The sequence below is a fragment of the Xenopus laevis genome, chromosome 3L (assembly GCF_017654675.1).
Source record: "Xenopus laevis strain J_2021 chromosome 3L, Xenopus_laevis_v10.1, whole genome shotgun sequence".
NCBI lineage: Eukaryota > Metazoa > Chordata > Amphibia > Anura > Pipidae > Xenopus > Xenopus laevis.
In genome coordinates, this window is record NC_054375.1 from 53,944,619 (window position 1) to 54,232,976 (window position 288,358).

The following is a 288,358-nucleotide window of genomic DNA, read 5'->3' on the forward strand; positions in this document are numbered from 1 at the left end:
AGAAGAGTGGCTGGGAGGGGGAATTATAATGCAATATAATATAATCCAGGCCCCCCGTGACCACTGGGTCTACTTCCTCTATAGGTACGCCACTGGGCATCATGGCACGAAATGTGTAAGGCTCTTTTTTAGACATTTTTTAAATAAAGATATTTTTCTGTTTTACATGTGTAAGAAGAACACCTGTTGTGTTCTAACCAGCTTATCTGTTACCTGCTATGTAACCTTTGCGATTTTGCCCTATTCAGCTTGAATAGCTACTCCCACTGGCTATTCACCTGCTTATTTTTGGTATATAAATGGCACCAGTATGTCTGAAGTGAATAAAAATTTATTTACAGGACATGGTAATGATATATTATAATGAAATACATACAAAATCCTTTAATTTTTTTGGACTACTTTAACTTTTTTTGGGTTCTTTAACTAGGGATGCACCGAATCCACTATTTGGGATTCGGCCGAATCCCCGGTGCATATGCAAATTAAGGGCAGGAAAGGAAAAAGTGGGAAAAATTCTTCTTTCGTGACGAAAAGTCACGTGATTTCCCTACCCGCTCCTAATTTACATATGCAAATTAGGATTCAGATTCAGTTCGGCCAGGCACAAGGCTTCGGCCGAATCCAAATCCTGCTGAAAAAGGTAGAATCCAGGCCGAATTCTGAACCGAATCCTGGAAAATGTCCATCTGACATATGATGTATGTTTTGTTTGGGAATCAGAAAATGTAAAAATTAGGATGGCATTAAAAGAAGTCTATAAAGCAGGTCCAGAAATAGGGGTAGGCAAGATTCGCACGTGCCTCAGGCCCAGTTTTGGGGTGCAATTACAGGGGAGTGATTGGTGGGGGGGGAAAGAGCCGGGTCTGGTGTGACTAGGGGGCAGGGGTAGGAAAATGCAATACTTATTGGTTATAGAGACCTTATGCCAAAGACTCTGATCCTCTATTGGAGGATGTTTCAATTAAATTTCCACCTTTTAATAAAGTAAACCCTAAAAATTAATATGGCTAAAAATGCCATATTTTATATAATGAACTTATTGCACCAGCCTAAAGTTTCAGCTTCTCAATAGCAACAATGATCCAGGACTTCAAACTTGTCACTGGAGGTCGCCATCTTGGAAAGTATAAGCTGATGTTACAGGGTTGATTATCAAATCCTGATGATAATTGCATTGGTTTCTGTGCTGCCATGTCGTAATTATCTGTATTAATTCCTAATCAGCCTTATATATTGACATTTATATTCTTTGTGTACTGTATATTGTGAGTTGGACCCTAAGCTCAGTAAGTGACAGCAGCACAGAGCATGTGCAGTGAATCAGCAGAAAAGAAGATGAAGAGCTACTGGGGCATCTTTGGAGACACAGATTTTCCCTGCTCAGGGGCTGTGGTTGCCTTGGGCTGGTACAGAAACCCAAAACATAATGTACAACATTAATATCTACTTCTTTAGTTAAGCTTTAGCTCTCCTTTCAGGCTGAAAGTGCACAGGCAGCTTCTAAACCGCTTTCATTGCTCCTCTCCTTAATCTGGATACCTAACTGAGAGCAGAGAAGAGAAAGTCTTCCTAGGAGTGGAGAGCACTGATAAGTCTGAAATGTAGAAAATGTATATTTATATAAACAATTCTGTTTTGACCCAAAAATTGTACATAACAAAAACATATTATAAAACAGTTGTAATAGTCACACTCAGAATCTTACGTTAGGAAAAAAGGCACGAGAAGTGAGGAAACAGCAGCAATTTTGGGAACATCTCTACAAACACATTTTTTAAATTTTCTTTTTCTCCATTTCTTCTATTTGTTGCCGATGGGAAGCAAATCTGGCATCTCCAGCAACTCCCTTCTGCATTTTTCTATTTATTAATGCTGGGAAAGAAATTGAAAGCAAATGAAGTTGTTTTAATCCCAGTGATTAGGGATGGGCGAATTTTTTCGCCTTGTTTCGCCGAAAAATTGACGCCCATAGACTTGTATGTCGTTGTGCGTCAAAATAAAAAGATGCGCGTCAAAAAATTTTTGCCGCGCGGCAAAATTTTTTTGATGTCCATAGACTTTAATGGGCGTCGGCATCATTACGCCGGCGGGCGAATTTTTGGCGAAACGGGTCAAATTCACCCATCCCTACCAGTGATTGCAATATATGGTCAAACGATCCATACAATGTTTTGTTTAAAGGGGAGGACATATTTTAGTAGCCTTATACATAAAACATCTTAGGGGCAGATTTACTAAGCTCGAGTGAATTTTCGAAGTTAAAAAAGTTCGAATTTCGAAGTAATTTTTTGGGTTCTTCAAATAGGACCAACGAAAAGGATACTACGACTTCGAAGTAAAAATCGTTCCAAAATTCGACCATTCGATAGTCGAAGTACTGTCTCTTTAAAAAAAACTTCGACTTTAATACTTCGCCAACTTAAACCTGCCGAAGTGCTATGTTAGCCTATGGGGACCTGCCAGAGCAATTTTTTAAGTTTTTGGGTATCGAAGGAAAATCGTATGATAAAATCGTTCGAATCGTACAATTCGTACTACGATCGCACGATTGTACTATGATCGTACGATGAATAAAATCCTCCGACTTCGAATGTTTGAAATTGTTTAGTGGTGAGTACAACTGTTCCCTTTGCTGTACCATGTTTACCAATGTTTACTATGTGGTGATGCCACATATTGTGCAACTGGGCTGGAAGAAAGTTTTTTCTGAATAAGAGCTTTTTTCTGCAGAAAATGTGTCTATAACCTGGCAACATGTAAGTAAAGGGCTCTGAGGAGAAGCAGGCATCTGCATTCAATTGTGAGCTATGAAACCAAGGGATCCCTTTGTTGTCCAGTCATCTGCTCATTGAGATGTTAGCAATTTTAGACTGCTAACACCAGGCTTTTAGTTCAACAACTTTCTCTGAGAGGCAAAGAGACAGCAACCCTAGCCATTACTGACTGTATAGGAAGTGAGTAGATCATTAGGGTTGCTTACAGTCTCACCTATTAAGCTAAAAGCCTGTTATTAGCAATCTAAAACTGTCTAAAATCACTAAAAATAAAAAAGTTCACAGTGATTATTTTTATGGGTTTAAATCCCCCCTCAATGTAGGATTCATACGATGCAAAAATATATAATACACAACATGATAATACCAGAAGTGCTTTATGTCTTCATAAGATGACACACCTTTATTTATATATCCTTTATTTATATATATATATATATATCAATATATTCCATATATATACTGTACATTTTGCTGCACCCATTCCAGCACCCTGAGATGTCTTTCATTTCAGCCTGAACTGGATTCAAGATTTTTTTCCCTAGCTTTTATTATCATGTAGGCAGCTCAATTTCCTGTCCCCATGTCCATGTACAATAATAATAATATTAATATCAGTTTGTATATATCTGTTGGGTTGCAGCTGTTGCAGAACTATCTATAGATCCCTAATTTAAACTTTTTTCATATACTTAGTGGGAACTCTATAAAATCTTAGCTTATATCCTATGTGACAAAGGAGCAAGTTTACTAACACCGGAGGAAAAAAAATATCTTCGGAAAGATGTTGCCCATACCAACCAATCAGATCTTTGCTTTTTGTTTCTAACTTGTAGGTGACTGTTTAAATCTAATTGCTGATTGGTTGCCATGGCCAATGTCTCCAGCGATCTCCAGAGATATTTATCTCCAGTGTTAGTAAATATGCCCCTAAAGTCCTTAAGGTGGTCATAGACGTGCAGATTTACCTTCATATCGGACGAACGAACGTACGGTGAAATTTCCCGACCTGCCACTAACCATTCAGATCAAATAAAGTAGTAAAAGAACAGATCTGCCGATGTTCTGCCTTTTGACAGCAATCGTAGGAAAGTTATGTCTGTCAAAAGCTGGTGACAGTCTCCCACTGATATCGTCAGATCGGCAATACATGCAGAGATATTATCAGCAGCCGGCAGAAATTTCCTAACCTGTCCGATCGTCTGAACGACCAATCGTCATGGCACGAAAAATGTTGGGACACTCCACACACGGCCCGAAAATCGTACAAAACGGAGATTTGTATGGTCAAATCTTTGCGTCTATGGCCAGCTTAAGGCTCAGGGCCACTCCTGCCATGAAGTAAAGTGAGAACCTTGCCTCAGGTGGCAGTGAGTGGCCAGTTACCAGGAGTGACAAAAAGCCACCTCTGGTAACTTTAAAAAGCCGACTATATCTAAGACTATATATAAAAGCCTATATACTATACTATATACACTATATTTTTGTGTATGTGGCCAGCTTAAAGGAGAAACAAACCAAAACTTTACCAAAAAACCCCTACCCTCCCACCACACGTAAACCCCCCTCCCTCCTCCCCCCCCCAGCTTAGCTGCCCCCTCCGGGAAAGAGACCGGCGAAGCGGCGCATTCGCAGTTATTGCAAACCGGTAAATTGCTCCAACTGCGCATGCGCCACTTCGCCGGTCTCTGTCTCATTTTACCAAAGACCCGGAAGATGGCTGCAGTGAACTCCGATGCTGTGACTCTGCTCCGAGGGGTAAGTAAAAAGTTAGGGGCATTTCCCGGGGGGGGGCAGCTAGGTTGGGGGGGGAGGAGGGAGGGGGGTCTACGTGGGGTGGGGGTTTAGGGTTTTTTTGGGTAAATGCTTTCTTTCTCCTTTAAGGGTGGTAGCACAAGTGAAGATTCGGAGGAGATTAGTCACCCAGTGATAAATTTTCTCTTCTTCTGGCGACTAATCTCCCAAAATGCCTTTCTGCCGGCAAGAATACGAATCGAATGGCATACATTTCCGAAGTCGCCCGAAGTTGCCTCATGAGGAAACTTCAGGCGACTTCAGAAATCCGAAGTGATTTGTATGCCATCCCGCTGGCGATTCGTATTCTTGCCAGCGGGAAGGCATTTCGGGAGATTAGTCGCCCGAAGAAGAGAAGATATGTCCCATGAATCTTCACGTGTGCCACCACCCTTAGGGTGTTGGCAGACGTGGAGATTGGGTGCCTTTGGAAATCCGAAGCGATCCCACCGGCGATTCATATTCTTGCCGGTGGGAAGGCAGTGGGGAAAGATTAGCTGCCCGCAGTAGAGGAGATTTGTCGCCGAAGTTGCCTCACGAGGAAACTTTGCACGACTTTGGAAAACGCAGCGTTTCAAGTGCCATCCTGCCGCCGATTTAGATTTGGAGAGGAGGAGATTTGTCGCCGGGCAACTAATCTTCCCAAATCTGACCGTGTGCCCTGACCCTAAGGGTCAGGACACACAGGGCATTTTGGGGCGACTAATCGCATCGTTTTTGCGGTGACCAATCTCCCCAAATGCCTTCCCTGAATCTGCATTGGCTAAAATGAAAAAACCCTGGCGCTAATCACACGTGGCGGTTCGTTTTCCGAAGTTGCCCAAAGTTAGCGCCGGCGTTTTTTCATTTTAGCTGGCACAGATTCAGGGAAGGGGTTTGGGGAGATTGGTCGCTGCAAAAACAAGGCGATTAGTCGCCAGGCGACCAGATCTTCCCAAAACGCCCTGTGTGGACTTACCCTTAAGCTTGTGTAGGAGACAAAAGAGAATGGGCATTCTAGATAAATGGCTCACCAACCTGGAGGTGTGTCAAACAAACTGTGATAGCATTTCCGCTTAATCCCATGAATCACAATCGACACAATTCTGCAAAGAGATTAAATAAAAGGCCATTCAGCATGACATTTTTATTTCTATATTGCTATACACAGAAAAGTGTAAGATAGGAACATACACTGTTCAATACACTGCTTAAAGAGGAACAAGACACAACTCAAACAATTATTCCTGATGACACAATATGCAACGCAAAAAACTCTAACAAAGAGTGTATTGTTTTACAGATTGCATTACAATACAGTATTGATTTACATATCACTAAAAAAGATTCTAGAAATGACAGATTTTTTGCAACTGCTGGCAATGTTTATTATGTATAATCCATATGGACAGTTAATGATTGGGAGGTGCCTTTGGTTTTATTATCAGACTATTATCAGACTTGAATTAAGTCAAAAGCTAGCGGGTATTCACTGTGTAGTGAATGGTCACATCATACTACAGGCCTATAGGTGAAGTCCACATCAATGCAGTCCTTGTCCGATGGGATTTTCAAACCTGTTCAATTTTTGCCCAGAAAAAGAGCCAATAAGCTGCCACCTTGGTCTGGAGGGGCTGAGTTGGAGCCTGTATTGGCCTACTTAAATAGTTCACCTTCAAATGAACTTTTAGTATGTTATAGAATGCCCAATTCTAAGCAACTTTTCAATTAGTCTTCATTATTAACTTTGTATGGTTTTTGAATTATTTGCTACCATCTTCTGACTCTTTCCAGCTTTCAAATGTGGGTCACTAACCCCATCTACAAATCAAATGCTCTGTAAGGCTACACATTTATTGGTATTGCTTTTTCTTATTAATCTTCCTATTCATGCCATCTTCTATTCTTATTCCAGTCTCTTATTCCAATCAATGCATCGTTGCTATGGTAATTTGGACCTTATTAACATGTATTTATATAGCGCCAACATATTGCGTAGCACTGTAAAGTAACTGTGATTATACAACTACATCACATGAATTACATACATAGAATATATGGAGTAACAAACATCACAATCAATACAGGTACAAAGAGGTGAGGAAGGCCCTATGCATAGGCATACAGTCTAAAGGGAAGGGAGTAATACACAAGGTGTGGGAGTGGGCAAGATCGAAGTAAGTGGGTGAGAAATGTGGTGTTGTATGTGGTGTTGCGTTTGGTAGTTAAGCAGAGTGAGGGTAGGCTTCTCGAAAGAAGTGCGTTTTCAGAGATTTTTTGAAAGCAGAAAGGTTGGGAGAAAGTCGGACAGATCGTGGGAGAGCGTTCCAGAGGAGGGGTGCAGCCCTTCCAAAGTCTTGAATGCGAGCATGTGAGGAGGTAATGAGAGAAGAGTTGAGTAGCAGGTCAGTAGAGGAGCGAAGTAAGCGAGTGGGTGAGTATATAGAGATGAGTTCAGAGATGTAGGGTGGAGCAGAGTTGTGAAGTGCTTTGAAAGTCAGTGTCATTAATTTGAATTTGATTCTGAAAGGTAACGGAAGCCAGTGCAGGGATTGACAGAATGGCGAGGCAGAGGATGAGCGGTTGCTGAGGTGTATGAGCCTCGCAGCAGTGTTCATTATGGACTGGAGAGGTGACAGTCTCTGGAGGGGGAGGCCAATTAAAAGAGAGTTACAGTAGTCTAGACGCGATATGATGAGAGAGTGAATAAGAATTTTGGCAGCGTCTTGGGTGATAAATGATCGTATTTTGGATATGTTCCTTAGGTGGAAGTGACATGATTTAATAAGTGACTGAATATGAGGAGTGAATGACAGGGCAGAATCTAGGATAACCCCAAGGCACCGGGCCTGGGGAGAGGGGGTGATAGTGGAATTGTTAACTATGATGGATACTTCGGGGATGCTACTGGTGTTTCTTGGAGGAAAGAGAACCATTTCAGTTTTAGAGAGGTTTAATTTAAGGTAGCGTTGCGACATCCAGGTAGAGATAGCGGACAGGCAGGAGGAGACGCGAGTTAGGAGTTCTGGGTTGAGATCAGGAGATGAGAGATAGATTTGAGTATCGTCAGCATAGAGGTGGTAGTGGAAACCATACGAATTTATTAATTTGCCAAGGGAGGAAGTATAGAGGGAGAATAGTAATGGTCCCAGGACAGAGCCTTGAGGAACTCCAACAGAAAGAGGTAGGGGAGAAGATGATACTCCATTGTAGGAGACACTGAAGGAACGATTGGTGATGTAAGAAGAGAACCAGGACAGGGCTGTGTCACGAAGGCCAAGCGACTGGAGGGACTGGAGGAGGAGAGGGTGATCTACAGTGTCAAATGCGGCTGAGAGGTCAAGCAGTATTAGTAGTGAGAAATGATTGTTGGCTTTAGCGGTTAAAAGGTCATTAGTTAGTCGAGTCAGGGCAGTTTCTGTGGAGTGTTGTGGCTTAAAACCAGATTGTAGGGGGTCCAGCAGGTTATTGTCAGAGAGGAATGAGGTAAGTCGGTTGTAGACTAGGCGCTCAAGTAGTTTAGAGATGAAAGGTAGCAGAGAGATAGGTCGGAGGTTGTCAAGATTGGAGGGATCAAGAGAGGGTTTTTTCAGAATGGGGGTGACAAGAGCATGTTTTAGTTGAGAAGGAAACAGTCCAGTTGAGAGCGAAAGATTAAATAGGTGAGTTAAGGCTTTGATTAGACAAGGATTGGTATTGCGGAGAAGTTTCGAGGGAATTGGATCAAGCGGGCAGGTGGTAAGGTGAGAAGAGGCCAGAAGCTTTGAGACTTCCTCATCAGTGACAGGGGTGAAGGAGCACAGGAGAGACTGGGCAGTGTGCAGGGAGGGTGGTGGAAGTCTAGGGGGGTTGAGTAGTGTAATGTCCCTTCTGATAGTGTCAATTTTGTTTTTGAAGTGCTCAGCAATATCTTGAGCAGAGACAGATGTGCATGGAGGGGGTGGAGAAGGGGAAAGGAGAGTGTTAAAGGTGGAGAAAAGTTGTGCTGGTTTTTTAGAAAGGGAGTTAATGAGTGAAGTAAAGTATGTTTGTTTGGCTTGGAAGAGGCTGGTGTTAAAGGAGCGCAGGGCGGATTTGTAGCTCCAAAAGTCTGATTCTGAACGGGATTTGCGCCAGCGACGCTCAAGTGCACGTGAGTGTCTTTGGAGCGCTTTTGTATGAGCAGTATGCCAAGGTTGAAGTGGTTTGGGTCGAGAACGTTTAGTTTTTATAGGAGCAAGCTCATTTAGGGCAGTGGTGAGAGTACTATAGTAGACAGAGGTAGCCTCATTAGGACATGAGATGGCTGAGATATTAGAGTGAAGAGAGTCAAAGGAAGAAGAGAGATGCGACACGTCTACAGCTTGCAAGTCACGGTAAGTACGTGTTTGGGGAATAGCAGGGGGTGAGGAGGGAGTTAGTGAGAGTTGAAATGTGAGCATATTGTGATCAGAGAGGGGAAATGGGGAGTTAGTAAAATTGGAGGTTGAACAGAGTCTGGTAAATATGAGATCCAGAGCATTACCATTGGAGTGAGAGGGGGAGTCTGAGCACAAAGATAAGCCTAGGGAGGAGGTTAGTGAAAGAAGTTTAGAGACAGAAGAGTTGTTAATGTTGTTAACGGGTATATTAAAGTCACCTAATATGATGGATGGGATGTTAGATGAAAGAAAGTAAGGAAGCCAGGCTGCAAAGTTGTCCAGAAATTGTGCAGTTGGTCCTGGTGGTCGATATATAACAGCAATGCAGAGTGAAACAGGAGAAAAGAGCCTAATGCAGTGAGCCTCAAATGAGGAGAATGATAAAGAGGGAACAGGTGGAAGAACTTTAAAAGTACAGCGGGGAGAGAGAAGCAAACCTACCCCACCTCCAGGTCTGTTACCAGGTCTAGGAGTATGAGTAAGGTGTAGACCCCCATAGGACAGGGCAGCAGGTGAGGCAGTGTCAGTAGGAGAGAGCCAGGTTTCAGTAAGCGCAAGTAGGTTAAAGGAATTTGCAATGAAATGGTCGTGTTAGCAACCAGATTGAAATAACTTAAAAATCATAAATAGTAAAATGAAAAGCAATTGCATGTTGTTTCAGAATATAAATCTCTCTCTCTATATCATGCTAAAAGTTTATTTAAAGGTGGACAACCCCTTTAAGGGTGAAGGAAAGGCTAACGCCACTAAGACCTCCAAATGTATCTCCTCTCCACCAAAGTAAATCTTTGGATTGATTCAGCATTCATGCACGCCAATTAAAATCCAAACTGTCTGCAATTCTATTTGCATCCAGCAACCATTGTGTTAATGCATCTGTAAACTTTTGCTTTAGATCCTGTGACAGATTCACATCATATTTGTTTAATTTGATCTGGTAACTGCCTAAATGATATGGTTTCAGCTTCATTCCAAAAAAAACCTACATGGGTGGAATGCATTTTCAGTGGCCACTAAACCTTCATTTATGCCTTCCCTTTGTATTTGATTAATGACTGTATAATAGAAGACATGGCTGTATACTGTAATTATATTACTTTTGTTACCGGCCTAGCTTCTATGCCTTTGCTTTCATATTCTGTGCGGCACTGCAGCCCCACTGTTCTGCCGTATTACAATTATTATGACCTAGTTCTCCTGTGGCTTGTTATAGCTTTCTTCCCGATAGTCTTGATTTAGTCCCAAATTACAGACCAATAAGCAAGAAGGTTTCAGCAAATCAGAGGTGTATCTTTGGCATGGATTAAATGTTCTGAACATTATTTTAGCCCAGCGACAAATCTCCTCTTCTTCGGACGACTAATCTCCCCAAACTGCGTTCCCACCGGCTAGAATGTAAATCGATGGCAGGATGGCAATCGGAACGCTTTGTTTTCTGAAGTCGCCTGAAGTTTCCTTGTGAGTCTCCCTGAATCTTAGTGTGTGTCACTGCCCGCAGGGTCAGCCAACACAGGGCGTTTTGGGGAGATTTGGTCGCCTGGTGACTAATCGTCTCGTTTTTGCGGCGACCAATCTCCCCAAACGCCTTCCCTGACTCTGCGCCGGCTAAAATGAAAAAAACACCAGCGCTAATCACACGTGGCGATTCGTTTTCCGAAGTCACCCAAAGTTTCCTCGTAACTTCGGACGACTTCGGAAAACAAACTGCAGCGTGTGATTAGCGCCGGCGGTTTTTCATTTTAAGCTGGCGCAGAGTCAGGGACGGCTTTTAGGGAGATCTCCCCAAAACGCTCAGCGTGGACTTACCCTAAATGTTGGGGACTGACTATAATAAGTGAGTTCCTTGTATACTGTAATGTAAGGATACGGAGCAGTAAAAAAAAAAACACAAAAAAAACACTAGAAATCTTATTATGTGAAGTATGTAAGCAGTAAGTCTAATTTCTAGCAAATTTCCCCGTGGTCTTCTCTGTTAAACTGTTTATAATCAGCAGATCTCGGTGTGTAGTGTGCTCCGGCGCAATGATAAATGAGTAACTTGCCTATGGAAATGTGAAAAGAGCTAATAATCCCCTCTCACCTTCTGGCAAGGAAATGCTCCTTTCCTTTCTGTTTGTGCAACCATTAGATACTTGTTCCGATTGCTTGCCTTATTACTGTTACATTTTATGCACTAAAATTCATTACGTTTTCCATATATAAAACTGTATAATAATAAAACCATACCTGCAGTGATTTCTGCATTACAATGAGAAGCTTTTAGTGGGTTGTAAGTCTTGGCGATCGACCTCTAAAGCTATTGCAATGGCACACTAAGTGATTTGGGGAATTACAGGGGTGGTTCACCTTTAAGTTAACTTTTAGTATGTTATATAGTGGCCAATTCTAAGAAACATTTCAATGGGTCTTCATTATTTTTTTTATTATAGTTTTTAGTTTATTTGCCTTCTTCTTCTTATGACTCTTTTTAGTTTTTAAATAGGGGTCACTGACCCCATCTAAAAACAAATGCTCTGTAAGGGCAGAGACACACGGTTAGATTCGGGGAGATTAGTCGCTCGGCAACAAATCTCCTCTTCTTCGGGGCGACTAATCTCCCCGAACTGCCTTCCCACCGGCTAAAATGAAAGTCGCAATTGGGATCGCACTTGGAGTGCTTTGTTTTCCGAAAGTTTCCTCGTAAGGCAGCTTCAGAAAACTAAGCACTCCGAGTGCCATCCTGCCGGCAATTTTCATTCTAGCCAGCGGAAGGCAGTTTGGGGAGATTAGTCGCCCCAAGAAGAGGAGATTTGTCACCTGGCGACTAATCCCACCGAATCTGACTGTGTGTCTCTGCCCTTTCAGAGCATTTGTTTTTAGATGGGGTCAGTGACCCCTATTTGAAAGCTGAAAAGAGTCTCTGCCCAAAGGCTACACATTGTTATGTGTTCCACTGTTATTGTTACTTTTTATTAATCATCTTTCTAGTCAGGCCTTCTCCTATTCAGTCCAGACCAGCTCCATGGGTGGGCAAGAAATTGCTGACAATGACTCCATATTGACGTACCTGGTATTGTGAGAGCACTTGCATGTCAGGTGACTGTGGCTTGGAAATAAAAGATGGCTGCTGCTTTTCTGAGTGACAGTTGCCCACCATACCAGTGCACCCATGCAAGGGAGCAAATTTTGGACCACTCTTGGAGTTATTGCCTGGCATAATGTTGTGTACCATTGCTGTCTGGTGAGGGGGCAATACATATGACACAGCTATCAAATATATTGAGTAAAAACAGAAGACATTCATGTCAATATGTTTCTTCTACTAAACAGACAAACATTCATAACCATTTAACTTACTATAGAACAATGTGACAAAAGAGAAGCTTGCACAGGCCTACTAACCTATAGCTACCAATCAGATGTTTGCTTTCATTGTGCCAAAAGCATTACATTAGTAAATGTGAGCTGCTAAAAGCCTCCTTCTTTTATTCATTTAGGCTATGGGTATTCTGGGTACCAGTAACATTATAAAATGTTGTAAATTACATGTACAAGGCTAAAGCAGGGTGCATATGCTTATATCCGTGCGCTCATTTGCTGACGGGGATCTATACAGCTGAAAATTCAGTAAAGTGCCGGCACTCCTGCTGCTGTTTCACGGCAGACACAGTGTGACTAACTTACCATGCTTGTGGTTTGCGGGGCAGGAATTGGACATATATGGGTATTTCAGTTCTTCCCCTTTATGGATTTATCTCAAGCATAGCTGCTGTAACCCACGTCCCAACAATTGCAAAGTGGAGAAGCAACACGTACAATTTGGTGCACTTGGTGCAATTGTCCTTTATATAATATAAGACACACAGTTTGCCCAAGTGTAGTAACCCATAGCAACCAACTTGTCCAGTCTTCTTACTTGTCTTATCAATACTAATTCAAGTCTTCTAAATTAGCCTACTGCTGGATTATTTTATTATTCCTATTATTTATATATATCCATCTATCTCTCTATAGTATCTATTATCTATCTATCTATCTATCTATCTATCTATCTATCTATCTGTCTGTCTGTCTGTCTGTCTGTCTGTCTGTCTGTCTGTCTGTCTGTCTGTCTGTCTCTGTCTATCTGTCTATCTGTCTATCATCTCTCTCTCTCTCTTTATCTATAATTCTATTAAAAATGAATTCAAATTTAGTTTTTTTTTGCATTTTTCATACACAGATATTACATATATACCAACATTTGGAAAATGGAAAGAGGGACAAAAAGTTCTGCTGCTGTGAAATGTTTGAACACATGTCCATTTGACAGGTTAAGGAATATTTGAACACATCTCTGGGAGTTTTATGGCCATGTTTTATGTGTTATTACAGTTTTGCTAATGAAGGTGAAATTGCCCGTTAAGCTGTAAGTTTCCGTTCCCCAAAGAGATCTGCTTAGCTTATTAGTTACAAATGTATTCAACGCAGGTGCCGAGTATTCTGGCCTCTCTGCCAAAAGCCTCATATTTATGAGGCATCAGTGCAGGAGATCAAACAGAAACTCGGACATTACAGTAAGAAACCGGGACTGCAGGCTTAGCTGTCAAAATCGTGACAGTTGGAAGATCTGCATATGGTATCTCTAGGATACCCGGAGGCACCTAAAGGGTTCTGAAGCCACTCAGGGGTTGATTCTCTGTGTATGGGCTGATTCTTGGCCTGTGTTTTTCCACAGGCCAAGAGACCACCACATCCGACATTAGCGTTAATGCAATGCTGTGCGTCCCTGTGCAGAAGAACCAGCCATAATGTAAAATACTTAAAATGTTAATGTGGAAAACTGTTTACACTCCATAATAGATGCCTGTTAAACAATTTGCTCTCAACTGGTAAAATAACTCAAATCAAGCCCGTGTGGGGCCAATTAGTACAGAAGTGATCAGCCTGACACAGTGAATGGGTTCATATTCTATCTCAGTGAATGAACAAGGCTTTGATGTGCTTCAGTGGTCCCAGCCTTAAACTTCCCATCCATCTGGCCCGTGGAGTCCCTATAGTGGCATCTGCGCAATGGATGCTCTGGGATTTTTCACAATTTTCCTTCTAAATTGAACACATACTGGCACCAGACTTGGTATGAACATGCTGGGGCTGACCACAAGCAAAGTGCATGTTGCAAGGCTGTAATGATTGTACTTAAATTAAAATGGGTGCAGGGGATACTGATGAGTTGTATGCAGAGCAGGTAAAGTGACATTCATGTAATATAGACAGTAGCAGTGCTAATCACACCATATGGTAATGAACTCTAAATAAAGTGCGCACCATCAGTGGCCCAGATTTATCTGACAGTTTGTAAGCAGGATAAGCAGGGCAACTTTATGCAGGGGATTAATGACACTAATTTGACTTTCACTTTCTTTAATCTGTTTTTCTGTGTCTCCATACGTTTTTCTATTTAGCACAAAGGGCCCTGTATATAGATGTTCATAACAGCCAAGTCACTTTTTTAAAGTGTTTTTTAAGAAAACCTCTCAGCTGTTGGTGAGCACAGGGAGTAAAAACATGTTGGGCAATGCTGTTACCATCATGCCCTACTGTGGCCATCTTGTTCTGCTATAATTCTGCCCCCTGTTATTTGTACCTATATAAACACCACTACTAGTAGGGTCCAGGGGAGTTTCATTTATCTGCATTCTGCTAGAGACAGCTCTGATAGTTGTAAGGTGCCCTATGGGCTGTAGCAGAAGGAGAGTGGAGTGTTGGGTTACCCAGCAGGAGGGTGCTCTGTCGGTATTTCTAACTGTAGTTTAGAGGGGTTGTTCCTTACTCCTACAGTTTCACCTAGGGTTGCCACCTGTTTGGTTTTTCTATGGCCTGTTTGGGTCTCAACTTTCTGTTCGGTTTTCAGCCTTGTGAAACCCCAACAATAAACAGTCCGATATATGAAAACCAATGAAATACCAACATACTCACCTTGACACGCCTTAGTTATTATCAAGTGCAGTTCATTTCTTGTTATTACAGAAACGGAAATAAGGAATCAATCGAAAATAAGAAACGGTTTTTCTAAATGAGCACTGCTGTATTTCAAAGCTTTCTGGATAACTGATTTCTGTATAACAGATCCCCATACCTGATTGGTCTTACTCATCGCGCAGGATAGACAGGGGTAGGATTTGCAGCAGTGTGGGGTTTCAGCTGGACGTCTCAGTTTGTCAAAGGGCTCTCCATTCAAAACTTTCTGTCCCATATAAAACATTGCGAAAACTGGACAGAAATCCAGCCAGTTGCATATGAGTGATGTAATAACCCTGACCTGGCATCATAACTCTCTGATGTCATCATGCCCAGCTAAACATCACTGCCCCGCCCCCTTTGTTGGCAACCCTAGTTTCACCAGCAGCAAATAAGTAAGGATTTACTCCACATTACTAACAAAATCCAATTGTTACTGCCAAGTCTAAAGGCGCCACTTGCAAAGACACCCGGTTGTGCAATTTGGTACCAGCAGGAGGGAAGGAGGAGTCGGGGGGCTGTGCGGATGCTGGAGGGTGGGTGGGGGTTCTCGGATAAATGTAAGGGAGGGAGGAGACCAAATCAGTAACAGGTCAGTAACTTATTGTGCGGGACTGTACCTGTAACAAGGGCACGATACACGTGGGCAATTTAGCGCTCTTCTCCCTGTAGCGCACCTGAGCCCCTCCCTCCGCACTAACACTGCCCCAGGAGCAACACGTAGTTGCACAGATCGCTGAGACTCACTGCTGAGCGCTAGGAAATCGCCTGGACACTGGGGGAGTAACTGGAGCAGCAGCAGCAGGTATTGATAGTACATCGTACAGCACAGCAACATATGATACATGTACATTATACATAATAGATCAGCCTACAGACCGGTAGATTTGTCGCAGCCAGCGTGCACTGTAGGGGCCCTCCAGAGACATTTGACGACCTCACCAGATTTACCATATTATTTGCAAGTTTGCCCTAATCATTTATGTACAACCTGCAGCTCTGTAGAAAAATTGTAGTACAATTCACTGGGATGCTGGGAGTTGTAGTGCAACAAGACCTGGCCAGCTGCAGGTTGCTCTTATACAGTGGAAGATGGAGGTGGTATATGTACTTCAAGTGAATAGGTATATTATTGTAGAAACTTATATGGATTTTCTCAAGATTTTGCCCTCTTTATTAAAAGTGAATAATGGCCTGTACTTTGCAAACTGACCATATGCTATCAAGTGATGGAAGTTGAAGTTACAGAGCCAACAGGACATTCATTTTAACCCCCCCCCAAACTTTGGTAACTTTAGAATTTTAATAAGTGTACTAAATATGTTCATCAGTCTGTGCCCCACTGCCTCCCCCCTATGCTTTCTGCAGAGTCTACTTCTTGAGAACACCCAAATCATAGTCCTTGCTCATTGCTGTTCTTTGGTGTTACAGGATGTTATACAGTCATACTGTGCCTCATTTCAAGGAAACCCACTAGTTACAGAGAATTAACCCTGCTAGTGACAGAGTGTTAACCCTGCTAATGACAGAGCGTTAACTCTGCTAGTGTCAGAGCATTAACCCTACTAGTGTCAGAGCATTAACCCTGCTAGCGACAGCGCATTAACCCTGCTAGTGACAGAGTGTTAACCCTGCTAATGACAGAGTGTTAACCCTGCTAGTGCCAGAGAATTAACCCTGCTAGTGATAGCGCATTAACCCTGCTTGTGACAGAGTATTAACCCTGCTAGTGACAGAGTATTAACCCTGCTAGTGACAGAGTATAAAACCTGCTAGTGACAGAACATTAACCCTGCTAGTGACAGCATTACCCCTGCTAGTGACAAAGTGTTAAACCTGCTAGTGACAGATCGTTAACCCTGCTAGTGACAGAGCAATAACCTTGCTAGTGTCAGAGCATTAACCCTGCTAGTGACAAAGTGTTAACCCTGCTAGTGACAGCATTAACCCGCTAGTGTCAGAGCATTAACCCTGCATCCACTTGTAGCTACTATTATATTATTATTATATATTATATAAAAAAATGATGCCTGACACTTGTAGATTAGGATATTACCCATAACATGTGATGTAACAAATATTTGGATCTGTTTCACCTAAGGTGGGAGGAGGAATGAGGGACTGTCCCTGGCGTGGATTTCCCCTTTTGTTCTAAATAACTGTAACTGAAACTTCCATATCAATGGCTCTGCTAGCTGTGTGTTATCTGCCTCATTATCCAGTTGGGCTGCACTTATTTCTATTTTTCATTCCGGTTTTTCTTGCTTAGCTTGTGTGATCTGCACTGGCAGAGACATCTATGGAGATGGTGAGCCCCAAGGGAGATCAGACTCACAATGATCAGCAAGCCAGACATGAGCAGGTGAGTACAGGGACATTGGGTGCTAGGGTTTTCTTAGAGAATGAAGAACAGCTTACTAATAATGTATAGAGTTTTATATACCTCTGTTAAGTGCTGGTAATATAATATACAATATTAACAAATACCATGTCTGAGGATTTGTTACTTTTTGCCTTACTAAACTTTCCTGTCTCAATCACTCATATATACAATATGGAGGCTAATGTAACAACAGTGGTAGAAGTGGGAAACAGTGACAGGCTCAGAGAGATTGACCCGCACCCTCCATTATTTGTCCCTTCACAACCCAGGCCCAACCTGGCCCACACTTGATATAACTTGCACTTGACTTGTCTCTTCGTTAATGCCAGAGTGAGTGTAGTATTAAGGTGACGTTGCATGAGGGTAGCATTGGATTGGGATTCAAAATATGCCCTGGCCCAAGCAGCCGCCACAGTCCCAATAAAAAGTGAGTGTCTATGGCATCTTAAAGCAGCCCAAATACAATTTTTCTTTCTGGGTGCATTCACTCCCAAGCTGCCTCCAAGTCAGCCAAATTCCTTATCTTGAATAACAGGATATGAAGCACACCATCCTCAGGCATGGCCTTTAAAACATTTTATTTCCATCTTGGATCTTGCTAGACCATGTTTCGAGTGCCAGAGACATTGCACATGCTCAGTAGGTCCCAGGTTGTTAAAACCAAGCTCATCATAACATAAGCAGAAGGTGAGGTTTCATCTGCCATAGATTTGAGGCTACAGAACTGATTATTAATCAATTCAGATGCAAATTGCTGTGGTTTATATGCCATGCACATTCACCTTAATTTACTTCCTATTCTTAGTACTTAACAACACACTCATGGCTCACTATACTAAAACAGAGTATGAATGATGATATTACTTGCTGCTAAGACATGTTGCCAGTAGCACATAGTTCTGATTGTTACACAGGTTCTGTGAAGAACCAGGTAGAGTTATTCACAGTCAGTTGTCTTTCTCCATGACTAAGTGCCAATTAGGCACAAAAAAATAATGTACGGCTACATTGAGATGTTTTTCTACATTACACATTAGGATAATGTCACGCCATAGTGCTCATTCATTAAGTGCAACTGTACTTGAGTTCTTGCAACTTTTGCTGCAGTCATTGTGTGAATTGCCGCCATTTTTTAAAGACACATGTTAGATTTCCTAGAGAATAGGCCTCTTGTGGTTTTTGGGTGTGCTCCTGTCCAGTAACCCCAATGAGTATGGTAGTTTTAATTCATATAATTACATATATGTAAATAACCCATATACTGCTTTATTGATTTTAAGATATAATATGAAGTAAAAGTAAATATTGTTTATACAACAGCCTTTCCATCATATCCGACTTTTACAAGGATGAAGTCATGTAAAATATTCTGTTCTGCTTTTCACTTCTGCATTTCAAAATAATATATGTCACTAACGGGAAATTTACAAAGCTATATTGGCAACATAGCCAAACCACAGAGCGAGGAATTGGTTGGAAGGGTGTATAAATTATTCTACTCATCTTTCCAAAAACTGAGGGCCATTTACAGGGCAAGTGGTAGGACTTTTGAAAGGCAAAAAATGTTATTGTCACAATTAAATCCACAGCATTCGAGAGGTTACATTTTTCCTGTTTTGCCCTCCTCATTCATTATTTTATCATCTTATTTCATACATTGTTCTTGATTTTATCATTGGTATTTTTGTTGCTTACTCTACCCATCCATTTAGCAATTATACACGAACTGAATTGCCTTGAACCAGAACACATAGCACTTGTAATGCTTATGAAAAACACAACTGATGAAAAAACATATAAATGAGGTTAACAGGGTTGAGTTAACTTTTATTATGACGCAGAGAGTGATATTCTGAGGCAATTTATAATTGGTTTTTATTTTTTATTAAACATAAAGGAACATTCACTTTGTGTGTACACCTGAAACGGGTTGTTCACCTTTAAATTTACTTTTAGTAAGACATAAACAGTGATATTCTGAGTGAATTTGCCATTGGTTTTAATTTTTTATTATTTGTGGGTTTTTTGAGTTATTTAGTTTATTATTCAGCAGCTCTCCAGTCCACAATATGGTTGCTAGGGACTAGATTACACAAGCAACCAAGAACTGATTTGAACAAGAGAGTGGAATATTAATAGGAGAGGGACTGAATAGAAAGATGAGAAATATAAAAGCAGAAATACATTTGTGGCCTTACAGAGCATTTGTTTTCTAGATGGGGTCAGTGACCCCTTTTTTTGATAGTTTCAGAGTCAGAAGAAGAAGGCAAATAATTATAAAAACTGTAAACACAAATGATGAAGACCAATTGAAAAGTTGCTTAGAATTGTCCATTGTATAGTAGTAGTAAGTTAGGTTGAAAAAAGACACACGTCCATCAAGTTCAACCTTTTGACTTTTTTTTTAACCTGCCTAACATACTAAAAGTTAACTTAAAGGTGAACCACCCTTTTAACCAGAAAGTTGTGGCAATCAGAACGTATGCTTCCTGTCCTAGGTTGCTTCTCTGTGTGTGTGTAAACAGGATGTTGTAGAAATGGCTCTGTACTCATTATGACCCATGGAGACAACTGTTCTTTTTGAGGAACAGAACTGTAAGCAAAAATAACTAATTTAGTCATATGACTTGCTAGAAAACATGTGAGAGAAGCAGATGGGACAGAAAGATGTCGGAGAGAGAATGTTTGACTGAGAGACTGGAGAAGCAAGATTGCATACCTCTGAACAAACTGATGCAGGGAGAGTAGGGGTCAAAATGATGGACAGTGAACTAGATAGTAAGTGCTGGAGAGGAAGATAGTTTGATGCATAAATGATACAGGTATAATTCAGGGTGTCGGTATCACTTTACAGAGATACTGACACCAGAAATAAACCTTTTTTACATCTATCATAACATTGTCTTTGCATTTTATTTATAATTTTACCATGAAAGTTTTTGCACGATGCTTTTACATTATCCGCCCCCACGAGGGGGCTGCCATATTTGTGCAGTAAAGAAGATTTGTCGCTTGGCGACTTACCTCCCCTTGTGCTACCCCCCTAAAAGCTTTCCCATAGGCTGGTGGTAAGACCCATGTGTCGCTTCAGTCTCCCAAAATTGCTTTCAGTTGCCTCTTGTAGTGACACATGGGTTATATCACCAGCAATTCACATTATTGCCTGTGGGAAAGCGTTTACTGGAGATTACAGATTAGTCGCCGGCAGAAGCGGAGATTTATCATAGCGATTCATTTCCTGGTGTACCATTGCCCTGAAGGTCAGTTAGGTGAGATTTTGGGGTGAATACTTATCCGCTCTACAGTAGATATTGTTTGAACTATGACTATGAACGACTGATGCAGTAACATTTGCATTACATTAAATGCCTTTAACCATGTTATGAGCTAAGGTGTGGGCCCAGGCTAAACAGTTCTCAATAAAGGCTTGACCCAAAAAAGTGCTTTCAGGAGTATCTATGTAAGAAAACAGGCATTTTTCCCAGCTGTCTCCTAACTGAGCTTTAGCCTGGGCTTCCACAGCAAAGTCTTTGGGTCTCAATAGTGGGACCTGCCTCACAGTTTGGGAACCCAACATCATGTCCTTTCTGCTCCCTATTCCTAAGTTACAGGGTAGTAAGTAATGTGCTAACGAGCACAGTTACTGCATCTGCATATGGTCTTCAATTTTATTCTGCCTGTTCCCTGTCTGACAAGTAGGCAAACAGATCTGGCCTAGCCAAGCCTATGAATTCTGGTCAGAGGGGCTGCTGTAAAATGCCATAGACAGACACTATTATTTTGTTGGGCTGGTGGGGGGCTGTTTAGGCTTCTGTGTACCTGAAATTCCAGGGCCTATTTTGATTCCCAGACCAGACCTGGGCCTAGCTCTTTTACATGGTTTGGCAGTGATATGTTTTTTGGTGTCCCTCCTGGAAATGCCTCTAGCACACTCACCAGAGCCATCTATCATAGCGCAACAAACCTGGCTAAAAATGGCATACTTTTTTGTGAAGTAGTGTTCCATTCATACATCAGACTCTCTTTTCTAAACAATACTTTCTCCCAGATTGTCACCCATTTATAGAACTGATTTGTCTACTAATGCGCTGAGCCCAACAACATTCTAAATCTGATGATTTTTATTTGAAAGAGCAGGGAGTAGCTTTTAGGATGTTCTGTTTCTAGTATGAATGGAGGCAAGACTCTGGAAGATAATACGTTTTGCTTTATGGACTAAAGCAGGAAGATAAAGGTCAGCCTCATAAAGCTGTATTCAATGGAGTAAAATGGCAAGAGCCTGTTTGTCACTTTGTGAAGTCAAAAATATCTGGGTTAATTAGCATAAAGGAACTCAGATTCTTTGCTAAAAATATCATCTCACTGTATTCGCTTTTCCTCAGAAAACTGAACCAAAAACAATTTGGCCCAAGATAAATATATAAGAGATGCATAGGATATCTGTCTGATACCCTTAAAGGAGCAGCAACACCATAAAACATGAAAGTGTTTTAAAGTAATTAAATTATAATGTACTGTTGGCCAGTACAGGTAAAACTGCTACAGAAACATTACTATAGTTTATATAAACAAGCTGCTGTGCAGCCATTCAAAGCTGAAAAAGGAGAAAAGGCACAAGTTTGCGTAACAGATAACAAATACACACTGTGGAATACAATCGGATTCTACCAAACATTTCTGTTGTCTACTACGTAACCTGTGCCTTTTCTCAGTATTTCAGACTGTATGACTGCCCCATGGCTACACAGCAGCATATTTATGTAAATTATAGTAGTATTTCTGAAGCAAGCACACCAGTTTTACCAGTGCAGAGCAACAATACGGTACGTTTTATTTGAATTACTTTTTTAAGAGTTGGTTCACATTAAAATTAACTTTTAGTATGCTAATTCTAAGCAACTTTTTAAATGGTCTTCATTTTTTCTTTTTTATAGTTTTTTAATTATTTGCCTTCTTCTTCTGACTCTTTCCAGCTTTGAAATGGGGGTCACTGACCCCATCTAAAAAACAAATGTTCTGTAAGGCTACACAATTATTGTTATTGCTACTTTTTATTACTCATCTTTGTATTCAGGCCCTCTCCTATTTATATTCCAGTCTCTTATTTAAACGAATGCATGGTTGCTAGGGTAATTTGGACCCTAGTAACCAGATTGCTAAAACTGCAGTAGAGCTGCTGAAAAAAAAGCTAAATAACACAAAAACGACAAATGATAAAAAATGAAAACTATTTGCAGATCATCTCAGAATATCCATCTATACATCATACTAAGGGGCAGATGCATCAAGGGTCGAATATTGAGGGTTAATTAACCCTCGATATTCGACTGGGATTATCCTTCGACCAAAAAAACGTAGCCAAGCCTATGGGGACCTTCCCCATAGGCTAACATTGGGTTCGGTAGCTTTTAGGTGGCGAACTAGGGGGTCGAAGTTTTGTCTTAAAGAGACAGTACTTCGACTATCGAATGGTCGAATAGTCGACCGATTTTTAGTTGGAATCCTTCAATTCGAAGTCGTAGTCGAAGGTCGAAGTAGCCCTTTCGATGGTCGAAGTAGCCCAAAAACCACTTTGAAATTCGACGTTTTTTTTACTTCGAACCCTTCACTCGAAGTTAAAGGGATACTGTCATGGGAAAAATATTTTTTTTCAAAATGAATCAGTTAATAGTGCTACTCCAGCAGAATTCTGCACTGAAATCCATTTCTCAAAAGAGCAAACAGATATTTTTATATTCAATTTTGAAATCTGACATGGGGCTAGACATATTGTCAATTTCCCAGCTGCCCCAAGTCATGTGACTTGTGCTCTGATAAACTTCAATCACTCTTTACTGCTGTACTGCAAGTTGGAGTGATATCACCCCGCCCCTTTCCCCCCCCAGCAGCCAAACAAAAGAACAAAGGGAAGGTAACCAGAGAACAGCTCCCTAACACAAGATAACAGCTGCCTGGTAGATCTAAGAACAGCACTCAATAGTAAAAACCCATGTCCCACTGAGACACATTCAGTTACATTGAGAAGGAAAAACAGCAGCCTGCCAGAAAGCATTTCTTTCCTAAAGTGCAGGCACAAGTCACATGACTGGGGGCAGCTGGGAAATTGACAAAATGTCTACCCCATGTCAGATTTCAAAATTGAATATAAAAAAATCTGTTTGCTCTTTTGAGAAATGGATTTCAGTGCAGAATTCTGCTGGAGTAGCACTATTAACTGATGCATTTTGAAAAAAATGTGTTTTCCGATGATAGGATCCCTTTAATGAATTGGCCCCTAAAAGTTAACTCCAAGGTGAACACCCCCTTTTTATTTTTTTGGTGTTACTGTTTCTTTAATACACATAATAACTGATGTATTCAACCCTTATGCAACAGTGCATCATCTAATTTTCTTCTTTATGCAGATTGAATCATGCCTGCAGCCATTTCACCTCTCCCAAGCACAGCTCTTATCTGTGAGGGACTTGATGTTGGGCGACATGGAGAGGGGCCTAATGAAAACACCTCAAAAACCATCAACTCTAAAAATGTTGCCAACATATGTCCGATCTACCCCAGATGGTACTGGTAAGTTGTCTGTGAGGGAAACAAGTGTCAAAAGGGGGACAAATTTTACCTTTAGGTTTGGGCTGAATACTGTAGATATTATGTCCAATTGAAATGTGACAAATGCCAAATGCAGTTTGAAAATCTGTGGGTTTTGGTCCCTCGATAGGAGTAATTTTATTACTAATTGTAGTTGAAAATAATCCTCTTGACAACCAATTGCCATGTAATCTCTTCTGCTTGTTGACATGTCATTCCTATAAAACTATTTTGCTTAACAGCTTAACCATTACAGTGCTCAATCCAAGTAGAACTTTTTTTTTATTAAAATAAGGCTGCATTTTTGATTGTTTGAACATACAGCGCTCATATGCTGTTTGCAGATGTAAATGTCCCTCATGATCTGTCAAAGGGAAAATGGCCACCGGGTGACAGCTGCTTTTTGTTTTAGGAAAACAGTAATGGGATAAATGCAGCACAAATAATGCGGTTTGGGTGGGGGAGATGTACCCAATTAATATACATGGTAGGAAAGTGTAGGGTTTACATGTCCTTTAATATTTTGTCATAGGCAAAAACAAAACTAAACTAAACACTGAAGGAGGTGTTACTGGATATTTAACATAGACAGACTTGTTCAGGAACAACCTGAACACCATCCTGTAGTTTTATCATGTGTTTCTCCAGTTGGTTTAAGAGAAGCACAATATAAGCTTTTCATTTCTCAGTATGCAATAGGAATGTTGCCAAATGGCTAAAGAGGAACCAAAAGCCCTTATCATAGGATTGTGATGCTCATTTACAGCATATGACAGAAAAATGAAGAAATCAAATTTCAGGAAACTGGGTGGTTATTCTGATGTAAGAGATTCATTGTCACTTAAAGGGATAGTGACACCATTCCAGCTGCCACATCACAGACCACGTGCCCCCTGTCTACCTGCAGACCATATTACAGACCTATGATAGTCACTGACACAGCTTTTGTCCTCAAAGTCGCAATCTGTTAATGCCCAAGTGCCCAGCATCAGGACTTTGCCTCATCCCCAAGCCCGGAGTCAAATACTGAGACATGAGGGACAGAAGCTGCAGAATGGATGATCTGTAATGGGGATTAGGGGAATGCTCACTATACAGCTTATACATTTCACTACCCCTGGTCATTTCACACACCTATAGGATCACACAATCTTATTGGTGTGTGGCACAAACTGGGCGGAGCCACTGTCATCTTCAAAATTTGACTTTGCCTTAGTTATAAGATAAAATATGAAGATAAGCCTCAACTAATAAATTAAAATTTCAAGCCCCGGGATTGTATGTTTTCCTGGATTTGATGCTGTCTTGTTGAGGTCCCATTCAGACAAGCTGCAGTTTTTCTTTCCCGGACTTAAAGACTCTGTTTTGACACGGCCCCCTGGGCAATGTAAAATCAGGTTTCGAATGTATTAAAAAAGCACTACAAATGAAATTGGAGACCAATTGCAATTTCTGCTGTCTGCATGTTTGTCTTTCATGTTTGGTGAGATGCCCTTTTATGTGGCTGTACTCCCACAGATGCATGTAAGCGCCGAACGCAGGTTAGGACGCAGCATGTTGTATTTCCCATGCATTCGGCATTTACGTGCGCCTGTGTGGGTACAGCCACATTGAAAAGAATTCAGTGTGTCTACTCCTGCGCTCCCCTGCGGCTGAACGCATGCAACCGGAGCACAGGGGAGCGCAGCTAAAAACACTCGTCTGTAAGAGCCCTTACCCACTTGAGGCTGCTTTGCTTACTCTAAGCTGTTCATTGGAGCTGGTCTGGGAGACATTGCTTGTTATGTAGGGTCACTTTTTAACTAGGGAAACAGTACTAAGAATGCACAATGGACAACTTGCACTTTGCTTGTTGAACACAGGAGGATGCACAGGGTCAAGTACAGAATTGCCACTGATCCTAAAAATAAAGAAAGATGTATTTTAACTAACAGTCTACTGTCCACACCTGCCATTGCCAATCAATAACACTGTTTGGTCAACCATCAAAACAGGTTTTTAAAAAGGTCTATTTTTCTGGCAAATATATTGTGCAGCCTGGCATTGCTTTCTCTCTCCCCTGCAGCTGTGCACTCGTTCATGCAGCTCTAACATTGAGTTTTGCTCTGGGGGAAGCTCTCAGCGAGTACTTATGAGGTCCATCAGGGCCATGGCATATAAGGTTATGTATGCTCTCTCCTAAACACATAAATGGAGTAAACAGAAATTGGATTAAGAAATAAACGGCTAATTTTGTGCATTTGATGCATGTTTGAGGGCATCTAAGCATACAAGCAAATTAAATCTATTTTATTGTTCCGGACTGGTACCCACTAGAGTTCAGTTTCATCATCATGCATTTTTGTAGAGTCAAATTCAGAAGTCTGTGAGTAAAAGCCCATAGCAGCATATAAGGTGTTAAGTGAGCTGCGTTTACACTGGCAAGGAAGGGGTAAATCTTGCACGGATGTATCAGATGCTGTAATTAGAGAGAAGGTAGCTCAGAGTTCATTACAGCAGTTTGTCCACTGTCTGTGGTTGCCAGCATCTGAGTGGTAGGATACAGATAATGTCACTCTTTTATTTCATTATGGTTTTATTGTATCATTTAGTGCCTTGCTTTATTCATCACTAATCATGAACACGCCTGAGAGTGTTAAAGGTTTTCACTTCATGTCCTAGAAAAGGTCATAATCTAAATATGGAATGGTGCCTTTGCAGCACTTCTGCTCTTATTAACTTCAACCTTATTTTTGGTATAAAAGGCGTATTTGCATGGGGACTAACTTGTAGTAGGCCAAAGTTAGATTTAGCTCAGGAACAGGTTGCTGTAGTAATTTTAAGTTTATATGGTTTGGCCAGTGTAATGTAGAGCGTTATTTCACACTCCGCACACATTTTCAATGCACAAAAATGCCTGTTTGTTTAAGAGCCCTAAAGGTGAGATGAAAACCCCCAACAAGGATACATTGTAAAAGTTACTGTGAAAGTTACCTAGGTTAAATTAAAGGGTAAGTTTAACTTTTCAGTTTTCTTTCTTTCTATCCAGGCCCTCTTCTATTCATCTTCATTCTAAACCATTGCCTGGATACTAGGGCAAATTAGACTCTAGCAACGAGATAGCTGCTAAAATTCCAAAAGGAGAGCAAAAAAAAAAAAGCGAATTCAAATCACATAAAAATCTACTGTAAATTTTTTTAGACTATCGCTTTACTAGCCAAGATAGTCTTCAGTGCTGAGGGTAGCTGCTAATCCTGGATGTTATTTAATGTTGGGCTATAACGTGACTTCTGTTTGCTGACTATAGCCCATTCGGATGTAAATACCCAGTAATGTTTTGCATCCTTTTCTATCATAAATCTCACTACACCATGGTAATTCAAAGGTTAATTTACTCTTGAAGCAAAGTAGGCCCTTAAAAAAGCTTAATTTCTCATTTGTAAACTTATTACATTACAGAAATAAAACTTTGAACATATGGCTGTTCCAAAAAAGGAACCCTGCACAATGAGTCAATCTAATATCAAATATACAGGCTATCCTGTTAAATTAACCCTGGGCAAATTAGATCATTCTTCATTAAGGGTTAATCTGGTGATCACGCTCTAAGGGCTCTTACTGACGAGTGGTTGAAGCTGCGTTCAGTTTTTCTGCGTTCAGCCGCAGGGGAGCGCAGGAATGGACGCATTTAGCTTTTTTCAATGGGGCTGTACTCACACAGGCGCGTGTAGGCGCCGAACGCAGGAAAAATGCAGCATGTTGAGTCTCAACCTGCGTTCGGCGTCTACACGCACCTGTGTGAGTACAGCCCCATTAAAAAAAGCTAAATGCGTCTATTCCTGCGCTCCCCTGCGGCTGAACGCAGAAAAACGGAACGCAGGGGAGCGCAACTTCAACCACTCGTCAGTAAGGGTAAGGCCACACTAAGCGATAGCGCGGCGATTTGACTCGCTGCGACTATTCGCCGCGACTTTTAATCCTCAATCGCTGGCGAAACTTTGGCGCTGGCGTCTATGGGAAATCGCGCAAAATCGCCAGCGTAAAAACACACGCGGCGATCTTTTTTCTATTGTCGCTCGAAATCGCCTAGCGAGGCGATTTCGAGCGACAATAGAAAAAAGATCGCCGCGTGTGTTTTTACGCAGCGATTCCCCATAGACGCCAGCGTCAAAGTTTCGCCAGCGATTGAGGATTAAAAGTCGCGGCGAATAGTCGCGGCGAGTCAAATCGCCGCGCTATCGCTTAGTGTGGCCTTACCCTAAGAGCCCTAAACCTGACCTTGTTGTGCAGACACACTTCTATAGTGCAGTTTCTACTGCTGCTTCCTCCTTTTGTTCAGAGTATTTATCTTCACAATATGTTTTATCCATTGTGATGCCAATTTATCAGCATGTCATGGTTCATTATTTTAATATTTCGCTCTGTGCTGATGGGCTATCATTTTCTGTGTCAGCAGATGTCACTCCACTGTCACAATGTTGATTTGTAGATCTGTATTACTGTATTCAGATACAAAGTGATGGCACTCTAATTAAGGTGCCTTGTTCTGAACTCATTATGAGACATTATTTGTATCTGCATTTAACATTTACTCTGCTGCACTGTGATTGAGCTTGTATCATATGTGTTTGAATGCTCCAGTGTTGGTAGATGAGTAGTAGATCATTTGTGAGCAAGCCATTTATATCTTCCAGCTTAAATGTAATAATATCCTCTGGTTTATCCTATGAGTAAGGTTACGGTTAAACCCTGGGTCAGGCTGTCGTACGTGCAACCAACTGCTTTCCTTCCTTTTTTAAACTTCCCTAGTTCACTTCTAATATTTATTACATGTTGTTTTATTTATTCCCCCAGATTAGTCATTCCTCTGAATTAAAGAATCTGCATCATCCCTCATTTTATAGGCTGATGTGTTTGAAATGTAACAGATATGGGTCCTGTTATCCAGAATGCTTGAGACCTGGGGTCTTTCCATTATTTGGATCTCCATATATTGAGTCTAAATAATCATATAACATAAAATATATGAATAATAATAATAACATAATGTGAATATTAATAAACCAAATAGGATTGTGATAAGGATTACTATCGTACATAGAATCAAGAACAAGGTACAGGTATGGGACCTGTTATCCAGAATGCTCGGGACCTGGGGTTTTCCGGATAACGGATCTTTCTGTAATTTGGGTCTTCATGCCTAAAGTCTACTAGAAATTCATTTAAACATTAAATAAACCCAATAGGCTTGTTTTGCTTCCAATGAGGATTAATTATATCTTAGTTGGGATCAAGTACAAGCTACTGTTTTATTATTACAGAGAAAAAGGAAATCATTTTTAAAAATTTGGATTATTTGGATAAAATGGAGTCTATGGGAGACGGCCATTCTGTAATTCGGAGCTTTCTGCAGATCGGGTTTCCGGATAAGGGATCCTATACCTGTACTGTTTTATTATTACATCGAATAGGAGAATAATGAAAAATGGAAAATATTTGTTTAAAAGGCAGTCTATGAAAGATGGCTCTGGAATTTGGAGTTTCCTGGATAATGGGTTTTCCGTATAACAGATCCCATATCTGTAGTAATACGGTTATAATACACAAGAGCCATGAATAACATTAATGATGTCATTTGTGTCACAAGTCACTGATATAATATTTATTATTATTCAATATAATGTAGCCTCAATGGGAGACAGCCTTCCTGGATTTCTGAAGCTTTTTCCAGATAAAGGATCCCATAGATGTTTTAGAAGCCATTAATACAGTAGTCTCATGATCTGTATAAAAAACATTTTCCTTTCCCTTTGGTGACGTCTTAATATTTTTTTATTTTATTCTTTACATAGAACCTCATCGAGCATTACAGTTTTATTTTACATACTTTTTTTTATTTTTTCATTCTTTCTGACTTGTAGAAAGAGGTGACTTCTTGGTGTTAGACCTAGGAGGGGCCCAGTTCCGAATCCTTCACGTGGAGCTAAAAGATTCTGCCAAAGTAGAAATGGAGAGTCAAGTCTATGCCATCCCAGATGAAGTTATGCACGGCACAGGGCAGCAGGTAACTGCATACAGAAGGCTATAATGAAACATCAAGGACTCTGACAAGTATTTTTGCTAGTTTAGTATTTTAACTGTAGATTAAAATACAGTTCATTAAAGCTTATGGGGTGATGTATTAATAGCTGCAAAGATGTTTGCCCCAGAGCCGGCAAATATATTCTCAAAACTGCCACAAATATTCTATCAGCGGCGTAGAAATAATTCGGGCGTGCGTCAGAATAGTCTCGCGCATAAATATTGTCGCGTGTCAAAATTATTCGGACGCCCATTGACTTTAATGCATTTGGGCAAAATAGGCGCGCGTATAACAATTGTCGTGGGCGTCAAAATTAATATGCATAATTTTGACACCCATTGACTTCAATGCGTTCCACAAAGTTTTCGCAGCCCAGCGAATTTTGCTGTAAATTCGTGAATTTTTCGGTGAAGTGGGACAAATTTGCCCATCACTAGCAACCAATCAGATGTTTTACTTTCAAAACCAACTAATGCTGCCTGCTAATTGGTTCTTATTGGTTACTAGATTGTGTGCTGATCCCATGACGTGGTTCTGGATATTGCTGAATATGGGCAGGTAGTGATATGTAGATGCGACAAACAGTGGCGGAACTACTGTGGGTGCGATTGTACCCTAGCCCGCATCCCCTCGGGGCCCGCCTGAGCCTCATGAAGTCTGTGCATCCAATCACCATTTAATAATCTGCTGTTTGAAAGCTGATCTCTGACTGGTTCTATGGGCTGTAAGAGCTGGCGCAAACCTTTTTATTCCTTTATATCAGTCAGATGTTTTCATTCAATACCCTACTTGAAGGGCAACTGAACTTAAAAAAATAATAAAAAAAAAAATAAAAAAATGTCAGGGTGTGCACAGTTAAAATGGTCTTATCTGTTATTAAAGCTTTATCTCTTATCTTTAGTTCTGAATATTTTTTTTATGTATTTCAGGTATTGTATCCCTTTAAATAACCCGTGGGTTGGCTGTTGGAAGCAGCGCTATCCCCCCTAATTACTCTTGGGAGAGCAGGCTGGAATGCAGCTGTGTGGGAAATGCATTTCTGTTATAAATAGAAATATAAATGATTGGCTACTCTACTGCTTCGCATAAATCATTATACATAATAGCTTTAAATCAAATGTACTTTGCTCAGTAAATCGCTTGATGTCATTTATTACAATAATGTAATGTGCTTGTGATGGGGCCTCTCTGCTGTGTCTGTAAAAGGTAGGACATGTGTTTTTATGTGTACAAGTGTTTTCCACGAAATCAGCATTTTAAAACCAGCTATAGATTTTTCTTAGATCTCCTTAAGTTTTGCCTGTTTTTAATAAGCACGGTGACAATATATAGCATTACTTTGATAGAACTATTTATTATACGCAATATTTCCACAGCTCTTTGATCATGTTGCCGAATGCCTTGGTCAATTCCTTCGTCAACAAAAACTCCATCAGAAGGTTTTACCTCTTGGTTTCACCTTTTCGTTTCCCTGTGTGCAGAGTCAGTTAGACAAGGTAAAATCCTAATCTCATCTCGATTTATACAGTTTTTTGTGAACATATGGCATTTTTGCTGCTTTTGGGCTGCAACTCCCGCCGCTCATTGACCACTGAAGTTGTAATGGAACTGTAGGTGGATATTTTGGTGACTGCTCTGTGTTGGTCCAAATGCCACAACAATAGTTTTACTTTTCAGTAACTGTATCTGATATGCCTTCAAATATGGCACTCTGTTCTAAAGTTAGCAGCGTTTAGTCCTATATTGCTTGCTGACTCCTCTCTTGAGGTGGCAGCTTATTGGCAGTTGGATGCTGCCAAAACAATGGCCGCCCAACTGAAAACTGGTCTCAGGTTGTCAATATATTGATAAGGCTTGCTGTCAATTCCACTCAAAAGAGCAATGGATGCCTTCCTCTCATTTTGGTCTGCTCAAGCTCCCCCTGGTTGTCCTGGGACCTGTCTTGTCAGATGAATCCAATGTATCTCACTTTCTTGGTTGCAAAACGATTTAAAAATATGCTCCTTTAGTAACCTTGCCAAACAAATGGGTGTTTCAGTGTATGGCAATTCTACCCAAGAGTACTGGATAAAGTTGAAGAAAATGGTCTGAATCTCTTGGGGCAGAACTCCACTATCGGTCGCTCTGCGAGTAAACGTAGACGACCAGTCGGAGGGGCAGAATATAATTCAAGTTAATGAAACATCTAAGCTACAAGCATCCGACTGTCGGATGTGAACGCCGCACGATGCGTCTTCATCTGAGAGTTGGATGCATGTAGTTTGTAGCTGTCATGATTCGTTAACTTACATTATATTCTGCCCCTCCGACTGGTCGCCTGCTTTCCTCGCAGTGCAACCCAGCACACCAAATCAGATTGTGGAGTTGTGTCCTTTTATAATATAGTTGTCTAGTCGGTTAAACAACCAAAATCCAAGTTATTTTGAACCACTGAATTGACCATTTTGGGATGACCGTATTGGATTGTTGGCCTTAGGGCAGTTTTAGACAAGGGGTACTACCAGCCCTATGTTGGCCATTTTTTGATTATCATTCTAGAGACTATCCAAATACAGTGGAATTGGATATCCAGGTGTAATGGAACAGTTGCCTAAATAAGTGACTTATTACATTTTTCTGTGTGTGTCTAGGCTGGTCTAACTGCAAAATAATTGAAAGCATTACAAAGACCATGGCAAACAAAAATAAATATAGGTTTTTATTAACTGAAATGAAAGGCCATCTTTAAGTATAATTGTTGTAAGTAGGGATGCACCAAATTCAGGACTAGATATGGGATTTGGTGAAATCCTAGAACTTTTTTTCAGTGTTCAGCCAAACTGAATCAGAACCCTTAAAGTTGTTACTTTATAGCTATAGACAAGAAAATGTTACATCATTTTATTGACAATTTTGCATTTAAAAAAAAAATAGTATTTGTGCTTTACAGAGATTGTTACAAAATATAGCATTGTATAGAACTGTTTTATCTTTTGCTGCTCGGTCTTATTTGCTTCCATTTTGTCTTGGTGACTGGTGTACTTTTATGTTTTGTGACTCTGAACCACAGAGTGTACTGATTTCATGGACCAAAGGATTCCACTGCTCTGAAGTAGAAGGAAAGGATGTGGTACATCTTTTTCGAGAAGCCATACGTCGGCAAGGAGTGAGTACCGTAGAGTGAAATAGAAAATGAATGTTAGCTTGTGTCAGTTATAATCTGAAATACCTACATATTCTGTCATAACTTTATGGCTATGTTTGATATTCTTCTGCCTTATGCAAGTGAAAGAGCGTTGCATTTGTTCAGAATACTTCCAGTTGTCACACAGTTATATTTTGGTAGTATTTTTTTTCCTTCTGCTTCAGTAGGGATTTTAAATGTTCCATTTAACCTATACAAGATCTGTTATCCAGAAACCCAACATCTAATAAACTCAGAGCGACGGGATGGCCATCTCCCGTAGATAATTCAAATTCAAATTTTTTTTTTCTCTGTAAAAAAAAGTAGCTTGTACTTGATCCAAACTGAGATATAATTAATCCTCGCTGGCGCCAAAACAATCCTGTTCAGATTAAATAATGTTTTCTTTAGCAAAGTTAGGGCAGAGACACACATTCAGATTCGGGGAGATTTAGTCGCCCAGCGATAAATCGCCTCTTCTGTGGGGCTACTACTCTCCTCGAACTGCTTCCCTCCGGTGATTAACTCAGATGGCAGTCTGATCGCTTCGTTTTCTGAAGTCGCCCGAAGTTTCCTTTTGAGGCAACTTCGGCCGACTTCAGAAAACGAAGCGCACCGATTGCCATCCTGCCGGCGATTTACATTCTAGCCAACGGGAGGCAGTTCAGGGAGATTAGTCGCCCCGAATCTGACCGTGTGTCTCTGCCCTTTAGTTATGGCAATCAGAAAGACCTCCCCTCTTACCCGGAAAACCCCTAGGTCCCAATCATTCTGGCTAATGGGTCCCATACCTGCATAACAGCTTTATGTTTCAATCATTTCAGCTCTATCTTCACATCACCTTATCAATAACAATACATTGTTTCAAGTAGAGAAGGTGTCTATATGGGTGGTAGTATTCTTCGAAGAGCAAGGGCAGAGTTCAAGAATTTTGTCCCTGATGGTGGCAAGGGTTTCCCTGCCAGAAATATCCTGTTGTGCCGGTGATTTTCTACTTCTCTAGTTTTATAGATGAGGGACACATGAGTGCCCCTATGCTTGCAGGAGATTGCCATGGGAGTAAATGGGAGTGTGATTTTTTTGTTTTAATCTTTTGTCCCCACTTATGGAGCTACTAATCTCTGCAGGGACAAAACACTAGGAATTCTACAATATGCCATTGCCCTACCACTGCAACATTGCATTTCAGTTTTGCCATAATTCTACATGTAACCCCCTTTCTTTTCCCACTTAGGGCTATGATGTTGATGTGATTGCTATTGTCAATGACACTGTAGGGGCAATGATGAGTTGTGGATACCAAGACCACAGCTGTGAAGTTGGTTTCATTGTTGGTGAGTAATACATACATATTTACTTTTCAATTAACTTTTAGTATGATGCAGAGAGTGATATTCTAAAACAATTTGCAACTGGTTTTTATTTTGTATTTGTGGCGTTTGAGGTATTCAGATTTTTATTCAGCAGTTTGCGTTTCAGAAATCTGGTTGCAAGAGTGAAAATTACCCTAGCCACCCTGCATTTATTTGACTCAGAGACTGGAATTTGAATAGGAGAGGGCCCGAATAAGATGATGAGTAATAAAATAGAACAAAAATAATACATCTGTAGCCTTACAGAACATTTGTTTTTAGATTGGGTCAGTGGCCCACATTTGAAAGCTGGAAAGTGTCAAAAGAAGGCAAATAATTCAAAAACTATAAAAAAAAAAAAAAAGAAATTAAAAAAAGAAAAAATGAAGACCAAGTTGCTTAGAACTGGCCATTCTATAATGCAACTAAAAATTAACCTAAAGGTGAACCACCCCTTTAACTCTTTTTGAAGGGTTATGGAGCTTGAACGATCAGTTTTTGTATCTCATTCCAGGCACCGGTACCAATCTCTGTTATATGGAAGAGATGGGAAATGTGGAGTCCGTGGAAGGGGATGAAGGAAAAATGTGTATTAATACAGAATGGGGTGCTCTGGGAGATGATGGAGAGCTGAGTTCAGTCCAGACAGAGGTTGATGAGCAGGTGGACCAGAATTCACTTGTGCCCGGGAAGCAGTGGTTAGTGAGACCTCCATTTTCTGTTGCAATTTTTCTTCATCTTAACTTGAAGAACAAAGATACGTTTTATTTTGATTTTGATGTATTACTGCTCAATTTTTCTTATTTTTTCCAGAGCTTGTCTGCCACCTATAATAGTGATTACTATAACAATAGTCAATAATGGCTTGTGATTGCCAAATAATGGAGTATACCTTGTGGACACTGTGTATAATCAGTATGGCATCCTAGGGACCATCAGTGAACAATCCAATCCACACCTCAAAGCAAGCCCGTTCAGGAGATGGCAACACATAAGTAACTTAAATGTTAAAACGTAACGTATTGATTGTAATCAATCAATAAAACGTGCTCCTTAGAAGACACACCCACTAACCAACCAACCTGTTGGTAGTGCTGGACATTGTCCTTAAAAATAACATGTAATTTAAAACATTTTTTGTGCAAAAAGGTGGATAGGTGAAGCCACTCGTCAACATCACTTAATTAATTCAAATTTAACCCTCCAAAAGTATGGGAAAAATTCACAGCCCGCTCCCAACCTTCCAATCAGTTCCCCTGTGCTGACCCTGCCTATCTACGTCGGAACTGCGTGGGAGCTAAGCACTCCACCGTCCACCTATGCCCGCCCTATGTGTTTCACCGATATACTCGGCTTCATCAGGGGCTTAAGTCAAAGTCCAAATTTTTTAATTACATGTTATTTTTAAGGACAATGTCCAGCACTACCAACAGGTTGGTTATTGGGTGTGTCTTCTAAGGAGCGTGTTTTATTGATTGATTACATTAAAAGTTACGTTTTAATATTTAAGTTACGTATGTGTTGCCATCTCCTGAACGGGCTTGCTTTGTGGTGTGGATTGGCCACTTGTAACGATTAGTGTCCAGTCTGTCATCACTTCCTTTTGGCTTCGGGCGACTAATATCCCTGAATCTTCTCGTCTATCTCTGCCCTTAGTGTTATGGAAAATGTTGTAGGATTTTTTAACCTACAACATTTATAGTGAGAATAAAAAAGGTTGCAGGGCATTGTCCTTAGCTGGGGCCAACTGTGTATAAACAAATATTTTTCCTGGATTAATAGTCTTATCCAAATAAACCTTGAGAATAAACGTCCCCACCTCTGATAAAATATGTTTAAAGTTTGAGGAGAAACTGATTACTATTCCCCAGTTTGCTCCACTTGTGTGTTGGAGATAGCATGGCTAGTTTTAGCTTTTCAATACAGAGCCATAATCTGTTCTCTCTCTTTCATAATATCAGTTATACGGTTTTATTTTGGGTGTGGTTTTTGGGTGGGTAGATCAAGAAAATGTTAGTGACATTATTGTTTATATAATGATGCATGAAGAGTAATTGGGCACACCTCTGATAAGAAGCTGCTAATCTTAATTGCTTTATAGATTTATACTGGCATTCATTTTTGGCCCTTGTTGAATAACTTTAAACTATTCTATATACATATCCTCTGTCGTGTCCATTATGCAGGTGGATTATCTGCGCAATGGTAATCAAATGATCTACCTTACAAGGACCATATATGGAGAAGCTTCAGTTTCCCCCCAACAATATTAATGGACAGATTTATCAATGGTCGAATTGAAAATTAGAAATTCGAATTGAAGTCGTTTTTTTTTTTTATGGTCAAAACTGGCAAATTTGACTGGAGTTATTCAAATTCAATTTGAGTTTTTCAAAAAAATTCTAATTTCAAGATTTATCATACTCTAGTCCTTTAATTTTAAATTAGACTATCACCTAAAACCTGCCGAATTGCTGTCAATGGGAGATGTCCAGGGATCTATTCTGAGTTGTTTGCAGCCTTCCTGACATTCGAGTTTTTTTTGGAGAAAAAACTCTAATGGAGTTTTTAAAACCCAAATTGAATTCAATTTGAGTTTTCGGGTCGATCCTATTCACCCGAGTTTAACAAATTTGATTTTAATAATAAATTTCAATTGGTTGAATTTCTAATTCACGGGAGTTTTTAAAAAGTCATGTTGATTTAACCCTACAATACCATTATGGGATTCGTTATCCAGAAAGCTCAGAATTACGGTAAGGCCATCTTCTATAGACTCCATATTATCCAATTTTTTTAAAAACTATTTCCTGTAATAATAAAACAGTACATTATAATTGATCCAAACGAAGATATAATTAATCCTTATAGGAAGCAAAACCAGCCTATTGGGTTTATTTAATGTATAAATAAATAATGTAAATTACATAAAGACCCATTATCCAGAAAACCCCAGGTCCTAAACATTATGGACAAAAGGTCCCATATCTGTATAAAATCTGGCATCACAGAGAAATGCAACTAAAACGTATCCCATCCAAAACAATTTTATTCCCTCAAAACGTAACTTTGGTGGTATAAACCTTTAGCAGAGGAGTTGGTGTATTGTAGGTAAAACACAGTTTTAGGAGCATTTAATAATTAATATTTTTTAATAGATTTAGGTGTTTATATGATCATGTTTTGTTGCTCAGCGCTGCCAGCACGGGGCATATAAAACCAGGTCAGTCATTTGCTGGCAAATAATAATGACTTATCTGTTCTGCAGCTGTCAAGCAAGAATTAAGAAGCATTCATAAATGGAAATTTAATGAGTACTTTTTGTGGATCCTCTAATTCCAATTCTAGATAAAACAAATTTAAATTCTGACCATTAGCCATGGAACAATGAATATAAAGAAATGTAATTCTTCCTTAATACCCTATGCATTGTGTAACGTTATTGGAATTTTTTACCCTTTCTATGACTGGCACCTTTTTAAAAACATCTGTAATTATAGATTTTCAAATGTTTTCTTTTGTGCAGTTTTGATAAGCTGGTTAGTGGGATGTACATGGGAGAAATTGTACGTTTAATCCTTGTGAAGCTGGCCAACCAGGGCCTACTGTTTGACGGTACTACGAGCCAATCTCTGCTTACCAAGGGATGCATTGAGACAAAGCACGTGTCGGCCATTGAGGAGTAAGTGAAGAAAATATAGCTTTGTTGTAAGCTGGTTTTGTTTTTGTTTGTGCTAATGACTTTTTCTTTCAGTGACCATTTTGGACTAGCTGCAGCTCGGAAAATGTTGTCTGTTCTTGGCCTCAACCCTAGCGAGCAGGACTGTGTGAATGTGCAGCATGTGTGCAGTGCTGTGTCCACAAGGTCTGCAAACCTCTGTGCTGCTGGACTGGCTGCTGTGGCCACTCGTCTGCAGCTCAATAACCACAACCTAAAAATCACCATTGGAGTGGATGGATCGGTGTATAAGCAGCACCCTAAGTAAGATATATAGATTTTAACGGAGTGAATTCAGGAAGTATTTTGTCAGCAATTGAATGTCTGTCTCTAATTTATTCACCCTCTACTATCTAGGTTTAGTGAACGCCTCCATTCTGCCCTGCAGCATTTGGCACCGGAATGCCAAATAAAGTTTTTGATATCTGAAGATGGAAGTGGAAAGGGCACTGCCATAGTAACTGCGGTTGCAAAGAGACTTGCAGCCCAACGTCATCAAATAGATGACATTTTAGCCCCATTTCAGTTGTCCCAGGCCAAGCTAGAGGAGGTGAAAAGCCAGATGCGTGCTGAGATTGATATTGGCTTGTGTAAGGAGACCCATGCCGGTGCTACCGTGAAGATGCTCCCAACATACGTGAGATCCACTCCTGATGGAACCGGTATATTAAGTTACTTAAGTAGGTAGACCTAAATCAGCCTTGTAATGCAATATATCTATTTACAATAGTTTTGCTTATCCTGCAGAACGAGGAGACTTCATAGCGTTGGATTTGGGGGGAACAAATTTCCGGGTGCTGTATGTCCATATTGGCCGGAGAGAGGATGCAGGGGTGCAAATCGTGAGCAAGACCTATACTCTGCCACAAGAAATAATACAGGGAACCGGAGGACAGGCATGTATTTATTTTCTATCTACAGATACTTGTCCTTCTTGTTAATTCCTAAACTGGACAATGTTTATTAATCTGATAATTTCTCCACTTTCTCGCTTCAGCTTTTTGATCACATTATAGACTGCATCTCGGAATTTCAAAGTGAAAATAATCTCCGTGGGAGAAGGCTACCTCTGGGTTTCACCTTTTCCTTTCCTTGTAAACAAACCAATCTTGATCAGGTAAATAGGTGTTAAAAATTGTATTTTGTAAAGAAGTCGACGTGGCTGTATTACTTAATTTTCAGTTTCCTTCCACACTAGGGTATCTTGATTACTTGGACAAAGGGTTTCAGTGCATCAGGATGTGTAGGCAAAGATGTTGTTACGCTCCTCCGAGAGGCTGCATTAAGGAAAAAGGTGTGTACATTAAAAAGAAGCCAGATCTTACAACAGGCAGGACAAAAAAAAACAAATATTTTTCTGTCCTTTGTTGCAGTAGTGTTATACAAATATAAATTACCATTTTCAGCAACCCTGAGAGCTGAAAGAAATGTAAATAATGCATGTCGTTGGGTGATTTCAAATGAGTCTACAATAAGAAGAAATACTAAACAAAAGTTTAATGTTAAACCATTAAAGGGGACCTGTCCCCTTAAGAAATAATTCCAAATCCTATGTAATGATGTTAGTCAAGCAAAATAAACTTCACTTACACTATATAAAGTATTTAAATCTTGATTCCTTGGATATTACAATCACATCACATAGGCAGGAGCCATTTTGTGGACACTTGTTAAGGCAAACTCTGCATCATGGGAAAATCTTGTTTATGCACCAGAATGGGGCGCCCGATGTCTATGCCCAATCACTGGCTACTATTGATGTGCGGGTCAGGGTTTTCCTGACCCGCACCCGCGCTTCTGGGGTCCATTTATAGACCCGCCCTGCCAATGGCGTCACAAAAGGGGAGTTGAAAGTGGCGAGGAGCAGTGCGAGGTCGACCCGAACCCGCGGGTATCGGGTCGGCCCGCACATCATTACTGGCTACACATTAGATGGTGAGGAGGAAGGGGGAATGTGGGGAGGGCTGTTAAATATAGGAAGTACAGAATGGAAAGGGAAAGTAATTGCCTGCTCCAAGTTAATGCCTATGGCAACAGGTATGGATGTTTTAATAAAAAAAAAAAGAATTTGGGCTTCATGTTTAATTTGCAAAGGACTTTTATTATACAGCTTTTTATATCTGGGTGACAGGTCTGGTTTAAATTAGCTTCAGGTGTATTGTAATAGCAGTTTGCGTGCTACGGCCCTTGAATTTTGTTTTATCGTCTAACTGAATATGTTTTGCAGAATAATGATATAATTGTGGTTGCCCTGGTGAATGATACAGTGGGGACAATGATGTCTTGTGGATACAATGACCCAGCTTGTGAGATTGGCCTGATCGTGGGTGAGATGTTCGACAACCTTTAAAACCATGGCTTATAGTAATGTATAAACTCATAATTTATTGTAACTTTATAGTGGGACTGTGAAAACTGATGTGGGTTACACTGCTTGGTGAAATATTGTAACACAATGCTGTGTGTACCAAATGCCTTATTCTTGCTTAATTAACCATTGCTTATGGCAGTCTAGCCAGCAACTTCCTATTGTAATTTTTTTTTGGGGGGGGGGGTTTACAAGAACCCAACTAAGGGCATTGCCTAATGACCAAAGGTATATGGTGTATCAATGGGGCATAGACAGTTCAAAATAGCATTAGGGCTGAAACTAGGGGTAGACAGAAGAGGCATGTGTTGGGGATTTGTGGGGGGATTTCATGTAGGTTGGGGGTTCCAGTATCCTTACCTTGTCCGCAAGTCTAATTGACCTGCTGAAAATTATTTCAAGTTTAATTTTAGGAAAAAACACCCCCTTCAATCTCCAGAACATATGCATTTCTCCTTATTCAAGGACAATTGAATAACTGTAACCCCATTGGTTACTAAAGATTAAACATCATTCCAAACTATGATAACCTTAAACCTGTAATCTTATTTTATAACTTTGAAAGCACCCTGAATTTTGATCTTCTGCAATCAGAATAAATTGCTTTAACTGCAGCCGCCATTTATACTTTTAACATATCCAGTCTGTCTTTGTTGACCCACCATTCATTCTCTTAAAGGGATTCTGTCATAATTTATTTCTAAATTACATTTACAAATAATTCTCTTTACCATATAAAATGTAATTCCTGAACCAGCAAGTGTATTTTTTTTATAATATTGGTGTAGGCAGCCATCTCAGGTCATTTTGCCTGGTCATGTGATTTCAGAAAGAGCCAGCACTTTAGGATGGAACTGCTTTCTGGCAGGCTGTTTCTCCAACTCAATGTAACAATGTGTCTCAGTGGGACTTGGCTATTGAGTAATGTTCTTAGATCTACCAAACTTATCTTGTGTCGGGGAGCTGTTATCTGGTTACCTTCCCATTGTTCTTTTGTTAGCCTGCTGAGGGGGAAAGGGGGGGAAGGCAGGGGGTTGATATCACTCCCAAGTTTATCAGAGCACAAGTCACATGACTGGGGGCAGCTGGGAAACTGACAATATGTCTAGCCCCATGTCAGATTTCAAAATTAAATATATAAAAATCTGTTTGCTCTTTTGAGAAACGGATTTCAGTGCAGAGTTCTGCTGGAGCAGCACTATTAACTGATGTGTTATTAAAAAAAACATGTTTTTCCATGACAGTAAAGTTCCCTTTAAGTGTATAGTGAGCCTTGAAGTCTTTCAGCATAAAAATGTTTAGGCTCCTGTGGACCCCAATATTATCTTTTAAAAGAGTAATACAAGATGTCCTGTTTTCAAGGAATATTCTGCTGCTTGTAGGAGCTGCTTGCAATCTATTGTTTCAGGCACAGGTACCAACGCTTGCTATATGGAAGAGTTGAAGAATGTGGAGCTCTTGGATGGTGATGAAGGACAGATGTGTGTGAATATGGAGTGGGGAGCCTTTGGTGACAACAACTGTTTGGAGGATATCACCACTTCCTTTGATCACGATGTTGATACGTTTTCAATCAATCCTGGGAAGCAAAGGTTGGTAGTATGCAAATGATCGGCTTATTGCCCAAATTCCCCATCCACAGAATACCTTGCATGGTACATGAGTTTCCCTTTATTTAAGATGTTATTAAAAATGATACAGGATTTTAATTTGATCTCCTTGTCCTTTAGATGAATGTAGTAAAACTTATATATATTTTTACTTAATAAGACCAACAATTTGTGGGTTTTGCAATTCAGTAGTCCTCATCAAGAGGTCTCAGGTCAACATCGTTCTAATGTTTCCATTTACACTTTTGGTAATGCTTTTCTTCGGTATTATTTCTTTAATCATTTTTTTTATAATTGCTAAAATTTGATTGCTTTGATTTAATAAAATGATTTCCATGCCCAACTTTAATCAATGAGAAAGAAGCAGATAGTGTCGGCATATTTTTGGTCCCATATTCCAAAATAACAGAAAACCCATGTCCTCAATACTGTAGTGTATGAATCAAGAATATCTTAACACTTCTAATATCTGAGAAGCATATATTTTTCAAACAGGGCTTTAATTAGAAGTCCATGGTCACACAATTTCCAATCCACTATAAGGGTACATTAAGATAAATCCCATATGGGTGAACCTGACTTTTTACCTCTGATCATATTTTCATAGACTCGACACCTCCCTGCTTGGTTGCATGTCTCTAGTTACTTTTCCAATCGATGTGTTCTACAATTCCCTTGTATTCTCCATTTTGGCATGACCACATTTATGAATATAATGAATTTGAACTGCGAGTCATCTGTTAGTCTTTAGATTAAGAGTAATATAATAAGAATAGGATATTGCAAGCATTTCTTTTAGAATGTGAATAAATGCATTTATATTTAGAGCAAGAGATTGTACAGTAGTTCAAATGTCTAATCTGATAATGCAGTTGCTTCAGCCCATTAAGTAGTGAAGGGGAAAATGTTTTGAAGTAAGATTTATCTTCCGTTTATTTTCTATGTAAGCGGGCATAGATAGTATGGCCTTTTTTGCATTTGTGCATGTGAACTAAAAGTTTTAATGTTTATGGACAAGGCCTGGGCTAAGACAAGAGAAATGTGGATACATGTACAAATGCAAATTATGCAGAGGTGTTTGTTCTTAACAAGATCAAGTGTGACATTTTTATTAGCTAGTTGATTCTGATAAACTGCGATGAGCCTGACTGTAGTAACAGTCATAATACTGTATAGGTGAGATCAGATGTGAAACGGTAGGGTCTGATTATCCAGCTCCCATAGACTAATGATCCCTAACTAGTGGCTTGTGAGCAACATGTTGCACCCCTTTTGATCTTGCTTTCTATGGTCTCAAAGCAGATGCTTATTTTTAGATTCTTGGCTTGGAGGCACACACATGCTGCTGCAGTATTACAGCCCTTATTAAGCAATTCTGGGGAATGTTGTTCACACTGGTCTAGCTTTTTAATGCTTTTAATGCTTTGTTTAAATGTGGTTCATGGGTATAAAAGTTTGGGAACCTCTGTCATGGACCTTATAAAATGTGAGTCATCTTGAACCAGCCACACAATCTGTGTGTGAAACTGCTAATGAATGTACAATAAAAAGCTATGTCCCAAACACAGAATATTTGTTTTTTCTAATCTAATAACAATGGCTTTAAATTCATTCCAATTCTTTTTAATCTGTTGTGCCCTATCCTGTGTTTAATACCTTAAGACACCCCAATGTAATCCTCAAAGTTGGCACGGTTTTCTTTCTGTGCTTCTATCCTTTCTGGCTGAAATCTTAATAGCCATGTGCTGTAATCTAGCCACTCACATCAATTGTTATATAAAATTATATTATATAAATTATAATAATATATAAAATTGAAGATCATTTTTGAACTCGAGGAATTTCCTTGGATAAAATTTGTCGGTTTAAAATTGAACTACAGTAATTTGGTTTTGTAGAAAACGGCCTACACTTAAGTGTTTGAGATGTTGCTCTGCTCCAGAAAAAGTTAGTGAGCAGAGAGCTGGTTATCTGACATTTTTCTGGTCAATTTGAAAGGGCAAGTCACATCTCAAGATTATGAGGACTCTTTTATATATGGGTGTTTTTTCTGCATTTTTATAAATGCATGCAGACTTGGATAAATGCATATTGCGCTTATACACAAGTTTGTTTTTTTCAATGCAGTGAAGTGCGTTTTTTCAGTTCCAAACACACCCCTCTCTTCTATTGATAGCTGAATGTGTGTCGTGTACAAGGGAATGCAACGTACGGTGTATAAACAAACGCCGTAAAACGCAACTTGGAACGCTCTTGAGAACAACCTGGCAGAATATAATGGAATCATTTGTGTATTTGCGATCAAATCTGCATTTAAACACAGAAAATTCAGAAACAAAATGCCGTGTGTAAGAGCCCTTAGAATAGATCATACAAGTCAATACACTTATAGGTGAAGAACATTTAACTGAGAAGAGCAATACCAATGGGTGCAGGTTTGTTGCTAGAAATGTTCAGCTTTTCCCAACATTTACAGCTCTAGAACTTGTGTGTTGGACATATGGAGTCTTAGTTCAGCAGTTATGGAAGGGGCAGCCTTGATATGGCTAGATGGAGAATACATCTTGTTATATCGCTCTGCTTAGGCTTATTTTCTACAAACTGTATCCAGCATTAAGACGTGTAAAAATTTATTTAGGGAATTCATTTTTTCCAATACATCGTTAGAAATGAGCGTGACTTACAGTAGTAGCCAAAGACAGTTATTTACCTGGCATCATTGTGGGTCTGGCATTTAAAAATCCAAGTATTAATGAAAATTCCAGGTCCAGCTTTTATCCGCCATAGTATCCACCATATCCATCTTAGTTAGTGCTGTGTCCCTTTAAACACTGGGAATAAATTAAGTTCTGTATAGCTTTTGTAGATTACTTTTCAATGTTTGTATTCAATATCTTTTCGCTAGCTTTGGCTAAAATAATGTCCTTGTTTCACCTTGGTGAATTACTGCCCCCGCCAAAAAAAATCCATTAGGAACCCATAGTACTAATCATACCTTGAATAAACAGGACATTTTAAATGCTTTCACTAAATTAGATCTGATCTCCATAGATCTTTGTCTTTCATTCCTTTATAAACTGAAGCCAGACAAATTTGTGTGTTTACTGTAGAAAACTGTGTCTGGATATCACAGGTGCTGGGATTGGCTAGGAAAGTGGATACGACCAAATATTTAATTTATTAAAAAAGGTATTTTAGGAATATCTTGTGTTCCCATTTGTGAAATGTCTGATTGCTTAATATCTCACATCACCACTTTCCAGGTATGAGAAGATGATCAGCGGGATGTATCTGGGAGAAATTGTGCGCCAGATTCTCATAGTCCTCACAAGGCGGGGAATCCTATTTGGAGGGAAAATTTCAGAGCGTTTACTGACCAGAGATCTATTCCCTACCAGATTTCTCTCCCTTATTGAGAGGCAGGTGTTAACCATTTAATTTCCCTTTCTTCTGTTGGTGTGTGGGGGGGGGAATGGTACACATGGTGGTGATTATGAATGTAATTTAATGCAAATTCACGTAGACTAAGGAATGTGTGCATTTCTAAAAGTGGATCTGGTAGAGAATGCCGCTTATGAGTATGAAAACAGATTGAAAGTAGAACTGTCACTTTAAGAAAACATTTTGCCAATACAGGATAGAAACAGTGGTTCTGACCTCCTCTCTTTGTGGCATTACTCACTCTCTAAAAGAACCAATAACCTCAACAATGATAAATTATTCATTTGACTTGACTGTATCTGTAAAATGTATTCTTTGAAGTAGCCCTTGTTTTTTTATTGCATTGTGCTTTCTCTCAAATCTGCTGTGTTCAGCCATATTTTATCTGTTGCCTAACAAAGGCCCACCTGGTCTGTTGTGTTCAATGGAGCCTTGAATAATACATATTTATGATTATGACCCTGAATGCACCGAAAACAACTTTTTTTTTTTCAAATCCAAGTATTGTGCTTTCCAGAAATGATGCATAGTGCAGACAAAAAACTTTATAGGATAGGAAGCACCATTTAGGAAGCCCCTGGGCACAAGTGCAAGAGCACTAAGGGCACAAACGTGCTCATCTACAGAGCGTTTTTACTAAGGGGTTTGTTGCTCTTTGTATGGAGCACCGGATAAGAGCAGGCACTTGGTGTTAGATAAAAGATGCTTAAAGGGACTTAAATTCATGGCCATCACCTAAAGCATCCCACCTTGTACTTGTTTTCAGCAGTACTTTCTGTGTTGTGCACATTAAGTACAGTACTGAATTAATTATAAAATGAATTATAATTTCAACTGCATCCTCACTGGTATCTAAAATTGTGGCAAAAGCCTGTTGCATTTTCTAGCTGCCTCTTAGCACAGGAAGAATTACATATACCACAAATGCACTGATAGCACCACAAAAATAGCGTTTTTAGAACCCCTGCAGCGTGCCTGTTATTTAATACCTCCTGTGCTTAGTGACAAGACTCCAGCACATTTTCAGACACCAGTGGAGACGCAGCTAATCACACATGCCGATTCGTATTCCGAAGTCGCCCGAAGTTTCCTCGTGAGGCAACTTCGGGCGACCTCGGAAAACGAACCGCAGCGTGTGATTAGCTAGGTGACTTCGTAAAACGAACTGCCGCGTGTGATTAACACCGGCGTTTTTTCATTATAGCCGGCTCAGTCAGGGAATGCACTTGATTGATCGCCGCAAAAACGAGAGCATTAGTCGCCAGGCGACCAAATTTCCCCAAAACGCCCAGTGTGGACTTTCCCGTAAGCTGACGCAGATGACTCCCTGCATAGTGCCCTAAGGGCTAAAAAAAGTGTGTACACTTGTTAATGAAAAGAAACATTGCTTCATCTGGCTGCTTAAAGAAACAGTAACGGCCTAAAATGAAGGCATTTTAAAGTAATGAAAATATAATGTACTGTTGTGCTGGACTATTATAACGGACATGTTTGCTTCAGAAACTCTACAATAGTTTATATAAACAAGCTGCTGTGTAGCCATGGGGGCAGCCATTCAAAGATGAAAAAGTAGAAAAGGCACAGGTAACAGATAAGCTCTACGGTGTACTGTGTATCCTGTGCTTGAATGGCTGCCCCCATGGCTACACAGCAACTTGTTTATGAACTATAGTTTCTGAAGCAAATACACCAGTTTAACCAGTGCAGGGCAACAGTACATTATATAGCCATTTTTTAAACAACATCTTTTAATAGACTAAAAGTTAAGCATATGACAACTCTTGTGTATACAGTATATGGGGGTCTTCTGCCTGCAGTAGTGGTAAATTCTTCTTGTTTCCCTTTCCAGTGACACGCTGGGACTAGTACAGGTTAGATCTATCCTAACAGAGCTCGGCCTCCGCAGCACTTGTGATGACACAATGCTTGTGAAAGAGGTGTGCACTACTGTATCGAGGAGAGCGGCTCAGCTCTGTGCTGCTGGTGTTGCTGCTGTGGTGGAAAAGATGAGAGCGAACAGGGGGCTGGACCAGCTGAAAGTTACCGTAGGAGTGGATGGAACATTATACAAACTGCACCCGCAGTGAGTACAAAAATTGACTTTGTGGCAGAAGCACATAGTGTTTGTTTATTTCTTGTGATTAAAGGGGCTGTTCACCTTTGAGTCAACTTTTAGTATGATGTAGGGAGTGATATTCTGAGACAAATTGCAATTGGTTTTCATTATCTAGGGTATTTTGAGTTATTTAGCTTTTTATTCAGCAGCTCTCCAGTTTGCAATTTCAGCAATCTGGTCGCTAGGGTCCAGATTCCTCTAGCAACAATGAATTTATTTGAATAAGAGAGGGCCTGAAAAGAAAGATGAGTAATAAAAAGCAGCAATTACAATATATTTGTAGCGTTACAGAGCATATGTTTTTAAAAAGGGGTAAATGACCCCCATTTGAAAGGTGGAAAGAGTCAGAAGAAAAATGCAAATAATTAAAAAAAAAAAACCAATATAAATAACGAAGACCAATTGAAAAGTTGTTTAGAATTGGCCATTCTATAACATACTAAAACTAACTTAAAAGTGAACCACTCCTTTAAGTTGCAGTAGGATGGATGCAGTGCATGCTTAAAAATCAAGTAAGAATGATTTTCTCTCCATGGATTGAAGCCAAGTAAAAGCTCATTCATTGAACATGTGTTTTAATCTATTGCTTTTATAATAGCACTTATAGTGGGAGGAAAGGCTTTATCCTCGCTCTCCTTCTGAGCGGTCACGACTGAATTAATAATGCAAGTAGAGTTGTTGTGGGTGGAGATAGCTTGATAAAACTATTGTTTATTGTAATAATTCTTCTACATGTTTTGGCCAGAGGCCAGCATTGGCCCATAACAAGGGTGCAAATGTATGAAAACATTGGTGTATTGGCCAATGAACCATAGTTTCAAGAATATGTAGCACATCAAATAAGTGTTCATCCAAAATATTGCTCTAATTGACCACAAGGATGGCCTACCACATCTAGGACACAAATATTTTACTAAAATATGTTCCTAAGTGGCCTTCAGACTGGGCTCTTCAAGCTAAGTTTCTGAGCCCTGTAGGTGACCAGTTACTGGCCCTAATACTTTGACTTTCTTTTATATTTTTAGGATGCCACAGCTGCATTGTTATGCACTCCAGTGGCACAGTGCTTATAAAGAAATGTGTGGCAGGGGACTGTTGACTCGGTGTAGCAGAACTAATAAAATCCACAGACTGCAGGGTTGAACTTTATTCTTCACCCACTCTGCTCCTCCTCTTTCTCAATACTTCACCCAGTTCTAAGCTGCTAATGCATATTAAAATTAACATTTCACATTTTTACAGGGACCATTGAGTTAAAGTGAAATCTCTCTGTTATCCAACAGTTCTGGCCACTTGCTTGCCATCTGATACTGTTTTTGCATAAGAAGTCTTTCAAGCATGTACTTAGTATTGATTAAAACTTGCCAGCTTCCTGGATCCTAACAAAGCTGCACTGTACATTTAGCAAATAATATCAAGTAGATATTGGCTTTCCTCTGATATTTCTACATAAGAGAGGTTTTGCTTGCATTGTCTTTCTGCAAACTAGAGAAGATGCTTTTCTTTGTGTAAGAAAAAAAAAACTTCTGGAAGTTATAGATGCTTAAGTATGTGTAGGTCAGAGTTGTTTATTCTTTTTTACATGTGGTGTAGCAGGTTACTGACACACCTCATATATAGAAAAATAGACTAGAAAATATTTAAATGATCTCCTACAAAGAAGAAGAGAGCCATAAAATCTCCTTGAAGGGACCCATGCAGTCTGTGGGCTCCTCCTGGTTGGGGTAGATCATCCAGGATATTCCTTCTAATTGGTACTTTAATCACCACAACCTTTTATACTGTATATTAAAAAAGTTATAATTTCTGTGTGTTCTATTGCTACTGCAGCTTTGCGGGGGTGGTTCAAGAGACGGTGAAGATATTAGCCCCAAAGTGTGATGTGACATTTCTTCAGTCGGATGATGGTTCAGGGAGAGGGGCTGCACTGATTACAGCGGTGGCTTGTCGGATTGCTGGAGCTGAGGCACGTGCAGCTTAGGCCAAATTGGTCCCTTGGAATTATAGCCACAAACCTGAAGTCTGTAAGAAACACTGGTTCTCCTTTTTGAGTGTTATACTGAAAATCTCTTGGCCTTAGTTTTATGGGGGATGCAAGAGTACAGACTTTTTAGGATGATCTTGTGTTAACAGGTGAATGCACGGAGTATTAACCAAGACCAAAACTAAGAGTGGCCTGTTTGATATGTATTGTGTATGTAGAGCAAATAAGATGCTATATTTATTTCAAGGCATACAACAAAGTTTTGAAGAATAAATATTTTTTTCATGAGCTTGTGTTATTGTTGGTCTACTAAATGCAGTTTGTTTGAGTTTGTACAAGGACACAGTGGTGAGAACGAACATAAATCCATGTCGGGGCATATTGCCTGAATGGTATCAAGTCATGTGTTTGTCCCAGTGTGACCAGGACAAAACTACATGAAGCACAGCAAGATGGCTTGGTTGGCAGAACACTAAGGAGTATTTTAAAATTAGTGTGCACCTTTTTTTAATTTTTTTTTAAAATTTCCTTTTTATATTTTTTTTTGTATGTTGGAGTATTTTCAGAAACTCCATTTGGGCTTCACTTTATCGGGCTTTTTTGAATTTTCTATTCTCTCCTGCTTTTCAGCAAAGCCATCTTGTTGCTAGGATAAATGCAGCAGCAGTCAGAAGAGGGACTGATTCTCATCTATTCTATTTAAGTTTGTTCCTATTCATACGTTTATTATGACATTCAAAACATGCCCGGTAGCCTAGCAACCAGATAGCAGTTTAAGTTCTAAAATGGAGAGCTGTAAAACAAGGGAATTCATAGAAAACATTTTTTTTTTCTGCCAGGTAAATGCAAATTCTTTAAACAGTTGAGCTCGTTCCACAGCCAGTTGCCGTTGTCTTATTCAACCTACGCAAATGCAAAGAAACCATACATGAGTTATGTCTGCAATGTCTCCATCAATCCACAACAAGGTGTATAGTTAAAGGTCAGCTAAACTCACACACTCTCTTTCTGAGTTCTCCTGCACAAAGACCCTTTCTAGGCTTATTACTGTCAGTAGGTAAAACTCCATAGGACTCCAGACCTAAATACGCACAGTGGGGTTGCCAACGCATCACATTTCCATATCTGATTGTTCAACCTGAAACGTGTTAATTGAAAGCTATATCAGGCTTCCAGAGTGCATGCTGCTTGTCAGTGGAGCCTAAGGGCTCTTACTCATGAGCGTTTTTACCTGCGCTCCCCTGCGTTCTGTTTTTCGGCGTTCAGCCGCAGGGGAGCGCAGGAATAGACACATTTTATTTTTTCAAATGGGGCTGTACTCATACAGGCACATGTAGGAGCCGAACGCAGGAAAAATGCAGCATGTTGCGTCTCAACCTGCGTTCGGCGCCTACATGCGCCTGTGTGAGTACAGCCCCATTTGAAAAAATGAAATGCGGCTATTCCTGCGCTCCCCTGCGGCTGCACGGCGAAAAACGGAATGCAGGGGAGCGCAGGTAAAAACGCTCATGAGTAAGAGCCCTAATACTGGATGTGACATGGCCAAACATGATACCCACTAACCCTACTTTCCAGTTCAATAATTAGGGTCAGGTACAAGGGTCAACTCAGCATTTGAAGGCCAGGTAAGGGGGTCCCATAAAATATAACTGTATATGGTTGCACGGGGGAGTCAATGCTTAAAAATGAATAATATGAGTTTAGTTCTTCGAAGGTGTGCCCCAGTATACCCCAGTTTGATGTTGCTGGCTCAGCCACTCTAGACTGGAATTTCTCTCCTACTGATACTTGGTTGGGGCTCTACCATATATAGACCAGACTCCCTGGAAAATTGTTTCAAGAGAACGGCTGCTTTGGGCCATGGATTCTGTAATTTCCCTACATGTCTGCACAGGCCATTTAGTCTACAAGACTAAATGAGCAGATCATAGATTGCACGTCCAGCACTAGATTGTGGTATTACACCAAGGCATTATGTATTAAAGGCACTAAGTTTGCCAAGGAGCAGTGTCTAATAGCAACCAATAAGATGTTAGCATTTACTGGAAACCTGTTGAAAAGCAATCTGCCAATTGGTTGCTAACATCTTATTGGTTGCTATGGGTTACTGCTCCTGGGCAAACTTGGTGCCTTTTATTACATATGGGGGTACCTCTTAAAATCTCTCCTCCAAACCCCAACAGCTCTTAAAGTACATATCCGCAGTAGCCTAAGAAATTCATATTTGATCCTGCATGACTGTTTATCAAGCTTCATCGTTGGGATGGTGTGGTATTAATGTGAGGTCTGACTTGTATACTAATTAGTTATCCTACTGCCCCTGGAAATTGTGTTCATATACCTGTAACCTTGTGAGCTAAGGGGACACCACTGAATACAGGACCACAAAAAAATGAAGCTTTGAAGTTTAATGTCCTACCATACACTGCAAAAATGTGTAGCATTCGTCTCCTGTTGCCTTTTAATAAGGACAGATGGGCCCGTTGGTTGGGTCAAATCGCACACAATTCGTTCCACATTTAAAAGCTTCATGAAAAAATGTTTTTGAAGCAAACATTTGACTATATATTAAATTATATTGGGTCATTTTCAATGTGTTTGCAGACATTCAAGGATAGCAGATTTCTGCACAAAACGCTGCAAATATTTAAATAGGAAAAAAAAATTATTTAAAATTTTAGTCAAATGGTGCATTTTTATTTGTGCTGCCATGCTATTTAATAAACAAACACACAGTTTAGCAATATATATAATTTATTTACATTCAAGTCACCTAAAAGTACTATACACCTTCAGCGGAATGAACAGAATATATACATAAGGCCAAGTGTAAATACTTGAATGCACTTTAATACAGAATGTAGAAAAAAACACTGGTTATTACACACGGTTTTAATATCTCAAATAATTGGTCTTGGTCTCAAATTAAGAAAACACTTGTGCGCACACCTTCACAATCACGCGCACTCATTCGCTCACTCCTAGAGCAGGGAGTGGTCCTTATTTGCATATACAGCTGGCTTTAGGGAGTGAAAGGGCCAATAAAATGTGGCGTTTAAAACTTTTTATATCTATATATTATATATATATATATCCCTTGATATATGGTAAAGTAAAAAGTGACAGCGCACTTGCCCTTCCATGTCCTTATGGCTATTAAGTTAGGTGATATGTTCCAATGGGTTACAGTTGAACTACAATGCATCTTTCTTCACTAACTTGGTTTATGGGTGTTGGTTACAAATGAACAGCACAAACACTGGGTGGCACTGTCTCACCTTCACTTGACAAGGCAGCAAACAAGACATTTGATTTGGAACGACAAGTATATTTGAGGGCATTTTTCTTTTTTTCTGTTTGGATGCTGAAAACCAGCAATGTGTATTGATTTAATCCTGGAGCACAAAGAGTATAAATTGGCCGCTGCCTGCACAAAAGGGATGCAATGTACAATTGCTGGAGGCTTGATTAATTTCTTCCAAAAGGCTGTAATGTCATGTAGATCATATAGAGACAAAGGCTTTGAATTGCAGGTGTGACATTATGAGCACACTCCCTTGCCTTGCTTTAAGGTTGAGCATCATTACTGATTTCACTTATTTGGTTGCATACAAAACATGTCTTGCTCCCCGAAGATCTGGCTCTGCATAAAGGAGCTTAATGTCTCATTAATCCTTTAATTTGTTTAGGGATTCAGACATTAACAAACATATGAGAACATCATTCTAGATGTCCGGTGCCCCTTCCTCCTGCTGAGGTGGGGACATCCTAAGGTATAGAGTCCACATGCCTAAGCCTTTTAGTGGTAAATGTGGTCCCTGGCCAAGAAAGAGGCTGGACATGGGACCTGCTGGGAAAGAATGGGTGATAAATGCACCTTCAGCATTCAGCTTCTGACATCATGTATAAGAGAGAGTCTTGCTTGCCAATATCCGCTACAAGAGCTGCAAGTTGGGTCAGGTTTCCATTTGGAAAGTTCTGGGCCTCCCAAAAGTTCAGCAGGATGGCAGTTGGGCTTGACTTGGAAATGAAGAAACCCAAATGGCTGCAATAAAACAAAAACCCCACAATTAAGTACTTCAAAGTTTAAATAAATAACGATTACTGTCCTATTGTACACAATTAAGTTGATTTGGGTAGCAATTGAAGAATCTAGGCAGCACAAACCTCATTGCAAGTGAATTAATTGGTATCTTATATATCCTTCAACAATCATTCCAAATGTCAAACTCATTTCAAGATATACATGTTGGGCAACACTCCAATTAAAAGTTACAAAATAAAAACTTAATCAACTTTTAAGGAGGCTGAGAGAAAGCAATCAATGCAGAACTTGCTGCTAAGTGTTCTTTATTACACACAACATGTTTCAGGCCACGTGCCCTTTATCAAGTGTCACACTTGACAAAAGGGCACCTGTCCCCAAAACATGTTGTGTGTAATAAAGAACACTTAGCAGCAAGTTCTGCATTGATTGCTTTCTCTCAGCCTCCTAAAAAGTTGATTTAAGTTCCCACACCTGGAGCAGGGGTGCTTCACTGAGATCGAGAGCATAGCTACCATTCCCCAGTCATCTCTACATTTATCTTTTTTACAAAATAAAAACTGTTTGACACAGTTGTTCTTGGTGTAACATATTGGCATTGGAGAGAACATGTTCACCTCAGCAAAAAGAGGCAAATAAGCGATCTGCACTCCTGCCTTGTTACCAAGATGTTCGTACCCATTGGAAAGATCTAATTTCTAGACAACAGCACCAATGCAGTAGTGATACCAACATTTAGTAAGGTTTGTTAGATTTTGATGCACAGATGAATTTCTGTGACATGGAATAGGCAATAAATTGTTGTGCCAGGAGTACGAAAGGTTCTGTTTTTTTCCAGAAAGAATTTCCTTTGTGTATTTGCCCTTTTTTTCATCAGGTCTTATGAGTTCAGTTCTAAGGGTTCCTATAGATTGTCATGGAAACACTGTATATTGCATAACACATAAAAAATATATATGGAGGGGTGTACTCTGATCGCTGTAAACAACTGATCTGGGTGCTCAAGACCCAGATCCGAAGCACAGGGAGAAGTACAAAGAACAATATAGACTGGTTGACACTGGCCCGGACCCAAAATTTAAATAAAAAGCATCTTTAAAAGTAGTCCAGTTTACTTTACATTGTTACAAGATCACAACAGACAGGATTACATGTTTTGTGCCGCCGGCGACAACCTATGATTAAGTTCCCCTGGGTGGCAAGAAACACATAAAGGGCAGTTCAGTGTAAAAATTAAAGACAGGGTAAAAAGGTTGTGCAAAATAAAAAAATGTCTCTAATATAGTTAGTTAGCCAAAAATATAATTATAAAGGATGGAGTGACTGGATGTCTAAAAAAACAGGACACTACTTCCTGCTTTTTAGCTCTTTAACTCTGCCACTTGAAGAGGGGGCACATGGGAGATAACTGTTCAGTGAATTTGCAATTGATCCTTAGCATGCAGCTCAGATAACAACAATTAAAACCCATGTGCCCCCCCCAAGTCCCTGATTGGTTACTGCCTGGTAACCAATCAGTGGAAACCAAGAGAGCTGCAAAGCAGGAAGTAGTCTTCTGGCTATTACGTTAGACATCCAGTCACTCCAGCCTTTATACATTTCACTTTTTACTAAATATATTAGAAACACTTTTATTTTGCACAGCATATTTATTTATCCAGTTTTATTTTTATCCTGAATAATACCTTTAAGGCTGCCCTTTGTGTTATTGTTGGGACTTCTTTTTAACAACAAACTGCTTTTTGTTGCAACTTTGGGTCCAGACCAGTGACACACTGTCTATACTGTTCCTTAAACAGTGTATTTTGGAATATTGGACATTGCTAATGATATTCTGTTTTGTCCTGTACATAAAGATGCTCATAAATGGCTTTGTACCATAGTTTTTACTGTCTTGTGGATCATTTCAGCTGGAACCTCAGTTTGCGCACCTGGGAATATTCCTAAATTGTATAAGAAACAGTCCAGTATGTGATAAAATTAAAGGAAGAGTAACACCTGATATGAAAAGTATTAATAGTACTTGGTCGCTTTTATCTTGTGCATGCTTTTTTTATAGGGGTAGGTCTCATAATATTCACCTTTCAATTCTGCCTCTTTCTATATGTTACCAGCAGATTCATTCTGAAAATGCATTTTTCATATGTTGTAAGATATGTGTTGGGGGAAAGGGTAAAAGAGATAGTTATGACTAGGCAAGAGTCCTCCACTGTTCTACTAGGTGTACCTATGGAGACTTCAGTTAGATTACCAAGGCCTATTGACATACCTAACAGTGAATGTTGCAGGTGTCAGGGCCGGGGCACTTAGATTATCAGTAGGGAAACACTGAGCTGTAGTCACCATTTTGGCATAGACAGGTAGTCAAAAAGGAGAGTGAAAATGGGTAAGTATGCAGTCATGCCAAGTTTTTGTACCGTTTCCCACATATACAATGAATATTGGAGGTTCAGCCAAGGGAAAAGCTCTAGAGCATGTAGATGAAATGCCAGAGGCCAGAGACCTATTTCTACCCTGGAGTTTGAGTTGTAGGAAAATGTAAGGAAGTCAACTCAACCTCATGGGTCCTATTTAACAACAAAAGCAATGTAATCATTGCATTTATATTTGGGAATATTATGCCGACAGTTTAAAACAACCAAGCATGTGGCGGAGTATATGGAGACGTATATATTTTCTATTGAACAGTAAGAAATAAAACTCCATTTGCAGTTTTGCTACCTGTCCAGATTTAGTTTCTGGGCTAATATTCTCCAGTCTGCGCCATGAGAGGACGGTTCATCTAAGCTTGTTATTATCTTTTGCCGCATCAGAAAGGGAATCTTGAAAGCGCTGGGTCCCACCAATGCTGCCGCTTCTTTCTCTCCTTCTTCCAAGATGATTTCTGACGGCCGATGTTCCTGCAACAATCAAACTGATTTATTTAACTACTGTCTTTAAAATAAAGGGGCAGTAGAGCAGAAATGGTTTCCCCAGATGTGTCAAGCAGACCCATTCTTACAGAGGTCTTTTGTCTATAAAATACCTTTGGTAAAGGTACAAATTAAATATAGAATGCATAGTAACTAGTAGGCACTTCTAGTATTCCCATGTAGCACCTTGTTTATTTTTATAGACATAAAAAAGCTGCTTTGTCTTTAAAGAAATCCACCCTAGGAAAACAAGTCTTCACACCAGCCCTACAGCAAGCAGTAACCTTTGTTCCCTGTGTCCAACAAACCTGACTCCAGCTGTAGTTTTGATATCTTTGTAAGTAGTACACTCTAGAAATATTGGTATTTGAAACAGGCACTGCTTTCTGAGTATAGCATTCCAAATGTGATGGATGAAAGGGTTGTCCGTATCTAACATGCTAAAGGAAAATGGCAATCCCTTGCAGAAGAATAAATGCTATTCTCTTTATATTGTTTGTATATGACCCGCATTGTGGCTGCAGGTAAGCTATGGATGTTACAGAGAGCAAGAGTAAGAAATAGTGGCAAGCTTTTGTTATGGTGCATACATAAAAACAAGTGAATATGGGGTAGAAGGTGTAAACACCAAATAGCTGGAAGAGGGTAATTTGGTCTGACTGGTCTATGTGGCTTTATTGCTATTTTGGTCCTTTTATTCTTAAAGGGATACTGTCATGGGGAAAAAAAATATTTTCAAAATGAATCAGTGCTGCTCCAGTAGAATTCTGCACTGAAATCCATTTCACAGATTTTTTTATATTCAATTTTGAAATCTGACATGGGGCTAGACATATTGTCAATTTCCCAGCTGCCCCAAGTCATGTGACTTGTGCTCTGATAAACTTTCAATCACTCTTTACTGCTGTACTGCAAGTTGGAGTGATATCACCCCCCTCCCTTCCCCCCCCCCCAGCAGCCAAACAAAAGAACAATGGGAAGGTAACCAGATAGCAGCTCCCTAACACAAGATAACAGCTGCCTGGTAGATCTAAGAACAACACTCAATAGTAAAAACCCATGTCTCACTGAGACACATTCAGTTACATTGAGAAGGAAAAACAGCAGCCTGCCAGAAAGCATTTCTCTCCTAAAGTGCAGGCACAAGTCACATGACATGGGGCAGCTGGGAAATTGGCAAAATGTCTAGCCCCATGTTCGATTTCAAAATTGAATATAAAAAAATCTGTTTGCTCCTTTGAGAAATGGATTTCAATGCAGAATTCTGCTGGAGCGGCACTATTAACTGATTCATTTTGAAAAAAAATTTTTTTCTCATGACAGTATCCCTTTAATGAAACTGCTGTTTACCATGCAGTAAGTGTAGCAATGAAAGAGTTAACAGGCCATCTCACCTTACTAAGGTTGACATTGATATTGAAGCTTTGGCCATCTCCTTCCACTTGCCACATCCAGATCCTGCAGGAGAGCTCCCAAGTGCTGAGACTGAAGCGCTCCAGTGTGAAGGTGCAGTGAAGGTTCTGATGCAACCCGTTCCAGATATGATAGAATGGGATTTCCTGCAAAGGGCAATGGTAGAGGTGAAGAACAAAAGGAACAAAGGGTAGCAGCAAAGAAATTGAGGGGATGTTGGATTGATTTCCTCATACCTGGTAGCTGGCCAGGAGTTTGCTTTTCCACTCAGTGCTGTGCATATCATGTACAGAAAGGCGTAGGTTGTGGTAACTGTCTTTAAAATGCAACAGGCGTGGCTCGTCCATCAGTTTCCCTCCCTGCTGCTTTTCATGATGGATTACTTCCTGCAGAACATACAGGAACAGTCTGGAGTTTAATAAAATATAAATAAGTCCACCTGTTTACTGCCAGACTGTTGCTGTTCCCTTGGAGAAAGAAATGGCCTAAATGCCCATGTAACAAGCAGCACCTGCAAACCAGCTCATACACAACATTTATATACATTTTCAGTTTTGTGCCTGGGATTGTGTATTTGTCTATGATCCTACACAGGTTTATGTATAACATGGAATGCGGGTGACCCCTCATCTTTGCAACCCTGCCCTCCTCTGGGGCACCATTCTCTGGCTGGGCACAGCTGGCTGCCTTTCCACTTCATTGCCTGGTACTCTCGCTTTCTTACACATCTGATGAACTTTGTTCTTGTCAAAGCTTTGTACAAGGAGCCATAGACACGTGCTGTTGGCTGAGAGGATGTTGTAACTGAATGCCTGTGCTAAGTGGTTTCTTACTTCAGCCATAAACAATGAAGGCAAGGAAAATAAAGATTAATGTTAATTCTCTTTTCTGAGAAGAAAGAATGATGATTCCTTTTCATTGCTGCTGAAGTGCAGTTTGCCATGATTGCTTTGCCACGTTCATTACCTGAATGTGTATTGTAAAAGCTGGCATGCTTCTTATGCGTGCCAAGTACAGATTTACTTTATTGTTATCACATCTTTCCCAGGTGCTCTTTTACAGTCACTGATATCACACAGCTATCTAAACGTATAACCCCTTCATCTTGGCTTTCTGTTTTAGGCTTGTAATACCAGGCTTTTGTTTAAACATCTCTCTATGAACTTCAGAGACAGCAACCATAGAGTTAAATGACTATACGGGAAGCACATGCACAGTGTTACTGATCTTCAATGACAACAGAAGCCTAAAACTGCTAATATCCTAGGGATCTTAAAATACAGAGGATCTCTGTATGAGAAATAAATTCATTTTGGGTTTAGACCTTGTAATACCTATGATCCTTGTGTATTAAAGGTGCATTGAGGCAATTTTGAAGCATTCTCAAAGTGGAAATTAGAAAATTACTTTTTTAAGTTCCATGCTTGACTCTGATTCGTCTATCCCAGTCTCCCATAAGATATAGGCATGTTTTATCCAGCAGGGTGCTTTACTAAAGTAAAGCCTTGTTGACAGCCATCAAAGAGGTGTAGGGGCAAATTCACTGACCTGCGGAGTTGCGCAAGCACAGGCTTCGCCGCACTTCGCCAGGCGAAGTTTCATCAGGACGCCACTAATTCACTAAAATCGGAAGTTGCGCTCAGGGAGGCGAACGGTAGCGAAGTTGTGCTAGCGTTAATTCGTCAAGCAAAGTGAAGTTACGCTAGCGATGCCTAATTTGCATACGGCGCCAAGTTAAAGTTGAATGGATGTATATGTAGCAGCAAATACATTACACTACACAAGCCTGGGAAAGCTTCATTAAATAAAAGAGTTGATATTTTGCCCTATACATGTGCCCACTGTATAGTTTAGGTGCCATATGTTAGGAAATGTAGGGGGGAAGGAGGGTGCCCCCAAATATAATTTACGATCTTTTTCAGCCTATCACCCTTAAAAAAGGAAAAGACGCCAGGGTTCTTTGGGACTTAGAAAAAATTTCAACTTTTTTTGAAGCAAGCCCTATCTACTCTATTGCACTTGGCCTGGTCTGAGGTCGTGAAGGCAAGTCTGTCGCAAGAGGTAACGTTCAGTAAAATGCGCAAGTTAGTGAATTAGCGTAGTTACGTCGTCCCTTTGCCATAGCGCAACTTCGTCTGGCTTAAGGGTGCGAAGTAGCGCTACAGTAGGTCCAATTCACTAGCGAATGTACGCCAGCACCCGTTAGTAAATCGGCGAAGTAATGAATTGAGGTCATGCTGGCGAATTTGCGCTAGCCGCTTTGTGCTTTAATGAATTTGCCCCATATAGTCTCTCTGCACTTTTGAATGGCAGCTACTTTCCTTTTTTTCATGTGCAGTCATTTGCCTGCATTACTTGGCTGAACAATACGAGTGAGAGCTCTTAAAAAAATGACAAGAGGGATGGGACTCATCTAATGTTTGAAACACACTGCAATCTCCAAAAGTGCCACTCTGCTGTTTTAACCTGTTAAATGACCAACATGGTAAGCAGTTGGATGGGGGTTGCTTTCCACAGAACAGATCTTTATGGCTGGGAATGTCCAAGATGTTGCCCACAATGATTCACAAATTCAGAGGCTGGCATTCACAAAGGTTGGACTACAATTGGATGTACAAAATAGGGGTGTGGAAGCACTCTAAAGGCTAAGTAATAGTATATTTAAGTATAACGGAAGTGCTAGTTTTAATGCACATTCCCTGGGCCCCTGTCTCAAAAGTAAGTTTACAAAACAGGGGTTTTTAGTTACAAAGTTATGATCATAAAGTTGAAAAGCCACCATACCACGTCAAGGTAAACCCCACATGGCGGTCCCTAACTTGTTTGCCTTTCGGCCATAGTATAAAAAGTCTTACTGCATAGTAGCATTCAGTGTAATCAGTGTCTGTTGAGCCTTGGTTTCAGTGAAAAGGATCTATCCTCCCCCGCCAGTATGCGGCTTTTAGGGGCCCAGGGAATGTGCATTAAAACTAGCACTTCCATTATACTTAAATATACTATTACTTAGCCTTTAGAGTGCTTCCACACCCCTATTTTGTACATTGTATTGTTGCCGGAAGCTGTGGCTGAGCTTCATGTGGTTTTTAATAGCACCCCATACCCCCCCTTAAACTAATGGGGCCCTATACTTTTAAAAATGGGCGTTGGTTGGACAATTCCTCTCCCTTAAAAACCGCAAGACTTTTTATACTATGACTTTTTTATACTATGACTTTTTAAAACCGTAAGACTTTTTATACTATGGCCGAAAGGCAAACAAGTTAGGGACCGCCATGTGGGGTTTACCTTGACGTGGTATGGTGGCTTTTCAACTTTATGATCATAACTTTGTAACTAAAAACCCCTGTTTTGTAAACTTACTTTTGACACAGAGGCCCAGGGAATGTGCATTAAAACTAGCACTTTCATTATACTTAAATATACTATTACTTAGCCTTTAGAGTGCTTCCACACCCCTATTTTGTACATCCAATTGTAGTCCAACCTTTGTGAATGCCAGCCTCTGAATTTGTGAATCATTGTGGGCAACATCTTGGACATTCCCAGCCATAAAGATCTGTTCTGTGGAAAGCAACCCCCATCCAGCTGCTTACCATGTTGGTCATTTAACAGGTTAAAACAGCAGACTGGCACTTTTGGAGATTGCCTTTAGAGTGCTTCCACACCCCTATTTTGAATCCCAGATGGGGAGGGGGGGGTTGTTCATTAGTTACCCTATCATCTTGGCAGCATAACAGATCAAAGAATTATTCATTTAGTTAAACCTTCTCCATGAAAGTGTAGTCTGCTCCTAAAGAAATAGAACTGTCTTTGGTATTGTGGAATGTTGTGTATCCCCAACGAGAGTTTGTGCAAAAATGCTATAGTGGCACTGGGTCTCGAGGATTTTCTATATGGCCACTTGTACTGCAATGTAGACCAGGATGAACGGCGTTTGTGTGCAAAAGGAGCAGATATTTATTATTATTAATAGTTCAATAGCAAGGTGGCTGTCATGGCTGTGTCTCATGGGCTATGTTTAGGCCAAAAATGGCACTTGAGACCATGATACCCTGCCCCAAGGTCAGATGGTTCAGCAGCCAAATACTTTCCAAAATGTAACAAGTAACAATGCAATTCAACATGCCACCATCCAATTCACTCCAGACTTGATTGCTACAGTATATTATTTAAACAGTGAAGGCTGACCAATAATCTCCAGGAACAGTGGTTAGTTGGAGCGGTTAGTAATGGAGCCGTGTAGTAAATATCAGGGGCCCTGGGACCTCAAAAATAAAGGAAATGCAGAAGTAATGAATTGCAAGGGCACGTTTGTGATGTTCTGCTGCTGCTCTAGGGATTATAATGTATCACTGGGCCACTGGGACAAGGGGTGAAGCCTGGCACTATTATTAAGTTGGTGATAGCTAAATGCACCACAATTCTGCAAGCCTATTAATACTCACACTTGTATATGCAGCTATGTACTGAAGGTTTACTTTGACTGGCTCGAGCACAGGACAGAGGGGCATTATCTAATGGTGGTATTTGCATGGACAGATGCAAGAACAGTAGGTTTTAATTAGTGGTGCTCTATTATGAACTACTCAGAATGATCACAGAGTTCTAATGGCATGTGGATACATTTGAATAATGACATTCTACTCGTGCAGTTTTCATGTTCGGTTTATATTTTAGCTTGTTGCTGTGTTCTCATTTTCTGGTGTAGCAAACAAACATATGGATTGTTGTATTTTCAGTTCACCAAAAAGTCAGTGAGTGAATCTTCCCTTTGCATTTCCCTCTGCAGTGCATTTCTTTCTCTCTCGAGCAACTGCATTAGGGATATGTTCTCTGAATTTACCCAGCATCAGCAGTTTTAATTTATGGTCTTACCTTTATGGCATCCTGTGTGTCGTTGATGCAATACACTCTCATGCTGTACTCCAGAGTTGTGCAGCAAGGTGGGGCAAAGAGCAGCAGTTTCAGGCGCTTTGTGGCCGACATGCTGAGCGACTCTCCTACCAGAGCAAAGCGTCCCAGCTGTTCAGTGAATAGGTAACATCTGCAGGATTCCATGTGACAATAATAGAAGTGTGATGGGCTTCCTCCATCAAGCTGCAAGACATCCTGTAACAGCAAAGTCACACACAGAGCAAATGAAGACCCCTACTGAAACTCAATACCCTGTATCTGCAGCTGACTGCACAAGTAATACAAACTGGGATCTTAAATCTCTGTGGAATAAATAATAATGACCTGGTGACTTCCATAAACGCTTAGCTCCAATATACAATGCGGAATTAAATCAAACGTTATCAGTGGAAATCAAAATGTGTAGTTAATCTAGTGTATTGGAACCTGACAAGAAGTGCCATTTGGTACCCTGCATAATGTAAATGCATCAAATCATATATCAGCAATTTAGATGCTAATTAAAGAAACATTGGTCTGATAAGAAACATTGGTCTGATAATACATATATTTCCATCTAAGGGAAATGTTTATTAAACAGTCTATGCTGCAAGAAACCTTTTATTTGGCAGAGGAAACAGTATTTTTGGAGCAAAAGCCTTTTATTAAGAGTAAACCGATTGAGCAATATGCCGCAAAAAATGCCATAGAAAATAATTGAGAATGGTGGAATTTCACACTACCAGACAGTAGTGGGCTGTGTTTCAGTCCTTGCTTCACGAGTGCCCCACGAGTTTTAGGCTGGCAGTCCTATAACACATCCAGTTAAAGGAACAGTAACACCAAAAAATAAAAACATTTTAAAGTAATTCAAATATAATGTACTGTTACTATGCACTGGGAAAGTTATGTTTATGCTTTGGAAAGACAACTATAGTTTATGTAAATAGGCTATTGTGTAGCCATGGAGGCAGCCATTTAAAGTAAAAAAAAAAAAAGTAGAAAAGGCACAGGCTACTTAGCAGATAAGCTCTGTAATAGAATACAATGGAATTCTACATAGTGAATCTGGTATCTGCTGTTTAACCTGTGCTTTTAATGACTGCCCCATGGCTAAACAGCAGCTTGTTTAAATAATATACAGCTTTTTAAAGCAAACACACCAGTTGCACCAGTGCATTGAAGAGTACATTATATTTTATTTTAATATGCTATAGAAGCAACTTTTCAATTGGTCTTCATTTTTTCTTTTTCATAGTTTTTGAATTATTTGCCTTTTTCTTCTGACTCTTTCCAGCTTTCAAATGGGGGTCACTGACCCCGTGTAAAAAAAACCAGATGCTCTATAAGGCTATAAATGTATTGTTATTGCTACTTTTTATTACTCATCTTTCTTTCAGGCCTCTCCTATTCATATTCCAGTCTCTTATTCAAAATAAATGCATGGTCGCTATGGTAAATTAGACACGAGCAACCGGATTGCTAAAGCTGCAAACTGCAGAATAAAAAATTAAAATAATTCAAAAACCACAAATAATAAAAACCAATTGCAAATTATCTCAGAATATCACCCTCCGTCATACTAAGAGTTAATTCAGAGGTAAACAACACCTTAATTAAATTTAAAACACAATAGGGGGAATGTAATTCGTCGCAAAGAGAAAAACAATCGCACCAATAAGAATAAAAATCCACATCTCGCAATGTAATATTGTTCCTCAAACTGTGCGAATTTTAATTGCACACTCTTAACAAGTGCTTGAAGGTCTCGTAGTCTTATGGAGCAAACGTAACTACTGTTTCAGTAAGGAGTTTTATTACATTTACTGTGCACTGGCGCAAACTATAAAATTTGCAAATGGTCTTTCACTGTCGAAATGGTTCGCAAAAGCTATATTAAATTCGCGCAAAGCAATTTTTTTTTGTGCAAAGGCAGAACTTTTCGCATTCCAATACATTCGCCCGTTTCATTTTTTGGTGTTACTGTTCCTTTAACATGTCACAACAACTTTGACCCCCCTTTGTTACCCCGAGGCCACACTATTCCTTGCCAGGCCCGGACTGGCAATCTGTTGGTTCTGGCAAATGCCAGAGGGGCTGCTAGAAGGTCCCATAGAAAGTCAGTATTTAGTGGGCTGGTGGGCCTCTGTGTACCTGAAATGCCAGGGCCTATTTTAATTCTCAGTCCGGACCTGTTCCTTGCATATAGCTCATGTTTTGATATCACACCATAGAACTTCAAAACAAACAGTTTAAAATGTTTAAACTGCGCACAAAGCATTCCCAGTACAGTTGCTATAAATGCTTTAGAATAGAATTAACTGTTGGTAGAGGGGAGGAGATGCAGAAATGCTTGGCCCCCTTGACAGTGGGTAGTAAAACAGCAGTCCAAGGGGTGCAGATTGGACCTCCCTGACACAAACAAAAAAAAGTAACATCCACTAATATTACACAGTGTATCAGCTTGCAACTTAAATGAACTCCACAGAAAGTACACAAAATCCTAACATTGACCCTATTGCCAATATCATTTTATACTATGACAGCCACGTGAACTGCCAAGTGCAATCAAACGACAGTATATGTTCAGCCTGTAGTGTGATATAGGGAAAAATAAAAGCCAATCTAACCTTAGCCCGCAGCCTGATATTTATTAAGGGGAAGAAAAATCATCATAGCATTATAAATCTGTAGTGAAGCAGCTTGCGTTTCAACACCCAAGGTACCCAACATTCAGGTGATTCATAGTCCAATGTATTAACCAATGTTCTGTGCAGTATATACAATTAGCAGGAGACTTATGCTGTTATTTCAAAGTTTTCCATCATCCTACAACCTCAAGCTACCTAACTTTTTATCAACTGAAAGACCACACATCGTGACTCTGAGACTTAATATTTTGAACCTGACTTGCCAAAGGGACAAGTATCACAATGATCTACAACTTGCAGGCATTAGGACACAGCTACTGCTAACCACAAAAACCCAACACTACCCTTAAAGGAACAGTTCAGTGTAAAGATAAAACTGGGTAAATAGATAGGCTTTGCAAAATAAAACATAGTTCTAATATAGTTAGATAGGCAAAAATGTAATATATAAAGGCTGGAGTGATCAGATGTCTAACATAATAGCCAGAACACTACTTCCTGCTTTTCAGCTCTCTATCTCTGAGTTAGTCAGTGACTTTAATGGAGGCACATGGGACATAACTGTTCAGAGATCCCTAGCATGCAGGTCAGATTTAAAATTAAACAGTTGTGACCCATGTGCCCTCCCCCTCAAGTCACTGATTGGTTACTGCCTGTTAACCAATCAGTGGAAACCAAGAGATCTGCAAAAACAGATTGGCTATCATGTTAGACATCCAAAAAGTTGGGAGGTATACTGGCTAGCATGTGCTTCATTAGTTCTCCGAGGGGGAGGGGGCCCCCAAACTCTAGTTACGACACTGGTTGCTGGTAGATAATTAGACCTGTAGCAAAGTCACACATTAAAAGGATGACTGCACACTGCTTTGATAAAACAGAGGGTTAAATATTCAATTTAAATGTGCTTGCATGTAAGTGCCGCAGGGCAGGCACTTGAGGGAATTCCTAGGTGAATATATCATAGGAGGAAACCAATTACTGAGGGAATGTATAAGAAAATGATTAGAAAGGAGTTCCCAAATGTTACTTTTTTATCTATACATATTTTGGATCAGTAACTCAGATCAGGCAACTGAAGCTTTAGAGAGGATTAGACAAGAAGGATCTGAGCTGCTTTTATGTTTTAATATTTTTATATAGATAACCACAGGTGAGGTGTATTACTACAAACTGAAATAATTGTGTTTTATTGGAGGTACCCAACTAAATAACTATCATATTACAGATATAGGATCTCTTATCCAGAAAGCTCCAAATGATGTCCATTTTGAGCAAATAATTCTAATTGTTTTAATGATTTACTTTTTTTTCCACTGTAATAATAATAATAATAAAACAACCATACCTTGATCCTAATTTAGACAGCATAATAATTACAGGGAGTAAAACAAATCCTATTTGTTTCATGTAATGTTTTAATGATTTGTAGTAGAGTGCTGTGTGAGTCTTAGTCATAGATCCCATACCTGTTATCCAGAATGCTGGGGACATGTTGTTTTCTGGATAAGGAGTCTTTCCATAATTTGGATCTCCATAATAAAAAATCTTTAAATTAATAATTAAACCTAATAGGATTGGCATGCCTTCTATAAGCATAAATTATATCTGAACTGGAATCCAGTACAAAATATTGTTTTATTATTACAGTGAAAAAGGACATTTTGTAAAAATTTCACTAAAATGGAGTCTATGGGAGATGGCCTTCCCGTAATTCGGAGCTTTCTGGATAACAAGTTTCCGGAATAATGTATCCCATACCTGTAGTATTATTGGAACATTCTTCCCACTAAGTTATGATGATAGACACTTAGGTGCAAATTCACTAAGCGCCGAAGCGCCGAACGCTAGCGTTAATTCGCTAGCGTTTGGCATTTTCGTTACTGCGCAAATTCACTAACGAACGCTGGCGTAGTTTCGCTAGTGTTACTTTGCACCCTTACGCCTGGCGAATTTTCGCTAGCGACGTAACTACGCAAATTCACGCAGTGTACCGAACGCTACCTTTTACGCTAGACTTCCTTCGCCACCTCAGACCAGGCGAAGCGCAATAGAGTAGATAGGGATTGCTTCAAAAACAGTCAAAATTTTTTCTAAGTCCCAAAAAACGCTGGCATGTTTTCTACATGATGGGGGATAGCCTGAAAAAGATCAAAAAAATTTTTGGGGCTCCCCTCCTTCCCCCCTACATTTCCTGACTCATGGCAACTTACCTATACAGTGGGCACATGTGTAGGGCAAAATAAAATTTTTATTTGATGTTTTGAAGGTTTTCTAGCCATTTGTAGTGCTGATACGTATTCCTCCATTGAAATTTGAATTTGGCGCCGTATGCAAATTAGCCTTCGCTAGCGTAACTTCGATTTACATAGCGAATCAACTTCGCAATCTTACGCTATCCCTGTGCACAACTTCGGATTTTAGTGAATTTGCGGAGCGCTGGTGAAACTACGCCTGGCGAAGTGTGGGGAAGTGCGGTGAAGCGCGGCGAAGTTGCGCCTGGCGAAACTACGATTGTTAGTGAATTTGCCCCTTACACTGTGGTGAAGCATATGTAACCAAGAAACTCAAAGGAAAAATATATACATTCCTATACTGAAACACACAAGGGGTTGATTTATATTGTGTGGAGTGTGCAAATCAGAAAAATACAGGTGGTGGTCAGCATACAGACTAGAGAGTGCCACCTCTAGATCTATTCTAATACAGTCTATATTACAACAGAGACATCATGCCTAAGTACAATGGTGTCTCACAATATCCATAATGTTTAAGGCAAAAGAATAATGAAGGTTCTGCTGTTATTTTATTCAGTTTGTTTCATTGCTGGAGCAGTTTTGTTTTGCACTTAATAGAGCTATAAATTATGATGCACAGTATTATTACACCCATAAATTAAAGGTTTGACAATGGTTGTTTATGTTTCTCTGCTTTTAGAATGTGAAAACACTGAGCACACAGCACTCTCTGCCAGTCCAATGAGGAAATGCAGATAGAACGACTGTGGGAAGCATATGTACTGCCTGCATATCCCTCTCATTTTTATTCATACTTGGAGGGATCAAAAAAGTTAAAAAATTAATGTTTTATATGTTCTTATATCATCGTTTCCATATATCATTGGCCTTGTGGATTATTGTTAGTGCATCAGTTACCTCCCAGCTTCCTTCACATGACTGCTTCTTCAGACGCACAGTCCAGTTCTCCAGGCTGGGTTCCACACAGTGATCCATTACCAGGATGACAGGCTGGGTGAGTAGGACTCCAGGGGGGCCACAGCTAATGATGGGGCCCAAGAGTGTCTGGCAGCCAGCTAGAGGTAACCTCAAGGAGGAAAGGAAGAGGATAAGAGAAAGATGTGAGATATGAAGGTGAAGAAGGGTAACGACTGAACATTTGTTTTGAATCAATTAACCAAATATATGCTTTCATACACAGGCTCTGAGTATTTACATCTTTGAGGCTGTAGGATATCTATTACCTGTGGCCTACAGTACCTGAATTCCATACAAAGGTATTGATTATAGTTTTGTGCTGTAATAGACTTGTTTTTGAGCCAGGTGCAGCCACCAATACTTGCAGTTTTACTGGCATCATAGTCAAAACATATGAATGGGGTCCTTCACTTTTTAGGTAACTTTTAGCATGTTATGGAATGCCTTATTTTAAGCAAATATATATATTTTTTTAATAACTTTTAATTCTTCTCTTTCCGGCTTTCAAATGTTGGTCACTGACCCCATCTAAAATACAAATGCTTTATAAGGCTGCAACTGTATTATAATGAATACTTTTTTAATACTCATCTTTCTATTCATGGCCTCTCATATTCCAGTCTTTTATTCAACTCAGTGCATGGTTGTTAGGGTAATTTGGAACCTAGCAACCAGATGGCTGAAACTGCAAACCGGAAAGCTGCTGAATAATGAATTATTTAATAAATTAATAAATTGTTGTGGGTAAAACACGCTATGGGTCATTCATAAAGTTTGAGCAGCTCATATTTGTCAGCAAATTGTTGTTTTGGCCAAGTTTTTTCCTGTAAGCTGAAATATTGCACTGCGAATTTGCATTGCACACCAATATTCGCAAATGGCTAGCAAATGACATGGGTGTTTGCGTGAGTGTGGTCACTGTGCGAGGTTCTTGTGGGTGAAAATAACCGTGACAGTATTTGCAATTTGCAAAACTGAAAACTGTTTCGCAAATATTTTCTCCCCAAGTCGTGCCATAACTCAAATGCAGAAATATTGACAATTTACGAATATGCCTTATTTAACAAGCTCTTATGGACAGATACTATTTCGCAATTCTGTTTGCACATTAAATACACCACTTTTATCCAGCTTTATAAATATAACCATGAGCAGGACAAATATGTTCTTTGTGTGAACCATTCTGTGAGTTAATTTTCTAAATAAGCCCCACAGTATGTGACGCAAGCCTTAAAACCTCTAACATTGGCACCTACCTCACATCCTCTTGTTTGTGCAAGGTAAGGTAGATTTCATAGATCTTTCCCCGGGGAATTGCATCGGGAGGTATGAGCAGACTTAGGCCTAGAATAGATTGAAAGAAATATAAAAACACAGTACACCTAATCTGTTCCTTTTTGATTCACTTCTAGAACTGCCAGAACACCTTAATATGGAGGACTGACATTTGCGTCAGTCCAGAACTGATATGTTTTCTACGTCTGAAATTAGAGGCAAGTCTATTTGCAATATTATTTAGGCAATTGCAGTGAAAGAGGAGATGGATTTTGCATCCCACCTGTGTGTGGGATGAATCTGAACCAGAAAAAATATTTTTATCAGGCTGTGGCCCAAGTGATGAAGGCATGATAAGTCGGCTGAGGTCAGAGTTGGAAGATTGAGGGTTAAGGTCAGACACTATTTGTCAACTTGTGAGTCACTAATGGATTTCTACTCTTGTGCAAATTGAACCCCAAATGAGCCACCCTCTTTCTAAAAATTTCCCAGGTAAATAAACTAAATCCTTTCTGTAAAGATGCCTTTTGTAGCAGAAGATTAAAACCTCTTAATTACATTGATTTTCCTTATGCTTTGTTTGGCAATCATTTTTTAACATATTACATTCATACCCCCAAAACACACCTCATCTTTAATGGTAACACATGGCAAATTAGTCTTCATATATATATCACCACCACCCCTCCCCCCTTATCAGTGTATTCACTCTTGTAGTCTCTTGATTACCTCTAGTTTGAGACTGTCTTATTTATTGATTATTTAACATAGGATTTATGGGGGTAAAACAAAAAAGAAAAAAGATAAAAATAATTACACTTTCCATCACTAAGTCTATACCAATTAACGCAGGCCAGTATTTTGCTGTCTGTAATTGCCACTGCAAAGACAGTGATACATAAGTACTTATAGAACCTTTTCCATCCATAATTCATTAAACATAGTCCTATTAAGGGTATAATTGGCATATTAAGTCCTACACCACACATGCATAATCTTGCGTGTATCTACATTAAATCTAATCTGTCCGACTGCCTCTTAGAAATGCATTCTGCCAGTCCATCTAGATACCCTAATTAGGATTCTAATATTGAGACTACTCTATAGCAATTCACAGTTTTGTTTCATCTGCAAAAACGCACAGAAATGTTAAATTCTAGACCTTTCAAATATTTAAAAAAACCTCCCTAACTATGAACTTGTACCACAATAATGATATCTTAATAAATTGCATTTATATCTTCTGACACGCGCTAAACATTCATTAGCCTTCAAAATAATTACTATTACCTGTATTTGGGATTCTCAAACGTCCACCAAGAAAATTAAATGTGCCGTATGCCATATTGTTGCTTCCACGGGGCAGCGTGCGGTAGTAGCTCTGCGTGGAGAGGTGGGGTAAAGTGTGGCTGTGCTCCCTTGGTATCCCAGGGCCCATAGGGGATAGGAGGTGTCCATTGGTAAGCTGGAACTTGTTGCCACCATCCTGTCGAAGGCACAGGGATCCCTGATAGGTCATGGTGGCTGTGCTGAGATCAGGCTGAATTGTCAATAAATGAGCCTGACCTAGGAGAGAGTCATTGACATTAGCAATTCTGGGGTCCAGGTGTTTTTCAAAGAAGGTTTATAAACAAAACATAGTTTTTATGGTATACACAAATGTTTAATTATATAGTCTGCTTGCTACAGTGCCATAAAAATGTAATATTATTTATAATACATTACAGACACGAGTCAAATGCAGAATAAAAAAATAAAAGGTTGAAAAGCAAAGTAAATAAAAATCTTCTAAAGATTTTCCCACAAACTGCAAGAAATGTAAGGATTTAATGAAGGATAGAATCCTTACACATTCCTGCATGGACACCCAGTTGCCTGTACACAGAGCATAACGTTACAGGAACTTTTCTTTCATCTTGAATCTTTCACTCCATTTCTAAGAACTACTCCTGCCAATAATGATTCCTCTTCACAAGATACCACGGTACTCGTCACTGGACTGTTGGCACCATCCAGATATTATATTCGCTACATGTCATCTTTTATTAAGGCAAATATTTGTTGCCTTGGTGTCTGGTTCTTTGATTCCAAGCCTCTTGCAGTGTCCTTGCATACACCCAACTGCTGGGAAATCAAATGCTGGAGATTCTGCAAAAACTCTATCATTGCTCTATCATTTCCATTTGGATTAGAAAGGGTCTTCTAAAAGGGGTTGGACAGACAGGGCCTCACCTGCTTTTCCGGGTTTGAGACTGACGGGCTGAAAGGCAGCTGTGAGGATGGAAGAATCTGCCACGTCGGCATCCAGTCCTTCCTTCCTGCGCCAACACACCAGTATCACTGCCAGCAGTAGAACTACAAACACAGCCACTGCAACGACGCCAACGTACAGAGCCACATCCTCTGGGGCACCTACAGCTGCTCCACCCAATAAAACATAAACAATAATGTGACCGATTTAAGAGTAGACATTTCCGGAGATGTAATTACTTAGATAACTTGCTGACTTACAAACAAAATCATACAGTCTGAATAAGGGGGGGCATGTAGAAATGTGTAACAAGACTTTGCTATGGATAATATAGTTGGCATATCTGCTCCACCTTGTAAGTCCATAGCCTGGTAGGTAATGGGCACAGGCATACATGCATGATCTATATGTGGAAATTTAAATGGCAGACAGTGAGTATCTATTCTATTGAATCTCATTGACACCTATAAAACTCGATTCCAATGTCCAGATCACATTATTTACAAGGCAGTTTAAAAATCAGCATAATAGAAGAGATTATGGGTTGTAAAGGTTCTGCCAAATCGGAGGGAGTTGCTGGTGCAGATGAACATGATATCTGTGTCACAGAAGGAAAGAGCTTGTATCCATCTGGCACAGGTAATGCATTTGTCCAGTTCCAGAATCCTGCTAAGCCTCCTTCCTGCATCAACAGAATACTCATGCAACTGCCAACTGCACAGATAACTTGAGGGCTGGCTGGTGTAGCCAACCTCGTTATATCTAACAAATTCAAGGGGTTATTGTATATGCAAACGGCAAAGACCGCAATGTCTCTTTTTAATGAAAATGACTATTTTATTATTTTAGTTCAAGTGCTGTAATTTCTTATGCCATAGTCTGATTCAAAACCCAAGGGCAACGGCATCTGAGCAACAAAATGCTTGGAATCACTATGTGTGCAATTGCCCTAAGAAGTCTCTCTAGAATATTTGTCCCAAAATATTTTAGTATATTTAGAAAGGTAATGCTGAAAAGACTGGTTCATGGCTGCCTGGATCCTTTGCAGCAATTTTATTTTCCAATTCTAATTGTTCTATTTTCCAAACTGCAATTACTTTTTGCCGCAAGCTCCACCAAAATATTAATAAATATTTATATTTATAAATTAAGGTTAGGATGAAAATATATAAAAAAATACAGCTAAGTCTAAATATAAAAATATATGATGTGTGTACAAACACAGCTGGAGTCTGTATGAACATTGACATGCAACGATTCCCTAACTCAGGATTCGGTCAAACCCCAAATATGAACCTGCATATGCAACAGAAGGGAGAAAGAAAGCCCACACACAGCATCCTGGTGAAAAAGGTTTGGAATCATCTGAATCCAGGATTTGGCACATACTAGATGAGCCTAAATAGGGTCCTGCTTTTTAAAAGCATATGTTATTGCTTTTAATTAATAATTGTAGGAGTCTTGCATGTCAATGTAAAGATCAGTTTAGCATGAATGAGGTATTCAAAGCATAGAAACGGTCATTTACTCTGTAAATGGGGGAAGGTTGTGTGAAGAAAAGCGGCAGCACTAAGGGATGGAAGAATGTGCTCATTCTGCAAGCACTTCTTTCCCCAGTTTGGATGCGGTCTGCACCTTGCGTTAGATTAAAAAATTCTTGTGCTATGTGCAAACTGCAGGATGAGAGAGGCACAGTTTAGCACTGTCCTTACCATTGCCTATATGCCTCCTCCTGCTAACAAAACCAGGCAGCATTGTACTCAAGGGGGCAGCTGCCAAAACAGAGCTCAGAAGCCTTGCTAATTATTTAATTAAAGAAGGCACGGGCAAAGTGCAAAACAATTGTAATTATAAATGACACCTAGAGAGTTACAGGAACAAATATCCTATTTATTTGTATACCTTATCACATCATAATTAGACAAGTGTCTCAAAATTAAAACTGCCAACTATGCACCAATAGTTGTGCCTAACTGCCAATTTCTCTGTGTATGTGGCCCAGAATTATCACTAAAATCTTCAGTTTGGGGTCCTCAGCCTCCTAAGCCTGAGGCTAGAAATTACAAATGTTTTCTACTATTTATCTGATTGCTTGGTGACAACTGGATGTCTATAGTGAGTTTTGCTGAAATTAAACTTACAGAATGTTAAAATGACACAAAGAGTCACTTAAGGTGACTGAGTCTCTTGCACAGAATACCTACCTATGTTTGACTTTACAGTGTTGAAAGGCATGATTAGGGCTGCATGAAAAGAAAATGTATTAGCTCATGAAATAAAATCAACATTCTTTCCCCCAGGAGATGTTAATCAGGATTAGATTTTTAGGGCCAATTAATTAAAATTTAAAATGATTTTAACGTTTTCAGCACAGCAAAATATTGCTCTGTGCTGGACGGCTGCAATGCCTTTTCTACTGTAGATGGCACATGTTATGGGTAATGCCAAGCAGATGCTCCAAGTGCATTTTGTATCACAGCAGGCACAAACAAATTAAATGATGTTGTTAAATATGGAAAGAGCTATACCACGGATTCCACAAAAAGTGACTCCCCAGCTGTTGCTAAACTACAACTTCCAGCCATTTCAAGCAGCCAGTGTTGTTCAAAAGAGCTACTGTTTGTGGGATCTTTGCACTGCATGAGTTTGATATTAATGATGACATAATAAAGCTCTGGCCATTACAAAGGAGGCACATAATCAACAGACACAGTATTATTATAAAGTATTTATAAAGTAGCAATGTATTCAGTATGCCAAATGCTAACACAGATTGATACAGATTGATGAATCTGCAAAATGTGATGTGTTGCCAGATGTTGCCAAACTACATCACCCAGCATGCCCTGCAAAGTACTGTGTTCATGGATGCAGGAAAGATTTGTTTGAAAATAGCTCAATGGGTGCTGGCTGAAGGGGAAATAAACCTATTTTATAATGGACTGCAACGTCCAGTATTCTCCGGCATATTATCAAGGGTTAATTCATGATGGGATTTATAGTTTGATAATAGCAACGCTGGTCAGTCAAACTTCTCCATAGCTTATAAGGACAAGTGGCATAATGTAGGTCTTTTATCAAACTCTATGGGGCAGATTCACTAAAGGGTGAAATGTCGCCAGCGACCACTTCGCACAGCTTGCAACACTTCGCCAGACGCAAATTCGCTACCACTATGCTAATTCACGAATATGCGAAGTTGTGTCCTGGGCGCCAAACACTGTCGTTACTTCGGCAGTGCGAGCATTTCATAGCGAAGATGCAATATCGTTCGTTAATGCCTAACGAAAATTTGCTAGTGATCTTGTGCTTAGGTCAATTTGAATAGGGCGGGTACAATAAAGTTGTATGGAGGTCTTTATTAGAGATGGTGCAAATGCTTGAAGTGGCCACTTTTTAGTACAAATGTCCAGGGAACCTTAATAAAGACAAAAGAGTTAATATAATGCCCTACACATGCATAAGGCTAAGGCCACACTAGGCGATAGCGCCGCGATTTGACTCGCGGCGACTTTTCGCCGCGACTTTTATTCCGCAATCGCTGGGGAAACTTTTGCGCTGGCGTCTATGGGGAATCGCGACAAATCGCCAGCGTAAAAACACACGCGGCGATCTTTTTTCTATTGTCGCTCGAAATCGCGGCGCTATCGCCTAGTGTGGCCTTAGCCTAAAAGTGTAAAAAACACTGGCGACTTTTCCTTTTTGAAAGCAGGATTGGCTGCAAAAGTCCTAACTTGAACTTTTTTGGCTTAACATTTTTCCCCAGACATTTGAGAACATATGGAACATTCATTTTACAGTGGGCTAATGTGTAGGGCAAAAGAACAACTCTATTTTATTATATGAAGGTTTCCCAGGCTTGTATAATGTAATGTATTTGCTGCTACATATACGTCCATTGTACTTTAACTTGGCGCTGTATGCGAATTAGGCATCGCTAGCGCAACTTTTTTTAATGATCGGTAACTTTGTGCGCAACTTTCGGATCTTTGTGAATTTGCGCAGCCCTGGCGAATCTAAGCCTGTCAAAGTGCGGTGAGGCTAACGCTAGCGCAACTTCTGAGGTAAGTAAATTTGCCCCATACGTGTAGTATTAGTGCATAAAAAGGATTTGACACTTCAGGTAATGCATTCATTCTCCAAATTCAAAATATATTCTTGGATAAGTGTGATGTGGGGCTTCACTTCACTTATACTGATTGTGAGTTCTTCTTTGCACAGATGAAGTGCAACTAGAATTGTCATTCCCCCCTCCCGAATTCTTACCCATAATTGCTGGTATTGTTGACTTTCAGAAGAGACAAGTTGTTAACAGAAACATTATGTACAAATGCTCTGTTTTCAAATTAGAGAAACATGGTATCTGCAAGGGCAACACAATGTCACATAATGCTGTGGGGTCAAAATATTGAATTGCACTCACATATGTTAATACCATCTGATATGTAAACTGCCAGCCATAGATCCACAATACTGCAACCATGAGCCATATGGGAAGTCTCATAGGGTTGCAATGTGATTGCAATTTGTTGGATTACACTCTTCCATGAACCCACCAGTGTGTACATAGCCATATAATGACTCTAGGGTTTAATATAGCTGAAGGGCTGTTTGTGTACCATTCCTGCTGCCTGATATTTCAGAGAAGATACTGACTGGCATTGTCTTCCATAGCAGCATTCTCCAATATGCTTTGACCATTGATAACATGTTGGTGTATACTGTGAGTTTCCCTTCGGTAAAATTCTAGTGCCACAAAATTTTATGTTCCCTTTAAAGGGGAAATGACCCTTCCATAAAACACAAAATTCCATTTTAGCCCCCTAGCTTAATTACAAATACAAGAGGAAAATCAACTCTGTTAGAACTGTATCTTTCTGTCATTGAACATAATGAGATTACCATTGAGGTATTGCCTGAATATATTATACTATAATAATCAAACAATAGGAATAATGTCATTTGAAATAAAATGCTGTTTAATGCTACTTATAATATGAGCAAATAACAGAGGGTCCGTCAGACATACCAAGGGAAGTCAGGTTTCTCACTGGTGGATCCTCTTTTATCAGTGATAGTTTGGAAAAGGTTTTAGAAAAAAATATTTATTATTATTCTACAGAAGAACATTTAACTGGAGTGCATCAGAATGCTGCCTTGAAAATTTTCTGCCTAATCTTTATGGTTAAAATTTGTGAACGATTGGTCACAAAATATCTTTCCTTACAACAACCAACCTGCCATATCTGTCAATAAATCTGAGCATGAATCATCTGGTTGCACCTAGATTTAAATTGATAGTTTGAGGGAGCAAAGCATTAAAACTACATAATGCAAATGTTTATGAAAGGAGAAATAAACACTGTTGCTCATGTAGGTGTTTACTCAAATGTAGCTGGACTACAACTCAATTGCTTCATAAAACATTCCCTAGCCAGCAAACCACTGAAATGGGAAACCTCCAATGAGAAACCTGCCTCTTAAGTATATAACATAAGGAGCTACAATGTTTGTAGCACTGAACACAGAAACTGCCCTTCCTGCGTGTGACTATGTATCAATAGTGACAAGCCAAGACTTATATTGTTACATGCCTGGAAGATGACTGACATAGTGATAGTAGATTAGTCTAACTGCATTTGTAATGCCAACTTAAGTGAGTTAAGGGCCACAATGGAAGGATCTTTTAGGGAATTAAGGTCCCTTTTAAAAAAGCGTCTGAATCATTATTTGAAATGTAATTGAAAATGTAAGTAGAACACATAAAACAAATAATATATACAAGTCAGTGTGATTTTGTGTTTTCTCTGTGTTTGAATGTGGATCAAATGTGTCACAAAAGCACATCAAACCAATAACTTCCATCTCCAACATGTAAGGGCCCTTGGTGAAATTTGCGTACAATCCCCCAAAGTCTCTGACTTTTTTATGGAAATGTTTCTGATTTTGTGGCTGAGTGTGTACCTATTTTATAAAAATCTAAGTCATGTCTTCTACAGGGATGATTATACTCTGCCTAGGAGTTGGAATTATAAAAAGAAAACGTACCTTTGTATTATATAAAGTTATAAGTAATTGGTTGCAAAGTAGTGTTCTTATGATACGTGATTATATAAGTATTGACGGCAGATGAAAATCTCGTGTTGTCCTTGGCTGTTCTAAAGGTGTGATATGGTGTCAGCTGTAAACAGCTGAAGAGATTTACTCTACAGTTTTGTGGGCATATCATACAATAAACAAGTATTAAATGTAGTGTTTTTCATGCAATCAAGAACATAATAAAAAACTATGCTAAAAAAATGAACTGTTCATAAAATGAAATGTATATGAATCTGTGGGTGAGCCAGCAGCTGTGATTAGTCAGTTGTGTCTACTTTATAATTTTCAAGGCCATTAACAAGGGCCTGACTGCTGGAGCAGAACCTGAAAAAAATGCAGTTTTGGAGAACAGATATTATTAATTCCATTTTTTTGCAAGAACATTAAAGGGCACATATTTTTTGTTGCTCCTATACTACTTTTAACTGCATATATGGCTATGGTAATTACTACTACTGAAGTCCCCAAGCAGTAATGTGTTCAAATCCCACAAAAATTCCACTTAGATCTGTTCTGTTGGCGCCCCAATGTGACCCTGAAGATTCTAATACACTCAGCTCATACTCTAGAAAGGCAATGCAAATAATAAATGTTTTATGAGTTTTTGTGCTGCATGCTATAAATATTTAAAGGTTTGTGTCTGTTATCCGCAACTCCTGTGTTCATTAAATGTATATTTGTCACTATTAAACACGGGTTTCCATTCACTTTATTTTATGGATGCACCGAATCCACTATTTTGGATTCGGACGAAACCCCGAATCCTTCGCGGAAGATTCGGCCGAATACCGAACCGAATCCTAATTTGCATATGCAAATTAGGGATGGGAAGGGGAAAAAAAATTTTCTTCCTGGTTTTGTGACAAAAAGTCACGCGATTTCCCTCCACACCCCTAATTTGCATAAGCAAATTAGGATTCAGTTCGGCCGGGCATAAGGATTCGGCCAAATCCGAATCATGCTGAAAAAGGCTGAAACCTGGCCGAATCCCGAACCGAATTCTGGATTCGGTGCATCCCTACTTTATTTATTTGCTACCTGCTGGATAATTTGCTACCTGCTGATTGATTGCTATGGACCTATAGCAAACTTTGAACATTTTATTACATTACCCTCTTTCTACCAATTATTCATACCTTTTGAGCTAACAAGAATTATTCCAAGACAATAGAATGCCAATGTAACCCTGCTGTGCTGTTCTAGCCATAATTCTTTGTTGCAATAAACTGTGAATCTGAGATTCAACACAGCAGCACTTACTGTTAATGCAGAGTTCGCTGGTGCAGTTGCGGGTCTCTGTGTCTTGTCCCTGGCACTGTGGGCCCCCGTTCCTTGGGGCAGGCTGAGTACATTCTCTGCTTCTCCAGTGAGTGCAGTCTGACGCACAAGCAGACCAGTAACTCCACTCTGCCCATCCTCCGCTCACTGTGTACATAGTCCACCAGTAACAAAAAAAAAAACAGAGACCATTGTAATATTTTTATCAATTATTCCAAGATATAAGTGATGAATTGTCATGTTAAAATTAACCGTTAGAGGATGGTCGTACATGCCCAGATTTTATCAGGCATGTATACTATGTAGGAAGGGAGATTTAACAGAACATCCAGAAATTCTGTCAAATACCAAATAGTCTCTGTTTGAAAATGTCATCTGATGATGCCCTATATTGATGGGCACAGGGTTCATGGGCAGATGAGGAAGTAAAGAAGAGCTGCAGACTCAGGTGGCTGTGCATGTGTATGGCTGCTTATACTGTATTGGTCAGATATGGTAGAGAGTCTACCAGATTATGATCACCTTTATTCACTAATCTCAAAATCTGGTGCTAATATGCATCTTCATTCCCCCGTCCGTTACACCGATAGAGTTTTCTTTCACTCTGTTATACAATGATAATATGGATAATCATTTCTCACTCTGAGCTGTTTTTATTGCAAGTTGCTTAGTTAGCTCAACTCCTTTTTTTATTATATCGGTCCATTATCTCACTATTCACAGCTCAGCATATTTGCAGCACGCTTGGGTTTGTCTGAACGGAGATCTCTCAATCAATTCCTCTCCCTACGGCTCGCACATCTCTGTGTGCCTTAAAATGAAAGGTTGTGTCATTATAGGAACATTAAAGGTTCATTCACATTGGCATTTTAATCAGTCCCGTTTAGCAGAACCCAAAAATCAGATGACAGAGGTAACAGGGTTGTTCAGGCAAGCATTTCGGACTATAAGCAACAGACTGAGTGGGTTCATTGTGACTGAAGTTTGACTAATTCCTTTTTTAAATTCCAGCAAAGATTTCTGTGCTTTGAGCACATTGGGCCTCGTCTGTAACAGGGAAAAGTACTAGCCACAAAAATTGGTGCAATTTGTTATGTTTTATCTTACAATGCAGCATTTTCTACCATGATTCCAACTAATTGTTCCTATCATGAATTGGTGCCTTGTGACCTTTAAATACTGTGTAAGTGACTTATTAGATACTGGAATACTGTATTTACTGCAGTGAAAAGACACCAAATCTCTCTCTCTATGTACATATAACTATGATTTTGTAACTTTTTTAAGCTATGAATCAGCAAACCTGCTAAATAAGTTTAAAAAAGTATGAGTATAATTATGAATAATAATAACTTATTATAACTTAGAATATTTTTTTCCTGTTTGTTCTAATTATTTCTGTTTATGACTTTTATTACATTTCACCATCACAGGCCGAGGTTTTTCTCAACAGATTATAGTACCTGGGCATAATGTAGTACAGGCAGTTTTCTGTATATTTTGCCCTTCACAGAAGGATCCTCCATTTAGGGGTGTGGGATTGGTGCAGCTTCGACTCCTTTTTTGCCACCCCCTTCCACAGGTGGTGCTACAGGGGGACCAGTCTGCCCATGATGACCATCCTCCATTGACTGGGAAAGAAGGAAAAAAACATTGAAAGTCAAAATATAGCAGGCGCATCAGACTATCATTTTATAATGTATAATGTATAGAAGTTCCATTCTCTGTTGGCAACAGAATAATACTGATGATGGCAGTGTCAATGCATTCTGCCCATGTCAACCCTCACCATATACAGTGATGGCAGCCGAATTACTTCTTCTTCGTGCTACTATATTCTTGGCCACACATGTGTAATTCCCAGTATCTCCCAGGCGAGCTTGTCTCAGAAGAAGGCTATTGTCTGAACCAATTAAAATGTTGGAGTCTACTTCAGGGTCCAAAATCTCTTCATTCTTCAGCCATTCAACCTTTAATGATGGAGACCAAAAAGGAGACAACAAAAGACTGAAATAAAGGCAAGCAAAGATAGAAAGCCAAAATAAAAAAACTTTAAAGTCATAGTAATGTTTTTGAAAATGATATTCAGCTATTTTCTTTTACTTGAATTTGTCTAATAACAATAGACAAATTGTTGTTGCAGGTTTTTCATTGCTTATGCAGAAGGAAATTCTGAATTCTCATAGAAAGTGTTTGACTGCTTTTTGAACATATCTATTTCCTATGGGGTATTAGTGCATATCATATCATATCATAATGGAGCACACACTGATATCCTACTGAATCCTCACTTCCCAATGCAAACGGTTCCAGTGTTAAATCCAAACCTGTCAGTAATTTTTTACCAAGTGGACAATCGGAAATGTTATTTGTCAAACTGCATGGCAATTAAACATGAATGAAAAACTGACCAATTTCTCCATCAGCCATATAAGTGAATGTAAGCAGAGACACTAGCTCAGGAAAAATGTGTTGGCTGAATGGCTCGCTCAAGCCTTCCTTGTTTTCCTTTCCAATCCATAGTATAATTTTATTTGCATCTCTTTAAAAGTGCAAGATACCAATATGGTGTGGAAAGATGTGTGTATCCTTTCTATTCAATTTAAGATGAGGCCCTTTGGGCCAGCCTGGGCCATAATTCCATCAATAAAAAGGTGTTGTAATTTCCATCTCCCTTTCCGTAGCTATTCTTAAAATGGTCAGATAGAGGTCATCACCACTGGAGATTTAGCACATGCCTGTAAAATATGATTTTCATTGATTATATATTTAAGCCTGCGTCTTTTTTTCCTTTTATGTGATTGCATTAGCGTGCCTGGCCAGACACATTCACTAAGATCTATCATTTTTCTTGTGTTCTTTAAATGGTATTTCTCCTTCGTCATGGCTTTTTTATCTTCTATTAAAAAAAAAAAAATCTAAAAGAAAGGCAAGCTCTGTGTTATGAAATGGAAAACCAATAGAGAACAATGGCAATTCATTTTCCACTGAACAGTTATAGTTCCAGTTATGCTGAGTAGAAAATAATAAGAATTTACCAAAAAAAAGTCCTCTGGAGCAATGTATTTTCACTAGTACTCTGGCCTTAAAAATACATTGTGGTATACCAAGGGCAACTAGACCAGCACTGATATTTTGGTTCCACCAGGCATTTAAAGGAACATAAATTTACAACCCTGCCAACTCTTCAAAACAGTCATTCCAAATGTAACTACAAATGCTATCAGTAATATATGTCACTTGGCTGCATATTGTGGTGTCTCAATTAGTATAAACACTTTGCTGAAGGCATAGCTGAGTCTTTGATTGGGCAGTTTCCATTGGCATAAACTTTAGGGGTGGAGGAAGTGGAAATGTAAATGTGCGATCGCCTTGCAGTGGTGAAAAGGTGCAATTGGGGCCCATAGCCTTCTAGTTATGCCACTGGCTGTTTGAACCTAAAGCACCATTAAAAATATCTTAATGTGATACATATATTATTTACTTTTTGTATATTATTTTGCTATTTAGCCCCCTTATGTTATCAAACATCCATATAACAACCCTGTCAATTCTTGTATTGAACCTGGTAAAATAGAAAGAAATGGTTGAATATGAAGATTATTCCTAGACATAATAGATTAGAAAGAGAGATGAAGAAATAAAAATTAAGCCATGAATAAAAGTTATATTCTATATATTCTATAATATTTCCTTTTCTGGAGTTGTAGATGAGTTGGACCTTAAAAAAAGTACTTTTTATGCCAATAAAAATATACTGTATTTATACATTTGCATGATTTAACTGTACTCTTTCTCTTCTTATAAAGGGGCTAAAATGATTTCTGCTCCAGACTCCAACTGATTCCCACTCATGGGAATTTAACACATTTTGTAATACTGACTCACCTCTGCAGGAGGAATCCCTTCGGGGGGCTGACAAAGCAGTGTCACCTCCTGATCCAGGGACACTTCTCTTGACAATGGTTCTTGTTCAAAATTTTTCCTGAGGTCTGGGAAAAACAACAGGCCCACAGCAAATATTAACACAGAGAAACAACCGGGGAGGCGCAGAGTGGAATAAACCATTCATATACATGAATAACTTTTGTCTTCTGCTGACCACAGAAATTATTCTTAACTAACATATTATTAACTAATACTTACAAATGCAAGGTTAGATAAAGAATTGCCATATTCAGCATTTTATGTACATTTCTACAGTTTGTTACTTGCTTGCCAATATATTTGGTAGGAGGGTTGTCAATTGATCATACATGCCTTACTATATTTTTATTTTCCTTATTAATAACATAGACATCAATCATCATTTTCACTGGCCAGGTCAGTAAAATACTGGCCAGATGGAAACCCTATATGGTAGTCAAGAATATACATAATGCTGCTTATGTTTGGCACCTGTTTACAAAAGATTTCTTAAAAGGAATTATCATTCCTGCTATATTCTGCTCACTGCTGCAGTATCTGCCAGCACTGTATAAAAACACATTACTGCCAGTCTGTGATAGAGAATGACAGAAAATGATGTATACACAGTGTCAGGGTGCTTTGCTTTCCCTCCCTCTGGAGTATACAGGTCTAAAATTAACTGAATTCCAAATACATTTAGCCCGTTCATCTATATTTCTGTCTCTCCTCGCTGCATTCCTGCACCCTGTGCACACACACGACTCGATTACAAGTGACAGCCATGGACGGCTTGGTGAGCATCTTTTGGAAGCACCGCTGCACTGGTACCCCATAGCACATCACACAGGCTCAGTAATAGCACGGGGACATCTTGTGGCCCACCTGTCATGTTGTGTTTGTTCTCATTGCTATAAAAGACTCCTAACAAAAATTGTTCAAGGCAAAGGTGATGTTTGGCTACAGCTACTATACAGAGAGAGGCCGCCAGAAAGTGGTCAGCAGCTTCCATCAGAAATTAGATAGAAAGATAGATGATAGATAGCTGATAGATAGATAGATAGATAGATAGATAGATAGATATATAGATAGATTGATGATAGATAGATGATAGATAGACAGAAGATAGATCAATAGATAGAAAGATAAATAAAGAGATAGATAGATAGATAGAAAGATAGATCGATAGATATATGATAGATAGAGAGATAAATAGATGATATATAGATAGATTCTAGATAGATAGTTGATATATAGATAGATGATCGATAGGTAGATAGAAAGATAGATAGATGATATATAGATAGAAAGATGATATATATTATAGATAGATGATAGATAGATAGATGATATATAGATAGATAGATGATAGATAGATAGATAGATAGATAGATGATATATAGATAGATAATATATAGATAGATAGATGGATAGATAGATAATATATAGATAGATAGTTGAAAGATAGATGATAGATAGATGATAGATATGGCGATAGAAACATAGATAGATCGACAGATAGATGAATAGTAATTAGAGATACTTCAAAAGTAGGTAAATTTCCATAGCAGTTTAAAACCATCCAAAGGTTGCTGGACAACTTTTTCGAACCATAGGTTGTTGGACTACAACTTTTTTATGTTTAAGTCTCCTTTTAAATCTATTCTGCACCCCTAATTTTAATTTGGTGCTTAGACCATACAAGGAATCATTGTGCAGGCCTGGAACAAGTAGATAAAGACTAACAAGATAAATGGGTGGCAAGTCATATAGAACAGAACAGTACAGTTGTTAATAAACTAATTGACATATATCAAATTCAGCTTGACTCTGGTTTGATATATATGCAGCAACCATTTGTGCTCAATATAGTAACAGTGAACTCATTTCTGTACACTTTATAGGACTGTGGGAAAAAATGTTATGGATTACCATTTATTTATATTCTCTCTCATTCTCTCAAGGGGGCCATTTGAAGATCGTTAGCTGGTACAATGATTTATTAAGTTATGAGCGACTTCATTACTCAATATATGAATTTGTGTTCAATGAATTTAATTCAAGAATTTGTGTAAATGATTTATTTGTATACAAAGTAACATCTAATCATCAGTTGTTTAGATTAATGGAATGTCGGATATATGCACTTGCTTCATGTCCATGAATTTGTGTTCATGTGGGACATTTTTATATTATGCATTTGTATCTATTGTGGCAGAGGCACGTGTAGATGCCCTTTAAAAGTTACTTGTCTACACTGAGTTACATGTGTATTTTGCCCTTTTTGTGGTATTAGGAATTCTGCTGTCACAGGGGCTTGTGAATCATGTTGCTTTTGTCTTAAATAGGGAGATGTGCGGTTTGTGCTTGCCAGTACAGTGTATTATACTGTAATTAAATCAGAAGCAAGAATAACGTGCTGTTTAGACATTCAAAGGTAAAAGAACTATATCCTTTTGCGTCAGCTAAGCTTGGAAGAAGTATAATTGTGCAATGTTGCTTTCAAATATATATATAATGTGTAAGCATGCTTTAACATTATAATATGTTGGGATTGTAGTGCAACAACTTTAAGCTGGAACAATTGAAAAGCCTGACAAAAGTCCTCTGTATAAACAAGTACCTCCCTTCTTCCAGCCTTTGTTAGGCTTTGAGATAAGGAACTACACATTATCCACAGGGCGTATTTCAATCTGAAGGTTATAATGAGAGCATGAGAAATTCATTCTGCCATTTTACAAAAAATGAACTACAAGAGAGTCAGTGTTAACTGAGCTGATTGAATAGACAGATTAATTTATTCAGAGCAAGAGATGATTGAATGTGCTAGTTCTGACACTTTGGTGGCATTATTATGGGGTTCCCATGCAATGCCACTTTTAAAAAAAGAATGTTGAAAAATAGGGGAGATAAAAATAATGCCGTGCTCTTGCCTGTCATATAACCAGCTGGATATAATAGTCAGGAAATCACAGACCTAGTGGTACACGGTCTTGAGAGGCTTTTGATATACTTGAAATGCAGGGGAATATGTCCATGGAATAATAAATCATCTGAGTTTAAGGGAAAAGGAATCAGATGGGGGAATTCCAGTAAAATATTCTTAGCACTTTGGTCTACTTGTCAACTCTTAATGTGTGTCAATTAAAGGCTTCCATGAAATAATATTATGAATTTTGAAAGGGGGACAGGGATGTTTTGTCTGCTGCTGACCACTACTGTTTACTGCTGGATGGCAGTGGTGGATAAAACACCCCAAGTGCCCTAAGCCTTAAAGATGTAGTTCACCATTTAGAGGTTTGTTTTACACACTGTCATTTTCAGCACATGTGCATTGACATCTGAGGTATATAACAATGTGCTGGTGGTAGCTCAGACCCATAATACTGGATCATTATTTAACAGGGTATAAGGAGTAGTAGTAGTAGTAGTAGGAGTGTAGATAATAGGTGGCACCAAACACTTGGTTGGTCTGGAGGGGAAGGAGCTTATAAAAGGAAGTGCACTTCCTCTTTTGGCCTAAGAAGAAGAAGTCTAAATGAATAAAGGACTGCACTTAGCTAGGACTAGGGTAAGTAGGAGTCCAGTGTATCAGGATCAACTCAGAGGTGGTAAGCTAGCTGTTTATATAGCAAGGGTAGCCTTTGACACCTAACATAGAGATAGTGATTGGGGCTAGTATCCCGGGCGATTGTGTGTCAGGTAGAGACTTAAGTGTTCAGGTGTAGGTTAGTAGGGAACCTGCAGGCTGTAGTGAGATAGTCAGGAGAAGATTTTACACTGTATGTGGACTAAACAGTAAAGAGGGATTGAAGGGATAAGGAAAGGCAGCCCCCGAGCAGTTACAACACTCTGCTAGTCCACATGACAGGGGTACTGGAGGCTTGTATTACACAGAGATAGCCTTCACAATACCCATTTACTTGAAGTACGTCCACCAGTTTCAAGTGACAACTTTACAAGGGTTGGTGGGAACATAAGTAAGGTAACTGGAGGCAGCTTTCAAAGTCATTTAATTTTTAAAAAAATTCAAAACCTACTGGAAAAGTATAAGTTATAAGTATTTGTAGACTACTGTACATAGAGAATGTTCTTGCTGAAAGATGAACCACCCCATTGTGTATAGGGTAAATACTGTATTTATGTAACTGGTTTCCTATGTCCTATGCTCACCTAAAAATCATTGGATGTACCAAATAGTTGGGTCCATTTGTATACCAAATCCTCTATAAAGTATTTGTGTGAATACCACACCGAATCCAAACCTTAATGTGTATATTCAATTAAAAAAATTAAGATATAAGCTGAATACTTATTTCCCCCTTTTTATAGGCTCCCAAACCATTTCTGTTGTGTCCTACAGCTTTAAACTCCGGCAATTTCTTGTACTGATCACACTGGTGTCTTCACCTTGGACTGAATTGTTAGGTGCACCCATAACTTAGGTAATTTTTGTAGCATAAATACACTGTCAACAGCTGCTCCCTTGTCTATATTGTGTATTATTGCTTCTTCGTTGTTCTTGTTAACAATCTTAGCCACACAGTTCCATTTGCGCAATTTATATTCCTGACCATAATGGGTTCTGACTTTATCTTGCACTGCTTTTTTTCTTTTTCCGTTTAGAAAGTCTAATTGTCCTTTTTTAAAAGTGTCTATTGCATTTTGTAATCATGCAGTGTTCTCCGATTTGTGGTAATAAAAACAACACAGTATCTATCTTTGGGGTTAAAAGCATTCAAGCTCCTCATAATGTTCTTTTTGGGTCTATGCGTAAAATGATTCCTATATTTAGGAGTGAATTTAATTTACAACCATTTACAAACAATGTGAGTTGGTTCTCTATCATTTATAATGAGAACAGCACAGCACAGCATTCTTTACACCAAATTAGTTCTAGGCTGAGCCATTTGTTTTATCAAAGAAACCGATCTTACCACAAACCCATGTTTAATCCCTGCAGCATTGTCCCATCTGCTCTGCTCTCCAGAGGGTGAAGATGCTAGATAGAAACAGAGCATTACCCTATTCCCTTCTCGAGTGGGAAGGAACATTATTGACCACAGCAAAGCTTTGGCAACCATAAAGTAGCAGTTGCCTGGTCTCATGTAAGATGTTTTTTAAATGATACCTTTGATTAATTTTACATAGAAATCTGTACTGATACAAGTCTATACCTGACACCAGACATCTACCGTACCTTGAACTGAGAGTTACTAACTACCATAAAGCAATATTGGTGGATCTAACCTGGAAAATGCCAACTCCTAAGCATAGGGGATAATAAATCCCATACTTGTATTCGTTTTCACAAGTGCCACACAGATTGAAAGCACATCCCACAAGTAGTTTGACTTCTTGATGACCAATTATACGATTCGTGCTGCACACAAACAAACCATACAGGAGCCAATTTACAGACAGAGTTCTGTCTTTTGCCTCCGCAATTCTTCCTGTCACATCAAGAGCCAAAGTATTTCTGGTCAGGTGATCTGAGGCAGCACACACACCATCACAAAATGGTGGTTCAAGGTAAGAGATTTAAAAGAGCAATATTTACTATTATATATTCCAGTTTGGTAAGATTCTTTAATATGCTACTAATATGATATAAGATATCTGTTGCTTAAATATTCCTTTTTGGGGTATAGTTTTCCTTTAAGAGACTATGCCATGGAGATTATGCCCTAGTAAGTAGTGTTTTTTTCTTTATTAAGCATCGGAATACATGTAATTATTACAGTCAGGCGTTTCTCTCTTCTGACTGATACTGAGTGATTAATGTTTTCTGCAAGAGGGGCTGTTAAATGTTCAGGTCTGTAGTCTATAAGGGTTAATCTGTCTTTCTCTTCAAATTACTCCAAGGTTGTGGTTAACTCATTTTATGCCTAAACCCGGCACCCCGTGCGAGTGGCTGATGCTATTTTTAAATCCTCACATAAATGTAAACATTTAAATCCCTCTAATGTCTCCATAGTAACAAAACAGTCTGTGTACGTTTGCTTGGAATAAACTGTAGGTATTTTTGTTCAAGGAACCAGTGCCGACTGAGAGGCAGGTGAGACATTTCATTTGTACAGAGTCTTAAAAACGGAGGGTTCCATCCTAAGATTAGGAGGGATGGGTGCTCAGACATTCGTTTGGGGTACATATATATATATATATAAATGTATTAATTAGTTTTTCTTTTGCTGAAAGGTTGTCATGTAATAAAAGCTGCAAAGTTTGATGTGTGATGATAATCAGTAAATGCCACATGTTGATTGGTTGCTATGGGTAACTATGCCTGGTACAAACTGTGTGACTTTTATTACAATACCCCATGGACTTCGTCTTACAGTATTTTTTGTTCCCTAGTGCCTAGACGAAATTAAACTCTACTTCCTTCAACTGTCAACACCAGACAGGGATGTGCCTCCTGATCTGCAGACCTCCACTCCCACCAAAACTAAAATATAAAGGGCTATTTATAAAATGAATCTGGAAACAATATAATGGCATCTAGCTAAAGGAAGGAAATACTGTGCAAAATGCAACTAATGTCCTTCATGGACAGATTGTGCACTCTTTATCTCTGTAGCCATTACTTAAATGGGATCTAAACCCAAAAAAATTAATTCTTGTAAATTGTTTCAGAGTGCTCAGAGAGCACATTTGCAATTTGCATTAATTTTCTTTTTGTTCAGTGTGCTTAGTATCTATGATATTAGCGGTTCTAAGCGGTTTTAGACTTCTAATGCTAGGCTTTTTGCTCAACAGTGCCCTTTGAAGGTTAGAAAGTCAGCAACCATAACTTGCTATGCACTTTTAGTTTAGTCATTTAACACTAGGGTTGCTGACTCACTGACTTTCAGAGGTAGATGTTGACTCAAAAGCCTGGTACAGGGTATTATCAATATAAAACTGCAAACATCTCAGAAACAACTAACTACAGAAAATAAATGTAAACCTGAGTAAGCTTACATCAATTTAGTTATTATGGTTGCCTGCTTTGACTTATACTGACAAATAATGAAAAAGGGGCAGGATATTGGTATTCGGGGTGGGGCAGTGCCATATAGGGGAGGGGTTATGATACTTTGGGGTGTGTGTTTGTGCCTTGTGTGGGCAGGATTTTGACATCAATGGTGGTTATTGACCAGATTTTTGTTAAGGTTTCACAAAGCTGAAACCCGAACAGGCAGTTGTGACCTGAACACTCCTAAGAAAAACCAAACTGTTCAAACCCGAACAGGTGGAATCCCTATTGACCTGCAACAACCAACAACAATCTATCACATTGTTGAAATCTCTTCCAGTATCCACAGTAGGCAAAAACATTGAGCAACTGGGCCTGCTAACATTACTACACATGGAATTATGTAAGATATGGTGCTTCAAGGAGATTATATGGCTGAACGCAGTGTGCAAAGTGCTAGAAAGCCACAATTGGCCTTTTTTTTTGCATTTTGCACCCTGCACTCAATTGTGTGCAAATAATCAGAGGCCTCTGCTCTCTGTTCTGATGCATTAGACAGCATTGTATTGCAGAGGGGTGGGCGGGAGAGGCACATAAATGTCATTCAGATGTGAAAGGTACAAATTGGCAGGTGGAGCAGCCTACATTGGGGTCCAATAAATGCCACTCGCCCTCTGGAAGTAAGGACCAAGCTGACATGTACCTTTAATTCTGTACCAGCACTCAGTGCAGAGAACAGCAACCCCCAAGCCCAAGGGGGAAATTCACTAAAGGGCGAAGTGACTAAAACTCGTCAGCGATCACTTCGGGACTTCGGGCATACATTGCAGAGGAAGACTGGGGTAGCACCAGTAACCAGGACCGGCTTTAAATGGGAGATGTTTATGGCTCTTTCATTGTCATAGTAACCTAACAAAGATGGATTACCTGCTGCTCCTGTGATGGTTACCTCTGCCTTAATGTAAAAATGTTCGATGAGGTCAATTGTTATAACTGCTTTTAGAAGACCATTAATTATGAATATTTTTGATTTAAAAAAAAGAAAAGGAATGTAAGGTTACATGCAGGCCTTGTGCCAAGCCACAAATCTGTAGTTATTTAATTAGGTTTGATTTTATGGAGACTGCATCACTGAGAGATGCCAGATTGTATAAACCGCTTCATTTGTTTGGATACTGTTGCTTACATCCCCCCTTCAAAATAAAAAAGAGCGATATACATCAGTAGCCATCATGAGTCCAAAAATAGGGTTTTGTACTGGAAATGAATTCTGCCTTGTGTTTCTTGTAATTTGTACCAAGCAGTATGCAATAAAACAGGATGCCTTATAACAGCTTATAGAAGAGATACTGAAGACCACTTTCAGTTTGTTGGACGGAAGTCAGAGAATTTAAAATGTGATATTTGCTTAACGTAAACCTTTAAAATAAGTGAATGTAAAATTGACGAGTGCTATTCTAAGCACTTTTGCAATATACAGTCTTTTTTTCAAGATGTTTTTTTTAAGATATTAAGGGATACATATACTGTATCAAGTCAAAGGCAACTGGACATTTATAGTTTTTTTTCCCTTGAAACTTAAATCTACTAGATACTGAATGTCATGACCTGGATGAATCCTCATAGATCATACATGTGCATTTTATTTGAAGGATTTTTGTTACAACAGCACCACCTGCTCACCAGTTTCCAACCATTCTGACCACCAAGTAGTGGAGGAAATAGTCAGGAGAAAGAAAGAAGTCTGGTCGGATGTTCTTCTGGTTAGGAAACATGTGAGAAAAGTTAGCTGAGGGTTCTAATCTTTTTCCTTACCAGAACTTCCTCAACTACTTGGTGGTCAGAATGGTGGAAAACTGACCAGCAGGCGGTTCTGTTGTACCAAAATTCATTCATATAAACAGTACATGTATCCCATAAAATCTTGGAATTTTAAAAAAACATCTTGGAATTAAAAAATAAATAAATAATGAATGTAAATTGCAAATGTGCCTAGAATAGCACTCTTGTCAATTTTAAATTCACTTAAAGGGTTACTTATCCTTTAAAATCCAAAATAAGGTTGCTTGGATGACACAGTGATGAAACTAGCCAGAATGCCAAAACCCAACATGGACAAATCTGAATTTATATTAAGGCATTTGAACCTACAAAACAATATTAAATATTGGATTTTGTGGCCTTCCTGTTACTTTCCGAGTTCGATTTCAACTTGGGTACCATCCCCTGTAGAGTTTGTTAGGTTTCCTCCCACAGTCCGAAAACATACAGACAGATTTATTGGCTTCTAATAAAATGCATCCTAGACAGGAGCCGCAGATTTAAGCCCTGGGGGTGAGAATTGAAGAGTACTATGAACGAGGCTCTATAAAGGACAGTGCAACATGTTGTCACATTATAAAGGATCATAATAATTCTACTGATGAAGTAGGCTTAACTGAAACAATAGTATTGTGGCTTTTATCCTTGTGCCAAGTTTGCATGTGTATGTGTGTATATATACCTGTATATATATATATTTCACTGTGGCCTTTTTTTGTGCTAAGCAAACATACAAAGGACAGAATTTTCTCTGATCATACAGCTCTTAAACTACTGAAGCCAATTCTCTTGAATTTTACAAAATGACTATGAACCTGCCAAGTTCCATACATAACCTTTTTTTCTTTCATGCAATAATCCTTTTTCACGCTTAAGTAGCAAACAGGGGTTTAGTGCGGAAAGCACAGCCAATGTCTCAACTACAACAAACAAAAAAAAGAAAAGAAGAACCTGGTAGAATATCAAGCATCGAGTAAAGTACAAGATGAGATAAAAGAACAGCATTAAATAAAATGAAACTGTGTCTGAATGTAAATTCAATAAAACAGACCAAATACTTATTGGTGCTGAAGTTCTAATAAAACATGGCAATCACAAACTGTATTGCAAAATAGCCTTTAAGGGAATGAAAAAGGTATAAAAGTACAAAAAAATAAGTGAGTCAATGCATCCTTACAGCAAGTGACCTTGACATAAATACACTGCTGAGAATTAATACAAACACAAACCATCAAACATTTATTTACATCGAGCGCATTGCTTTAGGAAATGTAAGGAAAGAGCAAATGATACCTTTAAAGGTGACATCACAGGATGTCAGGTTAGGGACTAGTGAGGGTAGCGGCAGAGAGACAGGGGGCCCTAGGCAATGCAGGAAGGAGGGAAAAATAATAATAGGATGAAGACATGCTGTAAATACTATTATATCTAAGAAATACTCCACATAGTTTGTACTTTTAATAGAGACATGTTTAGCCTAATGGCCCTGCTGAGGCTGTGGGACCAGGATAAATGCCCTCTCTGCCCTTCCTTTGATCCAGCCAGGCTAAATGTCTACAAAACATCAGGGGAGTCCCTATGTATTCAGAAGAAGCAAAGACACGCACATCGTTCTATGATAACCTTTATTATCGTCGCATATCAGCTACACAATGTGATCAGCCCATTTAAATTATAGGCTTCCCAGACATCATGACTAATCTGTCTGAAATTTAGATTGAAATTTAAATGCCATTGTGAGCATTCATAGCAAGCTAAATCTATACCTGAGAAGAGAAATTATAGCTGTGATTTGCTGGGCCGCACAATTACTTGTTTTTATTACTCATGGGCTTACAAGACAGGTCCATTTTGATTTTTTTTGTATGAGAAATAGATTTTTTAATATCATGCAGGGCAGATAGGACAAGCCTGTTATAGTAAATAAGGCTACATTAAGCCTAGGGATACAGCTCTTTGTTTAACCTATGCTAATGTCCTGAAAGGTGTTATGGTCCAGCAACATTTGGATAAAGTCTTAAGTCATACTTGGGACAAAAACTGCCCAGTACAACACGTGAGTTCAGTTAGTGACATAAATTGTAACCGCCTGTCACTAATCACATAAACCAATTTTGCCCAGATTTGGGAATATTGAAACGCCTGCAGTTCATAGGTATTAGACTAAGGCACATTATTGCTATAGGTCAGTGATCTCCAACATGTTGCTCACCAACCCCTTGGATGTTGCTCCCAGTGGCCTCAAGGCAGGTGCTTATTATAAATTTCTGGCTTGGAGGCAAGTTTTTGGTTGCATGTGTACTGCCAAACAGAGCCTCCTGTAGGCTTCCAGTCCAAATACCTAATTACAGCCCTTATTTGACATCCCCAAGGACTTCTTTTATGTTTGTATTGCTCCCCAACTCTTTTTATATTTGAATACTTATTTTGAGACTCACAGACAAAATAGGTTTGGGACCCCTTCCATCGTACATTCATCAACATACAGTAAAACCAATAGCTGTATTAAAATCACGTGCAGTGAATACACTGCTGTACACATAGTTCCAAAATATTAGTATGTAGCACTATAGGTTGCACCTGATAACATAAGAGCAGAATTTATATTCTTTTCCCAACCTTAAGTGGAGTGCTATTGTGCCCCATCCCCTGTCTAAACACGGGATAAGTAAATGTGTGGCCCAGCAGCCAAAATGCTAAGACATGCCCCTGTTTCTGGGAGTTGAGGATGTCTTAAAATTATTTTGGCATGGTGTCACAGTAACAGTAATTTTTGCACTGTATTTTTGCTCCTTGACATTTTTGATAACTCTAACTAAAAAGACTAAAGAGCAATTAGGAGCATGGGCAGAGGTGTGGTTGGGGTTTAACACTTAATGCTAGCATTTGTGCTAGCAAAAAAAAAAAGCCCCCCCCTCCACTTGCACTTACCTCCTATTATTGTTTTTTTGCTTCACTGTCATTTAATTTTCTCCTCTTCTTCTATAGTGAAAAATCTATTACTGTGCGCCCATAAGAGCCCCTGGGGTACATTGATTGGCATTGGTTTTAGCCTCTGCACTCCCTGTAGTAGCAGCCCAACAGAAATGCCTGTTCTCAGATGTTTTATCTGGTCCTCCTCAGTTCTCCCTGCAGCTGCATTTATGCACACCTCTCAGCGTTCCCTAATCGCACCCCCTCACTATTTGCTAATGATTTGCTCGCTGTTTATGACTAGTTGTCTGAGATTTCAGTCTGCCGTTCTCCATCGCCAGCAGCGTTTGTTACAGCCTTCAATGGAAAGGAACACATTGTTTTCTGGAACTCTTTGTTTGATAAATCAGTTGTCATATTTGCAGCCGCCTCAGTGTTTGTGCAACAGAGGAATCCGGTAGCATGAGATTGTTAACAAGCATGTTATAAATCACCGGCAGCAAAAATTAATTGGACGTTTACTCTGCGCCGTTTCATACAGATTTGTAAATAATATTTTGGTTTGCCACAATAATATGTTTGCAGTAAAAAGGGAATGAGAGCTCGGGAAAGGTGGTAGTGTATCTGGGCAAAGAATATCTTTGTTGTCACCTGACCAGACTTTTATTTACCTGACCAATAAAAATGAAGCACAATGCCAATGTTAGTAAGCTAAAAAAAAGATAGGCTGCCATTATTTTTGAAAGAAAGGTGGCAACCCTAGCTCTGGCAAAGTTGTTATATTTTACCAAGGATTTTCACCATGCTGAGCAAACAATCCAGCCCTATAAAAGACAAGCTGGGTGATGGCCAAAGCTTTTTAATCAAATAACTAAAAAATCCATATTGGAGGCAAAACAATCCTATTAGGTTTATCTAATGTTTAAATTACTTTTTAGCAGACTTAAGGTATGGAGATCCAAATTACGAAAAAATTCCTTATCCAGAAAACTCCAGGTCCCAAGAATTCTGGATAACAGGTCCCATACCTGTATATGTACAATATATATATTGTATACCTTTTGTCTTGACATAGAATAGCAGGCCCTCAATATTGACTCATATTGAAAATCACTCAGTGATCTATGAATGAAACACGTGGGCTGATTTATTAGGATATCTGTAAATGAGGCTCCAGTAATACTGAGGGTGTACTGCAGGTATGGGATCCGTTACTCTGAAATACATTATACAGAAAACTCAGAATCACGGGAAGGCCGTTTCGTATAGATTCCATTTTAATTGAATAATTTAAATTTTTAAACATGATTTCCCTTCCCTTTTTCCTGTAATAATAAAACAGTTCCTTGCACTTGATCCAACCTAATATATAATTAATTCTTATTGGAAGCAAAACAATTCTGTTGGGTTGGTTAAGGTATGGAAATCCAAATTATAGAAAGATCCCTTATCTGGAAGTCGACAGGTCCTGGGCATTCTGAATGACAGGTCCTATACATGTATAACGGAAGTCTTATGCATAATAGAAAATGCACTTCTCCGTACATGAAAATAACTGCTCTATTATCCAAAATGAGGGGTATTTCTGTGATGCATGCCTTGGACATTTGCAGATGGGATGCTTTGTCACCCACTTCAAGGGGTTGTTTACCGTTAAATGAACTTTTAGTATGATGTAGAGAGTGATATTCATGTGCAATTTGTTTTCATTTTTATTATTTGTGTTTCTTAATTCAGCTCTCCAGTTTGTAATTTCAGCAATCTACAATTACAATAGCAACCATGCACTGATTTGAACAAAAGACTGTAATATGAAAAGGGGAGGGTCTGAATAGAAAGTCGAGTAACTTAAAGTAGCAATAACAATAAATTTGTAGCCTTACAGATGGGGTCAGTGACTCCTATTTCATACCTCCCAACTGTCCCTTTTTTGGAGGGACAGTCCCTCTTTTGACAGCTCAACCCGCAGTCCCTCATTTGTACTGGAAAGTCCCTCTTTTCTCTGCACTGAACAGCCAGAAAAAGAAACAAAGTTTCTCACTTAATTGGCTTTTAGCAGAGAGCCCAGAACACCTAACAGGTACAAATAAGATACTTTGTAACAATTTTGAGACACAAAAACACAGTTTAGATAAGGAGAAATATTTTCACTTTCATAACCTGCCAAATTTTGTAAAACAAACATGGTAATTAGGGGGTGTGGCCACAAAAAGGGGTGTGGTCAAAAAATGCTGCGCTACATGCGGGATATCATTTTTTGTCCCTCTTTTTACTTCAAAAATGTTGGGAGGTATGCTATTTGAAAGCAGAAAAGAGTCAGAAGCAGGCAGCAAATAAATAAATAATGAAATAAATAAGGAAGACCAATTGAGAAGTTGCCATTCTATAACATACTAAAAGATCACCTTCAATTGCCTCCACAGTGGGTAACAAACGTCCAAGGTTACACTTTTACCCGGATTAATGTAGATCATTGATGGTAAAACAAATGCAGCGTGTAGTTTGTTGCCTGTGCTGGGGGAGTTTAAACATGGGTGACAAAATGCTCTCTCTGACATTACTCTTAAGGATTAGGAAAACCTAATAAGATTGCCACAAATGTCGATTTATGCAAGTTTACCATTGAGTACAAGCAAATCATTCAAAATTGCATTGCCTAATTTTGGAGCTTTCTAGATAATGGGTTTCTGGATAAATGATCAGCTTCCAAAATTGCCTTTTATAAAACATTATTTATGATTGTCGGTAATGTCAACACTTTTAATACTGATAACAGCGACACTTTTATTATCCAGTGCCTCGGGCTAAACTTAGACTGTGAGTTCTATAGAGCCTGATTAATACTGCATACTGCACTGTGTATAATTAGCGTCACTATATTAAAGATAAAAATAGCCATTCTTGCTTTAGTATTTAACACAATTTTATGCTCGGCCTTGATATCATTCCCTTGCAATGCTTTTAATTCTTTTGGATGAGGTCGGAATAAGGTTATAGCCTTTGTTATGCTGCCAATGATGGGGCAAAAGATAAAGTGAGTTATTGGTGTCACTGTCCTATCCCGCTCGTCATTCCCTAATTTGATTTCATATTACTGCAGTCCATAACAATGCCCTAATGTATTTTTTCTAGCAGTTAATACCATTAGCGCACGTTAATTTGCTTTTAAGAGTTTAGATAATTGATGTTATAATAATATGATAATTTGCACTTAAACATTTTTAATTGGATGGCTACATAAATCCCTGTCAAGGCAATTGTGGTTGGTGTCCTAAGGAAGAACTCAGGTGGCTTTACAAAGAATGAGCTCCCACTGTGTCAGTTCTCCTGCTCCCCAGATCTGGCCGGACTCAACATGACACAGGGCAGGCTACATGTTTATGGTATAATTTGGCCCCAATGCAGCTGTCACCTGGTTCTAAACCCTGAAATGTCTCTTAAATTAACATCTTATATGCCTCTCTTGTGCTTTTTAAATAATGCAGATCCCTTATGATAGAAATTTCAGTCCTGCAGCTTCTGTTGCATTTCAACCCTGTAAGCCTCAGACAGCTGCTGACCTGATATCCCTGCCTTCTGAGATGCTTTAAAGGCACATCAACCCTTTTGTATTTGTCTAAGGAAATATTAAACCATAAATATATTATGATATTCAAATTGTAAGGGTTGCCTTCCTTTATAAAGCAATTTTCATTTTATATTACTAGTTGCCCCATTTCTTAGACAGTCCCCTAGACCAGGAGTGCCCATACTAATGTGAGGTTTACTTTTAGTGTTATTTTCCCATTATGATCTACATCCATAAAAGCAGTTAGCATTGTATTCCATGGAAAATATTAATTAAATGCTGATTAATGGGAAAATGTATATTGTTACTGTATATTTAACTACCAACTATTACTTATGTGACCTCAACATAATAAATATCTGAATGAAAAGCATAAAAAACAGGAGGGTGATTTAAACAAGTTGTTTGTTGACAGTGTCTTGAGATCTACTGATCAGCAGCTAAAGGTCTACTGTTAGATTCCTTTTGGACACCCCTGCCCTAGATCTTAGACAGCTAAAGTTATAGGGGCAAATTTACTAAAGTGCGAAGTCACTGGCGTCATTTCGGAACTTCGCCAATTTACTAACGATCGCCGGCGTAACTTTACTAGCGGAGGATATAGACACTAGCGGTACTTCGCTCCCTAATGCCTGGCGAATTTGCGATCTGGCAAATGGACGCAACTACACAAATTCACTAAGATGCGGAATTTACTGAACGTTATCTCTTGCGTCAGACTTGTCTTCGTCACCTCAGACCAAGTGAAGTGCAATAGAGTAGATAGGAGTTTCTAAAAAAATAGTTGAAAAATTTTCTGTCCCAAAAAACGCTAGCGTCTTTTCATTTTCCAACATATATGTCCATTCAACCTTAACGTCCCACCATATGCAAATTAGGCAACGCTAGCGCAACTTCTCTTCGCTTGGCGCAATAATGATAGTGCAACTTCCCCAGTGTTCAGCGCCCTGGAGGCAACTTCGGATTTTAGTGAATTAGCGTTGTCCTGGCGAATCTACGCCTGGCGAGGTGTTGCGCTGTGAGCAAAGCCGTCACTGCAGATTTTTTCGGAGATTAGTGAATTTGCCCCATAGACGGAACTTAAATTACTGAGCTTAAGTTAAAGCATGTCCCCGGCAGTTCAGAGACTGACCAGAAGGTGTCACAGTTCTAAAGTACAAATACCTCTATAAGCTGGAGCCATTCCTGCTAGATCCACCCCCCTCCCAAGCAGGTAGTGTAAACCAGAATGGAACCTAACTTATATAGTTCCTGGAGAAGTTTGCATTTTTTATATAACTATAGCCTATATTATATCATTTCTTAGACCTAGAGAGATATTTCCTGAATGATCTTAATTGAATCACAAAGCCCTCCTGTCAATCTAGTGGGACAATCCTCTAACAATATAAAGGCATGTAGGCTACATCAAACACTATACATAAAGCAGTTGTACCAAAACTAGCAGCAATGCATCCAGGGGCCACAACAGTAATAATAGGACCCCATAGTACTAAGCAACTCCCCAATTTTTAGCCCACTCTCCCATAAGCATTGTACCTCTTGGGGCACACGTCAACCACGGGCCCCTGACTGATGTGCTGCCTGTGCCCACCATTATAGCATCCTTGAATGTGCCAGTTGTGAGCTAAGGCACATTACATTGAGGCACAAGGGAACCCTGTACACCTGCCACTGTCCAGGAATAAAGTGCAGCAGTTCTCCCATTGTGCATTGCACCCAATGCGCTTCCATCACAAGAAAATCTTCATATTCTATTGTAGTATACTGGGATTAAATGGCAAGCCTTCATCAAAAAAGTAATTATATGTAGTGAACACCACTCTACTAACCATATTAAACTAGTGGCTTGGGAGCCTCATGGGCGAAGCCCTATGCATAATGTTGAGCCTCCATCAATACACCCTTTTCTCTTTAGGTGTACTTAACTTGAACTTCTGTAGAAAGGTGTCAATCACCACAATCCTTCAATGGATGGGTGCAGAGCCCCAAACCTGTAGCTTAGGGAGAAAACTTCCAATTTATTTCAAACACAGCATGCAATCCAGGATTTCATTCAGATACAGTAAAACCAATCTTTATTCCATATTTCCTTAGTTGTGATGCATGCTGTGCAATTGAGGGGTTTTAGCCACGTAAAATTTCTTCCTGTAATGGATGTAATTGTTTAATTGATTAATTGTTTTTTTTGTGATGGGGTTTGAGTCACTTCCCTGCGCCTTTTCAATGGATATTTGTTTTTTGTGTCATGCTTCAAACCAAAATAATTATGGAATAAATGTTTTTACTGCATCTGAATGGTATCCTGGATTGTGAGCATTGTGCCCATTATTTCATTGTCTCTTCATTTATAGTATGTGCAATAACTCTTACAAATAACTTTGTCAAAATGGCATTTTATTGGTGAATGTGTGTGTCTCATTGTGGGCAAATTATTTATCCAGGAGATACAATATGCTCAAATGGATTTCTCTCTCTAGGCAGAAAGGTCATCATATAAATCCAAGACTTCAGCACAGAGTTACAGTATAGTATCTGTCCAATACACTTGCATGGGGAATACTTCTTTATTTACTGGTTATCATGCCACCTAGTGCTATAACTTTTTTGGAAAGGCTTTCTAAGTCATTTTTCTCTAAAATATTGAGCATTTCTGTATTTAAAAGCTGTCAATAGTCAAGGGCACAGTACTTTATCTAAGTAACTGGAACAATACCTAAGGTGCTTTCATGAAGTGATGATAGCTTTTGATGCTGAAATAGTTATTTAATCGGCAGATTTTATGCACAAAGATTAAGTAGGGTCACTTGTGTTTTCAGATGCCTCCATTAACAGTTGCACTGTAAATTCAATAAAGCAGTGTGGGTGTGTTGCATGTGGCTTTTTGTGCATTTATTTACGTGACTAAAGCATCAATGTCCACAATTTACAAAATTGCTGATTTACAATGGATTATGTTTTTTTTTTTTTTACTGAGCGGTAATAACAGTACCAAAAAAACCTATTCTGTCAGCTTCACAGTCTTTTATATGAAAACATCCTTATTTGCTTACACTATGTAAAAGTTTATGCCATGCCAATTATTTTATAAAAAAAAAATGTCAGTGGAGTTTTCGGGTTTAACCCTGCTGCTAAGCTCTAACACTCCGTTCAACAGAATAGGGTTGAAATTTTTAACTTGGATGCATTCAACGAAGGCACTTAGAAACAATTTGAATTGCTGGGACTCCTTTCATTTGGAATTTTTATAAATCTGCCCTCCCGATTCTATACTTCCAAAGGCAATAATATGACTTTGCAAAGGTGTAGTTATTAACAGCAGTCTGTCTGTTGGGCTCATTTATAAACCTTGCGCAGCACAGACTGGTTCACAGAGTGAACATATTTTCGCTGCACATGGTTACATTTATAAAGCTGGATACCAGTGGTGTATTTAATGTGCAAACAGAATTGCGTACTTTTGTTTGCACTGTGAATGTCCTCAAGAGCTTTTTAAATATGGCATAATCGCAAATTGCAACAATTTATGTGCACATTCTTTGTTTGAGTTACACCACAACTTTGGTGGCGAAGACAATATCTGCAATTTGTGAATTTAAATTAAAGTCAGCCCTATTTTCACACACAATGACCTCGCAAAGTGGCTGCACTCACGCAAACACCTGTCCCATTTGCGAATACTTGGCGCAATGTGAAATTGCAAAAACCAGAAAGACAGGCACAGCAATGCAATTTTTCAGCGTTCAGGAATAAACATGGACAATACAACCATTTGCGAACAAATATGCAAACTTTATAAAGGACCCCCTGTCTCTTTAAGATCTCCTGCAACGGCTCTGAGCTCCCCACTGCAAAACTTTTTGTGCACCTAATGGAGCATTTCCATTGCAGGCTGGATAATGTGTGTGGCCTTGTTGCCTGCCTCCCACATGACCAAACAATTCTGCATGTGATAGCTTGATTGGCTTCTTTCCTGCAGACTAGTTCACTTCCAGATGTAAAGCTTAAGTGATTATCCTTCCCCTGTGGTCTCACTGTTGGTAAAAGCACCACAAGAGAGAGCTGCGCAAAGCCCCACATATGTTCATTGCACAATGAAAGAATAACAAATAAGCACTATTGCCTTTTGAATATCTTTTTATGGATGGTTGCATTTAAAATGTACACATGTATTATAATTTGTATGCTTGCTTTGTACCAACGTCTACATCCCTTTAATATTACTTTGCTTTCCTTCGGTTCTCACTTGCTGTTATTCCGTCAGGTAAGCCTTTGTTCTGCCTCCTATACACCATGCCTTAGTAGCTGAGGCATTTCACATCTTCATCTCAGTAAATTCTCTACACTATCAACTGGCTTCTTTGTTCTGCACCAAGATGCCCCAACTAACTCACCATCCTCCTTTCTGCTAATTCACATTGCAAACTCTGGGCTGCTGGCAGTTACCTGAACTTGAGGTCCAATTCAGAATATACAGTACATTTACAATATACAATTTGCAATATATATCTGATTAGTATTTCAAATTCACATTATATGAGAGCACAGTGCATTATTCATCAGAGTTACCACTAGCCCAACAGCCAACCAGCCCTGTAGCATCATCTACTATAAGAGATAAAACATCAATTTCTTATATGGTTTGATGAATTCTGACATCCCCTGAGCTTAGCTTAAGAGCAACTCAGAGCATATGGAGCATGGGCATGAGATGATCAGGAGCTAGGCACTATGGGGCAAATTTACTAACGGGCGAAGTGATCGCCAGTGTGACGTCATTTTGGAACTTCGCGATTTACTAACGGGCGCAGGCATAACTTTGCTAGCAAAAGAGACTGACGCTGGCGCCCATTCGCCAGGCGAAGTTGTGCTCTGGCGAAGGGACGTAACTGGGCAAATTCACTAAGATGCCGATTTTACTGAACATTACCTCTTGCGCCAGACTTGCCTTTGCCACCTCAGACCAGGCGAAGTGCAATAGAGTAGATAGGAGTTCCTTAAAATTTAGTTTAAATATTTTCTAAGTCCCAAAAAACGCTGGCGTCTTTTCCTTTTTCACGGTGATAGGCTGCAAAAGAGCGTAAAATCTTTTTGGGGTAACCGGCTTTCCCCCTACATTTCCTAACATATGGCACATAAACGTTACACTGGGCTCATGTGTAGGGCAATATAACAACTCTATTTTCTTTTAGTAAGGTTTCCTGTGCTTGTGTAGTGTAATGTATTTGCTGCAACATATATGTCCATTCAACTTTAACTTCTCGCTGTATGTAAATTAGCCAACGCTAGCGCAACTTTGCTCTGCTTGCCGAACTAACGCTAGCACAACTTCGCCAGTGTTCGGAGCCCTGGACGAAACTTCGCATGTTTGTGAATTAGCGTAGTCTGAGTGATTTTTTGCCTGGCGAAGTGTTGCGCTGCCTGCGAAGCCGTCGCTGGTTAATTTTCGCTGCTTAGTAAATTTGCCCCTATGACTTGGAAGGCGTGAATCATTATTGTGATAGGGCTGCTGAACCTCTGGGCTGGTACAGAAAGTTCAATATACACTCTCAAAAACAAGGAACATTTGCCTTGGTTATATACTTGAATATGTAAAAGAATAATACTAAAAATGTTAATCTCTAAATACCAAGCCCTGAGAGCATCATATCTTTGTTCCTGTAAATATGAATATATATATATATATATATATATATATATATATATATATATATATATATATATATATATATATATATATATATATATATATATATATATATATATATATATATATAGCTAATATTTGACTTGGCAAATTAGGGTTTGGATTTAAGTTGGTGTTGGCCCAGATTTTTAAAAAGGATTTGGTTTTCAGTCAAATACAAACATTAGGGATTCTCACATCCATGATAAAAATAATTCCGTATGGGCTCTATTATCGGGAATGCCTGGGAACTGGGGTTTTCTGGATAATGGATCTTTCCCTAATTTGCATTACCATACCTTAAAGCTGCTAAAAATCATTAAGTATTGGAAAAAAAACAATAGGATTGTTTTGCCACCAATATGGATCCATGCACCTTAGTTACTATGAAGTAGTAGTAGTAGTCTTAATCATTTTTAAAAATTAGAATGTAGAACTTTTTAAAATTCAAAATGTTAAAATGTTTTAAAAAATTATAATGTAGTTTGGCACTGAAAAAACCCCTGAGAAACTGAGGGCTTTGTTTAGGGCAGGACTCCACAGACGATTCCGGCGCGATCCGACGCGCTGCGCAAAAACGCAGGCATCACATCGGATGCGACGGAAATAAGGTAAGTAATGCTTTTGTTGGATCGTGTAGCATTGTTGATGCGACGCTACAAGACTGTCGGATGCAGACGCAGCGTGCATCATCTGCATCCGACAGTCTTGTCGCATCGCATCAATGCTGCGACACGATCTGACAATAGAATTGCCCTTACTCTAAAGGTCAGTACAGGCATTGGGTCTGATTTCTCATCACCTGTTAAAAGGGGGTGGGGCTTGACGTAGGCTTAGACTAGAGACCAGAGTAAAATATACAGCTTCTTCTAGCAGATGTTTAGTAAAATGCAAATTAATACTAGACAACTGTGTTTATTTGGATTCAGCGTTCAGTAAATACGTACATGCAATGCGGACAAAGGCTTTCTGACTCTTCAAGGTACCAGAAGAGCTCCAGGCTACACAATGGCACCAATATTCATCCATGCCAAAGATCTTCTCCACCTGCTGACGTGAGATATCAATCCTCACTTCCATGACAGGCAGCCCTTCAAATAGAGAGATAGAGAATTAGTAGAGTAACCTTCAGTGACCTTCAGCAGCAACAGAATATTATTCATGTTAATGATACTTTGAGGGTTATCCATCGGGATGAAATATGCTGCTTTCTACAGCTTTGCACAATATTTTGATTAGAAAAGCAGCACACTCTGAAAGTCTTTTGCCTGTCGTCACTGCTTGGATGTTGTAATTGAAAAGGGTATTTAAATACATTTACCTGCCCCAAACCATTTTTTGAGCATACGTAAATACTTTTAATTTAAAAAAAAAGTAGGTAATTTAAAAGACACTTCTGCTTCAAAAGAGCATAAAAGCACAGCTGAATGGCCTTTTATTGTGGTAGAACATTGATCTCTCTCGGCTCATTTTATAAATCAGGCGCCATAAGTACGTACATGTGTACAAATCTAGGGAGATGTAAGTGTAGGCTAAAAAAATACAGTCGCCAATTACAGGTTAGATGATAATAATTTTATTTTTAGCTGTTAGGTCAGTAATGGAATTGGGTTTTCTGACAGATGATTAGGTGCTGTGTTCACTGGCACTCCTAATTTTACATTGGCGGTATTATCACAAAACAAAATTGATTTCTCGTCTGCAGAAATCAAGGAGTGAGCAGAGTGCGGCATAAAAAAAATATTAGACTGCTTGCAGAATAATAACAACCTTCATTTTTTTCCTAAGGTGCAAAAGGTAAGTGACTCGGGGACTTGGGGTGCAATAAATCAACAAGGCTACAACCATAAGTGCAAGTGAATTATGCTAAACTGTTGTGTGTGTGTATCAATGGCATTCATAAAAGGTACTTGCTCCCAAACATGTCCTTGCATTTCCAGGTACTTGCATGCCCAGCCAGCTTGCTCTGATGAATTAAGCGAGTGCTCGTATTGACACAAGGGAATGCTAGAAGTACTGCCTACTTGGATGTAGCAGCAATTCCATAATTTCTCTGGCGTCATTAGTTGCGACCCATCCCACCTCTGCTAATGTTGTCCACAACCTGTCAGGCTTGGCCTCTGGTGAGTGACCTGCAGGTAGGAGCCATTAATGGCTGGATAAAGACTGGATGCCATGATAAAGGTAAAAAACAGGATTTAACGAATACGAAAAATAACAAAATGATAGAAGTGCATACTGAAAACATGTTCCAATACAGGTCTGTGTGAGACTTAATGGTGGACAAAGGCAGGGTCAGTTAACAGGCAGAAAGGTCAGGTCTGGCAGCAGACAGGTGAGGTTCATAATGCAGACAAGCATGGTCAAGAAACAGGCCAGAGCTCAGAACCAGGGAATCCACGAAAAACAGGAATCGGGCAACAAATGGAGACTGGAGAACAGGAGCAAGGAGCCAGGGAGGGAACATGGGAATCAGGCAAGGACATGGAAACCACAAGGGCACAGTAACAAGAATCAGTGAATTGCAGGAATCACAGGCAAGATTAGGCTTGGGAGCTCTGATGATCAAGCAACTGTGAGTTGCACTGGGCAGGCCTAAAAAAATCCTTAATTCTTATCCTTAAGATCCTTAATTACCAGACAATTAACACATCAATAATAAGATAGGAGGAGGAAGAGTTATGGTGAGCCTGTTCAGGAAAGTGACCAGCAAGGGTGCTAAAAAACCTTGGTGGCTAGCCAGGGTAATGCAGAAGAGTTTTATCACAACCTGATCTCAATTTGAAAACATTTTTTAGAGAGCATTATGGCACATCAGAAGCAATTGCTCCAGATACAACTTATCATGAGACTACAATGATGCTGGAATTATGGGAAAAATACACTACATTGTGGAGGAAAAAGCATTCAAAAAGTGCACTTAGAACTATATGCTGTGTTCTTAAATGAGCCTTATTCTTTGTGATTGGCTTGAGATCCTATCAAATTAAAGTAGCCTTATCAGAACAGACAATGAGATTGTGATCAACCATCAGAAATCTAATTATCTCAGCTCAGAAAAAATATGTAGCCTCACAGAACAGGTTAATAGACATCCTGCATTAAATGCAAAACATATTCTTTTTAAAACTAGCATTGATGTTCTAGTAATCTTTCTGTAGATAAAATATAAAGTAATAGGGTATGGATTGCTGTGTGCAAAGAATGCTCATTTTCTATTTATATTTATACTGTATATATGAATGGGAAGTAATACATATTGCGTATATATATAGAGGTCAGAAATAGCTAGTCCTCCTGTCCATGTGCATATGTTTAAAATACATAGTGTGTGTATTATACAATTTAACCAGTCCCTTTAATTACATCTCTAAAATAGGCAGTAATGTTCTTCTGGAATCATGGTGGTGTCTTGAAAGAGAACATTATCTAACAGGCTCAGGGGGCAAGGTCGGATAAATGCAAATGCAATATGAACAATCTGCTACCTGGAAAGCCTATACAGGCACATGTCATTAATTCTAACTACTTGAGACACTTCTCATACACATTTTGTTTGTGTGATGAGAGCAAAGTTAATTAAGAAAGTATTGCAGCAGGCTTTTCACACCTCATGTACTTAATATAAAGAATGTCTTACGCAGAATTTCTTGTAGAACTTTCATTTAAAGAAGGCTCAGACCAAATGTTTTGAGATTACAATTTCAGTGTAAGTTGACTACAATTGCTTGTTCTTGGAGGATGGTTACTTGATATCTACTGTCAATAGGTCTATAAAAACCTCTGCCTTGCCTGATTGTATGGACAAAAGAAGGTATTTCCCTCAGAGGTTCACTACTATATCAATCCCTTGTCAGGGACTCACATACATCAACATCCAGACATCACCCGCTGGAGACATCAATACCAAAAATTACAATCAAGGTGTTTGTTGTCTGTAAATATTAAATGTTAAATAATAGGATCAAGCAGTATCCAAGTAATGTACAAGTACAGCAATAGCTTCACATTTGAGAAATGCTGACATAGAAGGAATATACTGTAGATGTGACATGTGCAGCTACGGCAATTATGGCCAAGCAGCGGCTCGTGACTGAGCAACATGTTGCTCACCAATCCCGTGGATGTTGCTCTCAGTGACCTCAAAGCAGGTGCTTATTTTTGAATTTATGGTTTGGAGACACTTTTTAGTTGCATAAAAAACATGTGTGCTGCCAAACAGAGCCTCCCATAGGCTGCCAGTCCACATAGTGGCTACCAACAGTCAATCACAGCTTTTATTTTGTACCACCCAAGAACAGTTTTCATGCTTGCGCTGCTCTCCAACTCTTTTTACAAATGAATGTTGCTCATGGGTAAAAGAGGTTTGGGACCCCCGATCTACAGGGACACAGTAAATTCCAAGATGTGTTATTAAACTATGACCAGGTAGACAGGATTGTCCTATGGACCACTGAGCATTTAAGCAGTTAAGGAACGCCTAACATAGGACCTCAGCTACCTACTCTGCTCATTGCTATGTTCTAATGTGTGTAGTCTAGTAGACCTTGATAGAAGCAAATTGTACACTGGGCAGCCTAAAACACTACATGTGGAGGAGCAATGGGAGCATAGTGACTGATATTTAATTCCCACCGTAATTAATTAAAATTATTCAAAATCTATGTCAGTTTTTCTACAGTGAGAGCTTTTTAGTGTTTTTAAGATTGTCTTTAACACACAGGATATTGCAAATAATCCTTTCCCTGGTGAGAATATCATGCTTGGTGCCAAATCACATAAAAGCTCCATGGAGAAAAGTCCATGTGCCAAAAGCCTAAGGGAGTAGTCAGACTTTGAATGGCCTTTGTCACACGGTTAACCATGCATTATCTGGCTACATAGTATTTTGAGCAGCTGAAAATGGACTCTGATAAATAGGTCTACTAAGTGGTTTAGAAATTTAGAACTCTCTTGTAAGACTGAATGCACTTTTCCCCTGCTCAAAAGAAAGGCAATACTTCACTCTCATGTCCTTATATTCTTGCTAACACCTCTTCAAGTCTTCATTTTTTTCCCACTCATTGTTGTTTACTGCACAATAGGGCTTTTATTTGCTTGCAGACTAAGTAAACCTTGTCTAGTATTACGCTATGTCCTTTAGCAGAGTGTCACTGTGTTGCTTAATCTCCGAGATGTGACTAAGTGCCCAGCGCTTTATTGCACCTTTTTACATGGGAAAACGTATTGCTAAAAGGCCTTGAACCACTACTGATAACTTACTGTTAATAGTGTATAGGAACTAGGCATGTATCAAATCCATACACTTTAAATTCATTTGAATGCTGCTTTATAAAGATAAAATGCAATTTTGTCATAGCAGAAGGAATTTCACATTGTGTCTCATTTTGGTACATTGGACCAACGCAAATTTGTGTCCATTTTAGTATGCTCACACTTACAGTTGCATTCATAAATTACCCTTAAAGACTTTTTATTTAAATAAAAGTACAATGAGCAAGATGGGATATGGAGGGCTGATGTGTTATTGTGGGAATTGAGGATGTTTCTAAGGGAGCTGCTAGAGGTTAATTTGTAAAGTGTGTAGGCTTGGCAAATGGAACATTTGAAACTCTGGAGAGTAGAAAAATGTTTGATGTTATGTGTAATGAATTTCACAAGTAGGGAGCTGCTCTGTAGACATGCAAATAAAGCTGCCATCAGAGGGCTACAGAGGGTACACCAGTCAGGGGACCTGTAGCAGAGGGAGGCCCCAAGAAACACAAAGGTGTCTGAAATTGGAAGGGCGTCCTGGAAGTAGGAAGGGTTTGGTTGGATCACAGACAGGGTTTTGGCATAATAGGACATAGTCAGTGCTGTAGTTCAGACTTGCAACTTCCAGGGACCTACCCCCAACCTCCACACATTCTGACTTTGCCCCACCACATGTGTGTACACATCACATACCTTTTGCCCCCTTCCTCCTATTTTATTTGATCATGTGGCCCTGGCCGGGGGGAGCAAACCTGGGTCGAAGGGACCCACCCTTCGTGCATAGTTACGGTAGATCAGGGGCATAGCTATGCTAATTTTTGTTAATAGGGCCCCATTCAACTTGTTGAAAAGGCCAACCACCCAAGATGTCCAAGTGACCGGTGGTCTAATAACTGGTGCCCCCTGGTGGGAGGGTTTTTCTGACTTAGTACTACTGATGCCACCCATGCATGCAAGTCTAATGTCTTTGGAGGAACTTAGTGGTCAATTTGGAGCCAAGGTTTATGGTGTAGGGCAGGGCACATTTAAAAAAAGCTTTGTTGATAGAGGTATCCGCTTCAATTTGAGAATATATAGGCAGCCAGTAATGGACTGGCAGAGATTTGCAGCAGATGTGGCTTCATGGGTGAACTACATGAACTGTGCAGTGGTATTTTGCATTTCAATGTTTCATATATTTTGTTTACAAGAGTTTTTATCAGTTTTTAGACATAAACAGTTTACTTTAAGCTACCTTAGACAACTGCTAGTTATTAGTACAATTGTTGTTCTCGACAGAAAAAAAAATTATAGTTTGAGGAACTCGCAAAAAAAAAAAAAAATAATAATGGTAATATTACAGCCAATGCTTATGTTTTCAGTCCCAAAGGCACAGCCCAGTTGAGAAAATTATGGAGCACTTTGGTATCCACAGAGTAATTTTAGAAATGTCTGTTCCTACAAAAAAAAGTCATATAGGAGGTACCCAAGTGTTGAGTGACTTATAACTTTATCATAAGGCAGGGAGAATAATCATGGCTGAAACTAGAAACCAAAGCCATCCTACAATATGCATTTGTCAAACGCGTTCCTTGTAAAAGTAGCGGGATGGTCGCTCTGCTGAAACACTTCTTATTAGACGATTACAATTACTGCTTCATTTATTCCCTTGCTGAACAAATGAAAATATTCACATCTGCTTTAATAACCCTTTCTCTTCCGCAAGCTACAAACCGCTAGGTCATTAACGTACAAATTCAAGATTCCGGCATGGCAGAAACACTCCGCTAACTCCTTTTCAGACAAATGTTTGTGGTCATTGCCTCATTAACCCTGCCACTGCCTGAGCACTGTACACTGTAGTTCCATTAAACCTTTCCAAGTATATTTTCTGCCAGCATTTCTTCATTTCTGCCTGCTGCAAACTTACATTAACCATCTTTAAATCAGAAGCCCTAATGGTAATTTCTGGGAGGAACAAGGACCTGCCAAATTAGGCACATCATTTATTTTATAAATATTTGTAAAAATATTTTTATAAATGAATCCTCTCCTCTGGCTAGAAACTCACAAACACATCCATTTGTGACCTCTGCTGCTTTGGTCCTGCTTTGTGTCTCACTTCATTTATTGTTAATTTTTTGAGCATTTAGAAAGGTCTTCAACCCTGGACCATTGCTACACACTACACCATTATGCTGTCCCGTCTAATCACTGTTTCATTATGTATTTTGCTGCTCCATAATGGAAAGGCATCAGTGATTCTGATCAATTCTTAACTATTTTAAACATTTATTCATTAAATTAACAAATTCAGTCAATCCGATTAATTCAAAACAAATAGTTCTGAATTGATCTCATTTCATTGATTCCGTATGCCCATGGCTAATATCGATCAATATCAATAAATTGGGCGTGACAATGTTACATATGAATTTTCATCAAAGCTATAAGCTCATTTTATCAAACAGCGCTGTTCTGCCATAGATTCAATGGCTAGGAATGGGGTGTCACAGTATTGTAAGATAAGACTGTGACGTCACTCACAATATAATATAAATTGCAGCCATGTATGGTGGGGCTGTCAAGGTGAGTGCATGGGGCCAATGGAATGAGAGAAAGAGAGAGTTGAACAGGCAGTGCTATAGAGACAGCCCGCAGCCTCTTGCCCATCCAGTCCAGGCATCACTTGAGGCATGCCATCCAGCAATACCCAGTCTGAGTAGCCTGATCAAATGGTCTGGCTGTTTAACCCCCTTTCAGCGGTATCATTGACCTCAATGATAATATAATTGAACAGACTTTAACTGACCACAGAATAAGGAGGAACTAAATCCATAACAATTGAATCTACCCATTACAAAAACTTTAAAAAAAGGATTGTGAATTAGAAATATAATTGACATAATGCAGTTTCTATTGGGCAATAATTTGTTAACCTTAGATAAACTGTAAAATAAAAAAAATAAAAAACAAGAACGATTAGGCTGGCCTGGTAACATGTATTCAGTCAAATGAAAGACTTCAAAATTATCTTGGAACCGTATAGAATTTCCAGAGCTAATCATAGATAACTTGCAGCAGTTGCATATTTTGTCATAAAGCTATGGTTGTGATGCAGGCAACAATTAAAAGGCTTCTGTGAGTCATTACCCTATGCCAGAGTGTCTTCATAGATACATTAGAAAAAGTCTTCCCCAGGCAGCAGTGTATACAGGTATGGGACAGGTTATCTGGAAACCTGTTATCAAGAAAGCTTCAAATTACAGAAAGGCCATCTCCCATAGACTCCATTTTAATAATCCAATACAAATAATCAAATTGTACCTGATCCAAACTAAGATATAATTAATCCTTATTGGAAGCAAAACCAGCCTATTGGGTTTATTTAATGTTTACATGATTTTCTAGTAGACTTAAGGTACAAAGATCCAAATTACGGAAAGATCTGTTATTTGGAAAACCCCAGGTCCCAAGCATTCTGGATAACAAGTCCTATACCTGTACTTATATAAGTATTTTTCATAACCACATTTGCAGCAGGATATAATCTTCTCTTCCTTTTCCAGTATAAACAAACATTTATTATACTGAAGACAGTTTCCCTTTAAAGCAAGCTCAAATGTTGTTGTATGTAACATGTTCTTTGTACAGAAAGGTTATGCTGGAATCATTATGGCTGCTGTTAAATCAATAAAGCTGTGGCTGACCTTCACCCAACACTCTAATTGTCTACAGCCTTTATTGTTGTAATAAGTTATGGGTTGTGGGAGCATTCCACACCTGTTCTCTGCCTACAGTGAAATGAATGTTTATCGGAATGTCTATCCATCTGAAAGCAAATCATTACTCTCATTACATTTCATTTAAAATCTCATGTTATTGGCCACCAAGACTGACAATATTTTGAATTAAAAAAAAATTGGAGATGGTAAAATAGAACAGAGTTTTTTTTATGGATGATTCCTGCAAATTATATTTTTTTGGAACACTGCTCTGTGTCACTAAACTTCATATATTAATTTAGATACAATCATTTTTTGATGATCATGTTTCTTTAAAAAAACCTCATAGTAAATATAAGCAAAAAAGGATTAAGGGACAAACAATGCTGGAGCAGCATACCATACCAGCAGCCATATCCATAACCGTTCTATCCTGCAGCCTATCCCATTTATGTTATAGCAAATGCCTGGATTGGGCATGGCATGCTGGGAGAGGGATATGTTTTATGTCCGTTTTTGAGGAAATTTAATTTTTTTTTTAGATTTAGCCAGCTGGTCGGCTGTCAAAGGCCGAGTCATGGATGAATACATTGTCCCTCTTTTATTATTCCAGGTAATTAATCCTAAATTAATTCAACTCAGATAATTAGCATTACTGTTCTGGGGACAATGTGCTCAAAAAGCAGAGACGATATTAGGAAGGTAAAATAAAATGAGTTCAGAGATCAATTTCTTAAAGGGGCTATTCACGTGATTAATGGCCAGTCAGGTTGCTGTATGCATGCAGAGCCAGTGAAATATTGCTGGAAGTCGACTGTTGTGCTAACTGCGTGCAAATTGACTGTGTTAGTATGGCTCTTCTCTTTTACAATACAATTTTAGGCTTCAAAAAATTAAAGGACACCCAAATTCTGATTTTTATGTTACTGGTTCAAACGTGTACTTCTTTTAATAAATATGATCAGGAACAAAAGAACTCTTCTGTGAACTTTCCTGACTTGTGCATCCTTTAGAGTTTAGACACAATTTAGAGAGAGGTGGTAGTGGTTGACAGAGCCTGTGCCAGCTGATAATGTTCTCTGCACCTAATGCCAGATTTATATCATGCTGCCCAAGGTTATGATATATATAATATAGAAAAAGGAAAAATAGCTGCACTCACTTACTGGAGAAAAATCCTGGGTGCACAACTGCAGAAAAGTCATATAGAATACCATGTAAAGCAAGGCACTCACAGATCTGAAAAATTGGTGAAAAAGAGATAAAGAATAACAAATAAATTTTATCTCTTTTTCACCAATTGTTAAGACCTGTGAGTGCCTTGCTTTACATGGTATTCTATATGACTTTTCTGCATATAAAAATGGCCATTCATTTCTCTAAGAATATGCCAGATAGATTTACAGTAGACTCATCACTATATTGGAGGACCCAGATGCACTGCCCTGAGCCTACAGCATAGGGAGTGAATGTACCAGAATATACATCTTGACAGACCCTCTATGGAAAAAAAACTCCAGTCCAGGCTTATAAAAATGAAAAACTTTTATTGCCTTGATGCTTATTGAGCCGCAGGTAACACTTAAATATGGGCACCAAGAATCAGAACTACCTACAGCACGAAATGCCTAAGGCAAAATAATTTATTTTTATAAGCCTAGACTGGAGTTATTCTTATAGAGTGCCTGTCATTCCATTATAGTAAAGACCCTTGCTGAATTTATTCCTAGGGATCGGATCTTACAACTGGTCAAAGATATTACAGTCAGTGCTGGAGCTCATATAGAGTAGTAGTAGACATAATATGCGAGCACTCACCCCAAAAGTCCCGTGCATCCAGACAAACACCTGTGCTGCACGATAATGTCATATAGGTGTCTTTTAAAGCACAATGCCTTTATAAGGGATTTGTGTCTATAACAAGGATATTCACATGAGTTTTGACACTAGCAGTTCATGTCTGGGTTACTAAAATCCTGTTTTCCTTAGTGGAACATTCTAATACCTAACCTAATCCTAACTCTCACTCCTAGAGATCGCTACATAATGGAAGTAGCCCACTCTATAGCTAGCATCTGTTTATGTGATTCCTCAACCATAACTACCACTAATGTGTACATCTAACATTAAGGCCCTTTTTTCTTTTAACCTGCAGAAACAGTATTCAGTGCATGCAATCATTGAGAGAAACTTTGATGCTCCAGCTATTGAGAACCTCAGCTGCTACAACTCTCCTTCCAGTTCTTCAAAGTCTGCTTATCCCTTTCTGTGAGCAACTGCCACACAGATTTCCTTATATATATATAGCACTTCAAAATACAGTCAGATTGATTTGCATGGACAAAATGTATCATTTCTTGAAAAGTAGTGTAGAATTTATGTAGAATTTTACTTTGCATGTTCCACTCCAATTAGACTCCTTCCCCAAGTAAGCTATTCCATGTTTCACTTCTACATCTGCAAAAGGCAAACCAACAATTTTTTACTTGAATAATAATGATAAAATGTTCTTAATAAGATCTACGGCATTTATGGAAAACAAGAACAGTCCCTGACTTTGGTCTTCCATTTGCTCATAATATCCTTTACTTTTTTGTGTTCCATTTTTTATTATTTTTTAAGAGGCATTTGACTGGTTAAACTCTAACTTGAGAACAGATGAATTTTTCTCTCTGCTTTTGTTCTGTATGTCTCATCCTCATCAAGGGTTTTATACACATAAAGAAAGCCCTTCTGTTTTTCTTCCATTGCTTTGTCCGAGAGATATTTACGTCTGACTTAAAGTGACCCCTGCTTCTCTCTCAGGGAGGCTGGCGAGAGAAAGAAAGATATCGGGCAGACATTGACTGGAGGTGATAGAAACAGACTGGGAGACACGGAACGGGGGGGGGGGACAGGCTAAAATGCAAATGCAAAGAGTTTATAGAAGAGAGAAAAATGCTGTTCCTGAGAAAGGAGAAAGCGGATGCTGAAAATACAAAGCAAAATCCTTGGGAAGGAAAGCATGAAACATGGAAAATGAAATATGCACCAAATCTGAAGTGCACATGAAAAGGGTCATATTAAGAATGAATGTATAAATACAGGACTCAAATTAAAAGGTGGTATGATAACTCCCTGCATATTTTAGGGCATTTCCCTCTATCTGGTAGCTAGTTTCATTCAAATTACAGCAACTCAATCTTCTCCAGCCATAAATTTGCTCGACAGACAATTAAACTAAATTAAATGCCAAAAAATTACACAAGGCTTAATAACATGTAACGTAAAATTTCTGCTGCCTTTTTTTATGATCAAACAAGCAATACAAGTGTAAAAATCAATAAAACAAGGCTAAGGATACATGACTTCAGCCAAACCGCCATTTCTGTGTTTTTTTTTTTTATTCCCACTTCATGGTTAAGAGGATAAATGATATTATCGTCACTCCGCTTGAAACGGCAAGACTGATAACACGGCGCAATTTGTTCGCATGCAGCTTTAGTGGTTTTATTTTAAGAATAAGAAGAAAAAATGGTCAGAAAGCTCTCTTTCAATGCACAGTAGCAGCAGTGATCCTGCTTTAGTTGTGAGGTCTGTGAAAAGCAAAGTATTTCAGCCTCATTTAGGCCAATTTGCAATGAAAAAGCCAGAAAAAAAGGCAATGAGCAGAATAAGGAATAATTATTTGAACCTAATTTTAAGAATAACTTTTAGAAAAAGGTTTTGTGACACCAATAACAGAGAAAACGTGATTGCTGCAAATGAGGGTGAAAAGCGCCATGCCCTTATGTCTCCAGCCTCTATATCCTTTGTCTCACTCTTACAGATGAGCAATTCAGCTTCTAGAAATAAAAAAATGGTTCTTAATTCGGAACTAATTAATTAACTGAAGAGAACAATACAACCTGTTTCTTCATGTATTTACCCCACTCCCTCCCTCTGTCATGTTTTTTTTTTTCTCTCTCCGCCACTCAGTATTGTGAAACATGACAAAATGAGAAACGCCGAGCTTTATGGCGCGCCTCCCAGTCACTGTCACTTGTCAAATAACAAGCCATGCACCTCTGCCTTCCCATTACCATTGTAAGAATAAAAATGGACGGGGAGAGTTCTTTTTAGCAGAGAAAGGAGGCAGGAGAGCGAGGGAAAAGCAGATTTGTATAGAGAGGAAAAATAGGTTTTTCTAAGGCACAAAATAAAACTAGCCCCATGCAATGCATTGTCGGAGCGAGAGAAAGGCTTTCGGCCAATCTCATTTCTTCCTTCTATACAGCAGGTGACATTAACTAGACAGAATAGACCTTTGGCTTGCATCTGCTTTGTATGCAGAGAAGTAGGCAGATTTACAGAGAAGGAAGGAACCAATTACAATTACTATTGGCCACAGGATAATTGACTACAGTTTCTCATCAAAAGAGATCCAGCAGTCAACATACCCCACACATTACCAACCCTTGATGGTTTTAATGAATGATTTTTAAGTATTTACTTCTAATTTTTAGAATGAAACCCCAGTACATTATATCTTATTCTCCCATGTGTCTGTTATGCTTTGCTTAATGAATAACACTATTCCTGTATTTGGCCACACCTTTGATTATGACATTTTTTTATTCATATTTGAATTTCCTAATTCTTTATCGTCACTCACTAATTTATTTGTTTTTTCAGTTAATAAGACTGAAGTGATTATTTCTGAATGCGGCTGTAAAAGCAGTTGCACAAAAACTGATGAAATTGTTGCATGTATTGATACCATTTGTTAAAGGTACTATTGCCTTAACTTGCACTTGTATGTATATGTGCCATGCACCATTGTGCCCCCCTGTCCGTTTTGTTGAAACGTGCAAAAATGAGTCACTGAATGGGTCCCACTGCGGACTGGGTCAAATGTCACAATGGCCGCTAAGGAAATTGTGGGTGCAATTGTATTTGATTTGTAAAACCGAGAATGCTTGGGACTTGGGATTTTCCAGATAACCCTGTAATTTGGATCTCGATACCTTAAGTTTACAAAAAAATTATTTAAACATTAATTAAAGCTAGCATGCTCCTGCCACTAGCTATTCAAGAGCTCCACTTGTGCAACATAGAACTGACTCGCCTCATGTAATCTGTATGATCTGTATGTTTCATATACACACCCATCTACTGTACAGCGCTAAATATTGACACTTAGAACTTACAATATATATATATATATATATATATATATATATATATATATATATATATATATATATATGTATATACATATATACAGTATATATATATATATGTAATATTAATACTAACTTAAAATTAACATAGGAATCTTTGGTACATGCTACGGTTAGATCTGTTAATGAGATATATGGAAACTACAGAAATACATGCACATCTTTCCAAAACCTGTAAAGAAAAAAAAGGTTCCGGGACTATACCAGTGCTGCGGTCTGTGCTGTGTTGGATGACATGGTCTGTCTGGTGCACCCACTCCCCATTGCACTTGAAGTAAATCTGTGTGGCTGGTGTTGCTTTACAGTTCAAAGTCACTGGCTTATTCTTTACAATGTAGACACTCTCAGGCTCTATCAGAAAATGTGGCAGTAGTTCTCCTCCTTGACCTCCTAAGCCTGCCGAGCCTGGCATTGGCATTGGGAAGGGGTTCACTGGCCCCGAACTTTGTTGGCATCCTGAAATGAGAGAATAGAGAGAGAGATATATATAGTGAGTACTATGTAGGCTTTCAGGACTTTTCAGGATACATGTTTTGTTTGCTTCACATGTCCTCCAAGCTTCCTCCATCAATCCTGCAAGCCTTAGGCATTTTGTTTCTCCTGTATACGTATTGATTTTTATGTTTAAGTAATGACAAATGTTGCATTAAAAAGCACGATAATCAACATTAAATGAATGTATATTCATGTTACATTTCCAGGGACCAGTGATCTGAAAAGGTTCTTAACTTTATTAACTCTTCCTTTACTAATAAGAAATGCTTCCAATGCCATGTGATTCATGATTAAACGTTTAGGAACTCTTATATTTACTATTGCAAAAGAGATATACAGCTTTATTTTAAAGCATGGATGTGAAAGCCTGGGGGCAGGGACTGTAGTATCCCCTGATTTTGCAATACAATTCATGCATATTGAATTTTGTGCATTATATCTATAATCACCACACAACATCTTAAAAATCCTGCTCATTTCAAGTTGGTCTACTTAAACCCAAAGCAAACGAATACACCATTACTCCCATTATTCCTGCAATAAGTTAATCATGGCATCTCTCCCATAAAATGGTAATCCTATAGGAATCATCTTATTCCCTGCAATGCCTTATGTTGAAAAGTCTGTATTACCATAACACATGTGATGTACAGAGAAAGTGCTTTATACCATAGCAAGTCACAGCTTTCTGGAATATTAACTGAACTAAAAGCAAATGTTCAAAAAAAAAAAAAAAATGAAATCAATAAACTTATGTAGGGAACGAGCAGGACTTGTTTCATCTTGGTTCTCCATTGCTGTCCATTGAGATGCTCAGTTCATTTTTTTTATGAATATATGATATAATTATCATTTCTAGTTTGTCATCATGTGGTCATTTCAGTTTTTTTCTTCAAGTTTAAATTATAGTGATTACGAAAATGATATTCAGGGCTATATTCTGCTAACCCTATGTTGAATTTAAGGGCAGATTTGCTTCTTCTTTGACTCACTGGGTTCATCATTGTTGCCGAGTTACATTTCAGGGGATGCCACAAATTTATGGACCCTTCTTTCTTAGAATTGTCAGTGACTGGAATATAACCACATGGTTTAGTAATGAGTCAAAGGAAAACATAGTTTTTATTGCTGAACTTGAAACTATACATGCAGTGTGCAATGCAGCTTTCAATCCAGCCCAGTTCAGCAGAGACAAATTCAATAGTTGTTGGAAGAATATTGAGGGATATTGAAAACACGGAGGAATGTTTTCTAAACTATTCTGGCATAAATGTGCACATTATGGTTTGTGTGGCTGATACTTACAACAATGTGATGGTATTTATAAGGTCAATGTCATGGTGGTGTCAAATGCTAAAACTCAGAAGGAGTATTACAATCACAACTACAGTAAATTGATGCCATTCATTAAAGGGATTTGCATCTAAAGTTCTTATGTCTTTGCACCCAGCCAGTCTGTATGGATGTCACACAATTTTGGCAACTGATGCAAGGAAACATAGAAGCTCCAAAGTGGTTTCCACTGCAGCTAGTGTCAATAAGTGCAAAGAAATTGCACTTAAACTATCAGGTACTGATGTCACTTTGATGCTGAGGGCTGGAGATGACACCAACTGGACTTAAACCTTTTTTAGCATAACGATGTCCAATTAGTGCCAAAGCAATTGTGTCAAGCGCTACTGCCCCTTGCAGCCACAAGTACTCTTGTTGCTTCCTTTGTTCACCTGCTATAGAATGCAATCATCGATTTTTAACAAAAAAATTAGATTTATGGACTATATTGCTTATCTGTATTCAATGTGATTTTCATCATTTTAGATTTAAATTGGCCTCTTGGCAAGAACAATTTTGCCGCTAAAATGCCAGTGCTTAACGCGTTGAATAGATATTCATCAGGGAAGCCAAGAGATATGGACTGAAGCCAATATAAATGGATGCAGCTGTATATTGGATGCAGCGCCTCCTACAGTATGTTTATGGCTAATGTGTAGCTTTATCCTGGCTGTAGGACGTATAGTGCCACAAATGTTTTATACAATAAACTCCCATTCTTGATGAGTTACCATCCTCCCTTCCAACTCCTCAGTGAAACACACATTCTCCCTTGTGATTTCTCCAATGATTCATTTCTTTCATTTCTGTGCTATAATCTTCTGGACGTAGCTGCTTGTCAATTCACCGGCTTTTGAACACTTTACAAATGGCTGCTCTATCTTGCCATTAAAGTAGTGAGTTCACAGGTCTAAGCAGGATGATTTTAGCTGTTTTGGAACACAACCAAATGCTTCTATTTCATGCAATGGTTATTTACTGATCTGAGCCTCCAATTCCTTTTTTTAAAGGGGGTAGTAAAGTACCTTTATCTGGAAAACATCTTTCAAGCCTTTTGTAATATGTGAAGTTAGTGAAATCAGACACAATAGGGGCTGCTCAGTAAGCTTTAAATATACCGTGTAAAGTGGTCTGGAACAGAATGTGATTCAATAGGATGAGTATGTTTGTTATTCTAGCACAAGGAGAACATTTTGCTACAAATTTGTTTGCAGTCTTTTGTATGGTGTGAGGCAGTGCAAACTTGGGTACACCTAAATGCAAATAAAAATAGCACTTAGGCAAGGCATAATCTTGCATATTTATCTTCCCTGCTACGGCGAGGAGGCTTTTTTCATTGCATACAGTGATGGGTCTCAGTAATATATAGCCTAGTACTGAATTCCACATGCACTTATAATGATATTTTTTTCTTGTTCTGATTTTGTGGAGTGGAAAATCATTTAGAATTTGCCCATCTGGTTTTGATGTAATTTTAAACTTTTTTATACGGTCATAAGGAAGGATCTATCCATGACAGCATATAGAGATGATAAAATACAACTGAGTGTCATTTTAATATCCCTCTTCAAAGAGGATTATGGGGAAGCAATCAGGTCACATTGTCATCAAAGCTGACTCCTTCCTAAACTCATGACATTTTTTTAAAACTGTATATGTTAGTGCTTCATTTTTTATCCAAAACAGGTCTTGAATTGGATTAATAAAAATTGGATTGGATTAATGAAAGTTATAATATATGCATAGATCAGAACCCACTAATATATTGCATGCTTTCAGAGAATCATTGGTGCTCTGTCAAGCAATGCAGTTCAGATGACTGAATAAGTAGTGAATGCAGCCCCACTTAAAGTGGACCTGTCACCCAGACACAAAAAAATATATAATAAAAGTCCTTTTCAAATTAAACATGAAATCCAATTTCCATTTTTTATTAAAGCATTCATAGCTATTGTAAACTCATTTAAAAATGTCAGCTGTCAATCAAATATTGTCTGCACCTCTTCTATGCCTTAGGCATAGAGGCGGGGCAGACAATTACTTTCACTTTCCATTCAGCACTTCCTAGATGTGACAGCTCTCCACACATTCCCTCGTTCTCTTCACCATTTAATGTGTAGCCAGGGCATGGGGAGGGACATCAGGTCCCCCATTCTGGTGCACAAACAAGATTCTGAGATGACACAAGGCTTGTATTAATAACAGTGTCCACAAAATGGCTCCTGTCTGCTTGTTATTATTATGAATTCAAAGACTGAAGGAAACAAGATTCAAATAATTTCTATAGTGTAATTAAAGTTCATTTTGCTTGACTAAGGTGATTAAATAGGATTGTGAATTTTTTGGGGATGGTAACGCCCCCCTTTAATGCACGCACTGCAGTCCATATTACTGTTAGCTTAACTCAGAGAGGCCAAGAGCTGCAATTTTTTCCAAACCCAGAAGTCAACAGCAATATTTACCTGGAAATTAATATTTGAACTAACATTGAACTAACATTGAGATAATCTGTGCCAGTCTAGAAACCCATAGCAACCAATCAGCAATTAGCATCAATTGGTCTAGGAGTCTTCAAATAAGGAAAGAAAATATCTGGTTGATTGTTATGAGTTTCCACACTACATTAGCCAGAGTGAGTCCTTTAAGTGCATGTAGAACTTTATCTATACATAGCACTTTGCAGCATGTGATTATAATCTGTCTGCCAAACTAAATCAATATAACGTTAATATTTAATACACAGCCTAGAATGGATCCAGCAGTTTATTCTTAATATTAGCCCTTTTTTTTGTTCTTTTATCATGTAATAACATACATTTCTTGGATTTCATTCCATTAGCAACAGAACAAGTATGTCTTCACATAAAAAAGTACAGGTATGAAATCTGGAAAACTGGAAACCTGTTATCAAGGAATTTCCAAATTACAGGAAGGCCATCTCCAATAGACTCCATTTCAATCAAATACAGGTATGGGATCTGAAATCCAGAATGCTCGGGACCTGGGGGTTTCCTGGTAATGGATCTTCATACCTTAATCTACTAAAAAATAATGTAAACTTTAAATAAACCCAATATGCTGGTTTTGCTTCAAATAAAGATTAATTATATCTTAGTTTGGATCAAGTACAAGGTACTGGTTTATTATTACAGAGAAAAAGGAAATTGTTTTTTAAAAATCTGGATTATTTGTAGAAAACGGAGTCTATGGAAGACAGCTTTTCCGTAATTTGGATTTCTTGTTTTAAAAATGATTACCTTTTTCTCTGTAATAATAAAACAGTACCTTATATTTGGTCTGAGCTAAAATATAATTAATCCTTATTGGAGGCAAAACAAACCTATTCGGTTTAATTAATGTTGAAATGATTTTTAAATAGATTTAAGGTATGGCAATCCAAATTATGGAAAGATCCCCAGGTCCTGAGGATACTGGATACCAGGTCCCATACCTGTACTTTATAAAGAGATCATAAAGCATAGAAATAGATAGAATAGAATGATTTCAACTATTTTATTTTTCTTACTGCGGTTCCCCCACTCTGAGCTCTAAATACATACATACATACATACATATACACATACTTAGTTACCATCAAGAACAAAGTTCTGTCTAAGAATTTTTATTTAAATAGAGTACTGTAGAAAAAAGGCATTGGATAACTTGTTTCTGGACAATAGATCCCATACCTGTCAAATATACATAATCACATTCAGACATGTCGGTGGAGTAGCAGACTGAAATATTGAAATATACGCAGATTTAAATATTTCAGAACAATTCAGGGATTCCTTTCAGAAAAAAAAATGATAACACAAGCCGCAGTAATTCACACAGGCGGCAAACTAGTTCCATTAGGAGGGAATTCGGCTGTCCTTTAGAATTAGAACACAAAGCCTAACAAAGACATGTCGGCAAAGGAAATCTGTAGCAAGGCAATAAATAGTGGAGGAAATCTCTCGGAGAGATAGCGAAGGCTTATTAAAAGGTTTCACCAATAAATTCTGATAAAAAGGCCCACAGTGGTTTCCATACATTATATTTGAAGCCTACGCCTGAACAGAAGCTAGTCTTGGTCACGGGTCCGTACATGAGTCTTTTTAAGGTGCCATCTTTTTACATTAAGCTAACTATAAGGATTTGGATATGGACAGTGATCAAAAAGAAATCAAAATACATGCTGCTGTAATAAGAAAAGGCTTCTTGGTTAGGCAAAGTTGTAAAGTTCAATTACTTTGGCTGAAATAGCCCAAAAGATATATATTCAAGCTGCAGAGAAGTCAAGTGTAGGTAAAGTTTAATCTGAAGTGATCTCAGCAAACAAATAATATATTAATGTGAACTTGACAACCTTCTGTAAGTATACTGCTTTCAATGGGATGGCAACAAAGGGTTTAGCATATGAACGGCACGGTTTTGCTCTCATAATCTTTCTATTCTATTCTGCTCTACCATCCCTTAATTCCACACAACCATGTTGTTGGAAGCCTATCTGGCACTATGCTGTCCTGTAAATGTAAGCTACTTGGGGTCAGATCTGGCATTCAGTGAGATTTGCCACGTGGCTAGTATTTTACTGGACTGCTTCGTAGAAATAATGCTTGATGGAAATATATATAAATATTGAAAGGCCAGTATTTTTTCCAGAAAAGGTGGCAACCCCATATTCAGTTTCACTTCCTGTGATGGTTACCTGAAAAGAAGGTCATTAATAAACAGCTTATTTCACAGAATCACAAATAATATGCAGAGGTTGTTTTTTCTTCTAGTTTGTTCTCTAAATTCAGGAAAGTGCTGAATTGACAATGCAACCTCTGTATGAAGTTTGAGTATGTTCTCTCTGTAATGTTATTCAGTTGCTGCTTCTGAAAGTCTTTGTGAATTCATTTAAATGAAAATACATTTGATTTTCTATAAAAACTCCTGCTTTCCCAGAATTTGGTCTGTTCTAATGATAATTATACATACCAAGATAAACACCTATACAGGGACCTACATGCTGCTCCAGCATGGAGCCTACAGAACAATTGTGGTGCACCACGCTAACATATATAGGTACATTTCTGATATCTATTGTTCATATTAGGCTACTTTATGTGCATGTTCCTTTGTGCCAATTGATTAAGACAAGGGGCATAGAGTTCATGTACCAATAAATAGCAAAAACAACTACCATGGGCATGTGGTTCTTTTTAGTCATAATGTTTTGCTGATAGGTGAAGAGTCAACAACTTAATTCCAAAGGTTTGTGGAAAATCTTGGAAAATTCTGACTGCTGCTGCCATCCTGCAGAAAAACATCAGCAGTCAAACTGCTACTGTCTGTCTGTTACTACTTGAAACGTTATTGAATGAATGCACATGGAGGCAGTGTCGGACTGGCCCGGCGGGACACCGGGAAAAAACCCGGTGGGCCCCGACCCTCGTGGGCCCCCGCCGGGCCAGACCCCCTCTCCCGATAATTCTATTTTGGGAAAAAAGTCTTCGCCGATGCGCAGTGCCTTCTGTGCATGCGCGGCGAGCGCCGCCACTCGCGCATGCGCGGCGAGCGCCGCCACTCGCGCATGCGCGGCGAGCGCCGCCACTCGCGCATGCTCATATATGCTCGCTGAGCGCTGAGCTCGGCGCGGCGCAGTAGAGGAACATGGGGTCGAAGGGGGGCCCTGGAACAACAGCCCCGGTGGGCCCCGGCCCTCCCAGTCCGACCCTGCATGGAGGGATGACGGGTGGACCTCAATGCTAAAATGACTGTTTGAGCTCGGGTGACAGCTCGTGTTTACTATAAGCTTTAGTGTACTGTCACACAGGGTAAACTCAAAATATTTTTCTGCCTAGTGAGATTCCAGTTCGTTGGGTGTGCAATCACTTTTAGTGATGGGCGAATCTGTGCTGTGAAATGTGCAGCGAAATTCGCGAAATGCATTGAAGTAAATAGGCTTCAAAATAATTTTGACGCACATCAATTTTGATAAGAGCGACAATTTTTATACGTACAACTATTTGGTCCAATTGCATTAAAGTCAACGGCCGTTTGAATAATTTTGACCCGCAACAATTTTTATGCGTGCGACAATTTTGATGCGCAACAGTTTTATTTTGATACAGCGGATTTTTTGCAGGCAAATTGTCGCCGCAGTTTCACGAATTAATTTGCTTGCAGTGAAACGTGGAAATTCGCCACAAATTTGTGTCTGCCAAATTTATTCGCCCATCACTAATCACTTTGAATTACCCCTCCATTCTGGACACAAGTGTTCCATCTGGGTTCCTTCCCTCCCAATGTGCAAGTTTTATCCTCCTCTGCTGCTAGTGGATAATTGGTAAAATCAAGCAAAACAAAAAAGCATTTAGCAGGACTACACCGGTGGCAGATGAAGAGGGTTATTTACTAAACACTGGTAGGGCTTTTTGGGACAAACTCAAATTTTTTTTTTTAAACTCACATTTTTTGAGATTTATTAAAGCCCGATGCTGCAAAAAGCCTGAATCCAAAAATCCGCCATCTCAGATGCCGAGGTTGTGTATAACTCAATGGCAGAGGTCCATATCCTAATTGGAAGTTATCGTGGTCTGCGCTGAGCTTAGCCCATTATTTCAGGCAAAATCTGAAATGATGGTATGATTCGGGGAAAAAGCCAGAATGTGTGTGGTTTTTTTGTGGGTTTTTCAAAGAACCGATTAATTCGAACTTTTTAAATAATAAATAAGGTAAAATCGGGTATGGCAGTTTGGTTGGGGTTTTTTTTTAATTTAAAAATGAGATAAATTCGGATTTAGTAAATAACCCTCTAATTGTACCTAGTAGCATTTTCTGGAAATCTCTGCCTTACAGTTTACTTTTAGAAACCAGAGGTACAGACATATAAAGTGATTTCCTGGATAAGCTGGCCCTGAAATGAAACCCAGGCATTCACAAATTAAAACCCATTGTCTTGCAAATCGACTTGTTCTCCAAAAATGAATAGAAAACTGATGAAAAGAAATATTTTTCTCTTATTTTTAACATTTTTTTTTTTAGAATCAGTGGAGCAAAATTGGTAGAGTGAAATGTAATCTTCACAGCAAAAAATGCAGAAGAGAAACAGGCTGCTTTCAAATTGCTGTTAAATGAAATTTACTCATGTATATAGCGATGGGAAACAAAGGCAAGACAAACAAATTGAAAGCTATAAGGTTTAATAATAAAGCAAAGTAAAAGACATGGAGAAGCGGGCACTGAAAATGTTTAAATCATCGGAAAGAAAGGAACAGTTTAAGGCTTGCACAGAATTCAATAAAAGTTGCTAAAGTGTGACCAAATATGTTAATTCCAAAAAATGGAAAAATGTGGTGTGGGGCTGTTGCGTTTTTCTGTGATTTCATCCTAAGAGTATGCCATCCTGCATCAAATTTTATGCCTTTATTAAGCATTATAGCATTCAGCATAATATCCTGAGATACAGTAAGGGAGAATTCAAAGAGTTTCAGGACAAGGGGAATTTGAAGGAGATATAAAGAGGTTTGTCTGAAAAATGGGGAATGGCACAAAGGTCAAAAATTGGTGCAATGCACATTTTTATTTGCCCTTTGTACCTCATTAATGGGGAACTATTGCAAAAATGAAAATGAAATATAAGCTTCATCAAACTAAAATAAGACATTTTCTAAATATAATTAATTAGATATTCTGACCTGTTTCTGAAATAACCAAGTTACTCTTCACTCTTCTTCTCTCAGCATTTGGTTCTCATTATTCTATCTTCATACAGGAGTTGGGAGTCTGATTTTGAATGACAGTTAGGTCTAATACAGCCTTTGGGGGCGGTTGTTTTTCCTAGAAAATGTATTAGAACTTAATCTTTTAAAAATCCCCCGAAATCTTGTTTCCCTAAATGCAGTGTTTGTGCCAAAGTCAGTTATTTTGTTTCATAATGTTTGTGCTGGAGTTGGTTATTTGCAGGCCCGGGCCTAGGGTGGCACGATTTCAGGGGTGGGGGTGGTCAGAAAAACTGAAGCCGGCCCAGGGGCACCAGAAATGCAAATCTGGACCTGGTTATTTGAGTGAGCTCTAACACATCTGCTAGGAAAAAGAGCGAAAGTTATATTAGATTGAACTGTCAATCTCCAATCTCTAACTCCTGTATGAAGAGAGAATGAAGAGAAACAGATGCTGAGAGAGGAATAGTGAAGATAAACTTGATTATTTCATAAACAGTACAGAATTTTAAAGTGATCGTATTTAGAAAGTTTGTTATATCAGTATGATGAAGCTTATATTCAATCTTCATTTTCCCAATAGTTTCCCTTTAAGAATCACCAGTAGCCCCCTGATACACAATTGTTTGTGCTTCTACCTGCCATACTACATACCTGCAGTATGAAGAGCAGTCTATATATGTGGGTGTCCCGTAGAACCCTTGGCTTAAGATTGACAGCACAGCTTGAATTTGCTAATTGTACAAGAAGTCCTCTGTGCATGGCAAACCTCCAGCATAACATGGCATGGTGACTCACCATCATCAAAAGACTCAGTGCACCCCCCTGTTTTCATGTGGCACAGTGAGACCCAACCCCCTCACCATCCAATGACACAGTGACTTCTACTTCAACAAATGGCAAAAAACAGTTTTAAACAGGACAATGATCTCCTTCCAGCATCGGCCCAGGGGTGTGTGGGGCCCACCGAGACTGCCACATTAGGGGCCTGCCCACACCCCCTCTGCCACCCTGCTGCAGCCACAAAACCCCATCCCCAGCACATACCTTCTCCATATGTTTTAGTTCAGCTGCAATTAGGCCGGTGGAGGTCAGGAAGGAGCTTTGGTAAGAATCGGTTCTGCCAGCTGTAGGGAGTGGTTCTGGGCCGTGGGGCCCACAAGTGCTGGGGCCCACCAGGTTTATTCCTAGTGGCTCGAAGCCCAGTCTAACCCTAGATCATCATAATCAGGGCTGGCTGCTGCCTGTTGACATTCTGAAGGCAGGAGGGGTGTCCAATAGAGGTTTGACTGCTCCATGAGAAGAGTGCAAATGAAACGACTTGCATCACCGCAAACTGCCAAGAGCCAACTAGGGTCTACTGTAATTTTTCTTGGTATCCTTGTAGGCCAGCCCAACTCTAATTATACAATGACTTTACTGTATGATAAAATGTTATGTTCAGAACTGTGGCCCAGTGCTGCTCTTGCTTAGCCAGTATACTTATTATTATTAATGGCCCTAAATGAAACTTTATAATTTGTGCAAACACTTATCTGACCAGAACTAACAAATATTACTGAAAATTGTTCTGCTCATAACTAGCAGTACAGTTATAACAGAAAGCAGGGAAATAATTACCTGCTATGGGTATGGCACAGTAGGTATTAATTAAGGGTGTAGAACACAGTATGAATATGAATAGGCATCCAGCTCATAATAATAAATAATAAAGCTGAAATCACCCAGAATTGCAATCAACAGGGAAATCAACCCACACCCAACAGACACAGTTCATGGAAAATAGGAAAACCTAAAATGATCATGTTTACTGCTAGAATACTATGTCAAATATATACTCTGCTATTAACAAGAATGACAAATATATTTGTAGACTGTAACCACTAGCAACCAGAAGGAAGACTGATTGTGAGGCTATATTTTATTGTTATTACTTGCGTTTCTGTTCGAGTCCTCTTATGTGTTATTCACACAGCCGCCTGATTGCTAGAATTTGGGGAACAGCAAGGAAATTGATAGTTGTTGAAACATAAAAAGCCAAATAACTTTTGTTAGACCCACTTGCACTAGGCCAATGTTGTTAAACTTTCCTTAAAATATCCAATACATATCAGTTAATGGATCAAATTCTGTCAAAATGATGTCACACATAGCCTTAACCCATGTAAATTTGTTTAGCCAGTGTGCAGAAAGCAGACAGCCACCTAAATGTCAAAATCCAACTCTGCCACTACTAGTATTATTATACCATTTTATATCTCTGCATTTTATGGTCCCCCATGGTCCTCATGATAATAGTTTTTCAAAATGGGATGCCATTATTATTACATTAAGCCTCCTAGACACAGATACACCCCTATTTCAAAAAGAATGACATTTACATATAATAAAGTCCCTTTAATGTTTAGCTCCCCACTGTTTTTAATTATATTGAGAGTGAGTATCAGTCAAGACACTTAAGTGACCCTCTGGTCTTAATCGTCTGTCTTCCCACCTTCTTCTCGTTTCAGCATACCCCAGGTGACGGTGCTGTTGCTATAGCATTATAAGGAAAGTAACCTTTAGACTGATTCATTTCAAAACGACACTTTTTAAAAATATTTCTCCTACATTTCCCTACATGCACTGGCTTTTACTTTCTTGGCATAACGTGGTGTATTAAAACTGCTGTGGAGTTGTTTCCTTTGCCCAGCTAGACTTTCTTATCACTCTGCTAATTCATATCTTCAAGAAACAGTGGGTCTCGGATGAAGGAGGCCCCATATTTCACTAGGAAAGACTTCCACTTATCAGATTTGTTATTCTCCATTTATGTGAAGAATTCCCCTCCTTTAGAGCTGTGTGACAGATGTTCCGAGAAACACACCTTCCTTGCTGGTAAACACCTTGCATCATATTCATTTCAGATTCGCTAACTTAAGCTGGAAGGTCATTTACAGAACAGAATTGTAAAGTGGCTCAATATGTTTTGATAATTGAGAACAGCTTGCTTTCTTTTCCGTTACATAGGGAATTAACACGAGCTGGGATTGTCAATTGTGTTTAATACATTTGTGCTAAAATGACTTCAACTACCTCCTGGTCCTAATTGGCAGTTAATAAAGACAGCAAATACATAAAGATGGCTCAACTAATATAAAAGCTCCACGTAACATGCAATTTTGGGATACTATTTTACAATGATGTGGCGAGAGGGAAGGCTTATTTGCTTGTTTACAGACATCGGTCACCAAGCTCCAAGTCGTTAAACATATTGGTGCCATTAGACGTGGATATGACTAGACCATTAGGTGCCTACTCATTATTCTTTTCTCCACTGAAGAAAACATAATTTCCATTTATTAAAATGGTTTTAATGTCTCCGCTGCGAAATCTTAAAAATAAATTCATATTTTATGATATATTAACAGACTGAGGAGTGGGAATGAAAAGTACATGTGTCCGAACCCACACTATCTATTTGCATATTGGACCTGGTCTGTTGTTTAAAAGCAAATACATAAGTGGTTGCTATGGAATACTTAAAGGTGATAAAATATATATATTTTTTCTTCTGGTGCCTCTGTTCACACCAGCTACCGAATAATAAAACTAATCAACAGTTGCACTGGCAGCTCTGGTAGCAGGAACCAATCGGATGTGAGTATACGTGACTCCTAAGCGTGATGATACATGCATACTTGTTTATGATTGGCTCCCACAACACAATGAAGGCAGAGTGGATGGTGACCCCTTTCATTTCATCAGCATTGCAGCTGGGTTGGCCATAGGCACCGGAAGGGATATCTCAAATAATTAAAGTATATCACAAAATGAATCATTCTGAGGGATTCTAACACAAACTTACTAGGATGTCTTTCCATTCCCTTTAACTGTTATCACATTGCCTTAACAACTTTACTTAGAGATAAAGTCACTGGGATAAAATGAAATCATTTCAGATCAAAGGAACACCAGTTGAAATTTCAAGCTACTAGTCTTTCTATGTTGACTCATAGCAACATTCAAAGAGAATTGCCCATCCTGAAATGATATCTTTCATCAACTATTCAGTTTCTCTATTTTTTTGCAACTTCTGGCATCAGCAGAATGTTCATGTTTAAAGCTGCAGAATAAAGTGGACTATGGGATGCTCCATGGAGAGCTGGTGGTACATACATAGGATTGGTTATGTTAACAGGGATGGGGGTATGTCAAAGAAAATAAGTGGTTTCTTCCCTAGGGAGAACTACATTACATGATGCTTATCTTCAAACTCATATTTAAGCCAAAGTTTGCCTTTAAACTTGCTTTCATAACCCAACCTCTATATAGCTTTGACAAATCTCAAGCTATTTTTTTGTAAAGGTTTACAAATAAATTAGCAAAATAAACAAGAAGACAGTAGATACAATCCACTGAAATAGAACATGGAAGGAAGGGATTGCCAGGTATATTGACGGATGCAGGAAGAAGTAAAATATAAAATTAAATCTCTATATTACCGTAGACTTCCAATCAATATAGATATAAATAAATGTGTTTCCTTTAATCTTTATAACCATAACTCATTATTGATAATTTTTCGTGTCCCCGTCTCCTTCATCTATTCCATTTTTTATTTTGAAGAACACAACAGAGCTCCATGGAGTTATTGAACTCGATGCTATTATATAGAAGAGGAAGACTGTCTGATCCGCACTGTAATCTATGCCTTGTGTCTTTATGCTAATGAAACAGAAGCTCACATTTAGCACAAATTTAGCACATTAACATAGCGGAGATGCACATGTCACAATTGTTAGCTTTTCTGACACAATGTGCCATTTTAATAATACACTCTGCTAATATATCTCATTCCACAAAAAGGGAGGGGGTTGCAACTTAAAATTGCACGACATTCCTACGTGCCAGAGTATTATTACACATTTCTTCGTACAATTCCAAGATAATTTATTGTATGTTGTGTAACAATAGGAACCACTCTTTGTTTAAAGAGATATAATTCAAAATGAGATCTAGGGTATCTATCAATTATTTTCTACAGAGCCACAGTATTTCTGTATTAAAGGTTACAGATCTGCTTTTCACAAAGGTAACAGATCGACAATATGCCATTGTTCCTGGAGCATAGCAGACTCACCTTACCTTCAGCTCATTCTCTCTGTTTTTTTGCAGTCAATATTTGTTCGAAAACATAAGCCCCCTTCTCCCTCACCCCATCCCAGAGTTTTCTGTTTGCCGTTATAGCTGGCCATCCAGTTAAAGACCTGTCCATTGGAAGATGTTGCCAGAGTAGCTGTTCTTTGTCTGCCTGATATGGTGAGCCTAAACTAACTGATAAGGATATTTGGCCCAGGCCAGGGACATTGATAGAATTATAGGCATGTCTATGGGATTTTAAAGTCTGCACAGTATTATATTTTTGGCAGTCCAATATTTTTTTTAATGCCAGAGCCAATAGGCTACTGACAATAATTAGCTTATTTAAAGCCAACTACAAAGATAGTCACGTGTAGAGCCTTTGCTCCTAGTATAAGACCATATTTCATAAAAAGGGTATCATAACTAGACTCTAGGGTTCTATCAAGATAAAAAGAAAAGACAGGAGTGGTAGTAAGCCCAGTAATTGTACAGAATTGCATGTCCAGAGATAACACAGGACTTTACAGGATGGCAAACATAACTGTAGGTGGGAAAACCATCCATTTACCCCTTTCTATTTCAACTGGAACTGATGGGACATGTAGGATCCACACCTGTAAACACAGTTTATTTTTTAGGCATGTTTATTTCATTATGAGACCATAGATAACTGTGGCTCTGAGTATTCTGTTTGCATAGGTTGGGGCTGAGATGGTTTCCATAGACTTCAGAAGATTATTATCTATTTGCCTCCAAAAAACAATATAGAAGGAATGCTGTGCGTACACATTGAGCTTTGCCCTCATACGTTAGTCTATTTGAGAGAAAATAAATGGAAGATTAACCACCCTACATATAAATAGGGTATATTTTCTCTTTAATGCTAAAACAACCCCTAAATGTACTGATAAATGCATTTTGATAAATCTAGCTAAAGGAACTGTGTGGCAAAAGAACATTTTACTGCACATTTTCTACGGAATGCGATAAACATAATGCACTTTAATGTATCAGAACAGCTTCCAAATCAGTATGTGTTAGACAGAGTAGAACTGGCAGGCAAGTCACATCACAAAGAAACAGGTAGGAGATGAGCCTAGATTTTGCTGGAGCCTAGGACATAAATCTAACTAACAAAGCAATCTATGCTGCAACAGTTTTCTTAGATTCTTTTTCATCTTTCTAGCTTATTTGGTTTATTTATAGACTCTTTGCAAGCCAGCTAATGGTACATTTCTAATACTTATAGGGCAATATTTCTTATTTTGGAGACTCAGAAAATTACTTCTTTTATACAATAACTGAAACTAAGACATCTACTCCTCATTCGTCCCTGTTAAGAGTAATCCTGGGCAATAATAAATCAGTTTCAAACATTGGTGTAGTTTGCCAGCAGATGTGGCATTAAGCAGTTGCTTCTTCACAGGCATGAAGGAGGACATGGAGGTAGAACAGCAGACAAGCTCTCTCATTTTGATTTGTTATTCTATAAGCCACATTCTGGACTGACTTGTATGTATCTTCTTGTGAAATGCTTCATGTTGCCAAGAAGATCCTTCCAGTTTATGAGTGTGACATCGGGGACTTGCTTGTATGCCTCACACTCTTCCTGGTATTTTATCAGTTCAGAAAGTCCCCTATGTGGGAATGGTTAATTATTTTCACCTTATATAAGCAGCTTATACAGACAGCTTGGTAATGGCGACTCCTATGGGCTGTTACCTGCTGGGCCCCCCAAAAAACACAATTGTCAGTTTAATCTCTAACTCACAAACCTAACCATCTACAAATTACCTGCAGCACTTGCCAGCCCCTAAGAACATAAAGACAGTTCAATCTGCTGGTTCATACTGGCTGGAATGAGCAGATTGTCAGACAAGTGTTTGACTGTTTGTGATTCAGTTTGACTGAACCATTCCCAACGAAATTGCCCTGAACGTCTGCCAACCTGGCCTATGCCAATCTACAGAGAGGCCCTACAGCAGCCAAAACGAAGACTGAAGTGTTATCCTAAATGCCCTTTGGACACTAGCCCGTAAGCCCAATTAAATTGCTGTAGACAAGCAGGAAGCAGAGCAGGCAATATTTCTTATCAGAATATGTCAAATTGCATTTGTGTTTAGAAAGGGGCTAATTAGAGGTTTGTAAACATGGGAATATCAGGAAAGAGCTGCAAATTGTCTTTTCATTTTATTGGGCTGATTCTTTTTTTTAATATATCAGCCCACACACGCCTGTCTCTATTTGTGATTGTGTTTTGCAGTTTACACCTTTTCCTTGAGCAGCGCCGGCACTGACAGTAAAGATCTGTTTTCTACATCTCCAACAGTCTGTGGAACAGATTGTGTGAGTGAGCTAGCAGTGCTTACATTTTATTTGACATAGCAAAGGACAAGGAACAGGAAAATCAATGGAAGGAGAAAATATCAGGGAGAAGATTTGATAGGTAAAATAAAACTAATAGTAACACAAAAAGAATAATGTAAATTGAAATTAAAATGTTGATAACCAAAGGAAGGCATTTACGCACTATGGGATGAGGAATGAGTATGTGGAAATATACACAGGGGTGGCACAATGGCAGATTGTATACTGGGTGGGAATGGTATGACTGTGTTAATATATACACAGAGAACTTGTAAGTGGGTGAAATGCAGACAGGTTTGCTTGAAGATGAATGCTCCAAGGGCAGGTAGGGAATGGTACTGTAGGAATAATACACTGAGGCAAGGGGCATGGGGGTTGCATATGAAGATATATGAATAATAAGGTAAAAGAAGAAGGAAAAGATGCAGATTGTGGATACAAGTGGCATGATAGAGGAAATAAGGAATGGTCATAGGGGAAAAAGAAGCTGATTGGATAAAATGTGGCTACAGAAGGTAGGGATGTGACAGTTATGAAGGCAATCAGCTGCATGGTTGCACTAATGAGACAATGTATTCTTTTTGCCTCTGAACCTATGAGGGTAGATAACAATGGCCACGAGTAGGTTTACCCCAAGCTCCCTTCCTTTCAATGATAGACTGCAAAACCAGAATGAAAGGCTGAGCATGGGCTGCTTTGGGCTTGTGCTGCAGGAGGCGATGAGAATCTTTGGTCTCTAACAAAGGGACTACGTGAATGTCTTCAATTTCTACTCTATCAAATCCTTGTAGTACTGACCAAGTCTGTTAATCACACCATGCCTCAGGCATCAAATATATATTTTAAGATCTATCGTACAAATCTGCTAATGCTGTGTACAGTGCAGCACATTAGTTAGACAACTATAAAATAACGATTGTAAAGACCTTTTTTTATTTGCCTTCAGGTGCCCAGCTTCCTCTCAATAAGCTATGTGATCTGCATGTAGTAGGAGTGTACCACACCAGTTCAGTAAGAGAGAGTATCTGTTCTGCTACCTCCAGACTGGGAAACAAGAATTTTCCGAAGGACAAGGATACCCTGAAAAAAATTCATCCTGGCTCAGCCCTGTGAGGGCTCATTTACAATTATAGACCAGTAACCCGTAGCAACCAATCAGCCGTCAACTCTGATGCTGCAGGCCTACTGCAATTAGAATAATAATGAAAAACCTGGTTGATATGAGAAGACAGTTTGCACCTATATTAGAATATGATCTGCAGGCTTTGTAAATGTTAGTACTGACAAGAGCATATAAAATGGGTATTGTATGCATAGTGGCAATGATTATTATGTAGTGAAATAAGCAACTCTACCACATTCATATAATTAGCCATATGTGAAAAACAATGACGATTTAGGAAAAATTAGCAAAGAGATATCATCTGACAGTATAAAATTAAGACATCTGTAGAATAATGTGAATTATGAGCAGCTCCTAATACACTTCCACCATATAGAGTTTAGAACTAGCTAATCCAGGGACTGGTTCAATTGCCATCTTGGAGTAAGAAAGGAATTTTTCCCCCCTCCTAGGCAAATTCGAGAGGCTTCAATGGGGTTTGTTTTCGCCTTCCTTTAGTCTAGATAAACAAGCAACTGGCCGGTTTTATATAAGCGTAAAACGTTGAACTCGAAGTGTGTTTCTTTCAATCTATGTTACTATTAAATTTAATTATAAGGGTAATGTCACTAATTCATTATTTTACCATTATATTTATTGATCTTAATGAATTCATTAACAATACAGATCGTACCTTTTCAGAGCACTCCTGTCTCTGAACATAAGGGCCCATGCCCAAACCTTTGTGCACTTTGCTGTCCTATTTGTGTCTGTATTTTATCCACCCACCAAGATTGTAAGCTCTACGGTGCAAGGACTAATGTCCGCCAGTGGAGAGAACCACAGGTATGACATTTATTAGCCTTACAGTGTGATGGAGAGAGATGCTTTCTTGGGTCATGCCTGACTGGAAGTATTGCAATCCTTCAATAGGCTGAAGTACAAATGTAAACAGTACTCCAATCTCTGGAGGGATGATGCCATAATGGAACCCATCAAAGCAGGATTTTTTTCTATGAAAACTTATTACACCATTTGAGCGTACTAAATTTTGGCAGGAAAATGCCATTGAGATATACAGAGCTGGTTTTATATCCAACACTGCCTTAGGGAGACTCTCCCCTACATCGCTTGTGTTATTTTTCTATATTGGCATCCTAGGACCACCCCACTGAAGCTGCTATACAGGGTCAGACTGGGCTGGAGGGGTACAGGAAAAAACCCAGTTCTTCTCTCCAACGCACTGTGGATGCTCCTCCACCACTTCCTGTTGCCATGAGTTCAGATACAACTGATGCAATGAAGTACAGCGTTGAAGGGTGGGAGTTATACGGATGTCAGACATTGGGAAAAGGGGCCCTTGACGTTGCATGGGGGGGCCTTGTGGTTGACCCAGTGGGCCCTGTGACACCCAGTCCACCACTGCTGCTATATAGTATATATAGAAAATATCGAGACAGATTTGCTAAATGATAGCCAATTACACAATCAAAGCAACCTTTCACAAATGTATTTTGGAGAGTTTTTTCTTTCTAGCAAACTCTCCTAATAATAAAGTCTGTTTTGAAGTTTTAAAGGCTAGAGTTTATACAACTCCAAGGTGCTTTTATTGCCAATGGGCACGACAGGTCACTTACTGACCTTAGCACACAGTTGTCGCCAGATAACATGAAGGTGCACATTTTCAGGTGACATGCTGAGGATTACCGATAGCCATGCCTAATTAGCAGCCACCCGGCTGTTGCTAACCGTAATTCCCAGCATCGTGTGTTTATGAGATCTCTTTCATCTGTACATTTACAAGACTTTGCTCTTTTCTCTTCCAGACAATTCTAGCTATTAAGAAATGAAAACAGATCTGCATTACTCCCCTGTGGTGGTGCCATGTGAACTGCAGAACTGCAAAAGAACAATTCACACGCCAGAGCAGTGCAAGAGTTCAGTAAGAAAGCTTACCACACAATTATTTTATGTGCACATAATAATATATCTTTTATTTATGGCTGCTATTTCTGTGGAATAGTAGAATTATTCTGAAGTTTTAAATTGTACAAAAAATGTATGTAAACAATCTGGGTAAATAAGAAATTGTGGCATTGGATGGTCATGTTGGGAATGTTTTGGGTCCCCAAGTGCCTTCAGCTCGAGTGCTCTTAATGTCATGCAAGCTGTACGGGGACTCCAAAGTGTCACCAACATGCCACCAATTTCTCAAACATGCATACAGTACTACATGTTAGAAATTATGATTTGTATTTCTGGATAATAAGAACATCAGTAGTGATGGGCAAATAAATTCGCCTGGCATGAATTTGTGGCCAATTTCCGCGTTTCGCAGACGACAAATACATTTGCGAATCTCCCGCAAAAATTCACCGGTGAAAGTTCGCCGGCGTCAATTTCTGATTTTTTTTGTGAAAACATTTGAATTACTCGATTTTTTCGTGAAAACATTCGAATTGCTCGATTTTTTTCTTGAAAATATTCTAATTGCTAGATTTTTTTGTGAAAGCGTTTGAATTGCTCGATTTTTTCGTGAACTTCCCGCTTTCATGATTTTTTGCAAATTTTTTGCCGTTTCGCAAATTTTGCGGGAAATTTCCGGTGGAACGGGACAAATTCGCCAATCACTAAACATCAGTAATTTGAAATCATATATTTTATGAAGTATACCACCTTAAAAATGCAATAGCAAAGAAAATGTAAAGTGAGGTATTGTATAACATGAAATATTTTGCATGGAATGTATTGCTCAATAAGATGAGAAGTTCAGTCCTAACTTCTTTTATTCACTTACCCGCCATATTTACATCATACCATTTCTCCAGTATAAAAAAAGTGACAGCAAATCAGAAAACCAAAGAGCAATTGTGTACGGGTGTATGTGTGTGTGTGTGTGTGGGGGGGGGGTTGAGAAAGAAAGGTCGTTAATAAGGGAAATATTTTTGTTTGCACTTTTGTTTATAAAGCTGGGGTGTCAAATACCACCCCCACAGAATAGAGGGAAATACTCTATTAAAGCCTTGGAATAAAACTATTTGTGCACTTGTTACACTTTACCTGCTGAACTCTGCATTTACTATTGGGTGTCTGCAGAAGCATGCCACTGTCTGCCACAGGAGATGGTAATCCCTCAGGCTAATCCATAACAGAACAGCTGACCAAAAGGAAGAAGAAAAATCAGTAGAGATGACGTTTGGTAATGGGGAAAACAGAATCATAGTTGCAGTAATATATACAAGCAAGTATTCCATGACGAGCCTACCAGCATGGTTCTGGAGTGACTAAAAAACAAGACACCCAGCAGCCATGTTGAAGTTCCTCATACACACTCTAACCATTTGGCTAATGGGTTGATTGGGTGTACAATGGATAGCTGCCATCTTTATTCTCATTTGTACAAAAAACGATTTCAGATCTGTCTACTTGTAAAAGCAACTGATATCGATGACATGGTAATATACGTCCAGGTCATTTGCTCAACACACAACATAACCAAACCGTGGCATGTATGTGTTTGGCCTTTAATCCTAACTGGTGTCTATATTTGCTGACTGTCCAGCCATGCTCATTTTCTGGTTTTCACTTGTACTCTCAGAATAATGTTGTTCTGGCATTCAGCCCAGCTTTGAAACTAGGACTTTAACCCTATAATTTATGTATAAGGCCCTCTTGAGCAGAACTCTAGTCTAGTCATTAAGGAAATAAATAGCCCATGATCCTCAGACACATTACATGCATTTAATTTTGTTTATGTGCTTGTGTGATTTTCAATTGTACTTGGCAGTAATAGTATCTGCTCCAGTGCACAAGTACAGCTCCGTCTGCACGCACTCCTAATACTAGTCTTGATGTGATCATACTGCTCTGGGTTTTTTTTTTTGCAATTCAGAGCCAGTGAACTCAGATAATGGGAGGTAAGGCGGTTATTACACCTTTGTGGGTATGTCAGAAACAAGCCTTAAAAGAAATTGTTGCTTCTATTAACTGTGCCATTTTGGTTGGGTACAGGTATGGAATCTGTTATCCAGAAATCCATTATCCAGAGAGCTCAGAATTACAGGAAAGCCATCTCTCTTAAAATTTACATTTTAACCAAATAATTAAAATTAAAAAATGATTTCCATTTTCAACAATAAAACAGTACCTTGTACTTGATTCTGACCAGGGTTGGACTGGTGGGTTCTGGGCCCACTGGGGCTGCACCACATCAGGCACCCCTAACCCCCCAATGGCCCCCCTCCCCAGCCGCAAGGGCCCCACTCCCCTGTTGCAAATCCCCCCTCTCCCCTGCCCTCCCCTCCAGCGCGTCCCTGCTTTACACGTGGTTCTTTAAGCGATGGGTGGGGGGTCAGGAGTACCGACTGTTCAGAGTGAGTCTGGGGCAGTGGGGTCAACGAGGGCCCATCGGGTTTTTACCCAGTGTACCACTCACCCAGTCTGACGCTGATTCAGATGGAGATATAATTAATCCTTATTGCAGGCAAAACAATTCTATTGGGTTTATTTAATGTTTAAATTCTTTTTTTGTAGACTTAAGGTATGGAGATCCAAATTACAGGAAGATCCCTTCTGGATAACAGATCCCATACCTACACCAAAGCAATGTGTATTTAGCACTAACTGCCACACATGAGGTACATTGACTTAGGTGCATGCTTTTCACAAGGTCATCCCACTCAACTAATGGAACAACTTCATTAAATGTCTTTATAGTATGGTAAGGGTATATTGGGTGGTCCTGCATTGTCTATTTTCTATTATGCCTTTAAATACCTGGCTCTTTGATCATGCCACACTACATGTTGCCATGAAACACAATCCATAACTGATATAACATAACCTATAACATGAATTAAATGGTTCTGAAGTGAGGCCCCTGACTGCTAGCTCTGCAAAATTTATGCTCTACAACAGTGGTTCCCAACCAGTAGCACGCGAGTAACATGTTGCTCACCAACCCCTTGGATAATGTTCCCAGTGGCCTCAAAGCAGGTGCTTATTTTTCAATACCTGGCTTGGAGGAAAATTTTGGTTGCATAAAAAACAGGTGTACTGCCAAACAGAGCCTCCTGTAGACTGTCAGACAATATAGAGGCTACTAAATAGTCAATCACAGCTCTTATTTGACATCCCCATAGACTTTTTCATGCTTGTGTTGCTCTCCAAATCTTTTTCTATTTCAATGTGGTTAACAAGTAAAAAAGATTGGGGACCCCTGCTCTACAACATTAAAGCAGTTGATACATTGTACGTACCTTTAAGCACAACCATTTTCACCTCCTTTATGCATTGTGAAATCTATCTAAGATAAGTTATCTATAAATTTAGAATACATATTTAAAGAAAAGAGTTAGTAATTCAACAACGAAGGATGAACGAGGCCATAACTTGAGCTGCCTATACCATGCCCCACTGAATTACACGATAATGTGTTTTTAGACTCTGTGCCCATATTATATCTCATATTATATTCTGACCATTGAAGGGGTTATTTATCAAAATATGAAAATACCTCATTATTTTCTGAAAGCTACTCCAACCAAATCTGAAAAAACTCTCAAACATTTGAATCATACAAATATTTTGGATTTGACGCCAAAAAACTATTTTTTTCAATATTCAAAAAACACTATATCTTCAGGTTATTGCACGAAACCCAGAGCAGATTAGGATATCTTCCGGACTTTTCCAATTGACTTCTACATGAACTTGGCAGAGTTGGAATACTTTGTTAATCGGACTTTTAACACTAATAATTCTGATTTTATAGTAAATAAAACTCGAGTTTTTAAATTTTTTGCTATTCAGACAAATAACCCCCCAAGTGTCGGAAAGGTATAACGTTATGAAGTTGGTGTAATTTTGGGGGGCATTATTAACTCCATTTTGCTTGTGTTATTAATGTCAGGTTCAGGAACATGTGGTTAAACTGACAGAAACGCTTTATTCCAATTGGACTTCAAGTTCCATCTCCACTCTCTTTAAATCCACTCCCCAACATACCAGTGGAAGTATACAGAAATGCTATAGAAGTACAGTACCTTGTGAGTGAGTCAAGGTTTCTCCGACTTTCCCCTTACAGTTAGGCCCAATTGTATTTATCTTCATCAGTGTTGTACAATTAGCATGGAAAGAAAAGGTTCTAATAACTGGATTCCTTTTAGGTCATTACATTGATTGTTACCAAGGTAATGACCAAAAAGGTCACTCAGTGATTTTCACTTTTCCAATTCTCCAAACACGCAGAAGGAAGTAATTGGTCGTTAGCTGTATTGTGCCGGCCCGAGCTGCTCAACATGCAGAACTGTTCTCATAGGCCAAGACTTTTTTTCTTTTTTATTCCCATTTAGCTATGGAGGAATCCCATCATTTACTTTCCCTCAGGTAGACTATAAATTTCATCAGGTACTTGCAGCCCTGCTGCTTGCCCTGTGTGATCCCGCCAGAGGCTCCCCCGCTGCCCACAGCCTTTCAATCAGGCACAGGCTGCTGGATGCTGAACTCGGTGCGATCGCTCATGTCTGCACTTAACTTCTAATGAAAAACAAACGTAGTGTGACCAACGAGGGACATTTCTCACATCGCTATGGGAGGAGGCTGGTCATGCCATTCTGACTCCAGCACGAGCCTGATGGAGCAGAAACCCCTCCCTTATCGACCAAAGGCCAGAGGCAGCAACAGAGACGCAAAACTTCAGGGCTTTGTATGTCTCACTCCCTCAGTGTCTGCTTCTCTGTCCTGTCTTTTCCCTTCATGTCTTACCATCTCTGGCTGTACCCTAGAACTATGCTCTGTCACTATCCCTCTTCCTCTATGCCCTCTGCGATAGTTAAAGAAGCTTTTCCTTCAGGTGGAATCTTACCTGTAGTCATTTAATAAATAGTACTCATTGGATCACAATATTTCAGACGAGTTGCGATTGCAACCTGCAACACTTTTTTATTTCAGTAACAGAGGCTAATATTTAGAGATAATAATGTGCCTCCTGTTGTAAAATATAAGGCTATAAGAAGTCAACAAGGAGCTCCATCACTGTATAAAAGAATGAGACTGAAGGCCAAGGTGACTTCCAATATCCTTACATGTTAAAGGAGTGCACCCATTATTTTTTTATAATGCACCATTTTCCATGAGTTATACGACACTTGACCTTGTGCATGGATTAGAACCAATGACATGATTCAATACTATTTGAAAGAATAAGTTAATCATACCTCTTGTGTATTATAAGGATGTTTGATGGCACAAAAGACTTCCAACGGCAGTTATAGAATATGCTGTGCACCCATCTAGAATATGCTGTGTAGTTTTCGTTGCTGGCGCTCAAACGGGATATTATTGAAGTAGATAGAGTCCAAAGAAAGGGTATGGAAAGTTATGAAGAAATACTGGCCATGTTGGGGTTGTTTACACTGGAAGAGGTGCTTAAGGGGGGTATACTAAATATGTAAAAATATATAAAGGGACCATATAATAAATTCTCTAATGCTTTATTTACCAGTAGGACCTTCCAGCTGACATAGGGGGCATCCATTTCAATACTACTGATTCTTCCTGAATCAGTCTTACTGGCTGATATGTTAGAAAACGTAAAGAAATAGTTGGATCAGTAGTGTAATTAGATGTTTCTGGGCCAAGCAAATTCAATTCAGGGCCCAAAAACATTGCTAAGTTGACCAATTCTACCAAGATATATTGAAATTTCTCATTTATAAGGGATTTAATTGGCCCTCTATGCTCATGGGCCCCCCTGCAACCTCAAAGTTTGCTTCTTCTCTAGTTACACCCTTGGGTTGGATGCCTTTTTAGCAAGTGAGGAAATATAGGGTAATTGAGAATAGCTCTTAGTACAAGTTGATCCAGGCACCCATTTCCATCTTGAAGTCCAATCAGAGATGCTTTAGATGGGGTTTTTGTCTTTCCTTGGATCAACTAGCTAGCAGTTAGGCAACTTTTATATAGACATAAAAGCGTGAACTTGATGGTCTTGTGTCTTTTTTTCTTCAACTTACTATGTTACTATAAAGTCAAGAGGCTACAAGTATGTATTTTTATAAAGCCAACCGATCTCCAATATGACTTATAACATCCTTATATTTAAAAGTGAGGAGGGGCATTAAATGAAACAGTACTCCAGATTCAGTGGGTCACATGAAACTGTTGACATCACTGACATATCTGTCATCAATAAGCACCATTAAAAGCAAATATTTGACACAACATTTCGCGGCGAAATTGTGCGATTCGCCGCCGGCGAATCAATTTGCGAAACGCCTGCAAAAATCCACTGGCAAAAGTTCACCGGCGTCAAAAGAATTTGTCGCCGGCATCCAAAAAAGGGTAGGGGTTTTCATTAGTTTGGGGGTTTAGTTCTCCTTTAAAGGGCAAGTCAACCCCAAAATAAAATTTTGCTAATAACAGAAAATAGAATTCTAAGCAACTTGCAATATACAGTCATTACAAATTTATATCTTTTTGAAGTTATTTGTATATGTAATACTTTTAAAAGCAGGGTTTTTCTGTCCATTTCTCTGCCCTGTTGACTCTGACTGTTGATACTATGTCTTGTCAATAATAATTGTTTAATAATAATTGTTTAACTTTAAAAGCACAGAAATGTTTTAATAAATGCATATTTTAAAAATTGCTTAAAATTATGTTTTCTATTATAAGTCGAATTTTTTATTTTGGGGTTGACTTTCCCTTAAACATTCAGTGCATTGGGACTTATTTTGTGGTAATTTACAGAAATCTGCTCCGGTACCATCAGTTTGTTTACTTATGTATTTGGGGGGTGAGAGAATTTTTAGAATCTGGGTACTGAAGACACACACAGATCATTGTAGTTAATAATAATAGATAAGCATATTTGTACTTAAGAATAATAAACTAGTTGTTCCATCTATAACCGTGTGTGGTGAAATAAATGTACAGTGTCTAGCCCCATAACTTTTCTTACAGTCCCTTTTTCTTTTAAGATTGTAAGCTCTGCGGAGCAGGGTCAAGATTTGTATATCCACTGTATGCTTGGTGTATACACCATCTATTGTACAGCACTGTGCAAGATGCTGGTGCTTTATAAATGTGTGTTATTTATAATAATAGTAATAACAGTCATTTTCACCCAGCTACAAGTGCTAAAGAACTAAGATGAATCTAGGAAAAGCAAAGAGTCCTTCTAAGTGAGCGTTGTTTGCTGTGCTGAAACAGCAGGATCCTGTGATTAAATACAGGTGTTTATTAATCCTTCTCCATAAATACACACTTTCATAGTGGTGTAAACATCTGTAATTATGTCATTTCTGCATGTTTCTGCATGTAATCCAATTCTGATGTGGATGAAGGGAGAACCAAACTCCATATCAAAATATAAAAATAAGGGAAATGTATTAGCTCAGGATGAGCACAACTCTTCCCCTTCTTCCGACCTACTGGCCTCCATTAGAACATCCTCAGCATAAAGTTTAAAAGAACCAACTGCAGTAGAAAAAGCAATACTCATGTGTGTGTGTGTGTGTGTGAAACAAGACTTTGTATAAAGTAAGTTCCCACAGTCATTTTGTTTCAATTAATGCTCAATGCCTGTCATTTTTCAACCTCCCAAACCTTGTGTTTAGAGTGCTTTTTTTCTGTGCTGGGAAATTATGGGTGACAGGTAATTGTGCTGAAAGTGGGTGAAATAAAATGCAATGCAATTGATATGTATTTGCAATGTGCTATTTGAGAGACGGCGAAAACCCTTGTGTGAGGTACCTCATATCTCCTGATTTCTGCTGAGTGCTTATAACTACAGGTATTGTACTCCAAGCTTAAATGATGGCAGCGGATTGGCTGTGAGTGATGGCCTATACATTTATCCCAATGTTTCTTTATATTCTGTGCCCTTGTGGATAGTAATTTCTTGGTCAGTGTAAGGTTCGCCTTTCTTTATCTTCTCAGTTCTCTGTATTCCTAGTCATCTGAAGCAGTGCTTACTTAGATAGGATTAGAGAGAATCTTGTTAGGTGTGTTTGAAAGCCTTTTGCATTGTGTAAAGGGTTAATCCGAAACATAAAGGACTGCCTTGCTAGCGTGAGCAGACCTTCAGGGATTATAATGGACCGTATTCTATTAGTTACAATTGCAAAATCAATTAAAGTCAGCATTGAACGCTTGCTCTAACTCTCCTCCATAAAAGCATTTTATAATTTGGTACAGGTATGGGACCTGTTATCTCGAATGCTTGGGACCTGGGGTTTCCGTAATTTGGATCTTCATTCCATAAATCTACTAGAAAATCATGGAAACATTAACTAAACCCAATAGGCTAGTTTTGCTTCCAATAAGGATTAATGATATCTTAGTATGGATCAAGTACAAGGTACTGTTTTATTATTACATAACAAAAAGAAATCATTTTTAAATTTGGATTATTTGGATAAAATTGAGTCTATGGGAAACAACTTTCTGTAATTCGGAGTTTTCTGGATAACAGATTTTCGGATAACCGACCCCATTACCTGTACCAGAGCACATTGTTAATGTATGCATAATTAAATTACTTTATACTAGAGGGTTAATGCAGTTTAGGTACAGCTGATTATGTAAGTGCTTTAATGCGCAATGTGGATAGCATTGTATGTGCATTTGCATATTCACACCTATATACTGTAAGCATATATTCTCATTAGTACTGTGTGTTCTCTCTATAAGCGGCTTTGCAAGGATCCTGCCAGGACTGGATGCATTCACTCTCACAAGTGCTTGAAAGCAAATTAAATACTAAGTACCCATCTCCTCATTGTGGTAAAGTTAAGTAGAAGATAAAGCTATTAAACAGAGATGAGAAAAAAATCATAATTGCTATCATCATAATGAGCCCTGCAAATATTGTTTTACATCAATAGATAACTAGTAGCGGATATCATAAGGAGACATTCAATCTGCATGAAAAAGGGAAAGCAGTAGGGATTAGATGAGTCTTGCATAAATTATAGGTGGGATACTCAGGGTACACTTTTCATTTGCTGGTTTATAGACGCCGAACATAATGACATTATGCAGCAGGAGAACCCAACATGTGGGTCTGAGGAGGCTGCCGAAACTACAACCCCCACAACCCCTTGAGGATGAATAACACCATTATTCTATTTATTATTTCTAATTATTATAGGAAATTTTGGATGAAAAAGAAGTAGCTATAAGCTCTAGGAGCATGTTTAATCGAATGTCCATAGGCCCAAAAAGTCTTACCAAAATCAATGCAACTTAATTGTAAATATTTATTTATAACATGCATCAAGAATGCCTAGAAAAAAAGGACGTATTTTTAAATACATACCTGCTGTTTTATAATGCAACAGTGCAGACTTCATGAACATTACATAGAAAGGCATTACATAGGGCAGGCAAGGTGCAACTCTAATAGAAGCAAATGAAAGAGACTGGAGTTCGCTAGAGTGTTAGTAACAATCATGTAAATGTTGTTAAGGCTATGGAGACAACTAAAGATATATACAGGTATGGGACCTGTTATCCAAAATGGAGCCTGGGGTTTTCTGAGTAAGGGGTCTTTCTGTAATTTGGATCTCCATACCAAAGATCTACTAACAAAACAAACATAAATGAAACCCAAGAGGATTGTTTTGCCTTCAATAAGATGATATATTTGTTGGGATCAAGTACAAGGTACTGTTTTTTAAAATTTTAATTATTTGATTAAAATGGAGTCTATGGGTGAGGGCCTTCCCGGAATTTGGAGCATTCTGGATAACGGGTTTCCAGATAATGGATCCCATAGCCAGTGGCGTAACTATAGAAGAAGCAGACCCCTCAGTCGCATGGGGCCCCGGACTGTGCTTCCTCTATAGCTAATAGACCCCCCCTCCTCCCCAGCAGCTCTCTTACCTGGGATGCAAGTTGGGCGGTGAGTCGGGGTGGGAAATGGGCAGGTCAGAGGTGGGACATGGGCAGGTGGAGGTTGGGCATGGATGGGGCAGAGGGAGGGCAGGAAGTGGGTGGGAGGATGGGGATTGGAGTATGCCCTTCTGAAGATTTTCTTGCAGGGGGCCCGGCGCCCTCTAGTTACGACAATGCCCATAGCTGTATTTGCACAGGGAAAGCCAAAGTAAGGCCTATATGCCCATGACTTATTGATCCTCAATCCCCCAGGCCCTTCATCCCAATAATTTACACTGACACCAAAACTGGGTGGAAAGGCCGCATCTTAATTTTTTATACATGTTACCGTAAATACCTTCAACATCAAAATATTTAACCACCCATACAGATATCCATAACCATGCATAAACATATACATAAACATATACATAAACCATTGCTGGCTGCATCATTACATATACTTAAACAATCTTAGTTACCAAACCTGAGGCTAGTTCCCAACACGCCCACTTACTTTGGCACCTAACTCCCGCTTAAACTACCCCTTCCATTTTCTTTCCCCTTTTCGGCTGCCCATAGTGCAGCCCACCATGCACCCGTTGCTGCGCCAATAAAAAAAACATTTTTTTTACTTACTACCCTCGGTCATGAAACTACCAGGGTGGGAGGGCTGTCTCCACTTCAGGTAAAAAATGGCTGCTTCTTCTCCATGCCCAGCCTACTAATAGCCTCTGTTACTCCTCCCCTCACTCTGCCAACTACAATCCCCACATTTCCACACCCCTGTGAAAGCCCTGATTTGTCCCTCAGTCATGTCCCTGTCCCTTATCCCTTCGGCTACGCTCCCAGGGGCTCTTGAACACCCTATTTTACAGAAACTGCTGAATGCAACAACACACCCGCAGTCCAGATATATTGGAAGCAGTATCATACATTGGTACACACATCTGACACTTGTAATTGTAGAGAAAAAGTAATGCACTATAGAGAAATTTTTTCATTTGCAGTGAATAATATTCATGGCTTCTGCCAGTGACCCCAATTGAGTCAGTATTTCTCTGCATGGAATATTTTAATCATTGCATTGGTAACCAGTTTGTCTGCAGGAGAGGAAAGGGACTCTTTGCTATTAGTTTTGTGTGATTTTGCAGAAGGGACCTGAGGGAAGCAGTGCTTTGTTATCCATGCCTTAGAACTGAACAAGCTAACCTTTCCTGTGACACACTCCCATATAAATAGATGGGTACAGGTTGTTCTTCCAAACCTCTTTTGTACCATTCAATTTTCCTCCAACTAGGGATGTTCTGATTTATTTTATGTACATATGAAGTATTTTGCGTGCATATGCAAATATGAAACACCAATGCTATAAAGGGGTTTACTGCATCAGAAACTATTTTACTTTAGTGTATTTGTTTTTAATGATTATATCTGCCTGTTCAGCATCTGCCATTAAAATATAACTTTGTAGCAAAACTGCTATTTTGTTTAAGTAAGCTTTATATCCTATACATGTGACTGCCATGATATTTAATCTGTTTATTAGACATGACAGGTGTGACACCAGCAGTGTCAGGCAGATTTTGACCTTAAAAAAAATCCATGGTTTTGCATCAAATTGTACCTGGCTGTTATCGAATAAGGGTATCTTCATTTTATATCTATATGAAGTGTTCTATTATTTTTATTTTTTTTTTGGTTTTACTGGTCTAAGGAACTTTTTATCCAGAATGCTTTTCTGGATAAGGAATCTTTCTGTAATTTGGACCACTATATATCTACTTAAAATAACTTAAACATGAAAAAAAAACAATACGATTGTCATGGCAGCAATATGGATTCATGCAGCTTAGTTACCATCAAGTACAAGGTACTGTTTTATTAATACATAAAGACAAACAGATTTAGGACCATTTTAAAAATTGTAATTATTTGCTTAAAAAGGGTCATGCCCTTCCTGTAATTTAGAGCTTTCTGGATGTGTGCAAGAAAAAGCATGCTAAAAAATGTCCATTTACTCCAGTGGCATTGTGGAGTGAAAAAAGTATAGAAAAAACTCCAATACATTTGGTCAATTTTGGCATAACTTTTGGGGAGTTTTGGAATTTTTTTAGTTAAGCAAAACTGTGAAGCTTGACTCATCACTAGTAGTAAAATCAAAGGTAAGCCAGAGCTCACATGGAGCTAACCAATTCATAGAATCCTCACCTAAATACAGACATTAGGATTCATGCAAATTCCTAATAGTATGACTAATATTTATAAAGCCACAATGTGTGTACTGCTATCATGACAAAGTATAATTATAATGAATACTATACAGTATTTCCTGTAACTTATCTAGAAGTGAGATGTGTGCCTTTGGAGAATGTGATTCAATCCAGACTGTGGGAAATATGCTACAAATGTGGTCTGACAGTCCAAGTTATTTCATGTCAACAGGAATCAATGGTGCTGTACCAGTCTGAAGTCAGATCCCATTGACAATGATGCTGGTTGGACTGCAGATGATAAACGTGTAAAAGTCCTCTCTTAAGTGTAGTTGGACACTTTTATTCCATTGTAATGGGTATGTTGGCTTGCAGAAAATGTGAGCATCTCACATTTAGTGAGAGTAAGTTCTCAAAGATGTTACTGCTCCCTCCATGAATGGAGATTAGCCTACTGTATTTGTGGATTGTTCTTGTTCACTGCCATTGGCAGTATTGCAACCAAATGCTCTGACATGGCATGCAACACTAAATTGCCAGCCTGGGCCTGACTGCTATGTATGTAACCCTTTAGAGCAGTGATCCCCAACCAGTGGCTTGTGAGTAACATGTTTCTCATGGATGTTGCACTTCGTGGTCTCAAATAAGGTGATTATTTTTGAATTCCAGACTTGGAGGCAAGTTTTCCTGGACTGGTAGCCAGGAGGACAAATCTGTTTTGTTGCTTTATATTCATAAAGCTCAAGCCCAGGCCTATGGTGGCGCTCTACATACAAAGCAGTGTTTAAACAACACTCGCTATAGGAGCTGAGTTCTCAAATATTAAAGTATCGGCTTAAGGCACAAGATTACTAACTAAAAGACAAAAAATATGGTATCAGAGGCATGTGGCATCAGGCCCGACCAGTGACTCCCTATAGAGCAGGCCTCTATTATACAATATATTTATCTTATTAACAGATGACTACTGAAAAAGTTGTCCAAAGAAAATGTATGATGTTCCTTGTAGAATGCAGAAATGAGAAACTTAAATCGCCCAATTTACAGCTATTAGGCCTTTCATATACTGTACATATGTGCGGTTATAAATATCCTGCAGGGAGCAGAGAGTTTATGAAAAGGGAAAAAAAATCCAGTGCTTGCACTTTTTATGCTGTCGAAACAGTTTTAAAAATGTCTGAGGCCCTAAATAAGCATGTGATTACAGAAGAATAGACTAGTTACCGTGTCAGTGAATTAAACAGGGATTGTTGCTGATAATTAGCCGGTTAGAATTTATTAAGCATGCAATTAAACTGAATGGAATTCATAGCAATTAGGAGCTCTCCTTTCATCAAATAAAGAGAGAATAAAGCCGCCCCCTGAGAATTCAGACGAGAATCCTATAAGTTCTTAGCTTCCTCACTGGTGTGTAGAAGTGAATATGCTGAACGTGTGAAGAACGCTGGGACTCGTATTTGACTGAAATCTGGCAACTGCCCTAATGCTAATGATAGGTTTATTTATATTTGTATTGTATACAGTGACAAAGCATCTCCTTTAATAGGGAGGACTATGAGCACTGATTCCTATGCAGCATCATGGAATTAAATTTACTTTTGGGTCCCGGATTTGTCTCTTGGTTCAGGATGGTAAATAAATATACAAGGGGATCTTTCATTTCCAAATGCAAATAATAATAGTTATGAACTGTACAACTTCCTTTCTATGAAATTCTCTCTGCTCTGAAATTTACCAAGCCTGTCCTCCAATTGCCACATCCCTTCAGTGCAGCTTTAAAACCCTGCCCATGTATTAGAATATCCCGTTACCCAGTCAATATCTCAGCATCTGAGAACTTCATGTTGTAGCTCTCCAACATGGGGCCTCCAAGCAATAAATGTTTACAAACCTCACCTATGCATGCTGCAAGCATCAAATACACACATCATATGTACCTTAGGAAGACGAATGTTTACTGCATCCATATGTTTCCCAAAATTAGCTTATATGTTGGCTAGCTACAACCCAACAAAAATTAAATGAAAACTCATGATTGTTTATTTCTATAGGAATCTTTAGGGAAATTTTGGTAAGACAACAGATTTATAAGATCTGATGAAAAACCGGATGACTGCTAGGTGAACTGAGTTGACCCATATGCAGTCCATATATCTTGAGGAGAGAAAAATAATGTGCCCCAAATTCTATCTGGCTTGCATATGTAAAAGAACAAAAAAAAAAATAATCCTCTATCCTTGTTTTCATATAAAAGGCACAACACTGGATTTTAAAAGGACTAATGATCTGATCCTTTTACAAACTGCTTAGATCAACACCCATTGTTAAATGGGATCACATGATGTCAGGTATCCTGTCATCAGAATGTCCGCAGAGTATCTGAGCTCATGTCTCGGGACATTTGCATTGGTCCTTAAACAGTGTTGTGAATGAGTACCGCTTCGACGTGGCCACGTCTTTGTGCATGTGATTTGACTCACCCGTGCATGCAAATCAACACATGCACACAGCTTGTAAATAGACACCAAGGCCTTCAGCTCACTGCAAAGTGATTGTCCTTCCTGGCTGACACTAAGCGTTCCTTCCTTCTGTGATTCTCTGGTTTGACTTGTTTCTGATTATGCTTCTGATTAATTCCCTGGTTTGACTTCAGCTCTCCTTGACCATTTTTCTGACTGATTTCCTGGTTTGACCTTGGCTACAATTATTTACTTTCCAGTCTGCTGCCTGCCTCTGACCTGTGCTTGTTTGACCTCTCTGCTTCTGAAAGATTTGGCTCTGATTAACTGATCTGCGGTGGTGTATATTACTGGCACCTCTGCTACCCCTCATCCGGGCTCACCCTGTTCTCATCCCAGTCTCTGGGTTCCTAATGGGAGGCGTATGGGAAAGCCTGTTTCATCAGATCCCAACTACTATAATCATGCTTTATGCCACTATTATACAGGCAGAAGTATAAATATAAATGCATTTTTTCCAGAAAAGGTAACAACCCCAGTGACAGATGCCATTGAAGAAGGTAAAGTTGTTGCAGGTTGTTGGGAAGTTGGTTTTGGAGAGTAAAAATGAAGGTTGCTTGTCAGGTGTGTATCGTGTTGCAGGCTTGTATCAAAACCAACTTGCAGGCCATTCAGCAAAGTTCAAATTCTGATGCAAAAGTATCTTGAAATCTCTGGTGACCACAAGATTTTTGCAGAGATATCAACATGGATATCTTCAGATTCTGGTGCGCCACGTCACCCATGCCACAATTCACCCAGATCTTTGCCTTTTCTACTCCGGCCACACCACCTAACAGCCCTCAGTGGTCTGACTGCTTCTAATGTTTTGGGTAATATTTTATTGCATTTCTGTACTATGGGTATGTTAAGATTTGGTTGCAAATATCAGTGGGTGACTGGGCTGTTACTGAAAGTGATCATGTGGGGGTCTAAATCATGTCATTTTTGGGGGGATACTTTATTTAAAAACTATTGGTGGTGCAAAAGGCTTCTAGCACTCCCTCTCTACAGATCGTTGCTTTTGTTTTCTAACTTGTAGGTGATTGGTCAAATCGAATTGCTGTGGGCAAAATCTAAGGGGGTGTTTGTCTCCAATGTTAATAAATACGACCCATAGTCTGTTTCTGTTTTAGTGCAGTTAGTTGCTATGGGACTGGGGAAGACTTTGGCAATGTTATATAACTCTCATGTTTGTCAGACTGCAAGGAATTTTATCATGCCTTACACTTCTAGCTCTGCCCCTAACATTTGGATCGTATACTGTCCCTTGCCCATCCCTTTACACTGATCTGTTCATACAGCTGGGAGTTAAAGAGCACTGAACCCGAATAGCATTTAATAATGCGGCCCGTCTCTAACTGCGAAGTTGCTGCTTCTAATTTACAGCAGGAAGATGAATGGGTTCCATAACGGCTGCATTTACTGCCCATCAGCATTTTTACAGTGCTGTTGGCAATTAATTTAATTTAGAAAAAAAAGTGTGTCCTGTGTAGAAAGCCATTTCATATTTCATTAGTTTAACAACACAACCCCATCTGTATGTAGAGGCAGGAGGGATCTGATTTATCTGCATGTTAGCAGTGATAATGGCCAGTTCCATTTGGGAACACATATTACTAGGCACGTAGTGACTGCCTATGAAGTGACAGATACATTGCAAACTCCCAAGTGTAATGTGTGGTTCTTCCTCATTTCTGCACAGGAGATGGCATTTAACACAAGACAGGTGTAGTCTAATGGCAGAGACTTCTGGTCTCCCAGATCCCTCAATTTGGGCTCCGTCTGTGCACCATGTATTAATTAAGCTCAAATAATGTCATGTGAGTAATTAATGGCAACCTGCTGTGCTGCTTTAATAAGATGGACACGTTCCGTTGTTTCAGGAGTGATGCCACCGCGCAGCAGGACTTAATTCTCAAAATGAATAGAAGTAAAAATAAATAAATAAATAAAAAAGCTGCAGCAAAGTATCATTGTATTGACAGTTTCGTTTCTAATCTGGATAACATAAAGTAAAATGCTCGGAAGGCTGCAATGGTAACCAATGGGAGGGGAAAAAAAAACTGTACGTGGGTCAGTGAATACATTTTTCCGTAAAGATCAACTTCCTTGTGTTGTAATTATAGAGAAGTTATGGCTTTTTCAGGGGTAACCAAGCATGAAAACCAAGCACATTGTTACACGGCTCTTTCTTGTTTGTATTATTTATAATATTATAAAAGGGAAAATGATGCCACCTTGCAAACTGCTAAAACATAATAAGGCACTGAAGGGTGCAGTAAACAGAATAAAATAGCTTTGCCGAGTGCTGACAAGCAAATTCAGATGTAGCAAATAACTGAGACACAAATCTGCTACAGCGGACAGCAGACAGGCACAAGCCAAACGCATGCATTGCCTCGTTTATAAAAGGCTATTTGTGCACAAGGAGAAAATCTTTGTGTATTAGTTGACCTTGTCTTATGTTGCTGTTGCCTTAAACTGATTGTAAAGCAGATAAACTGTTGTGTGAAATGTAAATACCCTCACTGCAATTGTTTTACACACATAGGTCAGAACTGACAATATGATGTAAATAATAATAATATGATGTAAAACACCAGGGACCCTTTACAATGCACCAAGCAGCATGCAACGTGCAAAAATAAAGGCTGCAATCTGCAATTCTTTGCACTTTTCACACTGTGTTGTGATTTTGAAATATTGCTGCAGGCCTTTGTGCTTGGTTTAAGAGGGCAGAGACCGGCTGCTACCAATACGAATACACAGCAATATGTGTTATTTAGCACTGTTTAGGTGAAGGGCAAGTGCGGGCCCCTTATTTGCACCTCATTCAGATCAGGCCTGAAAAGCTCTTCCCCTGAGAGCAAGCCCCCTTTAACAGAATGGTTTACCACTCTAGCACTTGTGCTCACGGGTTTAATAAATTACCCCTACTATCCTCTATTAAAATAATGTATAAATACCATAAATTTATGTTCATTCTGAACAATATGCTGTGCCACCCCACTGTACTGTCTATACACCCAATTTCCACAAGAGACCAATAAAGCTGGTATGCGTTGACAAGGTAATCTATCTATTTTATTGAAAACAAAACAAAAATCTATTGTTTTTGTTAAAAGGCAACTAAAACCCACAAAGCCCACCAGCTCAGTGCTTGTACATTAATCATAGAGCTGCTCCCGTTACCCAGAGGGCTGGATACATTGCCTCTAACTGCTTTGTGTGCCTTTATTCCTAATAAAGTCAGCTTTAATTTAAAGTAATCAGAGTGCTGCCTAAGTCTGTTTCTTATAAGTACCTGGAGGCACAAGTGACCTGTTACAGTAATTGCATTGCCCTCGACCCTGTCCCACTACCTCTCACCAATCACCATCATTCCCTCTTGGTTTTGGTTGGTTCCTCCAATTGGCAGCCCTGCCCCTGCACATGTTACATGGGTTGTGTGAAGACACAACAATTTAAAGAACCAAAATCATTACTCCAATGTTAATAACATGGCAGGTCCTATTCCAGGCCCTGTGGCCTTGTTGACAAGGGTGTGGTTCCATCTTATTGGGGTGACATTTCCTCGTGTGAATTAATAGAGACGAATATGCAGTATGCATCTTTTGTTAAGTTGTGGGACCACAACCCATATACAGTAAATACGGTTAAAGTGTCATCTACTCATTGCTTGGAAATTGTGGATATTACCATATGGCTACTTATTACTGAGAAGCTTAGTAAAACTCCATCTGTACTGGGTTTTATTGCTTCTCAGGGTCTCTAATTATATATATTTCCACTCATAAAACATCTTATCACAGAGCAATCTCATGCATGACAGTAAGCATGTAGTGGGAGTTTCTGTGTTAGCACTGGTGGAGAATATTAATGCTTTCTGCAGCAGGGAACTGCTCAAGTCATATATTTGGCACAGGCAGGGATATAGCCATGCAGTGTTATTAAGTAAGCCAGGGAATGTCTAATTTACACATTTGCAAGATTGGCGGTTGTCTTTCTACCTTAGTAATTATTTAGCTGTTGAGTGTTATTTAGAACACAGCATGTATGCCCCCCAAGTGATCTCGATTTAGAGGGTGTTGTGCTGAACATGAACCACAAAAGGGTTTTGGTTTAGTATAGTATTTAACTTTTTACAGTAAAGTATTCACACATTTTAATAAATCCTCCCCCAACAATAAATTGTGAAATAGCAGATGCACAATGTACAGCAGGTCTATAACCCATATCAACAAATTATTTTCTGAATATCAGAATGTTACTTGCGGATTGGTCTCTGTTGGTTCCTCCTACATTCCCACTGTTGCGCTTGCTTATGAACCATGCAATGCTTATTCCCTGTAGTGTTGTGATGACCTTTTGTAAAGTGTATAATCATCTTATTAGGACAGTCGGTTTGTTATATTTATACAGACGGGATGCATTTCATAAAACAAAGGAATCATTTCTATTGCCTATGCACGTTTAAACAAAGTGGGGGAAATCGTCCGATCCTTTACAAGGAATGTCACAACATGTTATATTTCTATGATATAAAAGTAAATTGCCTTTTATAACACAAATACTGTGTTTGCTGGCACTTAATAAAACACAACTTCCTCTTATTTCAAAGAACGTGCTGTATCTTTTTTGCAATCTGTAATTTACTGTATAATTAAAGTGTCGGTGGCACTGCAGGTATAAATTAGTGTATGGAATATTGCTTCCCCCAGGCAGCTGAAAAATGGTATAGACTACATCATATATCTTGTATTCTATCAAGTTATGGAGACATCTACTTGTAAATCTGGGATTCTTGCAACATTCCCTTTATATTAATTGCGCTGATATGTGCAAGCCTTAGTGTCCCTTTAAACAGAGCCCTATGAATATTATTTGCCATGAGTGATAAGAGGAATACTTTTTCATTTCATGCCTCAGGCTTGTTTAGGAGTGGAGTATTCTGCACCCCATAGTGTCTTCCGAATATAAATAGTGGCTTCCTGCTGGACTAAATTCAATGAATGCACAGATGTAGCTATGGCCGGTGGCAGTTGCCCCAGCTGGTCTCATAATAAAAAATAAATAAAATCTTGCAAAAATTAGTCCAGCAGATAATACTTTATTCATATCAGAGCACAGCATGGGAGTATAATCCTTTGGAACAATATAGTCTGTGATCTATCAGCAATTCCACAGCTTCTTTGTTAATCCATTAACCACCTTTTTAACCTGTTTTGTAATATAGGGGTAGTGCATCTGCCATAGAACATGACGTAACTATAGAGGAAGCAGACTGAGGGCCCCCTATACAGAAGAAGCAGATCTGGGTCTGTAGTATGCTTCCTCTATAGTCACACCACTGGTTCCAAAACCACAATCCACTGATGTTAATTGTCAGTAAATGTACCAAGTTCATGTTCTATGGCTGATACACTCTCCTTATATTACAAAACAGGTTAAAGAGACTGTAAATGGATTAAAAAAGAAGTGGAATTGTTGATAGAGCTCACACTTTATTGTTCCAACATAAGCAAAATCATGGGTCACCTGTCATTTTTGCATATTGTAGGTGAGTTCTAGCATGCCAGGGGGTTGGACCCTGGCAGGCCCCTATGTTACCCCTCTGTTTGTAATATTTATTTTGCTACTGTGTCTTTATCCAAGCTGACATTAAACTGCTGTCTATTTGCTAGGGGTAATCCTCCTAATAACCAACAAGTTCTTTATCCGAGTCATTTGTGCAGAGCTCTTTTCAGTGGGTTCAAGAGATGCTGCTGCAGCTTCCCCGTAGACTCCCTTTGCAAGAGCAGCATTCTTTATGGAACACTTTCCAGATGTAAAAATAGGCTGACCTTAAGCTCTTCAGACAAGTGCATCTTATTTTTAAACTATAACCTTCCCTTATAAAGATACATTCTATAAAATCTTCGTAAGGCATAATGCACCCCTATTTAAAAAAAAGAAAAGAATATTACAATTCACTTTAGAGTTCTGTGCCCTTTATAAAAGCACTCAACTGATGGCTTCTTGCTTTTATACAGTCACATCACATCATTCCGCACTCTGTATATCTTTATATTTAACAGCAGGAAATACATTATTATTTATAAATATGTCATTGTTAGTTTCCAAGGGGCTCAGGGAACATACCCGTGCATGTGTAAACATGGAAATGCCATGTGGCAGTGTTATGCACTCCTCCGCACAGCAAGGTAAGTAATAATTGATCTCAATTGATTAAGACCATTTTATTCTGTGTTCAGTTTTGGTGTCCATTCCGGAGAGTACAGACTCCTGTGGGCAGAATCATTAACACTTGTATTGCCATGCCATGGGACACCATCTTTTTCAGTTATTCTGATACTATTAAGTGTTCAACACTCATACCATGGCTGACTAACGGGTGTTCTTACGGTTCTGATACATTGTTAGATCACTGTCTGCCTTTTGGACACCATTAATCTGAACATTCACTTTTTGGTGATGCTTCCCTTTAAGACATCGGCAGCAGCCACCGATCCCATTACTAATATTCGCGCTCCACAGAACATATAATGCAATATATTTTCGACAATCTGAGACGTTGTTTTGAAAAGAATTGTTGGAAAGTTTATTAGGGTCAGGCCGCTGATTGCCAATTACTGCCCTTTACCCTCTGCAGCAAACGCGACACAATACAGCCGGTGGAAATGTTCCTTTGTGTGACTGTTCACCTGCAGGAAGAAGGCTTTCTATTGTTAGTCTGCCAATTCTTTTTGCAGTAATGCAATCACATGGGGAAGGAAGAAGTGGCTCTTTATAATAAAACACAGTCTTGCTACATTCATAAGCACAGTGAAGTGCGCAAAGCTGGCACGAAACAGAAACCTGGCTTTCAAAGGGATATTTTTCTTTGATAAATCTGGTTCATTTTGCTTTTTTTCTTAAAGAATACATAATCCTAATCAAAGCATGTACTGCCGAATAATAAAGTAACAACAGTGGTTTTATTAGCCCAAGAGGGAACAAAAAAAAGGTTTCACAGATGCACTCATGGGAACTTTCTAAATTAGCCAGCCAAAAGGCAACATCAAATATTAACCTTTTTAGCAGTGGTATCACAAAAACCCTGTCGGACAAGAGATCAGCCTATTTTCCGCATAGCATTTTGTCATTTTCTACCAAACAAGCCAGCCATTACTGTGCATTAATGTGTGCTCTATAAATGATCAGAGTGAATGATCAAAATGGCATCCAATCCAGTTGCATGAGGAGGATGGGGATCCATGGTTAATGGGAAGTGCTCCTATACTTACAGCCATTTTTCTACAACCTCTATAAGATACATCTGTGCAGTTCTAGAATTGATGTGTACAGAGTACATTAATTCAACCCCATGTAGTGTATTACCATGTAACAACATATCTTTAGTGTATACAAATACCTACTCCATGCTGGGATATATTTTGTATAGCCTTGGAGTGTTTCATTTCATGTAGGTAGAACTAACCTATGTTATGCCTGATACTGGAAAAAAGTTTGGATCCCCTCAAGGCAATTCTTTGTAGTGACACCAGTAGATAAGAAATTTAATTTAGGTCCCAATTGTATTGGAAAGCAGCCCCTTTATCCAGAAATGTTATCTAGTGCTCACTGAGGCCCTAAAGGTTGGTGTAACCCCATTACATCTGCCTCACTACCTTGTAGTCAACCATCATGATTATATAAAGGGGAAGGCTGCCACCCAGTGGTTTATCAACACCCCATTGCATCCATTTATCATGCTATTCTCTCTGTCTGTTTCCATTTACCATATAACCTTATAAGGGTTTATGACAAAAATCTTAGCCTTGTCTACTTGTATGAGCCAATAAAGAACACAACTAAAGATGTGATTCACCTTTAACAGTGTGCAGCAGCTTATTGGACTATATGTGACTTATCAAACCATGGCAGGTTGGGTTGGAATACCCCTGTATTCGGTAGAGAACTCCAACATTGAGTGGAAAAATCTTAGATAAGCATGCACAAATATGTGCTTTATATTCAGTAAGACAGAAACACTGTGTGCACCTTGCTTACCCATAGGGGCTATGTTCCCTGCATAGTCAAGTCCTATTGTATGCACCTGGCTCTAACCACATACTAAATTGCAACTCTAAGCACACGATATATTGTCATATGTTAATATGTATTAGTGTTTCTGGGTACACAGTATTTCTTGTTTAAGTTATTGTTTTTTAACTACAATGGGCTCTGCCCAAGATCTCACACAACCATCTATGGCTGAACCGCAATTTTCATCTAAGGAAGACATTTAAAAAATACAGTAAAAGTGCTGAATGGTTGCTTCTTGCTTTGCATTGTTTTCTTTGATAACTTACTACATGCCCCAGTTTCAGTACTATTAATCACAAGACAATAAACTAGCAAGTGGTGTTGGACCTTCCATAATGCAGCAATCTCGACCCCGCTGGAATATGAGGCATGAAATCCCGTGGGACCTTGTCAACATTCCAGACGCTGGACCAATTAGCCCTCACCCACTTTAATTACCCTGTGTCCAAATAATTAACTTTGTGTTTATTTCATTTAACAAAACAGATCTTTTGCTCCTAATGATTTCTTGTCTATGTTTTTATTCATTATCTCGAAGGCTGTAGTTCCAGTGGCATTATTTCTCTTTAATGAGGTGAACAAGCCGAGAGACTTAGCAAAGAAGAAGAGCTGAGCTAGAGACCCAGTGCACTGCTAGTAGTGCATCACATGCATTGTCTGGATTATACTCTGCAGTCATAGCTTTCAGGCAATGATTAGTTTAAGAGCATTTAATTTCTTTGACCACTCATCTTCTTCTATGGTGCCCACATTTAGAGCTGTCCAAACCCCAGAGACAGAAAGGTGATTTGCAAAGAAACTGCTGAAACTAAAAGGGTCAAAAAGTGACCTTTCCTCCATTTGCCAGCCCCTTTGAAATGTGGAGCAATTTGATGTCAATCTGCACATTGCCCATCCCTTAATATAACACATTGCCAGTGTGTTTTACTGGTTGCAACTATGTTTTTTTTAGATACTCTTATCTGACTGGTGATTTCATAAAACTACCTGTCCTACAGTTTCACTCGTTTCTGTTTTTAAGCTGCAGTCCCAATATGTCTTACTCTGCTCAGAATAAACAAGTTTATCCACAGCTGACACCGTAGCTGAGATGAGTTGTGCAACTATGAAACACATACAGGCAATTAATACTCACATTTAGGATATAATTGCTATTCTCTGGAATAACACATCAGTTATAATATACCTCATATTATCCCAACCAGAATGAAACATTTACGTTTAACCAAAGACATAATTTGCCCCCAATATTGAAATACATTTTAAAGAGAAAATATGCCTTTCACGTGATTAGGATTGACCTTCCTTTTATTTTCCTTTTAAACAGACATAAGTTCCTCACTGTTTACCTTACCCAAGGCAAACATTCAATGACAGATATATATATAAATGAAATAGAAAAAAAGTTATGCGCATACAATAAGCTAAGGCATCCTAATATGCTGTTTATCAAGGAAAACTAATGAAATATTAATCCTCCTTACAAATGGAAGAGCTTTATGGAGAAACCATTCCAGAACGTCCCCTATTGGAACATATGGATTTCTTCTCGTGCTTTTGCATCAGGGGTCTCAATAGAGAGATATTCAGGGGTCCAAAACATTAGGGGGCTTATTTATGAAAGTCCGAATTTATCTCAATATTTTCTCCAATGAACTCTGATCAAATCCGCTTAGGTTTTTAACGCTTATTTATTATCACATTTTCCCGAAAATTTGCTTTGTGGGATAAAAATCTGATTTTCACAATTTTTTCTGATGTTTTCATTTCTGATGTTTTCATCCGATTTTTTAAACGAATTTTCCTAATTTTCACCCTAAAACTCGAAATACTTTGGGGTATTGCACGAAACCCAACACACATCACAAAATCATTTGAACTTCTCCCATTGACTTATATGCATCTCAGCATCTCAGACAGGTCTGAGATGCTGGATTTTCAGATTTGGACTTTTTCATCCTCTGGGTTTAATAAATTCTGAAAAATTCATGATTTCTTAAAAGTCTGATTTTATAAAAAAAATTCGTGATTTTTGCATTCAGAGTTTAGTAAATAACCCCCTTGGTGTTATTAAAATTAAAGAGCAACAGGGTAGAACTTGTTTTTCTGCATCCCTTGCAAGAACTTGCAATTTAACCAAGACTTTTGGTAAACTGACCTCTATGTTTTTATACCCCAGAGGGCAGAGACAGTCCCTGCAAGCATGACAAACTGGTTTATACAGCTAGCAATCTATGAATTTAATGATTAACAGAAACAACACAAAAATGAAATGGATTACAGAAGTACAAAGTGCCCAATAACCAGCACTAAGCTGTTTACATGCCCTATTAGATACCATGGCCAAGCTATATAATATCTTGCAGTTTCCAATCTCAGAAATATTGGCAGCCTCCAACAGACATACTTGGTAGTCTGAGAAGAGATACCCCTTAATTTTCTACCCCAAACAGCATATTGCCTCCATCCAAATAGCAACAGATATAAGGAATATCTGTATAATTTTTACAAGTAAGAGATATTAATCCAGAAACCCATTATCTAATACTTGGGGGTTTCCAGATAATGGATCTTTCCGTAAATTGGATCTTCATACCTTAAGTCTACTAAAATATATTTAAACATTAAACCCAATAGGCTGGGTTTGCCACCATTGAAGATAAATGATATCTTAGTTTGGATCAAGTACAAGATAATGTTCTATTATTACAGAGAAAAAAATTTGGATTATTTGGATAAAATTGAGTCTATGGGAGACAGCCTTTCCGTAATTTGGAGCTTTTTGCATAACGGGTTTCCAGATAACAGATTCTATACCTGTGTGTATATATATATATATATATATATATATATATATATATATATATATATATATATATATATATACACACACACACATAGGTATAGGTGTCAGTGGAAGAATAGAATAGGTGTCAATGGAAGAATAGAGTATGGTAAGTAGAGAAAGGAGACTATGAGAATAAAGAGGTTGAGTGATGAGAGGAGGTATAAAAGTTTGGAAAGTGGGCCCTCAGCCCAAGGTTTTCTGGTGGGCCCCTGGCATCACAGTCCGACACTGGATACAAACTATGGAAACCCATGGTCCCAAGCATTCCAGATAATATATCCCATGCCAGTGTTTAATATTAGAACTAGAGGAGGCATATTAATTGCTAAAGTGAACTCCATGCCCTGGAATGATAAATAAAGCATGGATCGGAAAGATCAGATTATGGAAATACAGATGAAGACAGGTTTTTGGCTGTTTGCAGCATTGTACATTGTGTCTATCACACAGAGTTTTTTTGGCTGGTGGAAATCCTCTAGGAACAGTGAGCTATAAACTGCTTTATTATGTTGTCTGCAGCCAGATTAGATTTCCGACTGCAGGTTACAGACAAGGTGCACAAGAGATGCTCCTGAATTTTCCTTAATCCCTTAAAGTATTAGATTTCCTTCCTATTCTTTTTTTAGTCCATCTCGTTAAGTTTAAACAGAAGGAACATCTAAATTATTATCAGCACAAAGCCTACCCTGTGTCTCAATATGGACCCCGTAGCTTGGGGCATTATTAACACTGTATCAGACGCTTGCTGCATTGCTCAGCTTAGGCCGATGCTCTCCCTCACCTGCTAAAGGGTTGTCATGACAACGGACACGATGCTTATTATGTCGCCTTGGCATATCTCAAACATTTTTCACTTCAGTGAGGGGGGGAGGGGACAGACTGCTAAAAAAAGGGGGGTATAGAAAGTGATAGACAAAAAGAGTTGGCAGAAAAGCACTAGGCAGGAATGGATGAAAAAAAAAGGATCCCACAAACAAGCTTAAGGGATTTAATGCAAAACATGACAGAAAAAAGAAGAGCAAAAAGGCTAAACATGATATTTATTGTATGTCTTCTATTTAACAAATAACCCATGTACATCTCTGTGACTCTGAGCCCAGCAGTACGTAGCTAAAAATTTGAAGTAAATGCCATGCACCCCATGTACATCCTAGGGATGAAAGGAGTAAGTTCTTAATGGGCAAATATATACAATAGTGAATATATAGTGAATAAAGTACCCCCTGTTGTAAAACATAAGGATATTTTAAGTTACCAAGAAGTTCCATGAGTTCCTTCGCCTCGTGGTTTTATACAGGTCATGGAACTCCGAGGTGACTGATAATATCCTCATATTTTGCAACGGGTGGCACTTTATTTAATGTGATACACAAGTTTCAGTGAGTCATGTGACAAAAATGACATCACTAACCTGTGATTATAACTGATGACATCACTAAGCACCGTAATTTACAGGATATTCATGGATCTTGTGTATTATATATTTTTATATATATACATATATATATATATATATATATATATATATATATATATATATTTATAGCCCAATGTGTATTCAAAATAATATTTGTTAACATATGCCCAGGGGCTGTCTTGAACAATATGGAAAAGCACAACAGGTAACAGACCTACTCCATGGCTTCATAATGTGTTGAAAAAATAAAACATATTTATTGTCAATGTTTTGATCCCTATTGGGACCTATGTTATGTTCCAATAGGGACTGAAAGGGACTTCCTAAGAATTTTACATTTATACAGATGAGCGGGCGATGTCTCTTCACTTCCCTCTGCTAAGGCATTCTCCATAAAGGTACTAACAATACATTAAGCTATTTATATTTATGTTACTGCTTCCTGCTGATGGTGATGTGATGATTATAAACTGAACTTTATTGTCACATATCTGCATTGGGGCCCTTAAGTCAGATATATGGCTGATCAAAGTCTTGCCACACTATCCATCAGCCAAAACATAAGAAAAGGTGTTTGATACCTCACCCCCCCCTTTGGCACACATATGTAACTCATCTGCCAATCTGAAACTGCAACAATCTGACCACACCAATTCCAGGTGGTCATACACCCGTGTGATCTCATATAGAACAATATATAAACATTCATCCGTAGGGCTGAACTGTTAAAAATGTAACCCATATCTCATCCATGGCAAAGTAACTGAAACAAATGAGGAGACAACCTTAGCCCAAAATCAGGTCTATTAGAAAAAAATGGAAAATGTACACGTTGTACTCATGCTTGATGTTATCTGCCCTCTAGCTGCTTCAAGGCAATGAATACCAACCCTCCTAGTTCAGCTGGTGTGCTTGTGTGTGTTTGTAGGGCAGGGGAGATAATTTGAGTTGTGCTCCTGACCAGAGTTTTTTGGAGTAAGGGAACAGTTTTACCACTGGCTTCCTTTATCTGCTCGCTTTTATTGAATTGTCAGTTGCCTTTATGGCACCATCTAACATTATCAACCAGTGTGCCAATCATGTCAAGCTCTTTCCCATTTTGTTAGCTTGTGGCTCATGATCCTGATCCTCCCTCTAACCATCACAAGTAGCCTTCATGCAAAAGCCCTTTGCCTAATCTGTCACATTCTATCAGTTAACACTTTCAGATTTAACCAACTAATCACCTCAGTAGAACCCCTAGCATTAACCCATTAGGGAGACTCAAGGAAACACAAGTCGAATTTATTTTAATCTTTTGTGAATAAGGAACAAATTGTTAGCTGTTGACTGCTGAACTGCTACAATCAACCCAGCCCTGCTCAGCTATTGGATATAGTGATTTGTGTTTTCCTGAGGTGACAATATATAAAGATGAAAGTCAGACTCCATTCTATTGACTCTTTTGCTACAACTTCAATTCACTGTACTTCTAATAGATGATTTGTTGGATAGGCTGTTTCTGTGGAGGTTTCAAAATAGTCAAAGAAAATGTGGGAAAGATGATTATAGCTTGGCAAGGCTTGAGTTGGAAAGATACAAAAGAGTTATATGGAGACTGTGTCCTTGAAATCTCATTTAAGGCAACAACAATAAGCTACATTGATCCAAAAAAAAAAAGATTCTGTGAAGTATTTGCTTCATTAAAGCAGACTGTAAAAAGACAGGGAACAAGGATACCCCAGTGGAAGATTGGGGAGAAAACTTAAGAGTAATCAATTATGGTTATAATAAATACATACTGTATATACAGTAGATACATCTATACACATATATGTATTTATATATACTGTATACTTGTGTGTGTGTGTCAATGCATATGTATAATGGGCTGCTCAGGGGATCCAAGGGTTAGACTGTCCTCTGTTGGCTATTTATTGCATTGAGCTACCACTCATGAAGCTGAAAGAAGCTCAGTGAACATGCAGTTATCTCTGCTCAGCTAATGGGTAATTGGGAGTTGGGAAATGCTATCAGCAAATATAAATTACCAACTGCAAACCTAGTGCATTAAGTCAGTCTTTATTGCCCATTATACACAGATCCTTCCCTTCTACAGGAGCTCCAAGTATATTAGGTAGAAAATTTATGCATAGTAATTAATAGGAGAATAATGCATCCCATAGGCTCTAATAACTCACTCGCTATATTGGCTTGAGGAGATTCTGAGACCCTCCTTAAACAACACAGATCTATGAAAAATATATTTATAGTTCAGTCTACGACCACTATGAGAAATAATTTGCTGGTCATCTAAGGAGAAGTCTTCACTGACACCTAAATGTTTTAACTTCATTAAATTCATCTCCACCCTTGAGGAAAGAAAATAGCTTGGTAAAAAACCGTCATGAGATGTGAAGATGGAATTCACGGAGGGTTGATCGGTATAACACTGACTACATTAATTCCATGCATGCACATGACATTGATTTACCAGTCTGCCCTTTTGTGTCAAAAAGAAGGACCATTTGTGCTGTTAAGCCATGCTCTAAGGAGGCAATGGTCTCTAGTTAAACTACTGCCACCATAAAGTTTCCTCCTTTTCCCACGGCTGAAGTCAATGCACACTGAAATAACTTAAAGGGAACGTAAAAGCCAAAAAATAAAATCCAATTTTTTCTTTAAAAATTTGTACCATTTTTATAAGAAACCTGACTGTATGCAGTGAGATTCACCCTTCATTTACTTGCTCTGACAGCTGCAGATAGGAAACTTCAGATGGTCCCTAACTGCTCTGCAGGGAAAGGATCATACTTTCAAACAGCAGGGGGAGCCGCACTTCACTTCCCTGACCTTGAGCTTTGTTTGTTTTCCTGTAGTACAGCCGGCAACTGTGTTGAGATTTGTATCCGCAGACCCAGTGCAGTCTGCTTATTCTGCTTATTAATCAGTCTCGCTGTATCGGATTCTATGGCAGATATTATTTGACTTGTGCTGTTTTAATCATTTATGACAATCCCTAAGCTTAACCTCCCAACTGAAGCCTAGACAACACTGAGCATGTGCAGGGTCTTGAAAAGATGTTTAACATAGTTACAAGCTGACAGCCCCCTGCAGCCAACTTTGAAAACATATTAGACTTCTGGTGCAGTCAGTTCATGTTTATGTTTATTATACAAAATACAGCATTTCAAGCATTATTCTATTTTAGATTTGAGTTCCCCTTTAAGCAGATGCTTTTTCTTTAACAAGTTGGCAGAAGATTATGTTCCAATTGCCTAGCAGGATTTGCTCAGCAATTTAAAAAATGTAAAAAATATTTTTAAAAAAATGTAAAAAAAAAAAAAAAGCTTTTACATGTAATGTTAGCTTTGTCTTATAGCTTACTTTCCATATTCATTGCTGTAAAAGCACCCCTGCTCTTTATAAACGTACAGATGGTTGTGCTACAGCCAGAATGCCCTTGTAGAGCAACTGTGCAGCTATTTATAACTAATTAGCATAATAATACTATGTATGATGAGTTAATGGCTAATAGATTAGTTAGTATCATTAAAGGTTGCCTAGGAATTCAGCTTACAGTGACAGTTGCAGAATACTTAAAGGTGTGGTTCACCTTTAAGTTAACTTTTAGTATGTTATAGAGTGACCAATTCTAAGCAACTTTTCAATTTATTATTTACATTTTTCATTGTTTGCCAATTTCTTCTGACTCTTTCCAACTTTCAAATGGGGGTCACTGATTACATCTAAAAAACAAATGCGCTGTAAGACTACAGATTTATTGTTACTTTGTACTCATCTTTCTATTCAGACCCTCTCCTATTCATATTCCAGTCTCTTATTCAAATCAATCCATGGTTGCCAGGGTCATTTGGACTCCAGACTGTTGAAATTGCAAGCTGCAGAGCTGCTGAATAAAAAGCTAAATAACTCCACACCACATATAACACATATATTAACACACATAACACCACAAATAACAAAAACAAATTAAACTAGTTGCATAGTATCTCAGAATATAATTCTCTACATTATATTACAAGTTAACTCAAAGGTGAACAATCCCTTTAAAGAATCAATACCTGCCACATGGGCTATGGACCTGCAAGGAGCATTTCTCACTAACTGATTTTAGTCCAAACAGTTAAGCACAATCAAATCATCTGAGACGTCAATAGTGAGATTTTGTACATTGTGGATCTCTGCATCATCTATGCATGCTGTAACTACATTAGTGCAGTTAAGTTACTTATACGTCCTCAGCCCCAGGAGCTACTTCTATGATTTTATTTCAGCTACTGCACTGCTGTTTCATCACATTTAGATATGAAATGTAGGCTTTTTTATTGCTCTTTTCTGCCACAAAACCTTAAAATGTGTGAATCAGCTGCCTTGTAGCAATTTCTTGGAGTTTTGATGTGTGGCATATGCTGGCCTTGAAATTATACAATGCGTCAGGGAACCTTTTGAATTACAAGAGGTGAAGAGTCAGACTGGGTTTATGATGAGATGCCTCTTAGTAACTTTAATAAATGGCACTGCCTATGCATGTGAGTATGACATGGTTATGTGAAGCTTTCTCTTGTGGCTTACTATCAAACTATAATAGTTCTGTGTCATCAGTACCACATGTTTGTGCAACTTAATTTTGTTCAGATATTAAGCAAACTTCCTTGGATGTAGAGTATAAATAAGAACCCTCTACCCCTTCTGTGTCTAAGTCATTTGCTTCCTCCTCATCATTAAAGCCTCTAATTGAGTGTATAGAACATCAGTGTTTCTATAAAGTTTTAGACAGCTCTATTCCCTATTTAGACAGTTCTTTCCATCTTTGATATATCAATTAATAATTGACTTTAACATAATTTATCTATATCCAACATGTTGTCTATAGACCTCTAGTGGTCCTGGAGGCTACTGCAGGAGATTTGTTGAATAGCAAACAGGTTTACAAAAATATGCATAATGTAAAATCATTCAATCAAAGGACCAACTTTCAGAACTTCTTAGTCACAAAAGGTAGTGTAAAACCTATTGTCCCTACATCATATTTATATTATATTGTATTATATTCTATTTTCTCTACCTGTATGCAAACAAAGGTCAGTCTGCACAGGGAACATACATACAATATGCACTACTGCAATGGAATTCATTTACCAATGGTTGCTTAATAGAGAGGACCTTCCTTGAAGAGACCTATGGCATCATCTATCCATTTCCCTATGCATACTAATGGACATCAAAATTGCACTCAACACTGTGGAATACAGATAGCCGGTGCAGCCTGCCAGTATTCACAGTCAGATGCACATCTTTGTAGGTACAAAAAAGTGGCAAAGGTGCAATGTGGTAAAAAAATAATAACCTATTTTTCCACATTGTTCCTTGCCCTCTTTAGTAAATGACTGCAAAGGACCTCTTTTTCTTTTAATATATTCTTGATCCTGACCTTGGCCTTTGTCTCACCAGAAATCAATTTACCCTTCAATTATGAGGAAATATATCTCTCCTGATGAAAACAACACATTCCAGTCCAGATTTCCCCAGCAGCAAAGTAGTCAATGGGCGGTTAGCTTTTAAAATGCATAAGATCAAACCATCTATATTGCGTCGGATCACAGCGTTAAGGTCAGAGTTGCCCTCCGCAGCAACAGTGCAAAGGGCAAAGTTACAAACCACAGGAGTTCATCGAATGTTTTTCTCATCCAGTCATTACATCTCTGTCATCACACGCACTGAGAAATCTGTTTTCAAGCAATTAAACTGAAAATGGATCTGATAAAGAAAAACATTCTTCCCTCCTCCTGTGACACAGCATCTCGGGGTCCCAGTAATTCCCCTTGTCAGCACTGACAGGCTCATCACACCGGGAGGACTGACTGAGCATTATTACCGGGACTCTGAAAACAGCTTCCCACTGGGAGATGGATGTATGTGTACAGTGGCATCCAGTGTTAACATAGTGGTACAATTTATCTGTGCTCCTTAGAGGGAAGGCAACAGTGTGTGATTGGCATAGGGACACACTAGCTAGAAAAGCTCTGGCTTTACAGCGCCTATTTTCCATGCCACCAATACAGCTATATTTTTATGCTCCAGAATCTATAAACAGGTAAAAATAATTAGATAAAATCCCATTTTGCCTCGACCGCTTGCTTTCAGCAGTTTAGCAACGTTCAAATCATAGCTAGAAGACATTCTTAATTCGGAGGATTATATAGTCTACTAAAGATACTGTTTTTATGTGTTTTCCGAGATGAAAAATGCCTTGAATGGAGAGTCACGCGGTGAAGGCAATTGTGCTACCAAAGGGAAGGGAACGAGACAGTAAATTGTCCTAGACTAATATAATCTAAAACATACTGATTGTGTTACATTTGCTGAATATGCCCTTTCTGGGAGCATTACACAAAGCCTCTGCCATGTTTAATAGTTCTATCTTTGGAGTGTATTAGCAAGCAGAAGGATAGTTTTTTTTGTATAAGTGTGCTGTTAACCCACTGTAGCAAGGACAGATAGACATGCTGGTCACAGTCAGGAAAATAACAATACAAACAGGCAGAGCAACATTTTCTTCTGCTCCCCTTGAGCCTCTGGGACAATCCCTCTACTGCAGTGATCCCCAACCAGTAGCTCATGAGCAACATGTTGCTCTTTGACCCCTTGCATGTTGCTCCCAGTGCAGGTGCTTCTTTTTGAATTCCTGGCTTAAAAAAAAACATGTATACTGGCAAACAGAGCCTCCTGTTGGCTGCAAGTCCACATAGGTGCTACCAATACCCAGTCAAAGCCCTTATTTGGAATCACGGGAACTTTTTGCATGCTTGTGTTGCTCTCCAACATTATTTTATACTTGAGTGTGGCTCATGGGTAAAAAAGGTTGGGGACCCCTGTTTTACTGTATGGTTTTAACACCCCCTGTTTACTTATCCATTCAGAGAAAAGACAGCTGTAATAGTCTGAATGACAAGCTACATAAGCAGCAATGTGGCTCAGATCACATCTCTCATAAGGCCAACTACTGGTAAGTGATTTAAATAAGAACCACTCAACTCTATCCAGACAGACAACTACAATTCTATGACTTAAATAATATATAATGAAATATATTTCCTAATGCATCTATTGGCTAATGGTGTACAGTACCAACTTTATTTATTTGGTTTATACTAGGTCCTGGTGCATATTTCTCCTTTAAAATAGAATAACGTTTTTTGTTTTTTTTTAACTATAAATAGCGAATGTTGCCAATTTACGGCCAGACCCTCTTTAATCACACTTCTTCAAACACACACATTTTCTGTACTCCAAATGTTGTGCTTGCAAAGAGATGCAGTGTCATTGAATGACCTTTATCAACACTCCGCAAATGTGCAACCATTTGGAAGAATGTTATTTCACTAATTTCATATCGTTCCATATGGCTTTAATACCTACTTTCATGTGTCATTTTCTCATTTAAGATGCCAAGTGTGGAAAAATATGGTGTTAAATGGACTTTGTCAGGCATTTGCACATGTTGTAATCTATGCATAAAAGCAATTTGCATTTATTCGCCCCTCCCATAATGGCAAGCAAAGCGACCATGTATCTGCTGAACTGCTTGGCAGGGGTGTTATACTGAGATATCCAGGTGGAGGTGCATTAAGTTAGCTATATTACTCCTGTTAAATTACATAAAAACAAAAAGCATTTTGGGAATATCATTTGAATGTTTAAAATATCAGAGCTGAGTCGCTGAAGGATTCTTGTGCATCTAATGCTACAAAAGCCAACAAAATTCACAAAATGTTCCACGGAACAGATTAGTGTTCTGTTATGACTAAGTACAAAACAACTGTGTGGGTTCTAATAACGTTTTGGCATCTCCAAATGAATTTTAGAAACATCTATTCTAATTAAGGCCAAAATATGATGTTATTGCAAATCTAGACCCGAGAGCTCTTCATGAGATCAACACTGAAGCTAGCACATTCGGTTAGTCTCTGCTTGTTGCTAAACAGCATCTTCCATAATCCCACAATATTCACTGACATCTCTAATTATAAGTACTAATTAGAAGTACTCTCCACTGCATTACAACATGGCTTTGTTAAATCATTATAATAATTGCCATACACATTACTCTTATATTAATTATTGTTTTTCCTGCATATATACATGCTAGTGGAACAACCATATTTCTTTACTCAGTGGAGTCACTGAATATAGCCACAAAAACACCTCTAGTGTGTGTATGGTGTTTCTCAGTGGCATAACTACTAAGATTGAAATTGATAATATTGAAATTGCTCATTAATTAGGGCCTTACTGGGCCCCTATAGTCATAGTAGGGTCTGCTTCCTCTGTAGTTACGCCCCTGGTGTTTCTGCTGGAGGTGTCTACTACAAATTGACAATATGGTAGCCTGTAAACCAGGGGTCCCCAACTTTTTTTTTTACCAATGAGCTACATTCAAATGTAAAAATAGTTGGGGAGCAACATAAGCTTAAAAAAAGTCCCCGGAGATGCCAAATAAGGGCTGTGATTGGGCATTTGGCAGCCCCTGTGTGGTTTCGCATCCTACAGGAGACTCGTTTTAGCAGGTCACCTGATTCTTATGCAGACAAAAGTGGCCCCAACAAATAAGCAACAATATGTTAATAAAAAACGGTTGTAAAATGAGACAAGGTTACAAGGGCCCCTATAATAAAAAGCACTAGTTTCCAGACTCTTTGGGTTGAAACCATTGTATGTTCATGTCCCCTTTTAATTCATGGTTATTCAACATTGTCAATAACTTTCACCATTCTATGATTCAGTGATAACCAGGATACTAAATAGGTAAAGCAAGTTTTAGTTCTGACCATTCCCTTTCTACCATCTTTAACCCCATTGTACACACACCTTCCCCCTGAAATCAATTTAAACTGAATTTCCCATTTAGCAATCACTTTTACTTCACATTTCTTCTTAGTTACAGATATGCTCTTAATTTTACAGCATCTGTCAAGTCTTCTTTGGGCATGAAGATACATAACAGAGCTCAAACATAGTGATGGGCGAATTTATTCGCCAGGCGCGAATTTGCGCGTTTCACCGCCAGCGAATAAATTCGCGAAACGCCCGCGAAAATTCGCGTCAAAAATTCGCCGGCGTCAAAAAAAATTTTCTCGGAAAAAAGGACACCGGCGCCAAAAACGGGCGCCGGCGCCAAAAACGGGCGACGGCGTCGGAAAAACGGGCGCCGGCGTCAAAAACTAGACGCCGGCGCCGTTTTGCGAATTTTTCGGCGTTTCGCGAATTTCGCGCAAATTCGCCCATCACTACTCAAACAGTGAGATACCTTTATTATGAGCTAAGGAAAGTTACCATGGGAGAAAGAGCCTCTGCAAATCTTGCGCTTACGGTTTTAAAGTTTAAAAATATTCTTATCCTGTCCATTAAGATTTTCTGTGTGAAAACATACATTTTAACAGATAAATGTTAATTGAGTAAAGATCAGAATGAGAAACAGAAAATTTATGTAGTGTTTGCACCCATTCCCATTCCAGTGACAGGTGTGAAAGCAAATAATGAACTGACTTCTATGTCAACATTTCATTTTCCTCCCTGCTTGTGTGCTCCATTTCAGTATGACATGGGTGTTTAATATCACACTGCCTACGCATGCCCAAATCACGTGTCCTACTCAGTAAGCACCCTACGTATATCTCTTAAAGGGACACTAAATAACATGGTTATGTACAAATTTGGGCAAAGTTTACCCTAGCTTACCCTTAGCAACAGGTCCGGACTGAAAATAAAAATAGGCCCTGGCATTTCAGGTACACAGAGGCCCAAACAGCCCCCACCAGCCCACTAAATACGGACTTTCTATAGCACCTTATAGTAGCCCCTCTGGCATTTGCCAGAACACACAGATTGCCAGTCCGGGCCTGCTTAGCAATTATATGTTTGATTTTATTATTATACTTGCATTAGACTGGTTAAGGTTGTCACCTTAACCAGTCTAATGCAAGTAGAATAATCAAATCAAACATATAATTGCTATGGGTTTATGGATTTGGCAAAATAGCCCCCATGGTATCTGTTTGTCTATGAGCAAACTTAGGGGCACATTTTTATAAGGGTCGAAGTGAATATTCGAATGGAAAAACTTTGAATTTCAAAGTAATTTTTGGGTACATCGACCATCGAATAGGCCAAATTCGACTTCGATTCGAAGTGAAAATGCTTAGGGGCAGATTCCCTAAAGAGCGAAGCGGCTAACGCTAGCGCAAATTCGCCAGCGTGACGTCATTTCGCACTAACAGGTGCTGGTGTAAATTCGCTAGCGAAGTGGACCTACTCTAGCGCTACTTCGCACCCTTACGCCAGGCGAAGCTGCGCTATGTCAATGGGACGTAACTACGCTAATTCACTAACTTGCGCATTTTACTGAACCTTACCTCTTGCGCCAGACTTGCCAGGTGAAGTGCAATAGAGTAGATAGGGATTGCTTCAAAAAAAGTTGAAATCTTTTCTAAGTCCCAAAAAACGCTGGCGTCTTTTCCTTTTTTTAAGGGTGATAGGCTGAAAAAGATCGTAAATTTTTTTGGGGGTACCCTCCTTCCCCCCTACATTTCCTAACATATGGCACCTAAAATATACAGTGGGCACATGTATAGGGCAATATAACACCTCTATTTTATTTTATGAAGCTTGTGGCTTCCCAGGTTTGTGTAGTGTAATGTATTTGCTGCTACACCTACGTCCATTGTATTTTAACTTGGTGCCTTATGTAAATTAGGCATCGCTAGTGTAACTTCGCTTTCCTTGACGAATTAACGCTAGCGCAACTTCGCTACCGTTCGCCTCCCTGAGCGCAACTTCGGATTTTAGTGAATTAGCGGCGCCGTGGCGAAACTTCGCTTGGTGAAGTGCGGCGCAACTCCGCAGGTTAGTGAATTTGCCCCTTAGACTATTCACCATTCGATAATCGAAGTACTGTCTCTTTAAAAAACTTCGATACTTCACCACCTTAAACCTGCCGAATTGCTATGTTAGCCTATGGGGACCTATAGAACCTATAGCCAGTATTTGGCTAAGTTTTGAGAAGTCGAAGGATTTTTTTGTAAAAAAAATCGTACAATTAAATCGTTCGATTTGAAGTACGATCGAAGTACGATCGTACGATCTTAAAAACCCTGCGACTTTGACTTTGAATATCGGACTATCCTATTCGATGGTCGAATCTCGAAGTTTTTTTCCACTTCGAAATTCGACCCTTGATAAATCTGCCCCTTAGTGTTGTTGGTGCTGACTGTTTTTTTATCTTTCAGATTGTAAGATCTTTTGGACAAGGCCCTTTTTACCTCTTATATTGGTTGTTTATTTGTATGTAATCTGCATGTTCAATGTATACATCTATTTATTCAGCTTTGCAGAATATGTTGGTGCTTTATAAAAAAGCATTAATATTAATAATAATCTCCAGCTGTTTTGTCCAGCTTTTCCCAAGCAACCTTGTTCACATTGACATAAAACCTTATTACTAATTGGCAGACCATGCTTCTTTAGGGAGGTCATGCGACCAAACCATGAATTATATTTTCGATACTATACCTGTAGGAGTTTTCCCAAAAATGTAAGCATCAATGTCCTCCTTTGGAACAATAATACAGTATATTGGTTAACTATTATATGAACATTCATGCAATATAGGTTCATAGAAAACTTTTAATTAAATGACAATTTTATTACTTTTGAATGTTTTGAAGGGTGGTGAGTACCACCCTGAAGTTGTCAGCTAAACACTGGTTGTATCTAGCAGAGATCTAAAGCAACTAGGGTTGCCACCTTTTCTAGAAAAAAATACCGGCCTTCCTATGTTTTTATGGTTTTTCCCTATACTTAACATTGCAATCATGCAATATTTTTACCAGCCAGGCCAGTAAAATACTGGCCAGGTGGCAACCCTAAAAGCAACTGGGCTTTAAGTTATCTTCAAAATGTTTAACCACTTATCCGAGTGGCTTCTTTAGTTCAGAAGAAGCTGCTCGGATGAGTGGGGAAAATGTTTTCAAGGTTAGTCCAGTTGCTTTAGATTTATCATGACCTGGATGAATGAGAACCTTCACAGACACACACAGACTGACTTGGCACTGTTTGATTTATTTGGCTGATGGCACAACGGAACATATTGGGAAGTAAAAAGTAGTTATGGTATTTTTCACTTCTTACCAATGGTTTATGGCACCTCAAGGCATTTGTGCCTTAAACACAAAGATGGTCAGGCAGTCAAGTGCTCAGCCATATTTGTGCATATAAATATATGTATACTGTATATGGCAACCTTACAAATTGAGATGGAATTTATGTCCAAATCTGTTTTTAAATGGATCCTCCATTCCAGCCCAGAGTATATGTCAATGCTGAGCATATACAGTATATATTAACAACTTGTAAGCAAAGCCCACATTCCTTTTTTATTTGAGCCTACCCCATCTCTAATGTTTATTTATTGTCCAGATGATCACAGCCTCTTTTCTTTTTTCTCTATTTCTTGTACTGCACCTGGCCTCACTGTGCTGTGCTCTTTGATGTTAGAAGTAAAATCTATGTATGCCATATTTTTGAGTTATTTATTTAATAAATTTTTAATGAAAATTCAAAGGCAATGTACAAAGAGCTTACATTAATTCAGGGAGATAGGCAAAGAAAGTTGAAATTCAACTCAAAGTATTGTTCTTTGTGGTACACTCTAATAGCTCATTGTGCTCCAATAATTAAAATACTGAAAGGAGAACAGAGGAAGAGATAGATACATTAAAAATAAACAATGAAGAGCAGCACAGGCTCCAAATCTAGTTTGACAACACACAAAAAAACCCGAAGGTCCTGAAAGTTTGTTTATGGTTTTAAAGGGAAGGTTATAGGAAACTGTACAGTATATAAAAGATTTAGAGAGTTTGTCTATGAATAGAGAGTTATGAATCCTCATAAAGAAGAAATGTTTGAACAAAAAGCAACTAATACAGGAATCTTCTTTAATTTTTGTCTAAATTCTAATTTTCCTGTTTCACAAAGATGCAGTGGAATTATACACCAGTGCTATGTCAGTTCCACACTCATTACTTCCATATTAACTCTACCAATTGTTTCCATCTAGTGATGGGCGAATTTGCGCCGAAAATTTGGGGAAACGGCGCCGGCATCTAATTTTTGACGCCGGCAAATTTTTTTTGGGTGGATTTTCGCGGGCGTTTTGCGAATTTATTCGCTGGTGGCAAAACGCGCAAATTCGCCGCGAATTTGCGCCTGGCGAATGAATTCGCCCATCACTATTTCCATCAATTGCTCAACCACTATCTACCAATTACTTATATTATAAGGAATCAAACCCTTGCAATTGCTTTTAAACTGGAAGTTCTGCTAGACATCTACAGACCCTACCATGACTATAAAAATGTCAGCCATTTTTGTCTCTCTTTCTGCTCATGGGGGGCTTTGTCACTTCCAGGCTGGATATTAGATATTGCCATGCTGAGCTGTATGTAAAGAATCAATTTCTGCAGATAAAGCTAAAAAGTATACTCTGGGAGAAGATGCTAGGGGAAAAACAACATTTTCTTTGCTTTTTTGCACCCTGCACCTTGCTCAGCACCATAGGTCCAGGTCCAGGGCTTAAAGACCTGAATTTCTCCTATGAATACATCGCTGTCTGTGTTAAGCAGAACTGTATTCATGACTATCCCTAAATTGCCCTGGATACAAAATCGCACTGCTTAGAGCTCACTACACAGCACTTGCATCCAGCCTGATCATTTTTCCAGCACAAGGTGCAGAGTGCAATGCTGTCGAGTGCAAGGCAATTCTGTACTTAGGCACAGGGCTCTGCTGCACCTTGCCATGTTGCATTCCCAAACAATTTTGAAGAGATTCCCCCTACCAGGGAGCAGTGGGTGCGACTGCACCCTGGTCCACCCTCTAGTAGGGCCCACCAGAGTCATTGCACAGAAGCCCGAAGGATCATGTACCTGGGTGGGGGCAGACTGGGGATGGATGGGATTTTTTTTGTAATTTGGGGCAAATTTAAAACAATATGTGCATTTGGAGGATATGGTAGTAATAAATAGATCCAAGTCCAAATGAAAGTTGTGGTTATATTTGGCTTCAGACACTGTGTTCTAGATATGTTTTAATAAATACATTAGCATATTAATATGGGCACCGACAACTCTCTGTGTATATATTACTTGCAGAAATTTGCATATCATAATTAGGGATGTAGCGAACCGCCGTTTTGGTGTTCGCGAACGCCGTTCGCGAACACCGGCAAAAAATGCGAACGGTTCGCGAACCGTTCGCGAGCTTCGAACACCCGCAAAATCGTTTGATTCGAACGTTCGAAGGATTTTTCGTTCGATTCGAACGTTTGAAGGATTTTCATCGTTCGATCGAAGGATTTTCATTCGAATCGAACGGTCGAGGGATTTTAATTGTTCGAACGAATGGAAATCGTTCGAACGAATGGAAATCGTTCGAACGAATGGAAATCGTTCGAACGAATGGAAATCGTTCGATTTTAGCGGTCGAATGGTCGCGAACTCAAATTGCGAACGTTCCCAAACGTTCGCGAACATTAGGCGGACGCGAACGGTCGAAGTTCGCGCGAACAAGTTCGCAGGCGAACTGTTCGCTACATCCCTAATCATAATTAGCTAATGTTTCTGTAGATCACAAAGGACAGCCAGCACCAGCAGTATAGTGTATGTCTATGGGAGATATAAGGACTCCTTTATAAGTGCTATGTGCATTGATAAGTGTAAACATCGGTGCAGAATTGTCTCCACGAAGGTGCCATACATAAAGCACTTGCCTGTGCTCATCTATATAGTGTTAAGGCCCAGCTTGCCATTTGTATCTGTGTTGGTGCATGATACACAATGTGAAACACACTGCAGTCCAAGGAGATATTTTAAAAATACACATGCCTTGAGCAGAATATTTTACACACTCTGTAGTGCTTATACGTTCAATAGACTGAACACAAAATGAAGCAATGGGACCACTGATGAAAGTGTGTATACTGTAACTGGATTTAAGAAGTGTGCATCTGATGGGATAATTACTATGTAAACCTGACGCTGTGAATGAATTTACAAATGATTCTCTCCTCACCCAGCTGAGAAATAAGCTAAGATAAGACATGTGCTTGTTTCTGTGCTGACCACCTCTCCAGGGTAGATGCCATCTGTCTAGCAGTACAAAAACCTGTGACCATATTTTCTGTAACTGAAAATCAATGAGAAATTAACTTGTTTTAATAGAATATAGCATATTTAAAGGGACACTGCTATTCAAAAACGTTAATTATTCTTGAAAAATACATTTTCTTGTACGATATAATGCAGACTTGTTTCCTTCTTTTTTAAAGTTGTCTAGTCCTACTTTATGTCTGTCTGAATAAAAAGCAGAATGTAAAAACATGGCTCACCTGCACCAGTTTAAAAAAAAAAAATGGCAGGATTATATCTCGCAGGTGGGTATATAAGAGCAGCTGTGCTTATTGAGAAGCTACCTCTAGCTCTCCATTGCAAGAAGGGCTGCAATCAATATTGCTATCAGCTATTAGGAGCCTCATATTACTGATTTAGCAGGATCATCCCCCCAGGGCATGCCAATTATTAGCCCACTGGTCAACTGGCCACTGGTCAACCTGTATGGTGTTGGGGTCCTTAGTAAATTAAAGCCCCTTGCAGGCATGACCATGCCCCTGATACAACCCAACCCCAATTATTCCAAAACTCCACCCATGATCCATGGATGGGGTTTTGGGATATATATAAATACTGGTTAAGTAAGTATCAATGCCTTCTATGTTGGCATACTTAAAGAAAAACAAGAAATGTATTTCTTGCCAACTACAAGTAGCTGCTACTAATTGGATTGTATGATATAAAACTTAAGGCTAATACCACACAATGGGGCATATTCACTAAAGGGCGAGTTTTCGCCAGCAAACAATCTGCCACGCTTCGTACCAAATCACCAGATGAAAATTCGCTACCACTACGCTAATTCACTAAAATGCAAAGTTGTGTCATCACTTTTCGGCATACAGGATATGATGTCACTGACATAAGATTGAGGAGGATGTAATTTCATCTTATCAGTTCGCCTGGTCTAAGGTGGCGAAGGAAACTCTGACGAAAGAGGTAATGTTTTGTAAAATTTGTACTTTAGTGAATTTGCAGAGTAACAATCATTCACCTGAGCGAAAATTCACCTAGCGATAGGGCACGAAACTGCACTAGCAACGGTTTCTTTCGCTAGCGAATTGTCCTCCACGACTGTTAGTAATTTGGCAATGTCTGCAGATGAGATTTCAGGCGAATTTTCACTTGCTATGCCCCATTGTCTTTACACCATCTTCCTGGTTTCAGGACCATGGACAGCTCATTCAGAGACTTTTTCAATTTGCCTTGAAAATGTGTCCACCAGAGCCTGAAAAGGTACAGCCTATTTCCACCTCTGACTTTGTACTTACTGATTCTTTGTGCCTCAGAAAGTTTGATTACTATTCCATACAGGCAGTTTTGTTTGGATGAGGTATAGCCATTTTAGGTATACATACAGTGTACCACAGCTAAGAAGTCTCACTCATCATTAATACAGTTCACAGTAATAACATGTCATTTCAGGACCATGGACAAGTCATAAGAGACTTTACATTAGGCTTAAGTCACATACTACATTGTAAAATAATAATTTAGCTTGAAAAAAAGACACACGTCCATCAAGTTCAGCCTTTTATGCCTATATATAACCTGTCTAACTGCTAGTTGATCCAAAGGAAGGCCAAATCCCTATCCAATTTGCCTCAGAGGGGGACAAATTCCTTCCTGATTCCAAGATGGCAATCGGACCAGTCTCTGGATCAACTATGATCATCCATAACCTTGTATTCATTCATTCAAAAGTCATACAAACCCTTCTTAAAGCTATCTAATGAATCAGACAGTAAGACAGATTCAGGTATTCCACCTGTCAGGGCACATAGTGCAGTTTCTGGTGCAAAAATGCTCAAGTTGCCATTATGGAGCCTAAAATCTTACCCGTGTGTGCAATGACAAATATTTGCCATTAAAGTCAATGGCTGTTTGGCGCAAAGCACACACACACCACGTGACAGTCTCAGGATTTTGAGTATTAAAAAACAAAACATGACATGTTGCTTTGTAACCTAAGTCAGGCCACTAGCTGTTAAAAGTCAACATGCCTTAGGCTGTATTTGTTTAGACCTGGACATGTGCAAAGCCAATGCAAACCTCATTATAAAGCCACCCTTGTTATTTTGCTTCAAACGGTGAAACTTCTAAAAATAAGTTGTGATAACTACTATTTGTGTCAACAAAATGCCTCAGCCAGGCAGTAGATTTCCTCGCTCTGTGATGGTTTGTGAAGCCATAAATCAATATGTCCCTTTTATCCCAAGCTTGTGTGTGTGGTACTGTATAATCACTGAGGAAGTTGGAAACTATTTAAAAATGGTCTGTTTAAAGTATAATCCAACTAAAAAGCAATCAGCGAAGCTCAAAACCCAACAAATGCCTTTAGTTATTGATGAAAAAATAGGAGACTGAAGTGCGGCATACTAAACAGAAAGAAGAAGATTCTTCAAATTTTGAAGTCAATAAACCGATTTTCTTTTTAAAACTCACATGAAGCTGAAAAATGCAAATGGTAATTAGCACTATAAAATGAGCAGTGACATTGTAAAATGTTTGATTTTTATTATAAAAACGAGCATACACCAGGCATCGTAAACATATATTTAAAGGGATACGGACACTTCATAATCAATTTTAAAATCTTCATCTTTTGTTTCCATGTACTGTAGCTGAATCTAGACATTACATGTTATAGTATACCTACTAACCAATACTTGATTACGGCCACCCTGCCCTTGTTTACGTAAGCTCCCATCATCCCCAGTAATAATTGGCTGTACCATAATACCATGAATTCTAACTCACGATTTCCTGCAAATTTGCTGCAGTGCATACTTACTTATGTGTAATAAATTATTAGGGATTACTTAGATCTATACTCAGCAATCTATTTAGTAACCTTCTGCTGTTTGTTCTGCAAATTATTGACCCTTAAGGGGAAAATAATCCACCATCAGGGATGGTCTTGCTGAGTTTTTTGCAGTTTGCACTCTGATAAATTGACTTGTAGAATTTAAAGTACAGCTATGCACAAAACAGAAAAAAGGGGGATAGTTTGAACTAGAACGAGAAGATTAATATTGCACTGAAATGTCATAATGCTTTGGGCTCTAAACCTGTCAAAAGCCAGACAATTGAGAGAGAAAAAAAAAATTCCTATGCCAAAAAAGCTCTTAAAAATTAAACTTGACCACCCTGTATGCCACTAAAGCTTACTGTCATTGAAAGATACATGGATTCCAGTTTATGCTGAAGTCTGAACACATGCTAAAAGATAAAGCCACTTCTCCCTTCCCTATATCTACGACTGAGCTGGTTTGTCCCTGCTGTACAAAATCTGTTAATGACCTGTCAGAGGAGCAGCAGATGGAAGAGACGACCAGGGGTATGAGGGCATTCTCTGCTGCCTCTAAATCATTAATGCATAAGCTGTCACATTTCCACAGCGGAGCTATCCTAGAATGAAGCTAGGAGGCCTCCTGACCCTATAACAAGGATTCATGGGAAATAATAGCAATCCTTGACTTATGCCTGTTGACTCGGAAAGGGAGAGGTAAAAAAAAAACCAGTGAAATGGAATGTAGAGGGAAAATAAATATAGAGATAGCAGGTGCTAAGGGCAATGTTTTCAAAACCTGTCCACATAGACTGCTCTCTATTCCCCTTGTATCCTATATATCCTCTTAGGAGTAGAGTTTAATCAGTGGGTGAGTGAGTAATCCTGACACCCACATGAGCTATTCAACCACCACTTATGATCAGAGGGACCTTTCACCCATTGCAAAATTCATTGTCATGCTTTTGATTCATATGGTATTGCAAAAGGGATGGCTACACATGCTTAGAAAATAAGCTTGAGTTTTGTTGGCTCAACTGGTTTAGAACATTTCTTTCCCACAATATTTAATGGACCTGCCAACCTCTGCCCCTCTTGCCTTCATAAAACTGGTGAAACTGTTTCTTTCCAAGCCTGAATGACCTATAAACTATAATCTTGGTGACCCATGCTTTACAAGCTTGTGTGAGTTATAACATTTGAACTACATGCCTATTGACCTTGGTCACCTTTGTTTTACAAGCCTGAAGAAAACATATCATACATGGCTTTCAACTTAGAAAGGTAGGGTGGAACACATCACACCATCTCTTTTATTATACAGAATGCTAAGGAGATCTTTACATTAGAAACACTTGTATTGTGTTCAGAAATCTACAATCTTATATGGCATTTGCCATAGAATATGGATGAAAAGCTGATTGACAGACCTCTGGAATTGTGGTTGTTTTTCATGGAGAGAACCCAAGGGATATGGGTAACCTATTCAGTTTCCGATAGAATCTTAGCTCAGTAGCCACATATTTTGGAGGAAAGCACAAAAATAAAAACCAATGTGACATTTTAGATAGAGAAAAATGTTTCAGCATTGTGAAATAATTCAATGAATTGCTGCCTGTGTTCTGCAGTGTTGTATACATGAGTGGTAGGCTGGAGTAGGCAAGTAGATGCCCCCCCAACCAGTGTTGGACTTGGGGGGTCAGGGTCCACTGGGGCTGCTGCATCAGGGGCCCGCACATTCCCCCAGGTCCTTTACTTCCCTCAGTCAACTCAACAGGCCCCCATGCCAGTTGCAACCTGCCTCTGCCCACCTCCCACCTGCATATATCTGCTTTTCTCCTTTTGAACGGGGCAGGGGAAGATCTGGGAGAGCATAGTTTCGGCAGGTGGGGGGAGCGGGTCTGGGCCAGTGGGACCCCTGAAAGCTGGGGCCCACTGAGTTTTTCTCAGTACCCCACCAGTCCAGTCTGACCCTGCCCCCAACTGTCCATATGACAGGTCTGACTTGCTACCACCAGTGATGCCCTCTGCACCTTCTGGCAGAATCTGATCTGACCCTAAAGTGCAGAGTGCTTATTGAATGACCATCAAGGGGTGTGTTTTTACTTCCCTTAGTGCTCTAGGGTCTTTGCAAATTACTTCTATGATCTCTAATTACATTAGATTTCCCTTTCAATGATTTACTATTATTAAAAAATGGTAGGAGAAGGTGCTGCCGGGGTCAAAATGATTATAGGGACTTAATAAAGCCCAGGAGCAAAGTAAAGATGAGAGCAAGGGGTAGAATGACAGCAAAGGTGCTGAAAACATAATGGTGTTCACATATGGCCCCTGCTGTACATTTTTATCGTGCAATAATATTTGTGCGTTTATTATCCTTTATTCACATAGTGGTGACGTCCCATAACACTTTTACAGATGGACGTCAAAATTACATGTAGAGACAGGGAGAAGCATTGACTTTCTAATCAATTAGTTCTGTTTTCCAACATGTTTTCACTTTGTAACTAGAGGGAATTGTGCTAAAACCTGCAGATTTTAATTAATTGTCCTAATGAGTTTTCTTGGAGCTGAGATGTCAGCCATTCTTGGGATACATTATTTAACCTATTTGGAGGGAGGACAAGAATATATTGAGGATTAGTGTGTTTCTATTCCCAGTGACATAGAAGAGATTAACCCTTATGTTGCTGATTAAGCCCGAAGCATATTTCTACAGTATGCTGTGGGATTTGCTTCCAGTGATTAGGTGGAAAGGTGGGTGCAGAACCTAGAAGGTTAAAAGAGGGGATGGAAAAGGTATAAGAAACACTGAAATCCAAGCCCTGTAATTAGAATTCCACACCTCTTCCTGCAAAAGTATGCAAACACTGGAGAAGGTCCGTCATCTCATTAAGATGTGAGCCAGATGATTTATTTTTTCCAGGATAGCTGAGACGTGCAAAGGCACAGGGACATGGGCAATCACAGAAAATAAGGCAATGCGTAATGGGACAGAGAGTCACAGCTTTCAGACCTTAAGGCTAACTCGATACTTAATTCAATTGCTAGCATTCTCTAATCTTACAGAATTCTCTTCAGACTCCTATAGTGGCATAGCAAAGTAAATCAAGGTTAACAAATGAAAACTAAAATTCTAAATACAGTGAATTTGAAGGTCAATATTTTTCTTCATATAAGTTTACCATTGAATTCTAAACCTTATAGTGGACCTCTCACCCAGACACAAAAAATTGCAGCTGTCAATCAAATATTGTCTGCCCCCTTTAAAGGACCAGTAACATTAAAAAATGAAATTGTTTTAAAGTAATAAATATATATGTTGCCCTGCTGTGTTTGCTTCAGAAACACTACTATTATTTATATAAATAAGCTGCTGTGTAGCAATGGGGGCAACCATTCAAAATAGAAAAGGCTCAGGTTACACAGCAGATAAGCTCCGTAGGAACATAATGTTATCTGTTATCCACTATTTATCCTGTGCCATATAGTCTTTTTTCAATTTCCACCATTGCTACTCAGCAGCTTGTTTATATGAACTATAGTAGTGTTTCTGAAGCAAACACATCAGTTTTACCTGTGCAGGGCAAGACTAGGGGGCAGATTTATCAAGAGTCGAATTTCGAGGGTTAATAAACCCTCGAATTCGACCCTCGAAGTAAAATCCTTCGAATTCGAATATCGAATTTGAAGGATTTAGCGAAAATGCTTTGATCGAACTATTCGAACGATTTTAAGCAATCGATCAAAGGATTTTTATTAGATCAAAAAAAGCTTAGAAAAGTGTGGGGAAGGTCTCCATAGGTTAACATTGCAGCTCGGTAGGTTTAAAGTGGCGAAGTATGAAGTCGAAGTATTTTTTAAAGAGACAGTACTTCTACTATCGAATGGTCGAATAGTCGAACGATTTTTACTTCGAATCGTTCGAATCATTCCATTTGATCAATTTGACCCATTCGATGGTCGAAGTACCCAAGAAAATACTCAAGGGTATCAAGGGTCGAATTTTGAGGGTTAATAAGCCCTCGAATTCAACTCTCGAAGTAAAATCCTTCGAATTCGAAGGATATAGTGCAAATGCTTCGATCAAACGATTTGAGCGATTTTAAGCGATCGATCAAACGATTTTTATTAGATCAAAAAAAGCTTAGAAAAGTGCTGGGGAAGGTCCCCATAGGCTAACATTGCAGCTAGGTAGGTTTAAAGTGGCGAAGTATGAAGTTGAAGTATTTTTTAAAGAGACAGTACTTCGATCGAATTTGACCCATTCGATTGTCGAAGTACCCAAAAAAATACTTCGAAATTCGTTTTTTTTTTCATTCGAATTCGAGCTTAGTAAATCTGCCCCTACATGTTATTTTCCAGAAAAGCTTTTAACCCTTTAACTGCTAAACAAATTCCTATACAAACAGAAGAAAGCTACTTGTCATAAGTGTAACAACATCCAAAAAAATCGTGTGATGTATTGAAAGCTTAAAAACATATCAGTACTATGTTGTTTCATGCCAACGTATGTATGTAATTTTGTTTATTGTGTGGTCTTTATGTCTGCCTTGTTCCTATGTTCAAGCCCTGTGTGTTCATTTCTAGAATACAATACATTCTCTTTTTAGTGGCACCCAGGATGTTTTCACATCAGAGTGTAACCATTTGCAAAAATTTATTGCAACAAATACCATTATGTTATTGTAGAACAAATACCATTATGTGTCTTATAAATACCATAGAGCTATGGTGATCAGTGCACATACCATTTAGTAAATGCTAAATGTGATGGTGCCTAGAGTTGGCGCTAATTGTTAGAATATCCGGTAGGTAGGATTCCCAATGCCCAGTGCAGTTGGATTATCAAGAATACCCATGATGATTACCCTGCTCTGGCTTTTCACTAGTTTCTTGAACCAAATTACAATACACAACACTCATAGTTGGAGTTGCTTTGGCTAGGCTATCTACTTCAAAACATTTGTTACTGTTTGTTTCAAAAAGGTCCCCAGTCAAGCAAACTTTCCTTTTATTCTTTAGGGCTATTCCACACGGGGAGATAGCCACGCGTTTTCGGTCGTGGCGACAAAGCGCCGCGCCAGTCGCCGCGACCGGCGCAGGCGACAGTTTTGTATGGGCGCCTATGTAAAAACGCCTGTGCTAACCACACGAGGCGATGCGCTTTTCAACAGTCGCCTGAAAATGCCTCGCCAGGCTTTTTCAGGCGACTGTTGAAAAGCGCATCGCCTCGTGTGGTTAGCACAGGCGTTTTTACATAGGCGCCCATACAAAACTGTCGCCTGCGCCGGTCGCGGCGACTGGCGCGGCGCTTTGTCGCCGCGACCGCAAACGCGTGGCTATCTCCCCGTGTGGAATAGCCCTTAAAGACACCTTTCCCTATAAAAGAGGGTGTCAGTTAGTCCCATTAACAGGGAATGAAATGTAGTAGCAAATATCTGGCACCATTTCCAAAACAAGAAGGTCATACTGAAGGAGGAAACATCCGCTAAAGACAGAGGAGAAACTAACTGGATGTTTCTTATTTTGTTATAAGCCTCTTTGCTAATCCTGGATCTTGTCTCTAAACCCTCATAGGGAAATGAATCTAAACACATTCAAGCTAATTGGCTGGGATTAATGTTCTCTGTAAACATCTTTCAGTGTAGTAGTGAATGTGAGCCAGATAATAATCTGATCATTAAATTCAACTGTGTAGGCGCTAGGTCTTGCTATGCCTATGTGAATGTATATTGGTTTCAGAATTAAAGCAAAATATGCAGTTTTTGTGCACAGGAGTCTTATTTATTTACTTATTTCATGCAATATACTGTAAGTAGAGTCTGCCATACTTTTTTTAATTTAAAGAGTGAAAAAAAAGGTACAGTAAAATTTTGTCATAATTAGAATGAAGTTGATCGCTCAAAATGACCAGAGATGATATTGCAGGGCTCATTTATAAACACTGGGCAAATTTGCACATGGCCAGTAACCCATATCAACCAATCAGTGATCAGCTCCAGCTTAAGGACTAAAAGCAATTATCTGATTGGTTTCCATGGGTTACAGCCCAGGAGTAAATTTGCCCAGTGATTATAAATTACCCCCTGTATCTTTTAACTTAGTTGTTTCAGGCTGTTATTTTGACAAAAGTCATGATATTTTCATAATATATTGATGAACCAACTTCTAGAAAGTCTATAAAGATAAATTTAGAAGTATTTTCCAATTCCCAGCAGACTAACATTGTTGGGTCACAACATACAGTTTAAGAAAAATAATATATGTGATTATTTCTTTCTCTCCGGTCCTAGAGAGTAATGTGTCACTACTGAAACTAATTGTGGCTCAGATACAAGTCTCTGTTGGGTTGAGAGCACTTACAGAAAAATGCCTAAGGACTAAGGGTTCATATAAAACATCATTTTTAAATATGCAAAAATGCATTAAAACCCCATTATGAGAGCTCATCTGATTATTGTTATTATTATTTCAATGAGTTTTTATGTGTTGCAAGTTTCTCACCCCTGAGGAGTATTAAAATGTTATGTTCATACACTAAATACCCATGAGTATATACCAATAGGCTGATATTTCCCTCATTTCTATCCACTTTCAGAGTTTCCATTAATGCATTAAAAGAAGATGAATAATGAGAACGGGGTGGGGGGGGACTGGTTTTTGAGGCATCTGAGGTCTCATCAGTAGAGTTTCTGTTGTGTTGCTACAGAATATACAGTATTTGCTTTTTTTGACTAATTAATCATAATTGTCACTTGAGTGTCAGATATTTCCAGAATTAGTAATGTATCTAAGATACGATTCAATAGGTACTCTATGTATTTCTTCTGCCCTGCCAGTATTTTTTATACCATTATTTAACACAACCTAATACCTCGTATAAGCCATTAGGGGGCAGGCACACGGATCGCTTAGTTTTCCAAAGTCGCCCGAAGTTTCCTCGTGAGGCAATTACGGGTGACTTCGGAAAACGGAGCGCTCCATGTGCTTGCCCCCAGGCAATTTACATTTTAGCTGGCGGAAGGCAGATCGGGGAGATTAGTCACTGCGAAGAAGAGCAGATTAGTCGCCTAGCGACTAATCTCCCCGAATCTGCCCGTGTGGCTGTGTAAACAAAAAGCATACAAAATGGCTATGGTGAACATTGCTTTTTACACGGATTTTTTCAAAGTAGCTGCTTCTTTTTAGGCTTACTTTTTTTATCAGAGCTAAGTGAATAAATAAAATAATATATAAAAATATGCAGTATTTTCCCCACCGTTTTATAAATAGGATTTGTGCAGTCTTCTTAAACTAGTCAAGTATGCACCAATATTGATCTCAGCTTAGCTTTATTTTCTGACCACTGTTGCACCTGTGGCCCCAACGGAGGTAGTTTAATCAGTAATTCACGTTCATTAGACTTTCTAGAAATCTAGAAATCTGGAGTGGCTTGCTGATGCTTCTCAATTTGTATAGCAGAACTGGCAAACCAGGGTAAATAGTGGCATTTTCTTCCTAGTTCTACACAAATAAACTCATTTAGACCTTTAACCTAAATATATTTAGTTGAATTTGCCAATATTTCATGGGCTTGTGGGGGGGATAATGGGAATAGTGGGCCATTGATTTCCTTCCTCTAGACCAGTGAGCCCCAACCAGTGGCTCAAGAGTAACATGTTGCTCACCAACCCCTTGGATGTTTCTTTCTGTGGCCTTTAAAGCAGGTGCTTATTTTTGAATTCCAGGCTTGAAGGCAAGTATCATCTATTATCTATTCTCTATATATTATCTATTTTTCCATCTATAGATTTAGATCTATGGATCTAACATCTATCAATCTGTACAGTATTTCTAAGATTTCTATCTAGCATTTACAAAGAGCGAGTGATGGAATATATCAATACATATATTTTTCAATAAACTGAATGTCCCTCCTATCATTTGTACAGTACTATGATTATAACTCCTAATAGAGCGGTACTGTATCTTCTGGGGAGATGCATTCACTGACATGAGATTACGACTTAGTAAAAATTGTTTATAAAGTAGTGTTTGCAAACATCAAGGCAAATTGTTACCTCTATTTGTTTCTTAATTTTGAAGAGAGAGTAAAACAAGTAAGAGAATAGCACACTGTATATGTACTGTATGTTCATTCACTAAACATTATTGCACAGTTGCTTTAGAGAAATGATTCCCATAATGCCTTGCAGCAGTTTCATGTGGGTCATAGGGTGCAGGCGTTAAGTGGATACAACAGAAATTGAAAGGATTGAAAAGGTTGACAAGGAGATGTTTATCTTCAGCAGATGCCATTTTGTGCCAGTTCTTAGAGTAGAATTGGCATGCTGGTGTCGAAATTAAGGCATGAAAGAGCAATTAAAATCTAAAAAAAGGAGAAGATTTAAAAGGTAATTTCAGAGAATATTTTAAAAGCTGCTGATATCAAAGGGATAAGATGCATTCCCCTGCAGGCCAGCTCCCCGGAGTCATTTATGAATAAAAAAAAGTCTTTTTTTTTTTACAAGCAAAATTAAGTTGCCAGATGTATGCCAATAAATCCAGCCTTCCACGCGACAGGCCAGACACTCCATTAAAATGAAAGATTTTATCTCGCTTTACAACCTTTCTGCCTTGTACCATGACAGCAGGTAATTAAAACAATAAGTGTTTTCTGATGTAGCTTTTGCAAAACAATAAAAAAAACTTTCCCCATCCGCTCCTTCTCTGTTCAGCCGTGCAGGGAAGTGATAGGTTACACGTTCTATAAGGTTTTTGTGTAAAAAAAATATGCAGAGACATAGGTAAAAGAGGGAATATTGCATAGTCTTTGTGGGCGACAGAGAGCAAAACTATAAGCAAAAGGCTAACTGTCCTCCTTCCCCACTCCTGCATTCTCTACAATTACACTGGGATGACTGGAAAATATGCATCATTATGGATTAAAACATGACAATTTGCATCTGAAATTGCACACTCCACTTGTGGTCATAATTGAGCCGCTTTATGAATTTTGAATTCTAAAATGCACAGTTCCATATCCATCCTCTCAAGAAGATGTTTGAGCCAATTCAAGTTATGCCCAGCTTCCTTTGATTTTTGGTTAATCTGACTGGGGGACTGGGGCAAGGTGAAATGAAGACGGCCCCCTGTGATAAACCGGAGATCAAACTTCCAAGGGAGACTCTGAGAAGGGTACATGACAAGCAGCCATCTACCAGCTAAACTGACACACAACAGTAGCAGGAGAAACCTGAACACACCAATGGATTAGCCACATGTATCAACAATGACCCATGCCACCCAGAAGGACAGCCCAACTTGACTTCCTTAGAATACAGTGGGATACCTGATACCTGTGCCATAATATACTGTAGACAAAACAGGGAGTGGGCAGCCTAGTAGCTCCCACCCATCATTTTCCTTATAATGGCATAAATGCCTTTTATCTAACAAGCCATCCAATCAGGAACACTAATGGCTTCCTTCCTACAGGATGTTACGGAGTCTTAGGCCAACCTATTTCTCCAGGGGTGGGTAGGATTAACCAGTGTACCACAAAGCAAGCAAAAGGGAGTGACCAGTGGGCTATTTCATGCTACTACTGTACATCTGGGCTCAGTGCATGGGTATAGCAACCATAAAACACACTGGTTCATTGAAAGGAAAATGATTTACCTGGGTGGTCCCCAATAATATCAGGGAAGGTCCAGCTTTTAATAAACTATAGTGAGCATGAAAAATAGCAAACATGGGGGACTACTTAAACATGTTATCTAATAAATAGTATATTGGCAAGAGCTATATCAGTGTCACAAGCAAAATACACAATTATACACAGAACCCTACATACTAAATAAAAAAGAAACAAATTGAACACATTGCTGATAAAAAAAAGTAAAAATTAAGACAAATCACTGCTGATAATTGATACCCACACGGCAAGAAAACGCATGTATACAAAAGCCTACACAAACCATTGTTATCTTAATTCAGTTTTAAAAATAATACAAACGTAAATCAATTCTCTGATATCCTGCTGGGAAACAAAAACTGGCATGTATTGAACCAGGCAAAAGTCGGATTCAATTATGAAGTGATGGGGTCTGGTACCTCTGTAAATATACAGTATATATCAATATTGAACAAAAATGTAGGCAGATGTTCACCAGCAGGGTTCTTAGGTAGAGTTAGAGTTTGGTACAAGTTAGGTCCCAGCTAAAAACTAGTTTTGTCCTTTTTGGTGCTCATAGATATAAAGTAGGCTTTTTGATGGATACTTGTAAAGCCAGGGAAGTGGTTTCACACAAATATCAGATTTTTAATGGGAAGAACATTGTGGTCCCCAACCAGTGGCTCAGGAGTAACATGTTGCTCACGAACCCCTTAGAAGTTGCTCCCAAAAAAGTGTCTCTTCCTCATATAGTACATTTCAGTTGATAAAACTATATTTTGTACTTAGTTTTATATAGCCACATTCATGGAAATTGCATGGAAAGTAAACTCGACTCATAAATAGGGTTTACCTGTTCTCTAGAAATCCATATCCACCGCACTCCAGGGATTTCTGACAGCCTGCTCACTTTGCTATTCCACAAGCCTTTATTATAACAGTACTAACAAACTGACTCGGTTCATGTCATTCCTCCAGTGTGTCTATTTACACAGAATATATTGTTGAAGAGCAGAGGAACATGTCCTCACCCCCAACAAAATGAATTATGTATCTCACTAGAAGCCTGAGAGTTCGCCTAATACAATTTCTCACTCCTCTGCTCTACATTTTATCCATATATATTAATATAGCTAACCTCTAATGGACCATGCCCTATGTTTGTAAACGATATGCCTCTTGGTTTTAGCTCACAGGGCAGAAGTTGGACAATAATCAAACTCCGCACAAGACATATTGATCAGTGTAATTTGGCTACCCGTAGCTGTTGGAAGCTGTACTATTGAAGTCAAACTGAAAGAGCTGTACCATATTTATCAATGAACTATTTGGCCAAAAATGTCTCCCGCCATGTGCTGCTGGGAGGTTTTTATACATATTGTCCCAAAGAGATTGTAAGAATTGCTGTGCAACTTGCTTTAATAGAGCTCTACACAATCTGTCAAGTCATTTAGTTGTCAGCTCGAATGTTTTAGGTTGTGCCTTCCAGAGATAATAGACCAGCGTTGTCATGGAAAATGCTTTCAATCAAGTTTTCTTCTACTAACTTTTTCTGCTTGCATGAAGGTCTTCCAAAAAGTTTTTTGTAGAATAAGCATGCCCTATTCCTTCACCTCCATAAACTTCTGATTTATTTATGTGGATGTCCAGGAGTGGATCTTCAGGAATGTACCCTAGATTTAGAATTAGAACACTATAAGGACTTTTGCGGTAGAGGCTTAAATAAAGAGAAGTCATTATGTTAACTATTAGATTGACGACAAGTAGAAAACAAAACACATCCTTGGAGAAAGTAAACGGCCATTGTCATCAGCTATAGTGATGCTTATCAATTGCTGTTTTATGAAGTGTCAATCAGCATTATACTGATCCTTTATGAATTCTAAAAGCAATAATGTTGATTTTAGATTTGCCCCCAAGCCTCACGGCTGAAAGACTTGAAAATTATTGGCCACGTTTCTGATGTCTTAGGTTAGTTAGCTACCTCCCATGGCCCTCTTGTGGTGTTATAACTTCTCTACAAGAATCTAGCCAAGTGCAGCCAGAGTATGTGGTATGTGTGGTCACGTGCAAAATAAGAAAATATATGAAATGGCAGTATGAAGACAAAAATGCAGAAGAAACTCCAATGCTTGCTCATGACCTGTGCAGAGCAGTTGTATTTCCCTGTACTAAGCAATAATGGACTACATTCAGTCCAGTGAGAAAAAGTTCTCATGATTTATCACTTGAAAAGTCATGGATGAGATTCAATTCAAGGAGAAAAAACTTTTCCCCTAAATCAGTTCCAGTTTCTTTCGCATAGACTTTAATAGAGTTTTCATGTCATAAACCTTGAGATAAGTTTTTCTGAATTAAATTGCATCTCAAATTGAATCTCGTCCGAGAGTTTTTACATGATAAACCTTTTTCTCACTGAATTTAATCTGGCCCAGTGTTTTAGAATCCTTATAATTGCTCCAGCTACGTTCAATTATACCCCTAAACTTGTAGCTCTATACTGCATTGGCTGAAAGGCTGTTCCATGTATCTGTCACTCTTTGTAAATGAGATATTATATACCTTTTGGTTGTGTCAAGATTTAGCAAATATAAACGGAAGCAAAATGATTTAATTAAGGAATGGAGATCTATGCAGCTCGTAAGAGATCAAAAAACAGCAGAGAAAAGCAGCTGGACAGAGGGCAGACAGCATACGAATGTTTAAGATAAGAGGAAAAGTGAATAGGAAAATCTGAATAAAATCAGTATTACAAAGAGACCAATGAGAGGAAATTAACGTGGAACAGATGGAATCATTAAACTGTATCTTACTATGGTTGGCATATTTTTAGAGAAATCTCATCTTAGCATTTCTCTACCAAAAACAAAGGGACAAAACAAGAAATGCACTGTGTCATTCTTAGGCCACTCTGTGCATTGCTCTAGGATTTAATAAAACAGGGATTTTAAAACATTTCCCTTCTTCTGCTGCATAAATATTGCTTCCAGCACCCTTTATGAGACAGGATGAGACTGATCATGGATACAATGCAGAGATGGTGACCTTGAGTTGGCTAGCTTTACAGGGAACTGGAGACATTAACAAAGCTCAGCAAATCAGGATTGTTGTATGTATGACAAGGCTGTTTAAATTTCCATAAAATAACAATTCCAGTGAAGGTATATTTTAGTGTTAGGTCTAGAAAACTATAAAGTGGACCATAGTGACTTTCACAATGTAGCCTGGCCCTCTATAGAAGCAAGTCTAGGTTCTCTGTTGTAGAGTAAAGGGCATTAGAAGAAGGAGGCCTGTGTTGCATGGGTGATAAAGACCTGTGAGTTTCAGCTACCTCTGGTGGTAGAAAATATGCTGTGGTAAAATTGTGCAGCATCTGGGTGTGCAGAAGGTGTGCCTGTTCAAAGCCTCCACCACATCATCTCTTATAGCACAGTCAGACTCACAGCAATAGGCTGCATTATTATTGCAGTGGAATCATCACTCATCTTTTTGATATCCTGGCCTTGAAATTCTCAGATTGGAAGCTCAGGAAGTAATAATTTAATGAAGTGGTAGAGGATGATCGGAACCCTCAGCTCCCATGATCTGGGGGCAGAAACACAGATTCAGATGAATATTGTTGCTGCTGAAGAGCCTACCATGATGGGCATATATCATTATTGCATTCCTTGTCATCTTCATTTTAGAGAACTGTCTAGTGTTTCAAATTTACCTTATGATCCACCTAAGCACCGGTATAATATAATTTCATAGACGTACATGCTAGCCCATTCTGCAAAGAAAAGTGCAGTTCCTTCCATTCTCTGATTTAACTCCCAGCATAAGCAGCAAATGCTAAAACTGTGATAGGATTTAAATATATTAGGGTTAAGCCTAATGGTATTTTGCACACAGATAAATATTGTGGAGGGAGGGGCAGGGGGGGATTTTGAATTATTTGTAGGGAATATGTTTTTTTTTTCACTTTTATTTAAAAAAAAAACCTTTATGTCTCAGGGCAACATTGGCCCTAAGCATAAGTAAGGGCATAACTTCAGGCCACTAGCAAAAAGAACACTTGGCTGACTGAGTGAGACAACATTTGCCAAGTATGTAATTAGTTAGGTCAATGATGGGTAAGTGGTGACCCCCAAGATGTTACAACTTCCAATATTTACTGACAGACTAGCCTCTACTATTTAATGAAATGGAAGAGGTTGCCTGGAACTCTCAGCTTCCATGATCTGGGGGACTGAGGCTGTGGCCTAACTTGATGTTACTGGGCCCCATAGTAAATGAAATTTCAATTCTAGTCACAGCTATTTCTACTACAATATATTTAAATTTCTCGTTAATTTGGGCCTCACTGGGGTCTCTACACTCCTGCGCCCCCCTGCAATCTCTGTAGTTATGCCCCTGGGCTGAGCATTGTTGTTTGATGTCTGAGATTCTCCAGTACCCTTTGCCGAGCTTAAACACTATGAATATACAGTATCATAGACATAAGGAAACATAAAAAGCACATATACATTGTGGCCCTAAATAACTTTCCAAAGGTTTCAAACTTTAACTAAAAAACAATGGAAATCCATAAAAATTGCAGGGCACATTCATTCTAAGGCGCAATGTAGAAGCAGTAAAACATTGCAGAAGTAGAAAGGGTCATTAATACTCCCACTTTTCCCAGATTACTCTGAGGTTGAAGGGACACTCTCCAACAGAGACAAAATATGCAGCACCAAGTAAGGAGAACTTGAACTAAATGTTTTTACAACCATCCTATAAGTAAGGATACAGCATCAAGAGTCATTTACAGGGCACCAGATGAGATCTTTAAAAGTATAATGGCCACAAAATGTGCTACATGCTGCAATTGGCTAACCTGAAGGTAAACATTAACTGACGACCGCTTTAGTGCAATTTACCAGTGGGAAAAGGCTTACTAATCACCAAGGCATTTGGAGACTACCTACTAATGTGGGTTAAATCAGGTCAATAGCAGCAACTGATTGGCAGTGAATGGTACCAGTCCCTTTGTGGCCACATCTCAGTCTGAGATGCTTAAATGCTTCAGGGCGGCATTAAGCAGCTTTTGTTTTACACTCAAGTGTATCAGAACGACATGATGGGTTAAGGTTTAAATTGGGAAACTCTAAACAAGTCAATATTTAGCAGCACTTCTTTGTGTAGCCTTTAACTCAGCTATGTGTAAGATGCAACCTGAACTTCCTTTAATATTACATAATATTACATGTATGCAAATACAGAATAAATACAACTGATACCAGATTACATTCACTGTGACTTTTCTCTGGAAAACACTCATATGGTGATTGGTGACAAACGGTAAAACATCACAGGGTTTAATTATGAAGAGTTTAATGGGCAAAGTGTAAATGTCAGATGCAAATTGTATTGTTTGACCACACTGCAGCATTTCTCCTTCAGAATTCACGTGCATGCTAAGTTACATCCACTGCAGCTTGCACACTTTGCACCAATACAGATGGAATGTAATAGCTGTTTTGGTTAATTGCACACATGCTATTTCCCTTACATTTGTGTAGGAATGGCATCACTTCTTGCTGCTAGCAAGCACTTCATTATATAAAGGCAATGCTATAGACTGTGGCTCCCCCTATCTTCCCTGTTATTTCTTTCTCCGTTACCAGCCTCTGTAGCCACAGGAAATTTCTAGCCTTAGCCCCCTAGTCACAGTCCTTGACTCGAGAGGAACCACCAGGGTGCTGACTCTTCATTCCTCCTAGTTGGAACCTCAGCTTAAGATACTGATAAATATAAAATAAAAATAATCATTGGGCTCCAATCAAAAGTTTTAAAAACCTGGGGCAATAAGTAACCTACAATAAGTTGGAGCTTCACTATAGTACAAACGGTTATGGGTAAGCAATGCTGTAAAGCACAAAGCGTTAAAGGCAAGTAACAACCACGGCAGCACAAAAAAAAGATGGTCCTTTCTTTTTCTGGCTTCCCTGAGGAAGCCCATGTTTGGATGAAATTTGCATTGAACTTGTTACTTTTGGGACACTTAGGGGCGGATTCACTAACTTCGAGTGAAGGATTCGAGGTAAAAAAACGTTGAATTTCAAAGTGTTTTTTGGGCTACTTCGACCATCGAATGGGTTAATTAACGCTCGATATTCGACCCTTTGTGAATCGGCCCCTTAAAGTGAGATCTGTTAGGGATTCTATGTCTTTTTTGAGCAGCATGTACAACTATTTTTGGTAAAGACATGCTGCATGCTCTGAGTGTGCTGTTGGGTTTATTGTCTCAAGCTGCAATTTTTTATTCATGCAAGTTATTGTAGTTTAGAACATAACCGTGGCAGAACATGTATATTTAATTAACATTTGCAGGGAGCCAGCATTTTATTTGTGTGCTGTCATGATCATATTCAATGTAACTGCGTACAATAATGTTGATTTGTTATATGATTGAATTGACACATTGGATGCAATCCCTTCTATAGTTATTATGTGAGTCCATTACTCATCCTTAACCTTTTTTAATCAATTTTTATTGCTTGCAACTATATATATATATATATATATATATATATATATATATTTTTACATAATGAATAATTAAAGATTTTTGTACATGTTTATACCTTGGACGAGGCGTAGCTACATTAATGGGGGTTTCTATGTCTTTTTTTGTTTGTTGGCTTTAGGCCATGGCACATGCACATTAACATGTGAATTTTTAAGTAGCCCAAAAAGCTCTACTGTGCAATTCCCTGAAATTTACTCATCAGTGCATGTCTGATTACAGTGGTTTGATAAAGCATTAGTGGTAATATCAATAGTAGTATCAACTGTCCATAAGGGGTAAGCAAAACTTTCCAAAAGATTAATGGCTGAGCAAGGAAACCAAGGCTTAAGGTGGCCATACACGGGCCAATAAAAGCTGCCGACAGACCGATTCGGCAGCTTATTAGCCCGTGTATGGGGCCCTCCGACGGGCTTCCCCGATCGATATCTGGTCAAAAGTCGGGCAGATGTTGATCGGACGGGACTAAAAATCCCGTCGGATCGAAGCCGCATCTGTTTGTTGATGCGGTCCGGCAATCCGACTGCCCGTTACCCATCTTTAGGATCCGATCGTTGGGCCCTAGGGCCCACGATCGGTTCAGTCCGATATTGTCCACCTCAAGGTGAGCATATCGGGGAAAGTTCCGCTCATTTGGCAACATTGCCAAATGAGCGGATCACTTCGTGTATGGCCACCTTTACTCACCATTATATACATTAGATAATAATGACAACACCTGAGCTGAAATGGAATACAAGCGTATTACGATAGAATGCAATGATTATATCATGGCAGAAAAAGGAAAAAGGCGAAATGAAACACGAGACAACAGAGCCACAAAGGGTTGATGTTCATCCTGATGCCATCAAGACAATCTGATTTTTTTTCCTGCATTGATAACCTTGAGCATGTTCAGTAGTTTCAATCTAATACAATGAGCATGGAACCAGCCATTACTGTATCTGTAGGAAAGGAATCCCACAGCTATAATGATCTTAAGATGCCTTCCTTTATTTAACTGTCCTTTCCTCCATTCACAACGGATGGCCTTGTGTCACATGCATAGTCCTGGGAATGCGAACACTCACTGTACTGACCTTGGATGTGTTCATGCACATTAATCATATCACTTCTATGGCATATTTTTCTAATGAAAGCTAATCCTATTTGGCAAGTCGTATTCTTAGCCCGCCCTCTAGTAACAGTTTGTTGCTATCCCTTATCTGAACCCTTTATATATATTTTTATATGTGTAAAGGTTAGGGATGCACTGAATCCACTATTTTAGGATTCGGCTGAATCCTTTGTATAAGATTCGGCGCATCCTGAACTGAATCTGAACCCTAATATGTATAAATAAATTAGGGAAATGAGAGGGGAAAGAGAACCGTGTGGACTTGAAGAGCATCTCTTTTCCATAGTGTCTTGTGCACAGATTATCTGGAAAGCTAAGGAACTTCATGTCCCAGAATCCATCACTTCACAATAAAACAAGGTAGGGGTCGCACAATAGCGTTAACCTAATAGGGTTGGGAAAGGGAAGGCAGGGATTGACTATCAAGGTTTTCCTTTCAATCTGTTGATTCTGATATGCCTGTGTAAAAAATGTATTTCAAGTTCATATAGTCTTTTTTCGCATAAGCCCAACTGAATGAACTTATGTCAAAAAGGGGAGTATGTTTTCCATTTAATTTTCCCTTTAATTTTAGAACAGCTTTCTGATATTCAACTAGCTTCTTAAAGGGGTTGTTCAACTTTGAGTTATCTTTTACTATGATGTAGAGTCAATTTGCAATTGGCTTTTATTTTTGATTATTTGAGTTATTTCGCTTTTTATTCAGCAGCTTTCCGGTTTCCAAAATCTGTTTGCTATGGTCCAAATTACCCTGGCAACCATGCACTGATTTGAATAAGAGACCAAATGAAAAGTTGCTTAGAAATAGCCATTCTTTAACATACTAAAAGTCAACTAAATGTTTTTTTTAATTAGTGTATCCTAGTGTTCCTTTTCCTTTACAGATTTCTTTTGTATTTGAGAAATCAATGAGATTGCTTTTTCAGGGCTTTTCCTACGATCAATAAAATTCTGACTCTTCCACTGGTTTCACCTTGATCTAAAGAGACATTTTTTTCATTTGCTTTTCTTATAATCTCCTTTATCTACACCCAAAATGTTGCTGTCGCTTCTAGCCAAGTGTACCAATCTATTTATAAGATACAAAGTTGATGGTGCGGCTGAGGTTGTGTTGTGAAAACACTTGCCATTTTCTTACTTTATTGATAAATGAAAGAGACCATGATTGTGGTGGTGGTGCTGGTAGAAAGGGGAAGCAAAGTTGTTTTTACAAAAGCTGTGCTGGTTTAAAAGGAAGCAGCTCCTTTGTAAGGAGGGAGCTAGCAGAATGGCAACGCTGTAGATGACTCCTGTATATTGAATAAACTAGCCACTGGTGCCATTTACCATTGTAATACTCATAATATCTATTAAATTTGAACTAACGCTCAACAATGAATTAGCCTAGAAATGCTACAACTTAAAATTGGGCTTCTGTACCAGTTCAAGGTACAATATCCCATTAGCAGTAAAGGTCGTTGCCTCCCAAAACACCCCCAAACATCTACATCTTGTTTTCTGCACATGACCTAGGCTTGATTTTAATCGATCGATCGAACGATTTTTGTTCGACCAGAAAAATACTTAGAAAGCCTATGGGGACCTTCCCCATAGGCTAACATTGACTTTGGTAGCTTTTAGGTGGCGAACTAGGGGGTCGAAGTTTTTTCTTAAAGAGACAGTACTTCGACTATCCAATGGTCGAATAGTCGAACGATTTTTAGTTTAAATCGTTCAATTCAAAGTCGAAGTCGTAGGTGAAGGTCGACGTAGCCCATTCGATGGTCAAAGTAGCCTATTCCTTCAAGTAAATGGGCCCCAAAATGTATGATACAAGACTGATTAGTAATTAATTGAGATTCACATTACATGCCTTTATAGAAACCAGTGCATTCTGATTTTGGACAACTGCTAAGTACAGCTTCTCAAGAGCAGCGCAGATCAAACTGATTATATGCAGTGACAAAGATACTCAACTGATGTCCTAACGTTATTAAAAGACAGGGAGTCTACCATGGATAACTATGGGTCCAAGGAGGTAAAAATGTGGGTTTGTTGGTTTGTGGGTGGGGTGTGGGCCTACTTGATTAAACCAGGAAAAGGCTATTGCTTTTGAATGATACATACTTCCCATAGAAATAATAGTGGTGTCCAAACTGCGTCCAGATATATTTTGCTGTTTATTTCCTATACATGTATATATAACTATTGGCACTTTTTACAGTATCTGTCTGAACCACAGTTTATATTGGGCTGGTATAGTAGGTTGTATTTGCTGTGTGTTCCATTTAAAAAGCTGTGGGCTATATCTTGCCTGGTGTTTTTACTCAAGTCTTGTAATTGTCTTTAACACAGCGTATACCAGCGAAGCATTTCTCTGCAGGTTTCACTGTGAGCAACTTTCTGCTAAAGCAGTGTTTTAAAGCAATACCGTAGCAGTGAATTTACAAAGCACGTACAGCCATTCTCTGCATCTTGACAGAACAGTAACTGTTTCCATAATACCTCTTTTTGCTTAATTTGCTGTAGAGCGTTGTTGTCTAGCCCTATCATCTCCAGAAATACTGAATACCTGTGATAACCTGTTAAACTGCATTAAATCCAAGCACTGCAATAGTTGCAGGCAAAGGACGGTAACATGACTTCTTCTTACAAGTCTAGTGCTCAGTTAGGAAGAGAGGACTCTGGAAACCTTATATGAAAGCAACACATTAATAGAATTTGAAAGGAGACTAAATCCCTAACACCTACCTTTCAAGTAAAGAAATATCCAATATAAAGCAGTAAAGAAATATCCAGACTCATCTGCTGCAGTTCCTTAAATCTACAATTCTCTCATTTTATTGCGGCCCGGGCCCCTGTAATTGGTGATTATTGATGAAAACATTCTGTTTATGCCAGGTGAGACCTGCAGTGCTTGTCAGATAATGACTCTAGAAACTACAAAGCCAATAAGTGAAAACAAGCTGAGGCGAATTTTCTCTGTGCTGTTGGATAATGATTTCCAAGCACAGTGTTGGTTGGGTTTTAGTTCTTTGTGTCTATGTCCACCTGACTTTTCTGCATTTAAGTGTATATATAGTTCCTTAAACTCAACATTTAACGGCATATTTATCATCCTATATAGATCTTTATGTTGCTTCTAATAACTCCTGGCAGGCTTAATCACTACTTTTGATTATTTTGGGCCTAATTAAAGACATAACTGAATTGTCAGTCTTTGAGGATGATCTGACTTATAAATGTTTTTGTTTTCTCTTTAATTTTCATCCACCTGCTCATTGTTTTCATATATAAGCATTCTAGTTCTTCTCCAACAGCTTTTCCACTTTCATGGATGAGGAACAGGAGAGGAGGGGGGCATTGTACTCTCCATCCTGGCCTGAGGCAGCAGTGAAATGAAAGGGCTTCCCCCCACACTACTCCCTGCTGCAGCTGCTTCTCAAGCTCCCAGGCAGCGCGTCTGTAAATCATTCAAATGCTTTAAAACAAATACTTCTTAATCACTGAAAACGGGAATCATTTGGAGTGAAAATGTTAATGTATTCGTATTGCAGGCAGCCGACAAATTAACAGCACTACACGAGTCTGCCGTTATTGTTTCTAATGACATTTATCTCTGTTTAAAAAGAAAAACAGATGAAAAGATATTTTGCCTAGAAAGTGCCTAGATCCAAGGGAATGCGTCAAAGGGAACAGAATGCAAAACTTAGCTATACGCCTGCCCTTCCCCTAAGGGCAATGACGTGGTGATATTTGTCGCCCGCATTTTGTTGTGCCTACAAAATGCCAGAAATTACTGCGCCATAGACAATATTGAGAATTGTCTCTCTGCTATGGGCAATGGTATGCAGGACATCACCCAGGATAAATATTGGCTACCACATGTAACAAAACATCTTGTTTCCTTCACACCGGTGAAAATGCAAATTGCAGATTGGGAAACATACGCATTGCTAATACTTTTTTATTTAAATACTTTGCATTTTAGTTGGTGGGAAGGAAAAAGGTATGTCTTTTCACCTGCTGTAGCCAAAATTTATTGCAAATGTCCTGTGTTTCATTGGCCTAAAACACAGAAAATTTGTAATCTCTCAAAAATGCATTTCTGAGCAATTAGGAGATTTGAGTGTTTTGCAGAGACAATTCTCAATATTAATGGCATTTTGTAGACCTGACAAATAGCACCATGTTTCACTGCCCTGAACCAAAGCTTTTTAGATCTTTTAGGTTCAAGGGACAACCTTTCTTCAAACCCATTTTGCACATAACAATGTCATAGATGAATATATTATAAACATATTATAGTTCACCAAGTTCTAAGGCATGGTGCTTCATATTATAGAAATACTTTTCCAAAAAAATCCTGATTCTCTTTCGGCTAATAACTCCCATCCCAGAACACTTATCATTTATTTACAAAACATGCCAACAGGTTTATCCAGAATACCTGGATTGTCCTTACCTCTGCACCAAAGCAGAGTTGGAAAACATCTTTAGGTTGGGCAAACCAGATATACTCCTGGGGAGGAATATTTGCCGATCAAGGAACAGTTGGAGGCATCGCATTACCTTGAACATGTGCCATGTCCTTTGCAGTAGGGAGACTAGAATGGTTCATGGAAGTAGTTCCAAAAGGATTGTGGGCCCGTTGTTATAGTTGTAGATTTTGAGTAATAGAGGATAAATAAATCAGATTTAAAGTTTCAGCTCAGCTTCTTATCTTATAGAACTGTCACTAACAATACAAGTCATTGTGGAGGTTGGAGGAAGCTAAAGATCAGCATATTTTTCTGCTTTCTTATTTATTTTTGATTAATCCTGCAATAACACAGAGTAATTTTAATTCTTTGGCAGCTTCAGTTTTCATAAAATGGTTTCTTTTCATTGCTGCCCTTTTTATTGATTTGATTTAATTGACTGTTCTTATCTCCTCCACTCTGCTAAATTGCTCAGCTAAATGCCTTATCTTACAGCACTAATGTAAACAATGCTTGTCAAGATCCAATGCCAGGTCTCAACAGGCCCAAAGTCTTTATGGAGGAGGTTCTTTAATAAAATTGGAGGTAACCTCTACGTTTTAATCAGTAGAACAAGGCAATAAGTTACACTATCTACAGGAAGCAAGATTTTCAATGCAAACAGAAAAAACAGTAAATAACAAAGGCTGATCCACATTACATATATTAGGTGTAAATTAGATATCCTTTATTTATATACTGCCAACATAATCTGTAGCAGTTTTCAAAGCAAAACTGCTGAAAAATTCCACATTTTCGACCCACTGCAAATTTTAGCATTTTTGCCACAAAAAAGCCTGAGAAAATTGCCTTCAATGCATTTAGCATGAAAAAAGATGCAAAGAACACCAATTGACTTTAATACATTTTCAATGAAAAAAGCAAAAAAAGCAGCACAAAAAAAAAACTGTTGTGTTAATGCGTTTTCTCAGTTTTAGCAATTTTGCAAATCTGTCAAAATGTGACAGATTCACTTATCACTAGTGATGGGCGAATTTATTTGCCAGGCGCGAATTCGCTGTTTTGCGAATTTCGCAGGAAATTCGCAAATTATTCGGCAAATCGACACAGATTCGCCCATCACTACTTATCACTAATTATACATCATTCCGATTATTCTCTATCCCAGTGGGGTTTACAAGAACCTTATTTCATTTGCACTATGGTCAGTTTTGACAAGAACCAGTTAACATTTCAGTATATATTTGAAATGGAGAAGGAAATAGGAGGACCCAAAGAAAACCAATACAAGCACAGGGAGAACAAGCAAACTGCGAGCAGAAAACTAGAGTTGAATTATCAGAGCTCTGTCAATTTAGCAAGGCTTTATGATATAACAATTAGTTGCAGCACAGAAAATACTTGGGTAAATCCTTTCCCCCACATATGATACATATTGGAAGGCTAAGATTTGGACAGGTGATAGAGCTCAGTGTAGTGACTGAGCTGTACTGAGTACTATCACTCATTGAAACAAAATAGTATCTGACTGCAGCTGAATACATTCCGATGAATTGACACATGTATAAGGTCTGATAAATGTACCAATTCGTTAAGAACTTTAACAAGTTTTGATAAATGTGATAAAATATTGAATTGCTCCTTTTTTATTTCTGGACAGTACACCGTTCATATATGTATCTGTATAGCATGCATTCAATTCAATGCCTTATGGTATCATATTTGACTTATGGTATTATATTTGACAACTGAATTAAATGAGTTAATGGCATGTGCACAATTGACTATTAACCAGCTGACCTGGTTCTTATATCACTCAAAAACACAAGAGTAGATTCAACAATTGATTGTAATAATTATTGTATAAAGCTATAGACCAGTAAGTAGCCTAAATTCAGCCATAGAACCCCAAGCTCATTATTCTTGTAGTGACATCTACACTGTTTGCCCTTGCACAACAAGACATGGCATAGAGAAGCAGGATAACTTTACAGCTGGGGGTATTAAAGTATTGTCCTGGCTGGTGGAGAGTTTAAGTGCAGAGACACACGTGGAGATTCGGGGACAAAAGTTGCCCGGGGACAAAAGTTGCCCGGGGACAAATCGCCTCTTCTTTGGAAACTGCACAAGGGCAAATATTGTCTGTGTTTATACAGAAATCTGCCAAAAATCAGCTACATGAGAAAAACCACATGTTAATGTGTATCACAGCTCATTTGTCCATTCCTATATCCTCCCTGTTACTGAGGCACAAATGCCTCACAAACTATATGTTCACCATATTATATGCTTAGCAGCAGCTTTATTAATGACTATACTGGAGAATCCAGAAGCATTGTACGAAGTTCAATATTTCTACCTATTTTTCAAACTTTCCTGACTGTCAGGAAACTTTACCTGAAAAGGATAAAGGTGTCAACTGAACTGCTTTGAGGAGTCAAGCAGATTTTTAGGGTTATTAGTGCACAGGGCAATGAATTCCGACAGTGACATTATGTTTAAACCTTTATGTGTGGGGAGAAAGAATTCAGGCACTTATTTTGCAAACTAATACTTACCATGAAATTGGGATCCCGAAAATTCTGAAATACTGGAAGGCCACCTCCCATAGAGTGCATTTTAAGCAAACAGTTATTATTTTATTAATGATTTCCTTTTGATCATCTTGTACTTGATCCCAACTAAGCTGCATTGATTTATATTGGTGGCAAAACAATCATACTGGGTTTAATGTTTAAATGTTTTTTTTAACTGGTCTCAGAAATGGTGATCCTAACTACAGAAAAAAAAACCTTTAAGCTGGCCATAGACGCAAATATCCGATCGTACGAATCTTCGTAAGATCGGACTTCCTCATCTCCCGACCTGCCACTAACCATTCTGACCAAATAAAGTAGTAAAAGAACAGATCACCCAATGTTCTGCCCCTGACAGCAATCGTACGATAGTTATGTCCGACCAAAGCTAGTGACAGTCTCCCTCTGAAAATCGTACGATCGGCAATACACGCAGAGACATTATCGACAGCAAACAGAAATCTTTTAACCTGTCCGATCAACAAAACGACCGATCTCCGTGGGACGAAAAATGTCGGGGCTCTCCACACACGGTCCGAAAATCGTACGAATCCTCGATTCATACGATATGATCTTTGCGTCTATGGCCAGCTTTATCCCAAGAACGGACCCAAGGTCCCAAGCATTCCAGATAATAGATTCCATAGTTGTAATTACTGTGAAATTACTATGAATTACTAATAAGTAACTACCACTATTTAACAATACTTGATAAATTGACCACTTTTATGGTTTCTTTCAGAATTAAAGTTAAAGGGAACATGAACCAAAAAAAACATCATTTTAAGAAATTCTAAGAAATTTGTAGTATATATTACAAACTTTCTATGGTTTTTAAGTTATTTGTATATGTATTGTTATTGAAAGCAGTATTTGTCTGCCCTTTTCTATTATCTGCCTGGTGGCTCCGACTGTTGATACAATGTAAGACAAGCAGCTGATTAACAGACCTGACTTTGCTGGGGAACCAAGGCTTTTGCAACATTGTTTAAAAAATAACAAGCAGCAGTTAAACGCCACTTTCGATATCAATTGTTTTTAAAAATAAGTGATTTGTAAACTGAAAATGTTTAATAAACGTATATTAGAATTATTTTGTTCTAGATTTCTTTTATTAGGCAATTTTTTTTGGTGGTTTACTTGGTGGCCAGTCTTTTATTATAAATCCCTTTGCCCCATATATTGACTTGTAGATGCCATTGGGAGCCAGTTGCAAATTATGCCAGTGTAAATCGACATAACCATTCACAAAATAATGAGATTTATGTCAAGAACAAATCACTATTATTAGTTTAACAAATTTCTGCTCTGCTTACAGCAATCCTTTAATTATACCCTTGACTGGATTATGTGAGGAACTGTCCACAGACGAGGTTGCGTGGGGACTAGTATTAGCTAAAACAGCATGTTTATAGGAAGTTACAGAAGAAAGCTGTTTGCTGGCTATAAAAGTAGTCTTAATAATTTTGCAGGAACACTACATTCCCTTCGCTCCACATCATGATTATTGGTCTTTTGTGCCTATTACTGAAATCTACACAGTAACCACGCACACATTCAAGTGTGGGGTCATGAGCAGAGAAGTGCAACTAGGCCTGACTTATCACACAAATGAGGCTTGGTGGGAGACAGCTCCTAAGTGAGGACACAAGAATTAATCGGTGTGGCTCTATTTAAGTCCAAGCAATAAAAGACTGCAAGCATTCCATATTGTATGCTGTCAAAGTTCCAAAGTGCTTGAGCTGTGCAAAGAAGCAACAGAGCTCATTCATATGTCTTGTTTAGAACCGTTCTAGCACTCAAACTAGATTTACTATTCTGCTTTTAGAGGAATCATGTAAGTTCATCAGTGTGAAAGAATAAAGGAGGCTGGTTCCGCTTTCATTAAAATAAATAAATAAATATATATTTACAATAGTATGGCTAATGCATATGAGGTATACTTTACACCACAGTCAGGCATAGTATATGGGAACACAATTCAAAGTTTTTTTTCATCAAGATAGGAATTCCCATTTTATCAAGCTTCAAAGGATTTGAATTACTTGACGATTAATTCTTTAAATCTCGTTTTACTGAAAACATTCTTCCTCCTCTTATAGGAAGTGACTTTACTACCCTCAAGGGTTCAAATGCCAGGAAATTCCCTCACACTCAGTCGAACTGAAGAAGCCGCATAGAATGAGTGGTGAAATGCTTTCAAGAATACTCTAAAAAAAAAGTCCAGTTGCTTTGACTTAATAATACTTAAAATACTTGATACTGTATATCATGACCTGGATAAATGAAAATCATCATGGCAGGAAATAATGGGATATTGCCAAAGTAATTTGAATGCTATTTTGGTTGTGTGATCAGCATAAATATATGTAGTAAACAGGGAAACTTGTTTGTAGTAAACAGGGAAACCGTAGAAACCATATTTTCAAACTCAAAGCTATAAATACATCCCTATGTTCTGGTGCATAATCCATATTCCATGGTAGAATATATAATCGTTATTGAAGGTGCTGGAGTATGGCATTCCCTTATATTATCATGCTACAAACTGAAAATGTGAAATATCAAAATATAACAATAATTCCCCTTAGAAGTCTGCGATTCTGTGACACACAGCCCTAGAGTATGAATAGATATGTGGGTCATCACACTATGTATTGTTATGTTGTCTATGTGAACACCAAATTCACAGTGCTTTTAAAATGATGTTTTAAAGTTGTGGTTTTTATCTCTATTCAGGTGTTATAGGATGAAATGAATAGAAAGGTCAAGGTTAAACAGCCAACTAGTGCAGAATGTTGTGGACAATTCTGCAGCAGTGCTGGAGTGAACTTTCAGACAAATACCTTGATTTTCTACTTAATATAATGCACAGAGTTTGGTCTGCTGTGATCATAAAGAAATATCCATTCTGTAACTCTCTATTTGTATGAGGCACTGATACATGTTGAAACTGCTTAAATTGATTAAATAAAACATATGAGTGTTCAGATCCTTTTGACTGGTGGCATACAGTATGTGTGTGTATATATATATATATATATATATATATATATACTATTCTTAAAAATATTAATACTTTTATTGCAAGCACCTCGAGAAAGGTGTATATATATATATATATATATATATATATATATATATATATATATATATATATATATATATATATATATATATAAATATATATATAGAAGTAGTAGAGATCGCACTCACAGGTCTTAGGTATAGTAAATAACTTTTTTTTGTGGACAATCCCTGACGTTTCAGCCTTTCTATATATATAGTTATGTATTGTGATTATGAACTTGGTTTCACTATATAAATTATGATGAAGCTGATATATAAAACCAGCAGTACAGTTACCAAAGAATATGAAACAGTAGAAATTCCAGCTAGAAATGCTGCACTGACTGCATTTAACTGATATAAATTTTCAATCACTGCAGCCCAGCAATGAGTGTAACCTTTAACTACAGGGTACAGGATTTTTCATTAAGAAACCCATTATCCAAAAAAAACTCTCAAATACAAAATTTCTATTTCCCATTGAGCCTTATTAAAATCAGCAACAAATCAGCACTGCGAACTTGATGGTAACTAAGCTGCATAAACCCTATAAGATTTTAATGGTTAAATGTTTTCAATGGTTAAATGTTGATCCAAATTACAGAAAGACCACCTACCCAGAAAACCCCATGTTCCGAGAATTCTAGATAACAGATCACATACCAGTATATGGACATATGTACTTTCAATAAATTGCAGGCTCTTTTGTGAACCAAAGGTCATAAATGCAGAACATTGGAAGAACTGTAATATTTTATTAAAAAAGTCCAGTGATGCAATCAATATTAGAGGTCCATATACGGGTATGTACCACCTGTGCATAAGAATTAAGATCAGTGGCATAACTACCAGGGGAGCAGGATGTGCAAATGCATCTGGGCCCACTTCTCTTCGGGGGCCTGCCAGGACCACACTGCAGTGAACGCAGTAAAGAAAATGCGCGTCTGGAGGGGTTAGGGTTCTGGGTGTATATCCTGTACCTGGGCCTGAAAGAGGATAGTTACGTTACCAACACTACAGAATAATATGGCTGACTCTACTTCTCTGATCTTACTAAACAAGTACTGTATATCCAGCAAGCAAGCTGGAATTTATTGTTTATGTGGAAATCAGTATATAATGTAGCACCTCTCCTAGTGTAACCTTTTTGCACATCCTTTTCTATTTTATTCCACATTCTTGTCTATTTTATTCCACTGATCTCACTTATTCTGAATATTGCTTGCCAGTGATTATCTCCTGCATCGGCTATGGGGATAATAACATCCCTGGAGACTTTTTATTTTGGATTTGATATGGAAAGTCATATGAATAAAAAGGACTGTTCCTTGCTTTAAAGTTTCCTACGAATTGGTAAATCCTAGATCAACACTGCTGTTTTGACCTAATCATGCATTTGGGTTTGGGAGACGTCCTCCTAATGGTGTCACTCTCTGTTTCTAATAGCTGTAATCACCAGGGAGGCCTACTATATATGAATATGAATATAATAAGACTTCCCCATACAAGGAGCATGGATGAAGAAAACAAAGAGCAGAAGGTTCACTTTCTTAGTCAGCACTCCATGTAAATTCTGAAGCAAACTGTCATGTTTTTCATCCACAATTTTGATTGTATATCCTCCCAATGTCATTGGGGGTGCTTGCTAAACAGCAAGCTCTGTAACCTGCACATAACCTATGAATGCTGATGCTAATGGCATTATTGTGTGGTTTACAGGACACAAGTCATCTGCATGCGTAGGCACAACCAATAAAATTTCAGGATTCCCTTGTATTATGTGCCCCCTTCACATAATCCAGGACAGTGTTACTTGCACAAAGGAGCTAAGAATGTGTATAGGTGCAAGTGCCTTTGTAGACAGTTTAAAGGTTAGCATTTCATCTTTGCATTTGTGCTTGCTATGTAAGTCTTTCATAAATGAGTCCTAGGGTTCATATTTTGTTCATATTGTGCGAACATACTTTATAACAGGTAAAAGCTGTTCATTTCTGAAATCTTTGTGTCTGAGGTGTCCACCATTCTCAGAACACCGGTGTTCAGATGTTTCCATGGTGATTTTTGTAGGAGTTTATATAGCTCTGACCTTCCCTTTAGTTTTGAGATTTCATAGGCTCATGAACTGAAATACCACAAAGAGCTGACAATGTTGGGGAGTCGTTCTCTTCAATGAGCTGAGCTGCATATTTTGCACCTGTCATAAAGATTTTCAGATCATAGAGTTAATGTTTGTAAGCTCTACGGGGGAGAAACTTTTACTTCCCCTGCCTCAACACTGTTTTATACACATATGTATTTACCTGCTGATTACAACTGCTGCCATCATTCTCAGCAAGCTAATGGAAGGATAGATTTACAGTTTGCCCAAGTCTAGTAACCGGTGGAACCAGATGTTTAATCTTTAAAAGCTTTAAGTCAATTGCTATGAGTTACTAGGCAGATCCAAACTTTGCACTTTTACATTTGCACTTTTACATTAGAACTTTTGACTTTTGGAAGTTATTATTCCCTTTGGTATAAAACCAATATGCTTTAAGAAGAGTTTATCATCCATAATAGCAGCCTTACACTAACATGCTATGGTCATTTCCATCCTCACAATGCACTTATTGCTGATTGGTACATCATCTCTTTTCCTTTTGCCCTGCTGGTTGACATGTGCATTCAGTAAATGGATTTACGGTGTCTGAAATCACTCTGCTTGTTGGCAAATGGAAACTGACAACTAGGCACTCTAGGTGAGTGAAGTGTCTCCCCCCAAAAAAGATTATCTTTCAAATATATTTATACACATGCCTATTCTTGGCATTGACTGAAACCCCTACAAAGAGATCCTACAGATGAATTCTGTTCTAGAGATCCCCTTGTGTGCATTTTTGAAGTGAATCTGTCATCTCAAAGTATATTAAAGAAAAAATACACTCTCACAAAAAAGAAAGAGATTTGTGTTTTTTCTACTATTACTAGAGAACTATTAATTCAGTAGGAACAATAAGTGAATCATGTAAAACACTGGAAACACATACATGCTGCTGGAAGAATAACAAATTGTTACTGCGGAGAACAAGTTCAGAAGGCTTGAGAGATAGGCATACAGCTTGAGGGATGGTAAGGACATAAAAACAGATGGAAGGACAGGCATAGAATGTAGGCATACTGCTGGAGTGATGGAAGATATGTGACTGGAGGTGCAGACATTTTTCAGGAAAATCAATAATTCTGCTGAAGGCACAGCCATACATGTTGATAGAAAGACAGAGACAAGCACATGGCTGGCCACATGGTGGCTCAAAGTGGCACTGCTGCTGGGTTAGACTGCTGGAGTGAGAGACAGGGATATTGCTGGAAGGACAGGAATTAAACTGGGTGGAAAGGTGTCTCAATATTGATGGTGGAAAAGACAAACATATTTCTGAGGGTGCAGGTGAAGAGAAGAGAGGTATTCTAGAACTGAAACAACTGACTTTGCAATGACAGGAATGCTGCTGTAGTGCCAGAAAGGTAAATTGATGTGAGTAATAAACAATTATCATGAATGAGGCACAGGCAAACTGCTAACCAAAAAACATGGGGGCAATCATGCATAATACTGGAATAACAGGTAGGGGCAGACATTTTACTGGAGTGACAGGAATATACATGGCTAAAGAGGGAGACCAGTTGGTATGCTAGTAGTACATATAGAGAAAGTGCATAGGTTCTCCAATTGTGGGGCTACCCCTAAGGGGACTCAATAAAGTGAATAGGATTCCATACTTAAGGCTAAATACATTAATGCAAATATACTGCCATAGAGACAGAGAGGAATGTTGCTGAATGTATAGACATACTGCTGTAGGATAAGCATACTGCTGGATGAACATATATACACCCGCAGAGGCAAATATATAAGAACACAGACAATTTTGCTGGAGGACCAGCCATATAGGTAGAGGCAGCAGAGACTGTGTTCAGGTATGCATCTTGAAGGACATGCATACTACTGGTGATTTAGTCAGAGTTGGGGTAAGAAAGAAAGAGAATATGAAAAGATATGGAAATTAGAAGATTTTTGTCTAGCTGTATCTGGAGTGGGTGGGATGATTCAGGCAGAGCTGGAGATGTACGGGGGGGTTCTGACAGGCAAGTGACATCTAACAATTCCTCTTGCACCGATTGTTCACAATAAATTCACTAGGGGCAAATTGGATAACAGAGGAGATATTTCTTTCTAGATGTCTCTGTTGAGCATCAAGGGACCATGCCTTATCTCCAAAGCATGCTCATCCCTCAGAAAGATCAGCAATGCATCTATAATAGATATTTTGCAAGCCAAATCCCAAGGGGGTTGGTGGTAGGGCAAGTAAACCATTTATCATAGCTCTCATAGCCCTGATGGGCCGTAATACCTCTAGGTGACTTTCAGCCAAAATATTGCACATTCAAACTAGATATATTTCCAAATATTAATCGAGATAAATGCTCAGTAAGGCATATTGGCAAAGGTTATTCTTCACAAAGAGCTCAGCTCATTTCCATATTTTATTAAAATGAATGGCTCCTCTGCTGAGTTAAAATTAAATACCAAACACAGGCTCCAACAGAACAGTTCCCTCCAGTGGCCAATGTATCATGACAAATGGTACTGTGCTTATTTGACTTTACTGCGCAATAACGTTTGATCTAAGCACATGGACATGCCGTTATTTTATTCAGGAAGAAAGGCCATAACTGAATACATTTTTCCAAATATACCACCAAACATTATAGAGAGTCTTTCATAGCAAATGAAAGACAGCTTACATTCCGAGCATGCTTTGTTGCCGTTTTCTATATCCAAAACTACCCAAATGAATACAGAATTAGAGACTTAATATGTTTATAATCTAATTAGAAATTAGGAACTAGTATTTAACTGACAGCTGCAATATGATGGTCTGGCAGCCAGAGGAGCACTAATACACACACACACACACACACATATATATATATATATATATATATATATATATATATATGTGACATAAGGGGACATGTGCCTCGATAATCCTTCCCCATTGTGCTCCCTTACTCTCCAAAGTGGTTGATGGCTCACAATTATTTAGATATGTAAGAGTTTTATCCAATGAGAATCCTGCCTGGCAGCACAATGTAAACCATCCTGCTGGTATCAAGGGAGATTACTGAGTAATTTTGTGCATGCTGATATTACACAGTAATCAAACATCAGGAGGGCAGACATAGTGCTGTTTAAGTGTGAGGCGAATGAACAAGAAGAGTCTAATGAAACAGACAAGCAAATCTATGAGAGAGAGGGGTAGCTGTGCCTCCCCCAGTGCTGAAGTGAGACTTTTGGCAGAAAGGCTTGCAGGATGGGTTGTCAACCCCCCCCCCCCAATTTGCCATAGATGCCTAGATGGTTAGGCAGTATTGTTTAAATTTGCCAATCTGCTCAAACAAATGTGGGGATTAATGGCTACCTTAGCCCTATCATTGAGGTTGTATCCCCCTTTAAGGTACAGTAATGCTTTGGGATACCTTAAAGCATCACTCCTCTCACATACAAGAGACAGTGAAAAGAGCAGAAGTAATATATGTATATATATATATATATATATATATATATATATATATATATATATATATATATATATTTATTATTCCCTGCAAACTAAGCACAGGGATTTGGCAAGCGGATTCACTTTAAATTAATGCACACACAATTACAGGCCTGTGTTCAGTGCCAGTTCCCATTCATATGATATTACACTTGATAAACAATTATGATACAATACAATGCTGGTTTTGGTGTATACAGTTTAAGGCCCATTGAAAAATATGTGTTTACCAGTACTCCAGAGACCTCCTGGCTCCACTTTGAACTGGAATGGCAGCCAAGGCTGGCTGACAATACAGTTCCGTTTAAAGCATTATTTTGTTACAATTAGTAGAATTTGTAATATATTCAGATTGTTTCTTCTTTTGAGCAACGTAGATAGATTCAACTTGCTCTGTTTGTTGCTAACATCATATCCAGGTTGGGACTAACATATTGAGGCCTTGGGAGGTCATTCTCATAAAAACCTCTCATTTACCTTGCAGGTTGTGGATGTTTGCGTACATTGCTTTTTAATTCAATGCAGGTGGATTGAGTGAAAAGAAAAGAAAGGCTTGCTTGCTGTAGAGACGGAAGGGGAGAGCAGAGTTGCAGCTTTGAATCAAAGCTTACTTGCCTCAAGGACTTTGAAGGTCACCCTGATCCGGTGAGAGCCAGCAGCTTGTAGAGATACGGGGCAAGCAGGGCAACATGGATTTGGGGAGACTTTCTTTTTCATTTACATTCCTGTTGTCACCATCTGAAACCCAGCTGGGCTTGTCAATTAGGATGCAGTAAAAACCATAGACAAATCTAGTTCATTTGAGGATTTCAAGCTTGTCCCATGTAATTACTGTGATATAACAGTACATTATTCTTTTAAAGCCCTAACTGAATTTACCAGTGGCCTGAAAATATCATGCAGCCTTGCACCCTAGTGTTGGGTTACTATCATTAAATGTCATCCTCAAGGGCTTTCTGCATCATGTTTTCCTGCCATTACAGAGACAATAACATCTTATTATTTTACTAGTTTAGAAAATGCTGTTATCTCTGTCTTTTATTCCATCTTTCTTTCTCTCAGCATGTTATCTTGTTAAAGCCAGCAGAGAAAATGAGTGAGCTTTACAAAGGGAGAACGTATTTGTTTCCTACCTCTTTGTGTTTGTAGCCACCTCCAACTTTACTACCGTATCTACAAGATCCTCTCTCTGTCTGTTCCTCATTTCATTTTGTGCCTCCATCTTTGAGTTTTGTCTAGCATTTGGCCATAACGGTAAATTAGCTATGACTTAAAAGGTTTTATACTGTGCCATTACCTTTCCTGGAACGGCAACACTTTCAGTTAAGGCATTTGAGTCTCAAAAAAGTATTTGGCCTTGTTGCCATGCCTTATCTCCTATAGGAAGGAAGTGTTTTCTATTGCTTGGCTAAGAACAAACAAGAAGCCACCACATAAAGATAAAAATTAAAATGTTAACTGGAAGCTGGTAGGCACAAATAACATCCATAAATTTGCGCTGTTCCTCTCCAGGGTCTTGATCTGTTCTGAATTCATTCGGAAGCAGGTAGCATCTGTGAATCAACAGAGCAGCACAACCAGAAAACGTTTGTTGAAATGATAGTCTCTGAGTGCCATGCTTTTCTATTCTAACTGTACACGTAAGCACATATTTTTCTAAACAGGTATTAAAGGTAAAGTATAATGAATCTAAAAAAAAACACATTTACATGTGCAGATAGATTTACGCAGTGGAGTGTTGCTGACAGAATCCATTGCTTTCCTGTTCAGATGTAAAATCTGCACATATGGGCCGCCTTTTGACAGTTCCAGCTTGCCATAATGGTTCCTCATCCCTACTGTGGCCAATTTACATTGCAAGAAAGGCTCACACTTGGGAGCATGTCTGATGTAAACCCATCTCAGCTGGGCAAATTCTCTGCAAAACAGAAATGTCAAAGCAGTAGCCCTCCTACTATGTTTTAACTACAACTCCCAGCATCCCCTGACAGATAAGGGCTTGCACACCTGATGTTTATTCCCACAGTTAGCAGGCAGTGTGTTACATTAGCATTAATTGTAAGTCAACAAGCTGGTGAATGCTCTATCTAAGAGAGACTGCTGTGTTGCTGCAGTCAACCACGGGTACCTGTATCAGGTACAGATGAAAACATCACAATCTATATTTTCAGGCCACATCTTCCACCAGTAAACATTGCTGCATAGCACAATGTTCATTATGAGGTCAAATGTCTGTGGGGGACATTTATAAAGTTTGCGAATGGTTGTATTGCCCATGCTTTTTTCCTGAACGCTAAAATATTGCACTGCTGTGCCCGTCTTTCTGGTTTATACGAATTTGCAATGTGAATACATTTTTCGCAAATGAGACGAATGTTTGCATAAGTGTGCCCTGTGTGCAAGGTTGTTGTGCGCGAAAATAGCGTTGACAGTGACTTAAATTTGCAATTTGCAAAACTGTTTTGTGAATATTTTCCCCTCCACTAAAGTTGTGGCTTATATATTCACAGTTTGCATTTTTCGCCATATTTAGAAAGCTCTTATGGACATTCACAGTGTGAAAATAATGTGCAATTCTGTTTGCACGTTAAGTACACCACTCTTGTCCAGCTTTTTAAATATAGCCATGCGCATATAATTATATTTATAAATAAGCCCCAGTATATACATGCAGGATGTTCTGAACTACACTGTACGAAGTATAGACCGTAAATCTTTACAGCTGTATGTGTACCAGAAAAAAGGAGGTATTTCTTTTTCATGGGATACTCTTCTCTATTTAAGAACAGCCATTAAAATAACAAGAGGTCATAACTAGTATCTAAGAGGGTTAAATGTAATAAATAAAAGGTCTCTCCAGTTAAAGAACGCCGGTGAAGAGGTGAGACCCTCTGGCTCCAGATGCGCGAATCATAAACCCCAGAACTGCTTTTTATGAGCAACATGAAGGGTGAAACTGCTCTGTAGAAGGGATCTGTTTTTCAAGGGGCTTTCCCAGAGACAGAGAAAGTAAAACAATTATCATTGTATATACTAATATCATTAGTAGAAACTGTGTTTTCTATATTCAAAGAACTAGAGAGATTATGGCGAGGCAGGATAAAAGGAGCTAAAAAGCCCATCACTGTAAATTAAATAGAATGAATTCCAAAGGTATTATTATGCACCATGCTACATATAAAGCATTGGTTTAACACTAAAAATGAGATATGCTTAAGGGGTTGTTCACCTTTAAATTAACTTTTAGTATGCTTTAGAGAGTGGTATTCTGAGACAATTTGCAATTGTTTTTCATATTTTATCATTTGTATTTTTTGAGTTATTTAGCTTTTTATTCAGCGGCTCTCCATTTTGCCATTTCAGCTAGGGTCCTAATTACCCTAGCAACCATGCATTGATTTGAATAAAAGACTGGAATATGGATAGGAATGGGGCTGATTAGAAAGATGAATAATAAACTATGCATTTGTAGGCTTACAGAGCATTTCTTTTTAGATGGGGTCAGTGACCACCATTTGAAAGCTGGAAAGAATCATAAGAAGAAATAAAGAAGACCAATCAAAAAGTTGCTTAGAATTGGCTATCCTATAACATACAAAAAGTTGAACTACCCCTTTAAGTCTTTTGGCTTTTGTGGTTTTTCTTTGTTTTTGATTGCTCTCCTAACCTCAAAAGCAATGCCGCTCTGAAGGTATGCCTAGCCTGTGTTGGACTGGGGTGTCTAGGGCCCACTGAGGCTGCTGCCTTTTGGGCCCCCCACACCCCCCAGATGCCCCAACTCAGGGGCAGGGATTCAGGGAACAGCACAGTGAGAATCATATTTGTGGAATATATCTGGACTGGTCTAAACCCTGGGCTGTGATTACACATGTGCAGATCTTGCATCTCATTCATGCCTCCCTTCTTTAAGTCCAAAACATGCATATTTCACAATAAATAAGGGACACTGGGAACTGTAAAGAAAAAAAGCATTGAGTTTTTAGATTTCAAGAGTGCAGCTTGTATAGAATCAAAACTGATTTTAGAGAGATTACTCTTCTTTCCCGGTGGTCTCACATTGAAGCCAAATGAATACTCTGTTAGCCACCTCTGCCTTCCATTTTTCCGTGAGGAGCAGAGCTGATTTCTTTTCTTTCAACTTTGTCCCTCCCCCCACCACAATTTGTTCCCATTATTATGCCCTACATAAACTGTTTCTCCCATATTTAGTATAATTGGATCTTTATAATCAATCATTTTACTTGTGTACAATAATTGCCTTTCTTTAGAATTGCTCTGTGTTTCGACGTCAGTTTCCTTTGCTATCTTCTCCCCAACATGTTGTATCACTCACCATGACAGTCACCTGTCTCTCTAATCATTCTACTATTGCTTGCAAGCCATTATCCACCAATTTGTGCCTACTGCTGTCTTTAACAATGGGGCTTTTTGTTTCCCTCTTTGCGTCTTGTATTTTTTTCTAGCCGGTAGCTGACTTCAGTGATGTTGCTTATTGCCTATTAGCTGGCTCATTACAACAGCTCGTATTGCTAGCTGTCTATTTTACAGCTGTCCTTTTGATTTGATGGTAGTGTCTCTGTGACTGCCATCCTGATTTCTCTTTCATAGTTCAGTGCCACTTATAAAAGCTTTCTTTCCTGTGCTGTCCCTTTTCTCTGGTTTAGTTTGCTGTGCACTATATCATTTTCCCATTGTGCTTAGCGTCCTTGATATATGTCTTTTGCTTCACCTTCAGCTAGAGCAGCTACTTCCCCCTGTATGACCATGTCACCCACTGGTATCTGTCCTTAAATAATAATACCCTCAGGGGTGTGCTGTCACCCTTCGCTCTGTCTGACTGCTATCCCAGCAAGACATCTCCCTCACTCCATCCATCACCCACGTCTCTTTGTTAAACACACAATAACATCCGACATCTCCTATCAAAGAGCTAGTAGGGCTCTTGTTGTGCTAATGGCTGTTTTCTTGTTTAAATATAAATTAGCAACGTACAGTTAATGATGACAGCAGTGTTAATAGCCCACTCTTGTAGACTGCCTGCCAGATCTGGGATGTCTCCAGCATACAGTCACTCCCTTCCCATGTGGGCTGAGGCAGAAGCTGTTCCCTTGCTGTTTGTGACTGTCTCCTATTCCCTGGCACAGACTGAGAGAAGGCTTAAGGGCTGATATTAAAATGCAAAACACGACACGCAGTAAAAAGAGTGGCCCTATAGAAACATATTTTCTATTAAATTGTGCCAGGCTTAAATACAATAGAGCTCAGTAACCATCTCTTGCTCTAAACAAATCTATCTATCTATCTATGGGGCAAATTCACTAAGTGCCAAAAATGCGCTAGCAACGGCTTCACCGCACTTCGACAAGTGTAGTTACGCCATGGCTACACAAATTCACGATGATCCGAAGTTGCGCACTGGTGACTGAACGGTTGTGAAGTTGCGCTTGCGATAATAGGATAAGCAGTCCGAAGTTACGCTATCGATGCCTAATTAGCATACGGTGTGCAGTTAAAGTACAATGGACGTGTATGCTGTAGCAACTACATTACACTACACAAGGCCAGGGAAACTTAATAAAATTAAATAGAGGTCTTATATTGCCCTACGCATGTGCCCACTGTACAGTGTCGGACTGGGGTGCTTGGGGCCCACCAGGAAACCTCATCTCAAGGGCCCACACCCCCCACTCTAGTACAAAATAGCGCCCAAAATTTTTTTTGAAATGTAATGAAATCTGGCATGGGTCTACACGTATTGTCATTTTCCCAGGTGCCCCCATTCATGTCAGTTGTGCACTATAAACTTCAGTCATTCTTTACTGCAAGTTTGAATGAAATCACCCCCACAGCAACCCATCAGCAGAACAATGGGAAGGTAACCAGATAACAGCTCTGTGGTACACATAAGAACTGCACTCAATAGTAAAAGCCAAGTCCCACTGTGACACATTCAGTTACATTGAGTAGGAGAAACAACAGCCTGCCAGAAAGCAGTTCCAACCTATAGTGCTGTCTCTTTATGAAATCACATGACCAGGCAAAATGACCTGAGATGCACCTACACACCAATATTACAACTAAAAGAAATACACTTGCTGGTTCAGGAATGACATTTTATATGGTAGAGTGAATTATCTGCAGTGTAAACGGTATAATTTGGAAATAAAAACTACACCATAAAAATCATGACACAATCCCTTTAAAATTAATTTTTAGTATGACCCAGAGAGTGATAGTCTAAGACAATTTGCAGTTGGTCTTAATTTTTTTTATTTGGGTTTTTTTTTAATTACTTAGCATTTTTTTCAACTCTCCAGTTTGGAAGTTCAGCACTGATCTGGTTGGTAGGGTCTTAATTACCTTAGCAACTAGGCATTGGTTTGAGTCAGAAGATGGCAAATAATTAGGCATACAAATATAAAAAAAGGCAAAATAAATAATAAAATAAGGCAAATAAAAATAAATAAGACCAATTGAAAAGTTGCTAAGACTTGCCCATTCTATAACATAATAAAAGTTAACTCAAAGGTACACTTACCCCTAAGAGGTTAAAAAACTTGAAACTGTATGTCTGCTCATCCCCACCCTAGTGACAGTGACACAAAGAGTATTTATTTTATTTTTTTTGTTTAGTTAGACCAAAGTCAGTACCTGTTATGATGTTGCAGCAAGGTGTTCACAATTGGAGGCTTCCAAGAAGCCAGTAAAGTCATGTTAGGTAAGATGTGCCACCTGGGAGACCTGAGATGGAGTTGTGCGACTGCCATACTCTGCTGAAGAACTGTTCTGATGTGCTGCTGAACTGTGAACTGTGCATGGCCACAGACAGTTCCTCAATGCACTTGATCGCAGTTGAACGCCGCACCGAATAGAATGTGGACCCAGGACATACTACGTTGGCTGCCTCCTGCCTTGCTGCCTGAAACGTAAAATTTACGTGCAGGCGCAGTGGAGCCAAAATCACTAGCAGCATAGCAGGGCGGGATCATGTGATCACAGGGTCCTCGGCAGCTCGGCTCCAACCAGGTGACAGACAATACTGGCAGGCAGGCAGCTAGATATTGTCGGAAGCAGAGTGACGGATTTGGCAAGAGGATGGTGGTGTACCCGCTGCTGCCAATCACTTACCGGTGCGATTTTAGAGGGATCCCCCGGATGCATTTGTGTCAAAAACCCTGTGGGACCACATCGTACAAAATTAATCATTTTATTTTGTGATTGCAAATTAACTAAAGCAAGGGCTCTAGGGGCCCACCAAGGCTGGGGCCCACCGGGTTTTTTCCCGGTACCCCGGCAGGCCAGACTGACCCTGTCACTGTATAGTTTAGGTGCCAAAAGGGGGAAGGAGAGTACCCCAAAAAAATTTTTCGATCTTTTTCAGCCTATCACCCAGTAAGAAGTAAAAAACTCCAGCGTTTTTTTTCAACTATTTTTGAAGAAACTCCTATCTACTCTATTGCACTTCACCTGGTCTGAGCTGGTGAAGTCAAGTCTGGCGCACGAGGTAACGTTCAGTAAAATCTGCAAGTTAGTCAATTAGCGTAGTTACGTCCCTTCGCCAGAGCACAACTTCGCCTGGCGTTAGGGTGTGAAGTAGCGCTAGAGTATGTCTACTTCGCTAGCAAATTTACGTCAGCACCCATTAGTAAATCGGCAAAGTGCCAAAATGAGGTCACGCTGGCGAATTTTCGCTAGTGTTAGCCACTGCGCCCTTTAGTAAATTTGCCCCTATATATCTATCTATCATCTCTCTATTTATCTGTCTACTAATATAGCTCAGGCAATAAAGGATTGCACGAGACAACCCTTGTGCCAACAATTTATCTAGTGCCTCTGCAAATGTTGACTTCTCCTTGATTGTACTGTGTTCAGTGGTATGCGTTCTCCATTATTTCCATTAGTATTTAATGCTATTAAGTAGTAAATGGCACCAACAGTTTATACCTATGTTTATTCAATATTTGAAAACACGTAATATTGCAGTTACATTTGCTGAAGTCCTACTGTATATGCACTGTATTGATATATTGTGTTTTGTAGGTCTGAACGAAACTGATATGGACAATGTACTTAACAGCTGATATCTTCCCAGTGTATCTAAGCAGCACTCTCTAGTGACCATGAAAGGACTGTATAAACTATGACTGTAGCACTTGGAGAGGAACAAAGAAAAGTTAGGTTGATTTTTCTGCCTTTCCCGGAAGTGCCTTTGAGCAGCCATTAAATGTAGGTTTTCATTAGTGGTCAGTGCCTACTTGCAAATTATTTGGGCGACCCACCCACATAATTCCCACTTTGCAAACACATTAGAGCAGAAATTCAAAGGTTATGCCTGTGTTGGTTTATAGTCTCCTATTTAGTTTTGTGACACATGCAAATATGCCTGAATTCTGGGGAAAAGCAATGCATTGAGATTAAATGCACATTACTCACTGATAAATGAAGCCAAACACTTTGGACTCATGGGGCGACTGGTAGGGATATGTTTTTGCCATCATTCTGCCATATTTAGAAGACATTGTATTGATTATATTGGTAATAACTTATACCTTTCATATCACAAGAGTTCAATTCTACTATTTTTCTTTGTAAACTGGTGATCCTCTGATGAGTTATAACCACACCAGTTGCAACTCTAAGTCAGAGAGGTAATAAAATCCTGGGGTCCATTGACTGCTCTGCAATGGTCACATTTAATCGTAAGATCACATATTGAATTCACTCCTGCCTTCTATGGTTTTATTCTTTTTTATTTGACATATGCAGTTGTCCACCCTTGATATATCTACGTCTTCAGTTTTGAACACAAAACACTCTATCATAATAGAGAAATCATGAAATATTAATGTGTGCGTATGAGATTCTGTATGTCAGCTCATGCATATTATGTTCAGGGAAATGTAATGCAATGTAAGGCCATTTATTTATGTACCGGTAGACTCACTCCTGATTTGTTTCTTTATCATGATACTGTTATAATTCTGTCTTCTAATGCAACTAGCTGCATTATAGCTGCTTTACATACTCTGAGTTTCTGTCAGTATATTCAGTTTGCCACCAGAGCCATAATTTCTCTCCTGAAGTAACTGTTGTTCACATGGCTCTTAGTAAACAAAATTACTTTATTAACACTTCCATTAAAAGGACATCTACATTTAACACCTTGAATTATTCAAGTGATCTGTGCTCAGCTACTTGCGCTGAATGCTCAGACAAAGGCTGAAAGACACACTGTGCAGTAGTGTTGCACAACAAAAAACACAACGGAAACACAACTTTGCGCCCATTATGTGTCAGTGCTTGTTACTAATGAGCCTTTATGCCTATTACTGTATCTAACCTTCATACACATATCCAAATATGTTCTTTAGTCTGCCAATAATTTCGCCCTATCATTTACCATTATTACTATATATATTCCACAGACACTTCAATAACTATTTCAGTATTTATACAACCATTTGGGAGCTTGCTGGAGGTAAAACTAAGTCAATGAAAAATATACAATGAAGCAATGGAATTCATAATGAACCAGTTGAAAATGCGGATAGGACTGCCCATGCCAGAGATTAATTTTACATAGCTGACCTTGTTGAATATATTGCAATATATGGACAAACAATCCCTGTTTTTTTTTTAAAGGGAGGGCATCTTTAGTAGCTTACTGCACACTATGATATGAGTAAGTGTAGAGCACCTTTTGGTTAGTGGTGAACACAACAATTTTTTTCAGTATTTCACCTGTACTCAGCAACTCCCATCCTTCAACCATATATCTTATTGGAAGCCTACCCAATTCCTTAGTGACTCAAGTTAATAGTAACCCTCAATTATTTTCTTCATCTCTACACAGTCCCCAATTCTTAGCTCAGACTTTTTTTTTCTTTCTGAAACTCTCTTGGTGGAAGGTCATGGAATATTGTTGAGCACTATGCAAAGTGAAGTCACAAAGTTTATTCCAGTGGACATATATATAACGGTAGTTGGTACATTTTACAAAACAAGAACATGGAGGGGTTTTTTCATTACCTTTTGAAGGAAGTGATGAGTTATGGAATATGTTGGTGCTATATACATAAAGAATAATAATAACATAACCTCTTCAGTTGCTGGGCATAAGTAAAACTACTTAAGTGCACAGTATACTGGCTTGAAATTCACACTTTAAAAATGGATAGTCAGGCAAAAATGAAAAGCATGTAGATCCATAAATTAAAATCGTCCTGTGTGCCCTGCAATCAATGTGTTCTATTCCCCTTGACCAAATCCAAGTGTTCATGCAGGAAATGGGAGGCTGGCTGCAACCACCAATGGATATCTTCTATCCCCTGCAGCACAGTTTCCAATACTGCACTCAGAGGGTGGTCACTATTGTGACAAGCAGGCACATGCATTTTTATCTCTAGATGGCAGATGCTTTTTTCACTGTGGATATGTTAGCAAATACTCAGGCTCAGTTTTATAAAAACATGCTAATAAGAATTATATATATATACTGTATATATATATATATATATATATATATATATATATATATATATATATATATATATATATATATATAGTGAATAAAGTACCCCCTCTTGTAAAATATAAGGATATTATAAGTTACCGAGGAGTTTCATGACCATATAAAAACACGAGGCCGAAGGCCGAGTGTTTTTATACAGGTCATGGAACTCCGAGGTAACTTATAATATCCTCATATTTTACAACTGGGGGTACTTTATTAATTATAATACACAAATTTTAGTGAGTCATGTGACAGAAATTACATCACTACTCACCGTTTATAACTGATGACATCACTACTCACCGTTTATAAGGATATAATTTACAAGATATTCATGGCTTTTGTGTATTATATAGTGAATAAAGTACCCCCTCTTGTAAAATATAAGGATATTATTAGTTACCGAGGAGTTTCATGACCATATAAAAACACGAGGCCGAAGGCCGAGTGTTTTTATACAGGTCATGGAACTCCGAGGTAACTTCTAATATCCTCATATTTTACAACTGGGGGTACTTTATTTATTATAATACACAAATTTTAGTGAGTCATGTGACAGAAATTACATCACTACTCACCGTTTATAACTGATGACATCACTACTCACCGTTTATAAGGATATAATTTACAGGATATTCATGGCTTTTGTGTATTATATATATATATACTAGTGTATATGAAAAAAATAAAGTAATAAAGGTGAGCAACAGTCAATTTTAATAGGAATCTATTACAATTGCAGAAAAGTCAATCTGGATGTTCCATAATAGTTGGTGGCCAGGTCCTGAATCAGAGACCTAAAAATGGATATGGATAGGGTTTATGGCCGACATGAAAACATGGGTAGGTATAAGCAGTTGATGCCCCTGTGAATTTTGAGCATGTTCTAATCCTTATTTAAAACATTAGTAGATAGATAATCAGTTGATAATCAGAATGCTGATGATTGCCACAGATTGCTACCCAGAAGGTGCAATTTTTATGGGCTGACCAATGGGAGTTAAGCTGTAGTGATTGTCAACATTTTCACTGCCACTGTGGCAATAAAAAAGCCAAGCATGCAAGACATGTAACCAAACAAAAGGGGGTTAGGGTTAAACTGTATTTGCTAATACGAACTGATCGATAGTGAATGAATCCCTTTATCAAAGTACAACTTTTAGTGACTACCCCATGTTTTTCTCAGTAGAAAAATCACTGAAAAGTCTTGTTAACATCCATCAAAATCTAACCTACAATTGCATTTTAAATCCCTTGCTGTATGGCTTCCACATAGATTCTTTTCCTTATATGGGTCAGTGATAAAGGTAACACTGAAGGGCTGATTTTATGGACATTTGTCTTTTTTTTTTTTAAACCCAAACTGCTATAATGGTTAGCCAATGACCTTCTCATAGCAAAATGCAAAGGTCATTATTGCATTTTATTTTTTTTTCTAACTAGCTTTAGCATTAACACAGTTGATAACCATTTTCTCTTAGAGGTGTTGCACTCTGTTGACATCAAGTTGATTTTTCTGGTAGTGCTTTCCCCTTCCTGTAATGGTGTTCCTCAAGGGTCAATCACACACACTTGCTGCCTGGGAGTCATTTTTGACTCAGATTTATCTACCCCTACGTCCAAACCCTTGCCTATTCCAACCACTCCATCATCTCCAATGACTTAAATTGCACTTTACACTAGCTAACAATAACACCTATCTTATTTCTCACCTCAAATACGTCAATGTATTCCTTACAGGCATTCCCCTTTGTCTTTGTAGGTCTGTTCTACCCATCCACTGAGCCATATCAGCTCATCCCCTATGCAAAACCCTAGGCTCAACTTAAGTACATTTCTCTTGAATTATACAAATATTCCTAAAACTCACAATTAAGACCTTAAGCAACCAATTCCCAACATCTCAACTATGATCTCAAAATATTCTCCTTCATACTCCCTGTGCTCTGCATGTGACCTGCACCTCTCCTCTCATTTAATCCCATTCTGACTATAAGATTGCCCTCAAGCTTTTGCCTGTTTCATTTTCAGCTACAACCAATCATTCTCTTCCCTCTAAATGACACTCCTATTTAAAGAAGTCTATTTGATGTACCCTGTTTTATGTCAACTCAGCATACGAAAAAGAGTCATCGCCATTTTCCTATCAATCAATAAGGCAATTGTTTCCAATCCCAACAGATTGTAATATTTTGTGTGCAGGGACCTTTAATCCTGTGTTTTTATTCTGTAACCCTTGTTTGTTAAGTTCTCTGTTGCATTATTATTGAATAGTACTGTGTAATTTGTTGGCTCTGTATAAATAAATGATGATGATGATGAATGTGTACTGAATATAAGAATAGGGAGTTAAAAAATCCTGAAATAATAAAGAGAAGAGCTGGATATTACCCGGTCTCCCTGATGCACACAGCAAATTAAAAATCATCTTAATTGTCTAAGGGCTGGTAAGGAGAGGCCCCTGTGGCATGATATGAGTGACTGGTTTGTCCAGCAATTTTATAGCAGCTTGTTTACAAAGAGCCTAGTGAACCACCAAGCAAGAAGACACTACTCAGGAGAGGCACAGACCTTTGATCACCTCCCACAGCCCTGTGGATAGAGGAGCAATTAGGTAGAAGAAGAGATCCCAGTGCAGCCCTTTTAGAAACTTGCGCTTAGCAGCAATTTGCAGGAAGTGACAAATAAATAGCAGGTTTTGAGTTGTTTCACTTATGAAAAAAGCATTTTGCTCTCCTCTGCTCTCCTTTTAGATTCAGTAACTGGTTTGTTGTTGTGCAGGTCCTTGCGACTCAGACAGGAAAAAAAAATGTATTATCTAAACCTTGCCGTTTTAGAATAGAATTCATTAGCTTAATAATACCTAGCTATGGCAGCTCCTCAGATGAGCATATAACTTTTTTTCCAGAGAATGTCAGGTAGTTATTATATTAAAAAGGAAAAAAGAAGAAATCAGAAGAAATTATAAATGGTAAGAGTAGCAGCTCTTATAATATTAGACAATATTGCGCTTAGGCTTTTAAAGTGGGTTACTTATTGATATACAGTGTCTTGCAAGTTAACATGCATCAAAGGTATGGAAAGGCTTGCTTTCAGCAATGGATTCAGCAAAGGATTTACAATGTGGACCTGGACACAGGGATAGGTAATGTGAAAAATGTCATTTCTTTAAAGTCAAATTCCTAATTTTTATACAATTGTCTTTGCTGTCATCTCTGCAAATTTTCACCATGTTCAATCCGTCTAAAGAAAGCCCCATTCTGTCATTTGTGTTTAATGGTCACTTAGATAATACGTATTCATGAAAAAACAAAATTGTAAGATCTACAGGGAATCATTTTTTTAATGGTGCCTAATTTTCTAATGTGCAAACTAAGTGAACCTTAAAATACGTATGGGGCGCTTTCATGTGCTGGTGTTATTGGTCCTTTAAGCAGCAGTTTAAGTAGGAAATCCTTGCTTCCACGCTATACATTTTACTTTATAACTCCCTTCTGCATTCATGAGTGACATTACGGGTTGGTGCTGGTGTTCAGTTTGCACAACTGCATGGCCTTTAGCCATACATCAGCCGACAATCACCTCTTTTCCTATGCTATGGCACAGAGTAATTACTTCATAACTCAGTGCTTTTCTATCAGTAAATGTGCAGCAGGGAAAGAGATAAAATAGAAAGCTAGAAGGATTAGGAGCATTTCATAGGATATATCCTTATTTTAGGGGAGGTTTAAGTAGAAATAACTCAAGTGCATTTTGCTGCCTTCAGCATTATGAAGGAGAGTTGTATAGAGCTGGAAGACATACTATGTACTCTGGGATATTTGGGATTGCATAAAAGTGATGATGCATGTATTAATAAGTTTACACTCCTGGCAATATGCAAAGCAACTCTACACAGTGAGAAAATATTGTCCCTGATTCCCTTGGCCACATGCTTATATATACGTCACAGGGGTAGCACTTCCAGACACCCCTCTGTATGTCCTTTACTAAAATTAGTAGAATGGCTGGCGTAAGAGTATAAATGCGGCAGATGGACCCTGACTGATTTTCATTTTCTCCATCAAAATGATGTTGATGTAGGGCCAGTAACTCCCACTTGCATGTAGTGATGGGCGAATTTTAGGCGTTTCCCACCAAATTCACGAAACGGCGCCGGCATCTCGTTTTTGACACCGGCGTCCATTTTCACGGCGGTTTCGTGAATTTATTCGCAGCTAATTCGCCCATCACTACTTGAATAAATTCGCCCATCACTACTTGAATCACTAACTCTATACATTTTACTACAGACTAAAGACGATAATGTAAAATATCAGACATTTCTAATAAATGCAATTTGCTGGGCTACACTGATTTCAACTGTACATATAAATAAAATGCAATCAGAACAGCCCTTCTGGGTGAATTTTCTAGCGCGTTCCTGATTTTCACATCATCTGATACCTTTGCCATATGAGAAAAAGGTTATTCTGGGATTTATTTCCTTTTAAACACCCACTAGCCTTACGCAGGAGTCTTTATTATTCATATGCGTCAGAAGCAATGGCTTACACTGCATACAAAATTTTATTGCAACAAAAATAAAATGTGAAAGGAACTTTTGCCTCTGGTTTGAAGATACAGAGACTGGTGCACCCATGAGTTACTGGATATTTAGTTGAGGTACCTGAGCTATGACAAATTTCAACAAAACACACACTAGTAAGACTGACAGATCCAGCTACTATGTATTTGGCCTGGATAGAGGAGTGTGAAATTTTGTTTGGGAAGCTACCGATAACAGGCTTTGCACTGGAGAATATATATATATATGACTATTTAGCAACTGGTGTCGTTTTGGGGTGGTTAAGTCCCCCTTAATTGTCTGTATTCTTTGCTTAGATGCTTGAAAATGTATTGATTAAAGGAAGCACTTATTTGCTCAGTGAGCAACCAGAATACACTTGGATGTTACTAATAAGGCCAGGCCAATATGCAAGGCCAGGGCAAGTCAAACGTCCTGGTAAACTTAAATAACTCTCCTCTTAGATCTCCTCCAACAGGGAATAGTATATCAGGCAACCATTATTATGCCACCCAACTCTCACATGAAGCAAGCTGATATCAGATGTATGGAGATCAGTATATGATGCGGCTTCTTCTAATATTGATACTTCAATACATTTCCTTGGTAGCTTTTAAAAGTGTGCTTCAAGTACAATTATTGGAACATCTTATGCTAGCCCTTTAACTGGAAATCCATGTACTGATATAACTTGTATGCAAGTGAGTGTGCCTGTTGCTTTCTGTCACTGCGTTGGAGATGAAAGCTATTGCTGAAAGTGAATGAAGCCGCCAAGGGAATGTTTTTTTAGCTGGGGAATTTTAGGACACGGTAAGCAAAAAAGCAGTGATGGGGAGAAATAAGGTAAAACACAAGGATATATAACATGTAGACTGCGTAATCCCATGGTACTCCCTAACTGGAAATTCTATCTGTAGCACTGACATTTTCTTCAATTTCTCCTGTATACACACGTGTCTTTGGATGCACCTGACCTCATTGATGTTTTCTTGTTAATCAATGTTCTTCTCCTCCTACTGGAAGGTCTCCTGTTAAACATATAGACTGTTTGAAGTGGCAGGTACAATTTCTCACTGATGTATACAATAGTTTCAATTAGTGATGGGCGAATTTATTCGCCAGGCGCGAATTCGCGGCGAATTGGCGCGTTTCGCCGCCAGCGAATAAATTCGCGAAACGCCCGCGAAGATTCGCGGCAAAAATTCGCAGGCGTCAATTTTTTTTTTCCAAAAAAAACGGACGCCGGCGCAAATTTTTCAGCGGAGCGAAACGTGCAAATTCGCCAATCAATAGTTTCAATGTATTTAACATCTGTGAAGGGGTCTTCTGCAGTTTAACAAAGGATAAGGCACAACTAGAGACATTATAACCTGAATCATATGAATACTTTTAATTTATCATTATGTACAGGTATCAAAGATATTAGGGTTTTTTTGTCTTCAGATGCAGTGGGCAATTTGCACTTCTCTCTGCAGTGAGTTGCATCTAAAACCACTTTCTATCAGAGGTAGTTTGGTCCAAATGCGCTATTTGTGCTTCCAAATTGTTGCGCTGCTCAGTCCATCCTGTCTTCTGTACCAAATTGGAACTGCTGTGCTAATTGAGGCAGGAATGTGAGGGTACCATGGAGCTACTACCTGGTCAGAAGGTGACAGTAGTTCCAGGGTTCACTCAGAGCCCAGTATGAATCATTATAGCACAGTTGCACCTAAAGAATTGGGTACAGATGTCACTCACAGGCCAAACACTGGAAATAATGCGAGGCACACTTCAAAAATATTCAGCGCAACTGGGTCCAATTTGCAACAAAGTGCACAAGCATTCTCAACTATTTTGGTGAATTGGACGTAACTGCAGCAGATGCACCCACAATGTTGCAAGGATTCTGGGGAAAATGTTGCATTATGGGAAAAAAACATGGTGATTGTTCTTAAAATTGCACTTTACACGCTGCTTCAGGGTAAGTCTATGTGCCCTTTTATCATCAACACTTTGCACCTGAAATTTTCTAAAAGGGATCATTCCAAATTTTGGACCACCATAACTTAAAGTTGCTAAATACATTTAACCATAAAGCCAAAATGATTTCTGCCATTAACACTTAAAGGGATACTGTCATTGGAAAACATGTTTTTTTCAAAACACATCAGTTAATAGTGCTACTCCAGCAGAATTCTGCACTGAAATCCATGTCTCAAAAGAGCAAACAGATTTGTTTATATTCAATTCTGAAATCTGACATGGGGCTAGACATTTTGTCAATTTCCCAGCTGCCCCTGGTCATGTGACTTGTGCCTGCACTTTAGGAGAGGAATGCTTTCTGGCAGGCTGCTGTTTTTCCTTCTCAATGTAACTGAATGTGTCTCAGTGGGACATGGGTTTTTACTATTGAGTGCTGTTCTTAGATCTACCAGGCAGCTGTTATCTTGTGTTAGGGAGCTGTTATCTGGTTACCTTCCCATTGTTCTTTTGTTTGGCTGCTGGGGGGGAAAAGGGAGGGGGTTGATATCACTCTAACTTGCAGTACAGCAGTAAAGAGTGATTGACGTTTATCAGAGCACAAATCACATGACTTGGGGCAGCTGGGAAATTGACAATATGTCTAGCCCCATGTCAGATTTCAAAATTGAATATAAAAAAATCTGTTTGCTCTTTTGAGAAATGGATTTCAGTGCAGAATTCTGCTGGAGCAGCACTATTAACTGATCCATTTTGAAAAAAAAGTATTTTCCCGTGACAGTATCCCTTTAAACACTTATTTATACAAGGTAATGCACATCCAGTACAAGGTACTGTTATAGTATTACAGAGAAAGCCAGATCAGTAAAAAATTAAGAAACATGTTTGAAGAAGATGTTATTGGATATTATACTGCTGAATTTAGATTTTATGGATAATGATTTTCTGTATAATAGATCCTATACCTGTATTACATACTTTAAATACGATAGTTATTGCCACATATACAGCATTTGCCTGTCATTTTATATTGTACATACAGTACAGGTATAAGCAAGTTTAAATGGGATACAAAGATTCACACATGCAAACTTTGCAGCACATAATAATATGGAAGTCATTTTATGTGTAAGACTCATTTTGTTGTAGCAGTATATATTTCCATGTAGTCTTTAATTAGTGGGTAAATACAGATCTCAGTTTCTCAATATGGTCTGGAGGGAGAGTGGGAGTTGTAGGTGATAATGTGTATCATGAATAGCTAGGTATTGATGTATAGGAGTAGAAATAGCACAAAACACCTGAGTGGTTGTATAGAAGGTGTTAAAAAATGATTAATAACAATTTAAGGGCATATGGTGCAAGCTCCCGTGTATCTGATTTGAATACTGATGCAGCTAGTGTAAAGAAGGTTTTTAACATTCATCGATTTCTAGAGATTTTGTCACGTCTTCAGAAAAGCAGTTATACAGATATATATTTTCTTTTTTTTTGTACTTTTTTGTTTATGACAATACTGGGGAGTTTGATCGACACAGGGAGATTGGTGGTTCCCTTACATGCCAGACAGAACTTTTGGTCATTTATAGGCATTACATTATCCATATTTCATATATATTATATATATACTGTATATAGCGTTGCGCATTATGTTGGCTCGCTAAAAATACAAGTTAATAATATAATCTATGATTAGATAATCAGAACATGAACATTCACCTGTACAATGGCCAAAATGACCCCAGTTACTTGAAAGTGTGCCAAGTGTCAGAGGATTTTTTTGGCATTTAATAGTGACTTTACAATAAGCAATGCAGCACTGGTGTGTGAATGTCTACCACCACCTAGCATTTATGTGTCCAATTTTCAGTGAGCATTGCTATTGGAATGTACGTAGCTTAATAGCAGTTTATACAGACTGCAAGCCTCTTTATAATCATTTTTCATCTATTGAGTCTGTGTATTGACACATGTATTAATTTTTTTAGGAGGTGTTTCTATTAGTGATGGACAAATTCCTGCGATTGGCCGCCTGCAAATAAATCTGTGAAACTGCCGCGAAAATTCGCCGGCGTCAAAAAAATGGACACCAGCGTCCATTTATTTGGACGCAGGTGCATTTTCACATTTTCGCTAACGAGACGCCGGCGCAGTTTCGCGAATTTCGCGGGGAATTTTTGGCCCAAATTCGCCCATCGTTAGTTTCTATAGATGCCATGTTAACATGATAAACAACAAGCAAATAAACCTGTGCTTCTTTCCACATTTCTTCATTGAAAATTAATTTTGGTTATCATCTGGTCACAGAGATAGTATATGTTAAGGTGGTAGTTCACCTTTACGTTAACTTTTAGCATGTTATAGAATGGCTAATTCTAAGCAACTTTTCAATTGGACTTCATTTTTTCATTTTTATGGTTTTTACATTATTTGCTTTTTTTCTTCTGACTCTTTCCAGCTCACTGACCCTATCTAAAGAACAAATGCTCTGTAAGGCTACAAATGCTTTTGTATTGTTACTTTTTATCACTCATATTTTTATTCACGCCCTCTCCTATTCATATTCCAGTATCTCATTCATGTCAATGCATAGTTTCTAAGGTAATTTGGACCCTAGCAACCAGATTGCTGTAACTGCAAAATGGAGGGCTGTTGAATAAAAAGCTAATTAACTAAAAAAAACTGAAATAATAATACATGAAAACCAATTTCAATTCGTCTTAGAATATCACTCTTTACATCATGCTAAATGTTAATTTAAAGATAAACAACACCTTTAATGTGTCATCAGCAAAGAATCTCATGTGCAGTAGTCTTGATAAATACAGTATGTGTGTGTTCCAGTTCTCAGAGAGTCCGTGTGACATTTTAAACCTCCCCTTTAAAGGGTTTATAACAAAAAATATATATTTTTGCCATATACAGCTCTCCTAACATGCATGCATATCCACCTAGTAATAGACTGAAATGAGACAGTATAAAGGTAAGCAGTGGAATGCTGCCCATATCAGCCAATAATGAATGCTAACTCAGCCACTCTGAGTTAGAAGCTTTTTGGCCCATGTAAGGGAAAAATAGGGGCAAATTCACTATGCGCCGAAGCGCCTAACGCTAGCGTCAATTTGCTAGCGTTGGCCATTTTCGTTACTTCGCAAATTCACTAACGGACGCTGGAGTAACTTCGCTAGTGTAACTTCGCACCATTCCGCCTGGCTAATTTGCGCAACGGACATAACTATGCAAATTCACTAACGCGCGCATTGTTCTGAACGCTACCTTTTACGCTAGACTTCCTTCGCCACCTCCTTCCCCCCTACATTTCCTAACTCATGGCAACTTAACTATACAGTGGGCACATGTGTAGGGCAAAATAAAAATTTTATTTGATGTTTTGAAGGTTTCCCAGGCATTTGTAGTGCTGATACGTATTCCTCCATTGAAATTTGAATTTGGCGCCGTATGCAAATTAACCATCGCTAGCGTAACTTCGCTTCGCTTAGCGAATCAACGCTAGCGCAACTTCGCAACCTTACTCTACCCCTGAGTGCAACTTCGGATTTTAGTGAACTTGCGAAGCGCTGGCGAAACTACGCCTGGCGAAGTGCGGCGAAGTTACGCTTGGCGCAACTACGAATCTTAGTGAATTTGCCCCATAGTCTCACAGGTGGAATCTGCAGATATTGGACAGGTAGACTGGAATATCTTGCTAGCCATATCCACAGCCTGATTATTGGCTTGTAGTGCCCCACACATAATTTACTAAATACCTTACGCCTCACAATTGGCTGGTCCTCAGCTTTGAGTCCTGTGGAGCTCTGAGCCTGTTGCTGACATCCTATCTGTCTTTATTTTAATCCACCACTAGTTTTAATTAGATAATAGTATGAGAATCATTACTAAAATAGCTGTTCTGTACATAGGATTTTATTAAGGAGGATTGTCCAGTCACTTGACATATGTAATATTAGAATAATGCACCATAATGAATTGTGCAAAGGTAATTTCCAGAAGGAGAAGTGTTAATATTCTATGTGTGTGGGAGCTGGTCTAGAGAGTCTAGGGTCACGGTAGAATCATTAGTGTGTCAGAGGGCTCCGTGTAATGATTAAATGGTGTAACTTTGGGTGCAGGAGCACTCGATGCAGTCTAAAAGCATTAAATGTAAGTCAAGTAAAATTGCCCAACATAAAAGTATAATGTATAGTATGATGCCAATCATATAGTACATATCAGATGCTGATTCAACAACATTTCTTACCTTAAGTGACAGAATTTGATTTAGAAGACCTATTAGAAAAAGAGAGCTTTCATATAAAGAATGTATCTTCATATGTGACCTATTTTTAATGGAAGACTAGTTACAAATATGTTGATAAAGTTTACTGAATCTTAAAGTGCAGGCAGCAGTATTTCTTTTGCAATACATTGAATAATAAACAGACTGGCCCTACCATGTTTCCATTGGACTGTACATTGATAGGCAAGGCTTAGGGGGATGGTGGGAGATGGAGTAAGTGTGGTACAGGTATGAGACCTGCTATCCAGAATGCTCAGGACCTGGGGTTTTCAGGATAATGAGCCTTTCCATAATTTGAATCTTTATACTTTGTCTACTAGGAAACCATATAAACATTAAATAAACCCAATGGGGGTTCAATAAGGATTAATTATGTCTTAGTTTGGATAAAGTACAAGGTACTGTTTTTATTAAAATTTGGACTATTTGGATAAAATGGATTCTATGAGAAATGGTCTTCCCGTAATTCAGAGCTTGCTGGATAACAGGTTTCCGGATAACGGATCCCAGACCTGTGCATTATGGTGCAGAGGAAGAACAGAGGGGAATGATTCAAAGATATCAAACTTGTTACTTCTGGGCTGTAGTTAGACTGCAGCTCCCAGCCTCCCCTGCAAAAATATAATGAATATGTCCTTTATATTTGTATGAATGGTTTTCTCCTAAAAAGGCCCATTTAATGCTCGGGGCTTAGGGCATATACCCTGTCCACTCTCCCCAAAAACCTGCCCAGTTGTAGCATAGGACATATTGATGTAAACAAAATGGTAGTGCTTGATACAAAGACCTTCTTTTTGTACAGAGCATTGCTTGTCAAAAGGATCATCATCCTAGATGTTTACATGGTTGGATCCTTATGTACAATAACAAAAGCTTTACTGAACCAGAATATATAGATTGGAATTAATATTCTTAAAACCAAATATGTGAACAACTATTTTCCAGCCTGGAGAGCTTACAATTAGAACTCTTGAGAAAATTGGCTTCTTATGAAAGTGACATGCTCATCCTTCGAACATTTGATACTATTCACACTTGGAAACATTGCTTATTCACATCCAACTGATTGTAACTAAAGGACTAAGGAAAGTCCAGTATACCTGATCAAGGAAGGCTTGGAACATAATACCAACACCACACCTGGCATCATGTTGGAAGCAGCAGTGCAAGGTTGGCAGTGCAAGGTTAGGTGTCACTTTTTAAAGTAAAATAAAAACTTCAGGAGACTGATCACTCGTCTTAATAGCCCCAAGTGCAAAAAATACCCCTAAGGTGTTCCTGTGCAAAAGCAAGGTATGCAAAATGTCTTCATTTTCATGCATTGACAGCAACACCTCCAACATGCACAGCTGCTGTGTACAAGTAAGTGATAAACATATACTATAATGAGTTCACATTAACACTGCTCACAAATGCATCCATATTTACACGTACCCATCTGTGCCTTAATGTAGGTACAAGGACCCGCACTGTTAAGCATACCACGCACCATTGCTTGGATGAAAATAACGGTGCTTGAACTAAGCTCCACATTTCTAAATTGATATCGCAGGCACACCAGCTCCGTCTCCACCTGTACCAAATGCCGTCTTATAGATGAACACACAAAAACAGATCCTCTCAAGCATTGAGGTATTTCTGCATACCAAAACTACACTTTTACCCAAACATGGAACTGATAATAAGTCACCCAAAGGGGGAGCAGGTGCCTATGCTTGAGGATACACTTATGTCACATTAAGTCTTTTATATGAGATATGAGGCATTTCGTTTTATGCTCACAATTCATCCAAAATCCTTCATCCAGCACATGCATTCACTCACAATGAACTAATATAACCCAATAATTGCATAGAAGAGGAAAGGATTTATAAACTCAAGGCTTTTTAATACACTGGACCCTGAAGGCATAATATTATAGTCATACAACAAATACATCTTCCTATGATGAAATACTAAAATGCACTTATGAGTCAGTCAGCTTCATCTTACAGTCACATGAAAGAAACCTTTAAATCAGTGCAGTGCAGAAGAGTTCAGCATCAAATGTGTTAAGTAAAGGACATCTACAATAAAGCATGAAGCTGGGATGTACCCCACCTGCAGCCCACACACACACAGTACAGACAGGGTAACCTTCATTTATAGAAGCAGATGTATAATCCTCCCCCTTACTCTAGTACCACCTTAATCCAAAACAAGTTTTTTGAGTGCTGAATGAGTACAGAGAGGGTAATGGGGGCAGTAATTATGATATTTGTGTCCCGTACAATTGAAACCATAAAGCCTACTGTGCTGAGCCATTTTAGCAGACGTGGGTTAACAGTTACAATCCTGCTATTCCCCAAGCCATTGTCCATAGTAGTAAGTCACCTTTCACAGATTCATAGGTACGTGTCCTGAAATGGCAAATCAAACAGTGTTTACGGAATCTGTGAATTATTCATACCTTAGCCCTGCCAGTTCTGTGACAATAAATAGCCACCTTTACTATGTATCATTCACCTGCATGGCACTAAATCAGCCATGCCAGGAGTCACAGAGTGATGCCAGGCCCTACTAGCGCTTAGTTATTAAAATTATATCCCAAGAGAGCACGGGCCAGTGCCAGTAAATAATATAGCAAGGTGAATCCTTGGCTTTCTGACCCTATTAAAACCTATAAATAAATATATGCATCTCCTTTGGATAACACTGAAATCAGTAAAAGCCACTCAGCAGGAAATCGGGAGATCACTCGTGCTGATCTCTGACTTAAAAGAACATTACACTTACCATAATTGTATTAATATGCATGGTATCTTAAATTATACAAATATCATCTTTATATGAATGTATATATGTACGTAAGCAGCAGAGATTTGTGAACATAAAGTGCTGCGTGTGCCTGTGAAGAGTATGTGTTAGAGACAATGTGTGAATGTGTGTATTACGTTAGTGTATGTGTTTGTGAGACTATATGTTTGTCAGAAAGTGTATGAGTGTGTGGGTTGTGAGAGATAGAGAGTCTGTCATTACATATCTATCTATCTATCTATCTATCTATCTATCTATCTATCTATCTATCTATCTATCATCTTTCTATCCATTATATACACATACAACAGTATAGTAAAGTATACTGTACATGGCTTTTTTAGCTCTTGTATAGAAAAATCTGAATTCAGAATTTCTATATTGCCCATTTTAAATGATTACCTGTTCCCAGATTTGTTTTAACTGCAGGCTGGACAGACAAACACATTATAACTAGTAGTACATTACTCATATTTGCATGCATAGACGTTACTATCTGGCATGCATACATCTTGTGTGTGTGACTGACTGGATAAGGAGACACGAGCATGACATGCAGTTCGTAATATTGTTTATCTTTCTGCTCTTTCCAAAGAACAGTTGGAATGCGGTGAAAGCAGAGATGAGGCATGCCTGGCATCATAGATAAGGGACACAGAGTACTTCTAGTCTGGTATAAAATCACAAGTACTACTTCCAGTGTTGGGGTGCAGGGAAACGGGGAGCAGTTAAACTCACCAGAGGGAGGAAGCTGCAAGCTGAGAAAGCCACTGACAAGCAGGAAACAGGCTGTACCCATCCTGGTGTCCAGGTTGGAGTCCACCAGCCATGAGCCCATTGCAAAGCAGAAGTTAAGGTGTCACTGAATGTGAGAATGTGAAGTCACAACCTGGCTGGTTTTAGGGTATCCCTCCATTCCGCAGTACATGGCAATAATCTTCTCTCTCAGAAAGATCCATATGTGTCCTGTCTTTCTGTATGGTGCTGACCCCAGGTGTGACTTTCCAGGTGTGAGCCCTTGGCTGTTTTTCAGGTGTGAGCCCTTGGCTGTGTGTCAACACATCAGCAGGTTCCACTTTGCCAGAAAAGAGCAGACACAGTCCCTTCTTCTGCCCGTCTGTTGCCTGCTCTCTCTACTCCACACTCCCCAGTACTGGCTTATGTGTGCTCCACAGCAATGCAGAGCAGAGAAAGAAGAATGAGCCAGTGTGCGAGAGAAAGGAACATGCAGACACAGAATGGAAAAACACGGTCTGGATCACAGCTGCTTCAATGGATTGGAGGAAACGCAACAGCTGGTTAAAGTGGCAGCTTCTGTGATGCTGATGGGAGAAAACAGGATTGCTGCAGCCGCAGGCAATCTAACCCCAGCTGCTGTCTGTCATTGATGGGGGAAGGGGGTACGCATATAATGCAGAAAGAGATTGAGATTTATGCAGGAGAGGATAGCAAATACTATATTCACAGTAAGAAACCAACGCTGTTTAAATGAGAGCTCCAAGGGAACTTAATCAGAAGGCAGCAAGCTATCTAGGATCTCAATAGGCAGCACAGAGAGCTGATAAGACTTTTTGTTGCCAGCGGGCCAAGAGGGTCATTGCAGACACTAAGCCCCTGCCTTTTCATGCCCATTAGTATAATACACTCCGAGGACATCCATTTTGTTCCTATGAAATATCATCATTTTGTGTGCCCAAAAAAACTTTAATAGAATAAATGTTCTGTGACTGAATTTTAATAGAAGAGCCTACATTGAACTTCAGTCCTGAAAAACACTATTTGTGAAACATGCTGAGTTAGCGATTTGGCATCCAGTTTTCCAGTCCCTTGCTGCATTTCTGTTGCACTAAAACAGAATTCTGTCATCAAGGCTTTACCAGCTGACAGTGTCTTCTGCTTCGGTGTCATCTAGCAGCCGACAAAAGAATCTTGATGAGCAGAATGGAGTTATTAAATGAAATTCTTTCTGGATGCCAACACCGAAGAAAAACAAACGAAGGAGACAAAAGAAATCAACGGGACTTGTGGATCTGATAAGTCAATTGCAATTTGTGCGCCCTAGCTTTTTTCCAATTTTGTACCCTATAATATAAAGTTAATAACTCCCAGATCCTCATCTTGTCCAATAACTGCTATTGAGCACAGACAGCTCTTTGGCTTTCTGGTTTCTATGGAGCATTATGTTGCTGCATGTCTTGTGGTGTTGGAGTTAAGGAAGAGTAGGCAGAACTTCTTGCAACTTCCAACCACTCAGTTTGTAGGAAAGATGAATGATACATTGGTGCTCCAATTTAATGGAGATGGTAAATCCAATTAAATCTAATTTTGTCCTACTTTAGAAAACACAACTAAAACAGCATTTGCCATTCTATATATTCCGACTCTCTAAGAGCCAGGACAAGTAGTATTTGTGCCCAAGGAATTAAAACTTGGCTTGGCACCCTGAAGCCATCTTCCATGCCACTCCTGCCGCTTGGTCTCTGTCTGCACACCTCTATACATCATTGCATCCCCCATGTCCAAATCCCATGTGTGACAATTTTTTTCTACTAATTGGGTCATGCTGAGGTAGTAATGTTATCAGACTGCATATTCCCCAAAAAATGGCAAATAGGCAGGCACAAATCTGGAACATCCAACAGAAATAGAATCCAAGAGCCAAAACATTGAATATAAAATTATAATGCTTTATTTTACACTACATCTAAAAGAGTACTGCCTCATATGTACTCTACAGCCATGATAATTTTGTTTAATGTATATGCATATTCCCCAGTCATATACTTCTGTAGGATATACCCAGGGTATTCATGCAGCAAACACAATGGGGCTCATTTATATGTACTGAGCAGTAACCGTAGCATCCTATCAGACAGACAGAGTAATGAAAGCAAACAGCTTATTGGTTGCAATGGGTTACTGCCCAGGTGCAGATTTATGCAGTCTTTATAAATGACCCCCATCTTGCTGTTTACTAAGTAAAAAGGTGGAAGGTGGAAACTCAGCGCTCTCCCTTTTCTTTCTCAAATTCACTAGTAGGTGTTTTACAGGGGCAATAAGCATCTGCATTATCATTGCTTTGTTCAGGTTGATATCTTATTGTGAGTATGAATCAGCCCCACTGAGGCACCCAGTGTTGCTTGAGAGCACCTATTTTGGCAGCTTGCAGACTAAAGCATTATTATCAGTTGCTACCATAAACATGTTGTTAATCATATATTCTGAGTACTTTTATATTGCCCAAACCATAGTTAATAGGTAAGAAATCACTGCCATTCAAAGGGCAGGTGCAAGCATGGACAATCCCTTGAGTTTATTAGCAGAAAATGCAAGGTTTCGGGGTCAGGCCCCTTTATCAAGCATAATAAAATTAATAAACGCAAGGGATTGTCCCTGCTTGCACCTGCCCTTTGAGTGCCAGTGATTTCTTACCTATTTGCTGTTGGACGACCCCTTCGTCACCGTGCACCGGGCAATCAACACGTAGGCCAGGGAGTGCGAGAAGATTTTTTTATCCAAATCATAGTTAGCCATTCAAGTTGAAGAAGCTTGTGTTTCATTCTGATGGTCTCAAACTGTTACTTGCATAGGCAACACACCCTTTCACATCCTTCTTTATTCGAAGTCCAGGCAGCACCTGATCCTTAGAGATTTTCATCAGTGTGTATAATGGTTTTGGAGGTGATAATTTGCATAAGATAGAAATTGGGGCTGGAACTAATTCTTTCTTCAGTGTTATAAATGCGTGTTGACAAGGTTCATGCCATTGAGCAGAGATATTAGGTGCAGCTTTGCTTTTTTTCTGATGTGCTAGCTGTTTTGCACAAAAATAACCTGAAGAACTGGTGTAGGGGAGTCCAGTTTTAGCATCTGTTCTACCTACAGTCCTTTGATTTCCAAGACTACTTTCACTGATGCCATGAGGCCTCAGGGGGCACATTCTCAGGGGTGACAAAAGTCAACTTTAAAGGTGAAATTTCTGCCTTTTTAAGCATGACTCTGCTTTTTGTGAAAGCCCGCTCCCTCATGTTCCTATCTGAGTGCAGGAAAGGTGCATTATCCCTGCACCTCGGGTAGAAAAAAACGGAGAAGTGCTTCTAGGCACAGATGTTCTCTAAGACTGAAGATCCATACATCCAATGTAACTTCAACATATCATCTTTGTCTGGCTTCGTAACACCCACAGTTTCTTACACCATGTGCAATGCCACCTGCACCAAAAGAAAGACCAAGGACAGGAAAATACTGTGCCATGGATCTGCTACAGTTCCTGACTGGGAAATTAAACCCCAATGCATCATGTACATAATTTCTAGCTTAATTTATTTGTGAGGGATTGCTTTACATTTTAGTAATAAATGATGTTTATGATATACAGCTATGCTCCCAGATAACAATCCCTTCTTGCTTCCTAGTTAAAATAAGTTGAATTTGAACTTGAGTCACAAGGCCACAATCACGGGCCACTCTACAGCCATAGATCTATAGATCTGTCTAATGGAAATATTAACATATATTTATTTTATTCCTGCAGGCTATTGTGAAAGGGCAAAAAAAAAATAGTCTACAATATCTTGTCAAAATTATACTAATAATATATGATCAACCAAAACCAACAAGCGCATTAATGATAATGTGCTAAATTTGCATCAATTTTAATTGTTCAACTAATCAACCAACAAACTGCTGCTACTATTTCCTGGGTAATCTAGACCCTTAAAAAAACCAAATGCAAAAAACTAATTGAAAAGTACAAGTACATAAATATGAATACACAAACATAAAATTATCCTGTATTTATTCATAATTATGCATGTATCTATTTATTTATCTGACCACAATAGTGCTCTTTTCCATTTGCTTTTTAAAACAAAGAACTGGCTTTTAATTTTTGTCTTGTCAAAACAGCTTTTGTTTCACTGGCAGGCTGGCCACATTCTCTGTATTCTTCTACTTTAAGGCATCACAAGATGCCAGAGGTAGACATGGTACATCAGTTCATGGCTGTGATGTTTCTGGAACCAGAAGGTACATAAGGGTAATGACAGATAAGCGGGGGAATGTAATAAAAATCGCTAATGGAAAAACTATTCGCAAAGCGAAAAGTTATGCCTTTGCGCGAACAAATTTTGCTTTGTGCGAATTTAATATAGCTTTTGCGAGCCCGGAAACTGTTTAGCGACCACTTCCGACAGTGAAAGACCGTTTGCGAATTTTATAGTTTGCGCCAATGCGCAGTCAATGTAATAAAACTCCTTACTAAAAAAGTCGTTATGTTTGCTCCAAAAGATTACGACACCTTCAAGCACTTCTTATGAGTGCGCAATTAAAATTCGCAATGCGCAATTAAAATTCGCAATGCAATAACAGTTTAAGGAACAATATTACATTGTGAGATGTGGATTTTTAGTCTTCTTGGTGCGAATTGTTTTGCTCTTTGCGACTTTTATTACATTCCCCTGAAGGTGTTTTGTCAATAGCATTGAAATTACTATATCTCTGCTAACTCACATGCTTTACTAGTTTAAAATGCTCACTGCTATTCAATTTTCATCACCTGGCAGCAAGGCGATTTCGCATTGGGTGACAATATGCCCCATCTAGCAGAGATTCTACTGAATTACTCATATGCCTTAAATAAAAGCTGCCATAAAAACAAAAGTGGCCATACATGGACCAATAAAACTTGGTCTCTCCAAAACGAGTTTGAAACTTATTGGCGAGTGTATGGGACCTACTGACAAGCCTGCTCAGCGATATCTGCTCAAACATTGTCCAGATATCAATCAGGCAGGTTGGAAAATCCTATTGGAGGAGGAGCGAATCAGCATGTTGATGCTGTTATTGTCCAACAGGTCTGGATGATCCACTCATGTCAGCCAATTCAGGTTCAACCTTGCCATAAGAGCAGATCTGACTGTGTATGGCCAGCTTAAACCAGCACATTTCCAAGTACATATTACAGGTAACGGTGGCGCTCAAACCTACAACATACTATAGTGTGAGGTACAATTTCAGTCATATTAAGTAGTACTAGAGCTTCTTTAGTCAATAGACATGTGGGTGTACATCCTGGGTCCATCAGAAATAATCCAGTGAAACTGATACTTGATGCCTATGTTAATCATATGGAGGATTATAAGAGATATAAGAAGGTCCAGTATTTTTCTTCATATAAATCATCATAATACCAGCTGGGGGTTCCTGTGCTATACATGACTGTATGTATATTTGTATAGACATGTATAATGCCTTTGTGTGGAACATTCTATTGCAGAACCCAAAGGATCTAACCTTGACCAATGATTTTCCTTACACTGGTATCAGTTCATAGTCATTACTGCTTTAATGCGAATTGCTTCTTCAAGGCCACTTTGAATACAATAAAGAGATACTTTAGTACTGTAGTACTTGATATGCTGGAAATCTCTGATATATCATGTTTTCAAGGTTCATATTTTCTACCATTCCACAAAACTGCAATGCACTAATGGTCAAACTGGTCTTGAATAAAATAGCATATCGTAACAACAAAAATATGGGGCATTACTGTTTCTTTAGTACTGTATTACAATTGTAGACATAGGAAGACATGACAAAACCCACATTTTATTATGTTATTATTATTATTGGTCCATTGTTTCCAGTGGAGCTTTTGATAATGGCTTGGCCAAAAAACATTGTTGACCACGTTGGTCACTTATGTTTTTTAGCCATAGCAACATATACACATTATTTTTATAAATGTTTTAGGATCAATTCCAGCAGGACTATATGTATGTTCTCCTGGTGAAATTTCCTTTTGTGTTTGTTACAATTGCCTTAGAGGGAAAGCTCCACTGGGACTGATGTAAATTATTTATAATCTCTGTAAGGTGTTACAAAATATGCTGGTGCTATATAAATAAAGGATAATTTTGTACATTTGATTGGGACCATTGCGTATAAATATGCAACACTCAAATTTGTTGATGTTGCTTGCCCTTTAAGATAAATGGAAGTCTGTGTGTGCATGGGGGGGGGAGGGTTTATTAATACAAACCCTGCAAACATTGTGTTATTTCCACAACACATTCCCATGAACACAAAGCAAAGGTCATTCTAAGCCCACCCTAACCCATCGAGTTAAGCGTCAGACATTCTCATCCATGAAATCTATCTAGGGGATGTTTTGGGAAGGTCAAGTTTATAATTAAAAATTTCAGGCACAATGATGCATGGGTATCAAGTACAACTATAGCCAGCACCATATATCTATATATCTATATATCTATATACCTATATATATTTATATGAAAGATTTTTTCCATCTTCAACTATAAATGATGGTGACAGAACATTAATTATAACATATATTGTTTTGTTTTGAATTCCTTTGCGTCTCCTCCCACTATTTACTATGCCCAAAAACCTGTACCTTACGCATAAATGAGAACAAAGTACCACTTTGGATTTATTTATGCAGCAGCTATATTCCCCTTATAAGCGGTATCATGAGATCAGAGCAAAGAGAGAGAGTAACAGGCGTAATTATCTCTGAACATCCTGACACACATAAATAAGAGGGGTGGAGAGGTTTCTGCTCACAAGAGTTTACAATCTTTGCTGATTGCTAAATTTCTTCCTTAACCCTTCCCTGCTCAGCCTCTTACTCAGGTCCAGACAGGGTCTCTAAACACTGCACTCCTATAACCGCGAGCTGGAAATTTAGAGCTGCTCCCTCGTTGGCTGATAGCACCGTGTGCCAAGGTTAATTAAACTGGTAATTAGAAAGAGAGATGCTTAATCTATCCGATTAATAAAATTACCCCTTCTCTCCACAGCACACAACCTGCAAACCTGTCCTGAGCATACATTTTATAAAATGGACACAAATGACTTGCATAGCCTCTTGTTCTCTAGATTTCATTAGGTTAAACAAGGAACACTTTTTTTTACTGCATGCTTTTTAGAGCGGCACATGCATTGTCTCAGGGCTGCCACGTAAATACACGTAACAGCATCCAGCACAGACTCAGAGAATAGCATGCTATAGCAAGCACAGACTGTAAATGATTTCTAGATACCCAAATGACGCATATTGGCATAGGCAAGTCATGTAAATTTCATCAGATTGCTCTACCCAATAACTTCAGAAAACACTTACTATTGCAAGCAATTCAAACGGCAGAACAAAGTAAGATGATGTGGACATTAAGGCACATAATAGATGGTCCTAAAAACATTTTATGATAGGTTCAGGCTTTATGTTCAATTTTATAATTTAATGGCGCTCTACGAGATGTTCTCCTCACTGCAACTTTAAATCTCATTGTGCAGAATTCACAAATGTCATTTTAGACTTTATGAACTAGTAGCTGAGGGAATATGGCTGCTGACCTTGAATTCAGCAATTCGGGTTTCTGGAGTACACTTGATGTATGGAAGGATTTATGGCAATAAGGGGATTGTTCGATCACCAGACCCGAAGTGGTGAGGCAGACTGTAAGAATTCATCAGTACTCGCAGGGATTAGTTCTTTGTTACACAAATTGGCATTAAAATGTATCTGTGAATAAAAGTGAAATAATGAATGAACAAGCTTAAGGTGTTCAAATATAGAACTTGAGAGTTGTTCTGTATCAGTTTAAGAATATCTCATATAAAAGACAATGGTTCCCTATTAGACAAAACATTGGCATTTACCCTAATCAAACCAAAAGAAAGTAAAACCCGGGACAGTGCGTGGTGGCAAAAGGGTACATGACAGGGGTGGGACAAACTTTGTGCTAGTTGTCAAAAATTGTGGCCTGGGTTAGTGGGGCACAGCTTAAGTTGATGTGGAATGGTGAGTATTGGGCTGACTAACTAGGATGTGATGAGAGCCCGTTGTCACAGACAGGCGGCGGGTCCCTGGCAATGGGGAGAGTTAATTGAGAAGCTGGAGTTTTTACCAATTCCCAAGTTGGTTAATGTAACTTGGTTGGTGGTGTTCCTCTCTAAGAGCGTTGGTCTCTGGAAGGGTACGGTGTTCTGGTGGTAGCGTGCAATCCAGCTTACCCATCATGCTGGAAGGCACAAGAGGCTAGTGGCTGGTACGATTGCATGCACCTAATTGGGTCCATTGCCAGGGGACTTGCAGGGGATTATAAATTAATAGTGCATCACTGTTCATATTTGTATGTTTACAATGTTGTTAATATAAATTGTTATTGATATATGTGTTATCTATTGTTAATTTATGTTTGGTGCAATAAAACTGTGGCCAAAAAAGATTCCGACAAATAAATGGATGGTGAGTGAGTTGGTTATTTCTAGGCCAGTTTGGGGGAAGGCGGCAGGTATTTGTCTCTGCCCATGTCATGCATATAAGGACACACAGGCGTTTTTAATGCTTTTATGAACACATGCTTAAAAATGCATGTATTGTCTTTATATGTTGTTTTTAACGTACCTAACACAACATTCTACGCTATTGTCTTTTGAACACACTTCAAGTGGAAGAAAATGCAGCATGTGGTCTTAAAAAAACGCATCAAAACACAAATTCAAAAAATGCAATTCTGAATGCTCATGACTACAATCAGGCAGAAGGTGATACAATCAAGTACCGCTTTAAACCTACGTGTGTCAATATTGTTATAACGGCACCCATTAGGGGTTTTACTTCAGTAACACAATTGTTGCAAGTTTAAATACCAACCCTATAAAGTAATCTAATTTCCTGAAAGGTCTGGGCTCAGCTGACTTTTCTCATGCGATAACTCATTCTTTAGTCATTGTACTTCACTCTTTGTTCTTTTAATACAACAGGCAAGCTGATGCACTCTTGGGATATGGGCATGTGCTGACCCACAATTTGCATTAACATGGGAGGATATAGCATTGTGCAGTGGCTCCACTTAAGAGGTTAATGGAACAATATATAAAGACAACCCCATAAAGCTACCCCATTTTCATGGCAAGGTATACCTCTGGTTGTAATTGGGAGAGAACAGCATAAGGACTGCTGGCCTAGAAGGGTACACAAACGTGTTTGCAATTTAATGGGTCTTTACCCACTGGAATAGATATATACATGGTGTTTGCAAAAAGTAATGCTCAAGACCATTTTCTACACTTGTGTCCAACCAGTTGTTCTGTGTCTTCCGTGATCCCATGGGTACAGACCTGCAGGAGTGAATATACTCAATTAACAGATGCACTTTCTGTGCAATATATAAAAATCCACTGCATGGTAAATATAACCAACACTAGCTGAACTACAAATTGCCTGCTCTGTACTGCATTATTGTAGCCACACACAGGTAAATTATTGGGCAAGGATGTTAAAGAACAAGTTGTTGAATCACACATGATTGAACAAGAAATGTATGGCACCTGACCCTTCCTGGTTGTTCTATTACCTTTGGGGTGCACGTGAAGGAAGGATCTATCATTACTGATGCTATTTAATAAAGCCTGAATGCATGGTATTAAATTTGCTGCCCGGGAGTGTCACACCTGACTGGATAGTGGACAGAGCTCTGGGCATGGCCATCAGCTGAATATTTATTTACTCCATGGTGAGTACCTTGTGTTACTAATGTCAATTCTAAAACCAAAAGCAAAGAATTTTGTAAACAGCATGGAATCTTGCTCCCATCTTGCATTTGATAAACCACTATTTACAAAAAAAAAGGTAACCTTAAATACTAAAGTGATGTCTGTTATCAGCAGAGGCAAAAGGGATACAACTCCAATCAACCTTTGCAAGCCAGATGCAGAGAAAATTATTGTATGCTATTTGCAGTTATGACTGAACACTTTGGGGCAGATTTATCAAGGGTCGAATTTTCGAAGTAATGGGAGTTTTTTTTTAACTAACATAATTTTAAAATTCGAATTAAAAAAAGACCAATCAAAATTTAGTAAAAAAATCTAAGTTTTTAGGCTGTATTCGAATTGTTCGAATCGAAGTTTTAGCGCATTCGATCGAATCTAAGTATTTGCCCCAAAAAAAGTTCCCCAAATGACTCCAGATAGGTTCTAGGAGGTCCTTCATAGGCTAAAACAGCAATTCGCCAGGTTTTATATGTCAAATGGTCAAAGTTTTAAAGAGGCAGTACATGATAAATTTCGATATTCGAATAGTCATGGGGGTTGCTTTCAGCTGTGCAAGGCAAAACATATATACATATAAATATATATGTGCATCAGTGGACCTTTAAAGGGCCATTAAAAAAAGTCACTGGGTAACTAGCAAGGTTTAGCCCTGGAAAACTAACAACTCTGTCCTGCTCTACAGTAATGGCATGCACTGCAGGTACTTTCACAAACTGTGCTACTAGACAAAAATGATAGATGGAGCTTTACTTATAACAACATTTTGTTCTATTCTGTGATCCAGCGCCTGTGAATTCATTAAAGGAAAAAAATCTTGAAACCATTAGCAGGGCTCTTTAGCAAGTATAAAACTGTGTGTGATGAATCATATGGCACACTTTGATAAACTTATTTCTTTTTAATTAATTGTCCAGAAAAATAAACGTTTCCTGGCAAAGGATTTGTTGCTATTTTTAAATATTGCGTTTCTGTGCTTTTCTGATGGGGACCCCGGAACAGAACATTATGCAAACAGAACATCATGAGGACAGGGCATTTTGCGTGATAACATTCTGTTCCCGGTTGATGGTGTCAAGGGAACCCATAATTGTTTGCACAGCACCAGTGAGGGATTAACCAGCTGGATGCCAGGGTTAGAGATGTCTGTGTCGAGGCTAAGGAGTCCCTGAGGACAGTAGAGTTGAAGTATGCACATTCTCCTCAGTCTTCTAGGAGATGAATCCATTAATTATCACTAAGCAAAGGCAGGCAGACTTCCAGGCACAGACAAGAGATGTTGCAGAAAGAAAAGGATAAAAACAGTCATCAGGATAAATCCAGTAAAGGAGAAGAACATGTTGTACTTTAGAAAGACCAGTAAATGAGTACAGAGAATGAGAGCAATCACAAACTGCTGTAATGCTATTAGATATAATCGAGAGCCGAGCACAGTACATCACCTAAATTACAGGCAAATGCAATATTCAGTACATGGCGCCAGATGAGCAATGAGTCGTATTGCATTCTGGGAGTTGTAGTTCTGACACATGTCTATCAGTAGCATAGATAGAGGCTCATCACCTCTACAAAGTTTATGCATTGATCTTCTAAGTACTATGCCTAAATGTTTACGTTCCAATGGATTGCCAGTTTCTTGTCGGAAAATTATACCTTCTGCAAGAAAATGTTACCAGCTGGTAATTTATGTCCTAACAAGTGACCAATCAAATAGTCTTATAGAATTGGTATATAACAATTACCCTTTTACATCTTTTACCTTGAGCCACCATTTTGGGATATTCTATGTGCCTCTCACTGATCATCTGACAGGAAATAATGCAGGGTCTAACAGTTACAGGAAGAGGTGTAAGAGTAAAAAACAATAGTTCAATATGGAATGTCCCCATAATGTCCCCTGGAAATGGCACCTTCTGTCTAAAGTGTGAATGTTCTTTTGGAGAGTCAGTGTGCAATTGCAATTTTAGTATTAGAAGAAGAATGGGCAGCTGCAGAAGTAGTAAAATGCTAGTTGTGTCTACAGTACTTCCACCTGGCTACAATTCACACAGGAGAGGAGCAAGATTAGTTATTGGATAATTAAAAGTAAATAAAAATATTAATGCAAGTAGTTTTCCCTTTTGTTTGTGTAAGGCATTTCAGTGGGGGAAATTCAATCTGTTGTTAAAGGGACTCGTGTTTTTGTTACTGGCCTTAGTGCTTTACATTTATTGCATTAAATTACAGATACGAGGGATCTTGCTGCTGTGTTTACATTTACAGATGGGTAGCCTACTAACTATGTCAGCCCATCGCCCCTCAAAAATGATGACTTTTTAATTAGAATAAGAGGGGTATTTCAGTCTGTTTACCTCATGTTTATGTTTAATGAAGGATAAAACTTACAGTGGCTAAATGGAAAAGGGATAATGACCATTAAAGCTGTGCGAAAAAGTTTGAAACAAGATGGAATTGGGTTAATTGCTAGCAATGTTTTTTTCAATTATAATTAAACTGATAAGTAAACTGATAAGAAGTGGTATTAAGCAACATAATGAGCAGGGACGACTGATGAGACGACAGGATAAAGACATATATGCTGTCCGACACCTGGACATGTATGACAAGTTGGGGACATTAGGAGTGTTTCAAGGGGCTACAAATATGCCACCCCCTTTCCCGCGCCCGGGGGGGGCACATCGCTAGTGCAGAGAAAGTGCAATTGTGTTCCCTGCACTAAAAAAGCAGCATTTCTTTTTAAAAACTGGAAATTCAGCTCCTAAATTAGCAGAGGTGACTTTTTTTTGCCGCAGACTAGTGTCTTAGGCTAGCCTCTAACCTTGCCTCCTCCCAGGAGGCAAGGTTAGAGGCTAGCCTAAGACACTAGTCTGCGGCAAAAAAAAGTCACCTCTGCTAATTTAGGAGCTGAATTTCCAGTTTTTAAAAATTTTTCAGCAGAAACGTGGCACAGTGTATGGTGAATACCGTTGTGAATTAACAATAGAGTTCTTCAGTATATCCATGGTGTTTTGCAGGAGATACAATAATCACCAACTGGTGGTGTAGTATTCACTACAATTTGGTATTTTCATGATACATAAGAATAACAGAGTTATATTCCCATACTGCTGAGCAATGCATGTATTATTTATAATCATAGAACTAACAAATGTGAAGTGATATCAGCATATCATTAAAATTCTTTCTTATGCAATGCATATCTCAGTCATGTCCTGAGGGGGTTAGGAATCCTTTGCACAAAATTTGAAAAGGGGGGATGACAAACCCAATATGCTATTTTCCTCCTTATTCAACATCCACAGGGGTGATGTGTCTCTGTTGGTATGGGGAATGTTATCCACAATGCTTAGGACCTGGGGGTTTTCAGATAATGGGTTATTCAGTAATTTGGATCTTAATACCTTAAGTCTACTAGAAAATCATGTAAACATTAAATAAACCCAATATGTTGGTTTTGCATTAAATAAGGGTTCATTTTATTTTGGATCAAATGCAAGGCATTGTTTTATCATTACAAAGAAAAAACAAATCATTTGTTAAAAATGTGTGTGTGTAAAACATAGATTTATAATATTCCTTTAAGGAATCAAGTTAACATGGACTGATACACATTTGAGATAGTGCCTGCAGTCTATGGGAAGCATCAACATGCTCCTGTTGGTCTATACCAGGGATCCCCAACCTTTTGAACCCGTGAGCAACATTCAGAAGAAAAAGGAGCATGAAAAATGTTCTTGGGGTGCCAAATAAGTGCTGTGATTGCCTATTTAGTAGCCCCTATGTGGATTGTCAACCTACATTGAGACTCTGTTTGGCAGTACACCTTGTTTGTATACAACCAAAACTAGCCTCCAAGCCTGGAATTCAAGATTTTGAAGGACACTGGGAGCAACATCCAAGGGGTTGGTGAGCAACATGTAGCTCAAGAGCCACTGATTGGGGATCACTGGTCTATACTGTGTCTGTGTATTGAAGTCTATGATATTCAGGTAAAAAACACTTAGAGGCACATTTATCAAGGGTCAAATTTTGAATTTATGTCAGTTTTTTAAAACTCCTATAAACTTGAAATTCAACCAATTGAAATTTATTAATGAAATCTAATTTTTAAAGCTTGGATCAATAGAATCGGCCCGAAAACTTGATTCGAATTTGAATCAAATTTGATTCGAATTTGAAAAACTTGAAAGTCAGAAAGGCTGCTAACAACTCAAAATTGATCCCTGGACCTCTCCCATTGACTTAAACAGCAATGTCTGAGCCCTGGTTTTATTCATTTCATTGATGGGAGGTGAGAACCTCATTAGTGAATGCACACTTGTGTTATTCTATAGCCATCAGAACAGAAATCAATGTGTAAGTATCAAAACACGTGTCATGGGCTTCTATGTTTGAAAACAGCACAAAGAAATTTAGTAGATAAGTTTCCGGTGTTAATTTCTGACAGAGGTAAAGAGATAATATTTATGCAAGAATGCCACAAACCTTATTTTTTGCCCATTGGGCTGTACGCTGTCCAGAGCAGGAGTCCACATCACTGCTAACATAATGGGGACAAAGTATTTGCCTATTTTAGCCAAATGTACAAGTATGGGCACAATTATACAGAATATGATTATCTATAAATCTCTAAAATAAGGCACTATTATAGGAAAATAATGTGTCATATTTGAGCAATCCAACATATTTTGTAATAATCAGACATTACAATGCCACCACCATTAATCCGTATTGGTAGCAAAGCAATCCTACATTTCTTGTTGAAATGTTTTTAGTGGTCTTAAGGTATTGTGCTCCATATTACAGAAAGGTATCTGTAGATTGGCTCACTCTTAATGACGCAGAAGTCACCCATTTGAAAGTAATGCAGACCAATAGGTCTTTTACTTGTTTTTCATCATAAGCAGTACAAATTTTGATTGGTGGAGTTTGAGAAAATCATTTAGCCCTAAGGCCTGCGAACCAACCTTTAGCCATGGCACATGAGTACATAAACAATATAATCTTTTATCCACAACTACTTCTTCTTGTGTTGACTTGGAGAATAAAAAGCATCTCTGAAGTGCTAGCAGAACACCTGCTAATTTCCTTCTTTTTCTTTGCATAGCAGATATTTTTTTCAGACAAATGCAGAAAACTTATACTGCCAGCAATGTAATTACTCTAAATAAACATACGTGCAGTTCTATTTAAAGAGCCTTCACAGCATACACATAATTTCTTATATCTGTAGTGTCAGCACAATGAATACATAAATGCACCACTATACACAGCCAACCAGGTAAATGACTGTTCGGCTTGCAACATCATTACTGCCAGAAAGTGACCACTGTAACAGGCTATATGCATTACACAGATATATTCTGACACCTTTATAATAAGTATGCTGTGCCACCACAGCTCCTCTGAGCATAACACCCACCAGACATGGTTGTCTTATCCAAGATGTGATTTGCAAAGGATTGAAGATCTTCTTCTCCCCAGTGCCTCTTTGAATAAAACAGATAGGGGTATCCTAGGATTTTCTAAAGCCGGGAATTTAGAATAGTGAAAATCTGAAGGTTTAATTCAAATGACAGACATAATAGAGTGAGTTTGATGTAAACAATATTAAAGGGAAACCAACACAGAATTCTGATCAGTTTATAGGAACAGTTTTTGAATGAGGAGGTCAGTAAAGATTTATATGCTAAACCCCTTAATACTAAAGAAATGACATCTCTGTATTTTGGTGTGCATGAATAAATCATGTTGTCGCCGATTCCAAGGACACAACTGCCTCTTGGGATTTTGTTCCAGAGCTCCTTTTGGTAGAATGAATGTGTATCTGTATCTCTGTGCCTGGAGATCTACTCCACATTGAGTAGACATTAGGCAGTTAACTAAAATGGGAAAAATCCTTTTTAAAGAAATAAATTGCTACAATAGTACTTCATCCTTTTCCTATCAACACAAGGACAAACCTTTCCTCTTTATTGCTCCCAACTATAATTATTCTTGCACTTCAAATTACTCCATACCAATTTAAAATATATCCATCAAAAATACAAATATATGGTAAGAACCCCTCTCACATTCTGTGTTTTGTAATTGTCTTTCTCCTTGATCCACATACACACACACAAACATTAGGTTATCTAACAGTGGCCTGGGAGTTTGAAAGTTCTGCTCAGTATCTTGCCTTTTACTAAAACTGTGCTCTTTTTGACAGGGTTCTCTGATGTTGTTACTGGGATCTGTTCAAACCATTCTTTTAAATTAAGAGTCACACACTTCAGTACTCCTGCCACCACTGGGACCACTTTGGTCTTCACTTTCCTTATATTCTCTAGTTCCTCTTTCAGTCCTTGGCACTTCTCCAGCTACACATATTCCTTCTTCTTGCTTTTGCTGTCATTTGGCAATGCTACATCTATTACCACCACTGTGTTGTGGCCCTTGTCTACTAAAATGCTGTCCAGTTGATTGGATGGAACTTTCTCTCAGTCAGGATCGGGAAGTCCCACAGGATCTTAGCCCTGTTTTCACAACCTTCTGTGGCATCTTCCATCTGGACTTTGGAGGATTTAGCCCCTAAGATGTGCACATGTTCCTTTACAAAATGCCAGCTACTTGGTTGTGTATGATGTTTCTGCCTGCATCTTACACCCTGCCATTATGTATGTGTTGGACTGTCTCTGAGGACTCTCTGCACAGTTTGCAACTTAGATCCTGCTTAGTGTCATAGATCCCTGCTTCTATTGATCTGGTGCTTAGTTTCTGTTCTTGTGCTGCTATGATAATTGCCTCAGTGATGTCTTTCAGTCAGCCCTTTCAAGCCACTGGTAGGATATCCCTATGTCAGCCAATCCAGCTATCTGTCAATGGTACATCCCATGCAGGGTCTTTTCTTGCCATGACACCTCCGCTGCTTTATTTTTCTTCCAAGTCTACTGCTGGCTCAGGTATTTCCTCAGACATTCCCTTCCTTCAGCTCATCTCTGGGTGCCATCTAACTAATGTACTCCTGAATGCTCTGGGTTTCATCCAGGACCGTGGTTTTTACCAAACCCTTCCTGACATTTTTTTGACTGGTGTACAGTCTCTGAAATATAAAATTTGGGGTGGAAACTTCCAAATATTGTAACATCAGGAACCTTCATGTACTCATTTGACCAGCTCACTATACCAACAGGGTATCTGATGACAAACTGGATCTTGTTCTGCCCCCCTGAGTTAAGGGATTTTAAAAGAATCCCTAAAATAAGCTTGTTTGTGATATATGTAATTTATTATTTTTGTAAAGGTTATAAAGCTACTGCATTCAGTTCTCTCTACTGCCTCAGATGCCAAAGAAACCAAACTGATGTTCTCTGTGCAGCAGGAGCCAATCAAACATTAGTTTAAATGGTGCCTAAGGGAGACATCAGCATCTTCAGTATCTTAGGCAGTGCAGCCTGAGGCACAGAGGGAGCCAGAGGTCATACCTTACTAACCTTAAGACAAAAACAAATTATGACAAAATAGCTTATGTTTAGAGATTCAAACTGAACAACCTATTATATTAGTGGGATTACTCTACAAACCTTTTAACTTTTTAATAAAAAAATATCAGTTTCTATATAAAATAAGAAATTGTTTTGATTCCAAACTTTTGAACTCTAAAGTATCACATCATATCAAAGTGATGTCAGGCTGAGTAGCCTTTGAGACGCAGCAATTTTAGCTGAGAATATGCTGTTCTGCTTCTAAAATTCTAGACCCACCAGTGATAAGACCCAGTCCCAGTAACATAAGAACAGGACCCTGGGCCAAACAGATACAGATCTATGGTAATTTAGGTTCACTCGTCCTTCATCTTTTGGACCATTGTGATAGCTCTGTATTAGTGATGGGTAAATTTGTCCCAGCGAAAAATTTATGAAATGCATTGAAGTCAATGGGAATCGAAATAATTTTGACGCGCGACAATTTTGACGCCCGAAACAATTTTTATATGCGCGACTATTTTGTTCAAATGCAGTAAAGTCAATGGGTGTCTGAAATAATTTTGACATGCATCAATTTTTATGCACATGACTATTCTATAGTTTTTTTTTGACTTCTTAACGATCTTCAAGGTGCCATTCTGATTGAGTTCAACTGTCTGCTAACATTCCTGAGGTTGTAAGTTATTGCTATCTCAACAACTTGATAAGTTAAGGGGGTGGTTCACCTTAGAGGTAACTTTTAGTATGTTATAGAACTGCCAATTCTAAGCAACTTTTTAATTGGTTTTCACCAATTATTATTCACATCAGTGCATGGTTGCTAGAGGAATTTGGACCCTAGCAACCAGGTTGCTTAAAATGCAAAGTAAAGAGCTGCTGAATAAAAAGCACAGGCATGCTGCCTAGGAGTTATACTAGACTTGCAAAACACTTGCAAAATCTTGTCGTATTCCACTGCGCAACATTGCCTGAATATGACCATATCTCAGTTCAGAATCAACCAAAACACTTATTCAATCTCTTATCATCTCCTGCCTTGATTACTGAAACTTACTCCTCACAGGTATTCCAACAAGTCGCCTTTCACAACTCCAATCTGTTCTAAATGCTACTGCTAGACTCGTTCATCTATATCACCGCTCAATATCAGCGGCTCCCAAATCTCCTCTAGAATCAAATTCAAACTAATATCACTGTCACATTCAAGGCCCATAAAAATGAAGCCCCTCCCTATATTTCATCTCTGATCTCCAAATATATTCCTTTATGAAACCTTCGCTCGGCTTCTGACCTTCGCCTCGCTTCTCCTCTCATCACTTTTGCCTATTCTCGTCTACAAGACTTCTCTCAGGCTTCTGCTTTTCCCTGGAGCTCTCTGCCTCGAGCTGTCAGACTTTCCTCTTCTTTCCAAACTTTTAAATGCTCCTTAAAGACCCATCTGTTTAAAGAAGCTTATTCAATGTACCTTAATTAAACAATCATTACTGTATCATAAATCACAAAATTGTTTCTAAAATCCTAATGTCTCAATTGTACCCTAACCTAGTTTGTAAACTCTAATTTATAGGGCCCTCAAATCCTATACTCTGTAAACCCTTGTTTGTTATACTCCATTTATTCCATATTTGTTATAACTAAGGTAAAGCACTGCACATCTTTTCTGCACTATATAAATAAATGATGATGATCAGGTCCGAGCTGAGAATTAAAATAGGCCCTGGTATTTCAGGTACACAGAGGCCCAATCAGCCCACACAGAGGCCCAAACAGCCCCACCAGCCCACTAAATACTGACTTTCTATGGGACCTTATAGCAGCCCCTCTGGCATTTGCCAGAACCCACAGATTGCCAGTCCGGGCCTGTTGATGATGATGATGATGGTGATGAATGTGTGCCTTTAGGTTTGTGGATTATATGTTTTATATAGAACTGATGCCATAAAGTAAATGTGTTTTCTCTTAAGTATATGCCTTCATATGTATCAATTCTATCATTAATCCAGAGAGTGGATGCACCCAAGTGTGGCTGTGGCCTTTTTATAAGCCCCTAACATCTTTTGTTGTAAGCAAATAAAATATTCCTAATTGTTCCTTAAGGATACATAATGACAAATTGACTGAAATGTACATAAGCTTAGTAAGATACACAGTCACACACTATTTCCTACTGATTTTCTCGTTTCTGTCATGTATTTCGCCCAAAGCCAAGTTTGCTAATGCCTGTCAAAAGATGCAATTTGTGGATTGTATGTTTTAACAGTTGTTTTTATCAGTAGTGCATTGAAGGTGGAGAGCAACCATGTAGTATGGTTTCCTAAAATAAATGGAGGTTGTAAGCTTTGAGTCTGTGGGAAAGATGGCATAAAGATAATGACATTCATAGGATAGTTCTTTAGCAGATGGCTTCATTTCTGTATAACTACTTATGTCACTCTAGTTCTAATTGGCTGATCACAGGCAATTCATCATTTTGTGTGATAGCATTTCTTTCTAGTTCAAGGATGGGCTCATCAGAAGAGGGAAGCAACCCTGTTTATGAATGACTGTTACAGCTGAAAAATGTTTTGCCACAATGTTTCATTGTCTGCAAATAAACATATTTTGGGGAAATTCCGTTGGCTTTTAGTAGCCTAATGTGACTTTAGAGGACCATTCATTTGGAAACCCCATATTATCCCACAAAATTATATTGTAGCTCTTGGCTTGACTATTTTAAAGCATCCATAAGATGCACAGTACACATTTTTAGCCCTCATATGGGCCTGGCAATTTGTAAGAAGGTGTGTGTTTTCTCTTCCTTTATTAACAGAAACCTTCTATGCAAGATCACCCAGTTGGGTCCCGTATCTTATAATGTTGTTAATGCTTTAATTGAGACTGTGAGATGGCTCTTCTGTGATATCTGGTGACCAAAGCTGTAGAATGTCTCATCTAAGACATGAGTATATACAGCACATGTAATGTTACCAATTGCAATCTCATTAGGTAAAATAAAAGCATAACCTCATCTAATACATATCTACTTGTCTCTATGGGGCACATTTACTAAATGGTGAATTGTGGATGTTTAGAGAAAATTAACCAAAAAGACATCGCCTATTTACTAAATGGCAAAGAGGACAATTAAGTGAAAAACTGTGCTAGAGAACTTTCGCTCTGTTCCGCCAGTGAGTTTTTGCCAGCGTAAATTCTCAAGCAAAAAAACGTTAGTTTTTCAAAGTGCGAACGCTATTCTTTTCACTAAAGTGTATTTCGGCAGGTTCAGTTAGGCGAACTTCCATTATAAAGATAGAGCAGTCACTTTTAAACTCATTGTCTTTTCTCTATGACGAAAATTCTCTAGTGTCAATTCATCTCTAAAAAAATTTCCCTACTATTATTGTATGGCGAAATATACTGGGGATTTTTTTGCCATGGATCTGGTAGGGTTGCTCTTGTCTGGTGATTGGGTTTAATATGTTATTCTCAATGAATTGAATTTGGTCCTATACTTCATGCATTTTTCATAGCCAATAGTGAATAAAAATATGCAAAAATGCCACATCGTGGTATCAGTGTCACCAAAACAATACAATGAATCTTGATGAAAATTGAATCTTGCCTCTCCTTAGTAAAGCTTTAGTTAAACTGCATGTTTTGGTCATTAGTCTTCAAGTGCAACAAAATAATGAAAGGATTCCAGTGAGTAAAGGTTACCAAAATTCTAGCAGCTTTGTTGTTCTAGGTTGAATTCTAGCCAGAGTGCTACCTGCAATGAGTAGGTATGTTCTCCCCATGTTTGAGTGATTTCCTCCCACACGCAAAAAACAGACACTCACCATATGTAGGCGTGTCAATGTTACAGGGACCTTAGATTGTCATTTCCACTGGGACAGTGACTATAGTAAAGATGTATAATTTCTGCAAGGGAATAGGGATATTAAAAACTGATTGTAAGTAGACATAATCAAGGCAGTTCTAGACAAGACTTCTTTAAGGCAAGAAGAGCAAATACATGAACTGACCAACCTGCTGATTTTATACCTGAAGACTGTCAATAGCTTCAGAAAATAATAATTGAAATAATTTGAAGCTATGCTTTGATTCAGGAAAAGTGTTTTCTTATATGGAATTAGAAAAAAAGTATTTTTCCCAACTCTAACTGAAACCTAGAATGGGTTCAATTATTTTCTTTCTTTTGCCTTCTTCTAGATTAACTGAAAGGCTATTATCTGTAAGTGTCAGGTGACCTTGATGAACTTGTGTAGTTTGTCAGCCTAATGACAATGGACTCTGAAAGCTTTAGAAAAATCATAAGCAGTCAAAATTGGCTGGGCGCACAATGCCCTTAAATTAACTCTAACGATTTTTCAGCTTGCTCGTTCCACTTCACAGTGACCAGAAAAGCAGTACAATGTAGAAGTGTTAGGGAAATCATTATTATAACCAGCAATTTACTGACTCTTGGGTGCATGCCATAGTCATTATTAGAAAGTGTTGGACTGATCCTGAACCTGGATTTGCAAAACAAATACTAAAATTCCTTCTACAACAGACACCTTTGTGTCTACAGCAGATGACATGGGTCCACATGACTGATATGGCTGCTCCATCTGCAGTCTGTATTTCATTAGATATGTATATTTGTAGCTATCTGTAGAACATCACATATACCACATCCCTTTGATTGACAATTCTGATTACAGTAGTCAATAAAAACATTGGCTTTATTTTTTATTTATCTTACACACAGAAAGGTATAAGCTTCCCTACAACTGTTTTACACTAAAGAGTCATGGTGCTAACATATTCCCCCTGACATGTTTATGGGCTTTTACATTTGAGACCCTCATTTTTAAAAAATTTTAACAATGAAAATATGAATAAGATGACATTGTTTTGATTAGCGGCACAGCATGAACATTCATACCACATACAAGAGAAAATACAAGATGTACATTCTAAGAAAGCAAAACCCAATGCTTAAATGAAATGAAAGAATACAGTCAGATAAAATACACTCCTCGCATGACCCGCAATTATAATGTTCTGCATATTTAATCTTGCATTAATTTAGTTTATTATCATTAACTAATACAAACATTAGTAAACAAGTAACAAGTGACCTGTTACCAAATACTTCCAACAAATAACCTAGGGTAATAGTTCTCAAAGAGACATGCATAATATTTGCGTTTCATATAAAGGTTGCTGGTTGGTTGGCTGGCTGTGTGACTGGCTGGTTGGCTGGCTAGATGGAGGGAGATGCTGACTTCAAAGGTTCTGGATTTGTTTCAAGATCTTTGCTAAATCCATATATTAAAAAAGTGTTAGGATCTAGTTGAATCTTAAAGACAATCCCAGATTTGGTTCATCTCAAACAATGGTTGTTCCTGACCTGCAATATCTTTAAAGGCAAAAATGGTGCAGCCACAGCCCACAACACTGTTAGCTGGAGGCCATTCAACTTTTCTGTGAAATTGTTTAGGCAGATGGTGCAGTTTTCATCTAACCAGCTCCTTTGTATAAGATGTAGCTTTGTAATTATTCTCATTTTGTAAGCAAAAAAATATTATTATAAATACTAAAATAAGTATTAGTAGTAGTATTGTCTCGTTTTCTCATGACTAAGAATGCAACCCCCAGCTATTTTTAAAATATTATGAAGTTTAAAAGGATGCAGGGAACTGTAGTCCAGAAACAGCAGGGATGAATTCCTAAAGCGATGCGCTTCAATAAAATTTTCTCAGCATCACTGGAGTCAGAGGTTAATTTAATGCATGAGGAACTTCAGTTGGAATCCTTCTTTTAAGTGTACACACACACCTTTCTGTTGTTTCTATTGTTGCTGGAAACATTAAATACATTTTTTCTAGTACCAATCACCTTACCAGCACTATGTCCACCCTGCTGATGATCACTGTGTGATCCTGGTAAGCAAAGATTGTACAGTAATCTGCTTATGTTAGATACCAGCAGGATGACAGAACATAGAGCTAGTAGGGATGAATTCCCTGAGACAATACATTTATATCTCTAATAGAGATTATGTTGTGTACTTTGTAGAAATATGGAATACATACTCACCAAACCTGCAACCCTGCAAAAGTGTTACAACAGTACCAGCGGGCCCAGTGGGACGTTAGCATTTTACTGTATCTTTCCAACATTTTGGGGAGTGCATGTTACTCCGGTTTAACTGGAAAGGGGTGGCAATTGGAGGCTGAGAGGGGATCAAGCAAGGATCAGGGGTGGGGAGGGAGTGGCAGGCATGCAAACTAAGCATCACATGTATTGCTGTATTGGGAAGGCGGGAGAGATAAATCAGCGGGTGGAAAGTGGCATGACTGCTTGGGTTACATGACAGACTCTGGATTACTCTAAGATTATTATTCCCCTTTTAACTGCTCCAAGTGTATATATTGTTTCACAACAGGTCCCCTGCCTCCAGCACATATGCTATCTGAAATATTTGTAATTTGTTTTACATCTCCCTATTTGTTACATATCTTGAAATTCATTTCTGTATATGTTATGACAATATATCCCTCACTTTCATGTTACTCTTGTGTGGTTCATTGACTGGAAACCATTTGGGATTTTTGGTTGATCCTTAAGCCTCATTCCTAAACGAAACACGGCACCCTAAACCTCAGTATGTCAATCAGAAGAATAAAACAGAAATGCCAATAAGAAGTGATAGGTTAGAGACACACCGGAAGATTTGCCGCCCACATTTTTTAAAAGTGAGTCTTGGTGACAATGCGTTCGTACCACACGCACAATGCTATTTGAAAGCACCAGTAGCCTGAAAACGCACAGACCCTTTTCGGAGCAACAAATCAGATCTAGAAGTACTGAAAGCAAGCAGATGAGGCGATTCGTAGCCACAATAGTATGTAAAATGTACTATACGCTGCATGACATTAGCATGATGAGTAAGCGCACTAAAGTATTGATGCCTTGTGGTGATTTGTTTTACTTGCTGGTTGGCCCTGCACATAAAGCAGTGAGCCTTGTGGCACAGATGGAGTGTGGTCTATGGCACTAACTACCCCATGCATTGGGGTATCAATCAGTGTTCTGGCTCAACTGAAAGATGATGCTTGCAAAAAACAATATCAGCCTTAGCCATGTATCTCTTCATCCATGTTACTGGTGTAGCTTTAATATGAATTTTTTCTCAGTTGTTTGCCAATGCATTGTAAAAAGGGCAGCTGCGCTGTACTTATGTGTGCCCTTGTGGGGAAATCTCTATTCTCCAGACCACAGCCCCTGGTTTCTCCTATTCACCACATCACTTCACATGCACAAAGATATCCAAATGCATTAGCAACACATCTGTTGTGCTGTATGAGAGAACAGGTGCATTGCATTGAAGGAGCCTGAAATGAAAAGTGCAGTGTAGTATCAAAGGGTACCAACAGACAGGATTTCTACGTTCTGATGGGAATTCTGAAGAGCTAACAAGAAACAAAGTTCACAGTTGTTTGTATTCTTGACTTGAAAGTAAGAGAAAGTTAAAAGAACGTTTTTTTCTTATTAAAGCGGAACTGTCATTGATATAAACAAACCCACCAAACTGGTGGATTCTTTTTAATTTTTTTCATATATTATGAGATATGAATGGTTTATAAGTGTGTTTTTTCAATCTAACATTATTTTTCCTACTGTGGACCATGCTGCCTGTCAGTTTAGAAATACATGCTGGAAATATGTTAAAGAATCACAATATAAGGGTGTTGGTTCCAGCACCAAAAAAAAAATTAGGTTGAGGAAGTCAATATTTTAACAACTGTAAGATAAATAAAATGACTACTGGTGATACAGATTTATTAAACATCAACAACATTTCAGTAGTAGTAGTAGTAGTAGTAGTAATTTTTATAATAGTGATTGTTTCCCTTTAAGTGGATGGGCTACACACTTTTCTCACTTCAGGGGGTGTGTATTGAGGTTATACGAATGCATGGAAGGTCCTGTTTCTGCTAATTCCACATTCTGCTGCAGAAGGAGTTGGCTTAAGATGATAAGAACTTGTAATACTGTCAATTTAATAATGCTGCGACCTTGGTCTTTTTGTCACATACGTTTGTTGTCTGTGTAATATTGATTTTTTGTTCTCCATTGGATGTGAAAGGGCAAGGTTAGGGATGAGCATGGACACCCAGGCAGGCTTAGCAGAGACTTATGAGTGTCACAGTTTGAGGGAAATGACAATTTGAGGTTATATGGATAGTAGGGCTGCTGCATGTGCGAAAATAAGAGGGGTAGACTATATTATTATTATTTATATAGCGTCACCATTTCACACAGCATTTTAGAGAGTAGAGAGATTCCAATATTTTGAATTCTTCTTTAGGCAGGCAGAGGTTCTGCCATTGTACTGCCTCTGCTTGACCCAGGATTCTTCTTAACTGTGAAAGCTGCCTTGTTAGTTTATATTTACATGACCAAAATTCCCCAAAAATCTTATTTGGCACCTGTGCATTGGATTAAAAAACTCAAAGGAAAAGGAAACAAAATATTTTGACTATGACGATGTGGTGATGCGGACAATCAAAAGCGTATGATCACATGTACTAAATCAATGTACTGTACTTATAAGTAGGTAATTTATCAGATTGTTCGTTTCACATGACGAAATCTGCCTGTATATGGCAACTTAGCATTACTGAAGCTTTTAAGGGGCTTACATAAGAATGGAAACATTTTGAGCATGGTGGGAATCTTTTTCATAAGTGAAATTTGCAGTATGTGAATCCATCAAGTCAGCATCTGTAAAAAATTGTTAGTACAAACTGTGTTGTGGGTAGAAGGTCTCTAAAAAATATATTCTGTATGCTCTGTGGGTGTTTGATTTGAAAGAATAACTTAAATCAGGGGTCTCCAACCACATTCAAATGTAAAAAAATTTGGAGAGCAACATAAGCATGCAAAAAAATTGCAGGGCGTGCCAAATACAGGCTGCAATTGGCTATTGGTAGCCCTTATGTGGACTGGCAGTCTACAGGAGGCTCCGTTTGGCAGTACACCTGGTTTTTATGCAACTAAAGCTTTCCTTCAAACCAGAAATTTAAAAATAAGCACCTGTTTTGAGGCCACTGTGAGCACCATTCAAATGGTTGGAGAGTAACATGTTGCTCACTGGCCATTGTTTGGGTGTTTATTGACTTAAATCATGCACAGATGTTATGGGCCTGTAGCTCTCTCCATTGGGCATTGTGGCTTTGCAACATAAAGTTACTGTGTAACAAAATGGACTAATACATGGGCAGGGTTATCAAACCTGCTCAAACGGGGAGTGGCAAAAGAAGGGGACAGTTTCAGTGCCACCAAGTAATGGAGTGGTTACTGTTCATTAAAAAAAATTGTAAATGAGCCCCTTAGCTATGAATTCTTCAGGACACAGCATTTTAAAATATATAAGAATTCTATATATAATATATAAGAATTCATCTATAAGCTCACTAAACACAAGTGCACCCACCACCCCAAAAGGGAAGCTTGGGGACCCCTAGAGTTCAATAGAAAACTCTTTTAGTTGAATGTGCATAATAATAAAAAACTGAAACATGGTTTTGTGTATAATATACCGTTATGATCTGTATGTATGTATTCTCTTGCTGATTTATGCAATTGTTATCAACATATTACACAGTAGGCGAATGGTTGACAATGACTTTATGTGGTGGGCCTGGATGGAGCCTTTGCCATATAAAGATATATGTATTTGTGCCTTACTCCTGCCAGCATTGCGTCCCAAGGGAGGGGCTGTCTGCTGCACGTACAAGACCCATGAGCTGAGTCACAGACAACTCATCACTTATCAGGATTAGTGTGGACACAGGCGAAATAGTCAATTAAAATCAGATTAGCATAAATGATCCTGATCGGGACACCTCAGTCCTGTTCATCTTCTTGTGTAAAGAAAATGCGCCCTGTCTCTCTGTATTTATCTCCCATACGGTCATTGTCCAACCCTGCTTCTGTCACAGGCTTGCACTAACAAACACACAATGTCACAGCAACAGATGTCTCATTATGTTGGTTTGAAAAAGACAATAAACTGTTCTTCGACGTAGTCTTCCTCCTATTCTTATTATTAGTGCCTTACATTTTCTAAAACCTTCTCCTCCTACAGTTTTAGGGGTACAATACCCAAACTCTCCACACTTCTTCATCCTATATTGGAGCAGGTTGCTTGTGCTTTTCTAAGCGTCTTTTTGGCAGGGAAGATTTTCAAACTGCTGCTACTCCTACAGCTACACTCACCGAACTTGAATCACAAAATCATGGGGTCACCCCAAACGAAACAGTAACATTTGTTGGATGACCCTGAGAGGGAGGAGCCAACAGCCAATCAAATTTCACCCTTTGAGTTTAAATGGGAAATTTAAACTGCTGCCAATTTTAGAGCAATATCATATAGTCATGGAGTCAACACAAAAGTAAAGGTCATATTTATTGGATGCCCAAAAGTAGGAGAACGAAAAAGCACACCGGCACACAGGATTTGAAGCTGCAGGGCAAGCCCTTGCAATTTTTTAATGCAGTGCAGGTGCAACGTTTCGGGGTCACGCCCCTTTGTGCTTGACAAAGGGGCGTGACCCCGAAACGTTGCACCTGCACTGCATTAAAAAATTGCAAGGGCTTGCCCTGCAGCTTCAAATCCTGTGTGCCGGTGTGCTTTTTCGTATCCATTTGAGAGGTTTGCCGATTCCTTTATCACCGGGCACCAGGTACCACTATATTGGACGTCTGTCGTGGGTGTGCGATTTCCTCTACAGCTACCCAAAAGTAGGAGAAGCCAACAACAGCCAATTACATTTCATCCATTGACTTTCAATAGGGAAATTTAAAATGCTGCCATGTTTTGAGACTACACTCACCAAACTTGAATCATTGCGGTCAACCTGAGTCACAAACAGATTTTACCTATTGACTTTCAGTGGAGAAATTGAACCTGCTGCACAGTATTAACACTAACGTCCCTAAACTCTTCACAGTTGTTCACTAGGGAACTCCACTCGGTGGAGCCAACAACAACCAATGAGATTTCATTCAGTGACTTCACTTTTTTCAAATAAACATGAAGTTTGTTCTTAAAGGAGAATTCAACCCTAACATTAAAAAAACCCTACCCCCCTACCCTACATTAGCCCCCCCTCCCTCCTCCCCGCAGCCTAAGTCTTACTCCTGGTAAATGCCCCTAAATTTTTACTCACCCCTCGGTTCAGATTCAGGCATCGGAGTTCATGGGTGCCATCTTCAGCTGCTTCAGTAATCTACATAATGAGACCGGCAATTTTTGTGCGTTTCGGCACATGAGAAATTGTCGCAAAACAGAAAATTGCTCCAACTGCAACTCATTCCAATGATTTCCGAAGAGAAGAAGATGGCGCCCGAGAACTCCAATGCCTGAATCTGCACCGAGGGGCATTTGCCTGGGGTAACACTTAGGCTGGGAGGAGGAGGGAGGGGGTTATATGTAGGGTCGGGGTTTTTTAACTTTAGTGTTGAATTCTCATTTAAACTTTTCCTTTCTAGTTCCATCCTTCTCCGCTCTTTGTATATAACAATCACAGAAGCCTCAGCCAGTGATGGAATGTGTAGTTCAGTAACGGTTTATAAGCCACATGACAGAAATTACTGTTTTCCTTCTAACATATCAGATATTATTATTATTGCTTTGTACCATTACAACCTTGTGTACTTCTTTTTGCCCCAATCCCATGCCTCCTTAACTGACAGGGTTAGTCTAGCAGAAAGAGTGTTGATAATTGTGAATGTTAATAAAGTTTGATATAGCAAGGAAGCAGATAGGGGGAGCCAGCTTTAAGTCACCACTGAGGATGATCTGGTCATAGAGAGAGAAAAGAAAGCAATGCTCTTTCATGCACAATTTTAATAAATGTGTTAGTATTGAAAGAACCAGAATCCTAATTATTTCAGGAGTACATGCAGTACCACAAGTCAGTTCTCTCAGCAGACAAACAGAACCTGAAAGATTCCAAGACCTAGGGTTATGTTACAATCAAAGCCTGTTAACCATAATTCTGAATATCTCTGATAGTTGTATATGGCCCATGGGAGTGACTGCATTATGAAAAGAATTTTGTTTTAATTCATCCAGTACATACTCTGAAAAGTGTGTGCTTTACACACCTTGCCTCATTGTTAAAATAGATTAGTGCTGGAGAACACCTCGATAATACTGTATGTGGCCTCCACACCAGAACCAGTAGGAATGCTGGAGAACCCCACACCCTTAACTGGCAAAGTTCAACTGCCAGAGAGGGGCTTATGCTATAAGCCTCCTCATCATTTTAAATCTCCTTGCCTTTCTGATGGGTGCCCTAAAAGTACAAAACTGCTGCCACCAAAGCTATGATTTCACACTCAATATCTGTCAGAAGAATAAGGAGTCAAAGTGGGGCCATGGTCTTATATTTCTTGCGCCCATATTCCTTGGGGTCAGGGTCCATTTTGTGCCCAAAAATTTTGTTTGCTACCTTAGTGGGCCCTGCCTTTGTGGTTCCAGTGGTTCTTGAAAAAAACAGTGCTGTCTCCCGCATTCAAATAGCCATGGGATGGGGGAAATGAGTGAGATTACCCCTTTAGTGACTAGAGGACAGTGCATGGGGTGGTCAATAAGTTTCGACAATAGTTTCCTTGACAAGCAGCATTCAGTGAAGTTGAAACATTGTGATACTAAGATTTAGGTAACATCAGCCAGTATTTACCGTGGTAGTGCCCATACTGGCTTTTGGCACCTGCTTTTCTTTATTTTTACAAAATCAGCCAGGCCAGATCATACGCTAGTAGGTTAATGAAGAGAATAATAAATATATAAACTATACATTATTCATGCTCTTCTCCTGAGTTACAGCTGTGCATAATAAGCTCTGCTACTGTCAGTCGGAGCAAGGGGCACATGATTAAAACAGGAAGTGACCTGCATTCCCTACCCCTCAAAGCTAGCATCGATGATTTCAATCATAAAAAATTAAATGTGACAGGTTACGTGGGACCTATTGACTTGTTTACTTGTTTGCACTGCAAATATATGTGGAAGGAACTATGTCCCATTTGTTCATTTCTAATCATATGCCAAATAACATTGTTAACTTGATTTTGTTTATTGCATTTATTGCAATCCGTTCTGTTTTTAACGCAAGGCTGGGCCACAGATGGGGTGAGGTCAAGATAAGAGGATGTTGCAAGATCTTCCCAGAAATCCCTTGCAGGAAGCTGGTTTCTCTGAGAATGGAATTCTTTCATGTTCCGTAACACACCAAGAGAGCTTATACACATAAGATGTATTAAGATGTGTGTGTGTAGATGTGTAATTTATTAAGAAAGATATATAGGAATCAGTGTTATTGATCGTTTGCCTGACATAAATTGTAAATTATATAGCACTGATTGTTAGGCATACGTTCCAGCATTTAAATGTTCAAATGAGGGACACATTAGATCATGGCCCATTTCTACTCACATTACACCAAACATTCCTACAATCACTCTCCAATCTATCCAAACTCTACATTAAGAAGCCTTTACTCAAGAAACCTTTCCCATCAGGTGAGTACCACATCGGAGCATAGATACAGTCATTGCCCACATGTCCTTTACACCCTCATTATGATCCAAATCCAAATGGAGATCCAAATGACTTTTGGTGTTCAAAACAATCCTATTGTTTTCTTTTATGTTTAAATTTGTGTTAGCAGACTTAAGTTATGGAGATCCAGATTCCTGAAAAACCCCTGTTCCCAAGCATTCTGGATAACAGATCTCATACCTGTATTGTGGTGGCCAAAAGGGACATGTTATGCTGTGTCAGTTATCAGTTGGCATGGTCTCCTTCCACCCTCCTCACACGCATATTGCCAGCATTAATAAAGTGGATCACCGTACCAGAGGCCACCCCTTTAGACTAGAAGAAAACTTTCATTTGAAGCAACATAGGGGGTTCTTCACAGTCAGGACAGTGAGGTTGTGGAATGCACTGCCGGGTGATGTTGTGATGGCTGATTCAGTTAATGCCTTTAAGAATGGCTTGGATGATTTTTTGGACAGACATAATATCAAATACTAAGCTATATAGTTAGTATAGGTATGGGTATATAGAATTTATGTAAAAGTAGGGAGGGGTGTGTGTATGGATGCTGGGTTTTCATTTGGAGGGGTTGAACTTGATGCACTTTGTCTTTTTTCAACCCAATTTAACTATGTGACTATGTAACTATGTAACTATGTAACATTCTTGTACTGCTTACTAAGCTCTGTGATGTTCTGACTTCAACAACAAGATGGTCACCCTCCCATTTGTTTGTTTAGTTGGTTAGCATTAGATTTGCAGTAAATACAGCACATATATGTACTGTTGCTGTTTGTCATATCAATGACAATCCTGCTAGTGACAAACTATGTTTTCTTCTCTCAGCTACTGCGACATTTAAAGAGCAGATCTCCCTATCTCCCAGGCCATTAAGTGCTGTACAAGTGCCAGCGTGAAGTGGTGTTTTTTTGTGGTGCTTGCCGTAATGATCTACCTTATATTACATATCCACACTATTATACACTCAGCATATATAAGATCTTGGAATGTAGAAATGGCTCAGTCAGCTGCAAACTGCCACGTACTGTGCATCATCAGTCAGACAGTGGCAGCCTGTGGGTGCTCGGAGCTGCAGTTCACAACAAGAGTGTCAAGTTTGACCTGTCTGTGCAGCCTTCAGTGGAGCTTTAGCCACATAGCTCAGCTCAGAGGAAACCCAGCCGCCTATTAGAAGCAAAGTTCAACTTTCATTTCTTTTCTGAAGATACCAGCTTAATATTAGCTTTCAGACACTGTGATATGTACAGTCAATACACAATTGATCACTCCATTTTTATTTCTTGCGTTTTTATGTTACAACTTACTTTTTTGTTTTGTATTGTAATTGATACCTGGTTTCTGGGACCACTGGCAACTAGGTAATTATCTGAATGACAGATTAGGTATGCAATGAAGGCATGAACTGTAAGAACACAACAGTTATAAATCATTATAATAATATAAGCTCAAAACCAGGACTGCAAATGCAGTTCCAATCCTATAACACTACTGTGGTTCAATATCATTACCATGATTTAGCTGATGGTCGACCTTTCAATTAATGAACAATAAAATGGATCCAATAGACAGATAGACAAAAAGTTAAAATTCTCTAGCATATTTTTATCTAGTGTCACTTGACCCTACAAATCAGAACAGAGGCCCTCCTACTGCAGATTTAACATAATGACGTTCCATAAATAGAGCTTTTCATTGGTGATGACATAACAAAAAGTTCAGTTGTGCCACCCCTAAAATAGATGAGGGCTTGTTTAAAGGTGAGCACAACTTTCCCTTGTTTGTTCTTGTTTAAAGGAGACACATTGTTTGAAAAACAAGAATTAGCCAGTAAATTATACACTTTTAAATATAGCAATATATAAGCAAAGTATATCCCTACTAGTTCCATCCCACTTCCTGCTGCCTTCTTTACCAGGCTGTGCAGGGAACCAGGCAGCACTCAGCACACTGCACTGTAGGATAGGAACCAATCAGCAGGTAGGCTGACCTGATAGGGAACTGTAGCCTATCTTTGCTTGTGTTACTACAGGGCTGTCATTGGCTATTCCCCTCCTATTATTCTGGCAGGGACATGCCCACCGGAGGCTACTCCAGAGACTGTAGCAGATCCATAGGGAGCTCTAAAAAATGGGCCATTCTTAATGATTAATTTTTAGCCCAAAGTAAAACCAGCACCATATTTTGTTCATTATTTCCTACAAGATTAGGGGGGCTTACTTATCCTATATGTCTCCTTTCATAAAGGATTGCAAAGAGCACAAAAAGAACATTAGTTCAACATAATTGAACATGCCACAATTAAGCAAAGGAATTTGGGCCAGTTAGTAAAATGATGTGTGAATGTGTCCAACTTGTGCATGCAAAGGATGGGGTGGCACATGTGTGATTTAGTTGGAGTTACATCGAGTAGCTATAGATAGGGATGTAGCGAACTGCTGATTTGGTGTTCGCGAACGCCGGCAAAAAATGCGAACGTTCGCGAACAGTTCGCGAACTTCGAACACCCGCTAAAATCGTTCGAATCGAACGATTCAAGGATTTTAATCGTTCGATCGAACGATTTTCATTCGAATCGAACGATCGAAGCATTCGATCGAATGCTTTTCATTCATTCGAATGCTTACAATCGTTCGAACGAATGGAAATCGTTCGATTTTTAGCGGTCGAAGGAATTCGAATGGTCGAATGGTCGAACGATTTGTATTCGAATCGAACGCGAACTCAAAATGCGAACGTCGCGCGACGTTCGCGAACATTCGGCGGACGCGAACGGTCGAAGTTCGCGTGAACAAGTTCGTCGGCGAACAGTTCGCTACATCCCTAGCTATAGGCCATGATGTCAAGGGAGCCCTGTACTGAAAAAAAAATTGCAGGGAAACAATTATTCTAAACAAATAGCAGCTAGGCAGTGAATCACTCTAAAATCTCTTTTTTCAGAACCTGACAAAAATAAACAAATTAATGCAGTTAAATATTGCATTTAGAGTAAGCTGTCCAATGTCATAACTTATGTAAATATTTTGACAAGAATCTCATTTTAGAAATTGTCTATTGTTTGCTCTTCTGACAGAGGCGAACATTTTCAAGAACTACAGGGGTTTAACAGGTATCTAAGATATTAAATTGTGCTTCTCTTTGATGGTGTGAAGGTAACTGGCCAGAAAGGCAGTTAGACAGATGAGAAGAATGCTTTGAATGACAATTACATTAAAAGTCTGACTTGGAGGCAGGGTTGGCAGGTGAGAAATGTACAAGGCCTCATGGTATATGGGTATATTTGATCACAAAGATCCTCTCAGTGAAAATGTTAGTGATCAAGATACTCATCTATACAGATAGCAGTTTCCTATTTACTTGAATGCATTTACTTGATTCTCTTTTTCTGGGTCTTGCACATGCACTTCTTGCTTAAATCTTGCTTCGCTTCCCTCACCTCGGCCGCTCGGCAGAAGGGAAGCCATTTTTCTTTTTTCCGGCTGCCAGCTGGAGCCTTACCAAGGCAATCAATGGCATTGCTACGCTCACTACAATGTGTGGGCTCCAAATAATCGTCCAGACAATTTTCATACCATGGTGATCTATCATTTAGTCCATTGGACAGGTTAGAAAACTTCTGTTGGATAAAGATAATATCTTTGCAGATATTGCCTGTCTGACAATATCGACGTATAACTTACTTACAATTGCTGTCTGTCAATTAAATGACCACAACATTGTTTCATTTGTTAATTTCCTACTTTAATTCGAATATGAATGTTCGTTTTAGATCGTCGCATTAAAGCATCCAAACCTTCTGATACGACTAATAAAATCTGAACGTGTATGACCAGCTTTAGGCTTAAGATTTGGGACAGTGTTAGGAGGGAGAAGGAATAAGACAGTCCAGGAGGGATGGTTAATAAAACTGGCCTACTGGAAGAAGAGACCACAGACATTGCACTCCTCATTCAAGTGATTTTTAAATGTCTGTTTGCAAAATGGTTGATTGCTTTTATCCTCCGTGAACCTAATATGTGTGTAGCAGGAATCCTATGGCCAGAAATGCTGGGATATCTAAAACACAGCAAATGACATCCCAGATTTAGGAGATTACTGACTCTACGCATAATACCAAGTGATGGAAAGTAGTGGACATTTGTCAAAGGCCAAATAGAACCGAAACCCCATCTTCAACATCTTTGTTCATGTCCTTACTTTATCATTAAACTATAGTTACAGAATAGTAAACAGTTTTGTAGATTGCCACAAATAATGTTGTGTTGTTAAAATGCACTGTGTGCATATGATATAGTATTATAGCTCCTGTATTGCCTCAGATGCTCAATAAATGCTAAATGCTTATGCAAAAACTAATAGCTGGCTTGTTGCTTGACACAACTAACAGGATTGTGCTTGTGATTTTAAGGTTTGCCCCCACACACATTGGATTGTTAAGCCATGTCAGCAGTGATGGAGTTAGCCTTTAATGCTACAACTGCAGGAGCAAGGATAGTTTACTTTCACTTCAACAAGAATGTTGTCATAAAAAACTATTTATTTCCCTCAATGTATTTACATCTTCTAGCTGAAATCCAAGAAATGCTTCTTACAAACCAGCAAGCGCATGCAAGCTGGGAATAGTTTAAAGGCTGTTAGAAGTAAATGATAGGACTATCTATATGTGTTTTTATCTCCAAGATATACACGTTTCCCTGTCTCGATTATTAATGAAGCAGACCCTTACTGTAACAATTTAATTAACGTTTTAAATGAGAAACCCTTTGCAGATGACAAACTCACTGTACACCCTATTCTGTATTGCCACAACGGCAGCAGTCAGTAGCATAAGTAGGTTAGACACGATAGTGCTCATAGGTGCTAAATAGCACCAGTGCCATTGCCCATCACAAACAATGAATTGGTGCTTTATGACTGGTAGTATGCTGTTCAATAGTAATTGATTATTGGTTTCTATTAACAAATGCACTATTCCCTAGGTTTCTAAATGAGCTGTGCTATGTCCAGGGCCGGACTGGGAGGAAAAAGCAGCCCTGGCAAAAGTATCAAAGCAGCCCATCTATTCACGTGCATGCAAAGCATGATATATATTTCCAACCCCAAGCTTAACTAGAAGTAGTGTTTATTAATAGATATTTTAAGTGTCCATTACCATATAATCCCCAGCAATATTATATACCCTATGTGCTGGAACTGTCCCTTGCAACAAATATCTCACCTTAGTTTCTATCACAACTATTCCATCAGATGGACTAGTGGCCCTATACTTACAGTATATTCTTAATTTTCCTTTGTGTGCCCCCAGCTAGACCATGCACCCTTTAATTGACATGTGTGTCATAGGGCCAATGTGTGGCATACTTAAAGTGACTAGGCTGCCTCATGCAACAGCTCATTTACATTTCTAAAGTGAGTGGCTCATTTACATATTAAATACATACCTAATTTGCATTTTTAGGTGAGCAGCCCATTTACATTTTAATACAAGCAGCCCATCGGGCATTTGCCCGAACCCACAGATTGCCAGCCTGGGCCTGGCTATGTCATACATATTATATAAACATACACTAATAATTGACCATCATAAAAAGGCCTGCAACTGGTTGTAAAAGCTGAAAACATATAAATGGACACTTTTTGTTCCTTTACGACAGTGATCCCCAACCAGTGGCACGTGAGCAACATGTTGCTCACCAACCCCTTGGGTGTTTTGCCCAATAGCCCCAAAGCAGGTGCTTATATTTGAATTCCTGGCTTATAAAACCAAAACTGAGCCTCCACCTGAGCACCACCCAGGAACATTTAGCATGCTTGTGTTGCCCCTAACTCTCGGTACCATAGAAGTTGGACAGCACTGACTTACCTGATACCCCGGACTAGTGCTCCTGTTAGCAGAGAACTGCTCTGGTCCAGGGAGTTTCTGTGGAAGCTCATTCTTCCCTTCTTCCTCTTCTGTCTTCTTTTCACTGGGCCCAGGCAGACGTATGCACCATAGAGTGATAAAGACAGCTTTTTGCATTTAAATTCAACTTTCAATCTACTGCACATGAGCCTGCCTGGACCAGACGCCTAACACCTCCCAGTGATTATATCTTTTATCCTCTTTTAAAATGAACCAGGGATCCCGGTGTTGCAATGGCAACTACTGCACTATTGTGCTGTCAATTACCATAGTAAAACATACTCATTTATACAAAAGAATGCCTGATTTTGAAACTTCCATGTCTACAATGTACCCAGTGGAATGGATTTGAGAAAAACTGATCTCTGTGAATATGATTGTATGTTAATGCAATATTCCATCTTTATATGGATATGTAAGGGATCTTGACAGCTTGAAAAGATACAGCATTATGCCTTTCAAAATCGAGCATACTTTTTTTGTCTGGGGATGACAAACCCCCATTCCAGAATCCCAAGCCTCTTGAAGGTTTTATATCTGTGCTTTAGACCTTAATACCTGTTTTGTAATAAAGGAAACATGATCAGCGTAGAAAACTTTCTATGACCTTGGGCTCTGCATATAATAATAAACGACCATTAGAAACCTTTCCCAGAATATATAACTGTGTGACTGTATGACTTTCATTTGACCTTCAGTGATCTCCTTGCTTTGCAGCACATATTTGGTTAATAGGAGCATTGCAGTAATTATTTTTCCTTCTGACCTGCAGCCGCTTGATGTTTAGGAAAGCAGCCAAAAGCTTTATAAGCTTCAGAATGGCATGGAATGACCTGGAGCTCAAACTGCTTACAGAATTGCCTTTGCAGCCTTTGCTTTGTATCCAATTCTACAGTATTTAGGGCAGGGTTTGGAGATTGTATTTTTTTAAATTGATTAATTGAATCCCATACTTTCTGTTTCATACACTAGCGCAGGAAGGTGGAGGTAAGGAAACTGCTACAACTCAGTGGAAAATGGAGGACTTACAACTCTCTCTTGGAAAATTCACTGATCTATAGAAGATGTTACATTCTGCAGCTGCTACTGTTTTTTACAGGAACAACAGTGCTTGTTAGGAGAGCCATGGGGTTTAACCCATTCCCGCTCAGATTTTCATAACTCCAAGGGCAATTATTGCTTTGAAGGATGAACAGCAAAGGAATCACCTGCTGATAATTGAGCCCATGCAGTGTGCTATTGCGATTAAAGCCATGTGTGCCTGTCACTATCGCATAAATGACAATGGTGGGGATAGCAGATAGTGAACAAACTCTGGCTTCCAGCTGTTGGTAAGGAAGGGTCTAGATTCTGGTTAATTAACAAGAAATCAAATGTTGCTTCTTGTAGACTCCTAAACAAAGCATCATTGCAGCCCATGCTTACATATGGATCTACCATATGTCCTCCTATTTTGTAAAATGTAAATTAATAAGGAATATACAGATACAGTTCATTTAATTCTTACAGTAATGGCTTTACTGGAGTAAAAATGGTTATTCTAGTAAAATGAAAATCATATCCAAGGAAGAATTATGCATATAATTCCTGATTCATGCCATTCCCAGACTGCATCATTACAGCACACAAGGATGAGCACTAGTTCCTTACACTTCCCTACTCTCATCCACATGCCTCCTGTTCTCAAGGATGTTCTTGATTTAGGTTAAAAACGTATTACTATTGATCTAAATGCGTTGCTGTCTGGGTGAAAAAAAATCGAAGATGAAAATAGCAGAAAATAATATTAGTTTCTAAAACAGTGAATGTATTTTGTGCTGGAGAGCTAATTTTATCTTGAAAATGGCTTGACGGTAAGTGCTCCCTAATTTCATTCCTGGAGTTTTAGTTTTAGGAAAATGTATAAATGTAGTGTTTGTGACAGAGGTAAGATAAGGGACCAATTCTACTTCTTTCTAAAAAGGACACGTAGAATTAAAACCAAATCACAGACATTTTCGGACTAACACAGAGAGGGCATTTCTCCTTGGTCCCCAGTATCACATACACCCTTTGGGGGAATATGAAAGTTAAGATAATAATAATAAAGATTATAAAAGATAATAATTGACTTTGTAAAAAAAATGTTAGATACTCTGAGTAGGTGCTGTAAAGTTGTTTTTTCAAACATGTACAACACCTTAGCCTTCAGATGTCAAAGTGAGCTGGAAATTGTAATTCAATAGATGCATCAGGACCACAGATTAGACCACCTGATTTATGTCATTTTCAACCAGTCTCAAGGAGGAGCTCATTCTCCCTGCATTGTCAGCTGACCCATTTTCTTAACTATGCTAGGGTAAGTGTACTCACCAGGTATACAGCTATGAAGCAAATGAAAATGGTCCATAAATACTTGCAATGGCAGATTGCAAAACCTATCTGTAGATTATAAAGGACAAATCCTGAATTGTAACCGTCACTGCTGAGTTCCATACGCTGGAAGCAATGGCTGCACAAAAACTATTAATAGATGTATGTATAGATTATGTAAATCATATTTGTTTTATATTATAATGTTAATGTAAAATAACTAAAACAGCAAATATATTTTGTTCACTATACATATATCTTTCTCTTATTATTCATTCACTGTTTTGGGTCTCATACGGGGTAAGCCCTATAATCCTGGGCTGTTCCTCTGTTCTTTCTTCCCTCTTTGCTGTTTCCCCATTTTTCTTCTTTGCCCGTACCACCTCGTATCTGCACTTTCAGAATGATTTTCCTTCTGCTCCCCATTGACCTCCTTGGCTCTCCATAACATTTGTCTCCAAATTTCCATTTTTGCTCACCCCTTTGCCTTTCTTTTCTCTTCTCCACTAGCTGAGACTGCTACTGCTTATGGGTTTTGTTAGTGGACTGGAGGCTAAGACGATATCATGGCCCTGTGAACATGCTGTGGGAGGGAGAATGTGATGCAATAGCTTAGTTAGCAGTTCATTATATGGCAACACAAGGGTAGGCAGATGTATGAAATGCAGATTTTATACAATCTAAGCTTAAAAATAATACATTCCATCTACAGTTTAACAAATAACACCTGACACCCCCACTCCACTGTTTCTAGATGAGAAGAAAATTGATTACATTCTTTGAACGCTAAAAAAAATGCTCTTTCTTAATGGAGAGACCTGTGTTATACCATATAAGTGTATTATGATACAAACATAACCTTAGCCTCTGCATTACATGGCTTGATCTGCATTCTGTAACAATTTCCACCCCATATTAAGATTTTGTGGTGGATAAAGGATAATCTGCTTTAAGTATACATGGAAACATTATTACATCTGTTCTGCAAGAATGGATCCTCTATAACTGGAGATATGAGCAAACACACAAAGACCTTAATTTAGAAATTTCTCCCATGCTATTTGGTGTTACATAACTCCATATAATCTGCACTATCTAATCTTATGCACTGCATATTCTAAATTCTATGCCATATTTAGTTTCGGTTTATTATTTTCTCTGTGAGTGTCTGCCTAAGCTCTTCATTAAAAAAAAGTCAAACAGTATGAAACTTGTTGCAATCTGTCTGTCCAAATCTATCATTTTGTATAAAAACTGCTGTGTATTTTGGTGTAAGAATGACTAGAGCAAGCTTTATTATACTTTATGCATCCCTATTCTGCTACTGAAGAAAAGAGTCCTGTGTCTCCGTTATATGGGAGAGCTGGTACACTATAATTTGGTGTGCCTCCACCCGGAGCTGGGCTGTAATACCCCTCCCTGGGAAATTGATTGATCCACCATCACACACAGAGGGAAACTTGATCACACACAGTAATATCTGGGGCTTTTGCAGCACCTATCTCTCACTCTGCTGCTTTTCTCCCAGCATTTCCAGGCACAGATTTACGGTGAGACCACAAAGGCCCGGCCCTAGGGTGGCAAGATTTTAGGGGCGGCATGCTGCCTAGCCACATCCTAAAGTGTAAGCGGAAAGCAGCGTTCCCCAGCACCATGACACATGCCTGTGCACACTCGTTCGGGGTGCCCTGGAAAGAAATTCGGCGCTGAGCACTTCCTGTGCAGACCTTTCTTCCTGTCAGTGCTCAAGACAGGGGACTCCTCCCTCTCCCTGCACAGAAACAACACAGAGGGAGAAACAGGTATTCACAACTTCCCTAAATTTATATAGCTCCAATATATTTTAAAATATTTTTACTTTAAAAACATTATACATAACTACCATGCATACAATCTCCTAGTTTCAGGAGCTGTTTAGGGTGCCCAAGAGATTGTTTCTTCACTCACCACCTAACCAGACCACTCCTTCTTTGCTTCCACCTCCTCTGCCTCTTCCAAAGGTCCAATGGTCTGCTAACAGGTTGACTCACATGCAACTTGCGCCACTTACTTGATTGCAGGGCCAGAGTTACAGAAGGCAAAAGAGGTACATGCATATGGTTCTACGATCCCCCTAGGCACTTGCCTCTTCTACCTACTGTAACCCTATTTTGGCTTACAAATTCAATTACCAACTAGTAGAGTAGAGCTTGGGCTACATTGGACCCTTTTTCAGCAGGATGTAAAATAAATGAAAATGGATGCCAGGGGTTCTTTGCAAACAACAACAAAATAAACTTTATTCAATATAAAGCACCACTAATCCTACTTACCAATTTGAAAAAAGTAATTTACAAGCACAAGTACAAGCGTACTAGCGCTAAAATGGCTGGAAAATTGAGTGCTCACAAAGGTACTCTCACCCATATAGGTTCTTTACAGATATTTTACCCATCTAGTCCATTCTGGGGGTTTATTGAAACTAGCAAGTCCTAGAGGCCTATTTATTATGCTGTGTAAAACGAAATTTGCCAAGAAAATGGTGTAAAAAGCTGTTTAAAATAAATGGAGAATTTATCAAGTTGTGTGTTATTTTACACCATGCAAATGCCAGATTTGTCACCGTTATTTTACACTACATCAGACCGTTGTAAGTTCTGGCCGATGTTGCTCAAAGAAAATGTGCATTAAAAAATGATGGGAAATAGAGAAGAAATTACCCTCGCACACCCTGGCCTTCCCGATCTCAATGCTCAATGAAGGAGGCGTCATTAAAAAATGATGCCATATTTACACAGTTTTTTACACGACAATGTGTGCCGATTTATTCTGCCATTTTTACACCACATCATAAATCTGCCCCCTAGAATTACTCTAGACACGATTTGCACTTGCAGGTTGAGTTCATGGAAATCAGTAGAATGCTTATTATGTTAATAATGACACACACTGGAAATTATGCATTTGCAACTTAACGGGTATATGCAAGGACTTTGGAATTCTGGAATGGGGAAAGTTGTTGAATTGCATCAGAAAAGTTCACTTTGTATTACACGCTATGTTCCCCACCGTCAGTTTTCATTTGGTATAATTTCTGTGGTATGTTTTTACTGTTTGTGCTTTTTTTGTACATTTGCTCCTATCTGGGTTCCTTATTGTTGCTCAAAGATGTTATTATGAGCTTTATATACATTACCATTTACCTAGCGTTTTTTTATCTGGTTTTCTTGTCTCCTTTGGTTTCATTTGCTTCTGTTACCATCTGTTGCCAAATAGATTCTCATAAATGTACTTAAAGTTTTATTAGCATTTTAAATATAACTGGTTTATCTTCTGTTATCCATCCTAAAAAGTCACAGACTATTAACTGCATAGATGTCCTCATAATGCTCAAAACTAATAGCAGAATTAAGGGCATTTATTAGTAATTTGTAAATTTTACATGTGCCTGTTGAAAAAAAAATTCTATATCAGACAAAAATTAGACAGGCTTACTGGGGGAAATAAAAAATGGAGGCCTCCATCGGAAGCCTTGTTCCAATGCATGAGATGCTATATTACTATATGCTATATTTCCTAGAGACTGTTTAATGGATTATTTTGCAGCAGGGCTCTGCAACATCCCTTTAAGACCTTACTGTTAATCACTTTGTTACTCTCTAAAGGCTTCTTAATGTGGATATGACCTGGAAAATTATCCAAAAGATCATATTTTGGCACCTTTAGTACTAGAGAGAGAAATGTGAAATGCATTATGGTATGTAAAATGCTAAATTCTGCTTTTCAATGTCACTACTGTTTAATATTGCCTTATTGTGATGCACTTGCACCATTAATAACTGTGTCTTCTCCCCTTTTATATAATTGTGTACTTTCTAAAAGTGTAAAAACACCATTTCATGTCCAGTTATGAACATCCTTCCAATACAGAGCAATCAATACATCCTTACATCCTTAAAAATCAGTCAACGTGCATTTATGAAGGTTTTTGATCAGCAGCATCATTGGAAAACACTCCAAATGATGCATTTGTGTTGATTCTATTTCTCTACACTAAAAATGTGTTCCACCTCAACCTGCTGCAAGTGCAAGTGAAGTAAGCAAGGGAAGAGGGCTTTATCGGGGCAGCAGCCCAATAAATGCTGCTAGGAGGACTGTTACTGACAAGCAAACAAAATCCATGTTACCTGTGGTAATACCTATAATATTCTACCCATAAAGCAAATAATTATATCTGTCTAATTTTGCCTCATTAACATATTGTATTATACAAGTACTATATTTATTTTAATGTATTATAATTTACATTTTCCTTGTCATAGTGATCTATAAATTTACATTTAGAATTATACCGATATAACAGAGGTTAAGAGTCGTTAACCTTTCTATTAAACTTCATGTATCTTAACTACCATTGAGTTAAGAAAATGTACAGTAGATATGTATCTGTCAATGGCATAACATATGTTTTCATAAAAAAGCTGTTTTACTGCACTTCTAAGTTCCTTTTAAAATGAATAGAAGATATCATCAAAATGAATGAGAGCTACTTAGTAGTAGAAGATGAATCGCCATCAAAAGCTCCTTCAGAACATCAAAAAGTTTGTTAGATATATCAGAATCTTTAGAGCAGAATTACAGTTTAACAAGTACACAACCCAAAATCTTCTTTAATCTTCTATGTACTCTGTGCTGTGCTCTATATGATGTAGGAGGAGCCAGTATTTGATTGATGCTCCCCCGTATGCGCCAGCCTAAAAAGTTCATCACTGCTGTTTGCATTTGTTTCTGATATTCTAGTAACACTCGCCTATGCAAAGCCCTAAGGTAGAATTAAGTATATTAAATAATAAAATAATAATAAATAATAATAAATAAAATAACTTGAGCCGTCCAAAATGGCTTCTGAAAATGACCAAATAGATATTTGATGAAAAGGAACCTTTCTTTCTGCACAAAAACATACCCTTAGTATAGAGACCACCACCTGGTAGAGTGGACCTCTTGTAAACAAAAGAACATTTTTTATAATTTCCTGACATTTCTCTACAGAGGGAGTATATTCAAGGGCAAATATTCCTAGATCAGTTATGTAGGGGCTATTTTTCTTTAGTTGTCCAAAGAACAGCAATAATGAATGAAGCAATACACTGTTATGTTCACAGGACATTCCTTTTTCCATATTTGCTTTTTACTTGACTTGTTAGAGACATTCTCCATAAACATCCTTAGGGTAATAGCAAGCTGGAGCTGTTCTATTAATCTCTATATTGGATGCCTCGACAGGAGGGAAGAGTATGACAATTCCCACTGACCCATTGTGTAACAGAAAATGAAAATATATATGACCTTTTTATTTATATCTAGATATATAACACAATTTCCTAGCTAAAATCTTTAGGACGTAAAATATTTAAATAAAACGAGCAAGCAATAAGAATGTAAGATAAAGCAAAGAAAGAAGAATAAGTATATATGGGCCCACAGTGCAACCCTGCCTCTACAGTAAAACCAGAATCCAGTTTGATACAACTGTAAATCTAGCACAATGGCAGCTTAAGCAAGTGAGACAGAACACTGGGAGGTTCTGCTTGTTAACGCCGATATTCCTATTTTAACAAATACAGTTCTTTCTTTACACCTGTTTTCAGTGCAGTCCTGTAATTATAAATCAAACATAATTATGGATTAAATATATCATGTGTCGCTTTGTTTATACTTCCTCCCTATTTCTGTTATAACATTTTGAAGGCCTTTATTAATACTACTTCTAGTAGTTAATGATGCTTAATATTTTCCAACCTTCATTAAGATGCGGGTATCAGATACAATTTGTCCCTGTTTTCTTAATTATTGCACAGACCCATTAAAATAACCTTGGTGAGGCCCGTAGGGAGTAGTTCTAATTAAAATACTCTATATTGTCACTCTGTTGCCGTGAAAAAGTGTGGAACTGTACAAAAAAGGCAACAGTTGTAAAAATAAATCCCTTTGTAAAATGCCCTAATATATGTACCAAGTATATGTGCATATCTAGCATGTTTTCTGCTTTTTCCATTATACCAAGAAAAATAAATAAAAATGAGCACCAAGTCTTGGAATGAGCCACCGAGGAGAATAAACAGCATGTAAGCTGAATACTGCAAAGACATTACAGAACGTCTGCCATATAAACACTAAGCACTTAAACTGTTATATTTACAATAACTACCTTTATCTTTAATGTTCATTCTGTTCACCCTAGCAAATATTCTTCCATCTGCACTTTTATATGCCTACATTTTCTATGAAAAACTTCAAGGGAGACCATCACTACCTGCAAGTCTGTAGTACATATAAGGTGCTTGTCATACATGTGTTTGGACTTCATTGAATTAGTTATACCAATGGAAGATTGCTTTAGATGTCTAGTGATTACATCTGACATACAAAACCAAAAGGAACGCTGAACAAGACCACATCAGTAGAAAATGCAGTCTGATCAATAAAAGCTACCTGCTTGCAAGGTATTAGAGAGTAACCCAAAAGTGCATCTTCAAGGGACTCAAAAAGGTGAGACCTACAGTACATAGAAGAGTATAATTTACTGTATCTTTCGATGAGAACAAAGAGACTTACAAAGGTGCATACGGATGTAGCAACAAAGTAAATAAACCCCATAAAAAAGGAACATTTGATAACTGTCCCATTATTGGGTAAAGGAGTCAAAATATGTGTGTTTAAATAAGATCAGTTTAGTGTTAGCTCTTTTTAAAGCACAAACAAATTATACAATTTTGCACAATTAGTTTGGGGAGGGAAATTCACATATGTATCATATGTCACAAAATGAAAATATAAGAGGAGAGAGGCCTACCTGAGATTACTTATAGTCTGAAGGGATTCAGTGAACAAACAGGATAATACTAATGCATATGCTACTTCGGGAGTAGCTTGTTAGTGCAAATGTCCTTAAAATATGGCTGTTCAAGGAATGTTTGTAAAGAGAAGGTTTGATAAGATGTAGCAAGGGATTTCATAGAAGCACAAGAGAGTTTTGATAGTGGTAATGTTTAGAAATCAAGAGAGAAAAGGCACTTCAGTAAAGGGCTGGAGGAAATAACAATGGGAATGTGAGAATAAATGAGTGGGATCTATATTTTTGAAGGGACTTATAACTAGTTAAAGGAATGAGTGCCATTCTGGAGAAAATATCATTTCAGAAAAATGAGTTACATAGTGATACACTAGGGATACACAGAATAAATAAATACAGTGTGTTCAACAATGAGATCAGCAGGTATCTTGGGCAACACATCGTTAACTGCAACAAGGGTAATATTTACTTCTCAATAAACTGTTTTTCACAGCAGCATGGTTCATTGTGACAGTTGTAAACACCTGGCACACACTACCGCTTGTAGTTCACTGGCAGCAGGCATCTCAGATCATACTCATATATTAGCAGCAGGAAATTCTATGGTGTCACAGTAGAAATCCCAT

The 288,358-nt window shown here is 38.7% G+C and overlaps 2 protein-coding genes across 4 annotated transcripts; one reads left to right on the forward strand and one right to left on the reverse strand.

The window, feature by feature from the left end:
- Window positions 1-15,565: 15,565 nt before the first annotated feature.
- hk2.L (hexokinase 2 L homeolog) lies at window positions 15,566-49,998 on the forward strand. Of its 2 annotated transcripts, NM_001097134.1 has the most exons (19): window positions 15,566-15,734; window positions 17,199-17,291; window positions 23,717-23,879; window positions 29,798-29,940; window positions 31,335-31,454; window positions 33,008-33,103; window positions 34,356-34,455; window positions 34,988-35,171; window positions 38,000-38,155; window positions 38,228-38,455; window positions 38,549-38,853; window positions 38,939-39,087; window positions 39,189-39,308; window positions 39,390-39,485; window positions 40,419-40,518; window positions 41,968-42,151; window positions 45,433-45,588; window positions 47,460-47,693; window positions 49,557-49,998. In NM_001097134.1, exons 2-19 carry the CDS (start codon window positions 17,235-17,237, stop codon window positions 49,705-49,707), a joined length of 2,742 nt encoding a protein of 913 aa, NP_001090603.1. In that variant the 5' UTR covers window positions 15,566-15,734; window positions 17,199-17,234; the 3' UTR covers window positions 49,708-49,998. The 2 variants fall into 2 exon arrangements, with proteins under 2 accessions (NP_001090603.1, XP_018106004.1); XM_018250515.1 differs by lacking the exons at window positions 15,566-15,734; window positions 17,199-17,291; window positions 23,717-23,879 and adding an exon at window positions 26,304-26,431.
- A 2,448-nt stretch (window positions 49,999-52,446) lies between these two features.
- LOC108710982 (netrin receptor UNC5A) lies at window positions 52,447-242,417 on the reverse strand. Of its 2 annotated transcripts, XM_041586231.1 has the most exons (17): window positions 241,729-242,417; window positions 118,954-119,205; window positions 105,539-105,682; window positions 83,628-83,731; window positions 81,529-81,709; window positions 81,203-81,370; window positions 79,722-79,886; window positions 74,567-74,605; window positions 72,344-72,529; window positions 71,402-71,677; window positions 70,093-70,180; window positions 68,777-68,945; window positions 62,956-63,189; window positions 58,317-58,466; window positions 58,062-58,226; window positions 56,477-56,655; window positions 52,447-53,755 (listed from the first exon to the last, which is right to left on the reverse strand). In XM_041586231.1, the coding sequence occupies exons 1-17, from the start codon at window positions 241,826-241,828 to the stop codon at window positions 53,590-53,592; spliced, it is 2,766 nt and encodes a 921-aa protein (XP_041442165.1). In that variant the 5' UTR covers window positions 241,829-242,417; the 3' UTR covers window positions 52,447-53,589. The 2 variants fall into 2 exon arrangements, with proteins under 2 accessions (XP_041442165.1, XP_041442166.1); XM_041586232.1 differs by lacking the exon at window positions 74,567-74,605 and having other exon boundaries at window positions 241,729-242,416.
- Between the last annotated feature and the right edge of the window lie 45,941 nt (window positions 242,418-288,358).

Coding starts and splice junctions, on each gene's coding strand:
- LOC108710982 (XM_041586231.1), bottom strand. CDS start 241,828: ATGGGCTCATGGCTGGTGGACTCCAACCTGGACACCAGGATGGGTACA. Junction 119,206..241,728: donor CTTGCAGCTTCCTCCCTCTG/GTGAGTTTAACT, acceptor CTCTCATTTCAG/GATGCCAACAAAGTTCGGGG. Junction 81,371..81,528: donor GGCTGCCATCACTGTATATG/GTGAGGGTTGAC, acceptor CTTCTTTCCCAG/TCAATGGAGGATGGTCATCA.
- hk2.L (NM_001097134.1), top strand. CDS start 17,235: ATGGTGAGCCCCAAGGGAGATCAGACTCACAATGATCAGCAAGCCAGA. Junction 23,880..29,797: donor ATCTACCCCAGATGGTACTG/GTAAGTTGTCTG, acceptor TCTGACTTGTAG/AAAGAGGTGACTTCTTGGTG. Junction 39,309..39,389: donor AACAAACCAATCTTGATCAG/GTAAATAGGTGT, acceptor CTTCCACACTAG/GGTATCTTGATTACTTGGAC.